This window comes from Cololabis saira, chromosome 15, assembly GCF_033807715.1.
Source record: "Cololabis saira isolate AMF1-May2022 chromosome 15, fColSai1.1, whole genome shotgun sequence".
NCBI lineage: Eukaryota > Metazoa > Chordata > Actinopteri > Beloniformes > Belonidae > Cololabis > Cololabis saira.
In genome coordinates, this window is record NC_084601.1 from 25694979 (window position 1) to 25983336 (window position 288358).

General features: G+C 42.2%; 5 protein-coding genes across 5 annotated transcripts; 2 read left to right on the forward strand and 3 right to left on the reverse strand.

Annotated features, from left to right (window-relative positions):
• Positions 1 to 975: 975 nt before the first annotated feature.
• lrrc3b (leucine rich repeat containing 3B) lies at positions 976 to 2815 on the reverse strand. Its single transcript, XM_061742086.1, has 2 exons — positions 2749 to 2815; positions 976 to 2393 (listed from the first exon to the last, which is right to left on the reverse strand). Exon 2 carries the CDS (start codon positions 2253 to 2255, stop codon positions 1473 to 1475), a length of 783 nt encoding a protein of 260 aa, XP_061598070.1. The 5' UTR covers positions 2256 to 2393; positions 2749 to 2815; the 3' UTR covers positions 976 to 1472.
• Positions 2816 to 45476: 42661 nt separating this feature from the next.
• Positions 45477 to 63171, reverse strand: oxsm (3-oxoacyl-ACP synthase, mitochondrial). Its single transcript, XM_061741173.1, has 2 exons — positions 62001 to 63171; positions 45477 to 46182 (listed from the first exon to the last, which is right to left on the reverse strand). The coding sequence occupies exons 1-2, from the start codon at positions 62996 to 62998 to the stop codon at positions 45777 to 45779; spliced, it is 1404 nt and encodes a 467-aa protein (XP_061597157.1). The 5' UTR covers positions 62999 to 63171; the 3' UTR covers positions 45477 to 45776.
• An 809-nt stretch (positions 63172 to 63980) lies between these two features.
• Positions 63981 to 78821, forward strand: ngly1 (N-glycanase 1). The gene is made up of 12 exons (XM_061742087.1): positions 63981 to 64158; positions 66035 to 66149; positions 66984 to 67208; positions 68513 to 68675; positions 68784 to 69003; positions 70710 to 70831; positions 71818 to 71963; positions 74447 to 74557; positions 74650 to 74835; positions 76567 to 76752; positions 77886 to 78063; positions 78146 to 78821. The coding sequence occupies exons 1-12, from the start codon at positions 64058 to 64060 to the stop codon at positions 78319 to 78321; spliced, it is 1929 nt and encodes a 642-aa protein (XP_061598071.1). The 5' UTR covers positions 63981 to 64057; the 3' UTR covers positions 78322 to 78821.
• A 916-nt stretch (positions 78822 to 79737) lies between these two features.
• Positions 79738 to 122861, forward strand: top2b (DNA topoisomerase II beta). The gene is made up of 36 exons (XM_061741175.1): positions 79738 to 80254; positions 86689 to 86853; positions 87806 to 87896; positions 90981 to 91044; positions 92313 to 92458; positions 92901 to 92998; positions 95941 to 96153; positions 98451 to 98624; positions 98702 to 98803; positions 98907 to 99044; positions 99143 to 99281; positions 100272 to 100429; positions 101313 to 101438; positions 101519 to 101629; positions 102721 to 102826; positions 102938 to 103047; positions 104845 to 104937; positions 105131 to 105245; positions 105448 to 105569; positions 106231 to 106379; positions 107759 to 107990; positions 108241 to 108375; positions 109714 to 109914; positions 110022 to 110217; positions 110573 to 110664; positions 110870 to 111025; positions 112240 to 112323; positions 113166 to 113360; positions 113569 to 113695; positions 114065 to 114223; positions 115588 to 115813; positions 115905 to 115987; positions 118696 to 118788; positions 119755 to 119886; positions 119977 to 120068; positions 122350 to 122861. Exons 1-36 carry the CDS (start codon positions 80213 to 80215, stop codon positions 122527 to 122529), a joined length of 4845 nt encoding a protein of 1614 aa, XP_061597159.1. The 5' UTR covers positions 79738 to 80212; the 3' UTR covers positions 122530 to 122861.
• An 11550-nt stretch (positions 122862 to 134411) lies between these two features.
• LOC133461250 (retinoic acid receptor beta-like) lies at positions 134412 to 238840 on the reverse strand. The gene is made up of 8 exons (XM_061742097.1): positions 238684 to 238840; positions 214107 to 214255; positions 192020 to 192161; positions 173057 to 173217; positions 158063 to 158239; positions 142946 to 143150; positions 138784 to 138942; positions 134412 to 134988 (listed from the first exon to the last, which is right to left on the reverse strand). Exons 1-8 carry the CDS (start codon positions 238838 to 238840, stop codon positions 134774 to 134776), a joined length of 1365 nt encoding a protein of 454 aa, XP_061598081.1. The 3' UTR covers positions 134412 to 134773.
• Positions 238841 to 288358: the final 49518 nt, after the last annotated feature.

Sequence of the window (288358 nt, forward strand, 5' to 3'; positions counted from 1 at the left end):
CACCTCGAGAAAAAAGTCATTTCAACTTGATTCACGAAATTTTGACTTTTTTCTCGCCATTTCGACTTTTTTAAAGTTTTTAAAGCATGTTTCTGTGTTTTACTCCTGAAAAGAGGTCACATTTTTCAGAGACTTTAATAATAATGGTACAAGGTAAACACTGTCATCTGGGACATGAAGCCATTTATAGGATTTGCAGACAAGGCTACTGAAGCAGAGTAGAACTTGTTGACTGTACAGTTCTGTTGTAAAGGATGGATAGACTTTAGATTAATTGAAGACTACATAGCTTTTGGTATAACTACAATAAAGGAATGACAAAATGATACAATCCTCTACCGTAACAAACTAAAAGGTGCTACATATATCACTTCAAGAAATAACAAAACCAAACAAATGTATTTTTTCTAAATTGGTCTCATTCATTGATTTCTGGTTTCTGGTTAAGACAAAACAGGTTTATGGCCGTGTTAACACTTCAAAGTACCAAACAAAAGCACATAGTTAAAACACACAATTCTAAGTGCAGGCTTGTGGTTGACTTAGGTATGTCTGTTATTTTTAGTTTTTTTTACAGACTGTCATATTCTGTATTTTGTTTAATGTAAAATTGAATTACATTAAATTCATGTAAACAAAGCTTTTCACACCAGAGAGACAATGATTCATTCATTCATTTTCCAGTTTCCATTTTCAAAGCCCACTTTATCTTGTTGGGAGTTTTGCTGGGCGATGAAAGTGGTGATGCTACATTAGAGCTCAGTAATCTTAAAAAAAAAATATAAAGAAATAAATAAACAACTTATGTCTTGTCATAATAAATGAAAATTGTTACTGCCAGACAAAAATGGCATGATACTCAAGTTATTTTCTCTTTTATCAGAAATCAGCTTCCATAGTTTTATAATAATATAACATACCCAAATGTAATGTAAGTCACTTGGCTTAATTTCATGATTTAATATTGATTAGTCAGCATTGTTGAGGAAATTTGTCATTAAATATATATTTTTTATGCTAAAGTCTGACCACGAAAGCATATCCAAAGCAATATCATACAGTACATATATCAAATAGGATGCCATGGATTTAAAGATCCTGAATTTCTTTTCAGTGTGATATTCAAAAGGGGGGATTTGAGAAATCGTGTGTCACAAACCTTTTTTTTTTTTCAAATATTCCAAATTTTAACTAAAAAAACCCATTACCATGTTGATATTTAAACCTGAGATTCAAATTTTCTAAACTCCATTTTTGTTTTCATTGTAGAAAAGTAACCTCAATTCTCACCTCAATTCACATAGACATGAACTAAACCTGCTAAGGAAATACAATAAAGGTTTCCACAATACAAACATTTGGATGCTCACATACTCTAAAATTTCAAAACTGTAAACACTATAAATTTATGTCCTATTACATACACATTTTGGTGTGCACTAGGTTTGCAATGGAGAACGTCATAATGTTACTCAGACCACAGTGCTGATATCATCAGCATCGTCAGGTTTCTTGGGCTTGCTGGGAAGAGACTTGAGGTACTCAAGGTGACGTCGGGCATCCTCCTGGTTCTGTCGAACATAGTACACCACATATGAGATGACCATTGCAAACCAACCAAACATGGTCACTAGCATTGCGTAGTCTGTGGTCCTTTTTGCCAGGTTACATAGGTCAGTGTCCACTGCCAAAAATGGTCGTCCTTCCTGATCAAGAAGCTCCGAGCTCCTGCAGAGAACCCTGGCTGCGGCCTCATGGTTGTGGGCCATTCCACCAATGGCCTGCTGAAGGGCGCAGTCGCAATGCCAGGGGTTATCGTTCACAATGACGCTAGACTTAAGTCTAGCGAAAGCGTCCTTGTGAACGCTCGTGATGCGATTGTGGGAAAGGTCCAGCACCTGTAAAGTTGCCTCAATGCCACTGAAGGCACCTTCACCCAAAGTTTCCACTGCGTTGTAAGACAGGTTTAGCTCTCTTAAAAGCTTGAGTCCACGGAAGGCTTGATCTGGAACAGCTCCTATCTGGTTGTGATCCAACCTCAGAAGGACAGTGTCAACTGGGAGGCTGGGGGGAATCTCTTTGAGGCGGGACTGACTGCATGTGACGTTGAGACCGTGAAGATGAAGGTCGCGTTGGCAGTTGCAGCCCTTTGGACACATGCTGGCCGAGGGGAAGCACAGGGCCATGAGGACAAGGCTCTGAAGGAGTAGGCACATGGGGATGGAGCGTGACAACCACAAGTCCAGCAGAGTCATTCTGGCCAGCTATTAGCAGCATGCCTCACAAAACCACAGCTGGTGCCTTAGACACATCGCATAGTGACAGTTGCTCCTCAAAATTTACCCGTTGCAAATATCAGTGTGTTAACACACATTATCATGCCGTGTAGTGGTCTGAAACGATAAAACAAAAAATTACTGTTTGCCTTTATTGTACAGCTATTTTTCTGACATAAATATTTGCAACTGTGGACAGCTGTATCTGAACAATTAGACAAATACAATGTTATTAAGCAGTTGACCAAAATGATTACACCTTTTTACTTTGTCATCGAATAAACCCGAAAAACATTTACAGTGTTTGAGGAAAATCTGAGTTAACCCATAGACTAATTACTTTAATGACAGCTAATTGGAGTCTGTAGTTAGCACAAACATAGTAATTTTAATTAAATTAATTTACAGTCATGGTTTAAAGCTTTTTTGATTGATAGACATTCACGTGGAGTTTGCAGTTCATAAGAAGTACCTGCTTATGTGGGCCATGCCTTGCAAAAAAGTGATCTCTGATCATATGTTCGAGAGTAGTTGTTCTGCACAGGGATGGAAAAGGATACAAAGTCATCTCAAAAGTGTTAAAACATCCATCAGTCCACAGTTTGACTGTTTATACCTAGAGACAGTTAAGTTGTTAGGTTGAAAACCTTCTTGTTTACTGCTGCATTTCAGTAATCCATCATAATGCACTGTAACCCTTAGTTCTTGCATACCATTTGCTTAATTTTTTTTTAAGGGATGTCTGTCTGTCCGTCTGGTTTTAAACTGTTTTCTACACTGGTACTTTTTAAGTTTGAGTTTCAAAACTTAATCATATTCTGACTCACCTTGTTGTTGAATTGTGCTATAGTAATAAACTTGCCTTGCCTTACATGGCACTAAAGGTGAGCCCAAAGAAGCGTGCCGGGCAGAACCCGAGCCCCATGTGCCAGATCCCTGCCAGCCAGACACCACCCCGGTGGAGGAGAACACGGATCCGAACTGAGGGGTTGATTACGGTCACCTGCAGTGACGAGTCAGACAAAAATATACACAATGACATTTGGGTTGGGTTTCCGTCGGGTAGGGTAGAATAATTATTCTGCTTTGAAAATTCATATTTAAACACAATTTCATAGCATATAAAAATGCAAGAGATATATTACTCAAAAGAAATAATTGAGTGATTAACATGAAGATGCAGAACAAGCTTTCTGCAGAGGTGCAGGCATGTGTGACACAATGCAGGTGAAGGAGACAGTCAGGGAAATGTTGAAATCTGGGGACTTGAAAAAAAAAGATACACAGATAGAAAAAGTACAGTCTGGGAAAAATTTGAGAAAATAGTAAGTAAAGATGATACATGTACTATATTTCATGCCCACAAAGTCCACAAAGCACATATAGACTGGTTGGGCAAACTCCCATGCCCCCTCCAGGACCCTGTCAAGGGTGTAGAGGTGGTCCACCTTTCAACAGCCAGGACAAAAAAAACACATTACTCCTCTTGAATCTGAGATTCATCTATCCGCTGGACCCTCCTCTCCAGGACCCCTAACTAGACCTTACCAGGGTGGCTGAGGAGTCCTTCTTAAAGATGCAAACTTTCCTAACCACCTCAGTGACCTCATCCCCAGAGCTAGGAGAGCCCACATCCAAGTCCAGAGGCCCTTCCTCCTCGTAGCAAGGTGTGTTGGTGGGATTGAGCAGGTCTTCAGCATATTCCCTCCACTGACTCACAATGTCCCTAGTCGAGGTCATCAGCGCACCATCCCAACAATACCGGGGTTGGTGGTGCACCACTTCCACCTCCTGAGCTGCCGGACAGTGGACCAGAATTTTTTTAAAGCCATACAGAAGTCGTTCTCCATGGCCTCTCCAAACTCTTCCCATGCCCAGGTTTTTGCCTCTTCAACCCCTGCAGTTACTTTCCTCTTGGCCTGGTGGTACCTATCCACTGCCTCTGGAGTCCCACAGGCCTAAAAGGCCTCATAGGATTCCTTCTTTAGCTTAACAGCATCCCTAACCACTGGTGTCCACTAGCGTGTTTGTCGAGAGGCACCAACAACCTTAAGGCCACAGCTCCAGTCAGCTGCCTCGACAATAGAGGCATGGAACATGGTCTACTCAGACTCTATGGTTCCCGTCTCCCCCGGAAGATGGTTGAAGCTCTGCCGGAGATGGCAGTTTGGGCCCACCAGGTCTGACTGGCATCCTCCCCCACCTTCGGTGGTGATCAGTTCACAGCTCTGCTCCTCCCTCCCACAGGTTGTGAGCCCATAGGAAGTGGGACCCATGTGGGCCTGGCCATGGGCCCAGCTTTTGGGCAAGGGAAAATGGTGATCACTGTTTTTACTCATCACATAGGGTCTTTTGAGCCATGCTTTGTCTAGATCCTCACCTTGGACACTGGACTATTTCAACCACATAAACCTGACAGACACTCTGCCCAAGTTCCGATTCCGGGGCTGGTTCTGGGCCAGTGCTGGTGCTAGTTCACAACTCGTTCAACTTGTTCAACAACCAGCTGAGAACCGGTTTGGTTTTTCATAGCTCTGGTGCTAAAGGGAGCCACGTCATTACATCGCTGCGTTTGCATTGGTGCGAAAGTTGAAGCGACAACAACGTATTTGCTCTAAAACGGACTTGGTCCGCGTAGCACCTCCATGGACCATAGCGCTATAAGACAGGCTGTCTCCTCCACAAACCACTGCTGCTTTGCTGCATCCAGATTAATCCATCGCTTATTTGTTAATGGCGCTGTCTCGCAGTCTTGCTATTGCCAATGATCTTAACAACTCCGTTTACGTAAGCAGTTCTTTCCTCTAGCCCATCAAAGAGTTGGTGCTACCTTGCAGCCGCTTTTTCTGGCCCAAAGCCAGTTCTTTGTCAGTAGGAACAGAAAGCCCGGTTCCAAACTCAGCACTGGCCCAGAACCAGCCCTGGAACCGGTTTGGTGGAAAAGGGGTAGTACAGAGCCGTCCCCCACCCCCACCTTGACTTCTCCAACCACGTCTCCATCATGCTGGTCCCTGTCGACCATCCTCTGTGCAAACGCAGCATGCCAACACAGAAGACCATCAGCAGTGATACTGCTTCTGCATTACAGGACTGCTATGAGTGCAGTTCTTCAAGGAGGCAGCTGTCCATGAAGAAGAGGTGTATCTGGAGGATTATACATATGCTGTCCTCAACTATATCCACAAATGTTATGGACGATGTCATCAGCACCACAAGAGAGAGCAACTATCCAAACCAAAAACCCTGGCTGAATGCAAAGATCCGGTCTTTGCTTAAAGCTGGGGATGTTGTGTTCAGGTTTGGTGACAGACTGGCAGGGAGAGAGCTGACTGTCAGGAGTGAAGAGGGCTAAAACCACACGCACCTAGAGGATCCAGGGAAACTTCACATCCAACGACCCATGGAGTATGTGGAGGGGCATAAAATGCATCACATAATAACAAGAATGCACAATCCCCCAGGGACCCCTCTCTGCCCGATGCTCCCATTAATGCCCCTCTAGCCTTGATTTCAGCATGGTGCTGTATGGAGAATAATACAAACTGTTGATCAACTTGACAGTTTCAATTCATTTGCATTCATATCACTGAAATCTGCTAAGCATTATGGTCTGTACAAACAAATCTGACACAAACACAAAGCTATTTTTAAATGTCAATTTATTTAAGTTAGCCATAAACTGAACAAACGCGGGATTTTCTAAAACATCAAAGCCTAACAAAAGCATTTTTTTCCTTTCTAAATGACATCTGAAATAAATAACACAAAACTTTTAACAAGCTGAATATAGGCTATTATTCAGAATAAGAGTGCAAAAGGGCTGGACTACATGCCAGTGGTCGACAAGTAGTCCAGCCCTTCGAATGTTTAGCTTTAGCTAAAGCTTTAGCCTTTAGCTCATTTTCCATTTTTGTATATTCCTTATCCAAGTAGTTCGAAAAAGTTTTCCGTCCCATTTGCCGTGTGCCGCCTCGGCATGGTATCATGCTAATTGGCTGCCTGAAAGCGGGTGACTCCACTGTAGAACTAGGTAGCATGTTTTCTACCACATACCGTGCATTTGTTTTGTCAAGTTGGACCTGGCTTACAGAAGTCCCTCGGTTAAACTCCACTGATATGTTTTTGTCATTGTGCTGCTCGACAAAACCGAAATAATGACAATATCTCCACGTTGCGAAACTCGCCTTGCTTTCTTGGCTCGCCATAACCGGTCATGTTTTTGAATGCACACACACACGTCTCCTCCGGTCTCCGCTGTGGGGAAAAGAAGCTTCACTGTAGCTGGCCAAAAATAAAGGAGTAACGCACCCTTTGGTAATGGTAATTGAGTTACTGAATTTAAAAAGTAATTCATTAGAGTATTAGTTACCGCCAAAACTAACGGCGTTACTGTAACGCGTTACTAAATAACGCGTTAGTCCCAACACTGGTGTTTAATAACTGAGATGGGGTCCTTGTCGAGCGTCAGTAGAAAACATCATGACCAAAGCCAGACGATTCAGTGTAAAATGTCAGCCCCTAGTAGTAAGTCTCAGTAACAAAAATAAACAATCCGATGTTCACAAAGAATGACACAATAAGCCTATATTGGAGGAAAGTGAGGAAGAAAATATAATTCCTCTTATGAGGGGGGGTATCACCTAATCACTAAGCATAATGTTTTTTACTTCATGACTTGCATATGAAAAGCTGTCATGCACTGTATACACAACACAGGCACAGGATGAAAATATATTTATACAGGAGCAGTCTGTTTGCTCATATACAGGAAAATGTCTTTAGTTTATTGGAGGATATTTTGTGATTTAATTAGATATACTAATGCTTAAGTTATCCCAATTCACTTGCACACAATAAAAACACAAAATATTTCCAAAATATTAATACATTTAAATATGAATACACTATAATGTATAGTGTAGGTTGTTGTTTTATATAATTTTACCTGATTTGGTACAAAAATTTGTCCCCATATAATAGAGGGAATGCGCATGACGTCACAGATGCGACTTTACAGCGGGTTACGCCCACTGAGTGGCAGAAAGACTGAGTGGCGGCGTAAACTTTCAGTTTGAGCAACTGGAAAACATCAAAAATGGGGAAGAACTGTTGTGCGATCGACTGTACTCATAGATTTAACAAGAAATCAGAGTTATCGTTTTACAGACTGCCGAAAAATAAGCTTAAAGGGGACCTATTATGGATCTAATACCTATTTTAAACAGGCCTTGAATGTCTTAAAAACAAGTTTTAGATTTTTTTTGCTAAATAAATGAGAAATTCAGCCTCTGAGCCATGTCTTTATCATCCCATTCTCTAACCTCATTATCTATGCGGGATTCTGAGTGGGCGGGGAGGCTATGATAATGAGGCAGTGTACTGATTGGCTGCCTGAATGACGTGATACACCGCTACGATGAAATGGCGGAAGCTCCGGCCGGCGGAATTAGGTGTTGTTGTTCCGGCCAGAGTTAGTTGTGGGCGTGGTTTCACGCATCACTTTTGTATGCCTTCAAGCTTTGCTTCCTGTATTTCCCCAGCGTAGAAATTAAGTACATATAAATATCAGGAAACTGGATTCGTGGCCAAATATTAATGTCCATGGACCACTGGTTCTTGGGGTAACTGTACGGGTCACTGTCAAGTCCAACTGCCTTTAATTTAAGCCCATAATCGGCTGTTATCCCGTCTTCTCCACTAGTTGCAGCTGTTTTTGCCACTCAGAGCGAGTAAGGGGGCGTGGTCCAGTGACGTCAATGCATAACCTCTATTGTTTTAGATATGAAATTTAGCTATGGTGACCTAAACCATCCTCTGAATTAGATGGTAAATATGTTTATTTCTAGCGTGAAGTTCATCTCTTTAACATGGGCTCAATGAAGAGTGATTCACTTTTGGGGGCAGCCCCCAGTGACCAGTCAAGGAATTGTCCTTTTTCTTACTTCTGCATTGAACTCAATACTGAAACGTGTGAGGGAGGAACTCTGCTAAGGGTGGCCAAAAGAAAGACTCTGCAGCCCCATGTTCCTCCCCACCTAAAATCCCTTCATGTGTATAAAACATAAATTCTAAGTGAGATCTGAGATCACGTTGGTATGGTGGCATGTGCGATTAAATCACAAGACAGCACTAGTTTCTAGCAACTTTGCAGAGTAGGCTTGAACAACCATTTCAAAATGATCCAAGACACCTCCTTTCCTCTGTGTGAGTCATATTCTTGCAGCAAATCTCAACACAATAACAAGGTAACAGAACTATAATCTGCAGTGTTCATTCAACAAAACACTGCAGTGGCCTTCATATCATCAACAGATGGTATGAAGGATATGATATGAACGAAAGGGAGCAGAATCTGAATGGCTTGTAAAAGCCACATCACACTGGATGGCTCATCCGGGCGGCTGTACAGGCACTGCAGAATTTGGTTGCTTTCCTCCTTCTCTGAGTTGGCAGGCTGAGGGGAGACCACTTTATATATGTTAAAGGAGTTGTATGTAAGAGCAATAATAAAACCAATCATAAAATGACCCCGATATGTCAACAGACATTTAAAAATCATGTTCATTTCAAATACTTATGTCACTGACAACAGCACTCAAGCCAGGATATTCCAGTTTAAAAAGAGCAGTTGCAGCCCTCAGCTGATGTTTATGTTGTCATTTTTTGTTTTGGCCTGAAGCTCCACCCTCCACCTATCTCCCAATCACCAAGTCAGTATTGTTTCTGAAGCTCCACCCTCCACCTATCTCCCAATCACCAAGTCAGTATTGTTTCTGAAGCTCCACCCTCCACCTATCTCCCAATCACCAAGTCAGTATTGTTTCTGAAGCTCCACCCTCCACCTATCTCCCAATCACCAAGTCAGTATTGTTTCTGAAGCTCCACCCTCCACCTATCTCCCAATCACCAAGTCAGTATTGTTTCTGAAGCTCCACCCTCCACCTATCTCCCAATCACCAAGTCAGTATTGTTTCTGAAGCTCCACCCTCCACCTATCTCCCAATCACCAAGTCAGTATTGTTTCGGCATCCGGGTTGCCAGCTCGGCTCAAATTATTATTTGGCATAATTTGGTGTTACAAAAAACAAACAAACTGGATTAAATGAAATTCTTAAAAAAAAAAACACACACAAAAACACGTATATTTTAGACTATAATCATTCAACTCAACTGTGTATAAATCAAATCATTTCCTTTTGGCGACAATTAAATTGTCTTTTTTTAATATAAGTAAATATAATTTTACACATTGGTGAATATGTTTTTGGTAACTTTAGACTGAGAACCAATCTGAGTTCAAATGTCCTGTAAATGCACAGGCTTTCTTTAACCTTACAGTTGAAACAGTTCTTGCTTGTATACTCATTTGTATTAAACCTGGTCTTTTAGAACAAATAAGACAAACTTTAAACATGAACTAGCAAGACCAGTGCCTAATTTAGAGCCTCAAACTGAAAGTGGTGAAAACGTATACTACCTTCACATTTTATACCTTTTCTTTACTTTTACCTTTTCTTTTAATTTCATCTTCATTCAGCTTTTCCACTTAGGGGTTGCCACAGCAGATAATCTATTTGTATTTTACCATATCCTCTGCACCTGTCCCTGTCACACAAACCAATTACATATCTTCCTTTATTGCCTCCTTAAATTTCCTCTTTGATCTTAACCTCTCCTGCCTGGTAGCAAGATATTCAGTGGTGTTTTGATGAGAAATGCATCCCTGCAGGCACTGGAGGTTCAGAAACAGGAGTGAAGTCCCATGTGAGACGTTAACTCAACCGTTACATCAAGAACGGTTGGAGGACTTTCGATTTCAAACTTTTGGGATTTTTTTCAAAGAGGCCGGTGCCCTGAACTGTGGCTGTGTCGGCCATTGATTTTTTATTTTTATATATTTTTTTATTTTTGCTTTTATTTGTTATAGAGGGACAATGTACATTAATGCACATTTTAAAAATGTAAATGCACCCAATTGTAACCAAAAGGCTAATTTCCATTGGCAGTCCCACTGCCAGAAGGAACACAAGGCATAGTAATAAAAGCAACAAATTACAGTAAAAGCAAATACATGTCATAGGTACAATATTTAGAAAGCAACAGCACACATAACTCCTCCCCTCCACACACACACACACACACACACACACACACACACACACACACACACACACACACACACACACACACACACACACACACACACACACTCCACTAGCAGTGACATGCTCTCATTCCCCCTCAGCAACACAAGAATGTATATACATCCCCCAACCAAACAATGCCAGGATTCATATCAACAAATAATACATTTCACACCAACAACAAGCATATAGACCATGCACTACAGGTAAATCAGGGACTAGTGTCGACAAATTTGGCTGTCGATTAGCCATTTCTTTAGATTTTTCTTAAATGAGCTGTATGAGATGGACTCTCTTATGTTTTGAGGGATTGTATTCCACTCATTAGCTGCCCTGTAGGTAAAAACTGATTGACCAAATACAGTTTTCCTGAATGGGATCTCACAATCACCTCTAGCAGCCCCTCTGGTGACACTTGTTGCGGGTGATCTAAATTTTATAAGGCTACAGAGTGGCTGCGGAGCTAAGCTGTGACGCATTGAGCCCCTGCAGTTTGTCTTTTATTAGTTGGGATAGCCTTCAGCAGACCTCTGTGACCCTGTACAGGATTAGGCACGTATAGAAAATGGATAAATGGGGGGAGCGTTAACATGTGAGACGCGTCTACAAGAGCTCCTCCAGAATGCGATAATTTATGCTTTTATGCACCTTTTACTTCACTTTTTCTCTGTCACTGGCATTCCACGTTGTTTTTTGGACGATCCCCTTGCCTGATTTTTTGGGGTAATATCCCATGGCTATGGCGCATCGCAGCAAGCCCGAGGCTGCTAAAGTAGGCCGCAGTAAGTCCCGTCCCTCCCCCCGAGCCCGGCGCTAACGCAAGGCAAGGCAAGTTTATTTGTATAGCACAATTCATCACAAGGTAATTAAATTTTCTTTACATCAACATTAAAAGCAGCAAGACACAATTAAACAGTAAATAAGAAATAAAATGAAATAAAATGATAAGAAAAGAGGTAAAATAATAAAAAGCACAAGTTGTTAAAAAGTAAGGGCAGTAGAGTACAGCAGGTAAGAGTATGCTTCAGTAAACAGTAATGTTTTTAGCCCTGATTTAAAGGAGCTGACAGTTTGAGGAGACTTAAGGTCTACAGGAAGTTTGTTCCACAGGTAAGGACTGGCTATTGGTGCGCATGGCGCAAATGATGAAAAGTATGCGCTCGGACATCGTTGAGAGGTTTGAGAAGATTGTGTCTGACACAGGGAAAAGGGAAGTCACAGCTGCTCTTGGCCCGCTGGGAGGGAAAGTTATTTCTCACAAAACAATGAGAACGGTAATGGGCCAAAAATGGACCCTTGGGTTACCCCACAAGAAAGATGAGCCAGAGAGGAAGAAAACTCATAAAGCTGTTCAGGAAAGGTTTATAAGATTTAAATAAAATATGCCAAATATGACTTGAAACAAGCAAGGGCTTTACCTTTAACAACCACATACTGTTCAAGATGGGATAGAAGAATAGAAACATTGTCTTTTAAAACCAGCAGTGCGTATCTAAAAACACTTAAAGGAGCATGAGGCTCCTTTTAAGAAATGAGACTCTATAGCGCCACAATTCGCCACGACGGCCGTCGGGGGTACTGCAGCCAACAGCGAAGCTGGCACGGGAGAACGGGGAGAACGCACATGCAGCGTCATTTGACGTAGGACAGCGTGGGAAATTCAGCACCCGAATTGCAGCACACAGCCTATTCAAGGCAACGGAGAGATACGCTAGAGGGCTCATTCGTTTTGGTTTGGAACGCTTCATCTGACATTATTACTAGAAAACTTAAAACGTATACAAATTTTTTTCATAAATCCTGCCTCAAGCTCCTTTAAACAGTAGTTTCCCAGAATAAACAGTTAAAAGAATACCTGACTGTGTCAGTATCTGACAATTATCTCTAACTCTTTCCATGAAATGTCAAATCTAAATGGTCATCTCAGGAGCCAAGATCCTTTAAGTTTAGGACCCATACACACAGAGGTCACATAATGTCTGCACAGAAATGCCATCCTGGATGAGCTTTGTTCCCCTATGAACATGTGTCAGGTGCAATGAACACAGACCATGTTCAGATACAAAACAAGGTGGAATACTCACACAACAGTCTTCCACGTACAGTCCTGTATAAAAAATAATGAGTTCAGCTACTTTCTAGAAAACTGCATAAATTATTAGAAAAACAATCTTTTGATCACTGTTGCCTCACCTACATATTAAATGTACCATGTGGATATGTGGCTGTGCTCGGGTGAATGTTGGCTGGAACGTCACAGAACTAAGTTCCAGTGAAAGAATCTCTGACGGGACGTACGTCTATTAAGAGAAGTGAAAAGCCGGCTTTCCAAAACCCACACTCAAATCAATTCAGATTTGCATTTACAACAACAAAACCCATCTGCTAACATTAAGCCCCCTAAAATAGTATATTGTCTCTCAGGTAACTGCTCTGAAATTGTCCTAAATTGTATCTGAATTATATGAGTCTGTGTCATGATCTTCCAGTACGGGTTAGTTCTGTTTACATTAGATCTGACCAGCGGTTAAGACCACCCTCGGAGGCAAGTTTTTCGCAGGTATACAGTATATGTATATGTCTGAGTGGCTGTGTGTGTGTGTGTGTGTGTGTGTGTGTGTGTGTGTGTGTGTGTGTGTGTGTGTGTGTGTGTGTGTGTGTGTGTGTGTGTGTGTGTGTGTGTGTGTGTGTGTGTGTGTGTGTGTGTATCTGTATGGCTATGTGTATGTATATGTGTGGCCATGTGTATGTATGTATGCATGTATGTATGCATGTACAGTGCCTTGCGAAAGTATGTGGCCCCCTTGAACTTTGTGACCTTTTGCCACATTTCAGGCTTCAAACATAAAGATATAAAACTGTAATTTTTTGTGAAGAATCAACAACAAGTGGGACACAATCATGAAGTGGAACGAAATGTATTGGATATTTCAAACTTTTTTAACAAATAAAAAACTGAAAAAGTGGGCGTGCAAAATTATTCAGCCCCTTTACTTTCACTGCAGCAAACTCTGTCCAGAAGTTCAGTGAGGATCTCTGAATGATCCAGTGTTGACCTAAATGACTAATGATGATAAATGGAATCCACCTGTGTGTAATCACGTCTCCATATAAATGCACCTGCACCGTGATCGTCTCAGGTCCGTTTAAAGCGCAGAGAGCATCATGAAGAAGAAGGAACACACCAGGCAAGTCCGAGATACTGTTGTGGAGAAGTTTAAAGCTGGATTTGGATACAAAAAGGTTTTCCAAGCTTTAAACATCCCAAGGAGCACTGTGCAAGCGATAATATTGAAATGGAAGGAGTATCAGACCACTGCAAATCTACCAAGACCTGGCCGTCCCTCTACACTTTCAGCTCATACAAGGAGAAGACTGATCAGAGATGCAGCCAAGAGGCCCATGATCACTCTGGATGAACTGCAGAGGTCAGAGGTCAGAGGTCAGGGGTCACCTACAGCTGAGGTGGGAGACTGTCCATACCACAACAACCAGTCGTATACTGCACAATTCTGGCCTTTATGGAAGAGTGGCAAGAAGAAAGCCATTTCTTAAAGATATCCATATAAAGTGTTGTTTAAAGTTTGCCACAAGCCACCTGGGAGACACAAACATGTGGAAGAAGGTGCTCTGGTCAGATCAGACCAAAATCAAACTTTTTGGCAACAATGCAAGACGTTATGTTTGGCGTAAAAGCAACACAGCTCATCAGCCTCAACACACCATCCCCACTGTCAAACATGGTGGTGGCAGCATCATGGTTTGGGCCTGCTTTTCTTCAGCAGGGACAGGGAAGATGGTTAACCTGATGGAGTCTGCAAAAGACCTGAGACTGGGACGGAGATTTGTCTTCCAACAAGACAATGGTCCAAAACATAAAGCAAAATCTACAATGGAATGGTTCACAAAAAACATATCCAGGTGTTAGAATGGCCAAGTCAAAGTCCAGACCTGAATCCAATCGAGAATTAGTGGAAAGAACTGAAAACTGCTGTTCACAAACGCTCTCCATCCAACCTTACTGAGCTCGAGCTGTTTTGCAAGGAGGAATGGGCAAAAATTTCAGTCTCTCAATGTGCAAAATTGATAGAGACAAACCCCAAGCGACTTACAGCTGTAATCGCAGCAAAAGGTGGCGCTACAAAGTATTAACTTAGGGGGGCTGAATAATTTTGCACGCCCAATTTTTCAGTTTTTTATTTGTTAAAAAGTTTGAAATATCCAATAAATTTCGTTCCACTTCATGATTGTGTCCCACTTGTTGTTGATTCTTCACAAAAAATTACAGTTTTATATCTTTATGTTTGAAGCCTGAAATGTGGCAAAAGTTCACAAAGTTCAAGGGGGCCAAATACTTTCGCAAGGCACTGTATATGTGTGTGTGTGTATATATCTATGTGGCTGTGTGTATGTATGTGTGTGGCTATGTGTTTGTATGTGTGTGTGTGTGTGTGTGTGTGTGTGTGTGTGTGTGTGTGTGTGTGTGTGTGTGTGTGTGTGTGCGCGTGCGTGTGTGCAACCCCGCCACCCACGAGACCAGAGGCCGACAAGGAAGAACCCGGAACCCAGGCCACCAGCAACCCCACAGAGGGCGAGAAGAGGGCGGGAGGAACCCCACCGCCAGCGATTGACAATAAAGACGACTGACGATTTTTGACCTGGATGTACACCATACCGAGGCAAACATGGGACCTAAACCCTGTGCGAAATCCAACAAGGAGGGAGACATTACACCAGTGGAGGACGCAGAGGAGGGAACTTCAGGAGGCAAGCTGAAGTGTCTCCAAGTGGAGGTGAATCATCTGAGAGATGATCTGGAGACGCAACCGAGGAATGGTTTACAGTGGGAACAGAAAGTCTAGTTCCAAACTCAGCACCTGCCCAGAACCAGAACCAGAACTAGCCCTGGAACTGGTTTGGTAGAAAGGGGGTACAGGATGTGTACAGGAGGAAGCTGTTTCTTCATATCTACTGCAGCACAGACCACTGCAGTAGATCATTCCTTCCGACAGCAATAAACCTCTACAATGACTCTTTGAAGAGACTTAAAGGGGACCTATTATGAAAACACGTTTTTTCTTGTTTTAACATATATAAAGTGGTCTCCCCTCACCCTGCCAGCACAGGGGAGACAAAATATCATGAATTTCTGCAAGCTCTCTGACCCCCGCCTTACAGAGTCCCCCAGTGTCACGTGGTTTTTTTTGAGCCGATTAAAATCTGCTCCTGTCGTTACGTAACGACAGGAGCAGATTTCCAGAGGTTCAGCCTCCGCTGCTGAAACCACGCCCACAACCAGCTCTCTCCGCTGCTGGAGCGGTCCTTCCTTCAGCCAGTCGGACGCTGCGCCGCGGCGGAGCGGATCCGGGTTGAATCATCCAGGTTCCCGGGTGGTTTGGGAGCTGGGTCGTTGGGGGTCCGTCCCAGGTCGGACCAGCTTCACCCTCCGAGATTTTCAGGCAAATCTGTCGGTTTGATCACCGATAACGGGCGATGCGCCGCGGATGCGCTCCGGAGCCGATCTGTGCGCCCGCCATGCGGTTGCGGCGCCCGTCGCGCAGAATCCGCCGGGCAGATCCGGCTGAAATTCCGCTGGTCGGTCCCTGGGAGTCCCTGCTACCAGTCCAGGCCGGTTCCTGCGGTCCCGGCCGGTCGGAACCGGTCAGATTCCCCCGTTAAAGCCGCGGTGATGCGCGCTGCACCAGCAGCGCTGCTCCCGGCGCCCGGCGTGGCTCCGGGGCCAGCGTTCAGCATCCGCCGGGTAGATCCGGCTTAAATAGTGCATAAATGATATTTATATACAACTCATATTTTATTTTTTTAACAATAAAGTTTCCATTTGTGAAAATTCAGGCTCGGGCTGCTCTGGCGGAGCAGGTTTATTCTCCTCCCCTGCTACACGTCATTCAGGGAGCCAATCAGCACAGAGCCTCATTATCATACCCCCCCCTTCCCTAAAAATGAGGTGCAGAAAAAGAGGTTAGAAGCAGTAAAACTAGTGACAGGGCCCACAGGCTGGATTTATGATTTATGTAGAAAAAACAAGCTTTAGATTGTTTTTAAGACATTCAAGGCCTGTTTAAAATATACATTAAATGTCATAATAGGTCTCCTTTAAATAAAATTACTACTGCAGAAGTATTTTTGAATTTAACTGAATTGAATACAGCAGGGTTCTGTTCATTTCAGACCCCCAACTATGGGGCTAGAACAGTCTCATAATTCACAAATGCACAGACCGATTCACAAATGCACTGACCGATCCGCAAATGCACAGGACAAGATTCACAAATGCACAGGACAAGATTCACAAATGCACAGGACAAAATTCACAAATGCACAGACCGATTCACAAATGCACGGAACAATTCACACGTGCGTAGGACAAGATACACAAATGTATTTTTGATGCAAATAACCTGATTTACAAACGTTTTTTTGTCTGTGAGCTGCGCTGGATTTGCGTGTGACTTTTGAGACTCCCCTGACGTGCCTCAATCCACAAATACGTTTTTTTTTTAACATGGAAGGATCTGCAACCAATTAGATGTCTTCCTTTGTTTCAGCCAATCATAAGAGCGAACCCCACGTAGGGGACGATTTACTCTAAACCAATCAGATTAAAGGGGCGGATACACCTGCTGTTTGAGCTGCGTTCGCGTTGTTCGCTTAGTAAAGTGATTCAATATTTCGAGTTGGTGGAGTAAAGATAAATAAACAAGACAGTAACACGGGATGGAGAGGAGATCACTGCTCTGCTTTCCTTGAGATCTTGGTAAAGAAAGTGCGATCAGAGATGGTGTGTCGGGCCGTTCAACCAGAGCCGTCGGGAGACAGGAGAGCTCTTAGTCCTGCCGATGCAGCAACTGATGATGAGAAACAGCAGAGATATTTCTGTATTTGAACTACAGGTGTCTTTCAGAAGAACGAGCCTGTCGACGCGTCAAATGATGGGGGCGAATATACTTGCTGTTCAGAACGCAACCTGCAGTTCTCGCTCTGGCCGCAAGTGGCGCTGGTCCAGTTCAGACACCAGCTGACTACAAGTGACCAGACGGGGAGGTCGGAAACAAGCAGCTGTTATCCTCACATTTATGATCCACATCGCTGCTGCACAGAGACAAACATGTGTCAAAACAGCAGCGGCAGATCAGGACAGTCCCGGTGCAGATAGAGTCATGCTCGTGGGAAGATGCAGCGGTGATGGTGCTGATAGGGGGTTTTACTCACCGATCACCAATCGTCTTAGCTGGATACAGAGGTTCTTCAGTTATCAGTCGACCGACACCGACTTTGCTCCAGATATTTTGGTAAATTAATCTCCTGACAACATGCGCATGCTGCTCCACCTGGCTGCTGCAGCTCGTCCCCGTCAGGTATCGCAGCAGCTCTCTGCTGTCTGTCTGGTTCTGAGCTGAATCAGCGGGACAATCCCATGTAACATGTCGTCAAACCAAACGGAGCAAATACATAAACATCTCCGCTGTTCCTCATCATCAATTACCTGCATCGGCAGGACTTGGAGCTCTCCAGTCTCCCGATGGCTCTGGTTGAACGGCCCGACAAACCATCTCCAATCGCGCTGTTTTCTTTACCGAGATCACAAGAAAAGCAGACCAGTGATTTCCTCTCCATCCTGTGTTGCTGTCTTGTTTATTGGACGGTCTATCAAAAGATCTTCCCCATAAGCCAACTGGTTAACAGCATTAGCATTCAGGCCACAAGTTCCCCATCTGAGAGGGTTTTCAGTACAGGTGGCAACATTGTCACATGCAAAAGGGCCTCTTTTGGCACTTGGCACACTAGTACCTACTCAGCCCGACTCGACTCGCCAAGCCTCGTCTCGCCTCCACTCGCCTTGCCCTCGTTTCTTTTCAATACCCAGATCAGAAGTAGGAGGTTGGAGTGAAGCTGCTGTGACGTATTTGAATGTGTGATCTAAACGGAGAAGACAACAACACTAAAGATGTAGAACCTCGAGGAGATGATATATGTGCAGCTGGGTCTGTGACTTGTGTTCGATATCAAGTTAAAAAATGAGAATGAGAGAAGCTTCAAGCGGCTACGCTTTTTTTTTTGTTTGTTTGTGTCGGCGCTGCTGAAAAGTCAGCTGGAGCCGCGAGCAGCTATGAAGTGACAGAACTCCTGGTAGATCTGGTCGTTCCTTATCGCCCGTCTAGATCCCTTTTTAATTCTCTCCTCAGCCACCAGGTTTATGAACATCTGCACCTCAGAGTTGGATCATCAAACAGACTTTTGAGCTGCCATTGCTGATCGAATAAAATGAACAAGAAGCCGCCGTCAGAGTCGCTCTTTCTCTGATTTCCGCCTCCTGACTCAGACGTCTGACTCCAACCCCCCAACCAATCGGTGGCCTGTAGTGTGATGATGTCAGATGCAGCTGACTCAGCCGCTTAGAACCTCGGCAGATTAGCTACAGAAAAGTATCTACTCAGCACGTTAGACCCCTAGTGGAAAGCGCAAAACCGAGGCGAGTCGGGCTGAGTACGTACTAGTGGAAACCAGACAATGTAGACCAGCTTGTATTTGTTGCCAGAAACCTTTAGAGCCTGTCATGGGGTGTGATCAACCCTCAATAACGTCCCTGCCCCATGCAACCTTTGTGTTTTCTTGTTGCTCACCTCTTTTTTCTGTTTATTGCAGCAATTCTGAACACATTTTTTTAGCATGCCTGAAGCCCTTTTTTTTTTACATCTTTAAAAATAACATAATACGCCTGTTGTAGTTTAAAGTTAAAGCTATTAATATTGACAAAGTTGAGAGTTTTATGTTAATTTGACGGATGTCATATTTCTTTGTTTGAAGGCTAAATACAAATAAAAGGTGAACATTCATTTATTTGTACAGTTTTTATTTCTAAAATGTTATTCTGGACGAGTTTCATAGACTTGGCAAAATAATTGTTAGTTTTACAGGCATCTGTTGTGGGCATCCTTGGCAGTTTTTCTGAGGCTTTTATATTGTTTATATCAATATCGGAATTATATCGTATCGACAGAAATTAAGAAATATATTGTGATACTAGTTTATGTGGTCTGGCACATCCTCATCTTTCTGAGCTCCTACATAGTTGTCGTCCTTGTAGAGCTCTGAGATCTGAAGATCAGATGCTCTCGGTGGTTCCCAGGATTGACTTGTGACTAGGGGGGACGGAGCCTTTTCAGTAGCAACTCCTAAACCCTGGAACGGTCTCCCTCTTCCTGTGAGGTCTGCCAGAACTCTCAATGATTTAAAATCTCTTTTAAAAACTCATCTATTTTCACTGGCTTTCAACTCCAAAGAGCATTAGCCCACTCCTTCCATTGTCTTTTGTTTTTATTGTTATTGCTTACTGCTTTTATTTTTATTCTATTTTATATTGTATTTTTTATTCACCTGTGGAGCACTTTGGTTGCCTTGTGGTATGTTAAGGTGCTTCAGAAATAAAGTTTTGATTGATTTTGATTGAGCTGTTACTACTGGATGTATCAGTGGCTTCCCTAACACAATAGTTGGCCTACTGAATTACATAATGTAATAGGCTACAATCAGTGCGTTTACATGGGAAGTTTAATTCCTCTTTAAATCAGAATTAAAATTAAATCCGATTTAAAATGATTAAAAACTACCACGTAAACACCTAATTCCGAATGAAAATGGCCATTCTGAATTAAACTTAATTCCGAAGTAAGTGGCTGGTTTATTCCGATTTTAAATCCGAATAGAATAATTCCGTGATCATGTATACACTCATTCCGCTTTAAATTAATTCCGGTCTTTCTGTGCTGCTCATTCCTTTGCCCGTTTGTCGCGATGATGCTTATATTCCGCGCTGGGCTTGTTTTCCAAACAAAGTTTCAAGATGGCAGCACGCAGTAAACGGTGGTCGTGCCAAAGCACGGTCTTCTGCCTCCCTTCTCTTTAGCACACAAAAGACAATCATCGACATGATGTTGTCGTGCTGCTGCTTCAAACATCCAATCAAAACAAATCCAAAAAGGATGCTAATAATGTGGTCCTCCATGTTGTTGCTAATCGAGTAAGTTTGTTTTTCTTCCGGTAGACGTAACTTCCGGTCCGCCCCCCTATCCAATCAGAACCTTCCCAACCCCCAGACCTTAAGCGGAATTGGATAAAGCCGATCAATTCGGAATTACTATTTCCATGTAAACTCGAAGGAGAATAGTTTAATTCAGAATTATTTAATTTGGAATAATTAATTCCAAATTAAAAAACATCATGTAACCGTGGCCAATGATCTGAAAAGAATGCAATGAATCTAAATGAAATAGCCAGCTGAAAATGAAAACAGCAACCTGTCAACATGCACCTTCAGTGTGCATCTTGACAGGTTGCTGTTGAATCCCTGGTCCACCTATGAAAAGTAGGAAACAAGGGCTTTCGCATGTGGAACTACTGCGTGTATTTGACAGATCCTGACAGACGCCGTTGCCGTGAAGCCGTTGTGAATCCTTCGGACTTCTCCGTCACTCCATTTCACCGCGGTGCAATACCGCCCCAGAGCGCTAGTTGATACTTTTGTTTAGCTTCCGGTGTTTCCGGTCACAGTGAATCAAAGAGATAAGGACAACTATTGTGCAAAAAACCAAATCAACCCAAAAAAAATAAAAATCACACACACACGAAGAAAAGAGCGTTGAAAGTTCATTACGGCTTCATGAACCTGAACCGGAAATGCGTTGCTACCAAGCAAACCAATCACAGCCCTCTCGTACTACGTTGGGTCTGCGTTGGGTCTGCGTCGCCTCGACGCGTAGTTACATTTTTTGGGAGGTGCACGTCAGGCTATGGCGTAGGCTACGGAGAGACTCCCGCGTAGCCGTGTACCCTATGGCGTAGGCTCTGCGTTGATTTAACACAAAACCATAATTCAGCCTTTAGCTTATTACACCTACCCTTTTATAATTCATTTCTGTCAGCTCCTACATACCTACAGAGCAGTAAATTAATTAAAAGAAAAACATTTCATATACTTTTTGTATATTGAAAACATTCAATATACTGTATAAATCTATTATCTATTTAAGTTTTGACACTTACATAAACACTCATACAATACATCATACTTAATATTTGACTGCAGGTGAGGCTTTGCCAAAGCCTTTCTGTTGGTGAGCTGGATAAACAATAGCAGGAGGACAAAGCATTTCGCTGTCAATTCTGTTGGTCCAGCAAACAGCCTAATGTTGTGGGAAGTGTGGCTATTATTTGAAAAGAAAAACAGAAAATAAATAATTAAAAAAAGCGTACCTCGCCCTGTGTCAATTACCTTTAGGGAATAAATCAATTCAGCCTATAAATGTATAGAAAATATACATATATCACATCTATTATGGGGCATTTGAATAAGATTCTTACTTTAATGGATGGCTACCGCCCTTAAAGATGCGTTTTTTCTGGGAAAAAAAGGAAAAAATAAGGTGCGGGTTAAGCCTGATTTATGGTTCCGCGTTACACCAACGCGGCGACACGCACCGTACGTTGTGCGTCGCCGCGTACCCTACGGCGTAAGCTCTGCGTCGATTTAACGCGGAACCATAATTCAGGCTTTATACTGGATAAAACTGGAATTACTGGGAAAGTCCATGGTTTCATGCGCATGTTAAAACGCACAATTCAAGCTTTTCTCGTTTGCTCCTAGATTATGTGTTGATGGTGATCGAAAGTGTTGCGGTATTTTAAGGAATAATCAAGGAAAGTCTATTTTTTGAGAATGGAGTCTGAGCATCGCGCACCAGCCACCAAACCAACGCGTTGAGGAGTTCAGCTGCAAGACGAGCCGAATTATTACAAAAACAATAAAGCAGGCTTCTTTGAAATACGTGTATGATTAAATACCCACGTTAAAAACCAATGCTGGCGATGAGAAAGAAAAATCTTTCATTCTTTCATTCATGAAGATGCAACGGCGACAGACGGCGAACAGAACCGACAGGCGCAACAGGCGAACCGGGACCTGCTCACCTGCTGCCTGCTTCTCTCCTGGAGGAGAAACCTGCTCCAGTCCTCTCTCCCGGAGGAGAAAACGCCTTCAGGATGCTGATCAGAGAGCCAACAGCTGCCTGCATCCCTCCACTGATGCACAGCTCGCACTGTGAATTCACATCTTTTCCCTCTCAGAATAAAATCCTGCACAGAAGAGGATGGATTGAAAGGGAGGGGTTCATTTATGAAGTCACCATGTGTACCAAAGAGAATCACACTTCCAGTGTAGGTTTCAGTATAAAAAAAAAGGCAGTCACATTGAATGCAGCACGTTTTTAAACTGTAAATAGGCAGTTCATATTTTTATATTTATTATTGGTCACATTTTAAGAGTTTAAATTCTTTTTTTTAAATATATAAATATATATATATGTATATATATATATATATATATATATATATATATATATATATATATATATATATATATATATATATATATATATATATATATATATATAGCAGTGACAACGTGTTTAAGGAGCTCCTTCAGGAGGAAGCACTGATCAAAGTTGGACACGTGGAATTAAAAGCTCACAGGATCATCCTCTGCGGCTGCAGCTCCTACTTCAGGTGAACTGATTCATGCTATCTTCATGGAGTACTTAATTATCCTTTTGCCTGATTTTCATGTAACATGGAGCAACTTCAAATACTTTTAATAAACTTTCCAAATATATTTTGAGTTAAACTGAGATGTGGAAGACTAACATTCTTTCCCTGCTCAGTCATCAGCTTGACTGATGTAATCAAGGTATATCTGAACTCTTTCTCCAAATATAAATGATCAGGCTTTGTTGATAGTTAGCAATGAGCTCATGGAAATGTGCCCAAGTCAAACATTTATCCACTGAGAGATCATAAGTGTTACATTGCAATACTTAACATAACGTGGATTTAAATGATGCATCTTGTGCTGCAAACCCACTGAATGATCTGCAACCAATCACATATATTCCTTGTTTCCGCCAAGCATAAGAAAGTACCCAAAGTGCGGGACGATTTACTCATAAGCCAATCACATTAAGCCATTCAAACCACTATATGACGTGAATTTCAGTCAGTTCAACATGGCTCCCTGCAAGGACCGCAGCCATTCATCAAACATCTAATTCAATATGTTTCGCTACTTAATCCCCTTGTTTGCTATGAGAAGTGTTTACTTATTCATCTCAATCGCTCTAACTGAGCAACTCCCAGTACAGTCCTAATTAATCTGCTTCCAGTGGAATGCTAACCTCAAAATGTGGAACTTAAACAAAGATCACTCATTAGAGCTAAACAGAAGCTCATTAGAGCTTCTGTTTTTAGTGGGGGGGGGGGGGGGGGGGGGGGGTTTCTCCCACTAGGGGAGTTTTTACCTGGCAGTGTTTATGTTATGTTTATGTTATAATTTCTCGGTGGTCATGTTCTAGTCCGTGGAAAGATCCTAGAAACTTCTGTTGTAATAGACGCTATATAAATAAAATTGAATTCGAATTGAATTGAAAATTGAATTGTTTCACAAAAAATATGTCCAAAAAATATGCCATCAGAGTAAAAAAAAAAAAAGTAAAAGTACAGCAACATATAGCAAATGTAATGTTGCAGATTGAACATTTCATGTTGGCATCATGGCTTTAATGTCCCATGCTGTCGCACATTTGCATTTCCCAGATATACAACTGTGGGGGATTCAGCGGCGGGGAGCCTCTGTTTTCTGCCGAGTGCTACAACCCTGTCACCGACCAGTGGACGCTGACCATGGAAACGGCTCGGCGTGGAGCCGGCGTCGTCAGCTACAACGGAGACATTTACGTGGTAACCATTTTCAGCCTATGGGATCTTTGCATCATTTAGGGTTTAAACAAGTTTTTTAAATCAATTTTGCAAATCATTGCATTAGTTTCTGTTTGCATGTGAAGCTGTTTGATGTGTCTGAAACATACATTTGGAATATTGTAAATCAGGGGTCACCGACCCTGGTCCTTGAGAGCAGCTATCCAGGATGTTGCTACGCTGCTTCCAGTACACCGTGATACAAGGAGCTGTGTCATCAACAGCGTTGGGAATAACAGCGTTAAAAATAGCGCGGTTACCAACGTCGTTATTGTTTCCATGTACAGTAACGGCTAATCTAAATAATTACTATTTCAGGGTAACCAGTGACGACTGCGAAAGGGCAGTTGACGTCCAGGAAAGACTGGAGGACTTCCAGGAAAGTCTGGATGACCGCAGGAAAGTCTGTACCAGGAGTGAGCGGCTAGTTACCCAACCCACTAGGCCCCTAACCAGGAGGCACCCAATCATAACTACGAAGATGAATAAGAAGAAAAAACCCAAAGGTCCTCCGAGAGGCGGGATGAAAGATGGGCCAAACAGGCCTGACTACACGGTAACGAACGGAACGAACATTGACAACGAGACTATGACCTTCAGATTGTGCAGGTGTGGTTGGGGGAAAGTGACCACATACAGGGGACTACGAATTCATCAGGGGAGAAAGAAGAAGGAGACCGAGAGGAAAGGCATACAACATCCTTGCACTGCTCCGGCAGATCAGACAAGCAGGACCCCCAGCCAGGGAGAGAACCACAGAGCCGAGGGTCCTAACGTTGTTGTTGGCGCGCGAATAGAGGAGGAAGATCCCCCTGCGAGAAGCAGTACTCCCCGGGTATGTGAGCTGGTAGAAACGAGACCTCTCAGTCCCCTAGCCACCCAGCAGACAGAAAAGAGGGAACCAGGAAGAAAGAGCTTCATCAAGTGGCCCAAAGCAAGTGAGGTAAAGACGTGGCAGAAGCTGGACTCAGACCTCAGTCTAGTGCTCGAGCACTCACTACGTGGCAGAGTGGACCAGAAACTCAACCGCCTGGGAGACATCCTGTACGAGGAGTGCAAAGCCAGGTTCGGAAGCCTCACCAAGAAGCAGCACAACCCCGCTCCAAGAAAGGGGAGGAGGGAGGCCGAGATCGATGCTCTGGTGCAAGAACGGCGCCAGCTCCGCAGGAGATTGAGGAAAGCTCAGGAGGAGGAGAGGCAAGGCCTGAAGGTGCTTTGGGACGAGGTGAAACGCAAATTGGCCAGCCTGCGAAGAGCAGAGCGCATTCGCAGACGTATGAGAAGAAAGGAGAAAGAAAGAGCTAGTTTCATGAGGAATCCCTTCAAGCACGCCCGGCAGCTTTTGGAGGAGAAGAAAAGCGGAAGGTTGGAAGCCACCAAGGAGGAAATTGAGCGGCACATCAGGGGCCAATACAGTGATCCAGAGAGGAACTTTCCCTTGGGCTCGCCTGGATACGTCCCCCCTCCACCTCCACCAACCACACAGTTTGACAGCTCCCCTCCCCGGCTGAGCGAGGTTACAGCAATTGTCAAAGCGAGAGCAGCATCAGCCCCTGGGCCGAACGGTATCCCCTACAAGTTCTACAAGAACTGCCCCCAAGTCCTGAAATGCCTGTGGAAGCTCATGAGCACAGCATGGAAGAACCAACTAATACCATCTGAATGGCGGAGATCGGTGGCAGTGTTTATTCTGAAAGAACAGGAGTACTGCAACATCAGTCAGTTCAGGAGCATTGCACTGCTAAACGTCGAGGGAAAGGTCTTCTTTGGAGTCATGGCCAAGAGGCTAACATCTTATCTCACAGAGAATCGACACCAGCTGCCAGAAAGCAGGAGTGCCAGGCTTCCCAGGATGCGTGGAACATTCTTCAATGATTTGGGAACAGATCCAGAGAGCCAAGCAGGAGAAGAGCGACCTCCATGTGGTGTGGCTTGACCTCGCCAACGCTTATGGATCTGTCCTCCACAAGCTCATCCAGTTCGCATTGGAGTTCTTCCACGTACCTGATTCGATCAACAACCTGGTAACCAGCTATTTCAGGGACTTCCAGATGTGTTTCAGCCTCCAAGACTTCACAACAGGATGGCAGCGCCTGGAAGTTGGCATCGCAATGGGGTGCATCATCTGCCCAGTCTTGTTTGTCACAGCCTTTGAAATCATCCTCCACGGAGCCCGTCAGACCATAGGAGGGATAAGGCTCCAGACAGGGCAGAGGCTACCACCACTTCGTAGCTACATGGACGACGTGACTCTGGTGTTGCAGACAGCTCCATGCACAAGAAGGTTAGAGGCTAGATGAGCTGGTGACATGGGGAAGGATGAGGATAAAACCCTCCAAATCACGGAGTCTCTCCTTGCGCAAAGGCACCAGGAATGACGGTACCATCTTTGTCGCAGGAGGCGAGCAAATCCCTCTACTGGCCAACCCGTCCATCCGAAGCCTGGGAAGGCAGTACAGCGCCGATCTGTCGGACAAGCATGCTGGCAAGGCTGTACGGAAGCAACTCTCAGAAGGCCTGGCAAGCATCAACAACACCCAGCTCCCCGGAAAGTACAAATTGTGGTGCTACAACTTCACTTTGTACCCAAGGGTCCTGTGGCCACTGAAGATGTGTGACATTCCATCCTCCACAGTCAACGGGTTGGATAGGCTCGCCAACTCCTACATCCGGAAGTGGCTGGGTCTTCCGCGCGGCTTCTCCGACAAAGGGTTGTTTGGGGCGACTTCGCTGCAGCTGCCAATCCAGTCAATCACCCTGGGCTACAAGCAGGAAAAGGCCAGGTTGGTCCTCGAACTAAAAGAATCCTCGGATCCCACTGTGAGGAGTGCACTTGTCCCCACCCGAACAGGTCGGAAGTGGCAAGCAGGCCCAGAGGTCGACAGGGCCATTGGCAGACTCCAACACCAGGAGATAGTCGGCAGGACGCAAGCAGGGAGAGCGGGGCTTGGATGGGGAGAGTCCCCACGCTTGTGGTCCAAAGCCACGAAGAGGGAACGGAGAGCCATGGTTGTGGAGGAAGTGTCGAGGGTAAATCAGGAGCAGTACACCATCAAGGCTGTGTCGCAAGGTCGCCAAGGAAGATGGACCACGCGGGAAGGCACCATCAAGAGACCCCTTAGCTGGGCTGACCTGTGGAGGATGCCACAAGCCAGACTCAGCTTTCTGCTCAGGGCAACCTACGACACCTTGCCATGCCCCAGAAACCTCCACCAGTGGTTTGGCAAGGAAGAGAGCTGTCCCCTCTGCAGTGCACCCCACGCCAGCCTACAGCATCTACCGTCGGGCTGCAAGGCTGCTCTGGGGCAGGGGCGCTATAGGTGGCGGCACGACCAAGTCCTGTCAAAGCTGGCTGAAGTCCTTGAGAACCGCAGACGAGAGGCCAACAACCATCCCACAGGCAAACAGCTGCCCGTCAGGTTTGTAAGGCCAGGAGAAGGAAGCAGAGTCACCTGCCGAAGAGGCCCCCGGAGCGTTCTTTCTCAGGCAAGGGACTGGAGCATGAGGGCTGATATCGGCAAACAACTACAGTTGCCCCGCGAGATCTTCATATCACCATATCGCTCCAGCCAGACATCATCCTATGGTCTGCTGCAACCAAGTCTGTTGTGCTCGTAGAGCTTACCATCCCCTGGGAGGAGGGAATCCTAGCTGCCTACGAGCGGAAAGCAGCCAAATATGCTGACTTGGCTGCCGAGTGCAGGGAGGCAGGCTGGTCCACTGCTATCTACCCGGTGGAGGTAGGCTGTCGGGGCTTCGTCGGTACGTCAACGACGAGGCTGCTACGTGAGTTGGGAACAACGGGAGCTGAGCTCCGAAGGGAAACCAAGGCCCTTGCTGAGGAAGCGGAGAAAGGAAGTTTCTGGCTGTGGCTGAGGAGAAGGGACAAGATCTGGGGTTCTAAGCAATAGTATGGGTCAGCTGCAGGGGGTGGCAGGGAGACGTCCCTGCTACCGCTCCGCCACCAGGAGGTGTTCCGGGGTTAAAGCGAGCGAAACTCCGATGAGCGGTGGTCACCGGCTGATGACCCTGTAGCTGACCTAGGGCGCTGTAAGAGGCGCGTCAGGCACGTTTGCCCAGCAGGATTAACACCTACCTGTACAATCAATCAGACATTACAACGCCATTACCGTTACTGACAGTGAAATGTGGCACGTTACTACACACTGACATGATAACCAATTGCTGTTATCCGACCTGACTCATTCTGAGTGAGGCAGGTCAGGTGAGTCAGGTGAGTCACGTTTGAAATAGTAATTAGTTAAATTACCTGTTACTTTTCAAGTACCCGTTACTTAACATTTCAAACCTGACTCACCTGACCTGGCTCATTCTCAATGAGTCTCATTCTCAATGAGTCGGATAACATCAATTACATATCATGTCAGTGTTGAAAGATCCTTGTGTTCGTTTGTCTGGTGCACCATAAGAAAACCAGTGAACAGAATCAAATGTTAATACAAGCTTTTATTATATCATGCACAATGTTTTCCAGCCGGAGGTACACTTCTCTCAAACCACATAGGCAGGAGAGAAATGCACACAGTGGTCATCGATCCAGTCGTATTTATACTAAAAAGGGATGTGTTCTTTGTACGTGAACCCCATCTGCCAAACATATCAGACCTTCAGTGTCCCTGTTTATTGCTTCCTACTTAGGATGTCAGCCCAGATGATGGATGAGACCCATCAGTGTGAAAACATATGTTTCTCTTAATTGTTTTCACCTAAAGAAACACTATTTAACAGCCTAGTCATAAAACAGGAGGTGACCCTGCAAATAGAGAACAAACACCAGTGCAGAATCTTATAGAAAAACCCTTCAAACTTTTAAACAATTTCATAAAATCCTAACAGTGTGTAGTAATGCGCCACATTTCACTGTCAGTGACGGTAACGGCGTTGTAACCTTTGAAATAGTAATTAGCTAGATTACCCGTTACTGGGAGACAATAACGGCTTTGGTAACGCCGTTATTCCCAACACTGGTCATCAACATCGATGTACAGCCCTTGATGACAAGCTGACGACCATTAATTAGAATCAGGTGTGTTGATGCAGGGAAACATCTAAAACCTGCTGGACAGGTGCTCTCGAGGACCAGGGATGTAAATTAGGTCTTTCTTCTCGCTCCCAGGCTGGAGGCTGGGACGGCACCAATCAGGTGTCTGCCGTCTCCGCTTATGACCCCGTATCCAAGCACTGGTGCACGGCGGCCCCCATGCTTCACGCCCGCAGAAACTTTGGCATCGCCGTGCTGGAGGAGCAGCTGTACGTGGTGGGAGGCTGCTGGAACGAGAACTCACAGCTGGGCGGCAGTGCGGAGCGCTACGATGGCGCCCGCGACAGCTGGCAGGCCGTGCGTGACCTCGACCTGACCTTCTTAGCCGTCAGCTGCTGCGTGGTGGAGCGTGTGCCGCACACAGCGGCCTACCTGTCGTAAACGCCTCCTCTAAACCAGCTCTCAATCTAGTGTCACATAACGACATACATACATTTCACATAAAGGAGAGAATTCATCTGTTATGTTTCCATTTTGTGGCGGGACATTCAGCCAGAACATATTGCTTACGGTTGGTAAGTGTATTTTTTTCATATTTGCTGAAATTACCATTATTTTCAGATATAACATGAAAAAGCTAATTTGAGAAACAAATCTGCTTCTTTGGCACCACTTGCAGTGGGCATCCACCACTCCCCTCCTCCAATCAGAGCCAGGGGGTGTGTTTACACAACGTTAATCAGTCATACCCTCCAGACAACAGCCCTTAAGAATGGGGGGCAGCCCCATCTTCAGTGGGTGGGGGGCCTCTTCCTCAGGTAGAAGCCAAGCTTACCAGGAATATTTGTCTTATTTCTAGTTAAAATGTCTTATTTTTAGTCAAGAAATCTCATTACACTTAAAACAAGAGTCATTACCAGAAAAATAACTTATTTGACAATTTTCACCTGTTTCAAGTAAATTTTCACTTGAAATAAGTAGAAAAATCTGCCAGTGGGACAAGATTTATCTTCTCATTACAAACAAAAAAATCTTGTTCCACTGGCAGATTTTTCTACTTACAGTATTTTAATTGAAAATCTACTTGGAACAGGTGAAAATTGTTGTTTTTTCCAGTGATGAGTCTTGATTTAAGTGTAATGAGATTTTTTTTGACTAAAAATGAGACATTTTAACTAGAAATAAGACAAATATCCTTGTTAAGATTTTGAGATTTTGCAGTAAGTCTTTTTGAAACTACTACTTTTTGCACTTTTTTTTTATGTTTGTGCAATGAAGTGACTGAGAGATCTGTACAATCTGAGGTTTAAACTGCACCATCTTTTCATGAATGTGAGAAACTAAAGGGTTCCCTTGATTTGGGTCGCAGCTCATCATCAAGGGGGGAACGGTGGGTCCCGAAGCCGCACCAGTGGGGAAGCACTGATTTAAGATGTTCAACAGTCTTATTGGCAGGACCATGAATCCGTCTTAGGTGTCTTATCAAAAGCCTTACAGGAAATGAACCGGACCTCCCCGGAAAAGGTAGTCCAGCAGCTTTCCAGTCAAGCATTCCTGGATTAAAATGATTAAACTGTTTTGTCCTACAGTGTCATCATTTTCTTATGAAATATGACACTAGAAAATATAAGCATAAATCTAAAGCTGAAACACAGAAATTATGTCGGAAAGACAATAAATATGACTCCACTTCAATCTAGTTTTCAGAATTCTTAATCTCACTTTATTGCATTAGAACATACATTTCTCATACAGTATATATATATATATATATATATATATATATATATATATATATATATATATATATATATATATATATATATATATTTTATAAATGTGAATTTGTACGGACTGAGACACGCATCGCTGGAGCCATCGTACGAGCAGTAGTATAGGAGTAGCAGCTACTTAGCTATTTTGTGACCAAAATGATCAGCATGAAGACAGGACCACGGCAGCAGGGGGAGAGAGACAAGGGCGTGACGGGACGGATACAGGGATAACGGCGGGCATGAAGGAAAAGGCCATGTGAGAAGCCCGGCTCACGTGTAACCATCAACACTACAAACAGAGAACCTGAACGCAGCAGTTTTCAAGCCAGCCGGTCAGAATTCCATTTACTCTCCCGTCAATATTGATAATACGTATCACTAGTTTGAAAATCTGGCTGATGCTTTTTTGGGAAAGGTCGTCTCTAAAAATAAAACATGGTTTAAAACTTCACCTGAAAAACCCACAAAACGCCTTGTCAAGTGTGACGTTCCTGCTTCGGGTGTTTTTTCCAGTTTTGAGACTCTGTGCAAGTTTTTGTTGAAAATATTTTTTTCTTTTTGAAGCAACTTCTTTTTTGATTAAATGAGAAAGACACAAATGTCCTACCCATAATATGGCCCAAACACGACAAACAAGAAAACATTTCCAATCAAAGAAAAACAGTGTTCAAATGCATTTTTTTGATATTTTTTTGCATTCAAACACTTTTTTCTTTGATTGAAATCATTTATTTTGATTGAAGCAATCTTCTTTTTGATTGAATAATTAAGAAACAAATCTACCTCCATATTGATTGTGCTTGTTTGTTAGTTTTATTCGATCCCCATTAGTTGCTGACATTCCACAGCAGCTCGCCACCGTGCTCTGAGGTTTGGGAGCGTTAATCTCTCCTGTACAACAGGAGATTGCTGCCTACTGATGGTAGGCTTTTATTTTGAAGGCAGAGGCATCTGGTTTCAACTTAGATTTCTGCAGCTTGATGCAGCTGTACTGTTTACCAGGAAAGACATGAATGGAAATTCCTCATTTATGAGCTATTAGGGACTGCATAGGAATGCATTCTAAAAGTCATCTATTTATTTTATTACATTGTTTGTTTTTTTTTAATTATATTTTCCTGCAGATGAATATGATTATTCATAATGAACATATTAATGGCCAGTTTGCTCCTGAAAAAAATCAGCAGGTTTTAGTGGAGCAAGAGCGACCAAGTGACACACACCTCTCTAATGATGTACATTTATTTGTTGACCCTACTGTTATTATACTAATACTTGCGGAAAAGTATTAGGGCCAGGCAGGAGAAAAATAAAAATAATATTTTAGAGGAGGAAGATTTTTCTTTCATTATGCACTTCGAGAAAAAAGTCTAAATGTCAAAAAAAAATGTTGAAATGTCGAGAAAAATGTTGAAATGTCGAGATTAATGTTGAAGTACAATTTTGAGAAAAAATTTGAAATGTATTTCAACTTTATTCTCGAAAATTCGACTTTATTCACGAAATTTCGAATTTATTCTTGAAATTGTATTTCAACATTAATCTCGACATTTCTACGTTTTTCTCGAAATTGTATTTCATCATTTTTTTCGACATTTCTACTTTTTTCTCGAAATTGTATTTCAACATTGATTTCGACATTTCGACTTTTTTCTTGAAATTGTATTTCAACATTAATCTCGACATTTCTACGTTTTTCTCGAAATTGTATTTCATCATTTTTTTCGACATTTCGACTTTTTTCTCGAAATTGTATTTCATCATTATTCTCTCTAAAATCTACCCCTCTAAAATATTTTTTTTCCTGGATGGCCCTAATACTCTTCCATAAATACTTTTAAATGTTTTTCTTAAAAAATAAAAATATTTGCTTTATTTTTTTTGTGATCAAATGTTTTTATTTATATTTCTTTCTTTTCATTATAAACGGTGGCATCCACAATGATGTCAAACAAACATTATACACATATTTCCCCCCCTTCCAAACCCATCCCTAGGACCTATGAAAAGAATTATAATTAATAATAAGGATACAGAAAAAAAAGATAATACAACAATAAAAAACAAACAAAAAAAGGACAAAATAAAACAAAGGCAAAACATAATAATATAAAAAACTGGACAAGGATAGCTGCAACAAGGTAGTCTATATCAATTTAATATACATCTTTCAAGTTTGGCTTTAATTTGATATGCTACCATATGCCAAAATAAAATATTTTGTTGTTTTGCATTATGGATTCACCAGACCAGCAAGCAAAATTAGTTTTTGACTTAGTGAAGCATTAATTGTGGATAAATTATTTAAAATAAGTCTTTGAGGGTTTACTGGAATAGAGGGTCTGCATTGACGTCACTTTCCCACTGGACCAGCCCCCTTACTCACACTGAGTGGAAAAAACAGCTGCAACTAGTGGAGAAGACGGGATAACAGCCAATTATCGGCTTAAATGAAAGGCAGTTGGACTTGACAGTGACCCGTACATTTACCCCAAGAACCAGTGGTCGATGGACATTAATATTTGGCCACGAATCGAGTTTCTGATATTTATATGTACTTAATTTCTACGCCGGGGAAATACACGAAGCAAAGCTTGAAGGCATACAAAAGTCTTGACGCTTGGTCCTATTTCAAGGCAGGATTTGTTGGCGAAATTAAAGTGATGAGGACACCGAACTTTATTATTTGACCGTTTAACGTTAGCTACCCAAAAATCCAACATTACCTGATACAAAATGGGAACCGCAAAGCCACGTTTCGGTGCATGGAATCCAGTCTTGCTAAATCTATGAGTCGATTGCACCACAGCTCTTTCCCATTTTAGATGTTTTCCAGTTGCTCAAACTGAAAGTCTACGTTGCCACTCAGTCTTTCTGCCACTCAGTCTTTCTGCCACTCAGTGGGCGTAACCCACTGTGAAGTCGCATCTGTGACGTCATGCGCATTCCCTCTATACATTTCTTTGAGCCCCCAGTCTTCCCCGGATGCAGGCGCCTCTGTTTATAGAACTGATATGATTAAATGGCATACATTGAATGTACCTGAAGTGTGGTCGCAGCAGAGGAATGAAGGCTGCCCAGTGTGCCACAGAGTGATAAAGGAAATCTAATTTTAGAAAATGGTGATGAGCTGTGCACCCCGTCGGACAGGGTGATATCAAAAGGAATGCATGCTGACTGTTACCATGGTGATGATAATTCAGCTTGGATATCTCCTAATTACTGTAGAAGGCAGGAATGTAATATAAAAGGCTTAATTACCATTGATAGGGAGAGGAAAACATTATTTTAAAAAGCTGGGTAGGGGGGAAGACTGCAATCACAACAGAAAAAGGAAAAATGTTGCAAAATATTCATTCTTTTTATGATTCAATATTACTGTAACCCTCTAAGGTAATGATGAATTCCTGTTTTCAGGCCACTGTGGGGAACATGATGCATGTTAGGTCTTGCCGTAATGTTCCCATCCATAAGAAACTGAGACACCAAGAGACATTTTGTGCATCAGGATTTGAATACCAAGTCAGAGACACTGTGAATAAAGTCCTGTGGTCAAAAGATTCCCTATATGCTGGGCTTTCCTCTATATCCTGCCTCAATTCCTTTATCTCCGTCTGGTTGTTTCAAATTTAAAAAAGAAATGGATGAATAATTAATTTATTCATTAGCTGGATATGACATCTCAATTAATAAACTGTAATTTCTAAAAATGGATCTGAAAAGACATTCCCCGGTACAATGATCCATCATCTGAGTTTGTCTTTACATCATGCTGTTAAATTCAGTCAGGACTATAGTGCCATTCATCAGTTAGAATAAAGTACAAGAAGGCAGATAAGGGTCTCAGCATTTGCTCAAGTTTTGCACCAATCTCTACTGATAACTCAAATACAAATTCACAATTTAAGTAAACAGCAACAGTGACAGAGACCATTTGCAATGTAATACATACTATATAAATGAAACTGAATTGAATTATGATGTATGTGTTGGCAGAGCGGCCACAGGTGTGAAACCCGCTTTAAGGTGGCACCGAACACGGAGGAGAAGCAAGGAAAGATGAAAGTAGACGTAGCTTGTCTCACATGGCACTCAGCTCTGCAACCGTGCTCAGCTGCGTGCAGGAGGGCTTTTATTGACCACGCCCCTCAGACAGGTGGCGTCAATGTCCTGATTACATAAAATACTTATAATAATCAATAAATAAACAATAACTGAGAGCACCACTCAACACCCCCACTTGCTCTCATATTACAAAAGAAAGCATTTTATTTACATCCAGTCACAAACATCAATACATTCAATTTTCTTTCAGTTATACCCAAACATAAATTCAGCTAATCTTGCTAACTTAAATTTCGTTGCAGGTTTGGTCATAAGATCAATATCAATCTGCTCACTTGGACAGTACTCTAATGACAGATTACCATCAGTTATAATGGACCGAATGAAGTGGTATTTAAAGGTATTGTGACATAATTTTTAACATGCTTTTAACACTATTAAAAGTCTTGGCCAATATCCCTCAAATGTGTCTAAAAAGGTGTAACAAGAAAAACTTCACTCCAGTACTCCATGCCTGGCTTTTTTATGACGGTGTTTTTTGCGCAGTGAAAAACGCGTCCTTTTCCCCCTTTCCTGTCAATCATTGCCCCGCTCCTCCTCCCAACCATCCTCCACTCCTCCTCTCCCCCAAACTCCCCGCCCCCCTCAGATGAACGAAAACTTAGTTTTTTTTCCTCACAGCATCTCACGCTGCCATAGCAACACCAAATGATGTTCTCTCAGCAGCCCCAACCGCCAGCGGCGGAAGGGGCTCTTGGAACCGGATCGCCGGGATCCTCGGCTTCCCGGCTCCGTCGGTCCCAGCGGGTGCCTCGGTTGGAGCCGTCGGCATCGGGGTGCCTCCCGCCCACCGCATTTCGGCCCGGTTTCCTTCCTCGACCCGTTCCGGCCCCGCAGGCAGCTGCTTGTTTCGCCCCGTCCGTGGGTGGAGGGGGCGGTGATTTAGCAGACCTATACGTATAGGTCCACCACCCAACCAGATGCGCCGTTTTTGCATAATTATGCGGAAACTCCCAGAAAGCACACAATACACTGAATGTTAAAAGTTCGTTTTTTTTGGGTGTAATTGATGTCAAGACACCCAACAAAACACAAAAAATCAAGAAAAATGTGTTTTTCATGTCACAATCCCTTTAATATCCACATGTTTACATCGCTGTCTTTTAACAGGGTTCTTAGCTAAAGCAATTGTGCCTTGGTTATCCTTAATAACTATAGGTAGCATATACACGTTTATCAATGCCATCTAACTACTAAGTTACAGGGGGTACAGACACTCTTGAATGGTAGTAGCAAGAGCAATATACTCCGCTTCACAAGTGGACAGCGCTACAGTGGGCTGCTTTTTGGTTTTCCATGACACTAAAGTGCCTCCCTGAGATCGAGTCATACAATACCCAGTTGTACTACGTCGATATTCTACATCACTAGCCCAGTTTGCATCACTGTAGGCTTGTATTCTCAGGTTTTGGTTACTCTTTCTATAACACAAGGATGACCCTGCGTCATACAGAGGCTGGGAGTCGTTCTCCAGGGAGGGTGATAGTTTGGTTACCGTCCTCCTTTCTCCCACCTGTTGTACTGAGTCCAGGGGCATCCCTAGAACCTGACTTTCCTCATCAACGTATCCAGTCTTTTCCGGTCTGCAGGCGAGATGCTGCTGCAACAATGGCACTTTTCCACCAGCACCTACTCGACTCGACTCAACTCTGCCTGGTTTCTTTTCCATAGCAATTCAGCTGTGACGTATTTGATTGTGTGATCTAAACGAAGAAGACAACAACACTAAAGATGTAGAACCTGGAGGAGATGATAGATGTGCTGCTGGGTCTGTGACTTGTGTTCAATATCAAGTTAAAAAATGAGAGTGATAGAAGCTTCAAGCGGCGACGCTTTTTATTGTTTGTTTTTGTCTCAGTGCTGTTGAAAAGTCAGCTGGAGCCGCGAGCAGCTATGAAGTGACAGAGCTCCTGGTAGATCTGGTCGTTCCTTATCCCCCGTCTAGATCCCTTTTTAATTCTCTCCTCAACACCAGGTTTATGAACATCTGGACCTCAGAGTTGGATCACCAAAGAGACTTTTGCTGCCATTGCCTGTTGAATAAAATGAACAAGAAGCCGCCGTCAGAGTCACTCTTTCGCTGATGTTACATCCTGACTCAGACGTCTGACTCCAACCCCCCGACCATTCGGTGGCCTGTAGTGTGATGATGTCAGATACAGCCGACTCAGTCGCTTAGAACCTCGGCAGAGAAGTTACAGAAAAAGTATCTACTCGGCACGTTAGACCCATAGTGGAAAAGAACCAAACCGAGGCGAGTCAGGCTGAGTAGGTACTAGTGGAAAAGGGTCATAACAATCCACTTCAGAATAGATGGTTGGGCCACCACAGAATCATGAAAGGTTTTTAGTAGTATTCTCTGCACTCCTTAGCAGAAAGAGTCTGCTCTGTCCTTTCTTGTAGAGTCTATCTGTTATCTGAGCAGTTCATTTTATCGTTTATGAACACCCACATATTTGTGAGTCCACTCTTTCAATGTCCTTTCACCGGTTGCAAAGAATGAGCATCTGCAGAAATCTCTCAGCTGCCTAATTCAGGGTTGTGGGTATCTACTGGAGCCAATCCCGGCTATATCTTCAGACAGAAGGCAGATGTACACCCTGTAGAAGTCACCAGTCCCTGCAGCGCCACATATAGAAAAACAACCACACATGTTCACAATCATCTCTTCAGGCAATATAAAAACACCCATCAACCTAGTATACATGTGCAAGCTAGAGAAAACCCACAAAGCCGCAGAGGAACATGCCATCTCCCCGGCCGGAGGAAGGTGAACTGGGAACGTGTTGATAACTGATTGGTCTGATTCACCGCATGAATCGGCACAGATTACTTTTGTAAACTGTATTTGACCTGGTCTTTGTACGTTTTGACCATATAGAAATGTAATTCTCGTCAGTTGTGTGAAATAAGACCTGGAAACAGGCATTGTGGCATAGAATTGTCAAATTGGTTTAATTCACCATACGAATTGTTACAGATTACTTTTGTAATACTGTATTTGACCCGGTCTTTGTACGTTTTGACCGTATAGAAACTTAATTCTTGCCATTGTAAGAATGAGATGTACCTGCTGTACTCTACTGCCCTTACGTTTTAAATTCAAGATCTTTTTATTGGAATTTTCACAAAGTAAAAAAAGGTGAAATGCTGTATGTCAATTACAAATATTTTGAGTAGGCATGGGCATGTTAATCATAGCATACACCAGTGTACAAAATATAAAAAACAGTTAAACAGTATGAAAAAATATAAAATAGTAACAAAAACAAACTACAGACCAAACTAATCCCTCCCCTGTCACTGCCAGATTGCTAATCACAATATGAGGTCACTCTATCATCAAAAGCCTGCACTAGGAATACAAAAGAAATATGAAGTATAGTTCACAGGGTCTGGAATGCTTCTAGAAAAGGTCCCCACACTTTCTGGAACTTATTTGATTTCTGAAGTGAGTATCTAATTTTCTCCAGTTTTAAGCAGGACATGATGTCTTCCAGCCATTGTGCACGAGTAGGAGGGAAGGGATCCTTCCACCTGAACAGAATTGCCCGACGAGCCAAAAGGGAGGCAAAAGACAAAGTGTGCCCCTGTGCAGTGGTTAACTTCCTTCCTCCCTCCATGACCCCAAACAGGGCAGTCAGTGGGTTTGGTTCTAATCTGATTTTAAGCACCAGAGAGCGAGTATGAAATACTTCCATCCAGTACTTATTTAGACATGGGCAGGACCAGTACATGTGGATGAGAGAGGCTTCTGCTACTTTACATCTTACACAGTATGGACTAATATCTGGGTACATGGAGGATAACTTTGCCTTGGAAATATGAGCCCTGTGTACCACTTTAAACTGAATTAAGCAGTGACGTGCGCACAGGGAGGTTGTATTAACCAGTTTGAGTATAGACTCCCAGGTATCCTCTGATAAGGGAAGCCCTAAGTCCTGCTTCCATGCTGCTTTGAGTTTATCTGTAGGGGCACTCTTAAGATCCAGCAACATGCCATAGAAAGACGAAATGAGCCCCTTTTTGAATGGGTCTATGGCAAGAACTTTGTCAACTGTGGTCAAGCCTATCGATGCACCAGGGCTGGGTGTCTGGGAAAGAACAAAATGTCTAGCCTGAAGATACCTAAAGAAATGTGATTTTGGAAGGCTGAATTTACTACTTAACTGCTCAAAAGATGCCACGGTGCCGTCTATGAACATATCTCTAAAACGAATCATACCCCTCCTGTGCCATTCCTGGAAGGTGGGGTCCTCAAGGGATGGTTTGAAAGAGTGATTTGATGCAATGGGGCTAAGAAGAGAGAAGCTGTGAAAACCAAAAAACTTCCTAAATTGGGCCCAAATTCTAAGAGAATGTTTAACCACTGGGTTTTTGATTGATTTAAGTGAAGGAAGTGGAAGTGAGGAGCCGAGTAGGGCAGGAATTGACAGGTCATCAGTTGGATGTAACTCCATCGCCACCCAGTCAGGGCGGTCAGCGCCGTCGCAGTAGAAGGACCAGAATGCAAGGCAGCGCAGGTTAGCAGCCCAATAATAATAACGAAAGTTTGGGAGGGCCAGACCACCTGCAGACTTAATTTTTTGAAGGTGAGTTTTGTTCAAACGTGGCCGTTTACCTCGCCATAGGTATGAAGATATAACTGAGTCAAGGGACTGAAAAAAAGAACCAGGAATAAAGAGTGGTAAGGTCTGGAAAAGGTACAAAAATTTAGGTAAAAGGGTCATTTTGACTGAATTGATGCGACCCACAAGAGACATTGACAGGGGTGACCATTGTGTAAGGGTTTGTTTGGTCTCATTTAACAATGAGATAAGATTCTCTTGGAGCAGGTCTTTGTGTTTCCTTGTCACAGATATGCCTAAATAGGAGAATTTGTCATTTGCGATTTTAAAGGGAAAATTGGAAAGGTCTAAAGCATGCGATTCGAGATTGGTAGGGAAAAGCTCACTTTTGCTGAGATTCAGTTTATAGCCTGAGAGTTTCCCAAACTGACTGAGAAGTGACAGCGCAGGGGGTAATGAGGCCAGAGGGTGAGAGATGAAAAGCAAGAGGTCATCGGCATAAAGCGAGACCTTATGTTCCCTGCCACCTCTCCAGATACCGGACACATCCTCACAAGATCGGAGCGCTGTGGCAAGCGGTTCGATAGCCATGTCAAAAAGCATGGGACTAAGGGGGCACCCCTGACGGGTTCCACGATGCAGATTAAATGGTTTTGACCGTTGAGAGTTAGTACGAATTGAGGCTGTTGGGTGTAAATAGAGAAGTTTAATCCACAGAGCAAAGTTCGGACCAAAACCAAACCTGTCCAGCACAGCAAAGAGATAATCCCATTGGACGCGATCAAATGCTTTCTCCGCATCCAGAGAGACAACGCATTCAGGGATAGCCTCAGAGGCAGAGTAGATAATATTGAACAGTCGCCTTGTGTTGAAGTAAGACTGCCTACCTTTAATGAAGCCAGTTTGGTCTTCAGATATAATTGTGGGGAGGGCATTCTCCAGCCTATGGGCTAGGACTTTAGCTAGGATTTTAGCATCTGTGTTTAAGAGGGAGATGGGCCTGTAGGAGGCGCATTCAATAGGATCCTTCCCTTTTTTAGCTATGAGGGTGATGCAGGCCTCCGAAAAAGAAGGAGGGAGGGAACCGTGGCTGAAGGATTCTGAAAGAACTGAAGATAGCAATGGGGAAAGCAAAGTAGAAAATTTCTTTAGAAATTCCGCCGGGAAGCCATCAGGGCCAGGACATTTACCTGACTGCAGTGAAGAAATGGCTCGAGTAATTTCCATCAGGGATATCGGTTCTTCTAATGTCTTCCTTAGATCTGGTGAAAGACTGGGAATACTAAGACTATTTAAAAAGTCCGCAATCTCATCTCGATCAGTCTGAGATTCCGAGGTGTATAGCTGGGTATAAAAGTCCCTGAATGCTTCATTTATGAGTAAGTGGTCTGTAGTTACATGGCCATTTGGTAATCGAATCTTAGAAATATTTTGTTTAGCCTTAGAGCCTTTAAGTTGGTTGGCTAATAATTTGTCAGATTTGTCTCCATAAACATAAAACCTGGTTTTACTTTTCAGAAGTGACTGTTCAATTGGGTGAGTGGTAAGCAGGTCAAATTTAGTTTTAAGTTCTAGCCGCTTTTTGTAAAGATCTGGGGATTTAGTCCGAGAATATTCTTCATCGACCTCTTTAATTTGGCGGGCAAGGTCTGATCGCTCCCTATAAGATTTTTGCCTCACCCTAGCAGTGTAGGATATAATCTGTCCCCGGAGATAAGCCTTGAGGGAATCCCAGACAGTTAGACTAGACATTCCTGGAGTCATATTCGTGGATAGGAAAAAGGCTATTTCCGTTTCCATTGATTTAACAAAATTTGTGTCCGACAGCAGAGTTGAATTGAATCGCCACTGTCTGTCTCTCTGAGGTAGGTCAGGAAGGGACATGGTTAGAACCACAGGAGCGTGGTCGGAAATGACAATGCTCTGATAAGCACAGGAATGAACCAGGGGAATCAGTTGATTATCAATAAAAAAATAATCAATCCTCGAGTATGTGTGGTGCACTTGTGAGAAAAAGGAGTATTCTCTGTCACATGGATGTAAAGAACGCCACACATCACAAACACCGTAGTCAGAAAGGAACGCCTGAATAAGACGGGCTGACTTACTTGCTGTGCCGGGGTTGGTAGAGGATCGGTCTAGGACTGGGTCGAGCCAGCAATTAAAATCACCACCCAGTATGAGAGAATATGTATTAAGGTCAGGGAGCAGTGAAAACAGTCGTTCAAAAAAGACTGCATCATCTGAATTAGGGGCATAAACGTTCACAAGTACGACCAATGTATTGAATAATTTCCCAGAAACGATCACGTAGCGACCAAACTTGTCAGAAATCACATTGTGCTGCTCAAATGAAACATCCTGACTGATCAGAACTGAAACTCCTCGGGCCTTAGCTTGAAAGGAGGAGTGAAATCTCTGCCCTGACCACCTCGGGAACAGGCGGCTATTATCAGAACTGCGAATATGAGTTTCTTGTAGAAAGGCTATTTCCGTTTTAAGGTGTTTTAGATGTGAGAAGATCCTCTTCCTTTTAACAGGGTGATTCAGACCCTTAACATTCCAGCTCACCAACTTTAAGTATCTACTCATAATATCTAAGAAGAAAAATTAGGTGTGCACAATGACCTAGGCAAAAAAAAGAGAACGGAAAGGAGGTTGAATGTGACCCACATTAAGTAATGAGTTGAAAAGAGTTAATGCAAAGTTTCTGGCAGTGACATATCCCACCGATCCACCCTCCCCAACTAAGACAGCTGCTATAGAAAAATAAAAAAAAAGCAGCAAGCTCTTCAAAACAAACATAGAGCAATAACACATCTTCCTATCCTACACACTTAGCTTAGCAATAGCTTTTGCTCCCGTATCATGGGTGTATACATATTAGCACCTTAAAACGTGTAGATGTAAATAAAAAAAAGGAATACCCTCTCAAATCTTGACCTGGAAGTCCCGATATGAGCCCAGAAATATTTGTACAAAAATATAAAATATAAAACGTCCGACTTAAGCAGCGTAAAAGTAAGGTTAACAGCTTACAATTATTACAAAACTTATAGGTAAATCGGAAAAGCTTTTTTTTTTTTGTTTGTTTTTTTTTGTTTTTTTTTCCCCCTCTCCCTCTCTCCCCCTTCACCACCTAGTTTTCCCCTTCCCTCAAATAACCAAAAAGAACTGCAAATTAATAATATTTGCAAAGGGGCAGTCAAACTAACAGAGAAAATACTGGTTGTCGCGGGGTACTCACCCTCCCCTCAGGAATGATGCGAGCTCACCCTCCCCTCAGGAATAATGCGAGCTCACCCTCCCCTCAGGAATAATGCGAGCTCACCCTCCCCTCAGGAATAATGTGACCCACGTAAAAAAAAAAGAGAGAAAAAAAAAAAAAAAAAAAAAAAAAAAAGGTCAGTCCGTGAGCGTCAGTGAGCCGCACCGGGCTGCAGGCGGAGCCGTGACAGCCGCCAACAGTCCCGTTACGGCGGGTTTGAAGTTTTGCTGCGACTCGTGATGAATTTGCGCGCCTCATCCACGGAGCCGATCCACTTCCTGGCACCCCCGGACAGCGTGAGCCGGAGCCGGGCGGGGAAGAGCAGAGCCGGCTTCAGACCCAGCTGTCATAGCTCCGACATGACTCCGCTGTATTCCGCTCGTTGGCTGGCAACTTCGGGGCTGTAATCCTCCAGGACCCGGACGGTGTGGCCGCGATATTCCAACTTTCCCCTCCGGCGCGCCTCCCTGATGAGGAGATCTTTCGTCTGGTACCGGTGAAGGCGGAGGATGACCGGGCGCGGTCTCTGTCCCGGGGCCGGCTTGGCGGCGAGGGAGCGGTGCGCTCTGTCTATTTCTGGCGGTGACGGCAGCGTATCATTCCCGAACACCTCACACAGCAGCTTGGAGAAGAAAGCTGCTGGAGACCCGCTCTCGGTAGACTCCGGTAAGCCCAGGATACGGATGTTCTGCCTTCTGCTTCGGCTTTCCAAATCCACCACCTTAGCCTTCAGCCGAGCATTATCATCCCGTAGAGTCGAGCAGATGCCTTCAAGGTCCGTAACTCGCTGGCTGAGGTCTTCTGTGGCGAGTTCAAGGGACGAAACCCGTTGGCCATGGTCCTCGACCGCGAGCCGCGTTTGGTCGAGTTTGGAGTCGAGCTGACTGAAAGTATTTTTGAACTCGGCGGCCAGGGCAGCACGGTGTTCCTCCAGCAACGTGGTAATGGCCGCCAGGGTTAAGACAGCGCCAGCATCGTCCTTCTTGCCCGACTTGCCGCTCTTTGAAGCCATCTCGGAGGTAAGTGGGCTCGTTCGAGACAAAAAAAAAAGAAAAACAGCAACAGGGAATCCTTTTTAAAGGAAAAAGTTTTAAAGTTTGAGGGCTTGGTGGTTTAAAAAGTTTGGCATTCACGGGAGCACTCACGAAACACGTCTACTCCATCTGCTCACCAACCGGAAGCCCTGCCCTTACTTTTTAACAACTTGTGCTTTTTATTTTTACCTCCTTTCTTATCATTTTATTTACTGTTTCATTGTGTCTTGCTGCTTTTAATGTTGATGTAAAGCACTTTTAATTACCTTGTGTTGAATTGTGCTATACAAATAAACTTGCATTGCCTTGTTCTTGCTATTCAGGTTCAGATTCAGATTCATAAAAACTTTATTTATCCCGAGGGGCAATTGCAAAAACAACTAAGCAGCATGACGTTGAAAGTACCGAATAAAATAATAAAATAAAATTAATGCAGATAAATAAGGCATGTATCGTATGTACAAACAAAAAATATATAAAATATAAATATTATATTATAATTATATATTATATATAATTATAATTATAAAAATATAAAAAAATGTAAAATAGAGTGACTGTAGTGGTATAAATATAAAGTGTCGACAGTGAATGTAAACAATGTAAACTATGTAACAGGAGTATAGAGTAGTCCGGGGAGGGTCTGTGGATGTGAGAGATGGTGTTTAGCAGCTGGAGTTGTAAAGCAGAGTAGCTTTAGGGACAAAAGTGGCTCTCCTCCTCTCAGTCCTGCAGGCGATGCAGCGGAGGCGCCTCCTGGAGGGGAGCCACCGAAATGCGGGGTGAAGTATGTGGGAGGGGTCATTAATGATTTTAGCTGCTTGGCTGAGGGCCTGTTGGTTAAAAACCTGTGACAGGGTTCTGACCGGCAGGCCGCTGATTTTTGAGCATAATGATGCAGTGCTCTGCAGTCTGTTCCTGTTCTGGGTGCTGAGGGAGCGGAACCAGCAGGTCATGGAGAAGGTCATTATGCTTTCCAGGAAGGCATAGTAGAAAGTAATCATGATGTGCTATGAAGCACCAGCGCTAACCACAATGCTAACGTGCCAGCTAGCCGTTAACTCATACATGCCAAATGAAGCCACTACTTGACTGGCATCTTCGGCTCAGGTTAAGTTGCTTTTACTGCAAACTCCTTTTCTTTGCTTCTTACATTTTTACTTTCTTGGTTCTCTTAGTTAACTCTCAGAGCTAGCTTCACTTTTAACCATTGTTGACTATAATTATTGATGTTTGACATAGAGCTGAGAAGTGACAGGTAGTTGTCACAAGAGACAACAGAGATAGGGGTTCAAAGTTACTTTGAGTGTTTTTTGTTGATAGCAGGGACAGGAGACGTTGAGAACTGGATGACACTTATAATAGAATTTCTTTCTCTACATAATTTAAGACCTTTGAAAATATGAGAAACAAGGTCCAGATTTGAGCCCTATTTTTAAGGAACTGTGGCTTGTGAATTGTGTTCTGACTTGGACATATACGTATATGTAAACTACCAGTCAAACCTTCGGACACTTTCCCATTCATGTGAACGGGAAAGTGTGGCCAAACTGGACCTGACTTGGACTCAACTTGGACTCGAAAACTGTGGATTTGAAGCTGGACTTGAATTCAGGGCTCAGTGACTCAACTATAACACTGGTATCAGTTGTGCTGATGAACACATCTATACAAAAGACATAATGAACACAGCTTTAATCAAATTTGACTTTCAAGAAAAAAAAAACAAAGTCAGAAAAAAATCTCTCTTGTCTAGTGCATCATGAGAAACTGCTGAGACACAATGAAGCGTTGGTACCCCCAAACCCAAAAGAGTTTGTGAGGGCAACGCGTCGGCCCTGACTACGCCAGGCTTGTGCTTTGCAGGGAACATAATTTAGGTCAAACCCTGGCTCTGTGCGGTCCAGGTTGAGAGTTGGGGGCAGAACCCCATGGTAGCAGGCCAGAGCGGTGAAAGCTGCCTCCAGAGCCCCAGCGGCCCCAAGCAAATGTCCCGTAGCTCCTTTTGTGGACGATACTGCCATGTTCTCAGCACTTTGCTGAAAGAGTCTCTTGATGGCTGCATTTTCTGCTGCATCACCTAAAGGTGTGGATGTGGCGTGAGCGTTGATGTATGTGACATCTCCTGGAGAGATGTCTGCATCTCTGAGGGCTGCAGACATGCACCTGTAGAAAGAGCGGACACAGTTAAAAGATAGCTGAGGTTTGTTACAAGTTTGATCTTACTTCAGTGCAGTGTTGTGCATGAACACGTTCATTTCTGTGAGAACGTTGAACTGAACGCAACATATTTGCAAATAAAGAACTTGAACGTGAACTTGTTCATTCTGCAGATCACAAACTGGAATTTGAACTGTTCAGATTATGTAAGTTTCAGCTTCACTGTGTAGATCCAATAATTACGGAATACATTTCACCAGCGGGCGGCGCACATTCAAAATACTCGACGAGACGACTTCACACTACATTACCCACAATGCAGTGCACACACTAGCATAGCAACGGGCACCAGCTCCATGGCAACGGCGGCCCGAGCCCGGTGCAGTCTTTACATGACCAGTGAAGAGAGAGACGTTGTGGACGCAGCGTCAGCGAGCCGTCAGATGATGATCCGCTTATCATTATCTGCGGGAATTTTACACATCGTCTCCCAAAGAGTCCAACGGTAAAAATCTAACCTTTTTTGTGCAAATTATGTCCACCTGCGCTGAGAAAACAAGTCAGAGCGTCTGCCTCGTCAACTTCACATTTGAAACGTCATGTGGAGTTAAAGCATCCGTCCAGTGGGAGGAAATATCTGCAAGTCCTTGACAATCAAAAAAAGTCATAAGGAAAGACCAAGAAGACCCAACAGCCCCAAACGACCCCAGTCCCACTGCTGCAACTTCAGGGGGTTGATTTCCCAGCAACAGGGAGACACATTGATAATGGACTACATTGTTGGAGATTTACAGCCTCTGAGTAAAGTTGAAAAGCCACCAGGACTATACATGATTGTATACAGTGAACAGTTTTATGATAGGATGGCGTTTCATTTGTACTTCTCACCTAAAAATATGAAATGAACTGAATTTGAACTAGTTCAAAATGAAAATGGTGAACTATGAACGTGAACTATTCATTTTTAAACTATTTGAACTGAACTTTGAACTAGCATGAGAACTATGAACTTGCACAACACTGCTTCAGTGTTTTTTGGCTCCACTCGACTCTACTCTGTTTTCAGGGTTTTCCACTTGGTGATAATACTGGTTAGTACCTCCCTTTATTGCACCTACCTGGTTGGGGTTCCAACCGAGTTGAGTCGGGCTGAAAATGCAACATCACCAGGTTGCAGGCCACTGATTGGCCAGAGAGTAACGTCTTGCAACTCCTTCACAATCGCAATATTTAAAACCTGGCAACAGCAACCGGGATATTTACTTTACAACTAAACTTTGGTACAGTAAAAACCGGTAAGCCAGCATAGTCCGGGGTGCAACAAGGAGGTTGGAGTTATCAGAATTCAATCTGGATACAACTAAGAATAAACTTCTCTTACTAGCCATAACTACCGCCAAGAAAACCATCTTCATGAGCTGGAAATTAAAGAATACCATACAGTTATTTTTCTGGACGAACGTGTTATTTGAATACATTTCTTTAGCTAATCTATTACCTCCTTCCACTAACACTACTGAGCCATGATCAGTTTAGTCAGCATTCACTAAATCTTTTTCAAATCAAATCAAATCAAACTTTATTTTTAAAGCACCTTTCATACAAAAAAAATGTAACACAAAGTGCTTTTCATAAAACATAAACATAAAATGTATTAGTGCCCCCCCCTCCCCCTCCCCGCACACACACAGATAGACACACGCAGACACATGGTGCAGACATGGCTAGGCACAGAGGATCCAGGTGAGGAAACGGTAACAGGGAGCCGTCCACGCCAGGAGGTCTCATAGCCCGCAGCTAGAAGGGGGGGGGGGGCCCACAGAGACCATCCCGGCCCGGACGGATAGAGGAGTCCACACCACAGCGGTGAAGCCGTGGTGCAGAGCTCCACCACCATCCAGGCCAGAACCATCCCCAGGACGACCCCCTGCAGGCCAGAGTCACTCCCAGCATGGAGGCTCCCCATGAGGAAACACTGGAGATAAAAGCTACAAGAAAACAGGATAAAATACACCAATAGAGTTTAAAAAGTATAACATAACGTAAAATCCTAAAAGTATGTCTAAAAAGCAAGACATTAAAAACTAAAGGACTAAGACAGTAAAATGTATAAAATAGACCATAAATAACAACTAAAATATTTAGATAAAACATTAAGATAAAACAATGAGAATAAATTATGATAATAAAAAGGATAAACTAACTATAAAACAGAGTAGTAAGATCCAATAAAAATAAGGGTGAGCATAAAAAATGTAAAAGAGTTAAATGAGTCAGTTAAAAGCCTGATTAAAGAGATGAGTCTTGAGCCTCTTTTTAAAAACATCAACAGTCTCTGCGGCCCTGAGGTTCTCCGGGAGGCTGTTCCACAATCGGGGACCATAAAAACTGAATGCCGCCTCCCCGTGTGTCCTAGTTCTAACTTTTGGTATGGTTAAAAGGCCAGCACCGGAGGACCTCAGGGTCCGTGAGGGTTGATAGGGTAAAAGTAGTGCAGACAAATAAGAAGGCCCAAGACCATTAAGACACTTAAAAACTAGTAAAAGAACCTTAAAATCAACCCTGAAGCGCACAGGGAGCCAATGCAGCGATTTTAAAACAGGTGTAATGTGCTCCCGCCCTCTGGTCCTCGTCAGCACGCGTGCGGCTGAGTTCTGTAGTAATTGTAGATTGTACATGTTCTTTTTGGGAAGACCAGAGAGCAGGGCGTTACAATAATCTAAACGACATGAGATAAAAGCATGCATCAGCACCTCCGTGCTGGCCTGAGAGAGAAACGGGCGGACTCTGGCTATGTTCTTAAGATGGTAAAAACCGATCTTTGTTATGTTTTTAATATGTGGAATAAAAGTGAGCTCAGAGTCAAAAATCACGCCCAGATTTTTAACTGATTTTGAGGGTTTAAAATCCTGTAACTTTGGTAAAAGTTTCTCTCTCTGGCCTTCAGGACCGATGAGTAAAATCTCTGTTTTGCCCTGGTTGAGCTGTAGGAAGTTTGCTGCCATCCATGACTTGATGTCTAAAATACAGTTAAAAAGGGCATCAATTGGCCCAGTGTCATCAGGAGACACGGCGATGTACAGTTGCGTATCGTCAGCATAGCTGTGGAAGCTGATGCCGTGTCTCCTGATGACGTCCCCAAGGGGCAGCATGTACAGATTAAAAAGAGTTGGACCTAAAATTGACCCTTGGGGAACCCCACACCTTATCTTATAGATTCCTGAGGAACATGTATCCATACTTACGAAGAAACTACGATCAGTGAGGTAGGACGTGAACCATTTAAGAACAGTACCAGAGAGGCCGACCAGGTGCTTCAGTCTGTTTAATAAAATGTGATGGTCTACTGTATCGAAGGCGGCGGTTAGATCCAGCAGAACCAAGACTGTGAGTTTTTGGTTATCTAAATTGCACCTGATGTCATTTAAAATCTTTAAAAGTGCTGTCTCTGTACTGTGGTTCATCCTAAAACCGGACTGATGAGCCTCTAAAATGTGTGTTGAGTTTAAAAATTCATTCACTTGATTAAAAACAAGTTTTTCTAAAATTTTACTTAAAAACGGTAAGTTGGATACAGGCCGGTAGTTATTTAAAACATTGGGGTCCAACCCACTCTTCTTCAGAAGGGGCTTCACCACCGCCGTTTTAAAGGCGGTGGGGAAGACACCCGTCTGAAGAGAACAGTTGACCAAATACAAAAGCTGTTCCTCAAAGAATCCATAGAGTGTTTTAAAAAACGGTGTGGGAATGGGGTCTAAAAGGCAGGTTGTGGGCTTTACCTTGGAGAAAACTCTACAAAGTGTCCCCGCATCAACCAAGGCAAAACTCTCCAGTGTTTCCTCAGGTAAAAGCACTGATCCAGGTGTGTTAAGAGTTAAAATCTGTTGAGATAAAAGACTGGATCTAATGTCATCAATTTTACCCCTGAAGTGGTCTGCAAAATCCTCACAGTAATGGTCTGTTGCTGTTTTATGGGATCTGTCAGGGTTTCCATTTGTTAAAAAATCTATTGTGGAGAATAAGAATTTGGAATTGTTTTTGTTATTTAAAATTAAGTTTTTGAAATGTGAAGTTCTTGCTTTTTTAATAGTATTATTGTAGTTTTTAAGGAGTTGGCATAAAATTTCATAGTGTATGGTTAATTTTGATTTCCTCCATCTCCTTTCAGCACTCCTGCAGTTTCTTTTTAGTTTCTTTATTTCCTCAGTTCTCCATGGGGGTGTAGGTTTTCTGCTAATTCTTTTGGTTAAAATCGGAGCCACTGAGTCCAGCGTTGTTTTGAGTATTTTGTTAAAATTGTCAACGATAAAATCACAGGGTGCTGGTAAAATCTCTGCAGGAGTGTTCTGTAAAATCTGGATAAAATTTGCAGCCACTTCAGGAGTTAGGTTACGTTTCCTCACCGTTCTCACCGGGGCCTCCCGCTGGTTAAAACTGGTGATGTTAAAAAACACGCAGAAATGGTCAGACACAGCCAGGTCCACAACAGAGCACGCACCCAGGGACAGGCCGTAGGTTATGACCAGGTCCAGGGTGCGCCCTCTGCTGTGGGTCGGCTGTGTGACATGTTGCTTAAAATCTAGACAGTTTAAAAGGTTTAAAAATTCTCTAGATACTGGGTCTGAGATGTTGTCTAAGTGCAGATTAAAATCACCAGTTATTAAGATCCTGTTGTAGGAGGTGTGAATAATTGATAAAAGTTCAGAGAATTGGCTGATAAAACAGGTGGAATACTGGGGGGGTCTGTAGACTGTTATGCAAAGAATTGGGAGGTTGCTAAAAACAAAAGCATGATATTCAAATGATGAGTAGCTGTTAAAAGGAACTGCATTGGATGACATAGTGATTTTTGTTATTGATGCAGTTCCGCCCCCTCTCCTGCCCCCCCTGGTAGAAAATAGAAAGTTAAAATCTGGTGGGGAGGCCTCAGTGAGAACAACAGGTGCATCTGTGCCAAGCCATGTCTCTGTAAGGAGAATACAGTCCAATTTCCTGTCTAAAATCAAGTCATTTATAATAAAAGATTTGTTTAAAAGAGAGCGCACGTTCAGCACAGCCATCTTGATGTCTGTGCCGAACGCGCGCTCATCATGACGTTTTAATGGAACATTAAAAACATAGCTGGATCTAAAAACATTGCTGTGCTTTGTTTTTCTGTGTGAAATTATGGTTTTGATAATGTGGGTGTCCAGAGATTCTGGTGACAGGGGTGGTGGTGGTGCTGTACAGGTGTGTGTGGTGTTGGTGTATGTGGTGGGTGGGGGTGAGTGAGATGTGCTCCTATGTGTCTGTGTGTTAGCAGTGAGTCATGAGGTGGTGGTGCAGGACTGTACTGTCAAGTCAATGTTTACTGATAAAAGCCGTGACCCCACCTGGTTTGGGTGGAGGCCGTCATGTTTAAAAAGGTGGGGTCTGTTTAAAAAAGCCATAAAATTGTCCACATATGGGATACCTTGGTCCAGGCAGTATCCCTTCAGCCACCGGTGCAGCTGGCGGAGGCGACTGGTGGTGACGTCCCCGTAGCGCGGCGGGGGAAGCGGCCCGGAAATGACCAGCCGCTTCCCCGTGTCCAGCAGGCGATCCACCATGGCCCTGAATTCCTGCTTCAGGACCTCCGACTGCCGATTTCTCAGGTCGTTGATTCCGGCCTCCAGGACCAGCGTGGAGGCCGAGCTGTGCTGATCACACAGGCGCAGGGCGGCGGACTCCACATCCTTGACTCGGGCTCCGGGGTGGCAGAAGGTCCGGCCGCCCTGCACCCTCACATGGCGGACCATCGAGGTCCCGACGACCAGGACAGCTGGGGTGCGTTGCTCCGCGGTCCCGGGGACCGGCACGGGTGGGGTGTGCTGCTCCGTGGTCCCGGGGACCAGCACAGGTGGGGTGCGCTGCTCCGCAGTCCGCCTGGAGCTGCGCCTCTGGCGGGAGGGGACCCGGGGTTGGTGATGCCGGCCTGCAGTTGCTCCTGGCCGAGACGGAGAGGCCGAGCCAGGCTGGGCCCGCAGATCCCGGTTCCTGGGCTGGCGAGAGCCACGATCAGCTGGATGGACCGGTCCCGGCGGAGAGCCGGGGCGCGCTCCCATCGGCGGGAAATCCTGCATGCTGAGGACATCGAACCTGGTCCCCAGTGGGAGATCAGGTGGCGGGGCAGGGGGAGATGGACGTCTGGTGCCTCTGGTCACTACGGCCCAGGATTTCTCCGCCCTGAGCGGCGTCGAGCTCACCGGCGCCGGAGCCGCCGCTCCATCCTCCCTGACGGAGTACTGCCACTCCGCGGGACGGAGACAGGAGGTGGAGGGTGCCGAGGATTTCGGCTTGGCTCCCTGCTGGAGCCAGCGGAGCCCAGCGGGTGCTGCTGCTGGAGATCCGGGGGTGGGAGATCCGGTCCATGGCAGGGTGGTGTTGTCCATGGCGATGGCCGTCATGCTCCGATCACCGGTACCGGATGCTCTCAGGTGAGCAATAAATTTTGACTGCGTCGTGGCAACTGTGGAGAAATCCATAAGGATTTTGTCCTTCTCTCTTAGGTCAGCTTTCAGGCTCACAATGCTGTCCCTCAGTTTTGACAGGGCGGGTAATGTTGAGTCCTAACCCAGGAGAGCAAAGATCTCCATATTGAACAGGACAATCACCCAGAAGACTACAACTCCCACAATGCACCAGCAGCAAGGTGGCTGCTGGGAGCTCGTTGGCCAACCCAGAACACCTGAGAAAGCTGCTGCCATGAGCATGCAGACACACACCAAACAACAAGCAAGCAAGTTTACTCCTGGAATTCTTCTCCAAGGCTCTAATGGTCGGTGAATGCTGCTTTGTTTAGTCTGTTCAAATCTTCCTCTGTGGCTGAATGTATTGTTAGTATAACATTCATTATAATTATACTTGACTTATCTAGATAAAAGTTAATATGGTATATTTAAAAGCTTGCAGTATACTTTAATTTGAATTATTATTAGAGGTGAATTTAGTCAGTTACATTTCAGCATGTTGGCTTTAATGCTGCTTGACATTATTACTTTATAATTTATAAAATAATGTGGTTAAAATGCTGACTTTAATTTATATATTGGTTAAATATTTGAAGTTAATACTTTAATTAACTTTAATTTCAACTGAATTTAATTAATGATGATTTTGGATAGAATTGCTTTAATTTAAAATATGGTTAATAATTTAAAACTGACTTTGGTAAATGATTAGTATGACTTTAATTTAAAAGTGTCTACCTTTCATAGTAAAAGTAATTTAAAGAAATGCTTTTGTTTAAAAAACTTTAGTGTTAAAACTTATTTAAAATTATTGTTTAAAGGACACTGTTTAATGTGTTTTGAAGGCACTTTAATTAAAAGATGGTTTATTGTAATTTAATTTGACCATTTAAAATGTAATTGTTTAAAATAGGTAGTTTGTTCAAAATGACATTTGTTTAAATACTTAAATACTCTAAAATAATTGTTAAAGGGTTTGTTTAAAAATACTTTGTTTAAAACCAAATTGTTTATTTAAGAGACATTATTTGTTTAGAAATGTTTAAAAATATAACTACTGAAACAGGACTTTTTTGTTTAAAAAATTATTGTTTATTTTGACAATGTTGTTAATCATATGTTTTCTTGTTTTAAGGTTAACAACCTAACTACGCTACTATTCGAAGACCCCCAACAAAGACCAACAAATTGATTTGAAAAGTTGGAAAAATAAAGTTGGAAGAGGTTGGAAAGAAGCTGAGTTGTTGTCCTTGTTGTCCAGTTGGAGAAAATTGGAGTTGACTTTACAGTTGTTAACCAACTGCGGACACCCCCTTGCTGAGGATAAAGGGCTTCGGCTAGGAGGAAAGCCGTGGACAAGAAGGAAAAATGGCGGAGAAAACGGCCAAAGACTGTAAGCAAGAAAGGACCACGGCAAAGAGCCGTTTTACAAGGCAAGCCAACTTCATTGTGAGAGAAGCAGATGGCATGCTCAAATCCGAGCTTCTTGAGCAGTACAAGGAGCTCACAGACTGTTTCCGAGCTGTGCAAAACTCCAATGATGACTACAGGTCCAGCCTGGAGGCTGAAGTCAAAAAGGAGGAGGAGGATGAAGAGGCAGAGCTCAGTGAACAGCAAGAAGCCGACATTGAGAACACTCTGAAAGAGGCGAAAGTAAAGATGACCGCAATCGAGGACACAGTCCGACAAATCCTGTGGACAAGATATGGAGGCTATGAACTCGAAACTGCCATTCGTGGGGCTGAGCGAGCAAATGGGGCTGCGGATAATCTGCCAGTGACGAGTGAGAATTTGGAGCGATTCGAAAGGCACCTAACCCTCTCTGAGAAGATGAGGAACGAGGCCACCACTGCAATGTTGACGTGGGAGAAATGGATACCGGAGGATCACAGGGATGGAGTGAAGGCAAGGCTCAGGGACATAGACGGAACTCTTCTCATACTGAGAATGAGAGAGCCTGAGTTTGCAGGTGCACGGACCCTGCTGGTCGCTGGTAGAGGAGTCACACCACCACCAACACCCCAACCAACAACACCAGTCGTGAGGATAAAGCCGACCACCCTACCTACCTTTACTGGTTCCAAGAGAGACTTTCACAGATGGAAAAAGGACTGGGAGAGCCTTCAACGGCAGGGAGAACCATCTGGATCGCCTGTAGTAAAGAAGATACAGCTCCTAGACAGCATCGATGAGAAAATCTCAAAAGACCTCAGACTTTCCACATACACCACGGCAACAGACATGTTCAGAGTCCTTGAGAACAGGTACGGCAACAAATCAAGCATCACTGTGGAAATCCTGGAAGAACTTGACAAAATACCACATGTGAAGGGGCACCAGCCCAGAAAGGTCATTGACCTAGTACAGTCCGTGGAAAAGGCTCTAGCAGACCTTACTGAGCTGGGGAACTCCGGGGCCATAAACAACCCTCTTGTCATCAAATCCATCGAAACCAAGCTGCCCGATTTCATCAAGACCAACTGGCTGATTTTCATGGTGGATCCCACAAACAACGTCACACCTCAGAACCATTTCGACCAGCTCTTGACATTCCTTAAAAATCAGGAAGACGTACTAGAGAGACTTGAGCAACTCCGAGTTGTGGAGAAGGGTGACAAACCAGAGCGAGCAGACAAGAGAGATGGAAGGAAGTCTGCCTCCACCAGAGCCACCAAGAGACAAGAGCTTGATGGATGTGTCATCTGTGGTGACAGCGGTCACAATAATAAAATATTCTTCTGCAAGATGTTCAAGGGACTAAAGCTCCCAGAGAAGACGGCTGCCTTAAAGAAGCTTGGAGCATGCAGGAAATGCCTTGGATGCCATGAGGAGGGCGGTTATTGCAGAGACAATTTCCTGTGCCGAAATTCGGACTGCAGGAGGGGAGGAAGTACTGCGGACCACCACTATTTTCTCTGTCCGAAGGGAGAGTCCAGGCCACGGAGTGGAGATGGGACAAGTGGAAAAGGCGGCAGCAACAAAGGCACTCTTACGGAGGAACAAGAGGCGTGCTTGGCTGATCTTCCCCCAGAGATGGCTGAACGTTGCAGGAAGGCATTCACCAACAAAACCACGATGACACTAAAAGCATCTGGCCAGTCTGAACTACTGCGGCATAGTGGTCTCACCGAGCTACCTGTCATCATGATGCTCATGAACGTCACTGCGAACGCTGGTCAGAAGATCGGGACCCTGATTGACCTAGCATCCGACACTAACTACATCACCCATAAGGCTGCTGACAGACTGCGGCTGAGGAGGGAGAAGATAACCCTGGTGGTACATGGAGTCGGTGGTATGGTCATGAAGGTGGACACCCGAAGATACCTCCTGAAAGTCCGAGTCAAGACACCAAAAGGAACTGTACGAGCTCATGAACTGGTCTGCTATGGATTGGATGAAATAGCCAAGGTGCATCAAGCTGTTCAGCCAGAAACTCTGCACAGATTCTTCCCGGAAGTCAAGCTCGAGGAACTGGAGAGGCCAGAAGAGGTTGAGCTCCTCATCAGTCACCGTGAAGGAAGGCTCGCTCCCCAAAGTGTGAGAATCATTAATGACCTCGTCCTGTGGGTAGGTCCACTGGGGACGACGGTGGCCGGAGCGCATCCTGACCTGCACGAAGAAGTGGAGATAGAGGCATATGCATCTCGAACTCACTTTGCCCGCTCCATGAGAACCGCAGCAGTCAAATATAGAGAAATCCCAGGTCCAGTGGATGACATCAAGGCCACACTCACAGCTGCCAGCAACCGGGAGTTCCTCGAGTGGTGGCACTGGGACAGCATTGGAGCTGCATGTGAGCCAAGATGTGGAGGATGTCGATGCAGGAACTGTCCACCTGGAGGAAAGGAAATGACCCTGGCAGAGGAGAGGGAGTATGAGATCATTAAAGGAGGCCTCACCTACAAGGAGGAGGACGATCACACAAAATCCCCACACTGGGATGCAAAGTATCCTTGGACAGTGGACCCTGCCTCTCTCCCCAACAACAAAAGTGCAGTCCAGGCCTGTTTCCTGAGGATGGAGAAGCAACTGTGCAAAGAGCCAGAATGGAAAGCTGCATATGCCACCCAAATCCGTGAGATGGTTGAACGAGGAGCAGCCATCGAACTCACTGAAGAAATCATTGAGAAGTGGAATGGCCCAGTGTGGTATGTGAGCCACCTGGTGGCGCCCAACCCTCATTCTGTGACAACACCAGTCCGAATTGTGTGGAACAGCAGCCAGAAGTACAAAGGTGTGAGCATGAATGACATCCTTCTGAAGGGACCAGATGTACTCAACCCTATTCGAGCTGTTCTGCTGAGGTTCCGCGAAGGTGTGCATGCAGCTCTAGGAGACATAAAGAAGATGTACAACTCTGTGTGGCTGGAGCTGTGTGAGATGCACCTGCACAGATTCCTCTGGAGAGACAGCCCAGAAGAGGAGATCAGCGAATATGCAATCACCAGAGTCAACATCGGAGACAAACCTGCAGGCTGCATTGCACAGTTGGCCATGAGGGAAACGGCAAACCTGCCCAACTTTGTTCACCTAGAAGATGAACGCAAAGTAATTGAAGGAGACAGCTATGTGGATGACCTTCTGACCTCCCACAACGACCTGGACAGACTTGACCAAATCACGGCGCAGGTTGAAGAAATGTTGAAAGCCGGCGGTTTCTTCCTCAAGCCATGGGTCCGGTCGGCGCAAAGTGGGAGGAAAGGAACAGACACAGAGGCCACCAAGTCTGGACGAAGTCAAACCTTCATTCTCCCAAACCAAATGAGGGAAGAAGACAACAAAGCCCTGGGCATCGGCTATCAAGTTGACGAAGACAAGCTCTACATATTGGCTTCAGTGAACTTCTCCAAGAGGAAGAAGAAGATGAGAGTTGGCAAAGATCTTCTCACAGAGGAGGTGAGAACCGAAACCCCTAACCCACTGACCAGAAGAGCTCTCTTAAGCCAAGTAGCTGGACTGTACGACCCGATTGGCCTAGCAGCACCGGTCAAACAGAAGGGAGCAATTCTTGTGCGAAAGGCGTTCCAAGAGGGAGGTGGCGGCAAGCTGACCCAAGAAACCTGGGACCTTCCACTCTCACAAAGCCTCAGAGAAGAAGCCATACAGCTCTTTGAAGAGTATGTGCAGCTTGGCCAGGTGAAGTTCCACAGAAGCCTCACACCTGCTGACTGGAAAGGAAACCCTTGGGGCATCACATTCTCTGATGGAAGCGACAAAACCTTTGGAGCAGTGATGTACTTAAGGTGGGAGACAAGTCATGGCATTGAGGTCCGGTTCGTGGAAGCCAAAGCCAAGCTGACACCCCTGGATCAAAAGGGAGATGCTGTTAAAGCGGAGATCTGCGGCGCAGTCTTCGAGAGATGGTTCCATCTGCTGGACAGCCAAACGGTCCTCGGGGCGATCCAGAGAGACAGTTATGGGTACCAGACCTTCTTTGCCAACAGAGTGGGTGAACTCCAGAAAAGCGGACCGGTGCAGGACTGGTGGTGGATCTGTGGCGACCTAAATATAGCTGACATCATCACAAGAGGAGGCACTCCAGAAGATCTAAAAGAGAATTCCACCTGGCAAAATGGACCAGAATTCCTGAAGTGGCCGGTGGAGGAGTGGCCCATTAAGTCAGCTGGAGAAGTAGCTGCCCACGCCAGAGAGAGCGTGAACAACCTCCAAAGGAAAGCATTTTCAGCTGCCATAACAAGGGCTCAAGCCAAGCTTGATCGGCAAAACCCGCCAGTCACCCCGGATAACCAATCCATCTCGGATGTCCAACAGGTGAAACCAACTCTTCCCCAGAAGAAACCCACTGGCTGGGTCAAAGTACTTGTGGACATACAAAGATTCAGCAACCTGTCCAAACTGGTGAGAGTCATTGCCTGGGTTTGCAGAGCTGTCAAGCTGTGGCTAAAACGGATGAGACAGGCACCAGGACAGTCAAAGTGGGAGGCCAATCAAGCTGGACTGACTGGAGAAGAGCTGAACGAAGCCCGTGAAGACCTCTTCCTCGCTGCCCAAGAAGCTATAGCCTTCCCAGAGACGACTCTAAGCAGATTGGCAGTATACAGAGATGCGAACTCTGGACTCCTAGTTTGTGGTGGCAGAATCCAGATGTTCAGTGAAGATAAGACAGCAGTGCCAGTTCTACCATTCGAATCCTGGGTGTCTACATTGCTGGCTGAAGAATCCCACAAAGCAAACCATGAAGGTGTAGCAGGAACCCTTCTTTGGATGAGGAAGAGAGCGTGGGTGATAAAAGGCCGGAGACTTGCCAAGAGAGTGGTTGACAGCTGTACTGTCTGTAGGAAGAACAACATAAAGAAGTGCCAACAAATCATGGCTGACCTACCTCCAGAGCGGATGGGCCCAGCCGCACCCTTTGAATTCACCACCATGGACCTGTCCGGCCCCTATGAAGTGAAGGATGAGGTCAAGAAGAGGACCAGACTAAAAGTATGGGGCATTGTCTTCTGCTGCATGGCTTCCCGAGCCATACATACCGAAGTGGTGAGTGACCAGTCGTCGGAAGGATTCCTGCTGGCCTATCAAAGATTCACTGCACTGAGAGGACAGTACAAGCTGGCAAGAGTGGTCAGTGTCAATACTGACGGCAAAGGCGTCGTAAGGGATGTGCTCGTGAGGACCTTTCCCAGCTATCCTGTTCCCCTCACAAAAGCAAACGGCAAAGACAAGCCTAAGAAAACAAGTGACAAAACAAAAATCCCGGCCACAATTCTGCATAGAGATGTCAGGCGACTGGTCATCCTACTTCCTATTGAAGAACAGAAACGTGAAGGACTTGAGTGACCTCTCTGTGTGGAACCCAAGAGCTCAAGTGGGAGGTGTTGAGTCCTAACCCAGGAGAGCAAAGATCTCCATATTGAACAGGACAATCACCCAGAAGACTACAACTCCCACAATGCACCAGCAGCAAGGTGGCTGCTGGGAGCTCGTTGGCCAACCCAGAACACCTGAGAAAGCTGCTGCCATGAGCATGCAGACACACACCAAACAACAAGCAAGCAAGTTTACTCCTGGAATTCTTCTCCAAGGCTCTAATGGTCGGTGAATGCTGCTTTGTTTAGTCTGTTCAAATCTTCCTCTGTGGCTGAATGTATTGTTAGTATAACATTCATTATAATTATACTTGACTTATCTAGATAAAAGTTAATATGGTATATTTAAAAGCTTGCAGTATACTTTAATTTGAATTATTATTAGAGGTGAATTTAGTCAGTTACATTTCAGCATGTTGGCTTTAATGCTGCTTGACATTATTACTTTATAATTTATAAAATAATGTGGTTAAAATGCTGACTTTAATTTATATATTGGTTAAATATTTGAAGTTAATACTTTAATTAACTTTAATTTCAACTGAATTTAATTAATGATGATTTTGGATAGAATTGCTTTAATTTAAAATATGGTTAATAATTTAAAACTGACTTTGGTAAATGATTAGTATGACTTTAATTTAAAAGTGTCTACCTTTCATAGTAAAAGTAATTTAAAGAAATGCTTTTGTTTAAAAAACTTTAGTGTTAAAACTTATTTAAAATTATTGTTTAAAGGACACTGTTTAATGTGTTTTGAAGGCACTTTAATTAAAAGATGGTTTATTGTAATTTAATTTGACCATTTAAAATGTAATTGTTTAAAATAGGTAGTTTGTTCAAAATGACATTTGTTTAAATACTTAAATACTCTAAAATAATTGTTAAAGGGTTTGTTTAAAAATACTTTGTTTAAAACCAAATTGTTTATTTAAGAGACATTATTTGTTTAGAAATGTTTAAAAATATAACTACTGAAACAGGACTTTTTTGTTTAAAAAATTATTGTTTATTTTGACAATGTTGTTAATCATATGTTTTCTTGTTTTAAGGTTAACAACCTAACTACGCTACTATTCGAAGACCCCCAACAAAGACCAACAAATTGATTTGAAAAGTTGGAAAAATAAAGTTGGAAGAGGTTGGAAAGAAGCTGAGTTGTTGTCCTTGTTGTCCAGTTGGAGAAAATTGGAGTTGACTTAACAGGTAAACAGGTCTCACACACCATCTGCATGGTGTTCCGCGTTCCCGCGTTCCCGCGGGATGTCGAGCCGCCCCGCGGCTGCCCGGGTGAGTGTGCAGCCTGGCGGCGGAGCAGCCGCCGAGCCGCCGCTGCTCAGCCAGCTGTTCCCTTAGCCGCTAGTCGGCTAAGCTTAGCGTGGTGATGAGAAGAGAGTGATACCCGTGAGTGAGACTGGCAGCGACGTTTCAGGCAAGATAGCGACAATTAATGCAGTGGGATGTCAGCAGTGTGGACATATTTCAAAATAAGGAACGACGACAGAAACAAGGCAGACTGCAAGCTACGTGCTGCTAAGGTGTCAAGAGGAGGAAAGGAGAATACGTCGTTTAATACCAGCAACTTGATAAAACATCTCAAGACGCATCATAAAGCTGAGTATACGGAGTTTGCTAATGCTACTGCAAGACCACAATTAGCTCAGGTTCTGCAAAAGCGACAGACAATGACAAGAGACGACCCACGGGCCGTGTTGGGACTCAGCGGGCTGTCGGCACTGCGCATGGCGGGGCCGTGGAGGAAAGCCCAGCCGGCTGAGTTTTGTTTAAAATAGTTATTTTACTCATTTTATTTATTTTTATTGAATTTATCTGTTGCAAATAAAACCTGTCTTCCAATTCATCGCATTTTTTATTTCATTTTTAGCCTAGTTATTTTTGTGGTAGAAGTATCGTATCGGTACTCGGTATCGGCGAGTACACAAATTAAAATACTCGTACTCGGTGTGAAAAAAATGGTTTCGGGGCATCCCTAGTAAAAACCATCTGATACCAATATTTGTGCTTTTGTAGACATGCCCACATGCACACAATACATATCTGTGGTGTAATCAATAGGATTTTTTATTTTCTATCATTTTATGATTCAAAAATACTTACAGACCTGCAGGCATCACGCACGCACGCACGCACGCACGCACGCACGCACACACAGGCAATGCTGCTGGAGTTGGCTGTGGGTTTTAATGGTGCTGGTGTCCTGTGCAGCCCACTCCAGTGCCACACACTTCTCCTACACATTTAAGATGCTGGAATAAATGAAGCTGGCCTGGACTGTAGACAGACTTTACAGCAGGAATCACAAAGACGAAGCAATTCCAGGCAAACTCCTTTGAGAAAATGACTCAGTGAACAAAACCCCCTGTTGAGGTTTATCTGCATCTGAATAGGAGAGGAGCTACAGCACTTCAGAAGCTGGAAGAACCTGGAACCTTTCCATTACTATGAAAATGGTCATTTACATATACATACTGAACTAAATTACCTGAAGGCCCCGTCTCCATCTGCAGCAGGTGCAGTAATGTGGCCAGCGTCCCCAGAGAGGCCGTAGCCCAGGACCTCTGCGTAGATCCGGGCTCCTCTGTGCAGCGCGTGCTCCAGCTCTTCCAGCAGGAGCACGGCAGCGCCCTCGCCCATCACAAAGCCCTCTCTCTCGGGGTGGAAGGGTCTCGATGCCAGCGTAGGGGCGTCATTCCACTTAGTGGCCAGTGCACGGGCCCTTGCAAAGCCCGCTATCGAAAGAGGTCCCACGCAGGACTCTGTTCCCCCTGAAACCATCGCAATGGCATCTCCATGTGCAATGAACCTCGCCGCATCACCGATGGCGTGAGCACCCGTCGTGCACGCCGTGGACACAGCATGGTTGGGGCCTTTCAGTCCGTGTTTAATGCTTATGTGCCCAGCAGCCATGTTCACAAGGATGCGGGGAACAAAGAAGGGGCTCACTTTATTGTAGCCCTTTTCTCGGAAAGCAGCGGCGGTGCGAGCAATCTCATCCAAAGACACCATGCCCATCCCGACAGCCACTCCCGTAAGGAGCTGGTCCTCTGGACTTCTGGCATGCCACCCTGAGTCTTCCAGAGCCAGCTGAGCAGCTCCGAGGGCCATCACCGTGGCTGGTGACATGCTGTTCATTTCCCCACGGGAAACAAACTTTTCTTCTTTAAACTGACCCTCATCCGTCCCTCTAGGTACCAGAGCAGCCACTTTACAGGGCACGGTCCTGTACTCCTCTGAGAGCAGAGCAACGACCCCACTTTGACCTTTGACCAGGTTCTGCCAGGGCAGAGCAGTGCCGGTGCCCAGGGGACACACCAGCCCAATGCCGGTAACAGCCACCCTCCTCCTCATCCGGGGCTGCTGTCCCGAGCTGGAATGTCTCAAGTCCTGATTTGGACGAATGTGGGGGTTTTGAACTAAAGTCCTTAAGAAGTGCGGTCTCATTTGTGGTTTGGAGCACCAGGACAGTGAGAATGCAGACATTGCTGCTCACTCTTGCAGCTCAGACCTGTAATAAAGCTTCGATCTTCAGCGACTACGAAAGCAAAACCAGCAAACGGAGGCAAAGGCGGTTTGGTGGTTTACTCAGCAAAAATATACATGGAGATGAAGAGTCACTGAGCGAGAGAGGGAGAGTGGACGTCCCTCACGTCCATCTGCGCATTTGTTTTGGTTTAAGGCTGATTTATGGTTCCGCGTTGCACATACGCAGAACGACGCACCCTACGCCGTACCCTACGGCGTAGGCTCTGCGTCGATTTAACGCGGAACCATAAATCAGATTTTACGTCCAACCTTAGGTAGCATTAGTTAATGCCTGATCCAAATAACGTCTAAAATGCAGTTTATGAGTTTATATAAGGCATTTAAAGTTGATGGAACTCCTTGGACGCTCCTTCACGGAGCTTTTTGTGGATAAATAAGGAATGTCTTCGTCTATTTCCAATTTTTCCATTTCTGAGTCCATTTAAATATTCACTGTGAGGACAAATAAAAAAAAAATTAGAAAAGTAAAAAAGAATTGCCATTGTGCATCATTGGATATCTTAATGTTGAACGTTTGCAGAGATACTGGAATTCCTGGGTAATAAGGGTAAGGGTTGGGGTAGTCATGATTTGTTTATCTTCTGTTTTGTTTTGTCTTTGCTGTTTGTTTAGATTTATTTTTTAGTTTTTGTCTTGTTTCATTTTTTTAATTTTCTTTTCTTTTTTAGCATAAGAAAAAGAGAGAATCTGACCGTACTGCTTCCATTATCTATGCCATTTATGACAGTACTAGGATCATTTTGTTACCATGATATTTTTAATAAAAAATTGATCACAAAAAAATGAAAGTAAAAAATAAAAAAAGATATTGTTAAATAACACACAGCTATATTAAAAATGTAATTATATGTGCAAAGTTTAGCGCTCCGACCTTGTAGGCAGGCGCACACAGGACACCTCCCGTCAGGACCCAAACACTCCAGCCGGCGCTGTTAGCATTAGCATTAGCACCGTTCTGGAACTCACTCGTCGTAGTTTCACCAGGAAAACCCTGAAATGGCTCCATCGTCAGCGGTGGCGACGCTGTGTGAAAACCCCAACCAAGTCTTCTCAGACGTCGCTAAGCTTTTACTCACATATGCGGACAACATTCTGAGGTAAAGCTGTGAACTGAGAAGCGTCAAGTAGTGCCTGAAGATTTCTGTAGAATAAAACAAATCCTAATGATTAATAATAATAATAATAATACTTGCACTTGCAAAGGTAATGGACACATATATAGAAGCACAATAATCAAACAAAGAAGAATGTACACATGCATGAGATAAATTGACAACCTAAATTGGTTTTGTCGGATTCTTTAGCATCTTTTCACTTTCTGTTTTCAGAGCTATCATTATTATTATTATTATTATTATTATTATTATTATTATTGCTATTACTATTATTACAGATATTATTAGTATTATTATTATCATTATTATTATTATTATTATAATTATAATTATCATTATTATTATTATTATTGCTATTACTATTATTACAGTTATTACAGATATTATTATTATTATTAATATTATTATTATTATTATTATTATCATCATTATTATTACAATTATTACAGCTATTACTATTATTACTATTACTATTTTTACTATTATTATTATTTTGTGTAACCTCATGATACTTCATTTGTTGTTTTTATATATTCTATTATGATAAAAGGTGGGCAAGATAAGCTTTTTGCTTCAAGCCCCACCTTTTCGGTCAAAATAATCACAATGTTGACCAGGGAAAAATCTGTGGATGTTTGTTATCTTGTTTGTTGATTTTTATGCTTGTGATTGAACGAAATAAATACTAACTAACTAACTAACTAACTAACTTAATGATCAACGACGACACGCCAGAAAAGCTTAACAGGCTGCTGATAAATGCTGTTCATGGGAAAATGCTTTTACCCAGTGTTTGAAATTAATTAGTCATGAAAAAGTTTTTCTTTTTTATCCCACTTGGCCTTATATGTGAGAAGAGGTTTTTGTAAAGTCATATCTCAATTTTAAGATGGTTTACTACAGAAATCCTGTGAGTTCAACCCCAATTGAAAAGTAAATGTTACTATACCTGTATAATGTACATCAAAACAGAATTCAATGTTTTCCTAAATCAACCTTTTAAGAAAGAAAATTTATTCAGGGTTCCTACACATTTTTCAAGGTCAAATTCAAGCACTTTTCAAGCACTTTCAGGGGTCATTTTCCAAATCTTGAAGCACCTTATCGCTGCTGTAAAATATCTACAGGAATATATATACTCATAATTATTTTTTCCGCTTTTTATCACAATTATGTACATTGTATCGTGCTTTATTATTATTATTGTTATTATTATTATTATTATTATTATTATTATTATTAAGTGCCTTATTTTCGAAGTGAACATGCAGACATTCTGCTAACTCTCTGGATTGCAGGCACACCCTTATAGTTTAATGTCCCAACTTTATTCAGACGTTTTGCTGACGTCACATTTCAAGAAATTGGACTACTGTTTGTCATGAAATGGTAACATTTCTTACTTCAAAATTATATGTTCTTAGTGTTCGGTTGTCAATAAAATCAGAGGTGTATAATCCAGGTGCCATAAAGTAAAAATCGTGTCCAGCAGTTGTTCCAACCCTCTGAAGAAGCATGTGAAGACAATGCTACAGTAATTTCTGCTGTTTGCAACATGGGAATTGGTTGTTTTTTGCAGAGGTGTTTAATCCAGATGCTATAAAGTAAAAACCCTGCTGTGTTTCTGGATCAGCCTGTACATTTAGAACAGGTGTTTTCACTAAGGACCTACCATTTACCTGCTGAGGAGTTGGTTTTGTATTTGGTTGGAACAACTGCTGGACAGGATTTTTACTTTATGGCACCTGGATTATACACCTCTGAATAAAATACAGAGCTTTAAGAGGAGCAAATAATTGCATTTTATGCAGCATCCCATTTTTTTCCTCAAATGATGATTGTATATCATCCCCAATAGGTACCCAGGTGAGGACAAATACAGATCTATCCGCATTGGGAATCCCACGTTCTCTACCAAGCTGCTGCCCATCAAAGGTGCTGTGGAGTGTCTCTTTGAGATGGGGTTTGTAGAGGTAAGTGCTAGTTGATTAAAACTACTACTCCAATTATTTGTCACTCATTCAGATGAAGTCTTTTTATGGCGCTTTTCCACTAGTACCTACTCAGCGCGACTCGACTCACCTTGCCCTCGTTTCTTTTCAATACCCAGAGCAGAAGTAGGAGGTTGGAGCGAAGCTGCTGTGACGTATTTGATTGTGTTATCTAAACGAAAAGACAACACTAAAGATGTAAAATCTGGAGGAGATGATATATGTGCTGCTGGGTCTGTGGCTTGTGTTCGATATCAAGTAAAAAAATGAGAATGAGAGAAGCTTCAAGCGGCAACGCTTTTTTTTTTCTTTAGTTTGTGTCGGCGCTGCTGAAAAGTCAGCTGGGAGCCGCGAGCAGCTATGAAATGACAGAGCTCCTGGTGGATCTGGTCGTTCCTTATCGCCCGTCTAGATCCCTTTTTAATTCTCTCCTCAGCCACCAGGTTTATGAACATCTGACCCTCAGAGTTGGATCATGAAACAGACTTTTGCGCTGCCATTGCTGGTCGAATAAAATGAACAAGAAGCCGTCAGGGTCGCTCTTTCGCTGATTTCCACATCCTGACTCAGACGTCTGACTCCAACCCCCCGACCAATCGGTGGCCTGTAGTGTGATGACGTAGATGCAGCCGACTCAGCCGCTTAGAACCTCGGCAGAGTAGATACAGAAAAGTATCTACTCAGCACGTTAGACCTCTAGTGGAAAAGAACCAAACTGAGGCGAGTCGAGTCGGGCTGAGTAGGTACTAGTGGAAAAGCGCCATTAGTCATCTGTCATTTACGAAACTGTGAGTAAACCACTTTACTTATTTTCAGGCAGAGACCCACCTAGTCTTCCCAAAATCTGCATCAGTGGAACAACTGAAGCTCATCAGGGAATCTATTGCAGCAGAGCGAGACCAGAGGCTGCATGGAGGACTTCCTGTCCAACCCGCTGTCCAGCCTGCTGCTGCTGCTGCTGCTGCAGCGTCGGTGCCAGAGAGCTCTCCTGTTGCCTCTGCCCAGCCAGCGGTCTCGTCTGCACAACAGCCATCTTCCCTGGTAAACATGTTCTCTGTGATCCGTTGAATAGTAAAGACTTTATAACTTGTTTCTCAAGACAGTTTTTTTTTCTCGTTCTCCATTTCAGTCTTGTCATTCAGTTGCTTTTAGTGTCAGTAAGTCAGCAAATCAAGAAAGTGATATTGGACCGTGTGGACCTTTCCAGAATGGAAGCTATTTTCTTTTAGCTGCTATCGTCCGCAGCTAAAAGTTCTTCTCTTCATATATATCTGGCTGATTGCCAGCTTAATGTCTAGTGCCATGAATATGCTGTAGCTTTATGAGGAAAAGTGTTGCAAGTTCAACTGAATGCTGTATGTGTTTCCTAAGTTGTTACACGGCCCTCAAACCAAGGAGAGGGACTTGTGATTAGATTCCTTTTTTCTTTACTACAAGTTGAGTTGAACCAAACTTGGAGGAAAAAAAAATTGGAAAAACACTGAACGGTGTTTTTTTTTCTGTGCAAGTTTGTTGAAACTGTGTTTTTTTTCCATCTGGATTATATTGAAGTTTGTCTTTTTTGATTTTGAGTATAAATTTCTGTTCAGTGCTCGGGGTGGAAACCTGGTTATGCCTTTGTTGCTTTTTTTTTGATAGAGGATGAACAAAAGTCTGTTAAAATATGTCAGGAGAGAGATCTGGTTGGCATCTGAATACTAAGCCAAACATTCACAAACTGGAAACTTCTTATTCTCCCAGTTTATATTTCAGTAGTAATGGTGTATTTTGTTTTTCATAGTTTTTTTTTTTAAATATATTCAGTGTTTTTAGTGTTTTTGATCTTCTCGGGTTGTATTTCTAGCTTCTAATCTGACTTTTCATGAAGATCAGATCAGATCATTTTTGTAGTGGTCCAAGCAGCTGTCTATGTGTTTATTTATTGATTTTGAATTTTTAAACCAAAAATTAGACACCAAACCTGGTATGTAAATCCAGGGCACTCCTAGAATTACCTTTGCAGGCCTTTAGGTGGTGCTCTAATACATAATACATTTTTGGTTTGTGCTATATCTTAAGAACTCAGTGGGCTAGAATCTTCTTTTTATGTAATCTGTGGCTTGATCAAGATCTTATATTTCCTCTGTTTTTCCGATTCCGTTGAGGCTCACAAATCCAACCAACCAGTTCCTGCAAATTTACACTATTAAAATTTGTGAAAGGATATTGCTTTTATGTTTTATACAACTGTAGCTGTAAGGCCTAAACCATAGCATTGAATTGCAGTGTAATTTCTAATGAACAACTGTTTTCCTTATGAAGTGACATCTCTTAAATTGTCAATATTTCTTTTGTCTGTCTGCAAGGAGAGCAGTATGAGCTTCTTCGTGACTCTTCAGTCAAACTTTCAACATGTCATGCAGTATGAAAGCCCTGAGCTGCAGGAGAAAGCTAGAAGCATTATCCCTCATCAGGAGCTGTCCTCTGCTGCTCAACACAAGCTGAAGAAGGTCAAGGAGGCCGACCCAGGTGGAGTTCAGTCACTTTCAGAGGAGTAATTGCACATGTCTAACCAGATGTATCCTGCATTCTCATTCAGACATTCAGCGGGTTAACTTTGTTATGATGTGTGTGTAGAATGTAAACTGGGAATAGAAGAGTTCCTGGTGCTGGAACTACTGCGGTGGTTCAAAAAGAACTTCTTCTCCTGGGTGGATTGTTCACCGTGCAGCCAGTGTGGAGGTGGGACCAAGAACACTGGCTCCCTCGGTCCCAGTGCTGATGACCTGCGCTGGGGAGCTCAGCGAGTGGAGAACCACTTCTGTGAAAGCTGCCGGCTCTCCACCAGATTCCCCAGGTAGGTGTGTGGAAGACGATAGAGGGAATGCACATGATGTCACTGATGCCACTTCACAGCAGGTTACGCCCACTGAGTGGCAGAAAGACTGAGTGGCAGAAAGACTGAGTGGCAGCGTAGACTTTCAGTTTGAGCAACTGGAAAACATCTAAAATGGGAAAGAGCTGTTGTGCGATCGACTGTAGTTATAATTGCATAAATTGTTTATATTTATTTGCTTTACATACTATGCCATTTGCATAAAATGCTAAAACCAAGTTCTCATAAATGGGAAAAAATAAAACCGGTTTCATACGTCTCTGTTTGCTGCCCTGGATCTGTTTGGTAATTCTGCCACACAATGTTTCTGAAAGCAGTTCTATCAGCACTCTGGGAGGTGATTGGTCCTTACAGCATCATTGGCTGCCAATACTTGCTGTTGAATCTCAATTTAATACCAGTATTAATATGTTGCATAACTACAGTCATATAATTCAGGCAACAGCTCAAAAAACATTTTTGATAACACTAACCGGATCGGATCGAATCAAATCTTGATAATCGATTCTGAATCTTAAGAATCGGAATCGATTCTTGACATTTGAATCGATCCCCAACCCTAACTGAAACACAGCTGAATGGTTTGTGATTCCGTTCATGAGTTTGTTTCTGGCTTTCACCAGTGCTGTCGCTTTGACAAACACCAGAATCCTCTTAAAAATCTTGACATTATAGAAGATTGCTTGCTGAATGTTCATGATGAATGCAGATTTATCTGGATACAGCCTTGCTGCAGTAGCGAAAAACTACTGTTGCTTACAACCACTATGAGTGGCTTGTATGTAATACTGGTGTATGTAGCCCACACCAGGGGTTACCAGTGACTTAATCGCCTTTAAACAGTTAATTTGTGATCATCTATAGAACAACACTGCCATCTACTGGCTACCAAACATTCAGGCGACCAGTGGTGGGATTACTCAGGGTTCTGAGTGTCTCCCTTGTTGTGAGAGAAGTACATCATAAAACCACAAGTAGTTTGCCATTGTTCATCAAATAAACCTCATTTGAAACTGCATACTTAGTGTTTGGCAGCTACAAACTAATAATAAACAGTCGTGAAATTGACTGTTCGTACATCCAATTTGAGGGGTGGAATAACAAAAATTAGAAACTGCTACAGATACTCCTTGCAGAGGGCAAAAAAGCTGTTACAAGGAGGTGGTTAAAACCTGAAACCCCACTATAGATGAATGGATAGGAATAATATATGAAATATATGGAATGGAAAAGTTGTCATTCTCTCTAACAATGGAGAAGGAAAAATGTTACCAGATGTGGTCTAAGTGGACTGAGCACATAAAACCTATTAGGTCTGACTTTTGCTAACTTGACAAAAATAAGGAGCGGGATCAAAATGTGTTTTGTAATATGATATATTGATATAATCTAAGGCACGATCTTTACTCATTCTGCTTTGTGTGTAGTTTTCTGTATGTAATATTTAAGATGAGAAGCTTTCCATGTTCCATGTAAATATTTTACAAAGAAAATAAGTAGTTAAACTTTGTCGTGTTTTCTCTACAGTATAGAAAGATTTTTTTAAATAGATGTGTGTATGTCATGAGAATGTTTTCTGTTTTGTTCTATTCATTGTTCACAAATGTTAAAACTGTACTTATACTTTCTACATGCTTGAGCTGATTTCTCTTTACCGTCAACATTAGGTACAACAATCCTGAGAAGCTGCTGGAAACCAGAAGGGGGCGCTGTGGAGAGTGGGCCAACTGCTTTACTCTGTGCTGCAGAGCTCTGGGTCTGGAGGCCAGATACATCTGGGACAGCACAGGTGTGTCCACCAACAGCCAAACTCCTCCTTCATATGTTTCTTTGTTTGTTCACCGTGTTTGGTTTCTTATGGCGCTTTTCCACTAGTACCTACTCAGCCCGACTCGACTCGACTCGCCCTCGTTTCTTTTCAATACCCAGATCAGAAGTAGGAGGTTGGAGTGAAGCTGCTGTGACGTATTTGATTGTGTGATCTAAACGAGAAGACAACAACACTAAAGATGTAGAACCTGGAGGAGATTATATACAGGACTGTCTCAGAAAATTAGAATATTGTGATAAAGTCCTTTATTTTCTGTAATGCAATTTAAAAAAAAACAAAAATGTCATACATTCTGGATTCATTACAAATCAACTGAAATATTGCAAGCCTTTTATTATTTTAATATTGCTGATTATGGCTTACAGTTTAAGATTAAGATTCCCAGAATATTCAAATTTTTTGAGATAGGATATTTGAGTTTTCTTAAGCTGTAAGCCATGATCAGCAATATTAAAATAATAAAAGACTTGCAATATTTCAGTTGATTTGTAATGAATCCAGAATGTATGACATTTTTGCATTACAGAAAATAAAGGACTTTATCACAATATTCAAATTATCTGAGACAGTCCTGTATGTGCTGCTGGGTCTGTGGCTTGTGTTCGATATCAAGTTAAAAAATGAGAGTGAGAGAAGCTTCAAGCAGCAATGCTTTTTTTTTTTTTTTTTAGTTTGTGTTGGCGCTGCTGAAAAGTCAGCTGGGAGCCGTGAGCAGCTATGAAGAGACAGAGCTCCTGGTAAACAGACTTTTGAGCTGCCATTGCTGATCGAATAAAAAGAACAAGAAGCCGCCATCAGAGTCGCTCTTTCACTGATTTCCACCTCCTGATTGAGACGAATCGAGTCGGGCTGAGTAGGTGCTAGTGGTAAGCACCATTTGTCTGTGATCAGAACAATTTATTGTATGACAGAGTGAAAATCTGTCCTGTTATGTGTTGTTTCAGACCATGTGTGGACAGAGATTTACTCTGTATCTCAGCGCCGCTGGCTGCACTGTGACGCATGCGAGAATATCTGCGATAAACCACTGTTGTATGAGGTTGGCTGGGGAAAGAAACTAGCCTACATTCTGGCTTTCTCTAAGGACCAGGTCAGAGAAATGGGCTGACACCAGTGTTGTTAATGTTTCCGTTGCTGCTGTGACTTGTGATTGTTAGCATGACTGTCACTACACTTTTACTCTCATTTTGCAGGGTCACACTCAAGCTGCTATCAAATGAACAAATATGTTTCCATATATTAGTGGACATTTGATTTGATTTTTATTTTGTACATGTAAAAGACAACAATTAAAAGAGAATATAAGAAAACAAAACAAAACAAAGCAAAAAAACAAAGAATTTCATACTTAAACACTTAATATATAACATATAATATATAATATATAACATGTGTAAAAGGGAGTAGGAAGAAGTGTAAACCTATTTAATCCTACCGCCATTCACTAATCATTTATTAACATGTATTTATAATAACTAACTATACTATAATTATACTCACACACTGTACTCACACACTTACCTATTCATACATACACATAGTTGAGTATTTCTATATATTTGTACACACATGCCCATATAAATAATTATATAAATATACTTATTTACACCATACTATCTCTATATTAACTCCATCTGATCTATATCTACTTACACATATACACATACATATTCACACACATATATACAGATATATACATTTTCCTTGTTCATGAATAGAAAATCTTAATTTAAAATTATTTCTTTTAAAGATAGATTCAGTTCAATTCAAAATAAACTTCATGTGACAGAAAACAAGTTTAGTATCATCCAATAAAAGACAATATTGTTTAATGATATTTCAATTTCAATTCAACATAAACATAATGTGACAGAAAACAAGATTAGTACCATCCAATCAAAGACAATCTTGTTTAATATTTCATTTTCTAAAGAATTCCTGTTCCTGATAAAAGTATCTTCCCTGCAGTGCAGTGCCGTGTCCGAGCCATCACAAGGTTATTTTGGAGAGGGAAAAAAGTGTTCAAACCGTTTGAGTCATTCCTCACGGTGAACTTTATCAGAAAGGAAGGTTTTTAGTCCAATCTTAAAGGTAGAAAGGAGAGAGCAGCAGCATGAAAATGTTGGAGGACAGTGTCAGTGTGTGTGTGTGTGTGTTTGAGTGCAGTGATGACATCAGTATTTCGTGCAAGTGTTTTTTAATACAGCAGTCTACACCTGAAGTGGATCAAAACATTTCATCAAACGTGTCCTGAGACAAGGACAGGTTCTTGCACAATATGTTAGTGTATTTTTGATTCACTTCAAAGGTTGAATACTGTAGTATTGTTATATTTGTCTGTATATGACTAATAATGATAATACTATGTGTCAGTGGGCATCTTTTTTAAGTGTGTGGTCTGAACAAAGTTCAATGCATAGACAGACATGACATGTCCATGTTGTTTATACAACCAAGTTTAATGATATGTTTTCCAGTTTGGGCAAAATCTGTGCCAGTTTAATAAGATCACAATGCAGCTCTTAAAGTACAGCAGCTGCACATCTTCATGAACACACCTGAATCATTTGGGTGTGGGCTAATATTGACTACGTTTACATGAAGTCAAAATTCGGGTAAAGGTCAATATTTCGGTTACTGAAACATTCAAAATAATCTGTTTCCGTGCGTGAGCAAACAGGGTTATCCCTGTATACATGGTAATTGTAATCATTTGGGATATCTGGATCAAACCAGCGACGCACGGAGAACGTCATGACGCAATTCCCGTCATTTCCGCTTCTTCTTATTGTATCCAAATCCAAAACAACAACAATAACAGCAGCACGGCAGATAATCGGACCCGCTGGTACCGTTTTGTTTCTTGGCCCTGTAGTTCGCCTTTTTCAGCGTCTTCCAGCGGTGCTTGATCTGGTCTGGCGTTCGTACAAATATTTTCGCTCACCTATTTGTAAATCAGGCTATCCCGGTACTTTCTACCGTCTACAAATGCCAAAATGTTCATATCTTTCATTACATTTATGAAGTTATTAGTCTCCTCCTGGTGTTGAGTTTCGCCATGTTTATAAGAACTTCCTGGACTCAAAAGACCAAGATTCCTTGCGAAAAGAACATGTGCAGAAAACAAATTCCTGTTCCTTTTGATGGGGAAATCCCGTTAGACCAAATATTCCGGTTATAAAAGGAGTAACCCAGGGGTCATTTTCGGGTTTTTAAAAACCGGAATATGAGCAAATTCGGGTTATTCAAAGGGGTTATTGGTGTTTACATGGCCGTGTGCAACCGGGTTATTGCTAATATTCCGGTTAGAAAAGCGTTATTGACCTCATGGAAACGTAGTCACTGTTTTGGTTTTGTGTTATTGTAATTGGACATTTCAAGCACACACATCCTGTTCACCTCTACCTCAAGGGGAGGTTTCTAGTTGTTAAGAATACATTGTCAGGTTACGGTTAAAACAAGTAAATTATACCTCCAGTTCTGACGGTCACAGTGAGGGCATGGAACTGCATTTAGCCAGGAAGAGTTCTCTCAAATACAGAAAGATGTTCAGTTTGTGTGTTTGTGCTGCAGGTGGTTGATGTGACGTGGCGATATTCCTGTAAACACCCAGAGGTTTTGTCCAGAAGAACAAGAGTTCAGGAGAGCTGGCTGCTGCACACCATTAATGGGCTCAACACCTCCGTACGTTTGAACTCGTGCCATCCAGCATGTTTGTTTCATTGCTGCTGCAGCTGTGTTGTAAAACCCTTTTTTCTTCTGCATCTGCACTTAAGAGGCAGCAGTCTCTGAGTCCAGACAGGAAGAAGGACCTGACGGAAAGGCTGCTTGTTGAGCTGGTGGAGTTTATTTCTCCGAAGCAACCAAAACCAGGAGAGCTGGGGGGGCGCAACTCCGGCTCTCTGGCCTGGCGGATGGCAAGAGGGGAAACCGGAGCAACTGATGCAGAGAGCGACACACAGGTACAATCCCTTACATATGGGCTGACAGGTATCTGATTAACTAGAGATATCAATAAACTAGGGCTGTCAGTTTAGCATGTTAATTAGATTAATTCATTACACTGCTAATTAACGCATTATGAAAATTAACAGAATTAATTATGAGTGGCAAAACGTGTGAGCATTTGAAATTTGGCCCATTGAGGGACCCGTAGGCCACTTGGCAGTGGCAGGTCACTTCCCACCTGCTGCTAGTCAAACAAACAAAGCAGGGTGACAACAGACATGGACGCGACTCAGGGGAGCGAGGCCAGCAAATCTTTGCTAGGGCCTTTGAACGGCAAGTTTATGTATAAAAAGAAAGAAGAGAGGACTATAAAATGGGAACACGGTTATTTGTACATTTTGTAAAAAACAATTTTCCTATCACCGGAGCTACTGAATTATCATTTAAACGCTAAACATGTCTGGACAAGTTCCACTGTAAACGTTACAGGTACTAGTGCTAGCGTGAGCTCACTTTGCCAACCCACGCTTGCAGAATCTGGGAAACGAATGAGCAAAGCCACGACAGAAAAACTGACAAACTCAATCGCAAAGTGGGTTGCTGCTGATTGCAGGTCAATTTCAGTCGTGGAAGATGATCAAGGAGGAATGGTGTCATCATGACCAAACCGTATTAAAACCACTCCCCCAGGCCAACGTGCACAGATGCACGACCAACTGAACAGGAAGATATTTTTTCTTTTGAATTTCATTTATGAAACACACTTCACCAATAAAAATGTGGATTTCAAATCTTCTCTTCTTAGTGTATTCAATTGATTAGTCATTCACTGCAATTTTGTAATGTCCTAGAATTCTAATTCTTTATTTGGGGACCTTTAGCAGATATGAGATTAAAATGTGATTAATTAGATTAATTCATTACAAATCCTATAATTAATTAGATCAATTTTTTAATCACCTGACAGCACTACATTAAACCTTTTACCATTATCAACATTGCTGTGCTATAAAAATAGAGAAACTGCTGTATTTGAGTAGGGGAAACGCCATGGAAGCACTCTCAGCTTGTCGATGAGACTCAGAGTTGTCGATGGAAATGCCCTTTGGTTGGTAAGAGATGTAACAGAATTTTACCAATTAAAGAAACAAAAAAGAGACCTTTCTTTTTTCATAACAATTGACTGCTTTGATGAGTTTAGACTTAAGTGTTTGGGTGGCTATTTGGGGCTGGAAGTTAATGGCATTCTAGGTTATGTACCCACAAATAATAATAAAAATGAGTTAAACAAACCAAAGAAAGGACAAGACCAGATGGAGAAAAACATAGTGGACCGCTGCTCGTGTTTTAGGTGAAGAAATAAGGAAATTACTGTTGAATACACCAGTCCTATTTACTGCTTTTTATGCATGTTTTAGATAATCAAAATGTTCAACTGTTGAATAAATGTCATGTCTGGGATTTAACAAAAATCTGTACTTTGAATTTCTGAGCTTTAGATAAAATTACTGTGATCACTGTCTGTTAAAATGTTCAGTCTGATTGCGTGTCTGTGGCTGCTCTGACGTTGTCCATGTTTGTACCAGCAAATACTGGACGTTAAAGTTGAGAAATGTTCTTAACTGTGTGATAGCTTTTATGGCGCACAATCCCAGTTAAGTCAAAGCCATAATAGGATTAAAATAGTTTCTCGATGCATGCATTTAACATGTTTGTTTTTTTTTTTTTTTACATCTTTTCTTCAGGCCACAGCCTTTGTGTTTACTCCCACTGAGAAAGAAAAGAATGACGGGTCACTCCATGTGCGCTACATTTCCACCAAGGACCAGTACTGTCGAGTGTCCAGCGACTCTGAGGTGATGAAGGACTGGGATCGGTGTGTCTGGGAGAAACAGTCCGTCTTCAGAAAGGTGGAGACTGACTGGCAGATGGTGGGTTTTCAATTTCACATGAGTCTACCTGTAGTTTTCTGAGTTTTTTCCTTCTTTTTAGGTCTGTGTATAACTCTTTTAGCATTGTATACGAAATGCATATTTGACTAGAGTTCATTTATTAGCAAATATAGAGAAATTGAAAGTCCTCTGTCATTGTATTTGGGATCTTAAAGGTCAAAGAGCCTGTATTCATTTTCACTGCCATTAAAGCAGCAAAAGTGACTTCCAAGTTTTAGCTCCCTCTGTCCCCCATAAGCATGTACATGAAGTCATTTTCACAACATTAACTCCAGATTGGAGACTACGAGAACTGGATCATGCTTTGTAAAAGTAATCAAATATTCCTTTAAATGACACTGCAAATCAGTGACCAATGTAGTTACTACAGACACATATTATCAATATTATACATTACCATATTTTCATGGTAACAACAACTTGGTCCATATCAACTTGGTTAAAATATCTTTGATAATTTCAGATCCTCAAATCGGGATGGTGTAGCTTTCCTACTTAATTTAATAAACTCAAACATAATAAACTTGGGGCACCACCTTCGATTACAAAGGAAAAATAAATTGTATTTATCAATCTCTCATCTGAAAGTAGGTTCTAATCTGGATTGGTCTGGGTACATTGAATAAACAACACAACGGAGCAATTGAAGGAAAAATGTATTACAAGTTTAAATAAACAAACAGATAAATGTTTGGTTATCTATATGCATACATATGGAGAACACAACTTAATAAGGTGGTTATAGGATCTTTAGACAAACATTACAGTAGAAAAGAAAGGAAATCAAAGATATGAGAGAGAGAAGTTTTCTTGACCAAAGATCTAAATCTCGAAATTGTATTTCAACATTATTCTTGACTTCTTGATTATTCTTTCGACTTTTTTCTCGACATTTTCCCTTTTTACTGGAAGTGCACAATAAAAAAAAAATCTTCCCCTCTCAAATATTTTTTCTCCTGCATGGCCCTAATACTCTTCCTTATGTTTGATAGGAGTACAAGAACTTAGAGGAAAATGATTCCTGGTCATTGGCCTACGCTGCCTCCATCTCAGGAAACTAGTACTAAGGCTATTTTTTCATACATTCCTAATCTGCTTTTCTGTCTCATTAGGTGTATATAGCACGGACAGAAGGCTCCTCTGTTGGGAGACTCAGCTGGAAGTTTGACTTGGCCCCTGCAGGAATGAAGATCAAGTCCGTCTCAATCATGACCAGTAGCCAGACGTTCCACTCTGGGAAAGTCTGTTGGCATGTGCAAGCAGGCGGGATTAGAGAAGAATTCTCTGGCGGTATAGTTTCTACAAACATCCTGCATGTTTTTATGTACCTTGGTTTCACCTGACGATGTCCTCTGTGCTTGTGACCCCTCAGATGGGAAGATGCAGGTGTTCTCCGGTCTGTCCGGCTCATCGGAGTTGATCGTTACAGCAGAACTCAGCGGGGGAGAAGGAGATAACTCATGGCAGCACACTCAGCTTTTTAGGCAAAGTTTGAAGGAACCAGAGGACTCTTCATTGGAAATCATCATCTCCCTACAAGATGCATAACAGTTATTTTTATGTTAAAAATTAGACCTAATTTTTCTTCACTGTTGATTCATCTGAGTTCAGAGACTACTATTTAGGTGACTATTTGGGGACTGAAATTGACACAGAGTATACTGACAAATCAGTGCAATATTTAAACGTATTTTAAGACATTTAAGACCCTTGTTTAAACGTTTAATTCATCTGGGGCAAATTAACACATTAGAAATAAGTATTTCCAGGATAATACATTTGGGCTCTTTAAATATTTCCTTCCACTCTGTGTATATATGTATTTTGTGATTCAATGAGACTACATTGCAATCTAAGGTTGATACTGTTGTCAGACTGCTCTAGATTTATAAACGTTAATGAATTATCATGCTTGTTAAGAACTATGGAGTTATTACGTGCTTATTGGCATGCTAAGTCACACGTTTGTAATTGTAAAACACATTTTTAGAAAACATGGAAAGTGGTGCAATAAAAATGTTTTCCAGTCTGGTTGTTTTATTTTAAAACTGTGTTTCATTGTGTTTTATTCCGGAAGAGTATTAGGGCCATGCAGGAGAAAAAATATTTGAGAGGGGAAGATTTTTTTTTTATTGTGCACTTCCAGAAAAAAGTCGAAATGTCCTGATTAATGTTGAAATACAGTTTCGAGAAAAAAGCCAAATGTCGAGAAAAAAGTCGAAATGTCCAGATTAATATTAAAATACAGTTTCGAGAAAAAAGTCAAATGTCGAGAAAAAAGTCGAAATGTCGAGATTAATGTTGAAATACAGTTTCGAGAAAAAAAGTCGAAATGTCCAGATTAATGTTGAAATACAGTTTCGAGAAAAAAGTCAAATGTCGAGAAAAAAGTCGAAATGTCGAGATTAATGTTGAAATACAGTTTCGAGAAAAAAGTCGAAATGTCGAGAATAATGTTGAAATACAATTTCGAGAAAAAAGCCGAAATGTCGAGAAAAAAGTCGAAATGTCGAGATTAATGTTGAAATGCAGTTTCGAGAAAAAAGTCGAAATGTCGCCTTTTTTCTCAAAATTTCAACTTTATTCACGAAATTTTGACTCTTCCCAACATTTCAACTTTTTTCTCGACAATTCGACATTTTTCTCGAAGTGCATAATAAAAAAAAAAGCTTCCTCCTCTCCAATATTATTTAAATTTTTCTCCTGTCTGGCCCTAATACTCTTCCATAATTTTATAGAGCTTGAACTACAGCTGGTTCGGAAGTCCCAGAAGTGTTGAGTGTATTTAAAAAAAGCTTGACAGGATTTTTGCCTCCATCTTGCGTTGAAGAAACGATCATCCCTCATGAAAAGTCGATTACTCCTATTGGCTGAAACGCTTTTGAAAAGCGGCTCTCTGATTGGTCGCTTCATCCACGGCAGCTCTCTGATTGGTCGCTTCCTCTACGAGACGATTCGCCGTCTATCTTGCAGATGGCGGAGCCGGACATGGAGCGCTGCGGTTAGCACATATTCCTCTTGATTTCCAAATGAAAAAAAACATTTAAGTAACTAATATCCAAAGCGTGGCCACTAAAAACTGATGTTTTATTATGTATCGTCCTCACACAAAACTATAAAGCGATTCAATGCGTTAGTTTTGTACAGTATTTATTTTCTCGGCCGGCAGCCCGGTTAGCATCTTTGTTGGAAGTTGAGGCCTCAGCTGCCGCTGCTAGATCTGAACAATAGCTGCAACACTCCGCTCTTATCTCCCCTTTTAACTCATTCCAAGGAGGCATTTTAGGAGCCAACGAAAGAAACGAGTATGGGAGATAAACCGTTTTCAGTTCTGTTCCGCTAGTGGGTCATTTGTGATGTGGATGGACTTTTAATTTCACTAAAACTCATACGGGATTTGCGAGCTGCATCATAAACACATTAAGGACCACAAAGGAAGATGTCCAACGGAGCTGCGGGGAGCGGAGCAGTGGGCTGGATGGTGAGTGGCTTTAGTAAACAACTCACTTGGGTTTTAAAAGGTGTTGTGATGCTGGCATGTCCTGCCTGGAGCCAGACACCCTCTTACTGTGTTCCTACGGGGGCTGGGAATCCTGGAGAGTGCTTGAATGTTGGGTTTTCAAGGCCTGGAAAGTGCTTGGATTTTAAGTTTTAAAGTGCCAAGTTTGTTAAACACACAAGGAATTTGTTGTGGTGACTGGTGCAATAAAATACAAGAGCAAATATATATGTATTATTTATTTATATGTGTGTGTGTATGTATGTATGTATATATATATATATGTGTGTGTGTGTATATATATATATATATATATATATATATATATATATATATATATATGAGATGATACAATGTACATAATTCAGGGTTCTTACGGGTGCTTGAAGATCTTTAAAGTGCTTGAAATTATAACTGTCTTTCACAAAATTGGGATCAGACTGTATAGTTTAGTTATTACAAGGAGAAATAAAATCAGTCAGATGAAACAACTAGATGTTTAGAGAAATCAGAAAAAGGTTTATTGCCAATTTTGTTAAACACACAAGGAATGTGTTGTGGTGACTGGTGCAATACAAGAGCAAATGTATTTGTGTGTGTGTGTGTGTGTGTGTGTGTGTGTATATAATATGAATGATACAATGTACATAATTCAGGGTTCCTAAGGGTGCTTGAAATCCTTGAAAGTGCTTGAATTTCAATGTTGCGTTTCCAAGGCCTGAAAAGTGCTTGAATTTTAGTTTTAAGTGCTTGAAAGTGCTTGAAATAATAACTGTCTTTCACAAAATTGGGATCAGACTGTACAGTTTAGTTATTACAAGGAGAATTAAAATCAGTAAGATGAAACATAACTAGATGTTTACAGCATGATACAATGTACATCATTCAGGGTTCCTACGGGTGCTTGAAATCCTTGAAAGTGCTTGAATTTTAGTTTTAAGTGCTTGAAAGTGCTTGAAATTATAACTGTCTTTCACAAAATTGGGATCAGATTATATAGTTTAGTTATTACAAGGCAAGGCAAGGCAAGTTTATTTATATAGCACAATTCAACACAAGGTAATTCAAAGTGCTTTACATCAACATTAAAAGCGGCGAGACACAAACAGTAAATAACACAGTGGGCTGGATGGTGAGTGGCGTTAGGAAACAACTCACTTGGGTTTTAAAAGGTGTTGTGATGCTGGCATGTCCTGCCTGGAGCCAGACACCCTCTTACTGTGTTCCTACGGGGGCTGGAGATCCTGGAAAGTGCTTGAATATTGGGTTTTCAAGGCCTGAAAAGTGCTTGAATTTTAGTTTTTAAATCCTTGAAGTGCTTGAAATGATAACTGTCTTTCACAAAATTGAGATCAGACTGTATATTTTAGTTATTACAAGGAGAAATAAAATCAGTAAGATGAAACAACTAGATGTTTACAGCATGATACAATGTACATCATTCATGTACATCATTCAGGGTTCCTACGGGTGCTTGAAATCCTTGAAAGTGCTTGAATTTGAGTTTTAAGTGTTTGAAAGTGCTTGAAATTATAACTGTCTTTCACAAAATTGGGATCAGATTGTATAGTTTAGTTATTACAAGGCAAGACAAGTTTATTTATATAGCACCATTCAACACAAGGTAATTCAAAGTGCTTTACATCAACACTCAACATTAAAAGCGGGCGAGACACAAACAGTAATCCATCCATCCATCATCTATACCCGCTTTATCCTTTGCAGGGTCACAGGGGTCTGCTGGAGCCTATCCCAGCTATTTTCAGGCGAGAGGCAGGGGTTACACCAATTAACCACCAATTAACCTAGCATGCATGTTTTTGGACTGTGGGAGCAAACCGGAGTACCCGGAGGAAATCCACGCAAGCACGGGGAGAACATGCAAACTCCACACAGAAAGAGCCTGCTGGGCCTGGGAGTCGAACCGGGAACCTTCTTGCTGTGAAGCAACAGCGCTAACCACTAAGCCACCGTGCTGCCTAATTACAAACAGTGATTAACACATAAAATTAATAAAATTATGAGAAAAGGAGCTAAAATAATAAAAAGTACAAGTTGCTGAAAACTAAGGGCAGTAGAGTACCGCAGGTACACATCTCATTCGTGGTTTTCAGAAAGTATTTAATTTAAGAGTACGCTTAAATACCAAATGAATGAAATAAAATGATAAGAGAAGAGGTAAAATAATAAAAAGCACAAGTTGTTAAAAATAAGGGCAGTAGAGTACAGCAGGTAATTATTTAATTTAGGAATAAGTGGTTCCAGGATGTTGAATTATTCTCATGATGCAGAACTCATGGTTGTGTTCAACGTCTTCGGGTGAGACTTTATCCATCAATAACAGGGGCATTTATGTACCGGCTGAAGGGAAGGGCAGACAAAAACATTGAGTAGTCAAGGGTTTTGAAATATATAAAAAGTAATTTATAAACAAAAAAGAAACTCTGTACTGTCTGTACACAAATCTTAAACTTTCTGTGTGTATGAAAACGTAAAATTACAAGTTTACAGTTACTAGGAAAAAAAACAGTAAAGATGGCAAAAGTTGTAAAACATTTTTCAAGATTTCCAAAATAAATGAAAGGCAGCATCATCTTTTGCACAAGTGTTGTGTGCTAGACAAGAACCAACTCTTTGCTGGTCTAGAGGAAAGAACCACGTTACGTCGGGGGCTACGTGCTTACTTTTGCATATTTCATTCAGACCAGAAAAGAAAAGCACATGTAAATAACAATATTAGGTGATTTCTTTCTTTTTTTATATATATATCTTTTTATGGCTTTTTTTCCGGTCTAACTGAAGATCCAGTGTGTCATTTAATTAATACAAATTGTAGCTTAACTCAAATTTAATTTCTAATACTGATTGTGTGAAGGAATTAATTGATTTCCAGAAACGTATTAAAAGATCACATTCCCAAAACATATGTACAAATGTTCCATCGATTCTTTTACATCTTGGACATTTTGAAGACATATCTTATAAATAAAACATAAAACTCACTGATTTTTCCTTTAATTGTGTATGAGGTTATAAATATGTCCTCTATTTCAGATACCGGTAATCCAAGTCGGATTTTATTTGTTTTGATAGGTGATTGAACAATGCTCCATATTTGTAAATATTTAAAAAAGTGTTTGTCAGGGATGTTGTATTATGATTTTAAGTCAATGAAGGATTTTAATTGCATGTTTGAATTAAATAAATCCTTGAACTGTTTTAAACCAGAGTTTGCCCATTCGACTATGTTGATATGCTTAATATTCAGATCTGGATTTTTATAAATAGTGGAATGCATTGAAGTACAAGTGGTAATACTGGAAATGGTGACGTACACAGACGTATACAGTAACGTGATGACGTGGCTCTCTGGCCAGCTGCTGACCAGCACCAGCTTGTGTAAAAGCAAACGGTTCTCAACCGGTTCTTACTTAGAACCAACCGCGAACCGGCTCTAGCACCAGCACTAGCACCAGCCCTGGAACCAGCTTGGTGTAAAAGGGGTAACAGCGAGAAGGTTCCCGGTTCGACTCCCTGGTCTTTCTGTGTGGAGTTTGCAAACTTTGCATGTTCTCCCTGTGCTTGCGTGGGTTCCCTCCGGGTACTCCGGTTACTCCCACAGTCCAAAAACATGCATACTAGGTTAATTGATTATTCTAAATTGCCCGTAGGTGTGAGTCAGTCTCTATATGTGTCCCTGCGAATGGACCGGTGACCTGTCCAGGGTGTAACCCCTGCCTATCACCTGAAATTAGCTGGGATAGGCTGCAGACCCCCGTGACCCTGAAAAGGATAAAGTGGGTGTAGAAAATGGATGGATGGGTGAATCCAGGAAGGATTGGGTGCATGTAATTCTTTGGAGGCAACCATGTCTAACATGTTTGCTTCATGAATACCTTCCTTTTATTTTAACTGTCAATCTACTGTTATTTTTTTTTAAATTCTTTATTTGGGTATGGCAGTACATATAAAGTAAAAGCAGTAATATTCTTATCCGCCATCCAGTTTTTTTAATTTTAACTAAACATATTAAGAAATAAGAAAAGGCAAAAAAAAGAAAGAAAAAAAACTACAAAGAACTCTATACAATCTGGGCGAGACAGACTATACACATAAAACCTCCATACAGAAGAAAAATAACATGATTCTCAGTTGGGTGGAGAATGAGATAAAAATAAGGATAATGATATGATAGTAGGGCTGGGCAATATATCGAGATTTTAATATATATCGATATATTTTCAAACGCGATATGGTACAAGACAATATCGTTTATATTGATTATTAAAAAAAAAAATATGATTTTGATATAGCTTATTTTGTGACAAATTGACTTGAATGTTTTATTTGAGATTTGCACAAATGTTTTGTTATTTGCACAACTGTCAACCTCAGTGGAAAAGTCTGCCTTACTGTCTACATTGTATTAATTGCACAGTGTATTTTAATTTAATTGTTATGCAGGAAAGGGATATTTGTTTTATTTTATTCAAGAAGCATTTTTATTCTATATATGCAGGCAGTTTATTTTTATTTCATTTGTTTTATGCATTTTGATATTGTGCAGACCTCTGTTAATAAAGGAACCTGTGGGACATTTGGCACGAGGGATTGTATTAAAACTGACTGTTTTTTTAAGGGTTTGCCTCAGAAAAAATGAAGCTAACAGAGAAGCTATGCTATAATGCTTTGGGGGAAACCCCAATTATGGCACAGAAAAAATATCGATATATATCGAGTATCGTCATTTAGCTAGAAAATATCGAGATATGACTTTTGGTCCATATCGCCCAGCCCTATATGATAGTATTGGTGTCTGGCTTCAGATCATTCAAGAATGTGAGGGGGAAGGAGGAGAAAAACAAAACAAGTTTTATCTATTCAATACCTCCAAAAATTCTGGGTGCAAATCCTTCTCATATACAACCCATTTCGTCCACAATTTTACAAACAAATCTTTCTGGAGACGGATGCAAAATGTAATTTTTTCCATCATATATATATATATATATATATATATATATATATATATATATATATATATATATATATATATATATATATATATCATTAACTTAAGTTTATCCACTCCTGTATTGTGGGGGCCTCAGGGAGCAACCGATGTCTTGTGAGCGCTTTTTTACCGGCAGTTATCAAAGTCCCAAATAGATATTCATCTGACCGTCCTATCAGGAAATCAGTCCTTCCCAAATAAAGTATAATGAACTTGTAAGTCAGATCAGCATAAAATATACGTTTCAGTGTCCCGTGAAGCTCTTTCCAAAAGGGTTGTACCACTGGGCTCCCAGAAAACATGCCAGTGGTTAGCTCCCTGAAGCCCGCACTGTCTCCAACATCTAGTATTACTCTCATCCATATATGCTTTTTGTTTTGGTGTGATAAAGAATCATATCAGACATTTCCATCCAAACAAATCTACTGTCATTTTTAATCCAGAAGTTTCAGCTGACTTGCACTTGTTAAATTACACCTGTTGTTAGTGGACTGCTGAAATGTTATTTAGTCGACCTGTGCAAGGACCAAAACACAGCACCCGTGTTTGTTTTTTTTGTTGTTTTTTTACCAATTAATCCTGCAATATATTGAATTGCTTTTCTTTAATTTGCACAACAGTCTAGCAAATATATGAATGACTGCAAACGAAATTGTTGGGGAGATCCCCCTGTGTTTCTGTTCGTGGTTTTCTTTGACCATGTATCTCGCCCTGCAAGACTTTTCTTCAGGACAACAAAAAAGATCTAGACTTTGTAGATGATGGATGGAAACATCTTTAGTCTTTGACGTATTATTGTGATTGCCACTACTGCTGTTGTGAAAATATTCAACAAAAGATGAAGGCAACGGATGATCATTCAGAGGCAAAGCCCTTGTGTAATGTATTATGATGAAATAGTGGTATAGTATAACCACATTGTATTAAAGAGGCTGGAAACTAGATTTTGATGACTTTTGATGACATCCAGAACTGCGGTAGACGTCTAAATGCACAATGTGTTTCCATCACACTTTTGCACTAAACTAGATTGTATACAATTCTGGAAAAACCCTGTGAAAGCATGGGAAAGGGGGGTTTGCAATATTTGACCGTTTGTTTTTTTTCAAAATTCGAGGCATTTTAATAACTTTTTTTTTTGTGTGCAATATTTAGGTTTTGGGCAGATCTTGGGTTAGTGGACACGCAACATTTCTTTTTATTCTGAGGGGTTTCACACACTCTATTTACGGATTTCCTGCTTCCATGATGTGCTAAATGATGCAGGGCTCTCAGGGTAGTGGAAGAGCAAGCCAGATCTTTGTAGAACCTTTTGGGAACTGGCTCTAGCACTGATAGAGAGCTGCTGGAAAAACCCTACAATATTTAATGCACTAACTGCAATGTTTATCCTTCCAAATAGGAGGCTACCAATGGCAGAAGTGATGTGGGAAAGATGGAAGGGGGCAAAAAAGAGAAAGCAGGCTCCAAGTTGTCCGTGGAGCGGGTGTACCAGAAGAAGACCCCACTTGAACATATCCTTCTCCGTCCAGACACCTACATTGGTTCAGTGGAGCCCGTCACTCAGGTGAGTTGCTCATAAACATGCTCCCTTTTTTGAATCAAATTTGAAAACATGATGTACAGAAGAAGTCACGTTTTGAAGACTTTCTTTGGCATTAGCTTAGAATGGGTACAGTCACTTTAGGGCTGGGCGATATGGACCAAAAGTCATATCTCGATATTTTCTAGCTAAATGGCGATACTCGATATATATCTCGATATTTTTTCTGTGCCATAATTGGGGTTTCCCCCAAAGCATTATAGCATAGCATCTCTGTTAGCTTCATTTTTTTCTGAGGCAAACCCTTAAAAAAACTGTCAGTTTTAATACAAAGCCTCGTGCCAAATGTCACACAGGTACCTTTTGTTTACAGAGGTCTGCACAATATCAAAATGTATAAAACAAATGAAATAAAAATAAACTGCCTGCATATATAGAATAAAAATGCTTCTTGAATAAAATAAAAAAAATATCCCTTTCCTGCATAACAATTAAATTAAAATACACTGTGCAATTAATACAATGTAGACAGTAACAGGCAGACTTTACCACTGAGGTTGACAGTTTGTCAATTTGTCACAAAATAAGCTATATCAAAATCATTAAAAAAAAAAATATATATATATATATTTTTTTTAAATCGATATAAACGATATTGTCTTGTACCATATCGCGTTTGAAAATATATCGATATATATTAAAATCTCGATATATCGCCCAGCCCTAAGTCACTTCATAAAACACAATGGTCTATTGTGTTGATAATTCTTTAGATATTTTGAACCATCTGGAAATAAAACTATATTATCCAGGATTATATTTTTTGTCTTTTTGGGAGTCATCTTTTTAAATAAGGGAAAAACTGCTGCTGTTGGATCTAAGGCCACATGTAACTTGCCTTTCAGTTAAGCCCTGAGACACTGGTAAAATGACATGCTTAATGTTTCACTTAAGATGTTTTCATTGCATTTTACAGCCAATGTGGGTCTTTGACGAAGACATAGGAATGAACCAGAGGGAAATTACCTATGTTCCCGGATTGTATAAGATCTTTGATGAAATTCTGGGTGAGTGAATCTGAACTTGTCTTCTCATACAGCAGAGTTTGTAGAAAAATCCACTTGGTATTTTAGACTTTACTCTCATAATTGTAAAACTGCAAGTTTACTGCTAGTTGTCAGCTCTGTTAATGTGTTAACACCAATGATCTAGGGCCTGATGTAAATGTTTGTTTCCTTCTCTAAGCTTATCTTTGTGTTCCTTAATGTAGACGTGATAAATGAAACATTGACTGACTTATTTTAATTTGACAGATTACAGTGGGACATGGAGTTTTATTTATGTCTCTAGGTTTTTCCCGGATGAGTAAAGGTTAATACATCACTCTGAGCTGTTGGATGTTGATGTTGACGACTCACTTGCATGTAATGCAGTGCTCCAAGATGCCTGCATGACTTTTGGTCAAGTTAATTAATGTAATCAATTCATGCATTATCCTACTCAACACTTTTCTGGCAGTGGTCATTTGCTTCTCCACACACGTTTTAGCCTGTAACACACAGTGTTACACACAGTTGTTAAACACTAATGACATAATTTCTTCATTGCAGTATTACTTCTATGCTTGTATAATTATTCAAAAGCCACCTGGAGACATTTTTAATTAACTTGTGGGTTTCATCACCCTCTTTAAATATAAGTCTTTTATGGGCATTGAGCTGAAATCAAGTTGAATACTTTTCATTTGGCTACTGGTAAATAAAGATTCAATTTGATTATAGCTATACACTGCAAGATTATAAAACAAATACCGGGTACTGCTTTGTAGTGGCCCATGTGACACTTGTGATGCCACCGAGGGTTGGCTGTACCTGCCTATGTACGACATCTTCTGCCTCTATCTTCATGTTCTCATAAAACTCATAGATCTGACTATATTTCATGACATTTTAATAGGGGTGATGTTGTCAAGGGACTTTCTTAAAATCTTTTTTTTTTTTTTTAATCAAAGAATGTCCATTAGGGCTGAAAGATTTGGCTTTTTTTTTTTTTATAAATATTTTTATCCCAGTTTTTTCCCCCATTTTATCACCCAGTGCTCCGACCTAAGTCAGTCCTGGGCATTGCCATCCTCTACCAACCCCGGGAGGGCCCTGCACTGAGCTCAGGTCTCCTCCTTAACTTGAGGAGTGAGCAGCTTCTTTTCACCAGACAGGGTGGGGCTTCTCCGGCCAGACGTAGCGCGTGGAAGGATCACGTTATTCCTGCCGGATCCTCCCCACCCCATCTGGCGCCCCGGTGTAGATTTGGCTTTTTAAAAAAAAATGTGTAATGACTTTAACACGAGAGGGAGAACTGTCCGATAGATCAAGCTATGTGAGCCTACAAATGGGGATGCGTTTCCTGGCAGGCTCTTCTCTGCGTTACACCTCCACTGACTGCTGATCAGCATCGTGCTCTGGGATATTGATTGCTCATCAGTGCTCTGATTAAAACAGAGTTCTTGGTATCCAATATCCCACTGCAGGAAACGAACCATGAAGGAGTTTCGTCGGCTTATGGCGCTTTTCCACTAGTACCTACTCAGCCCGACTCGACTCGCCCTCGTTTCTTTTCAATACCCAGATCAGAAGTAGGAGGATTGGAGCGAAGCTGCTGTGATGTATTTGATTGTGTGATCTAAACGAAGAAGACAACAACACTAAAGATGTAGAACCCGGAGGAGATGATAGATGTGCTGCTGGGTCTGTGGCTTGTGTTCGGTATCAAGTTAAAAAATGAGAGTGAGAGAAGCTTCAAGCGGCGACACTTTTTAATTTATTTTAGTTTGTCTCGGCGCTGCTGAAAAGTCAGCTGGGAGCCGCGAGCAGCTATGAAGTGACAGAGCTCCTGGTAGATCTGGTCGTTCCTTATCGCCCGTCTAGATCCCTTTTTTAATTCTCTCCTCAGCCACCAGGTTTATGAACATCTGCACCTCAGAGTTGGATCACCAAACAGACTTTTGCTGCCATTGCTGGTGGAATAAAATGTCGAAGCCGCTGTCAGAGTCTCTTTCTCTGATTTCCACCTCCTGACTCAGACGTCTGACTCCAACCCCCCGACCAATCGGTGGCCTGTAGTGTGATGATGTCAGATGCAGCCGACTCAGCCGCTTAGAACCTCTGCAGAGTGGTTACAGAAAAGTATCTACTCGGCACATTAGACCCCTAGTGGGAAAGAACCAAACTGAGGCGAGTCGAGTCAGGCTGAGTAGGTACTAGTGGAAAAGCGCCATTACTTGTTGACAAATTTAACTCCTGTACCATGTAATAATGTAATGAACCCGGGCCTGGTCCCTGCGCCGGATCTTTAGCTAAGAACTCGCTTGTGCCTAAGTAACCCAGTAATTTTTTTCTTCTTTTACTGTGCCACTTCAAATTCCTTTTGTATGGCGTGACACATTCAAACATTTCGAGCAATGGTCCCTGTCTTTGGCTAGTTCGGTGCTCGACATTTTAGCCATACTCCTGTCATTCATGACTCTGGTATTTTATTTATTTAAGAATTGTGCTACAAACTGGAAGTTTGTGGTTTTTAAACTTTAAAGAAGCAATGTTGGCACGGCATGCGCTGCACAACTGATGTTTCGCAGCATCTTTAAAAAAACAACAAATAATCCCACTGTGGGGATGAGGTGTTACTTTTCTAAGACTATTTGGGGATCCAGCTTCTAGCCGTTCTCAGAGGTCGTTGTGTAGCAGCATAAAAAGCTGATTCTCTAAAGGGCTCTGCTCATGCTTGTGTCACGCGACAACCTTTTATTTGCTCATGTTACAGTTTACAAAATCCTGTTTTATGTCGTGATATTATTGCATATGCAATTGATAATTCGGCCCTAGCATCCATTATAATGTTTTGTACAGTTCTATGAATTGAATCTGCTGACTGTAAACATTTACTGAGTCATGAAAGGACTGTGTGTGTGTGTGTGTACATTGCCATAAAGTCTTAATTCACATTGATAAAATCAAGTTAAATCACCAAACCCTATAAGAAATACCACAGCATTGGAGAAGATTGAATAAAAAAATGATTAGTGATTGATCACAAACATTGTCATGTATTTTATGAAAGTGTGTGATGGATACCCATTTTGTTGTTTTCATTGACAGTCAATGCGGCTGACAACAAACAAAGGGACAAGAACATGAGTGCCATCAAGGTCACCATCGACCCGTGAGTACAGTGATTTCTACGCACCAAAAGCACGCGCACCTGAAGGTCCCGGGCTCTTTTTCAAAGAGCTCAAAGATTGTTTCAGCCACTGCTTTTCCACTAAGGTCAGAGGTACCATGAGGGGTAAAAATACCAAAAATGCATATGTTTTTTTTGAGGAGGGAGTTCACGATGGTATACGATGTAGTAATAATAATAATAATCAATTTTATTTATAGAGCGCTTTTAAAAGATCTCAAAGACGCTTCACAGACACAAAGATAAAACATTGAGATCAATAAAGTTAAAATTAAAAACAGGATAAAAAAGATAAGATAAAGGATAAAAGCTGTTTTGAGTTTTGAGATGATGGTGTTGAATGCTGAGCTGAAGTCAATGAACAGCAAGTAGAGTTAGACTATGGACTATGAATTATATTTTGATACCATGATCATACCACACATGTCCTACTGCATCACCTGAAAGTATTGGATAAAAAACCCAAAACATACCATCACTGTCAGATATTAAAAAAGCATGAGCGCTTAAACTGGGACAACATTGTAAAATATAATGACACTATTTTGATCTATAAAAGCTTTCATGGCCAGGCACCACCCCCACTACAGGAATCTGTGAAAAGAAACTCAAACAGATTAACCAGAGCTGGTGTTAGAGGCGACTGTATAGTTCCTTTTAGAAATAGTGCGTTTTGTCGAGCCCCTTTTTCGGTTCGTGCCTCTCACACCTGGAAATCAACGCCAAGCACGATACGTGAACTTCCCACTCTGACCTCTTTCACCAAACATTTTAAATCATGGCTATTGGAGGAACAACACTTTTATCACAACCAGGATTAAACTTGTGTATTTTGTCTTAATGTTAATTATCTGTTTTAATTCGTACGTACTAGGGAAATCTGCAATGCAACACACACTTTGTATGTCACACAACTTGGATACTCTCAGTGCCATTATATTGCCGTCGCTGGTATTTCATTATTGTAATATGCATTTTTTGCTCAAGTCACTTTAAGATACAATCTATACTGCTTTTAAATGCTGCTAAATCTATCTTGCTACTTTTTATGTTTTATGTTTATTCCCTTGTTTGATTGTATTTTTTGACTGAATTGTTTTTATGTTTTCTGTGGGGACTGCGGGTGGAAACTAGCATTTCTGCTAAAATCCGGTGTATTTACTGCTTAATGTAGGGTTCATTAATATTCATTGTCCCGTCTAAAATAAACTTTGAAACTCATATCTGCCTTTTTATTCTACCTCCACTAGTGAATCTAATACCATTTCAATCTGGAACAATGGGAAAGGAATTCCTGTGGTTGAGCATAAGGATGAGAAGATGTACGTTCCAGCTCTCATCTTCGGCCATCTGCTCACCTCCAGCAACTACGACGATGACGAGAAGAAGGTCACGGGTAAGAAACACTTTCTCATAAAGCAGATTATTCTATTATTATTTTGTTATTATTTAATTTTTTCTTATTATTACGTTATGATGATGATGATTACCATTTTCACCTGTACAAAATGTGAGTTACCCCCCCCCCCACTTATTGCTTATTCAACAATCAATTATTGAATAAGCCTTTGAAAAAATGGGGTTCTTCTGAGAGAGAAGAGCTGCAGCTTTAACAATTTTTTTCTCTTTAAATTTGAGCTGTATATTCCATTGATACAAAAGAATATTAATCCTAATCAATCCTAGAAAACAGAAGATTTGGTTTTTTTGTATGTGAACTGTGATCTCATTAATTAATTCTTCAGATAAATGAAACCGTTACAATTTAGTGGCAGAAATGTGAAAGTAGGTGTTGCTGTCTGCTTATCTTCTCCTTCTTTTTTCTTCTTCTGGTCCAGGTGGGAGAAATGGGTATGGTGCTAAACTTTGCAACATATTCAGTACCAAGTTCACGGTGGAAACTGCCTGCAAAGAGTATAGACACAGTTTCAAACAGGTATGGTGCCTCTCCTCTTTATTGGACTACGGCATAAGTGCAGTGATTTTGATACTGATTAAATTACTTTGCATGTTTTTAAAATACTTATAGTACATGGTGCTGTACTGGATGTAAAAGATGATTTGATTGATTGATTAATTTTGTACATGTGAAAGACAACAATTTAAAGAGAAGATGATAAGAAAACAAAACAAACAAAAAAAAAATGTCATACTTTAACACTTAATATCTTAATTTACATGTGCAAAAAGGAGTAGGAAGAAGTGTAAACTTATTTAATCCTACCCCCATTCACTAATAAATATTAACAAGTATTTATAATAACTAACTATACTATAATTATACTCACACATTGTACTCACACACTTACACATAGTTGAGTATTTCTATATATTTGTACACACATGCCCATATACATATTTATATATATATATATATATATATATATATATATATATATATATATATATATATATATATATACATACACACATGTATACATACACATATAATTAGCTGCCCATTTCTGTACATAAATATAAACAAATCTACCCAATAGTGTGATATCAGGCCCCTAAAAGCCGCTAAACCTATGATCAACTTAGATTTAAGTTTATTCGTAGTAATTCCAGGTCCTGGTCTTGATTGTTCAATGAATATCCTTCTTGAGTTTATCACCAGTGCCCTTTGACCTGTGAATGAAGTAATTGTTGTTTTCATAGGGCTGTGACATGCTGTCATACGTCAGGTAAGGTATCACCAGTCAAGCACGGTTGTTAAGCCACTGGGTGTTTTCATATCCACAGGGATTAAAGTTCTCCGTCTCTGGACGGATTTCCGTCAATTGGAAAATGAGGGGAAAAAAAAAAAAAAAAAAAATTTTGCATGTGAGTTTTGTTGTGGTATAGTTTTAGACTATCCAATGAAATCATGTTAGGCATTAAACTGACGCTGTTGTAAACCAATAAAACTGCCGGAGCCTTGGATTAGCCAATCAGAGCAGAGGAGGCGGTAACTTCGGGATAAGGATTGGCTCTAAGGGCTGGGTCGGTCGGGCTGGGGTGCGAAGCGGGGCTGGGCTCGAGCCGCGGCTGGGGGAGCAGTTGCCCCGTCGCCCTCCTCTCCCCGCCGCCGGAGGCTCGGCAGCCCGGCCCGCCTCGCGGGGCCTTCGTCCAGGCGGCGTTCGCGCGTCGTCGGGCGGGGGTCTTTCTGCGGGGCGGTGTCCGGCGCTGCGCGGAAGGCGGACCGGTGGGGGGGATCGGGTACGGCGGATGGCGGCGGCGACTCTGGACGCGCGCCGGGCCCTTCTCGCGGATCTCCCCAGCTGCGGTGCCCGTCGGGGACCCGTTAACGCGGGCCCCCGGCAGGTCGCCTCTAGGTTTACCACCTTTCAGAAATAGAAATAAGGAACGCCTGATTTCAGCAGCGCAGGCGCCAAAAAAGGGACATCCCCAAAACTTCTAAACTGCATAGAAATGTATTTATTTTATATGAAAAAACTAAATGCTTTGATTTAAAGTTTAAAGTGCTTTAATAGCATTGAACTTGCACACTGTACAGACAGACAACCATAGCCTCTGCTCCTATGCTACTGTAAGTCCACATCAGCCCAGATGTAGAATGTAGCTACAGGTGAAGGTTGGAAAATTAGAATATGGTGTAAATTTATTTAAATTTAAAAGGTGAAACTAATATATTACATAGTCTCAATACATGTTAAACCTTTATTTGTTATAATTTTGATGGTTGAATTCTTTATTGATTTCATAAAATATTCCAATTTTTTGAGATTTTTTATTTGGGGTTTTCATAAACTGAGCCATAATCACCAAAATTATAACAAATAAAGGCTTGAAGTATCTTACTTTAAATGTAGTGGGAAATAAGATATTTGTTTCACCTTTAGTTGAATTTACTACGAATGAAGTTTTGTGATATATTCAACTTTTCCGACCTTCACCTGTAGATTATGACATCAATAAATAGGAGTATATGTCCGTATTGTTTCAATAGGGAACGCAACTTTTAATTCGCAATTACGTAACATTTCCGCATATCAAGGGACGGGTGGCGAGCCTTGTCACCTCGGCTGGCGCCTAGCAGCTGACTTAGAACTGGTGCGGACCAGGGGAATCCCACTGTTTAATTAAAACAAAGCATTACGAAGGCCCAACGGGGGGTGTTGACGCCATGTGATTTAGAAAAACCTTCCTCTCAACAATAACATCATCTCTGTCTGCACTAACACCATCATTGATTGTCCATGAAACAGTCCAGGATGCTTTCATCACCTTGGCCAAAGCCTTGCCAAGTGCAGTGACATCAGAGCAGCCGGTCAACTGGATGAAGAAGTGCAGTTTACCAGGTCGACTCAGATCTAGGAGAACAGGCCTAAGGCTTTAATGACCAATTGATGTGGACCATAAATTAAAAGCAAACTAACAATAAAAAAACTGCTCAAAAACACCTTCCTCCTATAAAATGCTATTGGTCTCGAGTATTTAAATAATGTTGGTTAAAAGTCTTATTACACCTTAAATGCTGTATTAGAAAACAGAAGGGCTAATACAGCATTTAACTTTTTTACTTGAAACCTTTGGGAAGCGACCGCATATGAACTGGCGTGAAAAAAAAAAGTTCAGTCAAAAATATTTTTTTTGCTTTAATCCCTGTATCCAAATTTTGTGGGGACACGGACAACACAGACTTGAACTCGTTGCGGCCAGGGTGGTCTGAGTTTAAGACTCACACATTTCTGTCTGTAGGCTGGTTTATCACTCTGTAAAGGCCTCTAAACAGCTGGTTCACAACATCCTTTTAGGGTGTATTTCAATTAGTTTTCTCCTAATAGTTGTCGCTGCCACCTCTTTGGTGTGTAATGGGCTTCAGGACTCTTCAGAATCATAACCTGTATGTAATTGTGTTTTTACTATTTTCAGACATGGCAGAACAACATGAGCAAGACATCTGACCCCAAGATCAAATTCTTTGATGGGGATGACTTCACCTGCGTGACGTTCCAGCCAGACCTAACCAAGTTCAAGATGGAGAAGTTGGACAAGGACATCGTTGCCCTCCTGACCCGCAGAGCATATGATATAGCTGGCTCCTGCAGGGGGGTCAAAGTGTCATTGAATGGCAAAAAACTACCTGTGAGTCCCTTTCTTTACTTCCACATCATATTTATTATTTTATTTTGTCCATGCTGCTTTAGAGTTTAAGGCGTATATTCTTTTATGCTTGATTCTAGTGTAGTTTTGGTCCAAATAACCTGATGAATTTTTAAACTTATCTAGTGGAATTTGTGGTTTTCCTGTGATTTAGTTTCACAAAGAGAGAAATTCTGTTGCAGCACTTCAAAATCACGTGGGGACATTCCAGTTGCCTAAAGGTCAAAACTGTTTGCTGCTGGGGAAACAATGTTTTGCTCTGTTCTGCGTTATGCCAGTGTTCTGCTTGTTTTGACTTGACAACAGCAGTCCTTGTTGTGTCAAGACCCTTGAAAAGGCCTTGATTCATCCCTTCCAAAACAAATATGTAGCAAGGCTGCGGTTGGACGCTTTAATGCACTGGACTGCTGCATTAGTCAGGTTGATCTGTGAACTACCGAAGTCTGCACTAATTTTAGAGCCCTAAACCATTAGAGATGCACCGATCAGGATTTCGAGGGCCAATCACCGAAAGCAGTATCTGCCGATCCCAATATTGCCGATCACAGCGTGAAATCCATAAATTCGTCAATAGTGTTGTCCCATGTACAACACTAACATTATATTATTAGGTATAAAAATTAGCATACGTCATTCTTTAAAAGTTGATACAAGTTGTAAACTATAAACCTTAGTTTTCCTGTGGAAAGAGGAATTCAATCTTAAAATAAAAATTAATTATGAATTATTAAGCTTTGTGAAAGCTTTAACGGTAGCATCTACCACGTGTAAGGAAACTCTTGTGAGTGAAGCAAAACTCTTCACACTAGAACTCCAAATGTCACTCGGGAAGCGACTGACACGACTCGTCCTGCATAAGGCTTTGGACTATATATAATTTTATATAACTCCGGCGGACATTCATCAGTGAAATATTTACAACTCTGCAGCGCGTAACGGGATCCAAGCAGCTAACGACGCGGCTAAACGATATAGTTCTTTATTTTTCTTGCTGTCGTTTATAGGTCTCTGTTACGTTCAACTGAGTTAGCGACGTTTCTCCTTTTTCTTTCTCTGCGTTAGCGGCAGCCAATTTTGACAGCTCAATATACTCCTTCATGTGAAAAACTTTCAAATGTCCTATCAGCTTCGTTGTGTTGAAATTCTTTTGTAACATTCCTCCTCGGGGTATCTCCTTTGGACACACTTTGCAAACTGCAAATTTGTTGGCCTATTCGGACATTGCAAAACTCCCATAACAGCGATGCCGGTCACGCACCCTTAGGACACCTGGGTCTGAGGTGTGGGAACGCACGGCGGTTTGTTGTTGTAAACGTCATCTGATTGGCTGCTTTGAACTATTATTTTCCGATCTCCGAACAAAACCGATAGGGCCATTATCGGGCCGATACCGATCGGTTTCCTATTGATCGGTGCATCTCTATAAACCATGCACATGTAGGCTTTTGGTGCTGTTCCTTTCTTGGCAGCATTTTGACATATTAACACTAGAGGTGGGTGCAATTCATCGATGTGTCGATGCATCGCGATGCGTCACGTGACGATTTGGAATCGATTAATTAAAATTTTTATTTTTTTTTTAAGTTATCCTATCCAGATTCCAGACTGAATAAGCTGCTGAATCATTTTATTTTCAAGAATGCACATTTCTTATTGTTCACTTGAAATATGGCAGATATGTTTACACGAAATAAATTTGATGGAAGTACATATCTTGTTTACTTGAATTAATGAACTCATTAAATCCAGGGCTTGACCGTTTTCAGTGTTTTCCGCCAATAGAGGGCGCTCTCATGCAAGTGCAGCTTTCCCTGCTCAAAGTTAAGTAAGTCAAAGAGCAAATGTTTACATGGTCATAAAATACATTATTTTGTGTCTTTGAAAAATACATGTCAAAGGTTCAAAAAAACCTTGTTATTTACTTAATGAGTGTTAGAGGAACTGAGTTAATTGATTGGCTATTTATTTACAAATGTAGCCACAAATGAAGACAAAATCAATCTTGTATGGAAAAAAGCATTAAAAATCACAATAATCGAAGAATCGAAGCTCCAATAATCTAAATCGAATCGTGAGCTACCCTTGCTTGCACACCCCTAATTAACACTTTGTCTTCAGGTTATATCAACAGCAGTGATTAATCAATTCATTTTTTTATTTTGTTTCTGTTTTTTGAAAATAAAAGTGTGGGTCATGTGGTCAGGTTGGCTGAAAATGTGAAATGTGTAAATATGGAGTGCAGGCGATTTGTCCCTAACTGAATATCCCTTCTCTCTAAGGTTACTGGGTTCCGGAGCTATGTGGATTTGTATGTGAAGGACAAACTGGACGAGACGGGTGTGGCTCTGAAGGTGGTGAATGAAATAGTGAACGACCGGTGGGAAGTTTGTCTCACCATGAGTGAGAAAGGCTTCCAGCAGATCAGCTTTGCCAACAGCATCGCTACCACAAAGGTAGGTGGTCATCACCTGTGGGGAAAAGCTTGGGGAAAAAAACAAAAACTGCAACACTGAGATGATGTCTCTTTCAGGGCGGCAGACACATCGACTATGTGGTGGACCAAATTGTGGCCAAACTTATTGAAGTTGTAAAAAAAAAGAACAAAGCAGGGGTTACTGTGAAACCCTTCCAGGTAACAAAGGATTTAAAATAATGTAGAATTCAATGGGACTATGGTCTCTTGACTTTAGAGAGGAATTTGAAATTATTTGACCTTTCTCCCGTTTGTTTTTCAGGTGAAGAACCATATTTGGGTTTTTGTAAATGCACTGATTGAAAATCCAACATTTGACTCCCAGACCAAGGAGAACATGACACTCCAGACCAAGAACTTCGGGTCCAAGTGCCCCCTGTCAGACAAGTTTGTCAGGGCTGTAAGGACCCCTTTTGTTTCTTTGAATTCTTCATTGTTCTCTGTTGGTGTGTTTATCTGTAAAACCCATGTGAAACGGTTTTGCTTTGTCCCCCACAGGCAACAAACTGTGGGATTGTGGAGAGTATACTCAACTGGGTGAAGTTCAAAGCTCAGACACAGCTGAACAAGAAGTGCTCTTCTGTTAAACACAGCAAGATCAAAGGCATCCCAAAGCTGGATGATGCCAACGACGCTGGTGGGTTTATAGTTCATAGTTTTATTTGGATCCCCATTAGCTACAGCAAAACTGCAGCTATTCTTCCTGGGGTCCGACACATAATACACAGTACATTACAACAGAAAATTAAAAGCAAACCTAAAGAGGTAGCATAAAAAAAGAAAGGAAAAACAGAAAATAAAGAAAAAATAAATTCATTGCGTTTAATGTTTAGATATAAATAAAAACAGTACATATTCATACATTTTATAACCAACAAATTCAAACAATGTAGTTATCATAGTTTGCACCAATAACCATTTTATATATGTGTATGTATGTGTGTGTGTGTGTGTATATATATATATATATATATATATATATATATATATATATATATATATAATGTATATGTATGTATGTATCCATATACTATCTACATTGTCCTAAAATCTCTAGGACTGTAATGAGGGGTGTGTGTGTAGATGAGATTATTTATTTTATTATTCTTTTTTATGGTGCTGCTATAAGGAATAGTATTAAGGCCAGGCAGGAGAAAAATAAAAATAGGAATATTTTTTTTCATTATGCACTTCGAGAAAAAAGTCGAAATGTCGAGAAAAAAGTCGAAATGTCGAGATGAATGTTGAAGTACACTTTCGAGAAAAAAGTCTAAATTTTGAGGAAAAAGGCGAAATTGCTTTACGCTATTGATTTGAAACACATATCACACATATGCAGTTGCATAAACGTATTCTTAACGTTACACTCCAAGGATGCAAGTTCGTTAGCTGCAGCATTTCTCTCCCCCTGTCACTTTGCTCCATTTCTAAATCCACAACATCTCCTCTTCAACTTGTCAGGAATTAATGGTGTTAACTCGACTGGTTGTGATACATTTGACTATAAGGTTAACTTAAACACAGTCATTATTATTCCAATACTCCCAGGAATATTTTGTTTTGTCAAAATGACTTTACAATGATATTCACTAATAATTTATCAGTCATTTTCCTAACCCTGTCTTAGGTGGCAAACACTCCTCAGAATGCACACTTATCCTCACTGAGGGAGACTCAGCCAAGTCTCTAGCCGTCTCTGGACTTGGAGTCATTGGCCGTGATCGTTTTGGAGTGTTCCCACTGAGAGGCAAGATCCTGAATGTACGGGAAGCAACGCACAAGCAGGTAAGAGACGCACCGGTGATGTGTACTGTAAAGCTCGAGCCTCACGGGAAACAGAACTGCAATGAAACTGTAGCGCCACACCAGCTGCTGGGACTTGTGGCCAGTATAGTCAGTAAGAGTGAGTCTTAAAATGTGTTTTGGAGCATCCCAGAAGTACGGAAGAGTATTAGGGCCAGGGAGGAGAAAAATAGAAATAATATTTTAGAGGAAGATTTTTTTTTCCCATTATGCACTTCTAGAAAAAAGTCAAAATGTCGAGAAAAAAGTTGAAATGTTGAGAAAAAAGTCGAAATGTTGAGAAAAAAGTTGTAATGTCGATGATAATGTTGAAGTACAAATTCGAGAAAAAAGTTGAAATGTTGAGAAAAAAGTTGTAATGTCGATGATAATGTTGAAGTACAAATTCGAGAAAAAAGTTGAAATGTTGAGAAAAGTCAAAATTTCGTGAATAAAGTTGAAATGTTGAGGAAAAAAGGCGAAATTTCGACTTTATTCACAAAATTTCGACTTTATTCACGAAATTTTGACTTTATTCACGAAATTTCGACTTCATTCACGAAATTTCGATTTCTTTTCTCGAAATTGTATTTCAACATTATCCTCGACATTTCAACTTTTTTCTCGACATTTCGACTTTTTTCTCGAAGTGCACAATAAAAAAAAAATCTTCTCATCTCAAATATTTTTTCTCCTGCATGGCCCTAATACTCTTCCGTACAGAAGTGACGGTCGGCTTGGCTAAAATTGCATGTAGACTATTGTCACCCTGAATCCCAGTAGAGGACAGACATGGGAATGTTACAGAGAAATCTGGTGAATTTTAAAATAAAACCCTGAGTGGGCTCTTGTCTCTCATCTTAAATGTTTTCTTATCTTTCAATAGATCATGGAAAATGCAGAAATTAACAACATTATCAAAATCGTCGGCCTCCAGTACAAGAAGAGCTATGACGACGCAGAGTCTCTGAGGAGCCTGCGTTACGGCAGGATCATGATCATGACGGATCAGGTGACCTGCTTCACACGTGCTGGTATCTCAACGGTTGGAACTTTGCTCTGAAAGGAGTTGTAATATTTGTTTTGTCCCAGGATCAAGATGGCTCCCACATCAAAGGTCTGCTCATCAACTTCTTCCACCACAACTGGCCCTCGCTGCTGAAACACACATTCCTGGAGCAGTTCATCACTCCTATTGTGAAAGTAAGTGTTCCACCACCAAATACAAGGACTTTACATTTCCTGTCTGTCAGCATGTGAGTATTAGGGCCAAACTAAGACAAAAAAAAAATTGGAAATTACGAGAATAAAGTCATGATAATATGAGAATAAAGTCATGATAATATGAGAATAAAGTCGTAATATTACGAGAATAAAGTCGTAATATTACGAGAATAAAGTCGTAATATTACGAGAATAAAGTCTGCTGCCATTCAAAGAGGTTTTGTTGTTTCTCAGGAAACAATGAGGGTGATCATAAAGATTTTCCTCTTCCACAAAAGACCCAATTTCTTCCAAGTCTGTGTGGTTCCTTCTTCGAAATAGACGCAGTCATTTGCACAATCGTTTTAAAGTCCTTGATAATAATTCAGTGATGATAAAGTATTTCCTTATTTGTGAAACCGATACCAAAATATAACTTCACAAGATGCTCAATATTCCTCATTTTAACACAGGGAGAATACTGCCCTTCCTGTTAGAGTTCTCATAAATCACGACTTTATTCTCGTAATATCACGACTTTATTCTCGTAATATCACGACTTTATTCTCGTAATATCACGACTTTATTCTCGTAATATCACGACTTTATTCTCTTAATATTACGACCTTATTCTCATAATATTACGTCTTTATTTTCGTAATATTACGACTTTATTTTCGTAATATTACGACTTTATTTTCGTAATATTACGACTTTATTTTCGTAATATTACGACTTTATTCTCGTACTATTACGACTTTATTTTTGTAATATTATGACTTTATTTTCGTAATATTACGACTTTATTCTCGTAATATTACGACTTTATTCTTGTAATTTCCCATTTTTTTTGTCTTAGTTTGGCCTTAATACTCCGTAATATTCAGTTGATGGGTGGGGTTCATAAACTTATTTGACACAGTTTTCAGTACACGCTTGATCCCACAGATTCCCAGAGTAATCAGATATTCATTCCAATGATCTCACTGCTGTAGTAGATGATGAAAAGGCTGTTTGGTGGGCAGGATGAAAATGTGCACACAAATAATCAGTAATTGACGACCTGGGCATTGTTGATTACTTGTCTGCAGGCAACCAAGAACAAACAGGAACTCGCCTTCTACAGCCTTCCGGAGTTCGAGGAGTGGAAAAAACACACGGAAAATTTTAAGACCTGGCATATAAAGTATTACAAAGGTTTGCTGTTCAAATGGTTTTCATCTTAAACTTAACAAAAGTGAAATGTTTTGACGGAGCATATTTGTAGCAATTATGACTTACAATTGTTGGATTTGAAAAATGTTCCAGGTTTGGGTACAAGTACAAGCAAAGAGGCAAAGGATTACTTCTCTGACATGGAGAGGCATCGAATCACATTCAAATACAGTGGTGCTGAGGATGATGCTGCCATCACTCTGGTGAGTTTGTTACACTTCCATTTTCTTATCAGGAGCAATCACACTGAATTACATATTTATCATAAATATTCAATACAGTGAAGCAAGGCTACTGATTATAGGTGTGATAGAGCCGGGGTGGCAAACCCGCGGCTCGCGAGCTGCATGCGGCTCTTTGCCCGGTGTCATGCAGCTCTTGCGACTTTATTTAACAGGTGCAGTGAAAGACAGACACGCAGGAAGTGGGGGCAAAATATGCCGCAACTGGAATTAAATCTGCGTCGCTGTACAGGGGAAGGTTTACATAAATCGCCTGCTCAACCCGTTGAACTATACGGGCGCTAGCGCTCATGTTTGTGATGGAAATAACTTGGAGGGAAAAAAAATCCACTCTCAAAATGGCAGGGAAAAAATGCACGGCCAAATGAAAATATGACGATAAACACAGGACGTTTTTAACAGAGTGGGAGAGTTTAATATATATAATATAAATTAAATATAAATATTTAAGCAATACATAATGACAGGCCGTGGTATACAATCACACAGCTGAGGGGCGTTCTTTGGCCCGACGCAAAGTGATGTATTGCTTTTATAAAACAGTTACCAATAATGTAAATATGAAAGAGGAATACACAATATAATTTATGTAGTTTTTAATTAATCAGAAATACATATTATCCAGTAAAAATAGCCCCACTGTGGAAAAAAAATAGTCCCATCTCTCCAGACGTCAGCTCTGCATGTCTTTTGCTTGTCTTTTTTTTCCGGAGACGGACACTCGTCAATCCATTCATCCATCGTTAGCCCTCCCCGGAGATCAAAGTTTACCGTGAACATGCCAAATGAATTGTTAACTAAAATAAAAAATAAAACTTTAACACCAGCTACTTTTTGCTACCTGCTGTAACCGTCAAAAAATATGTAACAGTTGGTCGTTGCCATGGATACATTGTTGCTTCCCTGACGCGGAATGATATGCTGTGATAAGGATTTAGAATAGAAGGCGTGGTATATGCTCATTATACCACAGTTAACACCCAATAAGATTGCAGGATTTCACCTTCCCGTTTTATAATGGTAGTTTTATGTCTCAGAGAGAGCAGGGAGTGAGGGATTATGGGGCAGTTGATGTGTGCATGTGTATGATGTGGCTCTTTGCAGTAACACTGTAACCAATTGTGGCTCTTACGGCTGAATTATGGTTCTGCGTTAAACCTACGCCGTAGGGTCCGCGGCTACGCAGGAGTCTCTCCGTGGTCTACGCCGTAGCCTGACGTGCACCTCCCAAAAAATGTAACTACGCGTCGAGGCGACGCAGACCGAGAGGGCTGTGATTGGTTTGCTTGGTAGCAACGCATTTCCAGTTCCGTTTCGTGAAGCAGTAGTGAACTTTCAGCGCTCTTTTTTTTTTTTTTGTTTGTTTTTTCTTTTTGCACAATAGTTGTCCTTATCTCTTTGATTCACTGTGACCGGAAATGCCGGAAGCTAAACAAAGTATCAACTAGCGCTCTGGGGGGGTATTGCACCGCGGCGAAATGGAGTGACGGAGAAGTCCGAAGGTTTCACGACGGCGTCACGGCAACGGCGTAGGCTCTGCATTGGTTTAATGCAGAACCTTAATTCAGGCTTTAGCCTCTGACTGGTTGGCCACCCCTGTGATAGAGAACCCTGAGGAATCTGGATACTACAGTTACCCTGAGAAGAACTTGGCTATTAGACAACCAGGATGCCCATGGAAAAGAGAGCAAACTTGGAGTTTGAGGGCATAAACGAGTCGGTGGAGGCTAATATACAATGTGATTTGTTTTGCTGTAGGCCTTCAGTAAGAAGAAGACGGATGACCGGAAGGAGTGGCTGACTAACTTCATGGAGGACAGACGTCAGAGGAGGATGCACGGCCTGCCAGAGGTTTGTATGAGGGACGATGTTCAATGTGTCGTCAAATGGTTTTGAAGAAAGAAGAAATTCTATGGATGGAGGTTGAGTCTCCAAAATAAATTAATAAAAATCTGTAACTTAAGTGCTATGTGATGATTTTTGGTAGATTTCTGAGATGTGATTTGATATGTGTATTAGAGACATCTAAACATTTATTTTTCAGCAATATCTATACGGAACTCAAGCTAAGGATCTGTCCTACAATGACTTCATCAACAAAGAGCTCATCCTGTTCTCCAACTCTGACAACGAGAGATCCATCCCATCCTTGGTTGATGGTTTGTAAATTCTTCATATTTGAACTGTAAAAGAATTGATGCCATTCCAGTACATGCATTTTAATGTGTCGTGTGTGTGTTTTGTTGTTGGTGTTTGTTTTTTTGACTTTGATAGTTACACTGTCGGATTTTGCTGTTGGAAAAATACGCAATGCGAAGTGAAGATGATTTCTGGATATCTGCGTGTATATTTTTCTTACAGGTTTGAAGCCAGGTCAGAGGAAAGTGTTTTTTACCTGCGTGAAGAGGAACGACAAGAGGGAAGTGAAAGTAGCACAGCTGGCTGGTTCTGTGGCAGAAATGTCCGCCTACCATCACGGAGAGGTGCAGTCAACTTTTAATTGTATTAAGAGTCAATATAGCACCATTTTAAGTTTTCAATCAGCTGTAAAATCAAAGACTTTCCTTAAGAACAATTACTTTTTTGGTTTGCTTTTCTCTTTCTTTAATGTTTTCTTTTTTTTCACAGAAATTTGTGACAGCAAATCAAATGTTGCTGCCTTATTTGCTTATATGTGGTCTTGGCTTAGTCTGCATTAAAATAGTCATGTACAGTTGTATAAAAAGTCTTAAACAAATAAAGTTTGATTTGATATGCAGGGGCAGAAAAATATCCCTTTCCTGAAAGATGTACATAAGAAGTCTTCAACCCACATTCTATTTTTAAACTAATACCAGTGAGATTTTGTTCAGTAACTAATAAGTAAAGTCAGACTGCAAGATTTCTTGATGAAATCTTTCCATTGATGAGTTTTTTAGTGTTTCTAATGAGTGTTTCTGAGCTGCTGTGGCACCAGCTCAGGACTGTTCATGCCTCCTCACTTCTGTTTAATGGGTTGTTTGGGGATAAACTTGCATTTAGATCTTTTAAGTATAAATGCATAGAATAACTTGTTTAAAAGCCATTATTGCCAGAGTATTCTATTTACCTCTTCCTTTTCTGTCCGTGTCCACCCTCTTCTCTTTTGCCTCTTTTGCCTTGCAGCAAGCACTCATGATGACTATCGTGAATTTGGCCCAGAACTTTGTGGGCAGCAACAACATTAACATCCTGCAGCCTCTGGGTCAGTTTGGTACTCGCATCAACGGAGGCAAGGATGCTGCCAGCCCTCGTTACATCTTCACCATGCTCAGGTAATTCAACTCTTCTTCTTTGTGCCTACACACCAGGAACTACAGATGGCATAGCACTTGTGAAAATGTGGGGTATTATTTTACCTCCTACTTTTAGAATGTCAACCTAGAGTCAACAACATAAATGCAGTGACTGAACACACAATTGCAACACATGCATCCATTATTAAAAAAATACATGATGAAACGTCAGCAGGTTTAGTTTAGTTTAGTTTTATAAAGTCTTTAGTCACTGTAAAAAGTAAGGGACATAAAGACCAATTAAGTGGCCCTGAGACCCATGATTTGTTGAACTGATATGCAAAGGAGGAATTACAACGCAGTTTTCATTTTTCTGCCACAAACCAACTCCCGGTTACGCCACAGGCTTTCCCATCGGCAGCGGGAATGCAACCTGGGGGGGCCATGAATCTATATCCAATCCTTTCCATGTACACTACTAGAGCTGGGTATCGATTCAAATGTCAAATTCGATTCCGATTCTAAAAATTCAGAATCGATGATTATCACCATTTGATTCGATTCGATCTGATATTGATTTGGGTTAGTGTTATTAAAATGTTTTTTGAGCTGTTGCCTGAATTATATGACCATAAAATAACTAGTGAAATAATAATTTCACAATAATTATTGTGAAATAACTAAGAAATAAATATCCATTTAAAGTGCAGCAAGAAGAAGAAATAAATTGCAACAGCTCAAGCAGTAAACAAATCATTTTAGCTTGTCTAATTTATTCTGTCACCAGACACACAGCTTGCCATGATGCACCTTCAGGTATATCATGACAAACTGTATCCGATAACAGAGAAACCAAACAAGCTATAGTAAATATAGATAATATGAACTTCATTGAACTTGTATAACATTTAGAAATTTAAGCTGAAATATCCAGCATTTTCTCTAAAGAAAAGTTAATTTAGTTCAGGAGTTTTCAAAACCAGCGCTTTAACGCTACCGCTACTCTTCGGCGCCGTGTTCATTGGTTGATGGTTTAAATGACCTGACTACTGGGATTAAAGTTCACCGGGCGAAAATGTAATGATGAAAAAAAAAAAATCGATCTTTAGACATACAAATCGATTTTTAGGAATTAATATAAGAATCGATTTAGAAAGGAAAATAGATTTTTTTCAACACAGGCCTAGATATCAGTAACATAGATTACCGTAACGATTCTATGTAAAGCACACTGCATTATAAGGCACACTGCTGGTTTTTGAGAAAATGTATGGCTTTTAGGTTCACCTTATAGTGCAGAAAATACGATATACAAAAATTTACATTTTTTTAAATCACATTTAACATTCACATTCAGTGTTCATTTTTTAAATGTATTTCTGAAACTAGTGTCCTAATGCTGGTCCCGTTTCCTGCAGTCCCCTTGCCAAGCTGCTGTTCCCAGCAGTGGACTCCAACCTGCTCAAGTTCCTGTACGACGACAACCAGAAGGTGGAGCCAGAGTGGTACATCCCCATCATCCCCATGGTGCTGGTGAACGGAGCGGAGGGAATCGGGACGGGTTGGGCCTGCAAGATCCCCAACTACGACACCAGAGAGATCGTTAACAACATCAACAGACTGCTCAACCACCAGGACCCCTTGCCCATGGTGAGAAGAATAACCACTTGAGAAACATCAGCTACAATTATTTATGTCACGTTGAAGTGTACAGTCGCAGCAGTTTGAGTTTTAATTTTGTTATTTGGCCTTGATATATGATGAAAAAACAACAACAAAACATTGGCAGCATGTGAAGTACTGCTAAGTAGTTAGTGTTTTACCTGCAGTCAACAGTAATCTGGATGTCTGTCTGTCTGTGTCTGTCTCTGTCTCTCTCTGTGTTTGTGCCTACAAACAGCTGCCCAGATACAAGAACTTCAAAGGGGTGATCAATGAAGTGGGTCAGAACCAGTTCCTGGTCAGTGGTGAAGTGTTGGTCATAGACAAAAACACCATCGAGATCACAGAGCTTCCTGTGCGGACATGGACACAGGTATGATGTACTTTCTTTTTTTCTGGAATGTCTTGTTAGGGGTGAATATACTTCCTGTTCAGAACGCGTAGGCATCATGGCCGCCACGCGTATCCTGCGTTCGTTTGACGCGTCGACAGACACTGAACGCGTTCGCGACCTGCAGTTCTCGCTCAGACCGCGAGTGCCGCTGGTCCCGGTCCGAGCACCAGCTGACCAGTGACTTGACGCGGAGGTCTGAAACTTGGGACTGTTCTGAAGAGTCTGAGCAGCTGTTATCCTCACATTTATGATGTGACATCGTCGCTGCACAGAGACAAACATGCGGGTCAGAAGAGCAGCGGCAGATCAACACAGTCCTGGTGCAGATAGTCGTGCTCGTTGTGTCCGTGCTCGTTGTGTCCGTGCTCGTGGGAAGATGCAGCGGTGATGGAGCTTTGCTCCAGATATTTCAGTATTTAATCTCCTGACATGCAGGTCCACCTGACCGCTGCAGCTCGACAGCTCATCCCCGTCAGGTAGCAGGATGACAGCCAGCTCTCTGCTGCGGTCTGTCTGGTTTAGAGCTGATTCAGCGGGACAATCCCATGTAACAAGTCGTCAAACCAAACGGAGGAAATGTTTCTCATCATCAGTTGCTGCATCGGCAGAATGAACGAGCTCTCCAGTCTCCCGACGGTTGAACGGCCTGACAAACGGTTTTCTTTACCGAGATCACAAGAAAAGCAGAGCAGTAATCTCCTCTCCATCTGTGTTGCTGTCTGGTTTATTTATCTTTATTCCACCAGCTGGTTTATTATACTACTACCAAATATTTGATTACTTTTCTAACTCTGGCTCTGCTTACTGCCCCCAATCGGTTACCTCCGGTACGACGTTCTCCTAACGTACTACGCGAGCAACGTTGCAGTTGGTTGTGAAAGTGAACGCAGGCTCAAACAGCAAGTATATCCGACCCAAATGAGTTATTGGTCAGAGGGAGGTCCTACGTGTCACTTCCATCTCCACGGTGACACGTGCGTGTCATCCGCCTTAATGTTTTAGGTACAGCTGGATGCACAGGAAGCTAAGTAGTACAGTTGTTAGTACTGCCACTATAATATAGCAGGGTCTCTTGTAATTGTATGGATTTTCTCCTAGTACTCTGTTTTTTCCCACAGTTCAGATACATCAATGGTTGATTGTATCCTTTGATTCTAGATTTGCTGTAGGGATGAGTATGAATATGCATGCCTCTGGACATGCTGCCCATAGTATAATTTGTCATACTATCTGAAAAGGATAAAGTGAGCATGGACACATCAAGGTTGGGTATATATTTTTGTGATAACAATAGTGCATTTTTCTTCTTTTCTTCAGGCCTATAAGGAGTCTGTCCTAGAGCCTATGCTGCAAGGCAGTGATAAGACACCAGCTCTCATCAATGACTATAAGGAATACCACACAGATACTACAGTAAAATTTGTGGTTCGCATGTCTGAGGAGAAGCTGGCGCAGGCAGAGGCAGTCGGCCTCCACAAAGTCTTCAAACTGCAGTCCAGCCTGACCTGCAACTCCATGGTAAAGATCTTCCACTTGTTCTGGAAATGCAAATGGCATGTGACAAAGTTCTTCTTCTTTTATTTTTTATTTTTTAATGACTATGATTTTAACTACTTCATCCTTAGGTGCTGTTTGACCACATGGGTTGTCTAAAGCGGTATGATTCAGTTCAAGACATCCTCAAGGAGTTCTTTGAGCTCCGCCTGCACTACTACAAACTAAGGAAAGATTGGTTAGTGGGAAGTCTTGGAGCTGATGCCGCCAAACTCTCCAACCAGGCTCGCTTTGTCCTGGAGAAGATCGAAGGAAAAGTTACAATCGGTAAAATTCTGAATGTAACATGACATTACTTTTCAGACCTAAGTGTATTTTTGAACAGCAATGCAAAAGCAAAGCACCGCTCAAAAATCTTCCAAAACATTAGGGTTTTCTAAAAAAAAAAAAAAAAAGAGTTCTGTCAGTTAAACTTTTAAATCACAAAATGAAATTATACCATTTTGAGAGATTAAACAGTCGGCTTTCACTGTAATCTATTAACTTTGCTTTGTTTTTAAATACTTTGATGCAAACTTAACTTTGGACCATTTGCATAGATCTCCCTTTCAGATCCAGTCTTCAGTGTTCATCTCCTTGTGCAACAGAAGTGTTTTTTTTCTAACCCTCTTTTTATTTTCAGAGAACAAATCCAAGCGTGAACTCATCCGCATGTTAGTGCAGAAAGGCTATGAATCAGACCCAGTTGCTGCTTGGGTCAAGGCCCAGGAGAAGGTACTACCTATTATTATCGAACTAATCTGCAAACACTAATGCTGCCACACACAAAGATTGAAAACATCTAACTATGGTGATTCTCAAGAAGAAGTCCTCCTACACCTGGCAACATGGCAATATTTACATTTGGCAAAAAAGTAGTGAGGCCAATATTAAAGTGATATTTTTGCTCCATGATAGAAATCTTCCTTTTCTTTGACAGGCTCAAGAAGAAGATTACCCTGACGGCAATGACAGCGATGGCTCGGTGGATTCTGGCTCCACATCAGGGCCAAACTTCAACTACATTCTCAACATGCCTCTGTGGTGCTTGACTAAAGAAAAGGTTGAAGAGCTACTAAAACAAAGGGACCTAAAGGTATTTTTCATATATTTTTTGCTAATCAACTGATATCTGTACTAGCTTTATCTTCTCATTCACCATCCCATCAGTCATAGTTGTGGTTTTCGTAACCAAGTTAGCCGTATTTGTTTAGCATTGTTTTTTTTTTTTTTTTTTTATAACTTTATTTATAAGATTTTTCAATATTTTTTAAGACAAACAACCCCACATATATCCCACCCTCCCCGGTTCCCACATACAAATAAGATAATAGAAATAAAACTGAATATATAAACAAGGAAATAAAGATAAAATAAAATAAATACATAAATATTATAATAATAATGATAATAATTATAATAAAATAAATAAATAGATGAATAACACATGGACGGTTAAGGGTTACACATTAGTCCAAACATCTGTTAGTTAGTAGTACAGTTGAGGGTTTCCACACATCCAAGTAACACTATAAACATGACAAAAATAAATGCTAAGCTACATCATCGAAAGACAGCGTAAGGACGAATTCTAAGAAAGGGGACCAAGCCTTTATACATTTTTGGCGAGATTTGAATTGGTTGTATCTGAGCTTTTCTAAATGTATAAAATATATCTCATCTTTGACCCATTCCGTGAATGTTGGGGTTTGTCAGATTTCCAATTGCGGAGGATAAGTCTCTGGGCTATGAGAGAAGAAAATGCAATAAAATTGACTTGAGGAGATGTAACTGGTGCATCATCCATGAAAACTCCAAATATAGCAGTCATAGGATTGAGTTCAATAATTATAATCGAGAAGGCATCGAAAATATTCTTCAAAAATGTTGTCAAAGACTGGCATCCCCAAAACATATGTCCAATAGAGGCAGGCTCCAGGTGAGCTTATACAAGTAGAGTCAACATCAGGATACATTTTTTTCTCTCGAGAAATGCAAACGATGTATTATTTTGAATTGAATCAAACAATGTCTAACATAAAGAGGTGGTATGAATGCGCCCCAGAGAGCGTTCCCACATCCCCTCTTCCAACTCCAAATTTAGATCATGTTCTCAGGCTGATTTGGTTTTGTCCAAGAGAGGAGGATATATATCGTCTTCATCATCATATATATATTTGATATACTACCCTAGCCTTGTTATTTAAATAGGAATAGGAACCCCATCACTAACTGACTACACTTGGCATGCTGTTAATGCAAATACATTGTAGGTGTCCGATGGCTGAATGTGTCTGTTTACTTCTCCAGAGAAGTGAGCTTAATGATCTGCAGAAGAAATCATCAGAGGATCTGTGGAAGGATGACTTGGCAGTTTTTGTGGAAGAGCTGGATGTAAGTTTTTGTGCTTGTTTCCCTTTTTTGGTTTTGTCTCAGTATCCAACGTTGCTGAAAAACTTTCTACAATTCCAAAATTATTATTTTTCCTTTTTTTTCATCATTACATTACAACTTTTGGTATTTTTTTGTTTATGCCCAAAAAATGAATGTTTTGTTTGACACAAGAATAACTGGTGCCATGTTTTTGCCTTTAAATATATTTAAAGGTATGGAAACATTTAAGTTTTCAGTTATAGTTGCATAAATTGTCTATATTTCATTTCTTTATATACTGTCTTGGGGTTACATTTGCATAAAATGCTGAAAAAAACAAATTCTCAAAAATTAAAAAAAACGAAAATGGAAAAAATAAAAATGGAATGTGGTAAAAAATAAAACCGATTTCATCTGTCTCTGTTTGCTGCCCTGGATCTGTTTGGTAATTCTGCTACACGATGTTTCTGAAAGCAGTTCTATCAGCATTCTGGGAGGTGATTGGTCCTTACAGCATCATTAGCTGCCAATACTTGCTGTTGAATATCAATATAATACTAGTATTAATATGTTGCATAATAAAGTCATATAATTCATGCAACAGCTCAAAAAACGGTTTTAATAACACTAACCCAAATCAATATCTGAATCGGATCGAATCAAATCTTGATAATCGATTCTGAATCTTTAGAATCGGAATCGAATTGATTCTTGACATTTGAATCGATCCCCAGCCCTACTAACTGGTGCTCTCTTGGTCGTGTTAATATATCCTGTTAACAGAAAATTTAACATTGTGGCATTAGTGTGACATAAGAGACGTGTGTGTGTTTTTAAATCTACCTTTTTGTTTTCTTTGTCAGAATGTGGAAACTCAAGAGAGGGAGGAGCAGAGTTTAGGGAGGGCCATCAAGCTGGTGAAGGGTAAAGTGGGTAAACCAAAAGTGAAGAAGTTGAACCTGGAGGAGACCATGCCTTCACCTTGGGGACGCAGGATCGAGCCTCCATCTCAGCCAATAAAATCAGACGCAGCCAAGAAACTGACCAAAAAGAAAAAGGTAATGTAGTATGTTTTTCCAAAAACGATGCCCCCTGAACCACCATTCAAAATGATTTCCCCAAATGCATATAGATATTTTTTACAATGACACCAATGCACCCGAGTGGAAGAAAGAAGAGACTGAAATGATTTGGAATAAGAAACTGTATATAATAAGAAACAGTTGAAAACATCCAGCATTGTCAAAGGTTGTTTTGTGTTCTCAGACTGACTCGGACACGGCGGTGAAGCTGGAGTTTGATGACGATGGTTTAGGTGGTGAGACAGAAGCTGGAGAAAACTCTGTAGCCAAGCCAAAAGCTCCACGCGTCAAGAAGGAAAAGAGAGAGCCTGGTGAGTGCTTTTCATTTGACATATGTAGTTTATTTCAGTTTTTCTTTAAAAAATGTTTATTGGTTTTACATGAAGCAATATACATATGTTTACAGCGTTACAGGTTATAGAGAATACAAGCATAGTATGGCTGTAATATTCAAATACTACCCACCCCAACCCTCCCAACAATCCCCATTGTCCATTTGAGTCCAGATGTAGATATAAATGATTGTCCATTGAGGTTTTTGTATAACCCAGGATTATGTTTTTTATTTTATTATATTACTATTTTATATATTGCTGTTTTTGTAAAAAAAAAAAAAATGCTTTTCACAATCTTTGAATCAAATGGCAAACAGTCAAGTAGTCTTGTTTCCCATGTTACAGGAGCTCCTAGAGTGAGAAAACCACCCGCACCCAAGGGTGCTTCTGCTAAGAAGGTGAAGAAGAGAAACCCCTGGTCTGATGACGAGTCCAAGTCGGAAAGTGACTTGGAGAACAGTGAAACCGTTATTCCCAGAGAGACCAAGTCCCAGAGGGCATCAGGTACAGGACTGTGTTGCATGAAGAGTAACAACCCTGCAGTATTTGTATTGTTCATGAAGGTAAAAAGCAGAAAATGGACCCAGGGTTCCATTTGCCCAATTTGGCTTGGGTAAGGGCTAACTTGGAAGTTGTGTGTTCTAGTTTTTGCAGTCTCTCATCCTCACAATTGACAAATGCATGTCCTGTAATGACCTTCAATAGAGGGTCTGCATTGACGTTACTTCCCCACTGGACCAGCCCCCTTACTCGCACTGAGTGGCAAAACATCAGCAAAAACAGCTGCAACTAGTGGAGAAGACGGAATAACAGCCGATTATGGGCTTAAATTAAAGGCAGTTGGACTTGACAGTGACCCGTACAGTTACCCTAAGAACCAGTGGTCCATGGACATTAATATTTGGCCACGAATCGATTTCCTGATATTTATATGTACTTAATTTCTACGCGGGGGAAATACACGAAGCAAAGCTTGAAGGCATACAAAAGTCTTGACGCTTGGTCCTACTTCAAGGCAGGATTTGTTGGCGAAATTAAAGTAATGAGGACACCGAACTTTATGATTTGACCGTTTATCGTTAGCTACCCGAAAATCCAACATTACCTGATACAAAATGGGAACCGCAAATCCACGTTTTGGTGCCTGAAATCCAGTTGTTTCTGTGAATTACAGCGATCCATTTGTCTCTCTTAAGCTTATTTTTCGGCAGTCTGTAAAACGATAACTCTGATTTCTTGTTAAATCTATGAGTACAGTCGATCACACAACAGCTCTTTCCCATTTTAGATGTTTTCCAGTTGCTCAAACTGAAAGTTTACGCTGCCACTCAGTCTTTCTGCCACTCAGTGGGCGTAACCCGCTGTGAAGTCGCTTAGAACCTCGGCAGAATAGTTACAGGAAAAGTATCTACTCGGCACGTTACCAAGGCGATGCGAGTCGGGTTCTAGTGGAAAAGCGCCATTATATAACACTGTTATACAGTATAAAGGTTTTCTTATAAAAATAATCGGGGGGGGTATAATTTAAATATTTGAATTTTTGTTTTTTAAATCTGTTTGACTTGCTCAAAACAGCAGACATGATCATTTTTACCCCCCCGCCCTCCCTTTGATGCACCAGAATAGTTTAATTTCACCTGCTGTTGGCATCAAAGGCCTGAACAGCACGACTCGTAGTATTTCACTTGACGATGTGCTCTGTCTTCTGTCTGCTTGCGGGCAAAAACGACTTATTAGCTTTCGTGAGCTCCAAGTGTCTGATGACACGGTCTGATGCAACCCAGCTGCAACACAAATCATCAGTACAGGCAGCTGCATACCTGGGAAGAAAACTCTGCTCTGACACAGACTCTGCTCTCACCTTTCAGCTTCCAAGCCAAAATACACGTTTGACTTCTCGGAGGAGGAAGAGGGGGAAGAGGAGGCAGACGACGAGGAGAATGGAGATGATGACGACGTGATTTCAGTGAGGTCACTGAAAGATGACTTCAGCTTCTCTCACGCCAAGGACCGTAGCTACGATGAGCAGAACGACAACGAGGACGAGGACGAGGACAACGAAGACTCCGTCCCTCCACCCAAACAGAAGCCTGTGTAGGATTTCATCTTGTCATGTGATCAGTAGCTGCAGCCCAAGTGCAGCTATTTATGTTAAAAGAAATGCTTTGCTTCTGCTTCTTTAAAGGTCTGCACCCGTATCGAAAAAGAGAGAGATAACCAGCACGTTCTCATCCAAGTCAGTCTTCTCTGAAAAGAGCAATGACAGTGGTGAGTGTCAGTCCTGCAACAGTACGTGCAACAGTACGTGCACTCACTCTGAAGAGCCTGCAGGATTCATTATCCTCATTCATGTTGACACTTTTCACTGCATATGTGCTGGATGTTACAAGCTGCAACTGAACGATCCCCGAAGAGTCTTCCCATTCAAATTCTGAACACATTCAGTGCGTTTACATGGGAAGTTTATTTCCTCTTTAATTCAGAATTAAAATTAAATCCGATTTAAAATGAGTAAAAATTATCACGTTAACTCCTAATTTCGAATGAAAATGGCCATTCCGAATTAAACTTAATTCCGAAGTAAGTGGGTGGTTTATTCCGATTCTATATCCGAATAGAATAATTCCAGATCATGTATACACTCATTCCGCTTTAAATTAATTCCGGTCTTTCTGCGCTGCTTGTTCCCTTGCCCGTCTGTCGCCATGACTCTTATATTCCGCGCTGGGCTTGTTTTCCAAACAAAGTTTCAAATGGCAGCACGCAGTAAACGGTGGTCAAGAGCAGAGACGATTTATTTAATAAATAGATCAAAACAAATCCGAAAAGGATGCTAATAATGTGGTCCTCCATGTTGTTGCTAATCGAGTAAGTTTGTTTTTCTTCCGGTAGACGTAACTTCCGGTCCGCCCCCCCTATCCAATCAGGCCTTCCCAACCCCCAGACCTTAAGCGGAATTGGATAAAGCCGATCAAACGTGTTTTCCATGTAAACCTCAATTCAGAATTACTATTTCCATGTAAACTCTAAGGAAAATAGTTTAATTCTGAATTATTCGGAAAAATTAATTCCGAATTAAAAAACATCATGTAACCGGGGCCATTTATGGCATACAAAATGTCTTGCATTGCAAGGAAAACATTTTTTTTTTTTTTTTTAAATAGTTCATGCATCTCCATCCTCCACATAAGCTCTTAGGGGAAAAAAACAACACTTTTTTTGTGCTTGTCATAAGTCCCCCTTTTAATGTCTAGCGACTAGACTAGACTTGATCACAGTAAAGTTCGGAAGCAACTCAAAGGTTCACATGAGGCATTTCAGTCCAAAAGAAACGAGAGAAATGATTGTTCTGCTGCATATTACATAAAATAGAAAAAGCCAAGCACGAACTATGTATCTAAATGTTGAAACATAGATATTAGAATCCAAAGAGTTTAAATTAAAAAAAACTTAAATAAAAAGAATTAAATTGCACAAGGCCTGTAAGTCACCTTTAAGAAATGAAGTGATTTAAAAGCAGATTAACAATTGACTGATTTATTATTGATGTCATTAGTGGAGTGGATACTAAACATCTGCTCACGTGTGAAAACAACTGAAAAGGCTGCAGATTACTCCTATAAATACTTTTCTTCTTCACATTGGCAGCATTATTAAAGTATTAAAAGCAGAATTTAGATGCATAACAGCTGATGCACAGTTCATCAAAGTCAGTGTTCTCGTGCTTCCTCCACGTTGTTGTTGTTTACGCTGCTCAAGTGCATTTTTGTGTAGTCTTCCAGTAATGGCCATGTGACGTTGGCTTTGGAAACGAGCAACTGGGTCATGTTCCAAAAGACTTTCAGTTGGATCCATCCACATCAGACTGCAGCAGTAGCATTTAAACACTTACACCCTGGATTATGTGACAGGGAACGATTTGAATCTTTGCGTTACATGCAAATCAACTAAATATAACCCGTTTTTGATTTAAATGTAGTGCTGTCAGGCGATTAAAAAAATAATTTAATTAATTACAGGATTTATAATTAATTAATCTAATTAATTACATTTTAATCTCATATCTGATAAAGGTCCCCAAATAAAGAATTTGAATTCTAGGACATTGCATTAATCAATTGAATACACTAAGAAGAGAAGATTTGAAATCCACATTTTTCTTAGTGAAGTGTGTTTCGTAAATGAAATTCAAAAGAAAAAGCTCAAGCACATCAGCAAACCTATTAGGCCAGGTGCATTATTCAAAAATGCAATACAAATACAGTTAAATAAATAAACATCAGAAATAAAATAAGGCTGAGTCTCAAATAGGCACTTAAGCAGACTCGATTCAAAATTAAAACTAAATCTGACTCAAAACAGCAATTCAAGCACTAGTACCTGTAACGTTTACAGTGGAACTTGTCCGGACATGTTTAGCGTTTAAATGATAATTCAGGCTGGAGCAGCTCCGGTGATAGGAAGATTCTTTTTTACAAAATGTACAAATCACCGCGTTCTTGTTGATAGTCCCGTCTTCTTTCTTTTTATACATAAACTTGCCGTTCAAAAGCCCTAGCAAAGATTTGCTGGCCTCGCTCCCCTGAGTCGTCCACGTCTGTCACCCTGCTTTGTTTGTTTGACTAGCAGCAGGAGGGAAGTGACCTGCCACTGCCAAGTGGCCTACGGGTCCCTCAATGGGCCAAATTTCAAATGCTTGCGCATTTTGCCACTCATAATTAATTGCGTTAATTTTCATAACGCGTTAATTAGCAGTGTAATTAATTACTCTAATTAACGTGCTAAACTGACAGCCCTAATTAATTGTTAACCTGAGTGAGCTACATCAAACAGCATTTCCATCCACCTACTCTTCATTGCATCATTAAGAAGACATTTAGATCTGACACATTTAGATGATCTGCTTGTCTCTTTGATTGTTTGGGACCGGTCCAGACAAGACGGCAGGTTCACGCATATTTGTGTTTGTCTTGCAGACGGGTCCAAGTCTGGCAGCGATGATAACGGCCCCATGTTCTCCACTAATACCAGCAGCTCGGCTTTTGACAAACCACCAACGGCAAAGAAAGGTGATGACCAGTGGATGAGGATGAAATGCAGCACGGCAGCCTGCACACGGTCTTATATGGGACCTTTTATTGCTGCTTTGTTGAATCAACAGTGTATAATGTGTCATACGCAGCGAGGTGTGCACCCCTCACAAATGTAACATTGTGCAGGGTTAACGTGGACAGTAAATGTTACTGGTGCACACTGTAGCCATTTATTACTACCATTATTTATCATTTCAAACCAAATATCCTGCCTATAAATGTCAACTACCGTATTGGCCCGAATATAAGACGGTGTTATTTGCATTGAAATAAGACTGAAAAAGTGGGGGTCGTCTTCCATTCGGGGTCTAGACATTACACCCATTCACAACGCTAGATGGCGCCAGATATCTTTAAAGCGAATGCTGAACTTAACTCCCCAGGCCAAAGCAAACCCCTGTCCCGAAGAATAAAAATAAAAATAGCGGTAAGAAAGAAAAGAGAAGAAAATAAGAGAAGAGATAACAGAAGATGGAGAAACGTAGCGACAATCTGGAGAAAAGTGGGTGGAAGATCGGCAGGTTAACCGGCAGCAGAGGAGAAGTTATGATGCAAACTTCAAGATGATGGTTTGAATGAGGCAAAACAACATGCTTTTTCTCTCCAATATATTGTTATAATCATTTGTTTCAGATGTAGTGTAATTATTTTCTGTATAAAAATTGAATTTGGTGTTAAAAAGTATTTTTTCAAACTTGAGTCTTGAAAACGAGGGGGTCGTCTTAGAATCAGGGTCGTCTTATATTCGGGCCACAGTTAGCATGTAAACAAATGTACGGTAGGCAAAAATGCCAATCACACAACGGTGGACATTAGAGGCATTTATATATTTTGTTGTCAACAAAATAGAGCTGCCATAATGAAATATCGCTATTGGTAATACAATTTGTTCCTGTGAGATGTGATTTAAGTACTGACCAGGGTTTTCATTTTAATCCATAGCGGCTAAGAAGCCCTCAGATGCAGCTCCCAAACCTAAGAAACCACCAGCACCAAAAGCAAAGAAACCAGATAAATCCATCTGGGACTCTGACTCTGACACCGGGTCCAAGAAGCCTACACCAGCTCTCAAAGGTACAGCCCCCCTCTCCTCAGAGTTAGAAATAAACACATACATTCCACTATTATTCCTGAGTTTATTCCCCACATTTTATCATGTCGCAGGCAAAGGCCGGGGGAGGAAGAGGAAGAGCTCTTCTGCATCTGAAGACGAGTACAGTCCAATGAAAAAAGCACCCAAACCTCCTTCTGCTAAAGTGAGTATCTGTGTTTAGACATCTTTAATATTTTTGGACAGTTACTTGCAAAGGTAAACCGTCTGGAGTTGACAGACACGGCAGTGGGCCCACATCCAAATCAATCGCCTTATGCTGGATTCACACTGAAGGCGTCATAGGCGTCATTTGACTGCCGTTTTACCTGAACTGCTCATGTAAACACGTAACTGATGGTTGAGGAGCTGGATGGGCCAACCGATTTTATTTGCTACATCGATCCAACACAAAACAATAAAAACCGTGCTTATTAATCACAAAACACAGTTTAAACATCATGACCAAGTCCACTCCGACCCGGTGTGTCAGTGTTCACTGCAGACAGACTGCAGCTTCACCGGGACCAACAGCTCTGATGGTTGATGTTGATCCAGGACCAAAGTTGTTAAGGAGCATCAAACTTGTTTGTACTGTACTGTTTATTCCGAATATGCTAGGAAGCAAAATAATAAAGCATAGAAAAACCGAAAATAAATGACATATTCGAAAAGGAGTGAGAAGAAGCATAGCTTATTAGCTCTCACCCCTTTGTCTAAAATTTTATATATATATATATATATACACACTGTATATATATACACATACACACATACATACATACACAAACTCACTCAAAATCACTCTTATCTAGGCGGAAATAACGCTAAAATATAAAGTAGGCTTTCCAAATTGTGATCCATGGTGCAATAGGAAACTGAAGATGTGCAGCTATATATATGTAGACTATATGCACTTTGTTCACTCCAGTAAAGTGCAGCTTGAAGCCCCGCCCACTGCAGGCGTCGACAGACTTTGACCAGCAGCGATGCAGGCGCCCCGAGCCTCCACAGGCCATTTTTGACACTTTCAGTGTGAATCCAGCATTACGATGACGTAGCAGCGAGAGACGGCATCGCCGAGTGTTTCAACTTGTCTTGAAAGTGCAGATGTTAAACTAAATATTGCTGTGATATGTTGAGATGTGGAGTTTTTTTGTTTGTTTTTGGTTATTGGGCATATTGTTATCACGTTTGGTGCAGGAAGAAAATGCTAAAATGGGTAATTTTCAAGCAAAAGGGGGTAGGGGGGACCATGACACCCCCTGTCCTGATTGCAATTTGTAATTTATTTATTTCAAAACAGGGACAGTGCACAATGAGACATTAATCTTGTACAAGAGAATATGCATTGTGCAGGTTGGAGCAGCTTGCTATTTTCCACCTGTAGTCTCTGGGCAGGTTGATGGAATACTACATAAAAATTAGTATAGAAAAAAGAAAAAATAAGTAAAAGAGCAGAACAAAGCAAAGAGACAATCAGTGCGTTAACATGGGAAGTTTAATTCCTCTTTAATTCCAAATTAAAATTAAATCTGATTTAAAATGAGTAAAAATTACCATGTAAACACCTAATTCCGAATTAAAATGTCCATTCTGAATTAAACTTAATTCCGAAGTAAGTGGCTGGTTTATCCCGATTTTAAATCCGAATAGAATAATTCCGGGACCATGTATACACTCATTCCACTTTAAATTAATTCCGGTCTTTCTGCGCTGCTCGTTCCCTCGTCCGTCTGTCACGATGACGCTTATATTCCGCGCTGGGGTTGTTTTACAAACAAAGTTTCAAGATGGCAGCACGCAGTAAACGGTGGTCAAGAGCAGAGACGATTTATTTAATAAATAGCTTGGAGGACCTGGAAATAATTAAAAGAACAGATGGCAGGAAACATTAAAATTGTGAGCTTTTCAAAGTTGTAGCAGCTAAGCGGCTAAGTTTGTTTTTCTTCCGGTAGACGTAAATACGTCAAGACGTCCGCCCCCCTATCCAATCAGAACCTTCCAAAACCCCAGACCTTAAGAGGAATTGGATAAAGCCGATCAAACGTGTTTTCCATGTAAACCTCAATTCGGAATTACTATTTCCATGTAAACTCGAGGGAAAAAAGTTTAATTTTGAATTATTTAATTCAGAATAATTAATTCCGAATTAAAAAACATCATGTAACCGTGGCCAATATAATACTAGTATTAATATACTAGTCATATAATTCATGCAACAGCTCAAAAAACAGTTTTAATAACACTAACCCAAATCGATATCGGAATTGAATTGTATCGAATCAAATCTTGATTCTGAATTGGAATCGAATCGAATCGATTCTTGACATTTGAATCGACCCCCAGCCCTAATTTTGTGATTGTGGCCCTCTCTGATGTTGGAAAGAACTGGTCTGGTGCAGAGATGGTGATCAATAATGAGGCGTACATGTGTTTCTGTGCAGAAGCCTCAGAAACCCCCGTCCGATGATGAGGAGGAGGAGGAGGAGGACGACGGCAACAGCCTCAGCGCTAAGGGCGCTGCCTCCCGCGACCGGCCCGGCCGCGCCCGGAAGGAGGTCAAGTACTTCAACGAAACGGATAACGAGGAGGAGGAGGAAGACGACGACGACATGTTTGATTGAAGCAAGCCTTGGTCACATTTAAATACACTTCACTTGTATGGAAGTTTCCCTTCTCCTGTGTCCCCCGACTTTTGTACATTTATTGTTCATTTTTCTTTTCATTAATGGTGATGTTTAATGATTTTTAATGTGTAGGTGTTTTACACTTTTTCTTATACATATACAAGTTTGTTTTTTTAATGCTCATTGAAATGTTACGTATTTGTCCAAAGCAGCTTTTAGAGAGTTAGAGCGTTGTTCTTTAGCACATTTTAATTGTTAAGATACTATGTAACTTTTTGAACATGAAGTTGAAAGTAAACTATGAAATGTCCAACGGTGTTCTGGTCTGACTCTTGTGTGACACAGACTACGTTTCCATCCAGTCAATAACCCTTTTCTAACCAGAAATATCCCGGTTTTGCACGACCATATAAACACCAATAACCCCTTTGAATAACTGGAATTTGCTCATATTCCGGTTTTTAAAAACCTGAAAATGACTCCTGGGTTACTCCTTTTCTAACCTGAATATTTGGTCACGTATACGCCTAACGGGATATCCCCATCAAAAAGAACAGGAATTTGTTTTCTACACATGTTCTTTTCACAAGGAATCTTGCTCTTTTGAGTCCAGGAAGTTCTTATAAACATGGAGAAACACAAGACCAGGAGGAGACTAATCACTTCATAAATGTAATGAAATGAACATTTTTGCATTTGTAGACGGTAGAAAGTACCGGGATAGCCAGATTTATAAAAAGTGAACGAAAGGTTGCCTGAAGCAGGATTTGTACGAACGCCAGACCAGATCAAGCACCGCTGGAAGATGCTGAAAAAGACGTACTACAGGGCCAAGAAACAAAACGACTTCTACTGGGCGGTTCATTATCCGCCGTGCTGCTGTTATTGTTGTTTTGGATTTGGATAGAGGAAGAAGAAGTGGAAATGACGGGACTTGCGTCATGACGTTCTCCGTGCGTCGCTGGTTTGATCCAGATATCCCAAATGATTAATTACCATGTATACAGGGATAACCCTGTTTGCTCACGCATGGAAACAGATTATTCCGAATATTTCAGTAACCGGAATATTTACCGTAACCCCAATTTTGACTGCATGGAAATGTAATCACAGACGGAGGACAAGGTCATTAAGAGGTCAAACTCCAGAAGAAAGCGGTGATGGAAGCAGCTGTTCTGAGCAGCAGCAACAAGGAGCACAGGCTTTGAAACAAATATCAGGAGTGTAACAGGAACTGAAGCCTTGTTGACGGAGGCCGACAGCGCTCTCGGGGGAGACTGGAGCTCTCAGAGCTTCATTAACGTCTGTGCTGGTGTCATTGGTCGTCCGCTTGTACGAGCTTCCCAAAGCAAACTACACAAGCTCAATAGCTATTAAATGTATTTACACCGTGTTCATTTCTGCACAATGTAAAGCAGTTGTCCCTGGCTACGGAAGAGTATAAGGGCCATGCAGGAGAAAAGAATATTTGAGGGGAAGATTTTTTTTATTGTGCACTTCGAGAAAAAAGTCGTAATGTCGAGAATAAAGTTGAAATACAATTTGGTGAATAAAGTGGAAATGTCTCCTCTGGCCCATCAAATCCAGTTAGGAGAGCGACTGACAGCTCTGCAGCAGCAGCCGTAACTAACTAACTAACTTACATCCTTGGAGTGGAACGTTAAGGCTACGTTTCTGAAGTTATGCAACTGCATATGTGTGATACGTGTTTCAAATCAATATCCTAATTTTGACATTTTTCTCAACATTTTGACCTTTTTCTCGAAATTTCGACTTTTTTCTCGACATTTTGACTTTTTTCTGAATGCATAATGTACATAATGAAAAAAAAAATCTTCCTCGTCTAAAATATTTTTATTTTTCTCCTGCCTGGCCCTAATACTCTTCCGTACAACGCACACGGCTCAAGCTGACTATATGTTCCTGGCTTCTTCTTTGTTTTACCTCCCTATGACACAAGCCCACACTCCTGAATTTATAACAGTAAAGTTGCAAGATAGAAAAAAAAAAATCCAAATTGATAATAAACAAAAGTTATTAGATTCTTTCTGTTTTGGACATTCAGTATGACAACAACCTGTACGCTTAGCTCAACTAGAATTTAAGCTCCACCTGTACATGTCAGGAACAATGCCTCAGTAATACGATTAGACAGAAGCATTTTAAAATAAATATATTTTATTACTTTGCCAGGGCAGTTCAGGGTAAAGTTAAACAGTATATGAACATAAAAAGCATATGTAAATATACAAAGACAATATTTAAAATGGAGAACCAAGGCTCATGCCTCAAAGAAGGTCCCAAGCTAGTACTTACCCTGCGGGACGCCAGCAGGGGTTGATGGGATAGATCTACAGGTCCCTGCTCCCTTCATCCCTTTAATCCAGTGAGATGGAAACATGTCTTTTGTGTAAAAGCAGTGAGACAACACTGCATGTTAGCTGATGAGTGGTCTCGTACTGGTGGATAAGGTTTGGTTCATCCAGAACACCTTCAGGCCTGGCCGATACAGAGCGCCAGTGGCTGCTGTGTTTATACAGGGTTAGACCGATATGTGGCTCTCAAGTGTTTCAGAGAAGTTTTCTGGGTTGTGCTCATGTCATGTTCTACGGAAGAGTATTAGGGCCATGCAGGAGACAATATTTGAGAGGGGAAGATTTTTTTTATTGTGCACTTCGAGAAAAAAGTTGAAATGTTGAGAATAATGTTGAAATACAATTTTGAGAAAAAAGTCGAAATTTCGTGAATAAAATCGAAATTTTGAGAATAATGTTGAAATACAATTTCGAGAAAAAAGTCGAAATGTCGATAAAGTTGAAATACAATTTGGTGAATAAAGTGGAAATGTCTCCTCTGGCCCATCAAATCCAGTTAGCAGAGCGACTGACAGCTATGCAGCAGCAGCCGTAACTAACTAACTAACTTACATCCTTGGAGTGGAACGTTAAGGGTACGTTTCTGAAGTTATGCAACTGCATATGTGTGATGTGTGTTTCAAATCAATATCATAAAAAGCCAATTCTTGTATTTTGAACCTTGTTGTTCAACTTTATTCACAAAGTTTTGACTTTTTTCTCAACATTTTGACTTTTTTCTCGAAATTGTACTTCAACATTATTCTCGACATTTCGACTTTTTTCTCGAAATTCCTGCCTGGCCCTAATACTCTTCCGTACATGTTCAGTGTTGTCACAGTTGCTAAAAGCAGGGAATCCATTTTCCATGACTCCACATGGTTGTTGAGAGGGACTGCTAGGGCTTCTTTGGTGTTTAACAAAAGCACAATATTGATTTTCCTTTTTGCCCTGATTGTTAGCTGCTAGCTTTTACCTGTGTGGGCTACTTGGAGCTGAGTATTTGACGGAGCAGGTCTACGTTCTCACAGCTCTAAAACCTTAGCCAGCCCTAACATTTCCATGATTAGCAGTCATCTGAGCAAACACTGTGGACCAATGAGCATCAAGAGATGCAGGAAATGTGGGAAGATAGGGATGACATGCAGCTGCAGTAGTGTTGGCTTTGTTAAGACTGTTTTCAATGAGTTTGGACCATCGTGACAAGACCAGAGTAGTTTTTGTGCAATTTTATCAAAGAGGTGCATGGAACTGCACCGACTAGTGACCTGAAAACAAAAGAGACAGGTGGGAGTTGTTTTGTATCATAAAGAAAGAGTAAAGGCTGAATTATGGTTCTGCGTTAAATCAACGCAGAGCCTACGCCGTAGGGTAGACGGCTACGTGGGAGTCTCTCCGTAGCCTACGCCGTAGCCTGACGTGCACCTCCCAAAAAATGTAACTACGCGTCGAGGCGACGCAGACCCAACGCAGACCGAGAGGGCTGTGATTGGTTTGCTTGGTAGCAACGCATTTCCGGTTCCAGACTGCGCCATCCCCGCCATTTTTAATCATCTTGTTATTGTACACGGACAGAAAATTATCAATGGCCTCCCATACTATTTATTTATTTAGTAGTTTAGTGACTGCAATGTGCTTGCATTGATCATTTACAAGAAACGAGAAGATGGGCACACCAGATTTAGTAGAAAGCTAATTTCCATCTCATTGTCGCCATTGTTCACTGTGACCGGAAAAGCCGGAAGCTAAACAGCTAAACAAGCTAAACAAAGAATCAACTAGAGACAACGATAAACCATTCAGGAAAAGAACGCAACCCCCTAGCGCTCTGTGGGGGTACTGCACCGCGGAGAAATGGAGTGACGGAGAAGTCCGAAGGGTTCACGACGGCGTCATGGCAACGCCGTAGGCTCTGCGTTGGTTTGCAGCCTTAATGCTGCAAACATGCAAACAAGGAAGGAAAAGAATGATGGAGCATAGTCCAAACTTGATTAGGATCATTCTGAACTGTTAATTAACGTCTTGTATAGTTTGATATCAAAAATCGAAACTGCATTTTGTTTATTGTGCCACCAGTAACTTAGGAATGATTCAAATGTACGCAGCACCAGAGAACTAAACTGGACATGGACGTTACGTGGCTTTTATAACAAAGTGAGATTTGCTTGGTCTCTTGCTTGCTCTCGCTCTTGGTCTGTGCTGGAACAAGGCTTTCTGGAGTCTCTGCCACGAACGCTAGCGCTCTGAGCTGCTTTCATGATTGTTCATGTGTGAAACAGTGCCATAAAGAGACACAGCTGTTGTAAGAGATGACCTTCATGGCAGTCCAAAGTCACTTTGGCTGGTTTTTACCAGAGTAAGGATGGATGACCGCCAGAGATGTGACGCTTCCAAAAAGTAATCAAATACTCATTCAAATCAAATCAAACTGAAAGTGATATTTTAACATTCTTCTATGCTGCTTTAGAGACGCTTATTGCAACCTTGTGGTGATGGTTTCACCCATCCAATAATGTTTATGAACAAGAAACGTGTGGTTTGATGGTTTGTAAAGGATGGTGTCATGGACAGACAATAAGTCCTTTCCTCCACTTTAGTGTGAGGGAGCTCAAGAAATTCCCTCTCAATTATAGTTTATGATGTTGAACTACGGAAGAGTATTAGGGCCAGGCAGGAGAAAAATACAAATAATATTTTAGAGGAAGATTTCTTTTTCATTATGCACTTCGAGAAAAAAGTCGAAATGTCATGATTAATGTTGAAGTACAATTTCGAGAAAAAAGTCGAAATGGCGAGAAAAAAGTTGAAATGTCATGATTAATGTTGAAGTACAATTTCGAGAAAAAAGTCTCCTCTGGCCCATCATATCCAGTTAGGAGAGCGACTGACAGCTATGCAGCAGAAGCCGTAACTAACTAACTAACTTACATCCTTGGAGTGGAACGTTAAGGGTAAGAGAAAAAAGTAGAAATGTCGAGATTAATGTTGAAATACAATTTCAACTTTAATCTCGACATTTCGGCTTTTTTCTCGAAGTGCACAATAAAAAAAATCTTCCCCTCTCAAATATTTTTTCTCCTGCATGGCCCTATACATATTGAACTGGTTGTTTGTATTACTATTTTTTTTCTATAAAAAGATTGTCATCACAATTGTTGATGTTTTTATCCAAACACAAAATTGTTAGTTAGCACACACACGTAATAGTGTAGCCATCAGTTTAAGAGCACAGCGTGTCTTAAAGGCTAAAACGCGGTGCACAGCGAGCTTTAGCTGCAGTTGACTCATGTTGGTGAAAATGGAGGACGATGTCTCTAAGATATCATTTATCAATGATTCACATTTCCACTATATTTTGAATTCATTTTTCTTCAGAATGTTAGTCTTTATATACAACAAGAAAATGAACAAAACCAGTCATGTTGCATACAGTAAAGCCTAAACACAACCACTTTACAAACTACAGACTCAAACCAAGAATGGTTTTTCCCTCCCTATATTCACACTGAATGAATTCATGAAAAATGTTGGTCATTATACTGATTACTGTCATATTATTCTGATCATAATGGATCTATTATTTTCAAAACCCTATATCGGTCACACCCTTGTATATTAGTTAACCTGTTCACTTAACAGCTGTCAGTTAGGGGACGCAGCTCTGCTATGTGTCTGTATTATCTGGTCCTGAGGCGACTTGGTTGTCCATTTCTTCCATTTGTACGATCTGGACGTTCTACAGAAGAGTATCAGGGCCATGCAGGAGAAAAAATATTTGAGAGGGGGAGATTTTTTTTTTATTGTGCACTTACAAGAATAAAGTCGAAATTTGGCTCTCAACATTTCAACTTTATTCACAAAATTTTGACTTTTTTCTCGAAATTGTACTTCAACATTAATCTTGACATTTAATCTTTTTTCTCAACATTTCAACTTTTTTCTCAACATTTCGACTTTTTTCTCAACATTTCGACTTTTTTCTTGAAATTGTACTTCAACATTAATCTCGACATTTCGACTTTTTTCACAACTTTTCGACTTTTTTCTCGAAGTGCGTAATGAAAAAAAAATCTTCCTCCTCTAAAATATTATTTGTATTTTTCTCCTGCCTGGCCCTAATACTCTTCTGTAACGTTCAGTTCAGCTTACCATGTTCCAGTTTTTTAGATGGATTGACTGTTCCAAGGACAAATAACAAAATATCTTTTTCCACAGAGCTGCCAAGTGGATTGCAAAGCACACACCATTTATATAACATCTCTGCAATGAGCTAGATAGTAGAGCATTACAGTAACATCGGTACAACATTCAACAGAAAGGAACGAGAGCAATTCAGCATTGTGAAGTTTCAAAAAGGAAAAAGTAACAGTTCCTGCTGCATGTACATGCCAGAGAGCCGGCCTGATGCTTCAGGGGTGGCTGTGGACATTCTTCGGCTGTGAAGGTTTTCCATCTTCAAAAAGAAGAAGAAGAAAGAAAGAAAGAAAAAAACACCAATATGGCTCCCTTCATCTCTCACCAGGAGAGCGGCACAGAGGGGGCCGAGGGAGAACGCTTCTTATGTTACATTGAAATTGAAATAGATGTAAATACATAACAATGCATGTCATTCTTTTTGTTATTCACATTCAAATGTGCTAAAAAAAAAAGAAAAAAAAAAGGCATTAAACTACGGAAGCGTATTGCATTCAGTTGAGAAAAAAAAATCTGCTGTTTTTCTGAATTAACGAGATAATTATCTCAGAATGCGGAGAAAAGTTTTAATAAATAAAAAAATTGCTTCCCGTCTGAACAACCGCAAAGTCCAGAGGTGCCTGCGCAAAGTCAACAAACTAATAACAATCCCATCTATATAACTTAAAGACAAGAGTATCTCCCAATGTTTCAAAACAAAAGCAAAATAAAACGGGATTAAACTGGACAGGCGGAACATGCTTGCTTCTATGAAATCCAGCTCTCAAGTGAACGACAGCTTCTTGCAAGTTAATTCAGAAAAACCTTTTAAAACTTTTCTCGGAATTCTGAGATAATTATCTCGTTAATTCAGAAAAACAGTTCAGATCTTTTTTTTCTCAAGTGAATGCAATATTCTTCCGTATTAAACAGCTCTGACTTCCCTCATGATATGTACTGTATTTCTGAGTCGGGATGGGTTGCAGAGGGGTTTGTTGAACGCGTTTGAGGACCAGAACCTGCACTACCACGGAGGAGCTCTTCTTTGTTTGTCTTCGTTTTGCAGCGTCACTAACACCAGAGGGTATTAGTGCTCTGAGCATTAGTGTGAAGACATGGGAAAGATACGTTAATATGAATACTTTCCAAAAGTAAAAACTATAGAGTTTAGCTACTGTCACATATAAATGGACTTTGAGTTTGTAAATGATTTCACTTTAAGTAAATTATCTTGGGAAAATTTCTGAACTTGACAAATTGTTTTCAAACTGTTTATTTTTTATTTTTTTAGCAAATTCAAAACTTTGTTAACAATTTACCAAGTGACAAAATGCTTAGTCATCTAATCCTGCCGAATGATTTCTGATCTGTAGGGATATTCTTATGGCGCTTTTCCACTAGTACGTACTCAGCCCGACTCGACTCGGTTTGCCCCTTCTCCACCAGGGGTCTAACGTGCCGAGTAGATACTTTTTCTGTAACTATTCTGCCGAGGTTCTAAGCGGCTGAGTCGGCTGTATCTGACATCATCACACTACAGGCCACCGATTGGTCGGGGGGTTGGAGTCAGACGGCTCCAGCAGCACCCCGAACCAGACTGAAGCAGTTCTGGATGACGGATGGCTGGAGGTACAATCAGTGCGTTTACATGGGAAGTTTAATTCCTCTTTAATTCAGAATTAAAATTAAATCAGATTTAAAATGAGTAAAAATGACCATGTAAACACCTAATTCCTAATGAAAATGTCCATTCCGAATTAAACTTAATTCCGAAGTAAGTGGCTGGTTTATTCCGATTCTAAATCCAAATAGAATAATTCTGCGATCATGTATACTCTCATTCTGCTTTAAATTAATTCCAGTCTTTCTGCGCTGCTCGTTCTCTTGCCCGTCTGTCACCATGAGACTTATATTCCGCGCTGGGCTTGTTTTCCAAACAAAGTTTCAAGATGGCAGCACGCAGTAAACGGTGGTCAAGAGCAGAGACCATTTATTTAATAAATAGCTTGGAGGACCTGGAAATAATTAAAAGAACAGATGGCAGGAAACATTAAAATTGTGATCTTTTCAAAGTTTCTAAGTTAAATGAAGGAGGTTTCGCAGATAGAGACTCCTCCTCAGCACACGAAAGAAAATCATCGACATGATGTTGTCGTGCTGCTGCTTCAAAAATAAAATCAAAAGAAATCCAAAAATGTTGCTAATAATGTGGTCCTCCATGTTGTTGCTAATCGAGTAAGTTTGTTTTCTTCTGGTAGACGTAAAAACTTAAAGATGTCCGGCCCCCTATCCAATCAGAACCCTTCCCAACCCCCAGACCTTAAGCAGAATTTGATAAAGCCGATCAAATGTGTTTTCCATGTAAACCTCAATTCGGAATTACTATTTCCATGTAAACTTGAAGGAAAATAGTTTAATTCGGAATTATTTAATTCGGAATAATTAATTCCGATTAAAAAACATCATGTAACCGGCCACTGAACATCCCTGCCAAGCTGCTTGGTACCAATTTGCTCTGTTCTCTGTAACTTGATGTGTCTTCGGATGGACTGTGGCCCGTCCTGCTGTTAGCCCTTAGTTTTGCTAGTACAACTCCATTTTAAAAGATTCAACAAGTTTAAGTGCTACAATTTGTTTGTTTGTCCCTGTGATGAGTGAACTTCATCATCAGCCATTCAGCTTGCTCATGTAGGCTAGTGAAGGATCTGGGCCCTAAAGAGGATGGAACAAAGTTGGTTTTTCATACTGCTCAGTATCATATGTAAACCTCAGCTGTGAGTAGAAGCAACTCTCTTGGATCACGTTATTCTCTCGTGGGACCCCTGAACTGATGCGTCACGCACTCGTCACCTCGCTGTCAGTGACATTTAGAGCTCAGTTGGATCAGCCATCCAAAAAGAGTATTTTTTCGATTAAACGTCTCGATTACATGTAATCTGGAATCTCCTTTAGCATCATTATGTACAGTTTATACTGTCGAGTCTTAAAAGCAAGGCGAGCGGTCAGAGTGGGCCTGCAGGTCCCACTCAACAGTGTGCTTTCTGCGTTAGTGTACAATCGTCCCACCCAGGCGGTTAGGTTTTCAGTTTTAGGTCTTCTGTTTCAAACAAGACACTTCTGAAATAAGAGAAAAGTGGGATGTGGAGCTCAGTTCCTAAGGCCATAACAGAGCTCGTGTGCTCGGTAGTACTATGCTGTTAGCGGCAGATACACACTCATTAGACTGGAAGTTTACAAATGCTTGGTTCATGGACAGCATTTTAATGTTTAACAAGACTAGTAAGCCAGTTTATGTCCCCCACAGGAAACGTTTGTAGTAGCTACGCACACAGATGTGGCGAGTTCTGTCCGTGCTGACACAGGCTCTCTGCACAGAGAGAGAACGTCACAGCTGGGAGTCAAAACAAGGAGCTTCTGACAGGGAGGAGTTTCTTGCTGCATCCGAAATCCCATACTTCCACCCTAATGAGCAACAAAAACAGTATGTGAGATTTTTTTAGTGCGTCCGAAACATTAGTACGTACACAATAGTATGTGCTATCCATACTCATTCCAGAGAAATGTATTAGTATGGATTGATGGACAGAAACTAAGCAGAAACTTCCCACAATGCAATGCAGCGGTGTTTGGTTGCTAAGTGATACGTATATGTCATAAATATAATATTAAGTATAATAATATTATAATATAATATTAATATTATAGTATTGGTATATAATAATATTATATAATGTCATCTTGTTTGGGCCAGGATAAACGGGAAAGAGCGGAGCGGTGCTGCTACTGCTGCTGTTGCAGTAGTTGTTACCATGGCAACAACTCCCCCTCCCAACGGCAGGAAGTGCCGTGTGGCTCTGAGTAGTACGTCCGAATTAATGCATACTACTGACGTTTACTCTAAAGTGTGCCGAACTTAAGTATACTTTTTGAGTATATACTGTTTAGTATGGCATTTCGGATGCACCAAAGGAGGAGCTTCTCGGTGCATATATAACAGATATTCATCCACATAGAATCATCCAATTCCTCATGTGAATGGGACACATGTAAACATTTTGGGAATTTTTGTATAAGAGTACTATTTCTGGGCAACATAATGTCCTTTTTTTAAATGTAATTTTTTTTTAATCATTAAGTTAGTAAGTGCATTAGCTGCCGCTGTAGTGCAGAGACAGTCCCGGTATGTGTTGATTAAGTGTATTTTAAATCCGATCAGTTAGATCATGTTTGTCCACGTTGAGGCTGGAAAGTGAAGCAGATGCAGTCTGATGAGTGTGTATCAAAGGCTTCTTGCTGCTGAGCTTCTCTCCTGAGGGAACAGCTGAACAGACTGTAGAGATGGAGAGAAGCTCTGCATTTTGGTGGTGTGGATGTACACCAGTCGTGTACAGGCATGGACCAGTAAGTGTTGTAAAAGACCAAAAAAAACAAACAAAGAAAACGTTTTAAATATAAGAACAAATATAAAATATTTGACTTCCATGTCTATGTGCAATAACATTCTAGACAACATTTTGAAGGACTTAGAATTAGTCCTATTTTAAACCTTGATGCATTATCGCAAAGATAATATTAGAGACAATGAAAAAAGCACCACAAAATTCATCATAAAAACAGAGAACAAACCATACAGTGATATATATATATATATATATATATATATATATATATATATATATATATATATATATACGTAAGGGATAATGCCCAACGAGGTGTCCATTAACATAAATATATGGACGACTGCAAAGTTGCCTCCGTTTTTTATGATAATGTACACCTCGAAGGGCATTATCCCGCTTATACCACGGTCACTTACCAAAAAACATAAATATTAAATCAGTTATTCATGCTTTAATGTGTTTTCAGTTGAAATCATTAGTTTTATAACAAGCCACTCCTGAGCGGCTGAGCGGACTATTTAATCTCCCGTCTGCAGCCATTCTAACCTGGTAAGTTACAAAGTTTTTTTTGAGCCATAACTCAGTTTCCTTGGTAACGGGGGATATTCTAGTCCACTCAGCTTCGCTCGGCTATTTTCTTTTCTCTCCTCTTCTGCATCCCAGTCATCAAAATTGTTAAATTCCCCAAATAAATTAAAAGAAATGACAAAATCACTCATGTCACCGTCCTGCGGTGGCCGGCTCTTCTTCTCTGAATCTCCGTTGCCGTGGTTACCACCTGGCAGTTGATCCAGCGCAATGGTATTAAAGTTATCAGGCAATTTGACCGAACTTGCCAGCCAATCAGAATCCAGTATTGACACAGACCGTGGTATAAATATATATATACATAAATATATATATATATAATGTATGAATGCCAACATAACGATAGATGAAGAGATGATTGAGAAACTGAGAGAGAGAAAGCGAAACCACTTAGCAAACTCCCGTCATGCAGATTAAATTTTACACAGGAGACCTGAGAGGTATCATCTCTGGCGGTTGTCTTTTCATAGTCCTGGTCCCAGAGACAGCACACCAAATAGGAACTCAAGTTAACGTATACACAAAGCACTGATCCTTTGAGGCCTCCACGTTGTCAAAAAACTTTGAGTGAACTGAACAGGAAAATAGAATGAAGATTTAAAGTTAACATCATACCAAGCAAAAGGAGGGAGTAAGGGAGTTATAGGGAGCGAGCGCTTTGTCAGCTGTTCTTTTTTGTGCAAATAAAGGTCAGAGAGTTTCCGAGGCACCTTTGGGCACCTCTTAGGGCTCGTCGCTGGACAGCGGAGCTGTTTCTCCTTCATTGTCCAGGGACTCTGCGGTTTCCTCGGCGGGGCTGCCGGGGCTTCCTGCAGCCTCTGCGGAAGTGCTGCTGCTGCTCTGGCCGTCCTGGCCCTCTGAGTTCTCCAGCATCTCCTGAATGAGAGGCGGCATCGAGCCAGGAATCTCCATCTTCAGAGAAATGACCCGCTCGGCTCCTGCAGGACGACAAACACATCAAGAAGAGTTCGGAAGCTGAGCTTACCTTGTTAACTTGCTTAAAAATAATGCTCTTGTGTCTTAAAATAATAGAGGGTCTGCATTGACATCACTTCCCCACTGGACCAGCCCCCTTACTCACACTGAGTGGCAAAAATGGCTGCAACTAGTGGAGAAGACGGGATAACAGCCAATTATCAGCTTAAATTAAAGGCAGTTGGACTTGACAGTGACCCGTACAGTTACCCCAAGAACCAGTGGTCCATGGACATTGATATTTGGCCACAAATCCAGTTTCCTGATATTTATATGTACTTAATTTCTATGCCGGAGTAATACACAAAGCAAAGCTTGAAGGAATACAAAAGTCTTAACGCTTGGTCCTACTTCAAGGCAGGATTTGTTGGGGAAATTAAAGTGATGAGGACACCGAACTTTGTGATTTGACCGTTTAACGTTAGCTACCCAAAAATCCTACATTACCTGATACAAAATGGGAACCACAAATCCACATTTCGGTGTCTGGAATCCAGTTGTTTCTGTGAATTGCAGTGATCCATTTGTCTCTCTTAGGCTTATTTTTCAGCAGTCTGTAAAACGATAACTCCGATTTCTTGCTAAATTTATGAGTACAGTCGATCGCACAACAGCTCTTTCCCATTTTAGATGTTGTCCAGTTGCTCAAACTGAAAGTTTATGCTGCCACTCAGTCTTTCTGCCACTCAGTCTTTCTGCCACTCAGTGGGCGTAACACGCTGTGAAGTCGCATCTGTGATGTCATGCGTATTCCCTCTATTACATAATGCTGAATTACGTAAAGACCAAACTTTTCCCCTCATACATCAACTACCACATTTACACGTTGAGCACATATTCCCATCAAATCTGTTTAAGTCAAATGTCCACAAATAAGTGGTGCATACACAAGTAAAACCTTAGCAAAACTCCTGTGATCGTGATGAAATGTCTGCGAAAAATTAATAAACTAATTCTAATGTGAAGAAACCTGAAGGAAAAGAGCGCAACATTTTAAACATTGGCCACGTGTGGAGGGACGGCATCAACATCTAGTGACGAGTGGGGGGGGGGGGGGATCGGAGCCAGGAGTGGAGGACCACGACATGACCGGGTTTATAGGAAGCAGATTTCATCCCAAATAATCCCATCAGGGCAGAATTGTGACATGAATCACATCACAGTGACGTCAAAGACAGATGAGATGCAATCTGACGGTTCAGACCGAAGCTCCACTTATGAAAGTGACCCAGGTCTGATTTGGGGGGAAAAAAAGATAATAAAACAAAACTTGGGTAACTTTTTTCGAATTGGTTTGATTCACCGTACGAATCGGCACAGATTACTTTTGTAATACTGTATTTGACCAGGTCTTTGTACGTTTTGACCGTATAGAAACGTAATTCTTGCAATTTTAAGAATGAGATGTACCTGCTGTACTCTACCGCCCTTACGTTTTAACAACTTGTGCTTTTTATTATTTTACCTCTTTTCTTATCATTTTATTTCATTTTATTTGTTGTTTACTGTTTAATTGTGTCTTGCCGCTTTTAATGTTGATGTAAGCACTTTGATTTACCTTGTGTTGAATTGTTCTATAATAAACTTGCTTTGCCTAACTTTTGCCCCCAGAGCGAACGTAGCCTTAGTCCTGGACTTTTCAGTTGGTTCTTAAACCATAAAAAGTCGTTGACACTGCACATTGTTGTTCTAAAACTAAAAGCAAACTAACTTTAGTTTCAGGCTCTCTAACCTTCAAGATGTGTACTCTACAAACATTTTTTTTTCTGTAAAGATTTTATGGGTTGAGTTGCCTTCACTTTACAGTGACAGAGGCAGACCAAGCCTCCATGGGGCCCTAAGCTAAATTAGATTTTGGGGCCCTCCATTACTGCCAATAATACTGATTATTGATCATTCACACACCCACTATAAACTTATTTTATGTTCTTCCCTGTCATTACAAATACACTTGTAAAACTAGATGTAAGAACGTTTTGTTGTAGTTAGATTGTAATCCACAGTGATTGAGACCATGAAAGCAGACAACAGATTAACAAACTTGCAGAAAAATCTTTCAATTAATATTTTGCAAAGTCAGCAACTGCCCCTACTGGCCACACAGAAAAGAAATAAATAAAAGGTCAAAGAGCTGCACAGTTGCAGCAGTGTTGTTTCCATCATCTTATTGTCAGCCTGGCATGTTTTTACCCATCTATGGTTTTTAATCTGAAATGGAAGCAAATTCAGCTACAAGAGTGGCCTGGGGTTGATTTACATGTAATATTTAAAGTGATATAGTACTAAGTGTGATACTGAGTGTCATCTACAGTGTAGGCCTACTAAAAGAAACAAAATAATCAAATAGATCATTTATAAACCATTTACTGTAAACATGTTATCTACTTTATTTTTGTTTTTAAATAAACTGCAACAGAAATGCGCAACAATTTGAAATGGAACAACAAAGTACTACAAAAACTAGAACTATAATTAAAATCCCTCAACTTAGATAAACAGTACCTCGTCAATATGTGTATTGAGGTAAAAATAATTTTATTTTTAATTTTTATTTTTTTTAACTCTAATCTAAGTGGTCACGGGGCCCTAGGCAGCCGCTTACTTTGCTTATGCCTTGGGCCGGCTCTGGTGACAGACTATTAGGAAAGGCAAAGAGAAGAAGTGAATAGCATGTTGGAAGAAGCTGCACAAAGAGAAATTCAACACCCACGGAGGGCCGGCTACTCCTCCAGCGGAACTATCCAACCTCCCTCTCCACAGGAGTGATAGTCCTCTTCTGTTATTTACGACTGGAAAAATGCCATCTTTTAGTCTTTAAGTGGGTAGAGTTTCTACTTCTAATGGTAACCCCTGAACCTGGGGATATTTTTTGAAAGAGAGGGAGGCTACAACCTCAGTGGTCAGTTTAATTCTAAAGTTCTCAACAGACGCACAACACTGAAGAGCTTCTGTATGTCGACCTGCGGAGTGAAACTGTGGAACAGCCTGAGCATGGAGCTAAAACAAAGTCAAAACATGTCACAATTTAAAAAAAGATACAAATGGATATAATTGGAGGTAAATATATGAACCAGTGTATATATAGCATATCTACTCTGATATAGTTAATCAAGTATATTGTTACACCATTGCTGTCTATTGTTCTCTATTATATTGTAGTATTATTGTAAAGTAATGATAATGTAATACTATGCATTATAGTTACTTCTATTAGTACAAACATACATAGTAGCACAACTTAATGCTGGGCGTTTGTTTTGTTTTCTTTTGTTTGCCTTGATTTGTTTTGTTTTTGACTATATTTATATATAATTGAGTATTATATCACTGTATAGAACAGTTATTAAAGTAGGTATGTGTGTTTTGTAAGTAAGCTTATTGAAAGTCTTGTTATATGTAAGAATGTATGTAAGATTCAGGGGTAGGACTGGACAAGTATTTACTTCAATCCTACTCCGTTTCGAGCATGTTGGTGGATCCTTGAGGTCTGCCCAAGTGCTGTACATATACATATATACATGTATATACATATTTGTATTCTGTTTTTTTTTTTTAACTTTTTTGTACTCTTTTTTTTATCATGCATGTTTGAAATAAAATCTTCAAATCAAATCAAAATCAAATGAAACCTGGAGCAGATCTGAGTTTTTTCATAACAGAATTTGGACCTGGAATCAGCGTCAGAATACTTATTTTATCTGCAAGGGAAAATTCTATTTGTAACATTTTTTTTTTAACGACTGGACTTGTGTTCGCACCTTTAGCACTGATGCTGCGCAGATCTGTGATCTTCATCAGGGTTTTCGGGAACATGTGAGGTTTGCTGGGCCGACGCTTCCTCACATAGATCTTCAGAGCTTCCAGCAGCGGCTCCTGCAGCTTGTCCACCTTGGAGGGTTCCTCCAGATCCTGACGGTCTGTGCACATGCACGCAAATCAAGTCAGACTTCAAGGTCAGTAATGGCTAATTGATGTCTTGACTTTATCTGATGTAGATGCTGGAGGCTAATACACATATTGCAGTGTGAAGCTGATAAATGTAAAGAAAAAAAAACTTCATCATGCTTTTCTTTCATCCTGACGCCCCTCATCACTCTGGACCGAGGCAAATCCTGACTCACAGACCAAAGCACCCATTTCCATTGCTGGGAGTCAGCAATCTCCTCAGTTTAATGCAGAATTAATTTGAATCTTGTGAAACACAGGATGTGTCCTCAGAATGACCGTTTAAAGAATTAGAGTGGGAAAAAAGCCTGCAGCTGTGTGTCCGCCTTTCATGAGGGAGGTAGCCGTGCCTCAGATATCTTGGAAAGCAAGCATTTTCACTGGGATGGTCGTTGAAGTGTTCAAGTAAGCTAAGTGATGCTGCTGTTATGTACTTGCGTTTTGTTTAATTGTTTAATTAGAATCCCCATTAGCTACAACATGACTGCAACTATTCTTCCTGGGGTCTGCCAACATTTTAAAATAATACAGTACTAAACATAACATAATAAAAGCAAACCAAATAAATTTCCACTCGATAAAGAGAATATCAAATTAAAAATACTCTGCAAAACAAGCAGAGACATTCCACAAAATGAAGACAGCAAAATGAGAACATAACACAAAACAAAACAAAAACACTGCACAGTTAAGAGTTCATCTGAGGTCGTCAAAAAGTCTGAAAAGCAGTCCACAATTTCATTTCATCTGTAGTCTAGAACTTCACAACTGATCTAATACAGAAAAAAAGAAAGAAAAAAATACATTCAACAACAGTCATAACCAACTATGTTTCAATTTCCAGCATGTCAGACAATCAGTCTCAGCAAGCTGCTTGTTTAAGTGATCTCTATTTCAATCTTTATAATTGTTAGCTTATAGATTTCAGCTTGTGCTGAATAGACAGCAGGGAAGCATAGTGTCTCCCGGTTCATTCATTCCACTTGATTTGATGCCACCATACATTTATATCTATTTATGCCTTTAAATCAAGAACCTTGGTAAATGTGTGATGCAGCCAGGCAACAAACTTTAATTAAATTTTTCAGTCTTTCATTCTCCAAGATTTATCTGAAAGATACCTGAGAGTGATATCTATATGGGAGCACACATCGCTCTAAAACCTGTACATATCTTTCCGTATTGATGCTACCTTTCAACATTTGTCAGCTGCCCCTTCCATAAACTCTAATGCAGCCCTACCATTGGAGGTCCAAGCCTTTGAACTGAGGTTTGGTAACAAGCAGGATGGCCCTCTTAGTCCCAGTCCGGAGGATGTGGTCTCCATCGTTTCCACAAAGAAATAAAATAAAATAAATAAATACATTTAATTTTGATTCTTGTGACCCTGGTGTAGACTACGCCAGAGTACTGGAGAGGAGAATACGGCTGATAGTCAAACCTCAGATTCAGGAAGAACAATGCGGTTTTCGTCCCGGCCGTGGAACACTGGACCAGCTCTATACCCTCCACAGGGTGTCCCCCTTGCCCTCGCCGGGAAAAGGTGATGTACCTTCTCCAGGTGGTTGGAGTGGTCCTACCTCAAGTTCAAGTATCTCGGGGTCTTGTTCATGAGTGAGGGAAAGATGGAGCGTGAGATTGAAATACGGATCGGTTACGCGGGCGGTGTACCGGACCGTCATGGTGAAGAAAGAGCTGAGTCAAAAGGCAAAGCTCTCGATTTACCGGGCACCTGTATCAGATCCTCCTGGACACCTCCCTAGGGAGGTGTTCCAGGCATGTCCCACCGGGAGGAGACCCCGGGGAAGACCCAGGACACGCTGGAGAGACTATGTCTCTCGGCTGGCCTGGGAACGTCTCGGACTCCCCTCAGAAGAGCTGGAGGAAGTGTCTGGGGTGAGGGAAGTCTGGGCATCTCTGCTAAGGCTGCTGTCCCTGTGACCCGGTAACAGATGAGCTGAAGAAGATGGATGGATGGATGGATTCTTGTGACCGCAGGGCAGTTTTCCACTTTACTTCAGTGCAAGTGAGCTTTGGTCTATATGACAATGTTTCTGGATCATACTCGTATATAGCTTCTCCTTTGCACGTTAGAACCTGAACCTGCCTTTGTGGGAGACGTGGCCAAATGTATTCACTTTCTTGACGTGTTGTTGAGTCCATGTAGTGATTTCCATGATGAAATCATGTTGGTTTCTTTGATGCGGTGCTACATGAGGGGCTCAACATCAAGGGCATCCAGCCCTGACTATAAGCCTTATTGCATGAACACACAGATGTCATCAGATTATTGTGTACTCCTTGATGATCAAATATTTAAAGTCCTCACAATTTTACGCTGAGAATAATTATTTGGGAATTGTTTCACAGACATAGTTCTTTGCAAATTGATGAAACAGTCCATTTTTACTTCTCAGAGACTGCCTCGCCAAGATGCTCTTTTAAAACCCTATCAAGTTACTTAGCTGTTAATAATGAACCTAATTAGTCACAACATATATTATAAAAGGCATTTCTTTTAGCACCATTTACTTTTTCAGCCTTTTGTTGCCAATGGCCACTTTTTTTTTCGAGATGTTTTGCTGCGACAAAATCTCAAAGCAAAGGTAGTCAGCAATAATATTTATTATTCAGTTCAGCCCAAGGCAGTTGTGCCGGAAGTGGGGGGGCCAGGGGGCCATTGCCCCCCCCACTTTTCCCTCCTCTCACATTCTTTTTAAAGCCTGAATTATGGTTCTGCGTTAAATCGACGGCGTAGCCTACGGCATAGACGTGCGGGTGGCCGCGTACCCTACGCTGTAGGCTATGTGTTGGTGTAAAGCCTGAATTATGGTTCCGCGTTAAATCGACGCAGAGCCCACGCCGTAGGCTCTGCGTTGGTCTGACGCGGAACCATAAATCAGCCTTAAGTCGTGAATCACTCCTCAAATGCCCCTATATTGCAACACGGTAAAAAGACATTTAAATCATTCCCGCCTTTTAGGTAAAACAAATGAACTGAACTGAGCCCTGAACTGAACAGAAACAGCCTAGTGCTGGCTCCGACTGCGTGGAAGATTGTTGTCGTGACTTAGAGACGGGTAAAGCTACACCGCCACACACACGCGCGTGCACACACGCGCACACACGCATGCTCGCACATTCACACACTTACACACTTTTTGGTCCCCGCACTTCTGAAATGAATCCGGCGCTCCTGGCCTAAGGTTGTTAGATTACATGTAAAAATACTCTTGCTACTTCTACTATGATAACAGTACCGTGTTTCTGTGCTTCTGCTAACAGCTCGTGTTCCACGTGTAATGAAGGATGCATGCAGGTGTGTTGTGTCCGCTCGCTTGCTGAGTTAGAGCCCAGATATACTTGCAGTTCAGACCGCGTACGCATCATGGCCGCCACGCATATCCTGCGTTCATTTGACGCGTCGACGTGCACGTTCTCAAAAAGACACTTAACACGTACGCGTCCTGCAGTTCTCGCTGTGGCCGCCAGTGGCGCTGGTCCCGGTCTGATACCAGCTGGTCCCGCTCAGATACCAGCTGGTCCCGGTCAGATACCAGCTGGTCCCGGTCTGATACCAGCTGGCCACAAGTGACGACGCGGAGGTTGCTGGCGCCGTTTCCTTTGCCGAGATCGCAACCAAAGCAATGTTATAATCTCCTACATCATCCAATGTTGTCATGTTAACTTGTTTGTTGTTCTAATCTGCTGCTACTACCTCTACTACTAAATATTTAATCACTTTTCCAACTGTTGCTCTGTTTACTGTCACCGCCGGTACGATGCGCTCTCCTCACGTACTACGCCAGCGACGTTGCAGTTGGTGGTGCACTCGAACGGACATGAACGGACGTGAACGCAAGCACACACTGCAAGTATATCTGGGCTCTTATCCTCTCGTATTCTCCTGTCCCCCTGCAGTAGCCCCCCAACCAGTCCCTCGACTAACAGGCCGGCACTACTCCAGTTTCCCACCTCCAGAGATGAGGCAGATGGCGCTGAGGAGGCCCGTCTCCGTGTCGTCCATTTCGATGGGGAGAAGCTGCTTGGCAAACGTGAACACCAAATCAGTGAGCGGGCCGAAGCCAGCATTGTGCATCTGTGTCCGGTTGAGGGTTAGTCCATCTGAAAAGGTCATTGTGTCCTTGTCCGGCGTGTACCTCGTACAGATGCGCAGGATCTGACAGAGTGGCAGAGAAGGCAGAAAGGCAGTCAGCTTTTTGTCCTAAACTCTGTGTCATTTCAAAAGGATTATAACAAAAATCCCAGCTCCACATCTTAGTTTACACATATAGTCTATGTCGTGTATATATCAATACATTTTTTTAAATTTGTATTCAAAATAAAAAGCAATGCATGTTTGTGTGCATGGATAAACAACAAACAACTTTGAAGGGACCTGGAAAAGGCAAAAAATAAAAAATAAAAAAAGGCGAAACACTCGCCAGCTGCTTAATTAGGTACACCTGATGAAGTAGTATGACATGTATGACAATAAAACTGCCTCTCCTCTCTCTGTTCTTCATCTTCTCTTTGCTATCTCCCTCCTCTTTTCCTGCTCTGCCCCAGGCTTCGGCAGGAAGAGTTTTTCCTGCAACTGTTTGGCTTAAAAGCTTTTTTCTCCAACCAGGGGAGTTTCTTTTTAACTTGTTTTAACTTGCTATTGTTTCTTTGAACATTTTGTTGGGGGGTCATATTCTGAAAAGGACCTTAAGGGAAATTGTACGTGTGTGTGTGTGTGTGTGTGTGTGTGTGCGTGTATTAGACTTAGAGTTTCTTATGCAACAAAATGTCATCGCTCAGCTTCCATAAACAGCAAGAATATAAAACAGATCGTAGCAGCAGGAGTTGGGATTATTGCAGTTATCTGGAGGGAGATGGTTGGTAGAATAGATAGAATGAATATAGTCTTATTTACAATGGTCAGAAAATATTGCACCTAAATGTATCTTATGTACAGAATATATGGAATAAGCAGAAACATAGTGGCAGCAGGGAGGGGAGGCTATTTGGCATTTAGCAGTCTGATGGCCAGGGGGATGGAACTGTTGGTGACTCTGGATGTTCTGCAGCGGATGCTACAGAACTGTAACCCTGGTGCAATGAGTGAGTGAATCTTGTTACCTGTGGACACGCCCACTTCCTCACTGTCTAGACACTCCCACTGGAAACGCCCTTTGAACCCTGGGTCAAAGCATGCAGGCTCCACACTGCACCCATCCTCATTTGCTCAGACACTGTTGCTGCCACCATCACCAAACATTTTCTATCAAGCCCTTGAAGGAAATCTGGAAACCACCTGGACCAGTTCCCACAGCCGAGGTGCTGAATCATTGAAGATTATTGCTGTGGTGTATGGTGCTTCATTCTGCATTGGTCAGGCTTTATTGGAAGTTTGAATTTCTTTAAACTGATCTAACTGGATGGCGAGCCAACCCTGAACCTTGAATACCTGCAGGAAGGATTTGAGCCCTTGTTCCAGAACTCAGTTAGCAGGCCTCAAGCCTGCCTTGGACTTTCCTGACTTGGCTTGACTGACTTTTGACTGGTTGAGAACTGAAGTAAAAGGAGCACTACTCATTTGAACAACTTTAAATAGTAGTATTTGAAATTACTAATCTAGTTACTGTTTGAAAGACCTTTGTCTTTAGCTGCAGTTAAATTCAAACCTTGGTCTCAGTGTTTCATTTTCCTTCAATCAGCTCCTTGAGTCGAGCCTTGCACTAGCCCACACTTGATTGTAGCCTGATTATAAATGCTACAGAACCTTTTTCCAGACGGCAGGCGGGAGAACAGTCCGCGGGTGGGGTCAGAAAGGATCCGTTGGGCTCTGGATAAGCAGCGGCTGTCTGCAATTTCTTTGATAGGACGAAGCAGGTCCTGTTTATCTTCTCCCCTGTCCTCACTGCTCTCTCCAGAGCCTTCACGGCTGCAGCCCTGCAGCTCCCATACGGACATGCAGCTGCTCAGCAGGCTTTCAGTGGTCCCTCTGTAGAATGTGTGACGGGAGGGGGGCAGGAGGCCCTGCTCATCTTCCGCAGGAAGTGCTGTGCCTTATAGAACAAGACTATATAATAGTTAGTCTCAAACATAGCTTTGTGGTAGATATGCTGCTATAGGCCTATGCTGCAGGGGGACACTGACATGATCCACTGGGTGGTGCCTCTCAACCTTCTTCTCTTCTCCTCTCTTCTTCTTCTCTTCTCCTCTTCCATTTTTTATTTATTATAAGTATCTCATAGCCATCATTTTTGTCCATCGTTCCTGTAGTTTCTTGTGCTGGCCCCCTTTTTTCTCTTTTGTGTCTGTTTGCAGGCCAGAGCTTCGGGAGCTGCATGCTGACCTGCAGTCCCCCCCTCTGATCATCCCACTGCTGCTTCCACCTGCCTGTGTGGATGTCTGCTGTCTGCTGCTGACGTCCTGGCCACAGAAAAGGCAGTGACCTTGTGCGCTCTCATAGGCAAGGCAAGTTTATTTATATAGCACAATTCAACACAAGGTAAATCAAAGTGCTTTACATCAACATTAAAAGCGGCAAGACACAGTTAAACAGTTAATAATATATAAAATGAAATAAAATGATAAAAAAAGAGGTAAAATAATAAAAAGCACAAGTTGTTGAAAAGTAAGGGCAGTAGAGTACAGCAGGTACACATCTCTTTCTTACAATGGCAAGAATTACGTTTCTATACGGTCAAAACGTACAAAGACCGGGTCAAATACAGTATTACAAAAGTAATCTGTGCCGATTCTGTGCGGTGAATTAAACCAATTTGACAATTCTACGTCACAATGCCTGCATTCAGGGCATATCCATAACTTTGCGCGGTTTTCAAAAATCACAAGTATTTAATTTAAGAGTATGCTTAAATAACAAATAAAATGAAATAAAATTATAAGAAAAGAGATAAAATTATAAAAAGCACAAGTCGTTAAAAAATAAGGGCAGTAGAGTACAGCAGGTAAGTATTTTAATTTAGGAGTATGCTTCAGTAAACATAGAGGAAAACCTTTGTGTCCACCTAGTGCACTACGGATGTGTATTTACGTGTGTGTGTGTGTGTGTTTGTGTGTGTGTGTGTGTGTGTGTGTGTGTGTGTGTGTGTGTGTGTGTGTGTGTGTGTGTGTGTGTGTGTGTGTGTGTGTGTGTGTGTGTGTGTGTGTGTGTGTGTGTGTGGTATGTATCCACCAGATGAAACAACTGACTGTGAACGAGACTCCCGTTGCCTTTGAAGCTATTTGAGTGGGCTGGTTCTGACAGTGATTGGCAGGAATGTTTGCAACATGAAACAGAATAAAACATGGTTACTGGTGGTGGCTGGCGGCGGCTGGCCAGGTTCTGCGCCTCGGCACTCACACAGACACAGACACATCCATACACACGGTGTTTGATCTCTCCTCTGATACTCCCTCACCATGTCCTTGTGCACAATATATGTGCCCTTCACCATAAAAATGAGATGGTGAGCAGATGATGATGGCTGAGCAACAGCCAGAAAGTCATCACAGGTGGCCTTAAACTTCACACCTCTGTGTCCCTGGGAGTTCACTCCACTGCTTTGTCACATCTGACAAGTATGATTTGATCCATAAAAATTCACAAACCCATCATGCAGCCATGTCACAGAACCTGAGCTAACAAAACATTATGCTAACTTGAAACACTGGATTCTATTTGTATGGCCAGTACATTTTCTGTTTTATCAGCCTTCAGATATCTGGCTGTGTGTAACTGCTTACATTTATGCTCATTTCAAACTCATTTATACTTCATGCATTAATCATAGCCTTTACAAGTCTCTCAGCATAAAAAAAAGATCATGTATACTCCATAGATCAGGGGGAATATGAGCTGCCACTTTAATCACCTTTGATAACATATTGGTGACTTATAGTGTATGGGTTTGTGAATTAATAATGAATGTCTAGTTAATGCATAATTGAGTAAGTGACTGTTAGATTGAAAATTATTGAGCAAGTAGTTAGACAGGAAGGAGGTAGAGAGGGGGGATAGTATGCAGTATAGAGGGAATGCGCATGACGTCATAGATGCGACTTCACAGCGGGTTTCGCCCACTGAGTGGCAGAAAGACTGAGTGGCAGCGTAAACTTTCAGTTTGAGCAACTGGAAAACATCTAAAATGGGAAAGAGTTGTTGTGCAATCGACTGTACTCATAGATTTAGCAAGAAATCAGAGTTATCATTTTACAGACTGCCGAAAAATAAGCTTATTAGAGACAAATGTATCGCTGCAATTCAGAGGATTAACTGGATTCCAGGCACCGAAACGTGGATTTGCGGTTCCCATTTTGTTATTTAAATCTAAAAGATCTCAAAAGCCACTACTGCCATTCAGTCCAACAAAGTCCAATAAAGAGCTGTAACGTTGGCTCATCGCGGTCAACAAGTCATGCCAGGATAGATTATAGGCCTGGCTCTACCAGCGTTCCATCCAACCTTGCATACTGGTATCGGGGCCGATACTGCTCTCATATACTCGTACTCGCAAAAATTCTCCGATACCACGCACCGATACTTCATTGTTGTTGTAGTTACTGGTTAGCGCAGCTAGGGGGTGATGTTGAGCCGCCCCACGGCTCCCTGGGTCAGTCTGCAGACTGGCTGAGCAGCAGCAGCAGAGCTGCTGCTCTGTGGCTGTAGCCAGCTGTTCCATGTTTCAGTAAATTCTATCTTCCTTAATTATACAAACTGGACGGTTGAGTATTACCGTTACTCACAGGGAACTTTATTAAACACTCCACGTAACTCACAGTACAACATAAACAATCCCATTGTTAAATTCCGGTTAGCCGCATTAGCCGCGCCGACAGCCCGCAGTCTGTCTTGCTTCTGTCGTTGTCCCTTATTTTGAAATATGTCCACACTGCTGACGTCCCGCTTGCATTAATTGTCACTATCTTGCCTGAAACGGCGCTGCCAGTCTCACTCATGTATCACTCTATATAACCGGACTGTAACAATGGGATTGTTTATGTTCTTCTTCTTTTTCTTCTCTATCTTATTGGCGGATCGCAACCAACTTTAAGTTGCATACCGCCACCTACTGTGAAAGAGTGTGTAACATCATTTCATTTAGCCTGTTTTTTAAATTCTATTTGATTGTTTATGTTGTTTCACACGGACAGCTTCAGGTGAAGCACTGCACATGCGCAGTTGATGTACCTGCGATAAGACTAAAGCGTGGAGGAAAGACCGGCCGGCTGAGTTTTGTTAAAAATTGAATTTCTGTTGCAAATAAAACCTGTCTTCCAATTCATTGCATTTTTCATTGCATTTTTAGCCTAGTTATTTTTGTGGTAGAAGTATCGGATCGGTACTTTTTATTGGCGAGTACACAAATTAAAATACGTAGGGACGTCCCTAATATTAAGTGTAAATAAATCTTGTAGCTGAATTTGCTCCCATTTCAGATTAAAAACCATAGATGGGTAAAAACATGCCAGGCTGACAATAGAATGATGGAAACAACACTGCTGCAACTGTGCAGCTCTTTGACCTTTTATCTATTGCTTCTCTGTGTGGCCAGTAGGGGCAGTTGCTGACTTTGCAAAATATTAATTGAAAGATGTTTCTGCAAGTTTGTTAATCTGTTGTCTGCTTCCATGGTCTTAATCCCTGTGGATTACAATCTAACTACAACAAAGCAGCCAGCATTAAGGACAGAGAGGAAATGTTGGTCAGAGAAAGCAGTGGAAGTGGCAGAGTTTCACCGAAAGCAGAAGGACATGATGGGAACTTCTGCGAAAATGAGATACCAGCTAATTCAGAAAGAGGGGGAGTCGGATGTGGAGGGAGGGTGAGTGAGCAGGAGAGCAGGGCTCAGATGGCAGACAAAGTGGGAGAGCATCTTACAACACAAGGTCACCTGAACAAACATCATGCAGGGAGACTTTCATCGCATTTGGTTCCTCATCCAGGCTGTATATGATGCCCTACCAAGCCCAGCAAACCTTTATGTGTGGGGTAAGGGTGAGATACCTGTGCGCTGCTGTGTTCCTTGCAATACCTGAAATGAAGTGGTAGGGCCATGGCCATCTTCACTCCATTATGCTAGATTCATGATGTGCAGGTTGGCTCTGCAAGATCTGTTTTCCAAATGTTCAAGGCAATCCAGCAGGTTCACGTTCTGAGCCTAAAGGGATTTGACGGTGGCTTCATCTCGTCAGTCCGTTTTCAGTGTTGTGCATGAACGAGTTCAAATGAACGCGTTCATTGAATACGTTCATTTCCAAATGAAGAACTTGAATGTGAACTTGTTCATTCTGCAGATCACGAAATGGAATTTGAACTGTTCAGATTATGTGAGTTTCAGCTTCACTGTTTAGGTCCAATTATTACGGAATATATTTCACCAGCAGGCGGCGCACATTTAAAATACTCGACAAGACGACGACTTCACACTACATTACCCACAATTCAGTGCACACTAGCACAACAACGGGCACCAGCTCCATGGCAACAGTGGTCCGAACCCGGTGCAGTCTTTACATGACCAGTGAAGAGAGAGATGATGCAGACGCAGCATCAGCGAGCCGTCAGATGATGATCCGCTTATCATTATCTGCTGGAATTTTACACATTGTCTCCCAAAGAGTCCGACGGTAAAAATCTAACCTTTCTGTGCAAATGATGTCCACCTGCGCTGAGAAAACAAGTCCGAGCGTCTGCCTCGTCAACTTCACGTTTGAAACGTCATGTGGAGTTAAAGCATCCGTCCAGTGTGAGAAAATATCAGCAAGTCCTTGACAAAAAGTCAAAAAAAGTCATCAGGAAAGACCAAGAAGACCCAACAGCCCCAAACGACCCCAGTCCCACTGCTGCACCTTCAGGGGTTTGATTTCCCAGCAACAGGTAGACAAACTGATAATAGACTACATTGTTGGAGATTTACAGCCTCTGAGTGAAGTTGAAAAGCCACTAGGACGATACATGATTGTATACAGTGAACGGTTTTAGGACAGGGGGGCGTTTCATTCGTACTTCTCACCTAAAAATATTGAAATGAACTGAATTTGAACTAGTTCAAAGTGAAAATGGTGAACTATGAACGTGAACTATTCATTTTTAAACAATGTGAACTGAATTTTGAACTAGTTCATGAGTAGTAGGAACTTGCACAACACAGTCCGTTTTACGTAGGTTACCCCTGTCAAGGTTTCCACTGCAATGAGTCAGCCTTGAAAAGAGCTTACTTCATTACGTAGCCCATCCACTGATGTCTGCAGAGGCTGAATTATCTCTTGGCTTAACGTGGTCATATCCTCTCTGAAGGTGGCACATTGTTTACAAAGTTCTGCAACCAATTGAGATGGAGTCTGCAGGTGCACTGTCGCTGCTTGCTTCTGCGTCAGGGGATGTAACTGCCAGGGTTGTTAGCTTGCTAGCAATGCTACTTTGTTGGTTGGCTGAGGCAGGACTTCTCTGCAATTTAGAATTAACGTTGGCCATCTTGCTGTTGTTAAATATTCAATATATATATTCAAATCAAATTAAAAAATACTTTATTTATCTCCGAACGGAAATTACGGAAGAGTATTAGGACCAGGCAGGAGAAAAATAAAAATAATATTTTAGAGGAGGAAGAATTTTTTTTCCTTATGCATTTCGAGAAATAAGTCGAAACATTAATCTCGACATTTATACCCTTTTCTCGACATTTTGACTTTTTTCTCAAGGTGCACAATAAAAAAAAATCTTCCCCTCTCAAATATTTTTTCTCCTGCATGGCCCTAATACTCTTCCGTAGGAATTTGATTGTTGGAATAGTCTGTCCAAAGAGTGACTGAACAGGTTTATTGCTGTGGGCAGGGAGGATCTCCTGTAGCAGTGTGTGTTGCAATGGATCCGAAGAACCTCAGACAAAAGACACTGTTGCTTAAACACTGTGTTGTGAAGAGGATACTCAGGGTTTTCGATGATCTTCTTCATTTTATGAAATGTCCTCCTTTGCACAATCATCTCCAGAGGCCCAGAACAGTCCCCAGAACAGAGCCAGCCTTCTTTATCAGTTTATTCAAGTTATTGAAGTCACAGGCTCTGGTGCTGCTCCCTCTAGAAAAATACTGCAGATGTGACTGAACTTTCCACAACAGACTTATAGAAGATCTTCAACATCTTTCTACAAAAGCTGAAAGACCTAAGATCCCTTAAGAAGTAAATTCTGCTATGTCTTTATTAACAGCATTGATGTTGTATCTCCAGTCCAGTCTGCTGTCCAGGTAAACATCAAGGTATTTATAAAGGTGAAAATAAAATATAAAATTCTCTCCCACTAGTGCAAAGTTTCAGACACTTTTTTTCACAGTTCACAATTAATTCACAGTTAATTCCGAATTGAGGTTTACATGGAAAACACATTTGATCGGCTTTATCCAATTCCACTTAAGGTCTGGGGGTTGGGAAGGGTTCTGATTGGATAGGGGGGTGGATGTCTTTACATATTTACGTCTACCGGAAGAAAACAAACTTACTCGATTAGCAATTTTTATTTTTCCTGCCATCTGTTCTTTTAATTATTTCCAGGTCCTCCAAGCTATTTATTAAATAAATTGTCTCTGCTCTTGACCACCGTTTACTGCGTGCTGCCATCTTGAAACTTTGTTATGAAAACAAGCCCAGTGTGGAATATAAGCATCATCGCGACAGACGGGCGAGGGAACGAGCAGCGCAGAAAGACCGGAATTAATTTAAAGCGGAATGAGTGTATACATGGTCGCGGAATTATTCTATTCGGATTTAGAATCGGAATAAACCAGCCACTTACTTCGGAATTAAGTTTAATTCGGAATGGCCATTTTCATTCGGAATTAGGTGTTTATATGGTAATTTTTAATAATTTTAAATTTGATTTAATTTTAATTCTGAATTAAAGAGGAATTCAATTTCCCATGTAAATGCCAAAATCTAAATATTGTAGCACACGGCCACTATAAAGATGAAATTGTCAATAAAGAAGATATGGTATGTCTTTTTTCACAATTTGATGAAGTCATTAGAAGCAATGGTTAGATTTGTTTATATTTATGTACAGAAATGGGCAGCTAATTATATGTGTATGTATATATATATATATATATATATATATATATATATATATATACAGAGCCGCCTGGGAGATTTGCGAGGCCCTGTGCGAAACGGTTGGGAGTGGCCCTCGCACGTGAGCGTAGCGAGCGCGCGCGAAATTTTTTGGGTTTTTCGCGTCGGATCGGGTGACTATGCGCAATTTTAACTCTCCAATTAGCAAAATACTGGATACCTTCCCCTGCCTCATCATCATTTGGCTTGCCTCGACACTGGGCCCCACGGTTGTAACAAATTTATCAAACAAGCCTTTCAGAGAGGCATTAAACTCTTCCATTTTCTTTATTTTTTTTTCTTTTTTCATCCCCTGATGGAAATTTCCTGATTCTGTCTCGTTCTCTCGACATTGTGTGACAGTTTGTTCCACACTCCACCCGTCTGGATCAGAGCACCTTGTGTCAATGCGCTTGGTCTGACGCAGCTGTATTGAACAACAGACACGCGCATCATTGCACATATATTTATTGATATGCACAGACTAGTACACATTAAGGTGTAATGGAACGTGACTGTTGATATTTATAAGGGAAAAAACGAAAAAAAAACGAAAAAAAAAAATAATTTTTGAAAAAAAAAATTTGAAAAAAAAAAAAAAAAAAAAACGGCCCATAGCGCGAGGCCCCTTGGGGCGCGAGGCCCCGTGCGGTCGCACGGTTCGCACACCCCTTGCGGCGGCCCTGTATATATATATATATATATATATATATATATATATATATATATATATATATATATATATATATATATATATATATGGGTGTATGTGTATGTATATGTGTGTGTATGTATGTGTGTGAATATGTATGTGTATATGTGTGTATATAGATATATATAGAGCAGATGGAGTTAATATAGAGATAGTATGGTGTTAATAAGTATATATAAATATTTATATGGGCTTTGCTTGTACAAATATATAGAATATTCAACTATGTGTATGTATGTATAGGTGAGTGTGTGAGTATAATTATAGTATAGTTAGTATAAATACGTGTTAATAAATGATTAGTGAATGGGAGTTTTGTTTTTTTTGTTTGCTTTGTTTTGTTTTCTTATCTTCTCTTTAATTGTTGTCTTTTACATGTACAAAATAAAAATCAAATCAATCAATCAATCAAATCAATGTCTATCACATGCTGTGGTCAAAATCCCACAAAGTTACACAGTAGCTTCCCTTTGTCTCCACAGAGGGAAGCTTTGTGGTTATAGCAGCCAGTTTTAGTGTGTGGAACAAAGCCATGCTATTTTATTCCGGCCACCTCTTCAGTTGGATGTCTCTTTTGAGATAATTTGGACAGCTTTGCATACCATACAAATATGAATTTGAATGCAAATTAGACTCACAGGTGAAACTGTTGACTGACTTTGGAGGAGAAGGGCATACAAACGCCACCTTTGGTTTCATGGAGAAATTTGTTTCAATGAAAGGATACTCTGAAAGGAATGTCTGATTCTGTTCTCCAGGCTAACGAGGGGGGTGACCATCTGGCTTATGGTACTTACACAGTTTAAACGCCAGCAATCACGGTATTGGGGGTATAGTGCACTTGCAATGAGTAACTTGCACATCTGTGAAAGTGCCATTAATGGTGAGTGATATAGATATTGTTTTTAGAAACATATGTTGCCATCCAGTTAAGCCTTTTTTTTTTATAGAAGGCTTTACTTATTTCAGCAATATCAAGCACTGCTCTGCATGCTCATACATGTGCAATAAATATAGTGTATAAAAATATAAAGATATATCTCCCCAATGTGTTTTTTTCCTGTGCAAATGTGACTTTGTAGCTATAGTGCATAACTTTTAGGAGGATCTATTATCAGAAAGCCAATACAATATTAGTAACTCTAGTTTCATACCAATAGAGGTTGTATTAAAATAAATTTGTATAAAATAACAGATTAATTAAGTTTAGTATGGTATAGAATCTAAAAATGTTTTGGTTTATTTCTGTTTTGAACCTGATAGTAGATTTATATCTGTGATTGTCCTTTTGGATCTACTGTACGTAAGTGCTACTTTTGATGCCGATTGATCACAACATTTTACTACAGACTTGAACACGTTATTGGGATTAGAGATATTGCATTAGACTGATTTAAGTCACATTTATAGATGATAAATCCAAAGTTTTTAATGTGAATGAAGAGTCTTTCGGATGTACCAGACGTTGTCCTTAAAATTCACTAAAAAAACCTCCAGCTCGTCCAAAATCCTGCAACCGGGGTTCTGACGGAATCAGCAGGAATCAGAATCAGAATCAGAATCAGAATCAGCTTTATTGGCCAGGTTCGAACAATGTCCAACAAGGAATTTGACTCCGGTAGTCACTAGTAACTCTAGTTAGTAGGAGAGATCATATTCCTCCCAGTTTTAGCTTCTCTTCATTGGCCACCTATAAAATCTAGAATAGAATTTAAAAATGTTCTCCTCACTTAAAAAACCCTTAATGACCAAGCTCCACCACATCTTAAAGAGCTCGTAGTTCCATGTTTTGCAAGCAGAGCACTTGGCTCTCAGACAGCAGGTTTACTTGTGGTTCCTAGAGCTGCTCCTTTGTGCTCAAGAAGCAGGCACTCATTTCTACCTTAAAGATTAAGCTTTAAACCTTCCTTTTTGATAAAGCTTATAGTTGGCTCAGGTTCCCTGAAACATCCCTTAGTGATGCCATTACACAACTGTCCAAATGAGGACATTCTGGAACAATATTGGTTATTCTAAGTGTGTGATGTGGAAACAGGACCCCAAAAACTGAAGGGCTCAAATTATCCCACTTGTTCTGAGTAAGGCATCATATTCAACACAGACTGAATGGCTACTATGGAACCAACTTCCAATCTGGGTTAAGGAGGCTGACAGCACCTCCACCTTTAAAACCAAACTTAAAACCTTTCTGTTTAGTAAACCTCTAGTTACCGTTCAGTAAACCTCTAAACCTCTAGCTAGTGTTAGTAAACCTCTAGTTAGTGTAAACTCTAGTGTGTTAGAGTCAGTAGTCATAGCTGCAGCTATAGAACAAGACTATAATAGTTAGTCTCAAACATAGCTTAGTGGTAGATAGACACCGACACGATCCACTAGGCGGTGCCCCTTACCCTTCTTCTCTTCTCCTCTTCCCTTCTTCTCTTCTCCTCTTCCATTTTTTATGTATTATAAGTAACTCATAGCCATCATTTTTGTCCATCGTACTTGTAGTTTCTTGTGTTGGCCCCCTTTTTTCTCTTTTGTGTATGTTTGCAGGCCAGAGCTTCAGGAGCTGCATGCTGACCTGCAGTCCCCCCCTCTGATCATCCCTCTGCTGCTTCCACATGTCTGTGGGGATGTCTGCTGTGTGCTTGATGACGTCCTGGCCTGCACAACCCCCTGCCTTATGCTGCTTTAACTAGCAGATACAGATAAAGTCTGAATTTAAATAAAAAGTCACAGAATTAAGCATAATAATAAATTTAACTTGTAACGCACTTTCCATTCAATGAATCTCAAAGTGCTACACTTAAACCATTATTCATTCATACACATCCTCACTGGTGGTGGTAGCTACGTTTTGTAGCCACTGCTGCCCTGGGGTAGACTGACAGAAGCGTGGCTGCCATTCCGCGCCAAACGGCCCCTCCGACCACCACCAAACATTCATATACATTCATACAAATTCACACGGGGCAAGCTGGGTAAGGTGTCTTGCCCAAGGACACTACGACAGCAACTGGGATGGAGCAAGATTCGAACCGCCGACCTTCCGATCTTTGGACGACCCGCTCTACCACCTGAGCTACTGCCGCCCAATCTGCCGCATAACAATATTGGCATCAATTTGTAAGTATTTCCGTGTCCTTCTTCCCTTTCTGAGCAATGTTTCTAATCAAATCCATGACGGGCCACCCTCACCCTCCTCCTGAAATGCTTCTACAGCTGTAGATGAGTGATCGAGACGGAAGAGGAAGACAGTCAGCCATTTGCCTTTTTTTACATCTCATTATCGCAGCTACATCATTGTAGTATATTGCATCATTTTAATAGCTAAAAAACGCTCAGCCACCAGCAGACTGCAGACATTTCTCCATCTGTGCTCCATTAAGAACAATCACGTGCAGACGGTGTGACCGCTCAAAATTAAACACACACATGTTGAAAAATGTTCCTCTTTCTCTGTACGTGTAATCTAATCACACAACTAATCTAATCACACAACATCTAATCTACAACACACACACGCACACAACATAAAAGAAAGTTACTCCACGTGATGGCTTGACCTGATAGGCCTGATCATTAACTAGACACTTCTGAGTAAAGTTGAGGACAGAATGAATGCTGCACTTCTGTTTTCAATATGGAAGGTTTTACAATCCAAAACTCCATTATATCAGTACAATCAGTTAAGACACAATCTAGAGTCATATCCATATGCCACTAGACAGGTAACAAAGGACCGGTTTCCACTTCCTAAGCCAAACACTAATTTTCTGAAGCATACAGTAGAATATAGAACAATGAAATCATGGAATTCTTTACCACTATATGACTAAATTAACACAGAAATCAATATTCAAAAATCAAGAAACACCTTGGAATATCATATGTATAGGATACCATACACTCATACACACTTATACAGATACATATACATACTGGACAGGGTAAGGTGTATTTTTGATCTGACTTTCATGGCCTAGATCAGGGGTCCTCAATCCTGGTCCTCGAGGGCCGGTGTCCCTGCAGGTTTTAGATGTTTCCCTGCTTCATTGCACCGTGATACAAGTGACTGTGTCATCAACAGAATTGTGCAGCCCTGGATGAAAAGCTGATGACGATGATTAATTAGAATCAGGTGTGTTAAAGCAGGGAAACATCTAAAACATGCAGGACACCGGCCCTCGAGGACCAGGGTTGAGGACCCCTGGCCTAGATGGTGTTTTACTGTATATTGGAATGTTTCATGTGTTTTTTTGCTTTAAGATAATGATTTACATGTACGGTAAAGTTTAATGTAGGTTTGTCATGTTATTAGGGCCCGAGCACTTACAGTGCAAAGGCCCTATTGTATCTGTAAGAATTTTTTTTTTCTTTTTTTTTTTCGTTTTTATTTTTCCGACGAAAGGAGGGCCTTTTTGCCCCTTAAAAGTGCCCCAAAAGTCCCCACATTTTGCCCGCAAGCCAGGCCTGTTGAAAAATGTGATATTTCATGGTTTGCATTAATGGGCGTGGCAAAATGGCTCAACAGCGCCCCCTAGAAAACTTAGTGCCTCAATCCCCACAAAACAGTTTGATGTACATCCAGCTTTTTTTTTTATGTTGCTGAAAAGTCAGCTGGGAGCCGCAAGCAGCTATGAAGTGACAGAGCTCCTGCTAGATCTGGTCGTTCCTTATCGCCCGTCTAGATCCCTTTTTTAATTCTCTCCTCAGCAACCAGGTTTATGAACATCTGCACCTCAGAGTTGGACCAGAACAGACTTTTGCTGCCATTCAGTGGCCTGTAGTGTGATGATGTCAGATGCAGCAGACTCAACCGCTTAGAACCTCGGCAGAGTAGTTACAGAAAAAGTATCTACCCCTAGTGGAAAAGAACCAAACCGAGGCGAGTCGAGTCGGGCTGAGTAGTTACTAGTGGAAAAGCGCCTTATGTCTCTCGGCTGGCCTGGGAACGTCTCGGACTCCCCTCGGAAGAGCTGGAGGAAGTGTCTGGGGTGAGGGAAGTCTGAGCATCTCTGCTTAGGCTGCTGCCCCCGCAACCCGGTTCCGAATAAGCGGTGGAGAATGGATGGATGGATGGACATTGTGGTTTATTTGAACCCTGCATATTCAAAATACTAATACATATGATTTTGGTTGGATTGTGCGTGTCAAACATGTCTGATAATGTTGCGTCAAACATTCATGTAAAGATGTGCAACCTTTTCTGCATTGGGGGCTTGTAACAATCTTTAACCAAAGTAACAATATCTAATCAATCAGTGTGGTCTTTCAAAATAAAAGCATCAGTACCCACCAGAATGTCCAGGCAGGCAGCTTTCAGGAGTGTGATCTGATCGGCTATGGTCAGCCCCGTGAAGCCAGGCACTCGTTTGGCAAACTCCACAATCTTGATAATGCACTTAGTGGCCAGCTCGCTAAACTTGTCCCACAGGCCCAGGTCCAGTCTTACACGATGGTCTGCACTTGAGTTCTGCAATACAAACACAACCATGCAAACCCACACACGTGTCAGGCAAAAAGACAACTACTTTCCTCCTCATACAGACTGCTGCAAATTATCTCCTCAGAGCACCATCTCCACTCTGCTGTTTATGTGTCAAAATAAAATATTGCAAATAGCTTTCACAAGTTAGGAAGTTGAAGAAAAGTTGAAGAAATACTGCTAATGTGTGAATATGTTGAGCTGAGCTAAGGCTGGGTCCTGCTATAATGAGCATAAAGGTGTCAGTGGGATGTGCTGGCTGTGACGGGATGCAGAAACACCGCTGTGAACGGTAGCACTGAGCAGTTTGAAGTTAGAGGTGTCATTAATGATAAATGGTCCAGAACCTATACAAAAACAAAATGAAAATGGATATGGGTGAAAGTGACACATAGAGACGGTGTTCAGAAAGATGAAAAAGTGTAAAGTAGAGAGATGGGGCATTAGCAAGAGGGGGAAAAAGTGGAACTCATAGATGAAAGGGAAGGAAAGTTACCGTAAGTAAGGAAGAGCAGTGGTGCAAAAAGAGGGTGGGTGCATGGTTGTTGGGGCTTAAGGCTGATTTATGGTTCTGCGTTAAACCAACGCAGAGCCTACGCCGTTGCCGTGACGCCGTCGTGAACCCTTCGGACTTCTCCGTCACTCCATTTCTCCACGGTGCAATACCCCCCCAGAGCGCTAGTTGATACTTTGTTTAGCCTTCAGTTTTTCCGGTCACAGTGAATCAAAGAGATAAGGACGACTATTGTGCAAAAAAACAACAACCCAAAAAAAAAAAAAAAAATCACACACACCCGAAGAAAAGACAGCTGAAAGTTCACGACTGCTTCACGAACCGGAACCGGAAATGCGTTGCTACCAAGCAAACCAATCACAGCCCTCTCGGTCTGTGTTGGGTCTGCGTGGCCTCGACGCGTAGTTAAATTTTTTGGGAGGTGCACGTCAGGCTACGGCGTAGGCTACGGAGAGCCTCCCGCGTAGCCGCGTACCCTACGGTGTAGGTTTAACACAGAACCATAATTCAGCCTTTAGAAAGAGATATTTTTGCAGAAGTGAAATAAGAACAAGGTCTCATTTCTTTGTATAACAGGGAAAGTAACATTTATATTAGGCCTGTTAACGTTAATATGTGTTTGTTTGTTTTTTCTTATTTGAGCCTGAAGGTGAAAGTCCCCTCTTGACAAACTTTATTAGGACCTGAGACAGATTCTGTCAAAAATGACTAAAATCACAGACAGTGAAGTACAGAAAGACGGACGCCCCATTCACACAGGATTAACATTACCTGGGGTGCAGCAGTGATTTGTAATAATCACAGAGGAGGTGTGTGATTTCAATCCCACCTGACTGCACCATGTCTGTGATTTGTAAAGTAAAAATTCAACCGGAAATTACCTACCCTATTTCAGCAAACACAGAGGTCACAAGATCATTTTAATCCCGTCTGAAAGCACATGTCAGTGATTTGGTGATGTGGGAGTTGGAATATAAAAAAAAAGTCTCTTCTTTTTTCCCGATGTAACTTTGGCAAACGTGGTACACAGTGTAAAATTAACAACTTCAGCCTATATCCATCCAATATAGGGTAATGATCGAATATTTTACAATGATAAGACTACAGAAATGAATCAACATTAAACTTCACATGGAGAGTTATGCGAATGGGAGTAACGCATTACATAGACATAATTTACGTGTTATTAACGCATCATTAGCAGGTCAATTATGTCTTTGTAATGTGTTACACCCTATTTGCATCACTATTTCTTCAATTTATGATTTGGTAACTATGACCCTCAGCTCCACCTGTAGTTTCCGAAAACAAGAAGGGATGGAGCTGTAATAGATGTAAGATGCACTATGCACTATGCACAATCCACTATGCCGTGGTTACATAACCGATTAGGTTTCCGAGGAGCAGTTTTGTCTGTAGAATTTAAAAAAAAGAAAGAAAAAGAAAATATATTTTTTACTCAGCTGCCATATTGTTTGCCAGAGCGACCACCTGCTTCAGCTGACCCTAGTTGGAAGGGCGGCAGACCTGCCCGACATTTACAGCAGAATATCCAGTTTTAGATGTTGTTTTGGTGGGGAAATCAGACGCTTAGTTAGTACCAACAGCCAATTACTCCTAGCCGTGAGGAGGGAGAGGATATGGACCGCTTTGGCCGAAAGCGCTGTCGCCTTGTATGCCTTTTCAGTCAAGGCTCAATGAAAATGGTTAGACTTGGACGGTAGGCTGGGGCTCCTGGAGGACATCGCTGACAGCCGGCTGCCTTGAAGGTGCGCTGCAACGAGTGGCTCCACTGGAGCGTAATTCCTTGTTGGTCGGCCTTCCTGTGTGCTCAGTTAAACCTCTGCAGATGATCTAGAATGCAGCAGCACGTCTGGTCTTTAACCAACCCAAGAGAACTCATGTCACTCCGCTGCTAATCTCTCTGCACTAGCTTTCAGTTGCAGCACCCATCAAGTTCAAAGCTCTGCTTTTGCCTTTACAAACAATTACCCAAATGGCTCCTGCGTACCTTTACTCCTTCATCCAGAGCAACACTCCCTCTCCACAGCTCTGCTCAGCCAGTGCTTCCACCACAACGTGGTGTGAAATCAGTAACTAGACTCTTCTCCTCCATTGTTCCTGTCAGGGTTTGACATTTCCCCCAGTTTGTGTTTTCAGTTCTGCCCCTCCTGTTTCCCATCTGCCCTGATTGTCCGCACCTGTGTCTCGTTATCCCCTGTGTATATCTGGTCTTTTCTTTCCCTGCTCCCTGTCGGTCCGTACTGTTTCCTTCCTCCAGGTGTCCTGTCAGGTTTTTGGTTTTTGCTCCCGTGTTTTTGTCAATCCTACTCTGCAGCATTTTTGGTTCTTATTTTTTGCTAAATAAATCCTGTTTTTGCAACTCCTGCCTCCTGCTCTCCTGCGTTTGGGTCCTCAACAAACACCAACCGTGACAGAACGGACCGACCAAGATGGACCCAGCAGGAGAGCTCATTACCCTCTGGGAGTTTCTCCGCCGGGGGGCGGAGAAAAACATGCGCTGGGTCGAGGAGGCGGAGTCCCCCTTCCGGGGAACATACCTGGCTCTGGGTGGACCCAGGAGCCTTCAGGCTCAGGGGAGACGACGGCGTCGACGCCAGCCCCAGCTTGCTCCTGTTCCGGCTGTGGTCCTGGATGCATCAGATTCTGTTCCGGCGGTGGTCCTGGGCGCATCGTCTCCTGTGTCGGCGGTGGTCCCGGGCGCATCAGTCCCTGCTCCGGTGATGGTCCCGGATCCCCCTCAGCCAACGCCAAGGACCCGGGTTCCCCCTCAGCCAGCTCCGAGGACCCGGGTTCCCCCTCAGCCAGCTCCGAGGACCCGGGGTCCCGCCGAGCCAGCTCTGAGGATCCTTTGTCCCCCGAAACCTGCTCCTCGTATCCTACCGGCTCCCCGCATCCTGTCTGCTCCTAAGCTGGCTCCTCGTATCCTGTCTGCCCCCAAGCCAAGTTCCACGCCACAGCCCAAGCCAAGGTCCACGCCACAGCCCAAGCCAAGGTCCACGGCAAAGCCCAAGCCAAGGTCCACGCCACAGCCCAAGCCAAGTTCCACGCCAAGGCCCAAGCCTAGGCCTCGAGGACGGCCTTCCGAACTGTCTCACCGGTCGGCCCGGCCCCGAGGGCGATTACCCCCCCAACTGTCTCGCCGGTCTGCCCGGGCTCGTGGGCAACCCCCCCGAACTGTCTCGCCGGTCGGCCCGGCCCCGAGGGCGATTACCCCCCCAACTGTCTCGCCGGTCTGCCCGGGCTCGTGGGCGACCCCCCGAACTGTCTCGCCGATTTGCCAGCTCTTTGCATGACTCAGCACTGAGTAAGCTGCATGCACTTATGACAAGATGATTGTATGATGGTGTCTTTTAAGACGTAGCTTTCTTGTATAAAGGGACTGTTGTATTGGGCGGAAAGGGAAAAAAAGGACAATTCTGGCACTGGCATGGCAGCACCTGCGTCCAATTGGACTCAAAGCAGTCTGACCAGCACTTATCCATGCTTTACCCTCTGTTGGGCCACAGTCCTATGTGAGCATGGGAAGCCTTAATTTGAACTTTAAGGCCCAGCTCTGAGGCCTCACTCTGAGAGCAGCCTTGATTTCCTCACAGCTGACCGAATGGTTGAAACAAAGGAACCTCCATAATGACTCAAAGCCTGAGCAAGATTTGCATTTATGGCCCTTCGGTTATAAGGAATAGCCCCCTCATTGGGCAGACTTTCCCCTCTCTCTTTTTTTTTTTTTCTCTCTTTTCCTCCTCTCTTGCTCCCAGGGTCTCTTCTACCTTGGACCTGTCCACGGTCCCATGGAGTTCTCTGTGAGCTATGAAGAAAGCCACAGCTCATATTTTAGCATGAAGAGCTACTAGCTATGGGCTGGTCTTCTCCATTATTGTGACTGAAGAAGTGTCTGGTTGCCATGGAATGTTTGAATAGTTTGGAGCGCTGCAACGAGTGACCGGGTCACTGTAACCCGCGAACGTTCCGAGCCCCAGATGAGCCGAACAAGGGACCCTTGCATGCCTGGAGGTGAACGTCTTTGGACCGACCTGGAGCTGAAGGAGGCCCAGCTGCTGTACCCATGATGCACCCCTCATCCACACTGAGATGAGGAGAGCAGGAGAGAGAGACAGCCACAGCCACTCTTTATCAGGCTCACCTGCAGAGTGTAACCACCCAGCTGTTCACCAAGGAACGCTGACTGGCCAGACAAAACCACCCTTTTCTTCAACTACAAAGATCCATGTAAAAGGCTGTTTTGTGTCTGGGCAGAGAAACATAGTTAACACATTTAACTAGTTTAGTTTTACATTGTGAGCTGGACCGCTGATCCCGTCACAACTTAATGACGACCTCACAACCTAACAACTTAACTAATAAACACTGTTTATTAGTTAAGTGTTAAGTTAAGTGTGCTTGTTTATTTTATCGTTTGTCTACTGTTGCATTCACATTGCTGGATCTTGATGACTTATTCTTCCACAAGAGGAAAAAAAAGCCCATCCTCATTTCCCAGTTGAATGACCATATTGGTGCGTCTCTGTGGGAAACATCAGAAGAACTTGGTTTTCCGGTAGTGAGAAATTATTCTAGTGTCTTGGGTTTTACTTTTCTCCTCTCATCCTCTCCTACTAACCCCCCCCCACACACGCACACTCTTATCTTTGCCTCCGAGTTTGTTTTCACTGGATGAGACGAAATCTTGTCCGCCATTTTGAATCACACGAGACTCAGTCACCATGTGACTTTGTCAGCCATCCTTTCTTTTGTCTCACCATTTGTATGAACAGCCATCGTGACACACACACTCATTCACACACATATATAATCTGAAGTTTGTGTTAATGTTTAGTTAATTGTTGTTTATTTGTAGTTTACGTATCGGAATGTATGTGTTGTTTTATCATTTTTGAAGACTTGTGTAAATAAAGTCTAATTAATTTGAATGAGAGAAGTTGTTTGTGTTTATTTTATACATATTTGTCACAGCTGCTGGTTGCAAACGTCTGTGCTCGGACTCCTTCCTTCACTGTTATTCTGTTACGCCAACCCTGGCAACAGGCTGGCACGTATGGAATAACAGTTACCTTCAGGCTGATTTTGCTGTTTAGTTCTTATTTTCCTGTTAAGTCAGGTGGTGCCCTGTTTTGATTAATTCAATTTGATAATTCAATTTGATAAGTAATCTACTTTATTAATTATTAATCATTATCGAAGGACAATTATTAATAACTTGTTAACAACTGAACCAGCACCCCCTTTGTGGCACAACACCTCCTATGTGATTTCTTGCTTGTGTTGTTCTCTCAGATGTAAGTTGCTTTGGACAAAAGCGTCTGTTAAAATGACAGTAGTAATAGATTACAGAGTGCTCTGTTTGAAATGGGATCCTTATATCACTGAGCCTGAGCTGGTCGGAACAATTCTTAACAACTGCAATCCCATAAATGCCGGTTGTCTGAGGTGCACTGTCACCACAGTAGACCAGTAGGTGAAAATAGCTACACTGATGGGGAAAGACTACACTTCAGCCAGAAAATACTGAGAGAATATAGACTAGAAAAAAAGCTAAAGAAAAGTGACCCAAGAAACATAATGACAGACTATCTACTCATAAATCTATGGACATGGTTAATATACAGAGGGGATAGAAGATCACCCCAGCTGCTCTTCTGCACATTCCTACTGAAGTAAGATGGAAATTATGTCAGACTTTGGTTGATACAGGATGTACATTCCCTTGGTGTGTCAGAGTCGGTGGGGTGAGGTGACTGATGAAGGTAAGCAACTGAAGCCTTGTGACAACCAGGCTTTTGCCTTTGCAGACAGGAACTCATGGGGCTTTGGGAAAAGTGCAACTCCTATACAACTCGCAAGGGAATGTTATGGTCCTTGGAAACCTTTATCATGGCTGATGAACACCTTGTGTTTACCATCATCTTAGGTTTAGATTTTTTGACAAAAATGTCCACCATTATTAACCAGAAGAATCAAACCTATGGTCTGCTCTTTATCATCCCAGCCCCTTAAAGGTTAGTGGGTACTAGTTTCAGCACTAATCTTGGTTTAAGGTGTGTTCAGCCAAACTAGCAAAAACCATAGTGGAAAGACATCATATTTATACAACTGATAAGGTGCCTGTTCATTGTAAATTGTACTGTGTTTCACTATACAAAAGACAGGTGATAGCAGAGCACGTTGAGCAGATACTTCATGATGGGATAATAGAGCCATCAAAGTCTGCCTTGGGGGCATCCGTGGTATTAGTCTCCAAGCCAGATGGGTCCATGAGGTTTTGTGTAGATTTTCAGCTATTAAATGCTAAGACTAGATCTGATGCTTATGCCATGCCCCTCATTCATGATCTGCTTGAGTCCATGCACTCAAGTAGATCATGGTTCTTGGCAAGTGGCAATGGTTGAAGATAGCAAAGACAAGACTGCTGTTATTACCCCACAGGGCCTATATCAATTGAAGTGTAAGCCATTTGGTTAAAAAAATGCTGGAGCTACATTCCAACGCTTGATGGAGAAGCTCCTGGAATAGAAGGGGTACAATTTGTTGTGTCTACATAAACAATGTCATAGTTTTCTCTCCCACAACAGAACAGGACTTCAGGGACTTGCATGTCGTCCTGGGAAAACTACATGCTACCAACCATGTCCTGAATTAATTGCACAACAGTTTTGACAGACTAAAGCAAGCCCTAGTAAATGCTCCTATACCAGTGCAGCTAACCCCTTTACTTCCTTTTGAAGTGGATAGTTTGGGTTTGGGTGCAGTGCTAGCTCAAGTGAGGCGGTAGCTTATGCATCTAGGGGTCTACGAAGGGCAAAGTGCAACTATACAACATAGCTTTTAGTTGCCCCAAAACGTCCTTCGGTCTGACCCGATGGATTCAGCGATTCCAGCTGTTTCAGTTACAAGTACAATATCATAAAGGGCTACAAAGTGTTGTGCCTGATTCTTTGTCCAGGGCTGTTGTTGCACCCACCTTGACTGCATCATGTGCTGCATGTAATGCGTCTTTTTCCTCCTGGGACCTCCCAACAGCCTTGTCTGAAATACGGGAGGTACAGGAGAAAGATGTTGACCTTAGCAACATGTTCCAAGATGCTGACAGTAACAGTAGACCAGACAGAATGGGGTTTACCATACTACAGGGTCTCCTGTACCGTAGATCACCTGTGAAACAAGAAGGCAACAAACATCAGCTTGTTGTTCCAAGGAGCCTGATCCCATGTTTCCTGCAATACTTCCGTGATCATCCTCTGAATGGACACATCGGCAGATTAAGAACTCTTTTAAGGGTTTTACAAGTAGCATGGCGGCCCTCAGTGAGAAAGGATGTGTGGAATCACTGTAAAGTCTGTCACATCTGCCAGACTTATAAGGCAGCTAACCAGAAGCCAGTAGGATTCATGCAGCCCACCACGGTTGAAACATCTTGGGAAAAGTCGGGAATGGAACTAATGGGACCATTTCCTCGAAGTAAAAATGACAATATTATCTTAATAGTTATCATAGATGATTTCACCAAGTTGGTGGAAAGGTTTCCACTCAAAGATAGCAAGGCACATTGAATTGTGACCGTACTAAAGGAGTACATCTTTACCCATTTTGGAGTTTCAGAAGAGCTCGTTTCAGATCGAGGCCCATGTTCACTAGCCAAGAGATACCCAGCTTTAATAAAACCTGGGCAGTAATACAATGGTGTCTCATGTGGGGTCCCAACAAAGGAACTAGGACCAGTGGATAAGTGCCATCAATGCCGCAAGACAAGAAACTGTTGGGCCAGAGTCCTATGTGAACGTGCCTGACTCCACCTGCAGGTAGATCACAGAGTTCCTGTCTGACAGGAGGCAAAATGTGAAGCTGGGAAAACATGTCTCTGACCCTCAGACCATGAGCACCGGATCCCCTCAAGGCTGCGTTCTTTCTCCTCTGCTCTTCTCCCTGTACACCAACAGCTGCACTTCCATTCATCAGTCTGTCAAGCTCCTGAAGTTTGCGGACAAAACCACCCTCATTGGACTCATCTCTGATGGTGATGAGTCCGCCTACAGGTGGGAGGTGAACCAGCTGGTGACCTGGTGCGGTCGGAACAATCTAGAGCTCAACGCTCTAAAGACAGTGGAAATGATTGTGGACTACAGGAGGAACGCAGCCCAGCAGACACTGTGGACTCCTTCCGCTTCCTGGGGACCATCATATCCCAGGACTTCAAGTGGGAGCTGAACATCACCTCCCTCATCAAAAAAGCACAGCAGAGGATGTTCTGATTCTGATTTCTGATTCTGAACATGGGAGCCTTAATTTCAACTTTAAGGCCCAGCTCTGAGGCCTCACTCAGACCAGCCTCGATTTCATTACAGCTGAATGAAAATCAATTTCTGTTCTTTATTGAATGGTCAGGTAAAAAAAGTTTCCATTTTCTTCAGAGTGATAGTGGTACATGTACATGAGCTTTCTTCAGAACAGTCGAGGGTCTGTTATGGTGTTCCGCAGGGTTCAGTGCTAGGGCCAATCTTGTTCAGTTTATACATGCAGCCATTGAGAAGTATAATCCAGGATCACGGCATATATTTTCATTGCTATGCTGATGATACACAGCTCTATTTGTCTATGAAGCCAGATGAAACAGAACCGTTAAACTTCAGACATGTCTTACGGGCATCTAGGACTGGATGTCCGGAAATGTTTTGGTTCTAAATTCAGATAAAACAGAGGTTATCATTCTTGGTCCAAAGCATCTTAGAAAGGGATTAGATGGTGTTGCGATGGCTTCCAGTGCAACTGTTAGAAACCTTGGTATTGTTTTCGACCAGGATTTGTCATTTAAACCATATATTAATCAGGTTTGTTAGCATTTTTCCATCTCCGTAATATTGCAAAGATTAGGAAAATCTTTTCGCAGAGTGATGCAGAAAAACTAGTTCATGCGTTTGTATCTTCTAGACTAGATTACTGTAATTTATTATTAGCAGGATTTCCAAGTAATTTGCTGAATAGGCTCCAGCTGATCCAAAATGCAACAGCGCGAGTGCTGACAGGAATCAGCAGGAGATACCACGTCTCTCCAGTGTTAGCTTCGCTCCATTGGCTACCTGTAAAACTTGCATATACAGCCCAAAACGGCTTAGCTCCGCAATATTTGCATGACCTTATAGTACTTTATGTTCCTAACAGAGCTCTCCGTTCTCAGAGTGCAGGTTTATTTGTAGTTCCTAGAGTATCCAAATGTAGATTTGGAGGGTGGGCGTTCTGCTATCAGGAACCGTTACTATGGAACCAACTTCCAATCTGGGTTAAGGAGGCTGACACCACCTCCACATTTAAAACCAAACTTAAAACCTTTCTGTTTAGTAAAACCTATAGTTAGTGTTTAGTAAACCTCTAGTTATTGTAAACTTTTGTGTGTTAGAGTCAGTAGTCATAGCTACAGCTATAGAACAAGACAACGTACTTAGCCTACTAAAGGGGAGTTTTTCCTTGCCATTGTTTGGCTTAAGGTTTTTCTCCCACTAGGGGAGTTTTTACCTGCCATTGTTTATGTTATGTTTATAGCTGGGTCTCTGGAAAGCGCCTATGGGCAACTTCTGTTGGAATAGACGCTATATAAATAAAATTGAATTGAATTGAATTGGTGTTCTCTCTGGGATGAGTGGGTTATTTTACATATCTAAGGGATCCGTTGTGTCCCAACGAGTTCACACAGATTTTACATTAGAAAGAAGTGGAAGAGGGTTTAAAAAAATCAAAACTAAAGGATATAGCTGCATATGTCTCCCACATGCAGATGCATTATTTTCAGAGCACCCAGTAGGGCAATATGATCAGTATGATGACATGCTGCTTTTAAGCTCATGCTGATTGTAAACAGGAAGAAAGGTGGACTTTACTCCCCTGAAATAACTGAAGAAAAATAACCAGCTGCAAAAACACCTAATAAGCAATCTGTTACATTAAATCCAATATGCACTCGGTATGTAGGTAGTGGGGGGTGCTCAGTGAGTATGGGGTCAGGGGCCCTCTATTAAGGGCTGTCCGGTCTCTGTATGATTGGAGCAGGAGTTTGGTTCGCATTGCCGGCAGTAAGTCAGACTTGTTCCCGGTGCATGTTGCACTTCGGCAGGGCTGCCCTTTGTCACCGGTCCTGTTCATAATTTTTATGGACAACATTTCTAGGCGTAGCCAGGGGCCGGAGGGGATCCGGTTTGGGAACCACAGGATTTCATCTCTGCATTTTGCAGATGATGTTGTCCTGTTGGCTTCATTGGACCAGGACCTTCAGCATGTGCTGGGGCGGTTTGAGGCCGAGTGCGACGCGGCAGGGATGAGAATCAGCACCTCCAAAACCCAGGCCATGGTTCTCCACCGGGAAAGGGTGGCGTGCCTTCTCCGGGTGGAAGGAGAAGTCCTGCCTCAGGTGGAGGAGTTCAAGTATCTCGGGGTCTTGTTCACTAGTGAGGGAAAGATGGAGTGTGAGATTGACAGACGGATCGGTGCAGCGTCTGCAGTTATGCGGTCGGTGTACCGGACCGTCGTGGTGAAGAAGGAGCTGAGTCAAAAGGCGAAGCTCTCGATTTACCGGTCAATCTACACACCTACCATCACCCATGGTCATGAACTTTGGGTAGTGACCGAAAGGATAAGATCGCGGATAAAAGCGGCCGAGATAAATTTCCTCCACAGGGTGGCTGGACGCTCCCTTAGAGAAAGGGTGAGGCGTTCGGTCACCCGGGAGGAGCTCGGAGTCGAGCCGCTGCTCCTTCACATTGAGAGGAGGCCGCTGAGGTGGCTTAGGCATCTGTATCGGATGCCTCCTGGACGCCTCCCTAGGGAGGTGTTCCAGGCATGTCCCACCGGGAGGAGATCCCGGGGAAGACCCAGGACACGCTGGAGAGACTATGTCTCTCGGCTGGCCTGGGAACGTCTCAGACTCCCCTTGGAAGAGCTGGAGGAAGTGTCTGGGTTAAAAGGAAGTCTGGGCATCTCTGTTGAGACTGCTGCCCCCGCGACCCGGTTCCGCATAAGCGGTGGAAAATGGATGGATGGATGGATGTTGGTAGACTGAAGCATCACTCTAAGCCAGTCACCAGTGCCTCTTCCTGTTAAGGAGGGCTCAATGGCAGAGGTGCTCCACCAGGACACTGAAGTAACTGCAGACACAGAGCAGCTCCTCTGCTGGACATCACATCCATCCTCCCTCAGAGGTGTTACTGAGGGGTGGATGGACTATGTTGTTGGGCACTGTCACAAGCAAAGACTGTGTTGTATGGCCACCCAAGAGAGGAAGAGGGAGAAAAAGGAAGACACAGAACAGTTAAGAGGGAGGGAGATCATTAAATATGATGGGGTTAAGTGAGAGGCGCATTAGGGTCGAGCTTAAATCCCAGGCAACGAGCTGCTCTCGACACAATAGCACTATAGATGCACATTCAGCTGATTGACGTCCGACTGACGGAAAAGGAGGTTTGTGTGGTGTGTGTGTGTGGTGTGTGTGTGTGTGTGTGTGTGTGTGTGTGTGCTTCTGCACAGTGCACACACTGTGAGGAGGATGGCAGTAGCTGATATTAAAGCAACTTATCTTGTTCTTCCCTCTAGTTGGAGAGGGAAAGAAAAGGGAGACTGTAGAGTATCAAGGGTGAGATAATTCACAGTTGTATTTTTTTTTTTGCTCAACCCCCTCCACTTCCCTTGCTTCCACTCAGCAATCTCAGTCAATTACACCCGTCTCATAATTCAATAGAGGGAAACAAGGAAGTTGCCGGGGAATTCTAATTTCATTTAAGAACATTTATCCAACAAATTAGACAAGTTGCTACATTAAAAAAGGTTGGCAGTGTAGAAACGTGTGCTCTGCAGTACATCAGCAGGCTCCAGTGTGTACATGTTAAAGGGGAAAAGGCAGTAAAAGCAGCCAGCATCGATGATGGATGGCTGGAGCAGACAAACCGTAATGTGGCTAATATCAGCAGAATGAGCGGTGTTCCGCACAGCAGCCGCCACCGCTGCCTGAAGCCTGCCTGGCCTCATCACTGAGCGCTAATGTTTTATTTTGTCTCTGAAACTGCCAGGCTCATTTTTCATCACCATCACTGCCAATGAAGCGTTATTCATTGTGGAGCTAAGCCCTCTCACTCGTGCAGCTATCTCTCGCTAACCCAGCAATGAACTCCTAAATCACCACATACTAGGATTTGAATATTTCACCACATAATTGGAGATTTAACTTAATCTTGGGGCGCGGGAGCTCCTCTTGTGCTTTGGCTGAGGGGAACTCAAAAGGCACATCAGGATCCAATCGCTTGTAATAATGAGGAACTTCTCGCAGTCTGTGAGAAAGTATAATTACTGCTGATCCAGATTATGGCTTTATCTGAGGCCCAACTACCATGCCAACAAACAACAAACACTGACTTTTATCATAACTGGAAAGCAGATTTTGGCTATTTTGTTTTCATGTTATTAGCTGTGGATTTTGCCTCAAAGCAGGTTGTTCATTAGGTGAAATCCGGCAATCTCATGGGAGAGGGAATGGGTTGAGGGTGGAGCAGAGGAGGAATACCATGATGAGAAGCTTTGTAAGAGGACTGAAAGAGGAACAACTGGCCAGTTCTGAAGATGAAAGTTTACTTAACACTGAGACAGCAGCTGCCATAATATACAGCTCTGCACCATAAAGCACTTATGGCTGTGTTTTATGCAAGAAGAGACATTACAGCAATTATGGCTGTGACCGCATTTTTATATGAAATCATTTACATGATTGCCTGGCATCATGGGATTTCTTAAACTAGCACTAAAACTGTAACACCCTAAACTCCTCTGTCTTCCAAAAGCTGCAAAAATGTCGGTGGAGTACCAGTGTCAATTAAACTCATGCTCGCTGAATCTAATCTATATGTATGCCATCTAAAAACAAACACATTACACAGTGACTACGTTTACATGCAGTCAACAATCGGGTTACGGTCAATATTCCGGTTACTGAAACATTGGGAATAATCTGTTTCCATGTGTGAGCAAACAGGGTTATCCCTGTATACATGGTAATTGTAATCATTTGGGATATCTGGATCAAACCAGCGATGCACAAAGAACATCATGACGCAATACCCGTCATTTCCGCTTCTTCTTCCTGTATCCAAATCCAAAACAACAATAAGAGCAGCACGGCGGACAATGAACAGCCCAGTAGAAGTCGCTTTTTTTTGCGCTTTGGTGCTGGAACTGACCCACCACAAGGACTTAACACTATTCCTAGTCGCCTTCTTCATTAATGGAAGGCAAGATCGTGAAGAAATGCCAAATGGATACCACAAACCTTTTTTCAAACTACTACGGTACTTTCTACCGTCTACAAATGCCAAAATGTTCATATCTTTCATTACATTTATGAAGTGATTAGTCTCCTCCTGGTCTTGCATTTCTCCATGTTTATAAGAACTTCCTGGACTCAAAAGACCAAGATTCCTTGCGAAAAGAACATGCACAGAAAACAAATTCCTGTTCCTTTTGATGGGGATATCCCGTTAGGCTATACAGGACCAAATATTCGGATTAGAAAAGGAGTAACCCAGGGGTAATTTTCGGGTTTTTAAAAACCGGAATATGAGCAAATTCCGGTTATTCAAAGGGGTTATTGGTGTTTACATGGCCGTGCGCAACCGGGTTATTTCTAATATTCCGGTTAGAAAAGGTTTATTGACTGCATGTAAATGTAGTCACTGTCAAGTCCATGGGCTTGGCTGCCGTACCTACGTTCAATTAAAACCACACTCTACTTGCTGTCAAACTGTCAAAGGTGTTCTGGAGATCCAAACACAAAGTATGCCTTCCACATTGTAACCCCTCCCCCCTCAACAAATTCTAATTTATTTTAAATAAAGCTTGTGTAAATGAAGGAATTAATTTTTTCCATCGCAATTATCTTTCTGGATCTGATAAAGTGTTTGCTGCTGAGAGTTCTTTTTACGGCTTTATTCTCATCAGATGTGATGTCCACTCAATAACTAATGAGGGAGGAATAACAACTGTTGGTGAGGATTTGTTTGGAAAATCAGTGATGTACATCTCGGAGCTAAAGATTCATTAGAAGGGCGATTTAGAGTTTCATGATACTGATGGCAAGATTGTAACACTGGATCATAGAAGCACAGTACTGCGAATAACGTGTGGACCTGAAGTGAACGTGAACATGAAATGGTTATGGAGTCACGTATATATTCAAGAGAAAGGCAAAACTGTATTTTTCAAATTTGTCAGAAGAGCACACTCACCGTGGTGTATTTACCAAGTTGGCAGAGGGAGGGGAACGTTTCTTGATGGGCCTTACGGATCTTTTCAATAATAGTCTCCAGCTCAGCTGTCAGCTCGTAACTCTCCGGCAATTCTGGCTTTGGGCTCTCCCTCTTCTTCTTATTTCGGTCATTGCGAACAGCTGAAAGAGAACAAAGGATTTCTTTCTATTTTCAGTGTCGCTACAAAAAATGTCATAAGAAAGAGAAAAGATAAATGGCTTTAAGAATACTAGAGCATGCCAATGGATTGGATAAATGTTGGGGTCCTTGTTCATTTACGACTCAGTATCAGTAAGTCAGTGATTTTTTATGTAATTTTTTAGATCCCAGGAAATTATTCCTGCAAACAAACAAAATAAAACACGCAAGAATAAGACATCTAATGATAACTTTAATGTAGGAGCTTTAAGAAAGAAAACTCTGCTTCTTTGTCTCCTTGTGCAATTCCTGTGTAAACCAAGTTTCATTAAGAGGTAGGAGGGCACATAACCGTGCACTGTATAATACCCTACATTTAGATATACTTCCAAACATCACATAAAGATAAATGCAGAAAACCTTACACGTTGGTCTGAAAAGCAGGCAGGAAGTATAGGCGGCGGGCCAACGGGAGTTTTCGTGTATTTAGACGACCCCCATTTTTTGTCAGCAACGTCTACAGTTTTCAACAAATGAAATAAAAATTGTTGTCACTCGTACTTCTTGCACATTTTTTGTATATCAGTGACTTTGTCCAAGTTAGTTTTTCTGGCAAAGATAGCGGGCGGCTATGTTTGGGGTCCGACATGCATGATGTATTTGTAGTTATCATCCAATAGCGTGCTTGGAAAATTGCTGGTTCCGGTACCAGATCCCGCCCAATAATGCTACACTACAATCATTACAAACTGCTAACACACGTATTTTTAAATCGACTTAAAGACGGGCTTTCTCAAATAATAAATTATTTTAAAAACATTTTAGAAGTAGTCCTGACCTTACTTTTCTGTGAGAACTTACGTCTTCTGTCATAACCATACTGATATCCTCAAATGTTTTTGTGAGCTTTACACATAATAAATATATCTGATTTCAAAATTTGAAGTCTATTGTATTGCTTGGGAACTTCACCTGTCAATCTTTATGGTGAGCAAACGTCATAAAAACGAGCCACCCACTAGACTACTTGTATATCCATCCATGTTAACTAGCAAACATCACATCAGGATCAAGAAATTGAGGGCTGTATGCATGTAGTGGAGAAAGATGGACCCATCATTCCTTTTACAGACACAGGATGGGGAACATTTTATTAAGTCAGTGTTTTTATTTAGTTTAGTTTAGTACAACAAAAGCCTCTATTTTTGCGTGAAGTACACTCCGAGAAACGATAGTCTACGGAGTCCTTTGCTTCATCAAATGCAGATCTTTGAAGTCTGTCACAGCAGGAGATTACCAGGTTTATGACTCAACACACAGCATGGCCGTCCTAACGTCGCAGGTCTCTGATCACTGCACACTCCCCATTTAAAATAATAAGTGTAGAGCTGTAGAGAAAGAAAGAGCTGCGGCCGCAGAAACAGCCCTCAGAGGCTTCTTTCCTGATAGCACAAGCAGCATTTCTCTTCTGGTTTACAATATAAAAAATATTTTACACTGCTTTACTCTGCTTTCATATAGTTGCAAGGAGAGGTACAAACATGGACAAATTTGTTGGTGCCCTTCAATAAAAGAACAAAAACCCTGCCATGGTCACTGAAATGACTTGAAGCTGGCAAAGGTAATAATAAATAATTAAAGCTGCAAGCAGCGATGAACGGGCCCTCGCACCCTTGTGCATGTTCAGGCGTGCTGCAGTGGAAGCGCTTGTATGACTTGCATGCAGATGTCTTCAGGCCTGGACATTTAGCAGATGACACCACCCACGAGTCTTTATGTCAAACAAGTCCCGCAACTCGCCCTGTTCCTGTTCTGGCGGTGGTCCTGGACACATCAGCCCCTCTTCCTGTTCCAGTGGTGGTCCCAGACACACTTCAGCCGACACCCAAGCCCCTGCCGCGGACCTGGTGTCCCCCTCAGCCAGTGCCGAGTACCCGGTGCTTCCCTCAGCCGACCCCTAGGATTCTCTGTCCCCCGAAGCCGGCCCCTAGGATTCTGCCTACGCCCCTGCTGGTACCCAGACCCCTGCCCAGGACTCTGCCTACACCACAGCCCAAGCAAAGGTCCCTTCCCCCGAGAACACCCCCCTGCTCAGTCCCGAGAACGCCCCCCTGCTCAGTCCCGAGAGCGACCCTATGGCCGGTCTGCCAGGCCTCGAGGGCGGCCCCCGGAACTTTGACCATGTGTTGGCCTTGGCCCTCCTCTGGATCCCCTCCGCCCACCCTGGGTTAGTTTTTTGGGTTGTCTTTTTTTTGCGACATCTAGGACATTTGTTATTTTCTCCTTTTTTTTTCTTTTCCTGCTCAGCAGCGCCGTTTGTTTGAGTGAATAAATCACCGTTTTTGAGAACGCCTGCCTCCGGCTCTCCTGCATCTGGGTCCTACTCCAACCTTCCTGACAGAAGTAATGTACCACATATTAATTAGATAGAACCAGTGGAAATAGAAATATTTTGATCATATTCCCAATTGTTTCTTATATTGATGATACAAAAAGGGAATAGAGAAATCTGGTTGTAAATGTTAATTCTTTGAATGAATCTGATGTTGCCAATCAAAGCCTTTAAAACATCTAAAATTCCTCCGGTGGAAACATTAACAATATAATCTAGGCTAACAAGACCCAAAATCGATATGGGTGCTTAAACCTTTGGCTCTGACTGTATGCTGTTGAAGACATAATAATGGATCAAATAATATACATAGAATATGAGTAATACACAATAAAGGCACATAGAATGTTGGTACAATACATAGACATTGTAGATACTGTATATAGTGATGTATCATTAATGTTTCATTGCACAGAACATAATAACTTTTGTCAATTTCTGCATCTGTCAAGGTCCTTAAATACAACACAAAATAAATACACTAAAACATCCTTGTCCATGAGCAGATGGATGTAGTAAATAATCTTTTTATATGTGTTATATGTAGGGTTGCAAAATTCCGGGAATTTTCAAAGTTGGAAACTTTCCATGGGAATTAACGGGAATATATGGGAATTAACGGGAATATATGGGAATTAACGGGAATTAACGGGAATAAATAAGAAATTTACAGAATTGAAGGTTGGCCCTTAACAGGGAACTTAAATATAGTTGGGGGAAATATATTGTAGCATAGTCTTGGCTAAAACAACCAGATTTAATGCAAGTACACTCCTCAATCACTTGCACACAGCACATTGCTTACTGCAGGGCTATTGAGGCCACACCCCCTACATGCACTGTGCATTCCACCATCACATGCACAGGTGATTTCTTGAAGCCTGGAGGCCACACATTTGAGCTCAAAGCACAAGACTATTGAAGCCACACATTTGAGCCCACGGACTATATAAAGTCAAGTAAGTTTTGATAATATTATGGGGTAAATATATTTGATCTATAATGGTATTAATGTTTAACTTGCAAATATTAAATAAAAAAAACATGTTGAATGGGACTTTTTTGGAGGGAGTGGGGCTCCTTTTATTTAACATTTTGAATGGGACTTTTTTTTTTTTGGGGGGGGGGGTGGGGTCATTTTACTTTTTGATTGGGTGGGGGAGTGGGTGAGTTAGTATTTACTCAACATTCATGTTTTTGTTGTTCATTAAAATAATTGTTCATACAAGAATAAAAACTAAAGTTCTACTCAAATAAATCTGTTGAAATGTAATGTTTTAGTATTATCTTGCATGGATATCTGCTTATGACAAAATAAATATTTACATTTATGTTTGGATATGATACAGTTTGTTTAAATTACCCCCAATTTCCAGTTAATTCCCATAAATTCCCATAAATTCCCATAAATTCCCAATAATTCCCATAATTCCCATAATTCCCATGGAAAGTTTCCAATTTGGAATATTTCCAAAATTCCCAAGCTTAACTTCCCATGGAAAGTTTCCGGAAAGTTTCCGGAAATTTACCGGAAATTTTCCACCCCTTTGCAACCCTAGTTATATGTCATTTATCACAGCCTTGACAAACTGACTAGTGATATGGTTGCGATCTTAACAGAAGCAGAGAAGCCTTAAGATATGATTGAGGAAGACATCAACTTCCCAAGTGTGTTGCACACCCAGCCAGAGCAATCAATTACCACTCCACTCCAAACAAATAACCGTGTGCATAAGCAGATACATCCCAATGATGCATTGATCAAGGAGCCATGAAAATATATAGCTTCTTAATACCATGAAAAGGGGCAGGGAAAACCCATCAGGTGCAGTTCCTCTCATCATAATGTGGTGCCTGTGATCACTACTCATGACTTTAACTTCAAAATATTGCTTTACACCACCATATTTGACTTCTTAAACAGCAAAAAAAAAGCTGTATTAATCTTTATGAAGCAAATTGTCACTCTAAAGTGTTCTCAGTGCTTCTATAATGCTCCATATGGTTGGGGAAGACAGAGGGTCACTGAATAATTGATTGAGTATAAAAATTATGAAGTTCACTGTGGTGGAGCCAGGTGTTACCTGATAAATAACAGGTCATGAAAAATGTATAAATGAATAGTAAAAGATCTACCCTTTATAATAGTGCTTTCAAATCTTTTGGGGAAGATGGAAGATGTTTTGGGGTCTGATTAGAAGAGACGGCATTCATCCCACCCGGCATGATGCAGCTCTTACTGATATCATTAGACACTCCCCCTGACAATCCAGGGTCCATGCCAGAATGCAGAGCTGCAGTCTTACATGCTTCTCTGCTGCTTCTCGAAGAATAACGCCTGCCAATAAAAATATAGGAATGCATTGTGTAATTGGCGATTCTAACAAGGTGCCTGGCAAAATAGAATTGGTGTCAATTCCCCACAATGCAAAAGTTCACCAAGCACAACGTGATCAAGGCATCAATCAAAATAACATCGTGAAAATAAAAACCAATATGCATTTAGTGCCAATTAAAGACCAAAAAATTAGAAGCGGACTACTAAATACACAATTGGTAAGTTCCAAGTCTCTATTAGGAAACTATTTAATTACAGAAAGCAGGAGTGATATTTTCTGTTTAACAGAAAAGTGGAAACAGGAGGAAAAGTATGTTAGTTTAAATGAGTCGACGCTGCCCGGATACTCATCATCATATTCCTTGAAGCACGAGCTGAGGCAGAGGAGTAGCGGCAATCTATAACTCCAGTCTTCAAACAAAATCTAAACCTAAATGCGATTATAATACATTTGAAAGCCTCACGCTTAGTCTGAAACTCCCGAGCTGGAAATCAGAGAAGCCAGTTTTGTTAGTGGTAGTGTACCGGCCCCCTGCTGGTGCTTATCTAGAGTTTCTGTCTGAATTTCCCAATTTCCTATCTGGTTTATTGATCAGTACAGATAAATTCCTCATAGTAGATGACTTTAACATTCTTATCAGCGATAATCTTAATTTAGTATGATTGAGTATTTAGTAGGATAGTATGAGTTTAGTATGATTTTTTGTGCTGGTCTGCCCCCTCTTTCTTGTCTTCTGTGTATGTTTGCAGGACAGAGCTTCAGGAGCTGCATGCTGACCTGCAGTCCCACCCTCTGATCATCCCACTGCTTGCTTGCTCCTGTCTGTATGGATGTCTGGTAGATGTCTGCTGACAGTCTGAGCTGCAGTCCCCCCTCACTCCCCCTCCCCCTTCTGACCACCTCAGTGTCTGTTGTATAAATCAGTTTATATAGTCATCCCTGTAGCGCACCAACTAACTATGCATCAGAAATGTGTTCTCAGTTCTCCTGCTCACGGATAGTTAATACTAATATATACAATACTAGTATACTAGCATATTATACTCATATATAATACTAATACTTGGAGTAAGAATTGGAGTGGATAGGTACCCAACTAGCAAAGAAAGATATTTTTTTCTTTAGTTTGAAATGTTTGTATTCCACGGTGTTACTGCAGTTGCTGTTAGAACATGTTCTGTAAAAGCATGCAAGCATGCACATTCGTGGCCAGCTTCTGGTTTTGGAAAGTGGACTGCTTCGGCCCACTGGTGGTCCATTGCATTGTGGGATAGAACAAGGGAGGTGGGCTTTTGGAAATAGCTCCATCCAGGTTGTTTTTATTAAGCATACTGAATAGTACACAGCATCAGCTATGTATCCTGTTAATGATTTGTTACACAGAAGGTTTAAATTGGAAGTTGATCCTTGCATATTTTGTTCTTCTGAGGCCGAGACCATTGAACATATTTTTTTCAATTGCTCTTTTACAAAGTCCTTTTGTGTCTGACATCTTATTATCTTATCTTTCTTATCTTTAAAAATGGATGAAATTCCTGTTTTTACTTGCAATGATGTTATTTATTATATTGACAACTTTGATCCTAAATATTCAAACATCATCAACCTGGTGATTATTTTTTGGTAAATATCATATTCACACTTGTAAGAGGAGTGCAAATACTCCCTCTTTTACTATATTTTTTTTACATTTTTTTAGCAACCACTTTAAATCTATGAAAAATATTGATAATATGAACAGGGTTGCCAAGAAACTGTACTCATCCATAACTCAGTCCTTGCTCTTTTGATTTTATTGTACCTAGCTGTTCTTGTGCTTTTTGTTTGTTTTTGTTTCTTGTGTGAATCTGTTATTTTCACCATTGTTGCTGAAATTATTTCCTAATTTTATACCTTTTTACCCTGCCTTGATCTGTAGATTCTTTATGCTAAATAAAGTTTAAAAAAAACTCCCAAACAAACAAAAAAATGAAATAGTACACAATACATTTTGGTAGAATGAGTTGCTATTTGTAAGATGCGGTTTTGAAAAAGATGAAACACCTGTACCACAACTGCCTAATATGGCTAATGCACCACACATAGGAGTTAAGCATTGAGTAAATGCACCTTTGCTAAAGGACTTTTTTTCTCTTGGAATACTCTGCTTTTATTCTTCTACTTCTTGTATATTAGATAGTCCAGGGGTAGGCGACCCTGGTCCTCGAGTGCCACTGTTTTGCATGTTTTAGATGTCTCCCTGCATCAACACACTTGATTCTAATTAATTGTCATCAAGGTCTCCATAACTCTGTTGATGACACAGCTACTTGTATCATGGTGTGCTGAAGCAAGGAAACATCTAAAAGGGTCTCTCGTCCTGGTGATGGAGGCCTCTCCTCCTACGGTTGCAATACTCCGAGCAACTTTTTTCTTTATTTCTCACCTCTATAATCACTTTGGCACAACTTGTCTTTATTTCAGCAGCACATGAGACATGATTGTGATGCTTCAAGGATTAAATATAAATTAAATATAAATTCATGCTGTTAATATTATTGTACCTATGAGAGAGTTGATCACGGACGAGTCCTCTGTGAGTTGTAAGACTAAGAACACGTATATTAGACCATTTCTATAATTGTATAATACACGTGTAACGAGGAGAGACATTTTTCATCCCACCAACTTAAGAACTTAAAGAGAGTGTAATGATGCAGTAATGCTGAACATAAACATTCACGAAACCATACGAACATAATAAACCCACAACTATTCATGGGATGCAACACAAAACAATGAACAATGATAACCATAATTTGATGCGGCCAACACAACCATAGCACGCTACTGTTTTCTTTTACAGCTTAAATCGGAGGAAATGCCACCAAATTAATTATTTTTCCAGCCTCAACTTCTGAAAGGAGTGAATTGAGTTCACGGTATATGTTTTTTTTTCACTTGCTTTTTTAAGTTCCTTGTTAGGATGAGCGGTTTTTCATGGATATTTATCCTCATTATCATATTCAAATAGATCTACTTGAGGGAGGAGACAGGGAGGAGTCTCGCACTACTACGTTAAATTTCACATTGATTTGATTTTGATTTGATTAGATTTTTGATTTGAAGATTTTATTTCGAACATGCATGTTTCTTCGTATCTTTTTTTAAATTGTGATATGTTTTGACTTTGTTTTAACTCCATGCTCAGGCTGTTCCACAGTTTCACTCCGTAGGTCGACATTGGTTGTGATGTTCGAATGAAACATGTATGGATTTGGGCATAAGACACCCAGTTTTGAACATCTAAACCTTTTTTGCGTTGGCAAGATTTCTGGGCAAGAATTCACCATGAAATCCACACACTCCTTTTATATGAGGCCCCAGGTCTCCCAGTGAGGCTGTCAGTAACAGCTGTGAATGAGAGAATGTCAAGTGTTTCTGCACTGCTCCACAGTGTTACAACAGGGGGATGAGGGGTCATTGACACCATCTTGAATATGTTTTTCACAGCATAACCAACTGTCACACTCTCATCCCTCATCTTTCCAGGACACTGATCTCATATCTTTTATTCGGTGAGTGATGACAAAATTCTGTATTTCTAAAACCTCACTATTGGAGGTTTTTCACAGCTGCCTTTATGTGCTGGTGCAGCTTTCCAATTTTATTTGTTTTATTATTTTATTCTTTGCTGCTGAATGGTGGTCCTTCTGGCAGGCTGCCAGTCAACCATCTGCATGCTGCCAAACCCTGCACTGTGTTTCTGCAAGAAAACAGATGCAGAGGTAAATAAACACCATCTATCTTGGACATCACATGGTGCACCTGGGCCATTTGCCACAGCACTTAACATTGGCAGCTAACCAAGGTGTAAAGGAATAACAATAATTCCTTACTGCCAAGAGAATGTTAAGATTAAGCTTAATGGTACCTAAGGGAAAAGAGCTAAAGGGGAAAATGGACGTCAGTGAAACTGACCACAGTGCATATTTCCGATGTGTCCCTGCTCAAACACAACCCTGATAGACATGGCTGTGTCATTACCAGACTTGTGTAGCCCTTGATGACTATTGATAACAATCTTTAATGGAATCATGTGTGTTGAAGCAGGGAAACATCTAAAATGCGCAGGTTAGCAAGGTGTGTCGGGGGATATTTTGGCCATCTGCTTGCGGCATCTGGGGGGCGGGGTCTATGGGTGCCTGGAATGTCTGGTTTAAGTCCTTACTACTTAGGACTGGCACTGTGGCATGGGCTGTCTGGGGCCGGATGCGCCTTGGCTGTTGCGTGGGCCGGCCTCCGGGGGGGGCCTTCTGGCTGGGGTTGGTGGTATGGTGACAAGTTGCTGGCAAGGCGTGCTTATGGTGGCTGGCCCTGTGCTGCCTCCGGGTGTCAGCTGTCCCTTCCCGGTTGGGCTGCTTGCAGGTGGCGGACTGGGGGTGGTGAGTGGCCCTGTCCTTCTGGGGTTGGTCGCGTCACGTTTCTCCATCCTCCTCTCTTTTTTCACCTTATCCTCTCTCTGCCCGATTGACCACGGATCGGCAGCAGGAGTTCGGTGTCGCCGCTATGGCTGCTGGGCGGGGGTCTGCTGGGTTGGTAGCCCTCTGTGGCGCTGTTGCTTGGATGGGGGCATGGTGAGGTTGAACGGCCTGGGGGTGGGGTGGCCTATTGTCTCTTGGGTCCTGCAGGGTATCTGGTTGGCAGTGGTGTGGCGCTGCCCCCCCGGTTGGGGCCGGTCCTAAAAGGCGAAAATTCGGATGCTTATTGCTCAGCCAAACTTTATCGTATAGACATCGTTCAAATTTACAAACACTCGGCCCGATTGGCACTAAAGGACCATACAACCTCATCACGCTAATTAATTAGTTTTTTTGCGATATTTAACTTTCAATTAAAAAAAAATTCCATTTTATCTTGGACGCTTGTTGCTAGGCAACAGTGAATCGTACAGACATCATTACAACATTGAGAAACCCGGGACGCGTTGTACTACAACATATTTTAGTCTCATCATCCTAGCTATTACGCTTTTTGAGATATTTAACTGTTGCTCGGCAACACGATATCGCAGAGACATCAATCCAACGTTTCATTAGGCTGTTGTTTACAACTTTTGAGAAATTGAAGCCAAATTGTCCCATTCTATCCTATGGGGGCTTGTTACCTTAAGGTTAATATACCTTATGGGGCTTAAGGTTTTTCTCCCACTAGGGGAGTTTTTACCTGCCATTGTTTATGTAATAACTGCTCGGGGGTGATGTTCTGGGTATGGGTCTCTGGAAAGCGTCTAGAGACAACTCTGTTGTATTAGACGCTATATAAATAAAATTGAATTGAAAATTGAAAATTACCATGGCAACAAAACCTATGCATTTTTATGGGGGAGAATATGAATAAACCATCTGTTAATGCTGCCCGAACCGTAACGTGCATCCAGGCCTTGGTTTGGTTTATGGGCCATTATTAATAACCCCAAACATGGCCAGAAGGCCGTAGGCTCTGCGTTGGTGTAACGCAGAACCATAAATCAGCCTTTATTCTGGCGAGATTTGAAAAAGACTTCGCAACAACGACCAAGCGAGTGATTATATACATTCACTGAGTGAATATTATTAAAGTAAAATATATATTTCTCGCTAGAAATGTAATCAAAGCCAATTTTTATGCAGAAACTAACTCAAAATATTGATTTTATTCACTAAAAAACAAATGTCCACCATGTTTTTTTTTTTTATTCAGTCCGCAAATGACGACGAAAACTATTCTGGGAAATTCTGGGAACAGCCAATCACAGAGTGACCGACGTCCCGATGCCGATTCGACATGTCGAATCGGCTGAAAAGCTCCCGACGGGAGGCCGACCTGTGGCGACGTGCGGGACACACCGGGAAAACTAGCCCGACAGACGCGGACCGACGCTCATCGACGGCCCGACAATCGGCTTGGTGGGTCAGGGCCTTAAGAACAATCTGGCAGTGAGAGTGAGAGGAACAGGGGACTAAATAGTGTAGAGTAAGTAGAGTAATGAGCGGCAGGTGGGTGCGATCAGTCCTGATTGCAGAGGGTGGAGTGGAGTGTGGGCGTGGCAGAGTGAATGAATGAATGAGTGACTGGGGAAGCAGAGTGCAGGTTGTGACAAGTTGACTGCGGCCCCTTTTACATGTAGCAAAAATGGTGGTGTTTCCATGCGTTTTGGCCGTTCGTTTACACGAAAACGAAGCTCAAAGTCACCAAAAACAATCATTTCTGAAAACTCCAGCCAAAGTGGAGATTTGCAAAAAGTCCGTCTTCACGTTTGCTTGTAAATGGAGGGAAACGGACATTTAGGCTTCAGAACGTCACATTATGTGACAGAAACATCACCAGCGTCATGTGTGCAACCTGTGTTTACAATTTGTTTGGCCACTGTCAATATTTTCTTGTATTTTACTTGTTTTATATTCTAACGTCACACTTAAAAGTAACTCCACTTCGCTGTCACTCCAAGCAAACGAAAGATTCTTGTTCCATCTTGGAAGTAGCGGGAAGTTACTCGTGTCATTTGTTGATGTTTTTTTCCAGGATTCCGATTGGCTAGGATTACTCTATGCTTCTCATTACACTGCCGCCTGTAGGTTTGGCTGCTCATAGCCCCTTAACAGCGTATTTATGCGGGTTCGTGTAAATGATGGTATTTTTCAAAACATAGAGGGGGACATTTTTTGTAAATACCTGGCTATGTGTAAACGTGGCCTGCATGTGTATGACTTTATATTGGTATACTTAAATATGTACGAGCAGTTAAAGATATTTGTATGTATTATATTCATCAACAAATCAAAGACATGGTAGACTGTCAAAAGGGCTGATGAAAGAAACACACTCACACACACCCATGCACACACAGGAAAAAAAACCTCTGCAAGATTAAAATGCATATATAACACACAGAGAAAAAAAATCTTTTCCAGAGGCAGTGTGGATGTCTGTGGGCTCTGAGGCCTCTGGGATTGACCATCACAATGTGAAGCAACACAAACATTCCATATCTATTTTTGGATGAAATCAAATTCCTCAAATCACCATTATTATGGTAACCTACATTTCTGCACAAATTAGTCATAGCTGATATTTCAGTGTCAGAGAACCAACACCTGTGATGATCCTCTGTGGTTGCTTAAAACTTGTATGACTGCTCAGAAGGTATATTCTATCAAATAAATGCCTGGGGATCTAGCTGGTATGGATCTTCTGCAACATTGAAGGAAAAAAGTCACGTTTCCCATCAGCAGCGCTGTGGGAGGTTAAACCTGAGGATATCAAGACACCATCTCTTCCATTACTTTGCCATTGAGGTGTGGAACAGAAAACATGAAACAAACAACAGCCCCTGCCATGGGTAATGGACCAAGAAGTGGACCTGAGCTATAAATGCTGATGCAATCAAAGGATCCCAATAACCTGTGAAATGCAAACTGGTACTTGGCTTCCCAAAACTCAAGAACAGATTTAAAAAAAAAAAATCACTATAAAAAGGAAAGAAAGTTAAAAAATATATTTTTGCTTTACCTGGTATATGCAGTTTAAGGGCTGTCTGAACCTTTACGCATGGCGGCGGCGCGTGTACATGCAGCAACCCGGCACTCCTCTGTAGTTAGCAGCTACACACTGAGAAGGACTTATACCCAAACCAAGCTTATCAAACTGAAAGAACACTGGAGCGGCTGGACCCCGGAGGGGCTTGACTTGTTTCTGGAGAGGATACGCCGGCGAGAACGGAAAGGGAAAAGGCAATGGTAGACGCCAGAAGCGGGGAAAACGAGCCAGCATCAGAGCTAGGCTAACTGCTACACCGCACAAACCAGCAGTTCCAAGCTTTTTTCTTGCCCACGTTCGCTCCCTAGTCAACAAAATGGACGAGATGAAACTACGGGACGTTAACAACCGGATAGACAGCTGCATCACGGTAATAACGGAGACCTGGCTGCATGAAAACATCCCAGACCTAGCTGTGGAGCTAGCTGGCCGCACAATCATTGGTAAGGGAAGGGGTGTGTGTGTCTACGTTAACAACAGCTGGTGCGCGGCGCACCAAAAAACGTGCGTACACTACTTTCTACGCTCACGGTCGGATATACAAAAATGGATTTGAACGTAGAAAGTTGCGGTCTTTCACGCACACACCAAGGCTGGCGTACGCACTTTTCTGATAATACAATCATAATAAAAAAATCATAATAAAACCACACTCTTCACGGAACGCAACACATTGCAAAGAACAACAATCCCCATAATGCAGTGCAGCTTAAATCGGAAGAAATGCCCCCAAATAAATTGTTTGTCTCCAGCTCACAGCCGATGTTTTTCTTTATTTGTTTTACTTGTTTTTGCAAGTTCCTTGTTAAGATGAGCGGTTTTTAATGTATAATTATCCTTATTATCATATTCAAGTATATCTTAATGAGGGAGGAGACGGGGAGGAGTGTTGTGCTCCTGCATGTGCACTCAAATCCACGTTGATTGAGATGTTCAAAGAAAGTTGCGTAGATTTGGGCGTAATCATAGTTTTGAGAATCAGAATTTTTTTTTGCGTACACAAGAATTCCACTCACGGATTCGCATTGAAATCCACGCACTCTTTGTACATGAGGCCCCAGGTCTACACCAGTATTCCTGGAGCCTACAAAGCATGCCCTTCCCCTCCCCTCAGACACTCAGACCACCTTTCTCTGTTCCTTTTACCTGCCTACAAGCCCCTCATCTGCAGGTCTAAGCCACAGTACAAGACCATGCAGTGCTGGACTGTGGAGGCCACACTGTCCCTGCAGGACTGCTGTGAGGACACCGCATGGGAGCTCTTTGAGGAACCAGACATTGAGCTCCACACCTCCTCCGTACTGTCGTACATCAGTTTCTGCATGGACAATGTAATTAAAAGGAAAAAGGTGAAAACATTACCCAATCAAAAACCCTGGTTCAACACCCACATCAGAGCACTACTCCAGGCCAGGCCAGACTCAGCACTGAGGTCAAGAGACAGGGAGGCCTACAGGAGGGCTAGAGCAGACCTGAACAGAGGCATCAAGGCTGCTAAAACAAAATACAGAGAGGAGATAGAGGCCAAATTCAGGGAAAACAACCCCCCCTCCATGTAGAAAGGCACCCAGAACATCACAGACTACAGACAATGCCACTCCACCCCCTCCCCCACCGACACCTCTCTCCCTGACCAGCTTAACACCTTCTTCTCCCGCTTTGAAAAGGACAGCAGACAGGCAGAGGACACACAGCTGACACCTTCAGAGCACGACCAGCCCCCCACCATCCAACAACACCAGGTACTGCGGGTCCTGCAAAGCATCGGCACCAGCAAAGCAGCAGGACCAGATGGAGTACCAGGGAGGGTGCTGAAGTCATGTGCCCATCAGCTTGCTGCTGTATTCACCACCATCTTCAACCGCTCACTACAGCAAGCCACAGTCCCCACCTGCCTGAAAACCACCACCATAATTCCTGTGCCCAAATCCTCTGCCATCACAGGGTTGAATGATTACCGGCCCGTGGCCCTGACACCGGTAATCACGAAATGTATGGAGAGACTGGTGTTGCAGCATGTCAAGGCCCACATCCCACCTGGCTTTGACCAACATCAGTTCGTCTACAGGTCCAAGAGCTCCACAGATGACGCCATCTCCATCGCCCTCCACTCTGCTCTCAGCCACATTGAGAGCCCCAGGACAAACGTCAGGATGCTGTTTTTTGACTTCAGCTCGGCATTCAATTCCATCAGCCCCAGCCGACAGATCAACAAACTGCAGACACTGCAGCTTGGAACCTCCCTCTGTCTGTGGATCAAGGACTTCCTGACTAACAGACCCCAGCATGTCAGGATGAGCTCTTCCACATCCTCCACCATCACCCTCAACACTGGTGTTCCCCAGGGCTGTGTCCTCAGTCCAGTCCTGTACACACTATTCTCCCACGACTGCGTCGCCACCCACGGATCCAGCACCCTCAACAAATTTGCTGACGACACAACCATTGTTGGACTGATCAGTAATGATGATGAGGCACCATACAGGGAGGAGGTCCAAGCACTGGCTGCCTGCTGCAGCGAGAACCACCTCAACCTCAATACCAAGAAGACGAAGGAAATCATTGTCGACTTCAGGAGGACCACACCGCACTCAGGCCTGAGTATCAATGGGGAAGAAGTGGAGCAGGTCAGAGACTTCAAGTTTCTCATCTCAGAGGACCCGGGTTGGACTATGAACACCACCCACATTATCAAAAAGGTCCAGCAGCGTCTCTTCTTCCTGAGAACGCTGAGGAGGAACAAACTCCCTCCACCTCTGCTCAAGAACTTCTACCGCTGCACAATAGAGTGCACGGATGCACGGTGTGGTATGCCAGCTGCTCCAATGAATCAAGCAAACATAGTTGCAAAAATCTACAATCACTGATCTTAATACTACATCTTCCTGCTTTGGCGCCGGAATCTTAAATATCTTTTACATCTCTGCTCATGAATGCACTGACCAGCTTAAGATTTACTGCAACATATTTTCTTCACACTCCTGTAATCCGAGCTGTTAATTGCAGTTAAAGTCGACAAACATGGAGTGTGAGAACACTTAAAATGACCAAGAGCTAACCAGGGCACTGCAAACTGTAAGATATTAGAATGATTTGAGGATTTGACACAAGAGAAATCTACCCTCCAGGAATGGGGGAGGCAGAATGTCTTGGTTGGCGGGGTCCAGAGGTAATGTAGCAGGTTATGTTTCATGCATGGATCCGGTCTCTTGCACAAAGTGGGATCCTTCTTGTGGGAATGACTCTTTATTTTGTGTGTTTTTAGGGTGGTGGGGGGTGGGGAGTTTGCTTTGTTTTTTCTCTCTAGATCTGCTTTGTTCTCCACCTTCAAGTCATGTATTGCACTTTTAATACTGGACATTAATTAAATGTGATAAACTACTAACAACACTAAAGGAATTGATTTAAAGTAAGTTTATGTTTTATCAATTGCCACTGGCTTAATTTATTTAAGTTTTTGTTTTTCAGTCAGCCATAAATAGACATTTAAGAAAACTGTGAATGATGCAGCTTCAACCGCTGACTCAAATATCTTATCTGTCAGTAAATGAAAAAACAGACTGAAGAAGTCGTTGGTCGTTGGTACCTCTTCTTTCTCATCTTGACACTGAGGGATTGATCATTTATCAGTGTCAGGATATCATCATTTTAAGTTCTTAATGATGATTTATATTTCAATGAGTAATTTAAATCTTTTAAACAAAAATGTCTTGTTTTGTTGTTGATAATGTGCAGCCAAGTCCTCAGCCTGAAAACCCCAAGGTTTTCAACACACTTGCAGATTTTAAACAACCTTCTGGCCTTGGTTTTTTGCACCTGAATGTTTGCAGCCTTGTTTAAAAATTGATATGTTGCGCATCTGGGTGCATTCCACTGGTTCTGATACAATTGTTTTGTCAGAGACCTGGCTGAGTAAATCCATCATTGATAATGATATCAGTATAAATGGTTATAATGTTTTTTGGACTGACCTGTACCTAGTTAATTATTCTGCTTTCAAAATCTGTTTCAATACAGTTTGAGTTTTTAGCCTTGAAGCTTGAGGTTTCCAAATCCCTCTTCATAACTATTATTGGCTGCTACAGAACCCCATCTTCTATTGTGCTGCTCCTCTCTGAGTATAATGGCTCTTGATGACTTCAACTGGAATTGGTTATAACCAGTTTTTGTTGGTTTCAGAGCAGACTGTGACTCACTGAATCTTTTTACAGTTGGTAAAAGGGTCGTACAATCCTCACTGCATCGATATACACAAATGATGTCATTGATCATTGTTATTGGAATAGTAAGGGACACAAAAATATCTAAATCCAAGCCACGCATTATAGTATAATCAAAGGTGATTTTAAGTGGGCAAAAGGTAGATATTCTAATCAGGATATCAGACTGGTTGGTTTTTAAGCAGCTTTGTAATTTGTGTACAATACAAATTATGAATGCAAAAGCCAATCCCTTTCTCTCAAAAACCACACAAAGTCTTAATAATCCATCTAAATTATGGAAAACCATAAAATCCTTATCTGAAAACAGTAAAGGCTTTGAGCCTCCTCCATGCATTGTGAAAGGCTTTCAAAACATTTCTGATAAACCTGAGACACTAGCCTGTTCTAATGAACATTTTGTAGCCTCTGCGTTTGTATTTGAGTCTCTTTACCCTTCCTTTAGCCCTTCTAATTTTAATTCGGTTACAGAAAATCAGGGTCAGTCCTACCACTCTTTTAGCCCGTTTAACTCTAAGCCTGATTTTAGTCTTAGAGGTACATAGAGCCCTTGGACACCATAGTGTGCTGCCCCAGACACACTGGAGCCTTTGTTTTTAAAATTAGCTGCAGATTTTATTGTTAGTTCTATAACCCGCATTTTTCATCTGTCCCTGGCTACCAACAATATCCCCAAAGTCTGGAAGACCTATCTCCAAACTTTCTACTCTGGCCAAAGTTATGGAGACTGTGGTCAGCAACCAAGTGAAGGAGTTTTTAAATGCTATATTGTCCCACTTTCAATTTGGTTTTTAGAAAGAAACAGCACAAAAACAGCTGCTCTTAAAGTTCTTTATGATTTTATTGGTTTTATTGACAAAAAGCATCATTTTGTGGCGTTTTTTATCAACCTTTCTAATGCATTTGATACAGTGTACCATTCCATACTTCAATTCAGATTTTTAAAGTCAGGTATGTGACCAAACTATAAACTGTTTTAGCAACTACTATGTGTCCAAGGCCAGAATGTTGCAAATGCCGATTTTCATTTATATGCTGACGACACTGTCATGTGTTGCTCAAGGCCAACCCCAAACCAAGCTCTTACACAGTCATAACTTGCTTTTGACTCTGTTCAGAATATTATTTATTATAATATTATATATTATATTATAATATATTTAACATATATCTGTTTATATATGTTAAAGCGAGAAAAAACATGTTTTTCATAATAGGTCCCCTTTAAATAAAATGAACACATAATACATAAAATAGTTTGTTTTATTTTTAATAATAAAGCTGACTTGCATCTCTATGTTCTACTAAATTGATGCATTCATGTTTTAGGGTTGTGATGCCATCCTAGGTCGTGCACAAGACTGGCTTTCCTTCACCGAGCAGCTGATCAGTGCTGCACTGCTACAAGCAGACAGATTCCAGCAGGACAACAACCCTGAAGCAGCCCTGAACACCACCATGGAGGTTTATCCTCTGCTGAGCAAGAACAAGTCGAAAACTGAACTGGCCCTCATCTACAGCAATGATGAGTTCAAGAGCTGCAGTGGTGCTGTAGTTGTTTATCAGTTCATGGGGAATAATCTTCAGGTCACCTTCTCAGAGACTGTGGCTCTCCTTAAGGTTGTCTGCCAAGCTCTCTAAGGAGATACAAAACATCCCTGACTTTAACCAGAGAGTCATTGAGAAATGTGCTTCTTCCAAGGTCAGAAGGGCAAAATGTATGTACAAAAAATAAAACACTGCATGTCATAATGTTGCTATTGTTATTGTCATTTATTCAAATACACTGATGTGATACTTTAGTACATTATTAGCTTTTTTGGTATATGTCCAGTTTGGATTTTATTTTTCTCCCCTTTTTTCATATTTTTATTATGTAAAGCACCTTGAATTCCCTTATGTACTATACAAATAAATTTGCCTTTCCTCTGGATGCAATCTGTTCACCGTTACCACAGGAACTGGAATGCAGATCATGTTTGAGTAACTTTTATGTTTTTAAAAAATCATTTTCATCAGTCAAAATGTGACCTGTTGAAGTATAGAAGTGTATGATGAGACGCAACTCTTGAGTTCAACATATCAGGGAGCTGAGGACAGTTAATTCCAATAAATCCCACTTTGTTCAACCTGTGCAAATACTCTGCATGAGTCACATGGATAGGGGTGTGATTTTTTTTAATTACCAAATGTTCCCAAGTAGCAATGGTTCCATGTGAAAATAAACCTTTGTCTTCCAAATGTGTCACAGCTTCTACTACATCAGATCACGCCGTGTACTTAATCTGAAACTCACACTCTTTGGACATTCCCACCGTGAAGCACCTCTGCAAACGGCAGTACTGACAGCGGTTCCTTGTCACCTTGTTGATAATGCAGTTCTTGTCCCGGTGGCACGTGTACACCATGTTCTTCTGGATGCTTCGGCGGAAAAAGCCCTGAGGAGACAGACAGTAGACGGGTGCGGTCCGTGAGGTTTCATGAAATGTAGCCTTTCAAGATGTTGAACTTGTCTTCGTCTGCAGCCGTGTATTTTCTGAAGCATCCACACAGCTTTATTGAAATTCTCTTGCCACTGGATATATCACAATGTCACAACAGTGTGTGTAACAATAGCCTGGGTTTTTGTAGTTTCTCTACAGTGGAGTCAGTCAGTGTGTACCTGCTGGGAGTTTTGTGCATTGAGCTTCAAATGTTGGATTTAAGCTCAGAAACTGTACTGGTGGGAACAGAGTGAGAACCTGGGGCTATCAAACAAAGGCTGCTCATGCAGTATGGAGGACTTTGGCTCAGCTGCGCAGGGAAAGCCATACCTTTATTTTAACTTTACATGGTGATATTTAGTCATGGAAAAGACAAATGAATGTTTCCGTTGGATTTCTGTGGTACAACAATAGAATGACTCTTAATTAATTCTATCAAATTCAATTACATTTTATTTATATAGAGTCTATTACAACAGAAATTGTCTCTAGGATCTTTCCAGAGACACAGAACATGACCCCCGAGCAATTATTACATAAACAATGGCAGGTAAAAACTCCATGATAAGAGGCTAACGGAGACTAAAAGACAGAAATGTATCAGTGATTGGTGACAATGAAAGTTACGGAAGACAAAAATGTGCGAGTGTTGAAATAAAGACAGAAGTTTACCAGATATAGTATTATTTTACCAGAAAACAATCTAAGTTTAGACAAAAAAGTCTGGAGAGATCAGAGCCTGCAATGCCGTGCAACGGCAACAGACTGCAAACACCAGGAAGTGACGCAATGCGTGACGCAATACGTTACCCAATCAGGAGACAAGAACAGAATGTTTTCAGTCACATCATTAGGAAAACTGAAATTAGTCATTGTTGTTTTTTAATTAAAATATAAAAACAGATGAAAACTCAAAAATGAGAATAGAAGAGCATTTCTGTATAGAGAAGATTACAGGTTGAGGTTGATATCAAGCATAGAACTGTATTTCTGCTAGCTCCTCTTCTAAACGGCAATATCAGTTTCCTACCAAAGAGTTTCATTTGAAGGGTTGTCCATTTTAATGAAAAACAAAAGCGACCACCTCTCTAAATCAAGGTCCAGCATGGATGATAGCGTGATATTTTTCTCTAGATTGAAACTAATACCAGATGTTTGCAGGTGGTTCTGCTTTCACAATTAATATGTTTACCAGTCTGAGTGAATGTCAGAGGGAAAAAAATCAAGATGGCACGAATACTCGAAAAACTACTGACTCAGAAAGCTGAGTTGCTGAGCCGCTTATCCGGAACTGGGTCGCGGGGGCAGCAGTCTCAACAGAGATGCCCAGACTTCCTTCACCCCAGACACTTCCTCCAGCTCTTCCGAGGGGAGTCCGAGACGTTCCCTGGCCAGCCGAGAGACATAGTCTCTCCAGCGTGTCCTGGGTCTTCCCCGGGGTCTCCTCCCGGTGGGACATGCCTGGAACACCTCCCTAGGGAGGTGGGACATGCCCGGAACACCTCCCTAGGGAGGCGTCCAGGAGGCATCCGGTACAGATGCCCAAGCCACCTCAGCTGACTCCTCTCAATGTGGAGGAGCAGCGGCTCGACTCCGAGCTCCTCCCGGGTGACCGAACTCCTCACCCTATCTCTAAGGGAGCGTCCAGCCACCCTGTGGAGGAAACTCATCTCGGCCGCTTGTATCCGCAATCTTATCCTTTTGGTCATTACCCAAAGTTCATGACCATAGGTGAGGGTGGGAGTTGATTGACCGGTAAATCCAGAGCTTCGCCTTTCAGCTCAGCTCGTCCTTCACCACGACGGTCTGGTACACCAACCGCAAAACTGCAGACACTGCACCGATCCGTCTGTCAATCTCACACTCCATCTTTCCCTCACTCGTGAACAAGATCCCGAGATACTTGAACTCCTCCACCTGAGGCAGGGCTTCTCCACCCACCTGGAGAAGGCACGCCACCCTTCCCCAGTGGAGAACCATGGCCTCGGTTTTGGAGGTGCTGATTTTCATCCCTGCCGCGTTGCACTCGGCCTCAAACCGCCCCAGCACATGCTGAAGGTGCCAGTCCGATGAAGCCAACAGGACAACATCATCCGCAAAAAGCAAAGATGAAATCCTGTGGTTCCCAAACCGTATCCCCTCCGGCCCCTGGCTATGCCTAGAAATCCTGTCCATAGAAATTATGAACAGGACCGGCTATAGTGGCCAGAAATAGTATGTGAAGCCAAGGAATTACATGTTTTTTTTTCTGATTTGATTTACCATAGCCCTGCAATACACCTTTCCAGGTGAACCCCTGCCTCTGAACTGTGATGAACCGGGATAGGCTCCAGCAGATCCCTGTGACCCTGTACAGGATAAAATGGGTATAGAAAATGGATGGATGGATGATTTACCATAAAATGTCATCTAATCTTGGATTTTATACTGATATCACTTTGTCATTTATCTGATGAATTTAAGTACTGGCCATCTGTCATGACCCCATCTCGCTAAATGCAGAACACGCGCTGTGGGTAGGGCCTCATCTTCCAACGGGAGCCGCGTTTTGCGTGAGGGGACACATTTACATGGTACCGCATAAGCACAATAGTGCGCATATATGCTACCGTGAGGGGGGGGGGGGTGGGGGGGGGGGGGGGCAGGTACAGAAGGTGAGATTTGAAGATGCCATCCAAAAGACATCACGAATCAGGAGCGAGCAAGAGGGAAAAAAAAGCAAAACACTTAGAAGATAGGTGTTGTTGAAATAAAACTTTAGCACAAACACCTGAGCTGCCACTCATTAGATAGGAATTTCTGTTTCCAGTCTCTGTCTGGACTGGAGGATTGTGTTTTTCCAGCGGCCCTGATGAACATTTATTGAACGCCTTGTTAATGCCCTCTGCAAGAGTGGTTTACTGTATAATCGGTTGGTCGTATATAAGCTATATACTTCAGCCAATATATAATATATTGGCTATAGTTTTATATCCAGAGGTGGCAAATCCGGCTTCAGAAAGTAAAAGTCCTGCCATATATTTGTTCTGTCCATTCACTAAAACCAGGTGAGTTCACTAATTAGCTCATCTACCTGGCTGAAGAGCTGTGCTGATTAGAATCAGCTGGTTGAGTGAATGTGCAGAACAAATACATGGTAGGACTTTTACTTTCTGAAGCCGGATTTGCCACCTCTGTTTATATCAATGTATGTGTTACGGCTCTTGCTTCCCTGCCTGCACCATCTCCCGGTCACCCCTCCCCCACTGCTGAGAGATCTGCCTCCAGCAGGAACACCTCTGCACAAGCTGGGCCCAATCTACGTTCCTGTCGTTAACGAGCTCACAGGACAGCACGGCACAGCTGCAGCCAATCCTCCCATCAGCACCACTGGCTATAAAAGCCGGTTCAGTAGGCTACTCTTCGCCAGATCTTCCCATAACTTCTTGTGACCTGGACCTGCCGTGCTGTTTCCTGTTGGAGTTTTTGTTGTTTTTTTATCCAGTTCGGATACCAGCCCTCCTTGTGGCTGCCCTTCAGTTTTCTCACTCTTTGGCGAATAAAGCAGCCTTAAAGACATTAACCCCTTCTCTGTGTGGTTGCGTTTGGTTCTCAACATTACCGGGTCATAACAGTATGTTAAGGAGTGTTCGACCTCATTGATGACTTTGCATCCAGAAAGTAGAGACATGTGCATCTGTAAAAGGCATGTTTAGTCCTGATTTCAGACCTGCTAGACCTGCTTTGAGGTGGTGGAAGTAACTTTCTTTTGATGAGTAATTTCGTTTAGGGCCACAATTCGGTCAGGGACGGCCCTGCATGACCCTTTCGCACATGTTTGTAGGTGTATGTGCCTAGGGGGTGAGAGGGTTAAAATTCTATTTAGCTTAGCTGTCTGTGACAGATGAGACATTGCCTTTAAATTAGTGAGGCGGGATGCATGATGGATTAGAGATTAGATCTCAGGACTGAAATGGCTGTTGGGAACAGAATGACTGCTTAGACCAGCTCACCTCGACTTCAAGCATCCTTCAACTGCAGCACCATTCCCTCTGTGTCATAGATGCTACCTTAATGCAGCCAGTTGTGTCTGAACCTTGATACTATGTTATGGCATGTTTGAGGTCACCTTCCCTCTGTGGGTATTACTCTTTTTCTTAATAGAAGCCATTATCCTGGTTGATGCAGGCTGAGTGAGTTGGTTGAAACTGATATGTAGGGTTTGATGGATGATAGCAGAAAAAGCTTGCATCCCGTTAGCTGCTATATGACTGTGTTCAGGGTGGGTGCAGAATCCAAGGCTACTCAATTACGCAATTCAATTACGCCATGTCAATTAAGCCCCTTTCACATAGTACGCCGCCGGCTTTCCCATTCATTGTGTATGTGATACCGCGGCCGAGCTCAGCGGCGTGCAAGAGGGCGCATGCCGCAGCGTTGTGCCGTGCCTGCCTGCGCCCGAATTGAAAATTTTTTAATTTCACCGTGCCGCACTGTGACGACATCTTGACGCGTCCAATAGGAGAGAAGGTGGTGGAGGGTGAAAAAAAACTTGCAGGTTGTAGATCAGAGATGTTCAAGATGGAGGAAAAATACCTAAATAAAAAGGGACAAAAGTGGAGCGAAATCTCCCAGAATTTGGATATACCAGGTGTGTTTAAAAGTGGTACGAGCCTGTATTCCCCCAAAACTGTCTTGCCATGAGGATTTCATGGACCCATACCCTCCTTGCTGCTGCTGCTCGTGTCCTCCTCCTCCTCAGAAGAAGAACTAAAGCCAGGGCTTTTCTTTGAAGCAGGGACAAATACATTTTTCAAACCGAGCTGTAGGCTACTGTACGTCCAAACGAGTGGGAAAAGGGTGCCAGACCGGAAAAACTTTTTTTGGTTGCCTAGCAACTTGCAACAAATATGTACATGATGTAGGAGAAGACAGCTGCGCTACAAATACAGGACTGTCTCAGAAAATTAGAATATTGTGATTTTCTGTAATGCAATTAAAAGAAAACTCAAATATCCTATCTCAAAAAATTTGAATATTCTGGGAATCTTAATCTTAAACTGTAAGCCATAATCAGCAATATTAAAATAATAAAAGGCTTGCAATATTTCAGTTGAATTGTAATGAATCCAGAATGTATGACATTTTTGTTTTTTTTTAATTGCATTACAGAAAATAAAGAACTTTATCACAATATTCTAATTTTCTGAGACAGTCCTGTATGTTTACACATATTTGTCACAAGTGCTGGTTGCAAAGGTCCGTGTTTGAACTCCTCCCTTCACTATTATTCAGTAGAATAATTTACCTTGAGACTGATTTTTGCTGTTTAGTTATCATTTTCCTGATTACATCAGGTGGTGCCCCGTTTTGATTGAGTCATTTTGATAATTCAATTTGATAAATAATCTACTTTATTAATTATTAAGGATGGTCCTCCGACAATCATTAATAACTCTTTGATAACTGAACCAGCACCTCCCCTGTTGCACAACACCTGAAATGTTGCCACTATCCGTATCGGTGAGGATGTCATTAAGGACCTTTACTAGAACTGTCTCAGGGGTGTGATGTAGCCAGAAGCCTGACTAGAAGACATCAAAAATGTAATGTACTGTCAGGATGTTATACAGCAGTGGTCTTCAACCCTGGTTCTCGGGACCCCCCTGTCCTTCATGTTTTAAATGTTGCCTTGCATCATCACACCTGATTCTAATTAATGGTCATCATCAGCTTGTCATCAAGGTCTGGACTAGTCTGTTAATGACACAGTCATTTGTATCAGGGTGTGCTGACGCAGGGGAACATCTAAATGCAGGACAGGGGGTCCTGAGGACCAGGGTTGAAGACCACTGTTATACAGCTGTTGGAAAAACAGCTTTTTACATAATTTTACTAATAAAGGGGAAGTTTGAAACAGGCGTATAGCTGTTCATGAGTGACCTTTAAAAACTGTTCATTTTTAAAAGTGGGTTAATGAAGGTTGGTTTAAGGGACTGATGAAAGATACCTGAAAGCAAAGACATATTTACAATGTCTTGAAGATCTGAGGACATACAATGTATAACACTTTTAAAAAACCCTGTCAGCAGAGTATCAAAGCAGCAAGTTGTGGAAGTCAGTTGATGTATGGTGTCATACAGGTTCTTATGAGCGAGATATGATATGAGTGAGATATACATGCAGCACTTTATTAGGTACACCTGTCCAACTAGCAAATCACATTTCAGCAACTCAATGCATTTAGGCATGTAGACATGGTCAAGATGATCTGCTGCAGTTCAAACTGAGCATCAGAATGGGGAGGAAAGTGCTTTTGAACATGGCATGGTTGTTGGTGCCAGACAGGCTGGTCTGAGTATTTCAGAAACTACTGATCTACTGGGATTGTCACGCACAACTATCTCTAGGGTTTACAGAGAATTGTCCGAAAAAGAAAAGATATCCAGTGACCAGGGGCCTCATGTACAAAGAGTGCGTGGATTTCAACATGTATCCGTGCGTGGAATTCTTGCGTAGGCAAAAAAATATTCAGATTCTCAAAACTGTGCATACGCCAGATCCACTCACATTTCTTTGAACATCACAATCAACGTGGAATTGATTGGTTATGCGGGAGCACAACACTCCGCCCTTTCTCCTCCCTCAAGTAGATCAATTTGAATATGATAATGAGGATAAATATCCATGAAAAACCGCTCATCCTAACAAGGAACTTGCAAAAACAAGTAAAACCAATCATAAATAAAATTGGCCCTGAGCTGGAGACACTCCTGTCAGAAGTACTGTTGTTATGTTGACCGCATTGCATTATGGGTTACATTGTTCCTCTGCTTTGTGTTACGTTCCGTGAATAGTTTTTGGTTTTATTGTTTGTACAGGTTTGTGAATGTTAATATTTAGCGTTAGTGCATCATTACACTATATTTTCTTGTTTGTATTCTAACAACCGACACAAGAACTTAAGTTGGTGGGACGAAAAGGTGCTCCTCGTTCCGTTTTACTGTCATGTGTATTATATACTAAAGGATTAAGCCCAACGTACACGTGTATTGAGTCTTGTGTATTGAGTTGGCATTGTGGATCTCCACGATCACCTCTTTCATTAGTATAACAATATGAACAACATAAACTCCTATTTGAACCATGAAGCAACAAGTGGCGTCACTCCACTTGTTGGCCATACGGGAGAAGATTCTTTCCAAGTATCCAGTGGATGCTGGGATGCTCAGGATGTGTCTTATGATAGAGAGCATGTTGGGCACATCAGCTTCTTCAAACACAGTCATCCACCTCGCAGCAACACCCTTGGACTTCCAATCATCAGCATTCTGTTCCCTGAGCCTCTTCAGGATGATACTGGCTGTAGTGCACTCATCATAAAGCTCATCCATCTTCAATTTATTGATGAGGTTGAGTTTTTTAGCCACCTTCTCCATTTGATCAAAGGTCAGGCTGCCACGGTGGAGAGGTTGCAGTGCGAACAGACAGTTCTCTTCTGAGAAATCAAACCATTTCTAAACATTTGAAATGGCTTTATTGAGAAATGCAGTGAATTCGACCCTTGCCATGTTTGCTTCATCTGTCTGCTTCACTTGATCCCTACCTACAGGCAGAAATTAAAAACATCTAAGCCTGTTGTGAGGACTGTGAAGAAGTGGACAGAGGAGTCAAAGCTGAAGCTTCAGGCCTGCTTCGAGTGCATGGACTGGAGTGTCTTTGAAGCTGCGGCCTCAGATCTCCATGAACTGACTGACACTGTGACATCCTACGTCAGTTTTTGCGAGAACATGTGTGTGCAGAGCAAGACCTTCTGCACATACAACAACGGCAAGCCCTGGTTCTCTTCGAACCTCCGGAAGCTGCGCCGAGACAAGGAGGATGCCTACAGGAGCGGCGACCGAGCCCTGTTCAACCAGGCCAAAAACACACTGAAAAGGGAGATCAGGAAAGTGAAGCGATCCTACAGCGAACGGCTGCAGAATCGCCTCACTGCCAACCCTGACCCCTCTTCTGTGTGGAGAGGCCTGCAGAACATCACGGGGCTCAAAAGAACAGCTACACGCCCTGCAGGCAACCTCAAGCTGGCCAACCAGCTGAACAATTTTTACTGCTGGTTCGATGACCAGGCCAACAGCTCATCATCATCATCATCATCATCATCATCATCATCATCATCATCATCATCATCATCACCACCACCACCCCCCTCCCCCCTGCTGCTCCACCACCACCACCCCCCCCCACTGCCCGCCTTTTCACACCTCACCACAGCCAACCCCCCCCCCACCTCTGTCTACCCCCCTCCCCCCACCCGACACCCCGCCTGCACTCAAGATCTGTGAGGAGGAGGTGGTTCGGCTGTTCCAGCGGCAGAAGATCAGGAAGGCTCCAGGCCCGGACGGCGTGTCCCCCTCCTGCCTGAGAGCCTGCGCCGAGCAGCTGGCTCCCACCTTCATGTGGATCTTCAACTGGTCCCTGGAGCTGTGTGAGGTGCCTCAAACGCTCCACTATCATCCCAGTCCCCAAGAAACCCACCATCACAGGTCTAAATAACTACAGACCCATCGCCCTGACGTCTGTGGTCATGAAGACCTTTGAGCGGCTGGTGTTGAGCCACTTGAAGGACATCACAGGCTCCCTGCTCGACCCCCTGCAGTTTGCTTACCGGGCAAACAGGTCGGTGGATGATGCAGTTAACATTGGACTGCACCACATCCTGCGTCATCTCGACACTTCAGGGACTTATGCGAGGATCCTGTTTGTGGACTTCAGCTCGGCGTTCAACACGATCGCTCCCGCAATCCTCCACCAGAAGCTCACCCAGCTCACAGTGCCTGCCCCCACCTGTCAGTGGATCACCAGCTTCCTGAGTGACAGGAGGCAGCAGGTGAGGCTGGGGAGCATCACATCCAGCACCCGCACCATCAGCACTGGCGCTCCCCAGGGGTGCGTCCTCTCACCACTGCTCTTCTCCCTCTATACGAACGACTGCACTTCAGGGGACTCTTCTGTGAAGCTCCTGAAAGACGCGGACGACACCACCGTCATCGGCCTGATCCGGGAAGGTGACGAGTCCGCGTACAGACAGGATGTGGAACAGCTGGTCCACTGGTGCAGTCAGAACCACCTGGAGCTGAACCCGCTCAAGACTGTGGAGATGACAGTGGACTTCAGAAAAAACCCACCGCCACTCCCCCCCCTCACCATCCTCAACAGCACCGTCTCCACCACAGACTCCTTCAGGTTCCTGGTATCCACAATCTCCCGGGACCTCAAGTGGACCACCCACATCAACTCCGTCAGAAAGAAGGCGCAGCAGAGGTTGTACTTCCTGCGGCAGCTCAGGAAGTTTAACCTGCCACAGCAGCTGCTGATCACCTTTTACTCTGCCATCATACAGTCTGTTCTCTGCTCTTCCATCACTGTCTGGTTTGGATCAGCCACCAAACTGGACAGGCACAGACTGCAACGGACAATCAGGTCTGCAGAGAGGATAGTTGGGACTAACCTCCCATCTATCGACGACCTGTACCGGTCCAGGTCCATTTTTTGTATAATTTGTCTGTTAAAATTGTAAATAGGTTATACTTATTCTTATTTTTATTCAGAACTGTCCTTCTAACTACCTCAAACTGCTGCACCTTTAAAATGTTTATACTGTACATAGAAATACCACATTTGTTTATTGTTTATTTTTAATACCAAAGAGCGAAATTACCGGAGTCAAATTCCTTGTTGGACAATGTTCGAACCTGGCAATAAAGCTGATTCTGATTCTGATTCTGAGGAGGCCCTGCAGCTTTTGCCTTGCTAGATACCCATAGAACTGGTCGTCTCGTCTCTGTGTGAGTTTTTGCTTGAATTCAGCCATGATGGAATACAGCTCAACACAGGTGGTTGCATTGACCTCCAGGCTCTTTACTACTTCCTCAAAGAGGGAGAGTATGTTGTTGCAGAAGAGTAGGTAAACCTCCACAATGTCTCCGTCTTCCACCGTGGAGTCTTTGTTGAGCTTTAACATAGCTCGCACTTGCTTGGGACACTCCTCTCCTAGACTGATGAAGTACGACTTCAGTGCAGTCCAGGTCTGCATAAAACGATGGATTGCTGGATTAAGGGAGAGCCACCTGGTTGTCACATGTCGTAAGATCTCCTTGAATTGAACATCACAAAACTCACAAAACTCTTTGAGTGACTCTCTTCTTTTAGCTGATGTGGAGAAGTGGCCATAAGCACAACATTCTCCACATCTACAGTGAGCTTGTCAAGGGCGTGCTTCACTGTGTTGTACACTATTTGGGCATGGCAGTTTCCTTGCAGCAGATTGTTTTGTTTTTTCTTCAGGTTAGTGAAAACAGAGTTGTGAATACCATAATTAACATTTGTGTTGTCAGCACTGAATGCGGTCACTTGATCCATTGACAAACCAAATTTCTCAAGGGATTGTTCCAGGATAGCTACAATTCCAACAGCTGTCTAATCTGCATTCTCTATGAAGTCCAGCATTTTGTTGGTCACCCCAGGCTCTGGACTGAAGTACTGGACAGCAAGGGGAAACATCTTCCTGTTCCCTTTATTTGAGGCATCGGTCTGTATGGAGAATGGAATGAGTGATGACTTTAAGATCTTTCACCAGTGCCTCTTGCCTTGTTCTCCCCAAAGTAATTTTCTTCACCATTTTGGAATCGCATATAATTTTCTGATTGAGCTTGTGTCCACAGTCAGCACTGTTGTAGCTCTGGTCATGTTTTACTGTGTGGTAAACCTGTGTCACCTCAGCTGAAGTAAACGGGGGAGGAGTGGGATGATGTCAGATTATTACTTTCATTTTGGTGTCACTATTTATCTATCAATTATCCAATCAATCAATCAATTAATCGATCAATCATATATATTCACAGTAGGGCTATTTATTCACAGTGCGTATTTGCTGTCAATCTATTAGGAATAATTCCAAATGAGCCGCATAACAACACAAGATGTTCTTTATGGGTACATACATAAATTCTATATTGATTAATAATAAATGCACATTTTAAAAAAACTAAACATTCCTGAAAACAATCAACCATACTAGCAACTGAAATAGCCTATGCTCCTATGCTATGTATGTCCACATCAGCCAATATGTACTGTATGCAGGCACACACATATATATATATATATATATATATATATATATATATATATATATATATATATATATATATATATATATATATATATATATATATATATATATATAGCCTACATGCGAAGGTCCTAGCCTACATGCGAAGGTCGGAAAATTGGAATATGGTGTAATAGTTAATTTATTTCAATAATTCAACTTAAAAGGTGAAACTAATATATTACATAGTCTCATTACATGCAAAGCAAGATATTTTCAGCCTTTATTTGTTACAATTTTGATGATTGAATTGTTTATTGATTTCATAAAATATTCTTATTTCTTAGAGATTTTTTATTTGGGGTTTTCATAAACATTGAGCCATAATCATCAAAATTATAACAAATAAAGGCTTGAAATATCTCACTTTGCATGTAGTGGGAAATAATATATTTATTTCACCTTTAGTTGAATTTACTGAAACTAATGAAGTTTTGCAATATACAATAATCCCTCACTATAACGTGGTTCACCTTTCACGTCTCGCTGCTTCACGGAATGCATTGTGCATCGATGGTATCGGGGTATCCCTAATTATAATTATAGTGAACTAGATTTAGTCTTTCTGTGTGGAGTTTGCATGTTCTGTGCTTGTCCGGAAAAATCATGCATTATCAATTTTAAAGGAGCATGAGGCTCCTTTTAAGAAATGAGACTCTCTAGCGCCACCCTTCGCCACGACGGCCGTCGGGGGTACTGCAGCCAACAGTGAAGCCGGCACGGGAGAACGGGGAGAACGCGCATGCAGCGTCATGTGACGTCACATCCGCAGGACAGTGCGGGAAATTCGGCTTCCGAATTGCAGCACATTTTGCAGCACACAGCCTGTTCAAGGCAACGGAGAGATACACTAGAGGGCTCATTCGTTTTGATTTAGAACGCTTCATCTGACATTATTACTAGAAAACTTATACAATAGATAATAGATAATAATAATACAAACGTATACAATTTTTTTTCATAAATCCTGCCTCAATCCTGCCTCAAGCTCCTTTAAGTTGCTTTGGTTAAAGGCATATGCTAAATGTAATGAGACTGAGGCTTCATTCCTTTGAATTGCATCAAACATGGATTTTATTGATGTTAAGCTGAGGTTGTTTGTTTTCTTTATGAACTGCTTTGAGATGTTTTTTTGTTAATTTGGTGATATGTAAATAAACTGAGTTAAAATGGTTGGTTTGTCCGGTGTTGGACCACCGTCCATATGGTTATGAATTCATGACATTTATGATTGGGTGAACATTTATTTTGGACCAGTAAAGGGCCGAAGCCAAGCTAAAGTCTCACGATCCCTGCCTCATGGTGAGTTTACGACACCTCCAGCGTGGTCTGGAGAACGGAAAAACCCCATGGACACCAGGATTTGCATATGTGACCCTCTTGGTGATAAGGCACCACACTTTGATTGGACGAGGACCCCAAGCTGCAGGAAGGGGTATCAACTTCCTGTATGCAGCTATAAAAGAGAAGACCGCCCTCTCTCCGCTCTCTTCTCTCCTTTTTGCTTCTTCCTTCTCACCCACAGGTCTGCTGTAGCACCAGGGAGCCAGCCAAGGGCCGGCTTTCTCCTTCGTGAACGAAGGAGCGTCCGTTTTGCAGCGCTGCACGAGCGACCCACGCAGTTCCAAGCCCAGAAAGCCGAACTAGGGACCCTGCATTGCCTCGACGTGAACGCGACGCCGATCCGAAGTTGAAGGAAGCCAAGTGCTGGGCCCAGCTGCTTTCCCATCATCCAGCCGCTATCCCCTCATCCGCAGCAAGGACACAGGAGGGAGTGATAGCCGCTTTATCAGGATCCCCTGCTGAGCGTAAACACCCAGCTGTTCCCCGAGGAACGCTGACTGACCACCCTTTTTTTTCTTCAAATGCAAAGATTCACGTAAGAGGCTGTTTTTGGTGTCTGGGCAGAGAAAACCTAGTAATACACTTTAAAAGTTAGTTTACGCTGTGAGCTGGACTGCTGATCCCGTCATAGTTGTGTTTATTAACTTAAGTGTTTTGTTTATCTTCTTATTTGTCTACTGCTGCATCCACATTGCTGGATCGTTATGACATGCTTCTCGACAACCGAAAACAAGGCCCTTCTAAATTTCCCGGTTGAATGACCAGAGCGCACGTGTGAAGTTTAGTTTCACCGTGGGGCATTTCTGGGTGGGAAAGATCAGAAGGTCTTGGGTTTCTGGTAGTGAGAAGTTATTTAAGAGTGTCTATTATTTTACTTTTCGTCGGTATCTCTCTCTCTTCCTCTCGTACTAACCCCCCCCCCACACGCACACACACACACACACACACACACACACACACACAGACGCTCCCCTTGGTCATAAATTCCCGAGCCATTCTGAGATAACACACACACACACACCCACATGCAGACACACACACACACACACACACACACACACACACGCACACACACACACACACACACACACACACACACACACACACACACACACACACACACACACACACACACACACACACACACACACACACACACACACTAGTCACACCCCACACAGATGACTGGAACTTTTGCATTGTATAATTTCTGTCCCTGTTTACATAGTGTGCCATCAGAATTTTATTTGGGGTGTTGCGTTTATCATCTTTTGACACCTGTATGTAAATAAATTCTGATTGATTTTTAATGAGTGGTTTCTGTGTTTCATGCAGTTTGGTCACAATTGATTTGTTTGACAGAGCCTAGTGCTCGAATCTCACCCTTCAATTACTGTATTAGGCATAAACCTTAATTTCTGAGACTGATTTTCTGCTGTTGTAGTTATCGAATCCCACCGGAAGTAAGGCCCGGCGGTGGTGCCCCGAGAATTATCATTTTGATAATATGATTTGATAAATAGTCAACTTTATTAATTATTAATAATTCTTTAATAGAATTATCATTAGCCTTGATAACTGGACAGCCAAGCTACCTTGAGTTGCACAACACCGGGCAAACACATGTGATGTGTCTTTGTGACTTTCAAATGCCTCACATGAACAAAAATAAACTTTTTTAAACTTAACATTAAGTTTCAGTAATTAAAAAAAGCAGATCCCTGTGAAACACAAACACCATACATTTACTGTATCCATGTACCTCACTGGGTCTGTCACTTTGATGGTGATGTGACAATTTTACAGCAAGTTAAAATCCCTGCTCAGGATTCCAGTTCCTCAAAACAGTATTGTTATATGCAATAATTAGAATGCATTATAGTTCAAAACTGATGATTTTAAGTGTTTCATGAACTTAAAATGCAAAAGCAAAAAAATTAAATAAAATAAAAGAAGGAAGACCACTCAAATGACAAATGAAAACATTTGCATTTTTACACAATGGAACAACAGTAGAACATGCAGAGGTAGAGAAGTAAAAAATGTGACATCAGATGTGAGGAGGACAAAAGCACATTTGAAGTGGAAAGAACTGAAAATAAAAATGAATCTAAAGAGATACAAATAAACAATTATAGCCTATAAAAAACTTAGTGTCCAGAAAGAAACACTGACCTCAAATGTACCACAAAGAAATAGTAAAATATAAGAAATAAACAAAATAATAATGAATCACAAGAAAATATATAATTACAATAAAGGAAAACAGCGATTCACATTGGCAGAACCACAGAGAAAAAGACAATGAGTGTGTTCACATGACATAAAAACAGGACACCAAAGATATAAAGGAACAACAAAATATTCATGCAGTCACTAAAGCACGCGGATCTGTTTGAGAAGTGGAGTATCAAAAGGGACTCTGGTCCAGACACCTGGGAGATGAGGCCACATACCCTGAGACTGATAAGCTGCACCTTACCTGATATCATTATGCAACATCTTGTTATCTTAATGGGCCCAGGATAGGATGTCAGGCAACAACACCAGCATCTTAAGCCTTCTCATTTACAGATTAAAAAACGAAAGTGCGGCCCCATTAATTTTTTAGAGACAATCCAACCCCTTGTACACCTGGCCTCCTCCTCTTTCTCTTCCTCTGTCTTTGGTCCTGCCATCAGCTGGCTATTCAGCTCTCTTGTCCCAACTCTTTGGTTAGGGCTGCAGTGTTTTGTGTTGCTTGAGCATTCAGTACATCCAAGGGGGGAGGGAGGTGGATTAGCTTTCACTCTTAATTGTGTCTACATCTTATCACTGTTATGGGAAGTGGAGAGGACGCTGGAGACCCTGGGGGTTCCAGAAAAATGAGTAGAGGTAGAGAGGGTAGTAGAAGAAGAGACTTTGTTAAGAGTGTGTGTCTGTGTGTGTGTGTGTGTGTGTGTGTGTGTGTGTGTGTGTGTGTGTGTGTGTGTGTGTGTGAGTGCATGTACAGTATGTGCAGGTGTTGTCACGTTGCGTTATTGAAAGGACCCAAATGCAGGATAGCAGGAGGCAGGACTTCCAAAAAGGGTTATTTATTAATCAAACAAAACAAAAAGTGCTGCTGAGCAGGGTTAAACAAAAGACAAGAGCAAAATCCCAAAAACCTTAACAGGGCACACGGAGGGTGTACTTGCTGGTCCAGTACGGACCAGCAAGGAGCAAGGGAAAGACAAGACCAGATATACACGGAAGGGTTGACGAGACATAGGTGCGGACAATCAGACAAGCAGATGGGAACCAGGGAAGTCAAGAGAGAACTGAAACACAAAGACACGGGTTTCAAAATAAAACCGGAACCGAAAACAAACTGTGACCACGCCCGTTAATGCAAAGCATTAAATATCACATTTTTCGCTAGGCCTGGCTTGCATGCAAAATTTGGTGACTTTTGGGGCACGTTTAGGGGGGCAAAAAGGCCCTCATTTCGTCGGAAGAAAAACGAGAAAAAAAAAAAAAAATCCTACAGATACAATAGGCCAGGGCCTTCGCACTATAAGTGCTCGGGCCCTAATAAATAGGGATATCACTTGATTATAAACTTCAACTTAACATCTAAAATGGATATTGGTAAATGTAAATGTGTTTTTTTCCGACACTCCTATATCCCTGCATGTGGATTTGAGATGGAAAGAAAAAAAAGATCAGCCAGTGGTGGGGGGGGGGAGGGGGGTGTTGGAGAAAGAATACTTTCTTTACCCAAGCACACATTCAGAATTGTGTTTTCATTCAAGAGGTTCAACTTTCTCGCTTGTCAAACTAGTTCCATCAAACTAATCCCACTGTGTCAACGCCTAAGGACCCAACAAGAGAAGCAGAGAAAAGGGAGGAATGTCACGGCTCAAAGTTTTGTCTCGTCTCTTAAGACCTGTCAGCACTGCCAATGTCTATCCATTTCAAGGCATCTTTTTCTGGACATTTCAAGGATTATGCAAACTAATTTTAGGATGTCATTTTCCTGGCTCTTCTGCATCCATTTTGAAAAAAGAAACTAAATCACTGACGAAACATAGCTTTCCCTTCCCCCTATGTCGCCAATTGGTTTAGGTGCTATTTGTCAGTGTTTAAATAATGGCATTTGAGAAAAATCCTTACTGACTACACATGCATTCAAGGAATACCCTTTTGTTGGACCTTCATACAGTTGTGTACCGATTTTCATGCATGTAGGTCAAACCGTATTGTGGGGCTTGAGGCACAAAGTTTTCTAGGGGGCGCTTTTGAGCCATTTTGCCACACTCAATGCAAACCATTAAATATCAAATTTTTCGCCAGGCCTGGCTTGCGTGCAAAATTTGATGACTTTTGGGGCACGTTTAGGGGGGCAAAAAGGCCCTCCTTTCGTCAGAAGAAAAATTCCTACAGATACAATAGGGCCTTCGCACTGTAAGTGCTCGGGCCCTAATAAATTCATACAAATACATTTGTTATGATATGTCAAATCATTCAAATAGCAATTTGGTTTAGTACAATGTTTCGGTGAGACTGAGGATGCTTTCCAAATACATCCAAACCCATCAAGACACTAAAGCAGGGGTCTTCAACTGGGGGTCAGCGACCCCTAGTGGGGGCCACTGAGGTACTGCAGGGGGTCCTCCAACTTTTTAACCAAAATAATTTGTGAGAGTTAAATATATATATGGAGTTTTCTATATATAGAAAACTCCATTAAAGGAGCATGAGGCAGGATTTATGAAAAAAAATTGTAAACGTTTTAAGTTTTCTAGTAATAATGTCAGATGAAGAGTTCCAAACCAAAAAGAATGAGCCCTCTAGTGTATCTCTCCGTTGCCTTGAACAGGCTGTGTGCTGCAAAATGTGCTGCAATTCCGGACCGGAATTTCCCGCGCTGTCCTGCGGATGTCCCGTGCCGGCTTCGCTGTTGGCTGCAGGAACCCCGACGGTCGTCGTGGCGCTAATGAGTCTCATTTATTATTCTTGCCTCATGCTCCTTTAACAAGCGATAATAATCGACTTTTGATGATAACTATTTAGTCTACAACTCTACATAAATGATTCCCATGGGAATGACTAACTAATGTCAACTTTAGAGCGGAAAAACGAGCTAGCTAGCTTGATTAAAAAAAAAAATAGGGAAAAAATAAGAATTACAAGCGGGGGTCCCTGCTCTGTTTTTCTCTCATCCAATACAAGGGGTCCCTGGGCTAAAAAAGGTTGAAGACCCCTGCACTAAACAAATAATAACAATAATAATAATATTATGCATAAAATAATAAATACTGCTTTTACCAGTCACATGCTTTCAGCAAGAAAGCACGACTGCATAGCTGGAATTACAACCGCTTCTTTCCTTGCGCATCCAGAGAGCCCACACAGTGTGCGTGCGCGCACACTGTGTGTGTGTACACACACACACACACACACTCTCCCTCTCTGACTTTGAGTCTATTTCTGGCTCTAATTGGCACATTCGCTGGGGAATGACAGGCTCTTCTTGTTGTCTGAGAGCCTACAGCTGTACAGCATGCTTGGTTGCATCTGTCCAGTAGGAACCGCTTGCCCTTTGCACTGCATACAACAATGCCTTCACAATGGAGACGGAGACGTAAGACGGAAAAAACCATTAAAAATGTAATCTTGTTTAGTCAGAGAGCCAAGATCTTCACGGCCATTTTGTTATGATTTGAACTATTTTTATTCCAGTTCAATTTAGCTGAAGAGGATGAACAGAATGAATTAAAATGTTATTTGCATTTTTTGAATTAATACATTTAGAAATACTTAACTTAGAAGTAATTTATTTTTTCATAAGCTGTTATTTGACTTCCAACCATGTGATCTGGTAAAGGGATGTTGATTTTTTTATTCATTGTATGTGTCTGAATGTGCAATAAGTGCTGTGTTTATTTACAATGTTTATTTTATTTGTGAAGGCTTTCCTAAACCAAGGGTACAACAGTGGGGTGAAAGGTCACGACAGGCATTTGGGGTTCATACTGTACAACCTGATACCAGAACACTGTAATCTGCAGAGACCTGGGTTTGACCTGAAGCCTGGTGAGTGAGCTGATCATCACCTTCTTCTGGGCTAAAAACTCCAGAGAATTCCAAGCATTCCTCCGCTTCACTCACAGAGAAAGGGAGGTGAGAGAGCATCACATCTCAGTCTGACGGCATAGGAGAGAACTGCATCGACCTGAATAGCATTATACAGCCTCTCTGCATCAAATACATGTGGTCTGGAAAACCTGCATGTAATCCATATACATATACATCTCTCCTCATATATATACATTCAGTGTATGTATTAAGTAAGGGATATTATGACACATATTTATGTTAATGTACACCTCGAAGGGCATTATCCCGCTTATACCAAAAACTGACTTACCAAAAAACATAAATATTAAATCAGTTATTCATGCTTTAATGTGTTTTCAGTTGAAATCATTAGTTTTATAACAAGCCACAGCTGATTAAAAGAAATTACAAAATCACTCATGTCGCCGTCCTGCGGTAGCCGGCTCTTCTTCTTTGAATCTCTGTTGCAGTGGTTATCACCTGGCAGTTGATCCAGCGCAATGATATTAAAGATATCAGGCAATTTGACCGAACTTGTTTTCTAGGTGTCGGTTATCACTTTTAAAGGTATAGTCTGTAATCGTATTCAAAAACATTTATTGTTATACTGGGTGAAATGGTCCTTCCATCCTGAGAGTAGCCAGTGAATAATGTGTTCAGAAAAAGGAAAGAAAAAAATCCGACCTCTCTGACAGCTTTAATCCTGTAAAAATCCTGTAAAAACTCCACCAATCTGTTTTTTGCGCACCGAATGGCACAGATTGGTCAGAGGACCAGAGGACGAGATGCCTTCATTTTAAGTCCCGCCCACGCCCCCTCTGTCTCATGCGCGCACTCGTCACGTCGAAAATCTTGCCGGAAAACTTCACACACTCGAGTCATGTTTGCTGAAGAATGGCGCAGAAAACGAGAAAACGCAGCCAAAAATACGACCTCCCCAGTATGGGGGTCCGTGGGGATGGAGGCGTCTTTATCCCGGCGAGGGCGGAGAGCGCCGGTGCGGGTGGCGGTGCGCTGCAGTGCTGTACAGGCTCTGTTGCCACGGCTACACCGTAGGGTACGGCGTAGGGTACGGCGTAGGGTACGCGGCGACACGCACCATTCTGCGTTGGTGTAATGCGGAACCATAAATCAGCCTTCAGTGTGTGCTCTGTGTGCTGTTCTGAACTTCTCTGTTGTGCTCATTTTGCTGGGACGCCGAGACACAACTTTTGCGTTATGCGTTCATTGTTGTGTCTAAAAATGATGCGCAGTGCCCACCCAATCAGAAACGGTACAGATATTCTGTGATATTTTTTTAGATTTATAAAAAAATTAAATTATAAAAAAATAAAGGATCCCTATAACTTTGATTGGGTGGGCACAGCCCACCCCTGCCCCCCCCTAAAACCGGCCTTGCTTACAGGTGAATGAGGCATGGGTTAGTTTTGTTGAAAATGTGCTGTCCAAAATGTCCTGGAAAACTCGACTCCTGCAAATGCGCGTTCCCCAAAGTTTGTGGGGGCGTGGCTTTGGACGGAGCGCTGATGGGAGGGGGAGAAGGGGGCGGGGCTTAGAGGAGGTGCCACTTTCAAATCTTGCTAGCTCTCCAACATCACAGACTATACCTTTAATGTACACCTGCGAGCCAATCAGAATCAAGTATTCACACAGACTGTGGTATAATGTACGATATACTGTATATGTATGCGTGCGTGTCTGTGTGTGTGCAACTGGGCGTAAGAAGTTGCCAAGCAACAGCGGTTGGGATTGAGAGAAGCTCGGCAGGTGCTGGTAAGGCAGGTGTTGAGAGGAATTTCTAAAAGTAGAACATGTGATGGTCTTGGTCAGAGACTGATAAGGGACACTGTCAATAAAAAAAAGCAGCTCAACCAAATTACAAAACAAGGGCGTATTTTGTGAAAAACCTCCAGTGGCTTTTACTACTGCACACAACAATACCCTGAAAACGGGTCAATTTTAGCTAAATCCCTACAAAGGAAGTCTCTATTAGAAAATTCAGAAAAAAAATCAGAAATTAGGCAAAAATCTTGTGAATCTAGTGGGTTTACCTGTAATTCTGATAAAGAGTAAGTGATAAGTGTTAATTTAGTTACTGTATTATTATTACAATATGTACATACAAATACAAATATATGTATATGCTTTTGAATCTCTGCAAAGAGTGAGCAAGACTCACTGATCCACCCTGCTAGGATATACAGCAGAGGCATCAGAATTCGGCCTAGATAACTGTGCTCAATCGGTATCCAAGAGAGTCAAGATGAATCAATACAGAGGTGGGCTTCCAGAGGACAACATCTATCCTTCTATGTGTCTCTCTCTCTATCTCTCAGTATATATTGCTGTCAAATGATTAATTTTCTTAATCGCGATTACTTTTTTACTGTTTTTTAAAGCAGCTCAATGTAAAACAATAAACCATATGCATCATAAACATTGTACAAGAAGTGCATTGGTCGGTTAAATTTTCCATGTAATTATGTCTTACCTCATATGGAGGAAAATAAAAAGCTCAAAAAGTATCCGCTTCTCCTAAGTGGGATCAAAACAGGGTGATACAAAAACTAAATTACAAACAAATATAGTGCACATGTAACAGCAGGGGGTGTAACTCAAGTTCTTAATGCACCCACAGACTGTAATGAACCTTCCTCTACCATCTGTGAAAACTTTGCTAAATTTTTTTATTGAAAAAGTTACATCCTCCAAAGTTTTAATCCGATCTGGTGCTAATGACTCTTCAGTCTGCGTCCCTGGTTCTGCTATTTTTAACCAATTTGTGCCCATGACTACAGTACAGTATATCCTTTTCACAAAAAGTTGTTGCACATCTTAAGTTTTCCTAATGATTTTTTACCCCCTTGATATTTAAACAGATGTTTTCCACTCTAGGACGATGGACTGATCAGTGATTGCATTTATAAACTGTAAGGACATCACCTGAAGACAGACTACTGACTTTAAACATGCAGTAGTTTTTTCTAAACTACCATTTTTATCCTTGAATCCTTGAAAAAAGCATTTCTGTAAGAGCATAGTGTTTTGAAAAACACTGCATAGTGTTGAATAAGCTCTTTTAAGAGATTTTAATGATATACTTTTAGCTACTGACTCTAGAAACTTTGTTATTTTTGTGCTTTTAGATATAAATGCTGCTTATAATATAGTAAATCAGCGGACTTCTGGTCTCTCTGTATCTCTGCACACTTGGCTCCTTCAATCCTCCTTCCTATTTTCCAAAAAGGGACTACAATTTTGTATCACAGAGGGAAAACTAAAACAAAACTAGGTTGTTTGTGTCACAAAGTATGCAAACCTACCTTGCAACCCTCACATGCACTGACGCCATAGTGGTATCCCGAGGATTTGTCCTGGCAGACGAAACAGGGCTTGTAGACTCTGGGAGGGGGTGGCGGAGACGGTGGGCTGGGGACAAGCTCCTCAGAACTGGTGCTCTGCGTTTCTATGGCTGTCAGGAAGGCAAACAAAAGCATGAAAAGAAAGAAAGAAAGAATATCTGGGATTTGAAAAGAAAAAAAATGTACGGAAGATTATTAGGGCCAGGCAGGAGAAAAATAAAAATAATATTTTAGAGGAGGAAGAATTTGAAATTTTGAGAAAAAAGTTGAAAAGTCGTGAATAATGTTGAAGTACAATTTCGAGAAAAAAGTCGAAATGTTGTGAAAAAAGTCACAATTTCGTGAATAAAGTTGAAATTTTGAGAAAAAAGGCGAAATTTCGACTTTCTTGAAATTGCATTTCAACATTAATCTCAACATTTTGACTTTTTTCTTGAAATTGTATTTCAACATTAATCTCGACATTCCGACTTTTTTTTTTGACATTTCGACTTTTTTCTCGACATTTCGACTTTTTTCTCGAAGTGCACAATAAAAAAAAATCTTCCCCTCTCAAATATTTTTCTCCTAATACTCTTCCATAAAAAAAGTGCATGTATTTTCTAAGGAGGAAATATTACAGAAAAAAAAAATCAAAACCACACATTCAGTCTTAATTCCAAACTAACAAGCTCGGAACGTGTTTGGGGATGATTCAGTCCAAAAATCTGTCATTCAGTGAGTGATCCAGCTCTGCAGGGTGTTGTGACATTGCAAACCAAGATCACAGCAAATGTATCCTGCTTCCTCATCTTTACCTCAAACCAGTTTCATAACCTGCTACATTTGCTGCATGTAGCTCAATATTTTGACATTGATTTCAAAACTGGCACAAAACAGGGACAACTTCCTGAAGAATGTGTCATAATCAATTTCCTAAAACCGTCTGCTGTGAACAGAGCTATGAAGACATAGTTGTAAAAGGGAGTTGTTACTGTACCTCTGTGTTATTTTGGTCAAGGTTATTAAGACCATAAGAAAAATGTGTCAACTTAAAAAAGAGTAGAATACTGTATGTCTTTTAAAACAGAAAAGAATACAGCATTTTCTTCAAAACTCCGAACGATTGTGTTCTCTTAACAACATTTTTTTCTTTTGTTTTCTTTAATTAAAAAACTTTATTCTCATATTTCACACAGATAATAGTTAATTTATCTGGTGTCCATGTCAAGATGATCTTCTGCTGTTCATGTCTTAAATTTGTAAAAATGAGTCAGAAAAAGTTAAAAAAAAAATTCTGCTTTCTTGCCTTTTAAAACAATGGCCTTCAGTGACAAACTGTGACCACAAACACCATAGTCTGGATTAGTGACCAAAAATGAATTCCCGTTTACCACTGGTGTGTTTTCTTCAGTCTGTCCTTTTACTTTTTTATTTATTTATTTTATTTTTTGCTGCATATATTTTGCAGCATGGCAATTTCCAACACTTGGTTGTTGTTTGCTTGTTATGTTTACTAATGATGTTTCCTAAAGGCAGCAAATATATTCACATGGACTAACTGACATCGACCTGATGAATATGACTTGAACCATTTCAATGCCATTCCTCTCATTCCAACATGTCAAATCACATCAAATCAAATCAATCTTTACTTGTATAGCGCTTTTCATGCAAGTAAAAAATGCAACACAAAGCGCTTTACATAAAACATCAAATGTAAGAATGCCCCCCCACATACATACACACAGACAAACGCAAGCACACTACAGTTCACACAAGTATATGGCTGTATGTGGTCAATAGTGTCAAAAAGGCAGATCCAAGAAAAGAAGAACAGAGACTGATCCACTGTCAGAAGACATGAGTAGTGATATAAATACAGATTTAAACTCATCATCTATATTGTTTTAATAAAGATAACCATTTAGCTAATTTGTAAAAACTTTCTCAAGAATTTTGAAATTGCAAAGACATTGCTCTCCATTATTTATTTGTTTTTTCTCTGACTAGGAATTATTTGTGTGGCATTAGGGATGCAGAACATTGTCTGTGCATATCCATACATAACGTTTGTTTTACAAAAGGGCCACACAAAGGAAATGTGACTGGGATTGACAGGAGACTATTAAGAACACCAGCAATCATACTCGGCTAAAATGCATACAGTAAGCCTCGTTCCCAATGTGCTGCATCCTGAGAGGCTGTTTGCTTGGACAACATACCCCCAGGACGTCCATCGACAATGGGCAACCCTCTTGCTGAGAGCCAGCTCCTCCATGGGAGTTAACGGGGGAGGTGCTGGTCCACACATGTCATAAAAGCCTCTGCTTATATCTGCTATGTTTAAATCTGTGATGTCGCAATGACTGATCTATGGAGCCCCCCTGGTGACATTTGAAAAAAATAAAATAATGCGTGGCCACGCATTAATAACTCGTGGCCACGAGATAATTAATGTGTGGCCACGAGTTATTAATGCGTGGCCACGCATCTTTTTTTTTTTTTTCAAATGTCACATGTTATTACTACACTCGCCATGACAATACTCTTGCTCTTTAATATAAATAGACTATAATTACCATTATTAATGATGAATAACCATCCCACCAAGGAAGTTGCATCCACGAAGTCCAGACAGTAGGTTATAATGCCATCCACGAGTAAAATAATGCGTGGCCACGCATTGATTATCTCGTGGCCACGAGATACTAACTCGTGGCCACGCATTATTTTATTTTTTTCAAATGTCACCAGAGGGGCTCCGTACTGATCTATTATTTGAATAAAAAGAGAAAAGAAAATTGAAAATATATTCTCAAAAAATGTTTAATTTTCATTTATTACTACATCCTCTGGGATTGCAATAAAAACAACAGACCTTCTGCTGTGAGTGCTTGTGCATAGAATAAATTAAGACTCCACAATGACTACGTTTCCATGCAGTCAATAACCCTTTTCTAACCAGAATATTAGCAATAACGCGGTTGTGCACGGCCATGTAAACACCAAAAACCCCTTTGAATAACCAGAATTTGCTCATATTCCGTTTTTTAAAAACCCGAATATGACCCCTGGGTTACTCCTTTTCTAACCCAAATATTTGGTCATGTATAGCCTAACGGGATATCCCCATCAAAACGAACAGGAATTTGTTTTCTGCGCATGTTCTTTTTCGCAAGGAATCTTGGTCTTTTTAGTCCAGGAAAGACTTATAAACATGGTGAAACACAAGACCAGGAGGAGACTAATCACTTCATAAATGTAATGAAAGATATGAACATTTTGGCATTTGTAGACGGTAGAAAGTACAGGGATAGCCAGATTTACAAAAAGGTTAGCGAAAAGTTGCGCGATGCAGGATTTGTACGCCAGACCAGATCAATCACCGCTGGAAGACGCTGAAAAAGACGTAGTACAGGGCCGAGAAACAAAACGACTTCGACTGGGCTGTTCATTATCCACCGTGCTACTGTTACTGTGGTTGTTTTAGATTTGGATACAGAAAGAAGAAGCGGAAATGAGGGGAATTGCGTCATGACGTTCTCCGTGCGTCGCTGGTTTGATCCAGATATCCCAAATGATTAATTACCATGTATACAGGGATAGCCCTGTTTGCTCACACATGGAAACAGATTATTCCCAATGTTTCAGTAACCGGAATATTGACCTTAACCCGAATTTTGACTGCATATAAACGTAGTCATCGTCTTCACATTGCACTGTATTGCACTGCGGTGAAATGGAGTGACGGAGAAGTCTGAAGGGTTCACGACGGCGTCACGGCAACGCCGTTGGTTTAAGGCAGAACCATAAATCAGGCTTTATTCATCCAATCCCACTGAATTTCAGTCTATATGTCCTGCTTTTTCCTTTTTACACTAACCCCCACACACACACACACCAATGAATGCAGTATGTTGTCCAAAGACACTTAAATCCATGGACAGTATGATCAAACTAACAGCTTTTCTTTTTTTTATATATATATTATTATCCCGATTTTCTTCCCCATTTTATCACCCAGAGCTCCTACCTAAGTGACTGTCATTGCTCCCTCTACCAACCCCGGGAGGGCCCTACACAAGGAGCAGTGAGCAGATCCTCCCCACCCCATCTGGCGCCCCGGCTGGCCAGAGGGGGCCTGTATAGCCCAGGACTGTTGCATGTTTTTGTGAGGGTAGCTCACATTAGCTACCCAAGGGAACACAGGGAGAACATTAGGGATCGGAATCGAGAACCGGTTCTTGTTGAAAACCGGTTCCCATTGTTTCAATTCCTTGGAATCGTTTGCCTTTTTTGCAAACGATTCCCTTATCGATTCCAGTAAGGAATTATGTCGTCACCACGCATTTGCACCCAGTAGGATAACATGGCGACAAAGCGTCATAAACGCTCAAAAGGTTGGTTACATTTTACCAAAAAGGATGACAACAGGGCAACAATACTTGCAATGTGGACAGTTCAACAAAGGGAGGAAACTGTTAGGGTTCTTTTCTAGGACATCTTTTCACCTGGTGGACAACTGCTCTGTTACCTGAAGCTACAGTTTTATTCCGTTCCAGACAGGATTCAGGAGATCTTTAATGCCAATGAAATCAGAGTATGACAGGTGAATGTTACTCACTCACTCATCTTCTCCCGCTTTATCCGTTCCCGGGTCGCGGGGGCAGCAGCCTCAGCAGGGATGCCCAGACTTCCCTCACCCCAGACACTTCCTCCAGCTCTTCCGGGGGGAGTCCGAGGCGTTCCCAGGCCAGCCGAGAGACATAGTTTCTCCAGCGTGTCCTGGGTCTTCCCCGGGGTCTCCTCCCGGTGGGACATGCCTGGAACACCTCCCTAGGGAGGCGTCCAGGAGGCATCCGGTACAGATGCCCAAGCCACCTCAGCTGACTCCTCTCAATGTGAAGGAGCAGCGGCTCAACTCCGAGCTCCTCCCGGGTGACCGAACTCCTCACCCTATCTCTAAGGGAGCGTCCAGCCACCCTGCGGAGGAAACTCATCTCGGCCGCTTGTATCCGCGATCTTGTCCTTTCGGTCACTACCCAAAGTTCATGACCATAGGTGAGGGTAGGGGCGTAGATTGACCGGTAAATCGAGAGCTTCGCCTTTCGACTCAGCTCCCTCTTCACCACGACGGTCCAGCACATCGACCGCATTACTGCGGACGCTGCACCGATCCGTCTGTCAATCTCACGCTCCATTGTTCCCTCACTCGTGAACAAGATCCCGAGATACTTGAAGTCCTCCACCTGAGGCAGGACTTCTCCACCCACCCGGAGAAGGCATGCCACCCTTTTCCGATGGAGAACCATGACCTCGGTCTTGGAGGTGCTGATTCTCATCCCTGCCGCATCGCACTCGGCCGCAAACCGCCCCAGCACATGCTGGAGGTCCCGGTCTGATCAAGCCAACAGGACAACATCATCTGCAAAAAGCAGAGATGAAATCCCGAGGTCCCCAAACCGGATCTCCTCCGGCCCCTGGCTGCGCCTAGAAATCCTGTCCATAAAAATTATGAACAGGACCGGTGACAAAGGGCAGCCCTGCCAACGAGTCCAACATGCACTGGGAACAAGTCTGACTTACTGCCGGCAATGCGAACCAGACTCCTGCTTCGATCATACAGAGACCGGACAGCCCTTAGTAGAGGGCCCCGGACTCCATACTCACTCAGCACCCCCCACAGAATGGCACGAGGGACACGGTCAAATGCCTTCTCCAGATCCACAAAGCACATGTAGACTGGTTGGGCAAATTCCCATGAACCCTCGAGCACCCTGCGGAGGGTATAGAGCTGGTCCAGTGTTCCACGACCGGGACGAAAACCGCATTGTTCCTCCTGAATCCGAGGTTCGACTATCTGCCGTAATCTCCTCTCCAGTACCCTGGCGTAGACTTTCCCGGGGAGGCTGAGAAGTGTGATCCCCCTATAGTTGGAACACACTCTCCGGTCCCCCTTTTTAAACAGTTTTATTCCGTTCCAAACAGGATTCAGGAGATCTTTAATGCCATTTGAAATCAGAGTATGACAGGTGAATGTAATTTTGTAAAATTAAGACAGATCGCATCTGTTCCCGATATTAGAACATGTAGATCGGATATGGTTCAATCATTAGTAAAGAAAAGTCTGATGTATACATTTAAAAAATACCGATACAGTGAAATGATAAACAACCATATGTATGCTTTCCAGCGGCAGGAAATAAAATTTTAAATTGTCTAGTAATGCTCAAAGGAAGAAGAAAAATAAGACTGCAGTATTGAGCATCAACCATCAACTGAGTTATTTGTAGGGGTGTAACGATACACTAATCTCACGATACGGTACGATACACGATATTGAGGTCACGATAACGATACGATACGATATTATAGCAGTATTTTTTAACAACCTTGAATGAGGAACAAATGACTGGAAAAAATTGTCTTTTATTTGAAAGACACATAATACAAAACAATGCTGTGTGTTTGCCCTATTGTTACAGTTTGTAATGCTTTATAACTGTTTAAGTTTTAAAGAGAAAGCCAGGCCAACCATTTTCCACAAACTGAACTAAAAATAAATGTCAGGTTTGCATTATGCATCTTCAGTTTCTTACAATAAAAATATTTTGCCACAAACTGAATAGTTTCTCTCATGTATGATTTGACTTTTTTCTTTTCCAGAAATTTAACAACTAAAATTGAATAAATAAATACAAGTAAATAAATACATACAATTTTACATCATAAAAAGATTTATTCCTGCTCACCTTATAAGTGTAAGAGGAGATTTATTTTTGTTAAGAAGGTTATTTTGGTAATTCAGGGTTCATTATTTTATAAATATATTCTTTATATTCTGTAAATCAGGGACTATAATGACACTAGTCAGTATATCAGTTGTTAGTATGTTTTAGATTGGGCGGAGTGATACAGCACTAGGTGTTAGTTGATGTTCTGAAATCCTACGCTGTTGAGCGGACATTGAAGTACACGCAAACTCACGCAGAAGTTGTCCCCGTGTTTATCCTACTCACGACCCCAAAAAGGTTTAATTTAATAAGGTAAGGCTTAACTCTACACCAGACTTAAATAAGTAAAGGTTCAGAGCTCAAAACAGGACCGCAAAACGGGACTACTTTCTCCTGAGCGGAGGAAGATTTTGGTCCGCGCGGTTGCGGCTGCGGCCGCGGCCGCGGTCGGATGCGCGTTTCTAGTCAACACAATAGATTAATATTAATAACATAATATCGCGATACAGGTTCTCACCTCCACGACACGTATCGTGACGTTTTTGTATCGCGAAATTTCGTGGCACGATATATTGTTACACCCCTAGTTATTTGTGCTCTGTGATCGGGTAAACTGTGATGCTCAGTGAGCGGTGGCCTCTGTCATCTTGGTCTGTATTTTTCAGATAGTATGTGTTAAACAAAGGCCTTGTTGCTTTCTCAGCACAAATGTAACAAAATGATGACGGTTGTTCAGCTCACATATTAGTGGATTCAGTTTTATGGCGGATCGTTGTATGTGTACTCTATAAAACAATGTTCTCTCTGCCTAAGGTACAAGTAGGCTACAACCTCCTAAGCAACTTGGTCCTAAAGTGTGATTCTTTTATTTCTTCACAAGGTCTGTGGTACTAACAGAATATCACATACACACTAAGTAAAAGAAGTTGTTTGTTTGATTGTGATAAAGACGACTAACACAGCACACAGCAGTGTGAATTAGCGGTCACCATGTGGTGCAGCACACTTTAACATACATCTGTAAGAAAAATAGTTTTTGCTGCCGATATGCGTTTGGAGCATTTGTAACGGCTGGGTGGCCCCACATGGAAGAGAGGGACGGCATTCCAGCACCGGTGCCTATTTGAAACTCATGGCTGCTTCTGAGAGGGAGTGCGGCCACCTGCAGACAGACAGAATGAGTAAATGTAAATGCATTACACGCTGAGTGTGTGCGTGTGAGGATGGCCATTAGGTATCTGTATAGCTATATCAGGTGCAGAGGAGCTTTTTTACTATTTTCTGCGTGATTAAACTTTGAGTCTACTTCTGTGCCTGTTAACATGCACAAAAATATCCATTAGAAACATAAAGGCCTGTGACAGACAAGCATGCGCAACAACTCTGGCTCTGGGACAGGCAGAGAAAAATGATTTGGCTGTGGTGGCTCTTGAACCTTTGGCCTTTGGCTGAACCTGACAGTGGGGTTGAACAGGAAAGCACACACTCCCTGCTGAAGGATGCAAGCTGAACGAGTGGATGACAAGAGAAAATGGCTACCATGAAAATTTCGTTCGTGAGACTGGGACAGCTGACACCAACTATGTCCAGTGATGCACTGCTGACACTAGCTTTTCTTATGGACTGCATATTGAGGATGCAAATTCAAGACTTTATAACACTGAAATAACATGCATTAAAAAAAACCCACTGGGGTTGGGGCTCGAAGGCAAGCGCCCAGTGGCCAGTTCTTTGCCCATGGGACCCGGTCAGGCTCGGCCCGAAACGGCGACGTGGGCCCGCATTCCTGTAGGCTCACCACCCACAGGAAGGACCATGACAGGCTAGTGCAATGTGGTCTGGGTAGAAGTCGTGGCAGGGTGCCTTGACGACCCAATCCCTGGACCAAAACCCTTGCAGTAGGGACATGGAATGTCACTTCGCTGGGGGGGGAAGGAGCCTGTGTTGAACATGGAAAGACTTGATTTAAATTTTGAGGCCTAACTCTGGGGCTAGCGTTGATTTCTTACAGGCTTGGCATTTTTACGGGTTTTGGTTATAAGGAATAGCACCGCATTGGGCATAGATCCCAAAACGCAGGAGGGACCGTTGTCGATTTAAGGCAGTCCGGGCTCAGCTATAAAGAGCAGACTCCCCACTCTTTTTCAGCGTTTTCTCTTTCCTCCTCTCTTGCTCCCAGGATCTCTTCTACCTTGGACGTGTCCACGGTCCCGCAGAGTTCTCTGTGAGCTATGAAGAAGCTCCACACCTCCTATTTTAGCAAGAAGAGCTACTAGCTATGGGCCGGCATTCTCCATTATCATGCCTGAAGAAGCATCTGGTTGCCTTGACACAGCAACCATAGTCTGCAGCGCTGCAACGAGTGACCGGGTCACTGTAACCTGCGAACGTTCCGAGTACCAGATGAGCCGAAAGAGGGACCCTTGCATGCCTCGACGTGAACGCCTTTGGACCGACCTGGAGCTGAAGGTGGCCCAGCTGCTGTGCCCATGCTGCATCCCCTCATCCACACAGAGACGAGGAGAGCAGGAGAGAGAGAGAGATTTTTGTGTCTGGGCAGAGAAACATAGTTAACACATTTAACTAGCTTAGTTTTGCGTTGTGGGCCGCACTGCTGATCCCATCCCAACTGGGTTTATTAGCTTAAGTGTGTTTGTGTATTTCATCGTTCGTCTATTGCTGCATCCATTTTGCTGGATCTTGATGAAATGTTCTTCCACAACAGTAAACAAAGACCTTCCTCATTTCCCAGTTGAATGACCAGAGCGCACATGTGAAGTTAGTTTCACATTGGTGCGTCCCTCTGTGGGAAACATCAGAAGATCTTGATCTTGGAAGAGACAGGATTCATCCAACCTGGGATGGTGCAGCTCTTATTTCTAGAAGTCTGGCCAATATTATTAGACACTAACCCTGAAAATCCAGGCCAGGATGTGGAGCTGCAGTCTTAGACACTTCTCTGCTGCTTCTCGAAGAATAACGCCTGCCAATAACACTGTAGGAATGCATTATGTAATTGGCGACTCTAACAAGGTGCCTGGCAAAATAGAATTGGTTGCAGTTCCACGCCTTCCAAAAATTTACCAGGTGCGGTGTGATAGAGGCGTTCTCAAAATAACCTTGTAAAAATTAAAACCAATACATATTTGGTACCAATTACAGACAGAAAAATTAGATGCGGACTACTAAATATACGTTTGTTAAGCTCCAAGTCTCTATTAGTAAACAATCTAATTACAGAGACCAGGAGTGATATTTTCTGTTTAACAGAAACCTGGCTACAGGAGGAAGAGTATGTTGGTTTGAATGAATCGACTAAGCCTCACACTTAGTCTGAAACTCCCAAGCTGGTAGCCAGTTTTGTTAGTGGTAATGTACTGGCCCCCTGCTGGTGCTTATCTAGAGTTTCTGCTCATCTTACGATAGTGGAAAATAGTGAAGTAGTCGAGGCCAGTGACCTGGGTTCTACCTCTGCAGATGTTGATTTCCTTGCTAGTAACACTGCTGATTTGCTGCACTCAGCTTTAGATGCAGTTGCTCCTTTGAGAAGGAGGGTTTCCAACCATATCAACGTATCCCTAAACTTAGGATGTGTACCACAGGTTTTCAAAGTTGCAGTAATTAAACCTTAACTTAAAAAACCTTTTCTTGACCCAGACATCTTAGCTAATTATAGACCAATTTCCAACCTTCCTTTTGTATCTAAAATTCTGGAAAAAGTAGTTGCAAGTCAGTTATGTGACCATTTGTATCGAAATTATCTGTTTAAAGTTTTTCAGTCAGGGTTCAGAATGCATCATAGCACAGAGACAGCACTGGTTCGAGTCATGAATGACCTTCTTATGGCCTCAGATAAGGGATTAGTGTCCATACTGGTTCTACTGGACCTCAGTGCTGCTTTTGACACTGTAGATAGGCAATCTACTGCACAGGTTAGATCATGTTGTTGGGATTAAAGGGACAGCTCTACGTTGGTTTAGATCATATCTGACAGATTTCAGTTTGTTCATGTACATGAGGTTTCTTCAGAACAGTCGAGGGTCTGCTATGGTGTTCCGCAGGTTTCAGTGCTAGGGCCAATCTTGTTCAGTTTATACATGCAGCCATTGGGAAGTATAATCCAGGATCACGGCATACATTTTCATTGCAATGCTGATGATACGCAGCTCTATTTGTCTATGAAGCCAGATGAAACAGAACCGTTAGCTAAACAGGATTGTCTTAGGGACATCAAAGGACTGGATTTCCGGACATTTTTTGCTTCTAAATTCAGGTTATTGTTTTTGATCCAAAGCCTTTTAGGAAGGGATTAGATGGTGTTGCGATGGCTTACAGTGCAACTGTGAGAAGCCTTGGTGTTGTTTTCGATCAGGATTTGCCGTTTAAACCAAATATTAATCAGGTTTGTAAAATAGCATTTTTCCAACTCCTTAATAACACAAAGATTAGGAAAATCCTCTCGCAGAGTGATGTGGAAAAACTAGTTCATGCGTTTGTAATTTCTAGACTAGATTACTGTAATGTGTTATTAGCGGGATGTCCAAGTAATTTGCTGAATAGGCTCCAGCTGATCCAAAATGCAGCAGTGCGAGTGCTGACAGGAAACACCAAGAGAGACCACGTTTCTCCAGTGTTAGCTTCGCTCCATTGGCTCCCCGTAAAATTCAGAATCCAATTCAAAATTTTATTACTAAGCCCAAAACGGCTTAGCTCCGCAATATTTGCAAGACCTGATAGTACCGTATGTTCCTAACAAAGCTCTCTGTTTTCAGAGTGCAGGTTTACTCGTAGTTCCTAGAGTATCCAAATGTAGATTTAGAGGGCGGGCGTTCCACTATCAGGCATCATTACTATGGAACCAACTTCCAATCTGGATTAAGGAGGCTGACACCACCTCCACCTTTAAAACCAAACTTAAAACCTTTCTGTTTCGCAAAGGCAATGGTTAGTGTTTAGTAAACCTCTAGTTAGTGTTCAGTAAACCTCTAGTTACTGTTTAGTAACCCTCTAGTTAGTGTTAGTAAACCTCTAGTTAGTGTTAGTAAACCTTTAGTTAGTGTAAACTCACAAACATAGCTTTGTTGTAGATATGCTGCTATAGGCCTATGTTGTCTAGAGACAACTTTTGTTGTATTAGACGCTATATAAATAAAATTGAATTGAATTGAAAAAAAAATGTTGCAGGGGGGCACCGACATGATCCACTGGGCGGTGCCCCTCACCCTTCTTCACTTCTCCTCTTCCATTTTTTATTAATTATAAGTATCTCATAGACTTGATAGGGCTCTAACTAGGGACTCCATTGTTCTACTGGGGGACTTCAACGCTCACGTGGCAATAACAGTGATACCTGGAGGGGCGTGATTGGGAGGAATGGCCTCCCCGAACCTAACCCAAGTGTTCCTCTGTTTTTAGACTTCTGTGCCAGTCATAGTTTGTCCATAACAAACACCATGTTCAAGCATAAGGGTGTCCAATCAGTGCACGTGGCACCAGGACACCCTAAGCTGAAGGTCAATGATCGACTTTGTTGTCGTTTCATCTGATCTTCGACCGTATGTCTTGAACACGGGTAAAGAGAGGGGCTGAGTTGTCAACTGATCACCACCTGGTGGTGAGTCAGATACGCTGGTGGAAGAGGAAGTTGGACAGACTGGTCAGACCCAAACTTATTGTGAGGGTCTGTTGGGAACATCTGGCTGAGCCCTCTGTCAGGAAAGTTTTCAACTCTCATCTCCGAGAGAACTTCTCACAAATTCCGAGGGAGGCTGAGGACATTGAATCAGAGTGGACCATATTCTCTGCCTCCATTGTCGACGTGGCAGCTCCAAGTTGTGGATGCAAAGTCTCTAGTGCCTGTCGTGGCAGCAACCCCAGAACCCAGTGGTGGACACCGGAAGTAAGGGATGTTGTTAGGCTGAAGAAGGAGTCCTACCAGGCCATGTTAGCCTGTGACACTCCTGACCCAGTAGATAGGTACTGGCAGGCCAAGCAAGCCACGGCTTGGGCAGTCCTGGAGGTAAAAACTCAGGTCTGGGAGGAGTTCGGTGAGGCCATGGAGGAAGACTTTCCTCCCTGGTCAGCTCCGAAGAAATTCTGGCAAACCGTTCAGCATGTCAGAAAGGGGAAGCAGTACTCTGCCAACACCGTTTATGGTGCAGGTGGGGAACTGTTGACCTCGACTGGGGATATCATTGGACGGTGGAAGGAATACTTCGAGGATCTCCTCAATCCGACTGAAATGCCTTCCATTGAGGAAGCAGAGACTGTGGACTCTCGGACGTACTCGTCCATCACCCAAGTCGAGGTTACTGAGGTAGTAAGTAAGCTCCTAAGTGGCAGGGCACCGGGGCTGGATGAGATCCGCCCCTAAGTACCTCAAGTCTCTGGATGTCATAGGGCTGTCTTGTTGACACGCCTCTGTGACATTGCATGGAAGAAGGGGACAGGGCCTGGAGTGGGAAACCGGGGTGGTGGTCCCTCTTTTTAAAAAGGGGGACCGGAGAGTGTGTTCCAACTACAGGGGGATCACACTTCTTAGCCCCCCTGGGAAAGTCTACGTCAGGGTACTGGAGAGGAGAACGCGGCTGTTTGAAGCAGTGGTTTGAAGCCGAGTGCAACGTGGCGGGGGAGGAGAATCGGCACCTCCAAAACCGAGGCCATGGTTCTCCACCGGGAAAGAGTGGCGTGCCTTTTCCAGGTGGTCGGAAAGGTCCTGCCTCAAGTGGAGGAGTTCAAATATCTCGGGGTCTTGTTCACGAGTGAGGGAAAGATGGAGCGTGAGATTAACAGACGTATTGATGCAGCGTTCACAGCTATGCGGTCGGTGTACCGGACCGTCGTGGTGAAGAAGCTGAGTCGAAAGGCGAAGCTCTCGATTACCTAGTCAATCTACGCTCCCACCCTCACCTATGGTCATGAACTTTGGGTGATTACCGATAGGAAAAGATCGCAGATACAAGCGGCCGAGATGAGTTTCCTCCGCAAGGTGGCTGGACGCTCACTTAGAGATAGGGTGAGAAGCTCAGTCACTTGGGAGGAGCTCGGAGTTGAGCCGCTGCTCCTTCACATTGAGAGGAGTCAGCTGAGGTGGCTTGGGCATCTGTATCGGATGCCTCCTTGGCGCCTCCGTAGGGAGGTGTTCCAGCCATGTCCCACCGGGAGGAGACCCCGGGGAAGACCCAGGACACGCTGGAGAGACTATGTCTCTCGGTTGGCCTGGGAACGACTTGGACTCCCTTTGGAAGAGCTGTAGGAAGTGTCTGGATTGAGGGAAGTCGGGCATCTCTGCTAAGACTGCTGCGCCCAAGACCCGGTAACGGATAAGCGGAAGAAATTGGATGGATGGATAAAAAAAAACGAATCAGTTTAACCAACATGGTTATAGAACCGGGCAGCTTAGAGGTTAGTGCTTATGCCTCACCCGAAGAAAGTTCCTGGTTTGACTCCTGGGCTCAGCATGAGACTCTGTGTCTGCATGTTCTCCTGTGGCTTATGTGGGTTTTCTCTGGGAACTCTCCCAGAACCACCCCCCCCATCTTGTTCTTAATTAGGAAAAGGATTGATTTTCCCTCCTGTTTTGTCAGAAATGCTCGTTAGTATCACATTGTACGCCATAGTGCATCCACTGACGTCATTTTTCAGTGTTCAGGGTTAGCTATGGAAAACGGTACTGTGAGCTGAACCTTAATAGAAAAGAAAAGGGGGCTATACCTAACCAGTGTATACAAGTTAATAATGGAGGTAAACCAAAACAAAAGAAAAAGAAAAAAAACAAACAAATCAAGCTCAAGAAGGAAAAACATAGGTAAAATGTTCCGTTTTCTTTCCCCTGCATGCTGCTGATCAGTTTGCAGCATCAAAGCAGACTCTGCCACCAACTCTTGTTTTAAAAAAAATCTTTTCACCAAAATGACATGCTGCCAATGGTAATGGGTAAAAAGCAGATAGCTGATTATCAGACCAAAACAGTTTTAAATACAATGTCAGTAAAGTTAATCAAATCAACTGACATTTTATCATTCGTTTTCAAATATATTTTTCATTTATTTACACTGTTAGTTTGCATGCACTTTTAATACATTTTCAATATTTTTTGTGGCTTTCACGCTCAATCACTTCAGAATGAGAACGGGTTGGAAAACACATTATTGGCTTAATTTATTAATCTAAGAAAAAATAATTATATCTGTAATTTCAATGTACAGCCTTTTTCTGATTTATAAATGTTGTAACTTATGTTACAGTGTCGTTTGATCATTTCCCGTTCTCCATTTTGATTCATGGTAAATATAACGTAGCACTCAGGAGAGTCTCCTAAAAACACTCGGACCACAATGTTCCTGTGAACCTGAACAAGCAGAGTGATATGGCACAATTACTTAAGGGCAATATAGAAATAAACTACAGCATATACTATTCACTATGTCCTCTAACACCTTTATACGTAGTTCTCTCAGTCAGAGAGCAGTGACATGTAAAAGTCTACCCACATGGCCTACACAACCAACAGATGGCAAAGAACCTGAAGCAAAGTCTGTTGCTGCACACAGGCAATTTAACACAATGATGCAGTTTTTGAAATGAGGACAGATATGCTTTTCTGCAGCTGATAATGACAGGAAGAGTGTGCATCGAAATCTGATTCTTAATTCTATCAAAATAGAAACCACACAGTAGAATTAAACCTAACAAATTACAAAAGCCTACCTGAGACAGAATGAAGGAGAGAGAGAAAAGAAGAGAGAGGCATTTGTAGAATTTCCAAATGCAGACAGTATTTGAGTGTTTGCTTTGTGTTTAAGAGGAAGACGTGGGGATCTGGGTGAGGAGAGGTGGACATAGTCCGCAAGGATTAGTGGGATATTACTCAGTCTGCGGATCAAGTCCGTCTTTCTCCTCCCACTCTCAGCTGATGCTCCTTCCAGTCTAAAAAGTATTTCTCGTCCGGATTTCTACGAAAGGAGTGCTGAGCCCATAGGTCACATACAGCAGATCCAGTCAGAGGAGACTCAAAGTTCACCCAGAGTACACTGAATGAGAAGCAGCTTTGCACTGTGCTCAATGTGGTTCACAGGGACGGATATTTAGAAGAGCTTTAAGCGCTTACAGAAAAGAAAAAAACAATGAGAAGCAGTCATCTGACTTCATGGTTGGAGGGGAAATGGACAGGAGAGTGGAGTGGGGAGAGGAAGATCTCATTGGGGATTTCACGTCTGGCTGGCGGTTGATAGGAAAAACAACACTGTAGTACTGAAAAGTGTCCAGAATTTAGTTCAAAAGGAAAAGAAAACAGGCACTCACGTGACCAAACACAACCATGTGTTGACTCCCTTTTTACCCTGCAGTTACACAGCAGCGACTGCAGCGACAAGGTCAAGCTACATGTCATGGGGAAGCTTGTGGACTCCATGGGGCGATTAACTGACCAGGAAGGCATAAAAGCTTCATAAAAGCAGATGACAGGGGACCTGAGAGCTCGCAGAAGAGTCAACAGGAAAGGCTGTTGAAACATGAGAGGATTCTTTTAAATTCAAAGGAATTCACAGCCGTAAAAGTGGAGCATAATGCAAACCGATGTCTGGTAGACAACAGTCTAACAAAGAAAAGTCGCAGGACTGCTATAAACATCCAATCTAAAGTTAGTTCCGTTTCGTTTGTAACAATACCAAAATAAGAAGTTTATTTAAACTTACTGGTTTTACAAATTTCTCTTTCATTTAAGATGGACAGACAAAGAAATAGAGTTAGACCCAAGCTCTACCATGACTCTTTGGAGGGACTTAAGTCATGACGACAATTCATTTCACTATGAGGATTAAAAAAAAAATAAAAAGTTTGAAATTCAATGTTTTGGACTTTTAATTTTAATTAAAAAAATAAATCAAAATTTCTGTGTGGACATTATTGAGAATAAGAAGTGGGAAAAAAACGGTTCATCTAATCTTAGAGAGACCAAAATCTAGGAGAAAATGTTGATTAAATGATTGTCTCTATTGTTGCAGGAAAATATTTTCAATAAAAATGTATATCAATTAGCATAAGGGTTCATATTTGAGGCAGTTTTAAAGATGTGAGAATTTTTTCAAAAATCTAAATTAAATAAATACAAATATTTCAATAAGATTGGAAACAATTTCTAAAGAAACGTGTATTCAATTAGTTTTGTCAGCAAGGTTATGTTTACTTTGCTGGCCCACTGTTGAAAACGTCTATAAAAAATAATGTTCCAAATCAGAGTATGAAGAAGAGTGTGGGGAGAGGACTACAATGCAGAATGTGGAATGTATTACAAATACATTAACAAGGCTGGTAAAACATGTATTTAATTATCATGCTGTGAGATTAATTCTAAAAAAAAAATTATCCAACAGTGCAACAATTTACAAAAATCCCAAATTTTTGAGTCATTTTTAAGTAGTCTATATGTGTGTGTGTGTGTGTGTGTGTGTGTGTGTGTGTGTGTGTGTGTGTGTGTGTGTGTGTGTGTGTGTGTGTGTACATGTATGTGGACTGCATATACAAAACAGTTAGCTTTTCATCTAGGATTAAAATAAAATAAAATAAATGAGTAAATAAATAGCTAAAAAACCGAATAATAAACAAATGAAAATTGCAAAGGTGTATGTAGCAGCCTGTTGGTATTTGCTGTTTAATTTATGCCTAACAATTCTGCAGGAGTGCAGCTTCCCTGTAACCCTGATTAGGATAGTTTTAAGGTCATTAAAACTTTGATTAAACATGCCCCACATCAGACAGCTCTCATTTCATTTCTCCATTGTACATGGCTTTTTATTTCCCCCCATCCACTTTTCATTTCACACGCCCACTAAATTAGCTCTGCGCAAACTGTGCTAATGACCTCTCATGTCCACACTAGAGGCGTTGAAGCTTTGAAGACAAAAAAGACCCAATTATCTCATAACACACATCATCTGTACAATGCATTCCCTGCTGTAACATCACAGCCTGTGTTTTAAAATGCCTTTCTGCTGTTTTTTTTTTCCTGATAGCTTTGCACTTATGCATTTTGATCCAATGAAATTTTGAAATTCTCTCTATACATGCCGTGGGTATCATATACAACCTGCAAAAACCCATTGGATATGCGATAAGGAGGTTCTTGATAATTCTTAATTAACATCTAAACTGGGAGAAGGAAGTGTTTTAATGATAGGCTTGATTCCAGTGCAGCTAATTAACACCCAAGAGGTTTCCATGATCTGAAATAAATAAAATGAATAAACCAACATTTCAGTGACACTAAGAGGGTTTTTTTTTTTTGTTTGTTTCAATCAAAGTTTTATTTGAACATAAATTCAATGCAAGAAGAAATGGCAAGAGCATTCTTTCTAATAGCTCAGCCGGCCAAGGACGATTATGAGCTTGTGACAATACACAAAGAAAAGAGTCTACATTTGTCTTCCACTTAGCGCTTTATGAGTCTAGTTTTTAAAGGACAGCGTTGAGTACATTGTTAAAGAGTAATGTCTCTTCACCAGGATGGAAAAGAATCTCTGCGAACAGCATCTACAGTATCATCTTACAAAAACAAAACATTTTTTTTTTCACATCTTATCTATGAATGGGAGTCGTCGCCGCTGTGTATTCCAGTTCTGAGCCAAATAGGCATAAGCTGCTGTTCCCGAAACCTCCTCCTATTTGGTATTGTCCTCTCTTCAAGTGAACACCCTTTGTCCATTTTAAGCCCATTCAAGGATTTACTGAGCCCCGAACTAATGTTGAGTCTGCAAATCAAGATGTTTTGAACAACTTCAGCAGTACGAAAGATGTTTGCAACTCATTTCAGTGTTCAGACTTTAGAAATGGGGTTGCTGAAAGATCAGACTTCGCAGAAATGATTGTATTTATGTCAAAGATAGTTAAAAAGGAATTGCCCTGAATGAAAAGTATTTAATTTCACAAAATTTCACTAACTGTCCTGCACTTTAAAATAAATGATGAACTACGAGCTTATTGTTGGGACTTCACAGGATTAGTGACCAGATTAGTAAAAGACACAAAATAACTTGTATATATTGAACATGTACACAACCTATACCTAATGAAGTGGTGAGAGTGTGCGTATGTACGTGCCTGTGTATTTGGCTAACCTGAACTAATGATTGTATAATTTATCTGTCTAGCTTACACAAATCCTACCTGCTTTTTTTGCACTGTTTTTCTTTCTTTCCCATACTGCACTACTTTTATTTTCATTCCAATGTATATACTGTTTATATTTCGTAATTATATATTTTTTACCCCTCCCCTGTACATGTGTGTTGTGTGTATTGCTGCTGCACAAAGTGAGTTTCCCCATTGAGGAAGGATAATCTAATCTAATCTAATTTATGGACTTTGCCTTGACACATTTGCATTTTCCCTATTTTTATTTCTTTTTTATAAATACACACACACACACACACACACACACACACACACACACACACACACACACACACACACACACACACACACACAAATGTACTTATTTGTCTGAATATATTCATAGGGACACATTCATTATCCCATTATTCTGACCTTTACCAACACATCTCAGCACCTAATCTGAACCCTTGCCATAACCCGAACTCGGACCTGAAGATGCTTTCCAGCTACATGACATACTGACTTTCAGCATCGGGAGATTGTGTGTATTTCCCGTATATAACAATTTGTAAGTGAAATACATTCAATCGATTACAGTTTTTTTCGATTGCTTACACACTAAAATTAAAAGTAGTACACTATTAGCAAAACCTTACACTCAAGAAGCAAAACATCAGCCCATATTTGCACAACTATAAGCACATTGTCAACCTCACACTTGTTGCAAAACTCTACACACAGTGATTTTCAAAACACTAAACACACTAAATGTACATTAGACACAAAAATCTATCATAAAGTCACTTCTTTGCAATACCAAAGCACTGACTGTCAAATTAGCACACCGTCCAACCAGTTGGTTCAACACAGTCATCAGGTGTGCAAACACTTGTTTGCTTAAATGTAGACACACCAATCAGGTGTATCTACACTATAGAAAGCAGCAGGTGAGCTCATTGGTCTCCAAGCACAAGAGTCAGAGAAAGACTACAGTTTTTCTCGATTGCTTTGACACATTTTGCACATCATGGGTCAACTTTATCTAATGCTCACACCTTCTTTGCACAGCAAGAGTCCTCTCTGGCGAATCGGTTAACTATTTCTCATTGCTTTCACACAATTTTCTTTGACTTACTGTAATACACTTTTCAAAACAGTTAACACACTTCTCACAAAGAGACACAAAACATAACTGATTTACCATGGCAACACATTGCAGACACTTTGTAGCAGCCAATTGGAACTGCTCTCTCAATTCTAAAAATTATCAGCACCTGTGTGAACTCTCTTTGCAAAACAAAGCAAGTAGTCCTCAACCTATCAAAGAGGTCAATAGCTTGAAGTTGACACCAAGCATGGATGGAGGAGGACGTGGACGAGGACATGTGGCCTGATCGTCAGGCCCGTGTCGACAATGCGTAATTTTCCTGTATTTTTATTTTTTTCATATTTACAGGGTTTCATTTGATTGTGTTTCATTTACAGTACTTTCTTTGAGAATTGACCTTTGTTGTACTGCATATTGAACCCTGTCATTTTGATTGCTTACAGTATGTGCATGTGACAAATACTGCAATAAATATTTTTCTGTCAGAATCTTGACATTTTGTACACAGTAGAACAAATGTAAATCAATGGTGTTGACAGGAACTTCAGCAATACAAAAACAGATCTACAATATTTTACTGTATACACATTTTCTGATTTTACTGTAAATACTCTGTGACAGTATATTTCTAAGTTATATAACTAAGTTAGAGTGCTCAATACAAAACCCAAATTGTAGTATGTTGTCAGTTGTAAAATAGTCAATACTATGAGTGTGTTGAACAAAAGTTGATATTGATAGCTGTAGTTTCAATTTTGTTATCCATCGTTACAGTAAATAAAGGAGAAAACACACATGTTCAATTGAGAAACAATTCTAGGTTTTGATGGAAAAGTTTGGTTTTGATGGATGTGTGACAAGTTTTGAGAAAGTGGTGTCATTCTGCAAACATCATAAAGTGTTTTGGTTATTTCAGCTTCTGTTAAGGGCTTTGTGTGAGCTGTTTTGAAAAAGTAAACTGTGAATGGAAAAATGGGCCAAAACGATCAAGAAAAACTGTATATTTGTACTTTGTTGATAGTAGCCTACTCTAATCATAGGGACGTAGAAGTGCTAAAAGTGTTTTAGGTTTATCACAGCAGAGTGTAACTCGTGCAAACAGAGTATAGTAATGTGAAACGTGTTTGTTTCATATGGTAACAAAGTGTGGTTTTTAAAAAGAAGTGTATAGTTTTTACAAGCGTGTTTAATTTTGCAAAGGATCTGTAGTGTTTTGATAATTTGGTGTGTTGTTGTGCTAATTGTGTGTAGTGTTTTGAAACCACGGGCCCTGTTTTGAAAATCATGCTTAGGCAATCAAGAAAAACTGTAATAATGAAGAGATGAAGAATTTACTTAAGAACAAGGGCAAAACCAAACATTTAGATAACACTTGTTAAGATGTAATCAAACAAGATAAAACATTCATGTAAAAATAGGAAACAGATATTAGATGGTGTTGCGATGGCTTCCAGTGCAACTGTGAGAAATCTTGGTGTTATTTTCGATCAGGATTTGTCGTTTAAACCATATGTCAATCAGGTTTGTAAAATAGCCTTTTTTCATCTCCGTAATATTGCAAAGATTAGGAAAATCCTCTCACAGAGTGATGCAGAAAAACTAGTTCATGCGTTTGTATCTTCTAGACTAGATTACTGTAATGTGTTGTTAGCAGGATGTCCAAGTAATTTGCTGAATAGGCTCCAGCTGATCCAAAATGCAGCAGCACGAGTACTGACAGGAATTAGCAGGAGAGACCACGTCTCTCCAGTATTAGCGTCGCTCCATTGGTTGCCCGTAAAATTCAGAATCCAATTTAAAATTGTATTACTTGCGTATAAAGCCCAAAACGGCTTAGCTCCGCATTATTTGCAAGACCTGATAGTGCCTTATGTTCCTGTCAGAGCTCTCCGTTCTCAGAGTGCAGGTTTACTTGTAGTTCCTAGAGTATCTAAATGTAGATTTGGAGGGCGGGCGTTCTGCTATCAGGCGCCACTACTATGGAACCAACTTCCAATCTGGGTTAAGGGGGCTGACACCACCTCCACCTTTAAAACTAAACTTAAAACATTTCTGTTTAGTAAAGCCTATAGTTAGTGTTTAGTAAACCTCTAGCTGGTGTTGGTAAATCTCTAGGTAGTGTAAACTTTAGTGTGTCAGAGTCGCTCCTGTGGTTTCTTGTGCTGGCCCCCCCCTTCTCCTCCCTTTTCTCTCTTTTGTCCATGTTGCAGCATCCTTTGCCGGACACCGGAACCTGCAGGTGGTCGTGGGTGGCTTGTAGCTTGCATTACGGAGCACAAGTCTTTCCCCGACCCTGCACCCCAACCTGGGACTTGCTGATTGGGCCGGAGCTTCGGGAGCTGCGTGCTGGCCTGCGGTCCCCACCCCTGGTCATCCCGTTGCTGCCCCCCCCTTCTCCTCCCTTTTCTCTCTTTTGTCCTGCAGGTGGCCATGGGTGGCTTGTAGCTTGCATTACGGAGCACAAGTCTTTTCCTGACCCTGCACCCCAACCTGGGACTTGCTGATTGGGCCGGAGCTTCGGGAGCTGTGTGCTGGCCTGCGGTCCCCACCCCCGGTCATCCCGTTGCTGCTTCCACCTGCCTGCTGTGCTGTTGCCGTCCCTGACCCACCAGTCTGGCCCTCGGCAGGAGGGTCCCCCCTGATGAGCCTGGTCCTGCTCAAGGTTTCTTCCCTCCTAAAGGGGAGTTTTTCCTTGCCACTGTTTGGCTTAAGGTTTTTCTCCCACTAGGGGAGTTTTTACCTGCCATTGTTTATGTAATAACTGCTCGGGGGTCATGTTCTGGGTATGGGTCTCTGTAAAGCGTCTAGAGACAACTCTGTTGTATTAGACGCTATATAAATAAAATTGAATTGAATTGAATTGAATATGAAGATAGACTTTTCACTCTAGTTAGTAATTATAATAACGTTCACTAATAATTACCTTTCTGCAGCAGTAGGGGTTAATCTAAAGTACCCATATTCTGCTTTTCTGTTTGTGATTTAGGTAGAATAACAAGAAAAGAAAGTGTATGTCTTGTAGAACAGGAGAAAACTGCATTTAATTGAATTATGCAGCCTGTCTATATCTGGTCTTAAAAACCTTAATGTGATGATGAATTATCATCAGCATAAATAGGCATGTATGTTGTAGTACAGTATATATACAAGATTCTTTGTTTTCAGAGTGCTGAGAATGTATCTCTTGATTGTCTGTTCTTTCTGGAATCTCGAGATATAGTTATATTGTTGAAAATGAACATAATATTGCCACTATAACCCAAACCAGAAAAACAGTGACGATGTAAAATGATTCTTAACAGTCTGACACATTAACTTAAGTAATTATTTGTAGAGTCCTAGAGTTGTAGTCCTCCCAGTTCCATCTATCTTTCTGCACAGTAATACTGATGCGTAAAAGTCCGCGGTGCACTTTGTCTGAATGAGTGTCAGAGAGCGCACGTCGCGGATCTTCGGGCTGCTCATTCTGTCATGTGCAGCCGGTGGAGGAAGTTGGGAAACAGACCTGCATAACTCCTGGGGGTTTCTCCATTCACAACGCTGCCACCTGAACTGAAGTGACGTTTAACTCGGAGCTACTGTCATACCGCTATGGACTTATGGAGGTGCGCGCCGTCTTTTCCTTCCAGCGTTTTTTTCAACGCTTTTTCAAACACCTTTTATTATTATTATTTTATTTTATTTTACTTATTTTTTTCTACATATTATCACGTCGGGGAGCTCACAGAAGAGTCAACAATAAAAAGCTGTTGAAACACAAGAGGATTCTTTTAAATTCAAAGGAATTCACATGCTGTAAAAGTGGAGCATACTGCAAAAACTGATGTTTGGTAGACAACAGTCTAACAAATAAAAGTCGCAGGACTGCTATAAAAATCCAATCTAAAGTTAGTTCTGTTTCGTTTGTAACAAGACCAAAATAATACGTTTATTTAAACTCACTGGTTTTACAATTTCCCTTTCGTTTGGGATGGACAGACAAAGAAATAGAGTTTAACCCAACCCCTACCATGACTTTTTGAAGGGACTTAAGTCATGACTACGATTAATTTCACTATGAGGATTAAAAAAAAAAGAAAAATCATAATCATAAGAAAACATTCCCATTAATTTTGCTTGTTCATCGCATTTATGGAAATTATATGAAGTGCATAGCTTTTTATGCGTATTCATATTCTTCTTATTCTTCCTTATGCATCAAATTAATGGACATCCTAGGTCACCGTTGCACAGACCCATTAATCCGGCACTTCACCATGTCAGTCAACATGTTGTTGTATATTTTCTCTTTTAATGTTATTTGTTCCTTTGTATTGCACCGATCACCATTAAAAAATCCTTGTGTGTGTTAAACGACTTGGGAATAAACGTATTTCTGATTCTGATTCTGTTTCTCCTTTTAAAAAGTCTTGAAGAAAGATATTTAGAATGAGCAAAAGTTGACTTTTCAGCATGTGTCCACACTTGACTAGCCTGTGACTCGCCCCTTTAGAGTAACTCGTTATGAGAATGTTGATGTCAGACTGCCCATATTCATCCCCACAGCTCAGAGTCAAACAAGCAAATCACAACAAAATAACTAGGGAAGAGAAGTTTGACCTACAGTGCGCGTTCCGCCGGTGCTGCCACTCTCTGTGCGTCAGTCCACTGATGCAGGCTTTCAGAGCTTTCTCCTGCAGCATGCACGAAGACGAGCTGGATGTGTAGAAGTCCAGCATCTGCCCGGGACTGACGGCCAGCACGTCCATGCAGTCAAACATGACGGCCGCGGCTGCGTTTTACTCCTGCGCCTTCTGGATGAAAATCGCCGCCACGGGCGCAAACAGCTCCATCAAACTCCTCTTCTTTCCCCCTCCTCCTCCTCTTCTTCCCCTTGGTACGGATACAGATTTCGCTCCTCTTCTTCTCGATCGTCCCGCTCCGGAATCATGAATTATTTCGGACCAAACAGACTTTAGTAAATTCTCATGTGCTCTTTCTCCTCAGCGCACTGCGTTTTAACCGGCCTCTTCCATGATATTCCGATGTGTCGCTATGTCCCGATTGTCGATAACAGTGAAATCCTGCTGGAACTGCGGTTTCTTTTTTATTTAATTATTTATTTATTTCTATAATATAGAAAATATATATAATGTGCGTGTGCTTGAAAGCACACGTCCCCCCTAAAGCGATGGCGGTTGTCTTATCCGTACTCTCGTGCAGCTCGTTTCCAACTATTTTTTTCCGCGGAGAATGAAAGATTGAATTGCCTAATATATGCGAGTGAACTTTGTATGAACCCATCAGCGGCTGGTGACCTTCAAACGACCCAGCAGGCTGACATCACCGCAGCTCCGCAGCGCAGAGCAAGGCGGAGGGAAGAAGCGCAGGTGGAATTAAACTTTAAAATGTGTGTGGCAGGTAAAAACCTTACAATATAATTATATATATATATATATATATATATATATATATATATATATATATATATATATATATATATATATATAAAACAAGGCTTCCATAGTAATAATAATAATAATAATAATAATAAAATAATATTATTAATAATCATAATAATAATAAATTACGCTGTCTATATGAACACTATAAACACTATTGGGTGAATGGGTAGATTTGTTTATATTTATGTACAGAAATGGGCAGCTATGTAAGTGTATGTATGCATGTGTATATATATACTGTATGTATGTAGGTATGTATGGGTGTATGTGTATGTATATGTGTATGTGTGTGAATACGTGTGTAAGTAGATATATAAAGATATAGAGCAGATGGAGTTAATAGAGAGATAGTATGGTGTAAATAAGTATATTTATATAAATATTTATATGGAAATATATAGAAATACTCAACTATGTGTATGTATGTATGTATGTATAGGTATGTGTGTGAGTACAGTGTGTGAGTATATTTATAGTATAGTTATTATAAATACGTATTAATAAATGATTAGTGAATGGGGGTAGGATTAAATAAGTTTACACTTCTTCCTACTCCGTTTGCACATGTAAATTGAGATATTAAGTGTTAAAGTATGAATTTCTTAGTTTTTTTGTTTTTTTTGTTTGCTTTGTTTTGTTTTCTTATCTTCTCTTTAATTGTTGTATTTTACATGTACAAAATTAAAAAAGAAAATAAAAATCTGTCTGTGTTGCTTTTACACGCAGGAAAATGCCCAATTCCTCGTAGGTGAGATTTATGGGTTCATGGACACTTTTTTTTGTCTTATTTGCCTCATCTCATTTGCAATAAAAAATTGCAGGAATGATTGTTAAGTAAGAAGTTATTGTATTAGTGGGTGTGATCAAAGAAAGAATCATATTTTTTGGTTTAAAAAAAAAAAGCTCTATCTTTTCCATTAATAATAGATTAAGAGACAAACTAACAAAAAACTTAATGCAATGATTTTCTATCCCTCATGAACTATTTTATTTATAATGAAACATAACATTAAATGGGAAAGTGAAAATGTATTTCTTTTTAAATGCGATGGCAGCGAAACAGGTCAAAAAAGGTTAGGAAGGGCTGGGGGAACATCTCGCGACTAATAAGAACTGACATAGAACTCTTAGTTTTCCAGTTTACGCATGATATATCTTATATTTCGCACCTTTGATAATATAGCTGTGTCCCTCCTATCTCTGTTCGTTCTTCATTCTTTTTCCTAACTCCCTTTTCCAGCTCTACCTATTGGCCTTCAGCAGGAGGGTCCCCCCTTATGATCCAGGTCCTGATCAAGGTTTTTGTAAGGTTTTTACCTGCCATTGTTTATGTAATAATTGTTCGGGGTTCATGTTCTGGTCCCTGGAAAGATGCTAGAGACAACTTGTATTGTTATAGACACTATATGAATAAAACCGAATTGAATTAATTTGGTTGACTGGCAACAGCTTAGTGATATGATTGGATATAAAAATAGCATATTAGACTGGTAAAGTCAATTAGTGGTAAAGATGGGTAGAGGTTCTTCGATTCCAAAATTTGTATTAGAATTGTGTAAGATTTTCACAATAAAATCCAGAGCCGAAAAGTCAATGCCCGATGATGACAATCTTTGTGCTTTAAATTTGCACTTCATCAAAAGTAGGCATCATTGCATAATTAACTGGTGCATGTTTTTTTCTTGTTTATTTGGGACCCTGTTAAGAAATTAAAATAAATACAACATGTGTGAGAACATGACCAGAGATGCTGCAATTTCTCCTTTCACCAGCTGAAAACATTTGGTGAATCATGAAATGAAAAAAGAAAGAAATAACAAGGAAGACCCAGGACTGTTAATCAGCTTAAATTTTCTATGGAATCCAAGAGATCCAAGAGACTGCCTTGATTCTCCACTTCAGAGCAATACCAGATCCGAGCGAGCACAGGGTGAAAGTGCAGAGGGAAAACCTCCAGCAGAATGAGGTTCAGGAAGGGTGGCCATCTACCTCGACTGGGACGGTGTCTGAGATGACAGGAGAGTAGTCCAGGGGCCTATTTCAGAAAACAGATTTTTGCACTAACTCAGAGTGTATTAAACCTGAAAAGAGGGAAAATCAAGGTTATAGTTTGGTAGCGTGGTAACTTAAAGCCATAAGTAAGGGTTAATTAGGGCCCGAGCACTGACAGTGCGAAGGCCCTATTGTATCTGTAGGAATTTTTCTCGTTCTCGTTATCCTCGTTTTCGTTTTTCTTCCGACGAAATTAGGGCCTTTTTGCCCCCCTAAATGTGCCCCAAAAGTCATCAAATTTTGCACGCAAGCCAGGCCTGGCAAAAAATTTGAAATTTAATGGTTTGCATTAATGGGCGTGGCCTAATGGCTCAACGGCGCCCCCTAGAAAACTTCGTGCCTCAAGCCCCACGATACGGTTTGACGTACATGCACAAAAATCGGTACACACCTGTATCATGTCGCAACTTAAAGAAAAGTCTCTTGGCGCCATGGCCGAAACCAAACAGGAAGTTGGCCATTTTGAATTAATCGTGTAATTTTGGTGCAATTTATGCCATTTCTTCGACCGTTAATGCAGCCTGAACCGTTACGTGCACCCAGGTGTGTTATACATCAAAATGTGCGTCTCAATCCTGCGATGATGGTCATTACTTTTCTCAGTCAAAAGCGTTACAGTGGCGACGATAGACGCTAAAAAAACGCGCCCCCCTTCATCTGATTGGTCCATATCTGATAGTTCCTACTTTCTGCCATAACTTTTGAATGGTTTGACATAAAGAGTCGTGGGTGGTGTCATCGGAATCGGTTTTGAGTCCTTGACTATAATTGGTGCAAATTAGCCCCGCCCCTTCTTGGGGTACCCCACCCTAGGTTTTCTAGGGGGCGCTGTTGAGCCATTAGGCCACGCGCATTAATTCAAACCATTAAATATCATTTTTTTTGCCAGGCCAAAATTTGGTGACTTTTGGGGCACGTTTAGGGGGGCAAAAAGATCCTCATTTCATCTGAAAAAAAAAAATAAAAAAAAAAATGAGGATGAAAAATTCCTACAGATACAATAGGGCCTTTGCACTGTCAGTGCTCGGGCCCTAATAATCGATTTTATTTATAGAGCGCTTTTAAAAGATCTCAAAGATGCTTTTAGACCGGAGTCCCACATCACTTTTAAAATCATTTTGTGGATTCTTTGAGGATCAGCTTTTAACGGTCATGAATTGCTCTCTTCAGACGGGTGTCTTTCCTGCTGCCTTCAAAACAGCAGTTGTGAGGCCCTGTCTGAAGAAGAATAATCTAGATTCCAATCTTCTTAATAACTACCGACCTGTATCCCATTTACCATTTTTAAGTAACATTTTAGAAAAATTGTTTTTTATCCAACTCACTGAATTTTTAGTAATAATGTTTTAGAGAAATATCAGTCTGGTTTTAGGAAGAACCACAGCACCAAGACGGCCTTGTTAAAGATTGTTAATGACATCATGTGTAACATGGACTCACAGTCCTGGTGCTACTGGACAGTAGATCACCTCACTTTGTTAAATAGACTCAGAAACCTGGCGGCTCTCTCTGGTACTGTTTTGAACTGGTTCAGCTCCTACCTCAAAGACCAACAATTTTTTGTAAGTATGGATGCATGCTCCTCTAGAACCTACAAAATCAAGTGTGGGGTACCCCCAAGGTTCGATTTTGGGCCCAATACTTTTTAATTTATATATGCTTCCACTTGGGGACGTCATCAGGAGGCACGGCATCAATTTTCATAGTTATGCTTACGATACACAGCTGTATATCGCCGCGTCTCCTGAAGACACAAAACCAATTGATACCCTTCTTAACTGTATTTTAGATATAAAGTCATGGATGGCAGAGAACTTTTTACAGCTCAACCAGGACAAAACAGACGTTTTGTAGTATTTCAAAAGCCTAAAGTAATACCCTGGCTTGCCAGCAGTATTGTAATCTCAGAAGGTGACTCATTTGGTCATTATTTAAAAACAATAACAAACAAACAAACAAACAAATAAACAAATAAAAAGCTTCATTTTATTATATGCAAGGCCTTCAATGTGCTGTCTTAAACTATGCCTGGCATAGCCTGTGTTCATGACATTTTTTCCCTATTATTTTCTATTATATAAATATAAAAATATACTATACTTTTTTCTTTTTTATAAATATACTACACCCATATCCACACCTACAGTTGCATTATCCAGCGTCAATGTAATGATGATGTAATGAATTTAGCAGCTTGTTACCTGACTCAAGGCAAAAAAGGACCCCTTTATTAAAATATTTGTACTTTTGCTGTTACTACAAACACACACACACACATATATATACATATATATATATATATATATATATATATATATATATATATATATATATATACTATTATTATTCATATTAATATCAGCCATGGATTCAAAACAGCCAAGACTTTAATAACCAAATTGACAAGGCACTAAATCACTTTAAAATTCAAAATTATGTAAATAAATCAAATTATGAGTTTCTGTCATTTAGTCTACTCCTAGGTTAACAGTTCAATTCCTTGCACAATACTAGTGGGAGGATTTCAGGTGACCCTTACATGGCTTCTGCCATCCACCACTGTAATGCCAGATCCCAGTCACAGCCAGGAGGAATGTTAGAAACCAAAGGCTATATCAATATATACCAATTTGTTCATTGTTGAAATATAAATTTAAAAATATACATTTTTATTTTATTTTATTTGAATTATAGCCTATACACATAATGACCATTGTTGAATGGACAGAAATTAAGCATGTTTTTTTTTTTTTTATAACAACTGTTTATTATTATTACCTAAACAATGATAACTGACATTATTCTATGTCATTATATGGTTAAAAAAGGTTAGATGAAGTGGCTGTTTCACCATTAAAAACATAAACTAGCAAGGAAGAGCTAAAAGTCTGATGGCTAAAAAACCTCTTCAACTTCCACAAAAAAGCTTCAACAAAGTTATATATTCATATAGATTAGATTCTTAATTGCTCATGTGCATTTATTCCTTACCTTCGCTGATGTTCAATTATACAAGACCTGCCTGGACCTGCAAAGTGAAACCAATCTATGTAGCGCCAAGCCTCGAAAAAAAAGTAAGAAAAAAAAAACCCAGAAGAACTACAACTCTGGTGATGATTTGTAGCTAGCTGGAGGGTGTGGGTGCAGGGATATGTAGTTTTTTTCAGTGTAACGTTTAAGCTTTAGAAACAGTTCAAGTTTTTAAATAGTGCACACCATTCCAGGATTACGGTAATGTAAAGCGCACCTGCACAAATTCGTTGTATACGGCGCATTAGGTCATAAAGGGAAAGCTAACATCTGCTGTATTTCATTGATAAAGTTTTTCCAAGTATATTCCAAGTACTAAGTATAAATTTATATGCAGACAGTTGATTTAACAAAAAGTAAATAGAGCATGCTGTACATGTACACTTCATTCTGGTCCCGGTGTGTCCAGATGCAGAAGTAGGCAGGGAAACGGAACGCTTTATTCTTTAATATTAAATACTTCTGGCACACTCTGTTCTGCGAGTTGCATATGATTGATCATACACCCATGTACACTTAAACTCTGTTTAAAATTCTGGGGGTTTGTAATTATATTAAAATATTTAAAGATTTGCATTTAACTGTTCCTTCTTTTGTAACTACAAGATTTTAAGTGAAGTAACCGCACACTTAGGAAATGTGCAAAACTGGATAACTGTTTCTTGCATAAGGAAGTGGACCATAATTATAACAAAAGAAATTATGTAAGTACATTAAATATATTTGTTAACAGAGCCCCTGAGCCTGCCTAAACTAAAACCAAAGGTTTAAGACCTATATAAAAGGGTGTTTGTGTCTCAAACAAACTGGAATTGGTTCCACAAGAGAGGAGCAACTGAAGGCTCTGCCTACCACTATCCTTTTTGAAGCCCTAAGAACAATAAGTCCGAGACTGAACTAATAATTTGGGATGATATGAAGTTATTTAAGATAAAAAAAGAAGCTATGGCCTTAAGGGATTTATATGTAACAAGAACAATATTGAATTCTATCCTAGGGTTTAATAGAAAGTCAATGAAGGAAAGCTAATATTTGAAAATTTTGATTTCTCCTGCTAATCCTAGTAAGAACTCTTACCGCACATTTTGGATCAACTGAAGGCACTTTAAAGTCATTTTAGGACATTGTATTAATAATTAATTTAGTAATCCAATCCCTCAGTAATCCAATCTTTAAGTAACAAATGCACAGGTTAACTTTTCTATATCATTCTGATATACAGTTTTCATTATTTTTGCAATGTTATGAACGAGCAAGTAGGCAGTTTTAGAAATGACCAAATCCTGCTCAAAAATAGCTCCAAGATACAGTATGATTACAACTTCCATCTGTTTCATATCAGACCCAAATGGCCTGTTTATTATAGTGCATAGTGATGATTGCATTACTTGAAACCCGGTGATTTTGGTCTGTGTATTTGCTCCCAGCTGGGACTGCCCTGATTTCATGACTTCCCAGATTTCCCAAATCTGTTTTTCACAGATTTCACGCTTCTTCTTCTTTTGGGGGTCAACCTCAACTCAGTTATTAATACCATTAACAAGTCAAATCCCTAAAATCTAAAGCCATCCAATATGTTCAAAACCTTTACTTCACTTACAGGTATGCATGAAATTAGTGGTGTAGACCCATGACGTTTTTCTTACCCAAAGATGAAAGAGTTTTCATTCCATTTCCAGGTCCACATCATATAGTGACCCTATATAGTCAACTATCTCTAAACTATTTAGAGAAACAACTTTTACTTGAAAAAAAACCCCACCTTTTTAACACTCTGCAATAGTAATTTCAGTTAATGCCCCATTTTATTGGATTTGGTTCTACTTTCAATGCGGAATAACAATTCAACTTTGACATTTAATACAGTATTGTTGTCCTCACATTATTTTTGTGAATTTATTTCAGAAAGGATCCTTGTTTATACAAAACAACAAATCTCATTCAATCCGTCCATTTCTTCTTTGGGAAGGCAAGGCAGTATACTTTATACTGGTAAGGCAGTATAAAGGGAGAGATTATCTCTTATTGTGCAAGGAAAGGAAAACGGAGAAAAGTCAGAAGCCCCATTGGAATTTGATTGAATGGATGAGTTTCTTAATGAATTAGTCTTCCCTACTATTGATGAAAAGACCAAAGATATATTAGAAGCTCCACTTTGGTTAGATGAAATCAAAGACAATCTCAAATGCAAAATGATGAGGTATCATGGTTTGTGGTTTATTTTTGCTTTCTGATAACAAAAATACATCCATCTATCGACTATACCCATTTAATCTTGTACAGGGTCACGGGGGAAGCCTATCCCAGCTCATTACAGGTGAGAGGCAGGGGTACACCCTGGACAGGTCTATCGCAGTGATAACGAAAATAATGTTGACATTTCTAAACTTAGAAAAGTATATGTGCTAAATGATCCATCCAATAAAAAATATGTTTACCCAAAATTTTGAAAGTGAGAATAAAACTCGAGATTTTACATCAACAGAATTTTTCTCACTCCAAAACAAGAGTAAAATGAGTAATTAAAGTGGTCAAAATACCAGGAATAATTGGCACCTGTCAATCAAGGACCAGGGAAAGCAAAGGAGAGAGATGACGGAAAGAAAATTCCCGTAATGTTTAAGCAGACTGAACCCACGGAAGACAGATGCACGTATATGGTAAGAGAATAGTTTATTCAGATGTGAGGATAATGAAAAGATGGTATTGCAGCTACAGGTGGGTAGCAGAGATGACGAGGCACGGTGGTTTGATGGTGAGTCGAATCTCTGATGGTCTGTAGACCCGTGATGTAGCTCCTATGTAGGAGGACCCATCCTGTTGACTGCTGACCTGCAGTTGACTCCTCTAAATCCAGGAAACCCAGTGGAGTAATCCATGTGGTTCATTCTGGTCACCACTTTAACAGAAAGATCTCCCCAAAAGACAGGTAATCCGTAATTCCATTATCAGTCCACAAACACCAGTCCAAACCCGAAACCAGAAGTTACACAGGAATCCCATCAGATAAATATCCAGGAGGAATAGGCAGAGGTGAAGTCTGGAAGAGAAACAGGTCTTATGCGAGGAACTAGGAAGACAGAATATCTAGAGGAAAATGACAGAGTTGAAGTCAGAACAGAAATGAGTCTTATACAAAGAGCCAGGAACCACAGGAATCACAAGGCGGGATACAAATAGGCAAGAATACTGAAGATTTAACACTGAGGAGACATGAGACAACAGCTCAAGTAGAGCGAGGCACAGATGAAGAGGATTAATGAGTAGTGTGAATTTTCAGGGATATGCATCCCTACAAATCAGGGTAGATTTGGAAAAACACAGCCCTGGAACATGAACAAGACCATCTCCAACCAGCTTGATGTTCTTGCTTTGGGGCCCTGTCCATGTGCATAGTTTGCATATAACATGATGCTCTGAGTTGTAGATGCAAAAGTAATACCATCCAGAGTAACCAAATGACTAGACAGTCTTTTTTGGGAGTGCTCAGGTACAAAGACATTTAAAGCTGCAAGCAGCGATGAACGGGCCCTCGCACCCTTGTGCACGTTCAGGCGTGCTGCAGTGGAAGCTTGTATGACTTGCATGTAGAAGTCTTCAGGCCTGGACATTTAGCGGATGACACCAACCACGACTCTCTATATCAAACCATTCAAAAGTTATGGCAGAAATTAGGAACTTTCAGATATCGACCAATCAGATGAAGGGGTGGGGCTAATCTTCACCAATTAAGGTGAAGGAGTCAAAACCGAATCTGATGACACCACCCACGACTCTGTATGTCATACCATTTAAAAGTTATGGCAGAAAGTAGGAACTATCAGATATCGACCCATCAGATGAAGGCGCGGCGCTAATTTGTACCAATTATGTTCAAGGACTCAAAACCGAGTCCGATGACACCACCCACAACTCTTTATGTCAAACCATTCAAAAGTTATGGCAGAAAATAGGAACAATCATATATCGACCAATCAGAAGAAGGGGCGGGGCTAATTCATGCCAAATAAGGTCAAGTACTCAATACCGAGTCCGATGACACCACCCACATGTTTTTATCACAACCCGTTCAAAAGTTATGGCAGAAAGAAGGAACTATATTACATATGGACTAATCAGATGAAGGGGGGGGGTGCGCTTTTTGGCGTCTATCGTCGCCACGGTAACGCTTTTGACTGAGAAAAGTTATGTGCATCGGCGCAGGATCGAGACGCACATTTTCATGTATAACACACCTGGGTGCACGTTACGGTTTGGGCCGCATTAACGGCCGAAGAAATGGCATAAATTGCGCCAAAATTACACGATTAATTCAAAATGGCCGACTTCCTGTTTGGTCTCGGCCATGGCGCCAGGAGACTTTTCTTTAAGTTGCAATATGATAGAGGTGTGTAGCGATTTTCGTGCATGTACGTCAAACTGTATTGTGGGGCTTGAGGCACAAAGTTTTCTATGGGGCGCTGTTGAGCCATTTTGCCACGCCCATTAATGCAAACCATTAAATATCAAACTTTTCGCCAGGCCTGGCTTGCGTGCAAAATTTGGTGACTTTAGGGGCATGTTTAGGGGGGCAAAAAGGCCCTCCTTTCAACAGAAGGAAAACAGGAAGAAAAAGAAAAATTCCTACAGATACAATAGGGCCTTCGCACTGTAAGTGCTCGGGCCCTAATAACCTCAGATTTATCTGAGTTTGGTAGTATGGAAGTGCTGACCAATAATATTGCCTAATGGGAGCATGCATTGAGTGAAAAGAATTGACCAAAGTACAGAAACCTGTGGAGCACCATGACCAACTCTGGTGTATAAAGAGCACTCCTCATTCACATGTGTAAAGTGAAATATATAATTTTTACCGAGACATACACACGCTACAACCAGCTACTTAATACACAGCACACATTTGATATTGGAAAGATGCAAATTCATTCACACTCAGAAGCCATTAAGTTTTACGTCCACATCAAACACGACCTGTATCCTGTATGTGAGATACATAAATGCTTTTCACTTTTCATTATCGTTTACTGTATATATAATAATAATACATAAACATAAATGATCATTATACAGCAACACAACAACCCACTACCAGTGGCTACAAACAGCACACCGGACATGTGCATGTATTCAGACAGCCCGGCCCGTCACACCCACTGGCCGTGGTGCTCATTTTCTCCACATAAACCACAACAGTAAACAACTACTTCAGTGGACTCACATGCTGCTTGATCAAAGCACGCAAAACACAGTAAGGAATATAATCACATCAAAAATAGCACATATTGCTAAATGGGCAGTTCAGTGACTATAATGCTGTGCACAGGAAAAGAAAAAAAGCATTTATTTCATCCTATTTGAAGAGGAAGGCCAATTTCCTGTCATTCATGGTGGGAAAGTGATGAATGAGAGTCGATGGATATCTTGGCCAATTTGACAAGCCTGTCCTGTCCACATGTGTTTCTCAGATTTTGGTTTTGATCCTTTTCAGAGAGGAAAATGACCGATCTGCTAATCAGCGATGTGCCGGTGCCCGGGATCATGGACTTAAGTTGCAGAAGTTTGAATACCTCGGACAGTATGCACCGGTGCTGGCGGACATTCCCGATAACCTGCGCCGACTGCCTATTGTCTTTCCCCGGAGAGATCGCAATCAAGAGTCCCGTTCCAACCAGTGGCGATTCCTCTAAAGCTGGGCATACACTGTGCGATATTTTAAATCGTTTGATTCAGCCCCATCTCACACTGCACGACTAGATGAAAGTTCGCAGCCCACGATTTATGGTCTCACACTGTACGACCCGATGCTCTGATGCGACCCGTCTGCTCACACTATATGTTCATAATCCTCACGTCGGACTTCTGTGTACTGGAACTGCAACGTCAAAAAGAAATGGAAGAGGAGGAAGCCCGAATTGGGAGACACCAAAGATGCTCAGCAAAAAGAAACGCGCTGCCTTAAGCCTGAATTATGGTTCCGCGTTAAATCGACGGCGTAACCGTATGGTACCCTACGCCGTAGGCTCTGCGTTGGTGTAACGCGGAACCATAAATCAGCCTTCAGCAATTTGTGCCATTCTGTGTGGCGATAAATGAAAAAAGATTAGACAACGTCGTGATTGGACAAGGAATTGGCTGGGCAGACGTGGGAAATCTTTTTTTTCTGCTATTAAAACATGATTTGTAATGTGAACAAATAATAGTTTTTGACGTGACATCAGAGATTGCGCATGCTCTCTGAGAAAGGATGAGTCCAATCGGGTCGTAGCACTGCTTCAACTGTGCGATACCTTCAGGAGGAGCGACCAGGATTTCAAACACGTGATTTTCTTGCGAGCACACAATTTGTGATCGGGAGCTCGTCATAAGGTGTTAATCTCTCGTCGTTATACTGCACGAGGCACGACCAACGATTGGGTCGAAATCCGGCCCGATCCAAAAAATAGTCGCACGACTGGAAAATCGGTTCAAAACGAGCCGACAATCGCAGTGTATGCCCGGCTTAAGACTGCAAGGGAAGCTCAGCTTCCTCTAAAACGTCAAAAAATAAGTGGTCAAATATGTACTATTGTGTTTACGTTTCATTGACCATATATGCGCTAGAACGCGATCACCTTTAGTTCAGAATCAGCCTCTTATCACAGGTCACAAACGCGACTTTCTTCTCATTCATTCCTGCAGCTTTACAGTAACAGTGCAGAAGCTCAGCGTCTATGGGAAGCATGGAGTGGGTTGTTCCACTGCAGCCAAACAGACCGTCATTGGGGGTCTATGGGGCAGTGGGCGTGCCTCGGCTAGCCTGGACGCTGCGCTTCTGCATGATGATTGGATGATCTGTCTGAGGCTGAATCCCTTTCTGATTGACAGTGAAATGAGCGAATCAGCAATCTTGAGATATAAACACTGCCGGAGAAGTTTTGTAGCTTCATTCCGTCATTCCGAGTTGATCTGGAGAGTTTGGAAATCCTCGTAGTGACTTTTGTCTAGGGATGGGAATTGATAAGATTTTTCCGATTCCGATTCCATTTTCGATTCTGCTTAACGATTCGATTCTTTAGCGATTCTCTTATCGATTCTCATTTGGAAAAAAGGAGAACAAACAGTTTTAGTATCAACTTTGTTTTATATCTTTGAACAAAAAAATATAAGTGAGGTCTTAAGACGCCGCCAGCCTTGGGCTCCTCGACGGTGCCAGGGGGTCCCCACAAATTATTTGTAATATAAAATATGTATTTAATATAAAATATGTATTTAATATAAAATAATAATAAAATAAATGTTCTTCTGTAGAAATTAACTAAATACAACAAATTATTTTGTAGCAATTACACAAGAATATCCAGTAACATGTTCAACGCCACAAACTTAGTCACTGCTGGTGACATTCATCTATTCTGGCCTGATACTCTTCCCTGCCTTGATGAAAGGAGAATCTAGTGGTAGAAGCTCTTTAACTTCTCCATAGATGAGCTGATGCTGCAGCTGTGTCAGGAGCTCCGCTGTCCGACGGAGCGCCCGGCACGTCCGCATGGCCGAGCACGCAGCTCTTCTAAAGCATGAATTATGGTTCCGCGTTAAATTGACGCAGAGCCTACGACGTAGGGTACGCCGTACGGTGCGTGTCGCCGCGTACCCTACGCCGTAGGTTCTGCGTCGGTGTAACGCGGAACCATAAATCAGCCTTACCACACGCCGGCTGACTCCGCGCTCCCAGCGCATCAGCCGGCCGAGTCCTAACAGTTTCCCCCCTTTGTTGAAATGTCCACATTGCAAGTATTGTCGCCCTGTTGTCATTCTTTTTGGTAAAATGTAACCAAACTTTGGAGCGTTTATGCTGCTTTGTCCCCGTGTTTTCCTGCTGGGTGCGAATGCGCACGTTGCGCAACGTGCTTGGTGACGTCATTCGCGCCCACTGGAATCGATAAGGGAATCGTTTGCGAAAAAGGCAAACGATTCCAAGGAATTGAAACACTGGGAACCGGTTCTCAACAAGACCCGGTTCTCGATTCCCATCCCTACTTTTGTCTTTGTTAAAATGATAAGCGACACACTTAGCAACTTGTTTCTGGTATTTGGAGACTGTACTGGTGTTATTGGAGACTCTGACTTCTGTTGCTCTACAGTTATTGTCCCCAACGAGCAGTGGGTGCTGCTGTGAGCCGCTCCACCGTTGCAAAGCATTCACAGCCGGTCACACTAGCCTCGCGCAGCAGCCCCAGCTAGCAAGCGAGCGAGCTAGCTAGCAAGCTGCACATAATGGCAGACAATTTCAACATTGTCGACCAGATTTTGGCGAACCCATTTGAAAGTCTTCCTTACGAGGAGAAACTGAAAGTTAAACAGCAGGGCAGATCATCACCTAAGGTTAATTTGGTGCAAAGAGTGGGGAAAAGTAACAGATCTTTTCAGCAGTCCTGTTATGACAAAGTAAGCTGGCTGACTGGAAGTGCTGTGACAAATAAAATGTGCTGTTGACCATGTGGGTTTTGGTGATCTGACCAACTTTGACAAGGCTAACAAAAGGCATGAAAAGAGTAATGAACATGTGCAAGGTTAAGTTGCCTGAGCAGACACAGGGTTGAGCATGCAATCAATGAAGGTGCTCGCACTCAAGTGGCAAAACATAATGAAACAGTCAAACAAAACAGGGCCTTCCTAAACCGCCTTATTGACGTGACTTCTCTTCTTGGTCGTCAGGAGCTGTCATTCAGGGGACATGATGAGAGTAGTGAATCATCCAACAAGGGGAATTACAGGGAGTTTACAGACACATTAGCTAAATATAACTCTATCCTCGCCACACAATTCCAGTCATCAGCTGTGTTTTCTGGTATGTCCCATGCAATTCAAAATTACTTGATCTCTGCTCTTGCAGCCACTGTTTCTGATGAGATCAAAGATGAAATTCAGGCTGCTCCCTTTTTTGCATGGCAGGTGGATTAAACAACCGACAAAGCTTGCCGTACCCAACTCTCATTGTTCGCTATGTGGATAGCGCAGGTAAAATTCAGGAGCGCTTTATTGGATTTTTTGATGTTTCTGGGGGTAGAGATGCTCAATCTGTTTTTGAAGTTTTGAATGAGAACATGCAGGGCTACAATTTCAGGGAGAAACTTGTGGCGCAAACCTATGATGGAGCTGCTGTCATGGCTTCAGCTCTCAATGGTTTGCAGGCCAAAGTTAAAGCAATAGTCCCCAGTGTAATGTTTGTGCATTGCTATGCACACAGACTGAATCTGGTTCTGTCTCAGGGGGCTAAATGCTTGTCTGAGTGCAGAATATTTTTTGCATCACTCTTTGAGTTTGCCACATTTTTCTCAAAATCCACAAAGAGGACGTCTTTTCTTGAGTCTGCAGGCTGTTCAAGGCTGCCCAGAAACACTCCTACTCAATGGAATTTCACATCACGGATAGTGAGCACTATGGCAAACAATTATGATGCCCTCCTGCAGACCTTTGAGAAGATCATCGCAGAAAAGACCATGGATGATGACACATTAGATTGTGGCAAAGGCTTTGTGATGAAACTGGAGGATTATGAGTTTGTGTTCATGTTGTACACATATGAATAAATCTTATCTGAGACTGATGTGGTGTTTGATTTTGTCCAGCAGAGGGCTATGGATGTTCTGTACTGCAAGAAAATAATTGAGTCTGTTCTTGCTTTTGTCAAAGAGAAGAGGTCAGAGGAGGCTTTCCAAGCTGTTTATGCCAAAGCAGCAGATCTCACATCTGAACCAACAAGCTGAGCCCATGGGAAAGTGCCGTCTGTCACAACTGCAGGATCCCAAGGAGCGCTACATAAATCTGTACATGACCATCCTGGACAATCTCACAGAGCAGATTCCTCAGCGTTTGCAAATTTGGAATGCATGCGCTTCTTGGAATTAGTCAATCCAGGGAAATTTGATGAAATGAAACAAGTGTTTCCAGAAGAGGCAGTGTTTCAGAGTGTCCTGAAAAGTTATGGCCAGTTCTTTGATTCAGGGGGACTGAGGTCTGAACTGCAAGTCTTATATTCAAACCAAGACTTGCAGGGCAACAGGGGAAAACTGTGGGATTTCTTGCTGTTTCTGAAAGACATGGAGTTGGATAGTGCAATGCCTCAGCTGTACAAACTGTTGTCATTAGTGGCAACGATTGGAGCTACATCTGCAGGTGTAGAGAGGAGCTTCTCCCGTTTAAAACGGCTCAAGTCTTACATGCGCAACACAATGGGCCAAGGCCGTTTAAGCAGCCTAGCTCTGCTGGCTATTGAGAGGACACTGGTCAAATCCCTGGAAAAGACGCCTAGTTGGTACAACAGGGTCACAGATCATTTTGTTGAAAAGGAATGGAGGGTAGAATTCACATTCAAAAAACTGACACAATTTATGTTGTAAGGCGAAAATGAGCTTCCCCTCCTTAAAAGACCAGCAGCCGCCACTGGTTCCAATGGACCGTCCGGCTCCAAACACCGACACCGGCTGTCATGCCCTCTCCCCCGGAGAAAGCGCTCTAGAAGACGGGGGAGACGTGCCGGTGTGATTGTCCACCTCAAAGCTCACCTGAGAGTGTCCTCCTCCTCGGCTGAGTTGCGCCGCAGATCTTCTCGTCCTGCCCGGTTTGTACGCAGCCGTTGAATCCGCCCTGTCTTTCCAGAGCAAGCGCCGCTGATTACTCCAGTAAACGGACCTGCTACCCTGGCGCAGCTTATGGGTGGAACATCTCGGAGAAAGTATGCTTGCATCCAGCCTCCCGGCGCTGGTTCCATCTCGCTCACCTGGTTCTCCGCTCCTCCTGTCACATCACTGACACGTCATCAGAGCGCTGACACTGCGTTAAGCAATATTGCCGGGAACATCGCAAGACTGTGCCATACTGTGTGTGGTGGGCGGAGAGGAGTGGATCCCAGCCTGCTCTGTCCCATCCAGAGATCTACTGATCAAATCCACGTTAAAACTGAACTTTTTAATGCCCAGTCCAAATAAATCAAGCCTGGTCCATGATCACATTCTTGAGAAAGTTATTGACCGGATGTGCCTCACTGAGACCTGGCATCAACCTGAGGTCTTTTCCTCATTAAATGAAGCCTGTCCCGCTGGATACAGTTACCTGCAGAGAGCTCGCTGCACTGGCCGAGGTGGTGGCCTGGCGGTAATCTACCGCGATACTCTCAAGCTGTCTCCTTTGTCTCTACCTGAAGTGTCCTCTTTTGAATATTTGGCCTTCAAATCAAAACCTCCATCCAAGATCAATGCTGTACTAATTTAACGGCTGCCCAAACCACACCCATCCTTCGTCACAGAGATTCATGACCTTCTCACCTCCCTCTGCTCTCTATCTTCCAATAATATTATACTGGGTGATATGAACATTCATATTGATAACCCCTCCTCCCCCCGGCAGCTGATTTCCTTCATGTGTTGGACTGTCTCCACCTCACACAGCATGTTGATGCACCCACACACACTAGGGGGCGCACTTTAGACCTGGTCATCTCAGACTCTCCCTCCATCAAAAATCTGGCAGTATATGACCTGGGTGTCTCTGATCACAGCATTATTTCCATGGACATTTCCTGCTCATCCTACCTCCCCCAGCCTAAATGCAATATTCATTTTCGCAATTTTCGCAGCTTTTTTCCACCATAAATTCAATTCAATTCAATTTTATTTGTATAGCGTCTAAAACAACAAATGTTGTCTCTAGGCGCTTTCCAGAAACCTAGAACATGACCCCCGAGCAATTATTACATAAACAATGAGAGGGTGGTCGGGGACGTCAGCAGCGCACAGCAGACATCCACATAGGCAGGTGGAAGCAGCAGCGGGACGACCGGAGGGGGGGTTGGGGGGGGGGGGCGCAGCGGGAGAACAGAGGAAGGGAAGAGGAGAGGAGAAGAAGGGTGAGGGGCACCGCCCAGTGGATCATGTCGGTGCCCCCCTGCAGCATAGGCCTATAACAGCATATCTACCACGAAGCTATGTTTGAGACTAACTATTGCAGTCTTGTTCTATAGCTGCAGCTATGACTACTGACTCTAACACACTAGAGTTTACACTAACTAGAGATTTACTAACACCAGCTAGAGGTTTACTAAACACTAACTATAGGCTTTACTAAACAGAAAGGTTTTAAGTTTAGTTTTAAAGGTGGAGGTGGTGTCAGCCTCCTTAACCCATTGGAAGTTGGTTCCATAGTAATGGTGCCTGATAGCAGAATGCCCACCCTCCAAATCTACATTTGGATACTCTAGGAACTACGAGTAAACCTGCACCTGAGAACGGAGAGCTCTGCCAGGAACATAAGGCACTACCAGGTCTTGCAAAAAATGCGGAGCTAAGCCATTTTGGGCTTTATACGCAAGTAATAAAATTTTAAATTGGATTCTAAATTTTACGGGTAGCCAATGGAGCGACGCTAACCCTGGAGGGACGTGGTCTCTCCTGCTGATTCCTGTCAGCACTCGCGCTGCTGCATTTTGGATCAGCTGGAGCCTATTCAGCAAATTACTTGGACATCCTGCTAATAACACATTACAGTAATCTCGTCTAGAAGATACAAACGCATGAACTAGTTTTTCTGCATCACTCTGCGAGAGGATTTTCCTAATCTCTGCAATATTACGGAGATGGAAAAATGCTATTTTACAAACCTGATTAACATATGGTTTAAACGACAAATCCTGATCGAAATCATCTCCTTAATCCCAAAAACCAAACCCATACAGATTCTACAGCAGAACACTGCAACAGGTTTCTTGTATTTTTCAAAGACAAGATCAATTCCATCCGGTCTCAGCTCTCCCCCAGCACCATTTCTGCCATCTCCCTGCCCTCAACCTGCACCTTTTAGCACCTTTGTAGCTCTCACACAGACCGAAGTTGAGCGTTTCATCAAAAAAATGAAACCCTCCAACTCCACTTTGGATCCCATTCCTACAACACTCAAATCCAACCTGTCTGTTATAAGCCCTCTTATCACACACATAATAAACCACTCATTAAACTCCGGCCATGTCCTGCCGTCACTCAAGACTGCCATTATCAAGCCTCTTCTGAAAAAATCCAGCCTCGACCCAGAATGTCTGTCCAACTACCGGCCCATTTCCCATCTTCCATTTCTGTCCATGGTGCTTGAAAAAGCTGTTGCCACACAGCTACAGGAACATCTTCAACAACATTCAATATTTGACATTTTTCAATTTGGTGTCCGCACTGCCCATAGTACAGAGACGGCATTATTGAGGGTAACCAATGACCTTCTCATCTCCGCCGACTCTGGATCCCCCTCCCTGCTCATCCTCCTCGACCATTCAGCGGCTTTTGATACTGTTGACCACCATATCCTCCTAAGCTGTCTACACACCGACATTAGTCTCCATCACTCCACACTGTACTGGTTCACCTCTTACCTTGCTAACAGGACAGAGTACCTCAGCCTGGGATCTTCCAAGTCCCAAACAGCCCCTGTTACGTGTCGTGTCCCCCAAGGATCTGTCCTAGGACCTCTCCTCTTTATTTTGTACATGCTGCCCCTGGGTCTTATCATCAGCCGACACGGCATCTTTTTTCACTGTTATGCCGATGACACTCAGCTGTACCTTCGAACTGACCCCAACCTACGTACCACCCCAGTCCTCTCAACATCACCCCTTCAAGCCCTTTCCAACTGCCTGGAGGAGATTAGGGTGTGGATGAGTCACAACTTCCTTAAATTGAACAGTTCCAAAACCGAAGCCATAAAAATTGGCACCCCTCACCAGGTCCAGTCATCACCCATAACCACCATCTCCTTCTCCGGTCAAGACATCCCCCTCTCTACCTCTGTTACCAACCTCGATGTGAAGCTGGACCCACAACTTACCTTTGTGGGTCCAGCTGTGGGTCCAGATGTGAGCTTTTTCCACATAAAGAACATATCTAAACTCCGCCCCTTCCTCACTTTCTCTGATGCAGAAAAACTCGTCCACGCCCTAATCTCGTCCAGGCCCGACTACTGTAACTGCCGGCTCATTGGTATCCCCCAACAAACACCTCCAAAAAACTTAAATTCACTCAGAACTGTGCTGCCCAAACTCTGATGAAAACTCGCAAATACGACCATATCACCCCTATTCTTCAGAACCTACACTGGCTTCCCATAACGTCAACAATCCAATACAAGATCGCCCCCATCACCCACCTCTGCATCTACAGCAATGCCCCTCAATACCTCAAAGACCTCCTTACCCCTCACTCATCCACCCGTAACCTCCGGTCACAAAACACCAACCTCCTCTGTCAGCCCCGCACACGACTCCGCTCCATGGGAGACCGAGCCTTATGCTCCGCTGCCCCTCACATCTGGAACTCCCTCCCTGAACCCCTACGTCGACCCAAGTCTGTGGACAATTTTAAAAAGGGGCTTAAAACTTTTTTGTTCAGGAAGGCTTTCCCTCGTCTTTTATAGATGTTTCTATTGTCTCTGTGCTTTTATGCTTTTACTTCTGTTTTTTTATGTCTTGATTGTATTCCTTTTTGTTTATTTTGTTTTCTGGTTTCTGTAGCACTTTGAGATTATTTTATGAAATATGCTTTACAAATAATAATGTGAGTGATGCTTACCTTCATTCCTGCCTCATTCACCTGCCAGCTCCGCCTCCTCATGTCACTGATGCTCCGCATCTGCAATCAGCCAAGGGCTTCTATTTAAGCACCTCATCCTCAGCCAGTCACTGCCAGATTGTTCTTGTGCCATGCCTAACTTTTCAGCGTTTTTCCCCAGACTTGTCTGTCTCTTTCCTGGTAGTCACCTCAGCCTTCCATCCCTGACCACTAGTTCTGCCTGAGCGTCTCTGGTTTCTGTTTGCCGGGTCCCTGGGCTGCTTGGCAATTCCTCTGACTGACCAAAGTTTCAGTTCCTGTGTTCAAGTTTCCAGATCTACTCAGTGCTCACACCAGCTGTTTTCTGGTATTCGCTCTTCTGCGACTCTGAGCATTACGACGATCCTGAGGACTGAGCAGATGCTATCCACTCTGGTCGCCCAGGTCCAGCAGCTCACCCTGGTGATCTCCCAGATGGCATTGCAGAGCTTTCCAGCTGCACCTCCCGCAGCTGTACCTCCGCCGGCTCCTCCAGGTCCTGTCTCCAAACCCCAGGTAGGAGCTCCAGAATGATCCAGAGAGCTGTTCCACCTTCCTGCTCCATCCTCTTCGCTCTGCGAAATGACCTTTGCCATCAATGGCCTTTGTGGCCTTTGCCATCAATCACTTCAATTGGAGGGCCCGTCTTTGGGGAACAGCAGAATGGGAACGGTAGACCCCCGCCTGCAGTTCCTTCCAGTCCTTCGCCGCCAATCTCCGGAAGGTCTTCGTGGTCTGAGCTCAGGGGCCGCGTCGAGCAAGGTCGAGCTGGTGTCTTTCGACCTCCCCACCTCTCTGGAGGAACTCGTAGAGCTGGCACGGCGAGTCGACCCACACATCCTGGCCCGGCGGGAAGGGAGGCAACAAGGAGGGGATGGACGCCTCCAACTCTGCCACGACACGACACGAGGCATCATCTCTCCGACCAGGACCCCTGGTGGGGGATCCGGAACCCATGCAACTCAGTCAGACCACCCTGTGGAGCGCCAACGCCATTGTTGGCTAAACCTGTGTTTGTATTGTGGGGGAGAGGGACATTTCATCTCCAAATGCCCATTAAAAGCCACACCAGTACCTTGGGATGCACTAGTGAGTCCCCCCTCTGAACTCTCCCCCATCAAGTGACCGGTCTGCCACGGCCGCCTGCTGCTGCCGGGGGGTTCCCACACCGTGGCGGTGTTCATTGGCTGATTAAAAGATGTCAAAAAGCAGTGCATTATGCCCCAATCCAAAAAAAATCAAGAATAGATAATAAAGCAAGTCATTGTTGTCTATCAGTCTAGTTAGACAGGCCTTGTAAAACATCCAGACTTAAATCCAATGGAGGTGCTGTGACCTTAAAACAGGCTGTTCATGCTCCCAAACCCTCAAAGTAGCTGAATTAAAAGAACTTGCAAAGAAGAGTGGGCCTGAAGCCCTTCACAGCTATGTGAAAGTCCCCTTGCCAGTTATCACAAATGCTTGATCGGAGTTGTTGCTGCCAAGGTTGGAACTACCAGTTATTACGTTAAGTGGGCAATTACTTTGTCACATAAGACCTGGTTGATTTGGATTGCTTTTTCTCCTTAATAAATGTCACAAATATATTTTAAAAAAAAATGCAGTCTCTTTTTACTCAGCTTTTGTTTGATACTAAAATGAGTTTGATTATCTGAAACAATTATGTTATATTATATTTTCAAAGATACAACAATTATTAATTCCTCCCGCCCTCTTCTGGTCCTCCGTGTAGCTGCGGGTGGCCTGGGTTCGGGTTTCTTCCTTGTCGACTTCTGGTCTCTCGGGTGGCGTGATTGTGCCCTCCCTCCTCCACTATAGTTGCAGTTCAGGTAAAACATTGTTTTGACTTTACACACACACAGTTACAAAGACAAACACACCTGCTCACTCACCTACATACTCACCCAGAGCCGTCTGGGAGATTTGCGAGGCCCTATGCGAAATGGCTGGGGGGGTCCCTCGCCGGAAATTGTTGGGTTTTTCGGGTCGCATCGGGTGTCTTTTTTTTTTTTTTTTTTTTTTTTCCTTGTCTGCACACATATTAATGATTGATACCATGACGGTAGAAACCAAAAGTATATATATGTGCATTATTACTATATTTAATATATATACTTATATATACGCATACATATGCGTACACATACATAAATATACACATACAAACCCAGAGATTTTTTTTTTTTTTTTTGGGGGGGGGGGGTGACGACATCCACTGCCAATCCAGGAAGCAGGAACACACGGAAACACACGTCAAGCACTGGAAATCTGCAACAAAAAACCACAAACAAAGCACGAAACCGGCACGGAGCCAACCAAAACAATAACAGCAATCGACCTAAATCTTGAGATCTGATTGTAGTCTGAGCTAAGCTATCGCTACCGCTACCTAAACCCAAAAACTAGAGAGCCAGCATGCAGGTGAACAAGCCAGTGTGTATGTCTATGTGTGTGTGTGTGTATGTATATGATCGTGTGTGTGTGTGTGTGTGTGTGTGTATATGCGTGTGACTAAGTGACTATGTGTGTGTGTGTGTGTGTGTGTGTGTGTGTGTGTGTGTGTGTGTGTGTGTGTGTGTGTAATAAACCAAACAAAGTTCCACCTGAAGTGTATCTATAGTGGGGGAGGGGGGGGGCAACCCCGCCACCCGCGAGACCAGAGGCCGACACGGAAGAGCCCGGAACCCAGGCCACCGGCAACCCCACAGAGGGGAGAAGTAGGAGGGTGGCAACCCACCGCCTGCGAGGACCCCCCCCCCCCGAGGGGGCCCGCGGGCGGGGCCCCCACGGCGCGGGAAGAAGCAGCCAGGGATCCCGCGGCGGCGGGCCGCGACCCAGGCAATCCCCGGCCACCCGGTCCGGGCCGGACACGCGGCCAGGAGGCCCCCACCCTTCAGGCCAACGACCCCCACCCGGCAGGGGGCCAGCCTGCCCGGAGAGACAGAGCCACCCCGGCCGCCGATGCGGGCAGGCGCACCCGCCCCCCACGAAGTGGCCCTCCAAGACCTCATTGGGTGTCTATATGCGCAATTTAACTCTCCAATTAGCAAAATACTGGATACCTTCCCCTGCCTCATCATCATCTCGGCTTGCCTCGACGCGGGGCCCCACGGCTGCTTAAGACCCGGTCAGATCGGTGATTTTTGTAACAAATTTATCAAACGAGCCTTTCAGAGAGGCATTAAACTCTTCTTTTTTCATTCCCTGCTGGAAATTTCCTGAATCTGTCTCATTCTCTCGACATTGTGTGACAGTTTGTTACACACTCCACCATCTCGATCAGAGCACCTTGTGTCAATGCCCTTGGTTTGACGCAGTTGTATTGAACAACAAACACGCGCAGCTGCGCAGAGACATCAAACAGCAAGCACATCATTGCACATATATTTATTGATATGCACAGACTAGTACACATTTAGATCTGTAATGGAACGTGACTGTTGATATTTAAAAGGGAAAGAAAGAAAAAAAAAAAAAAAAACAGCCCATAGGGCGAGGCCCCTTAGGGCGCGAGGCCCCGTGCGGTCGCACAGTTCGCACACCCCTTGCGGCGGCCCTGTAATCACCCCACAGTCAGGTAATCACAGTAGCCTAGTCTTCATTCAGATTTAGAGATCTGAAATGGTTGCTGTTTGTGTATGTTTGTTTGTTTGTTTTCTCTTTTGCAGATTCGAAAGGCCTGTGTTCCCATTGTGTGTTTTCCTGTGTCTCTCTCATTCCATACTTGCAGCAGATGACCCCCCCCTCCCCCTCTCCCCCTGATATAAATGTTTATTTTGTTTGAGTATTACCATATTTTCGCGACCATACGGCGCGCCGTGTGGAAAGGCGCAGCCTCAGTTATGTGTGTCATTTCTGTATTTAAAACACACATACAGCACACCGAACGAAAATGCGCCGTCTACACACACACATGGCGCGCCGCCTTACAAGAACACACACACAAGCATACAATTGTGTGTATTTAAAAATAGAGCAGGAGCAAAACTTAGTTTGATTGTGCTTTATTTAAGTTATTACAATCGTTATTGCATTACTTAAACCCATCGAAGTCCTCATCTTCCGTTTCTGCATTAAACAGCTGCGCTAAATCAACTGTGCCAGCCCCACTTTCCTCGCTGTCAGAGTCACTTTCCGTGCCATGCGGCACCTCAGAAATGATGCCGGCTTTTTTGCTCGCAGCCTTACTTTGAACGGCTGGTTCACACCAATGTCCAGTGGTTGGAGTTCCTTTGTAAGACCTCCTGTCAGGACTCAGCCCCCGTCGGGCTTCATCCGCAGCCCGATCGCGTGAGCTGCGCGCTCGGCCACGGGCACGACGCTCCGACAATCCGGCACTCTGAACACTCAGCTGCAGCGCATTAGTTAATTTGTTTATGGGAGTTAAATAGAGGGACTGCCAACAGCTCGTCGCGAGTTCGTCCTGGCTACGTTAGAGAGTATGGTTACTGTTATTATTTTTTTTTTTTAAATAACAGTAACCATACTCTCTAGCTGTTCTCCTGGTCTCAGCGCAATCGGGCTGCGGATGAAGCCTGACGGGCTGAGTCCTGACACCTCCCGGAATAACAGCAAGCACAGCGTTCATTTGTTTCACTTCTTTTTTAACATCAGCTGTGAGATGGGCACGCATAGAGTCACAGATCAACAGCGATGGTGATGTGTGACAAAAACCACCGGGTGGCCTTACATACAGCCACTCTTTCATCATCTCTTCATCCATCCAGCCCTTTTCATTTACCTCAATAACTACGTCCGCAAATCACGCGCAAATCACGTGCCCATACTTCTCCCTTTAACGTTCTCATGGTGGCCTCAATTACGTCCGCCTTACAATAACACACTGGGCGCACTGCGTCATTGGGCACGTGTCACATTTTGAAAAAAAAATAAGATGTTTATATGCGCATAATGGTTGCGAAAATACGGTAGATAAGATAAAATAAAAAATTGGCAGATGGTGGCTGAGCTCCTTCAAATTTAATTTGACAGGTAGAAATCCAAATATACATGCACAAGAAGACAATCGAGTGAGGTGCGCTCAACTCCCCAACGCTAGGTGTGGCTACACGCACTTTCGTGTTGACGTTCTTCCTGTACAATTGGTAAACAAGCACGAAGGAGGACAACAACATGCGAAAAAATGGGCACTAATGATGCAGTTGTTGTGATTCTGTAACTGTTACCATTCCCGCGGTGTCGTCACTTCCCTTCCGGAATCCCAGGGCGGTCAGTAGCTCGGCTAAGCGTGGGGTTGGTATACATGCATGAATAACTCGAATAAGGACGCATTATCTGGCACTAAAAGCTCGATATCAACAGCTTCAGTTCGGTTTGACTACAGCCCGGCTAAGGTGTAAACAAGGCTGTTAAAACTTCGATATCGGTCAGATTAAGGCAACAATTCGACTTTCTCTTAGTGCATGTAAACCTACGGAGTGACATTTCTAAAAAAATATGAATAACATACGTGCAAAACCAGTTACATGCTCTTAAAGCAGAAGGTGGCGCCTGCCCAAATAATTTCCACTTAACGTTTCTAACAGCTTGTTCATTTATTAAGTTATCTCCAGAATCACATCCAGGGTTAATTTTGTTAACAAAATCAAGATCACTTTCTGGAATAAACATTGAGAAAAGGTTCCAAAAACTGCAAATGATTCATGAGCCATTTCTTCAACAGCTGCTTGTACATTACTTATATAAATATATCATAATTTCTATTTTCATGTTAACAAAATAATACTAATTTGCAACGTGGTCATCTCATCTTAAATAAAGGATATCTTATCTTATCTCAGGATCAAACTACTTTGACACCACGTGACAGCTAAAGTTTTGATCAGATACCTATTTTTCCATAAATTAATTGAAGAGTCAGCGAAGAAAACTATAAAGCTAATCTGAATGATCTGCATGTCAGCGGGTCTCATATCTGCAATGATTTATCTTTCACCAAAACTTCATTTTTGACAAAAAAAATTTTAAATTAAAAAAAAAACTGGAGCAGCAGCCGTGGAAAGAGAATTAGATAATACGTTTTTCCGATTTTGCTGTCTTTCTGGGTTCCAGATTTACTTTGTTATATTTTTTTGTACGTATTTCTTTGGCAAGTTGCGTTTTGAGCCACAGAAATAGAGGGTGTTACTTACAGCAGGATTTTATTTACTGTGATTTGTCAGTTCCTCAAATCAGTTCTTAATAGACTTTTCTGTATCCACAGACTCACTCAGCCCCCCACAGACACACTGCTCAGTGGCCCAAAAAAGTGCAGTGAATAAAAAGGTAGAAATAATTATTCTTCTACATGATTCCTGTCATTGCTCATAAATGGTTGTTTGTCATATATATACTGTAGATGGATATAATTGATCCAGGTGTACCACTGCCGTATGAACTGGGATAGGCTCCAGGAGAGCCCTGTGACTCTGTATAAGGCGGGTCTAGAAAATGGAAGAATAGATATAAATTACAGAAAAAGTAACTATTCATAAAAATGCATCATTTTTTTCTTATATTATCAATCAATTACTTTATTTGTCCCCAAGAGGGCGATTAGTTTAACGACAGGAGAAGCACACAATGGTAAATATACATTAAATATACATAATAAATTACAATAAGTTACACATCATAGTACAGACCTACAGTAAGCTATAGTTAAGACTTTTTCACCCACTACCTTTTCCTTCTGGCATTTAAAAGAACAATAGCAGAGGGTACAAAGGCGTGTTTGTATCTGTTTGTCTTTGAAAAAGGGAGTAAGCAGTGTACCTGATGGTAGAAACTGAAACTGATTATGTAAGGGATGTGAGCAATCAGACAACATGGAGTTTGCCTTTTTGATCAGCTATTTGTTATAAAGTTCTTGTAAAGTTTGTTAAGCCGACCCAATGATTTTACTGCTTAGACTGACAACCTTATTGAGCAAGTTCTGTCTTTGACTTTCAAAGATTGAAACCAACAAATAAAAGAAAAAGTGATAACAGATTTGATAAAAGAACGATAAAACAAAAAAAAATAACATAATGTGTTATGCTTTATGCGCGTCACCATTAAATCTGCAAGCCTTCGGGAATTAGAGCAATGAGAAACTACTATAACATATTCTGTTTGTTTTCAGGTAGGTTAGTCTCAGTCTTTGTTGGTCTGACAAACAGACTTTTGGAGTTATCCTGGGTGAAAAGGAACGCTATAGGTATCAGAGATTACAATTAGATTGCTCAATAAAAACGGAATAGGGACCACTTATAAATCAGATGTGTTGTCTCTGTCAATTAAATCTTTTTTGCATGTGTTCACATAGTTCAAGTTTTAACTTTAATAAGTGTTGCTAATGTAAAACACTGTTATATATTGTAATATTGTAAAAAGCACAATATATGCTAATCAGTGGCATGTTTATAATTGCAGTCAAAGAACACCACAAGCTTTATACCCATTTCAGAAACCCAATGAAAAATTAATATGGAGAAAAACAGTAAACTCCAGAGTTGGTATGGTACTGTACGTACAACATCCATCAGTGTCCAGTGTGCTCAAAGCCACATGCACAACACTACTGGTGTAACAGCAACAAACTGAAAGAGGTGATTTGAGAAGCAGAACCAAGCTGAGCACAGCACAGCACGCCAATCCCCATGAATATTGCAAAGAGCCTACCGCAGAGTTGAAACAAGAACCTTTGGACACCCCCAACACACAGCAGCTGACCCCCTGCTGTTCAGGTAGAGTAACAGTAACCCCTTCAGAAACACATAAACCCAACCCTGATCAGTACAAGTAATGAATATACTTTAAAAAACACCTGTAATTAGAAGGTGATAATGAACCCATCTGTCAACATAAGCTGCTTTTTGGCATCAGTGCCCTGGAGCTTGTGGCTACTGAGGCCAAAACTCACTGGGCTGTGACAATACACAGCGTAGCTGATCATTTAATAAGGCCAGGTAAAGCCTGACAACTTTCGGCACAACCCACATACTGTACAGCGGCTTTTTTCCTCTGTACTGAACTTCATTGCATCTTTACCAGGTCAAGCTAAACTTTTAATTCCTGTCACTTGCCTGATTGCATAGCATTTATGAGCAAACCTGAACATGGTGTTCTGAATTCATCACTGAGTCAAACCCTGTTCAAAACTACCTTATTTAGTTACACTTGCACTCATGCCATTGATAATTTCATTGAAGCTGCATGGCAGGGTACCTAATTTTTCCACTCAGGTTGAGTGTCATGCCCAAGCGTACTTTGGAATTATGCCTTTGTGTTGCATAGTGATAGACGTTGAAACCGAAGACAGGATTAATTTAGGTTTGTATCACTAGTATGAAGTCCAAATTGAACCACAAGTATTGTTTATTTAACACTGTGTCATTTCATTTTTTTTAAATACTGCAAAGTGTAATGATTTATAATCATTGACGAGTCTTCAATCTTTGAAAAACTCTTGTTTATTTAGCCCAACTGCAGCAGACATCCAGTACACACGTGTATCCAGTTACTCCCACTCCTTGACGGATTATCCTGATGTAACACTTGCCGTAGTGCTGTAAAACTGTTGTAAACATAAACACTTATGACATCTCCCCCTTTTAGATGCTGCTCTAATCCATAGCCCCTGAACCCTCAGTTCCAAACAAATAACAGAATCTTACTTATTTTTTGAACAAGCCGACCAGTGGGTGCGAAACAGTCTATCAGTGTCCACTCTTGGACTGGGTGAGCTGTGTGGCGGGCTCACATGAATGTCTGGTACACCATTTTGAGGGTCTCTGTTTCCCTGCTCTGGGAACTCTGGAATGGGTACTCGTAGCAGGCTCTTGTTACTGGGGTCGCCAGACAGGAAAGAGGACACTGGGTTTCGTGGAGAAATTCTTAAACTTTATTTCACCCAGACCCAGACGTGTACCAGCACACTCGGCAGCTCTGTGTCATCCCTCGAGCCCTTTGCCGGTGTGCACCCACTCTTTAAATACCCAGGCAGGGTGGAGGGATTGATTGGGCACAGGTGTGCCCAATCAGCTGGACCAGGCCCGTGCCACCTGTGTGCTGCTCTCCCGCAGACCACGCCCAATCCTCCACCCTGGGGCATCAGGAGTCTCTGGCAGCGGATCGGTACATTACCGAGGTCCTTAAAGTTAATCAGTGGAATGAGGGGGTTGTGGTCAGTGATTAATGTGAACACAGATAGACCATATAGGTATTTTTCAAACCTCTCGCACGCCCCCACACACTCGCTAGACACTCTTTTTGTTGATCTGAGCGTACCTCTTTTCTGTATCGCTTGGTCATCTGCAGCAGTATGCTATGGGTCTCCAGTTCTCATCATGGAGCTGCAACAGGACACCACCTATCCCAAAGCTACTTGCGTCCACTGAGATTACCGTTTTTATGTGCACGTTAAAGTACACAGAGGTAGGTGATGTTTTGAGCAGCTCTTTGATTTGCATAAAGGCTGTCTGCTGGGCTGGGCCCCATGTCCACACTGACTTGGTTTCAGCAGTTCGTACAGTGGTTGTCCCACTGTGGCTAAGTTAGGGATATATTCACCCAGATAGTTTATCATGCCAAAAGTTCTCTTTAGCTCTTGCATGTTCTCTGGTGGGTCCAGCTTGTTTATTGCAGACATTTTTGCGGGGTCAGCACGCACACCATCCTTGTTGATCACCTGACTCGCAGCTCCTTCTTCCTCAGTACACACTTCTCTGTGTTCAGCTTCAGGCCTGCAGAATCCAGCCGCTCCATGAATTTCTGCAGCCGCTGCTCATGCTCTCTCATGTCCACTGTCCACATGTGCACATGTGCACGATGATGTTGTCCATATAGACTGCAACTCCTTGCAGCCCTTCCAGTGTCTCCACCATTTTCTTTTAGAAAATCTCGGGTGCGATGGTGATACCAAATGGAAGACGGTGTGATGAAGGTGGTGAGTCTCTGACTGTCTCTGTCCAGCGGCATCTGCCAGAACCCTGAGGCTGCGTCTAGGGTTGAGAAGACAGTGGAGCCGTTCAGCTATGCGATCACCTCCTCTGGTGTCGGCAGAATGAACCTCTCTCTTTTTACAGTTCTGTTTAGTTTCTGCAAGTCCACACAGATATGAGCTTTCCCAGACATTTTAGGAACTGGCACCATCGGGGCGCACCACTCTGTTTGTTCAGTTACAGCCTCGATGATGTCATTAGTTTCCATCCGTTCCAACTCCTCCTTGACCGCACTCAGGAGGGGTATAGGGACTGTGCGTGCAGTGTAAACTGCATAAGGCTGGGCTGTTCCTCGAGCACGATATTCACTGGCTGTGTTTTCAGTAAGCCAAACTCAGGTTGGTTGCTACTGATCTCGTCTACTCTCTGTACTAGTCCCATGGTTAGAGCTACTGGTCTACTGAGTAGATTATTCACTGTTGCTCCTCTGATGACATGGATTCTGAAGGTGTATAGTCTGCTTTTATAGCTGGTCTGTGTTATAGACTGCCCTATACAGTTCAACACACCCCCTGGACCACTCAGTACTTTCTTTTCTTTCTGTAAGTCTCTTTTGGGTCCGAGGGTTTTAAACACAGTTTCACTGATAACCTTGCAATCAGCCCCAGTGTCAATTTTAAAGTCAACTGGTCTGTTACCAATGTTTAATATCACTGTCCATCTTTTGTCATCATCATGTGTGTCATTAAAAGAGCCTAGATAGTATTGTCCACATTTCCCACATCTGTTGCATGTAGACTTCATTGCTGGGCATTTGTCCTTTTGTCTGTGTGGTGTTTTGCCGCACCGTCCGCACTTTCTGCGGTCATTTTCACTGTCACCGTGTCTGTGTTTACCTTTGTGCGATGTCCGCCATTTTGGCTTTGTTCCTCGGTGTACGACCTCCTGCACCGCGCAGGTCCGCTCCCCCTGCTCATTCACCTGAGCTTTCACCTCCTAGGATTGCTGGACCTCCTGGATTGTCGTGCCCAGGTGAGGCTCGGCATTAACTGCAGTCTCTGTGACAAATCCTTGTCCAGCATGCCCACCACGATCCGGTCTCTTATGTGTTCCTCACGTTTTGTCCCAAAATCGCAGTGCTCCGAGAGTTCATACAGTGCACGAATGAATGTCTCCGCAGGTTCCCCCGCGCGCTGCCCTCGCTGGCTGAAGCAGGCACGTTCATGAATTATGTTATGCCTCAAGATGAAGTATGAGTTGAATTTAGCTAAAACAACATCATACTGTGACTCGTCTTGCCCCTGTCCATAAGTGAAAGAGCTGAGGATATTCTCTGCATCCTTCCCGAGTGCATACACCAATATGCTTACTTGAACTGGTCCGTCCTCTTTGTCCAGTTTTGTGGGCGTATTGTAACAAGCGAACCTCTTCTTCCAGTCGGGCCATTCCGTGGATCTCCGGCCAATTCTGACACACTGAACACACACTGAACAACTTTGAATAACTCCCTTGACCTCGTAGCCTCCGACTTTGACATCCCCCCTGCTTTGGACACCCCTCCTTATTCGTCGCTTTTCAGAATTAATCAAGTATAGACTATAGCAGGACTTCCTGTCTGATTTGGGTCTGCCAGGTGACTTCTTAAGGTGCCCTCATGGATTACTTAACATGATGTAAACCCTACACCTTGAAGATTATTTAAGGATACTACACTGTCAACTATTTACAGTTATTGTGTGTGTGTGTGTGTGTGTGTGTGTGTGTGTGTGTGTGTGTGTGTGTGTGTGTGTGTGTGTGTGTGTGTGTGTGTGTGTGTGTGTGTGTGTGTTTGTTTTGGTCAGTATCTTCCAACAACATAGGATGTCTGTTCCAGTCCTACAGCTTGCTGCCTCCCTGTGATGGTGTAAACATGAGGTCAGGGGTGGGGGCATGTCTCTTTGTTCTCTTCCCTTTCTCTTAACAAGAGACACAATTTTATTTTAGCAAGATAAAAGGCCAGTACTGGCCAGTGATGCTCTGGAAAACAGTCTGCACGTCTCACCTATTGACAGCTGGAATAGACTCCAGGAGACCTCCAGACTTCAACATACTCATAGTTGTTGAAATAATAATCTGAGTACTGTCAAACACACAACTATGCCATTTTGAGAATTGAAGGGGGTGGCATAAATCGACTTGTGCAGAAAATATAAAGCAATTTCTTTTCTTTCTCAAAGCTGTGGAGAATATATCAGTTCAAACAACCACAATCATTAAACTAAAAACCAACAGAAACAACAGAACAAGTTTATCTTTACAATATTTTTATAATTCCTTTTCATTGGAGGAGGGATTTAGAAGCCCTTATAGTTGAGGATTACTTTTCAAAGTTCTACATCTTTGTTTTTGACAAACATATCCATCCACCCATCCATAACCACTTCAATCCTATTCAGTTTTAGAGGGGTCTGAAAGAGCCTATAAGCTGTTAAGGTTGAAAGCGAGGGGTACACCCTGGGCCCGAAGATTTAAAAGTTCATGTAATTCTAACTGGCAGGTGCCCAGGCTGTGCCCCTGTACGAGGAGCCATGTACACAATGTTAGTGGGGTAATAGGTAGTAGGTAAGGTAGATTCTTATCTGAAAGGCCAGCGGAGCTACATCACATGATAGTATAAACAAAATAGCCTAGAACTTTAAATGTACTGTGATCAAATTTGAAACTGCTTTGCAGATACGTCTAGTTACAACCTGATCTCATTAATTATGGTCAAAAGTCATGGGTAGCGAAACAAATCAGTCTATCCTTGTAGAGAGAGTCTAGAGTTTAACACAATGACGACAGAGGAGCGATGTAATCTGGAGGAAAACAATGAAGATGACTGCAGCTGAGGAACAGCGCTTATTTGAATTGGCTTTGGCATCAACAGTAAAGACTTGGATTTTGTGTTTTCTTTGAAAATTGAGCAAAGACGGCAGTTAGATGGCTCCTTTGCAAGGAAGACATATTTGCTGTTTTACCGACAGGCTCTGGCAAAATTTTAATTTACCAGTTAGCTCCACTGGTAGCTAAAGGCACGGGACTTGCTGAAAACCCACTGGTGGTTGTCTCCCTATTACTCACCCTGATGGAGGACCAATTAAAAGAAACAAACAAATCTGGACTTTTGGTCGTGCAATATTCAAAGTAAGCGAATCCCCAGCAGCAAGTAGCGTCTAATACAACAGAAGTTGTCTCTAGGATCTTTCCAGAGACCCAGAACATGACCCCCGAGCAATTATTACATAAACGTAATATAAACAATGGCAGGTAAAAACCTTAAGTCAAACAGTAGCAAGAACAACTCCCCTTTAGGAGGAAAGAAACCTGGCCCTGGACTTGGATCATAAGGGGGGACCCTCCTGCCGGAGGCCAGCTGGGCAGAGCAGGAAAAGAGAGAACAGACAGAGAATGAATAACAGATAAAGGAGAGGGGGCAGGCCAGGACATCAGCAAGCACACAGCAGACATCCACACAGACAGGTGGAACCAGCAGTGGGATGATCAGAGGTGGGGACTGCAGGTCAGCACGCAGCTCCTGAAGCTCCGGCCTGCAAACATACACAAAAGAGAAAAAGGGGGCCAGCACAAGAAACTACAAGAACGATGGACAAAAATGATGGCTATGAGATACTTATAATAAATGAAAAATGGAAGAGGAGAAAAGAAGAAGGGAAGAGGAGAAGAGAAGAAGGGTGATGGGCACCGCCCAGTGGATCATGTAGGTGCCCCCCTGCAGCATAGGCCTATAGCAGCATATCATACCACAAAGCTATGTTTGAGACTAACTATTATAGTCTTGTTCTATAGCTGCAGCTATGACTACTGTAAGAGTAGTCATGTCACAGTGTAGCACTGTAAACAAAATACTAAAGTAGAAACTCATACCACAAAAAATTACATTATTTTGTGTCAGGGTTTGACACTTCCCCCCAGTTTTTGACTTTCAGTTTCTGTCTTGCCCCGCCTGTGTCCCATCTGCCCTGATTGTGTCTGCACCTGTGTCTCGTCATGTCTCGTTATCCCTTCAGTATATCTTGTCTTGTCATTCCTTGGTTCCCTGTCGGTCCGTACTGTTCTCTCCTCCATGTCTCCTCGTGGTTTTTGTTCCTGTTCCTGGTTTTTGTATTTTATCCTGCTCTGCAGCGCTTTGCTTTTGCCCTTTTGGATTAAACCCCTTTGTTTTTGAGAACTCCTGCCTCCAGCCTCCCTCTGTCTCCTGCACTTGGGTCCTTAAAGAACCAAATCATGACAGAACGGACCGACCATATGGACCCAGCGAGAGACTACCTCACCCTCATGGAGTTTTTGCGCCAGGAGGAGTACTGGGACCCCTTTTGGGGAACACGCCTGGCTCTGGGTGGGCCCAGGAGCCTGCAGGCCCAGGGCAAGCGACGGCGTCAGCGCCAGCCCCAGCCCCAGCCCCAGCCTGTTCCGGTGGGGGCCCTGGACGCACCTCTTCCTGTTCCCGAGGTGGTCCTGGACGCATCCCAGCCTGTTTCCCCCTTCTGGGGAACACGCCTGGCTCGAGGCGGGCCCAGGGGTTCTCAGCCCCAGGGGAAGCGACGGCGTCAGCCCCAGCCCCAGCCTGTTCCGGTGGGGGCCCTGGACGCACCTCTTCCTGTTCCCGAGGTGGTCCTGGACGCATCCCAGCCTGTTTCCCCCTTCTGGGGAACACGCCTGGCTCGAGGCGGGCCCGGGGGTTCTCAGCCCCAGGGGAAGCGACGGCGTCAGCGCCAGCCCCAGCCTGTTCCTGCTCCAGTGGTGGTCCTGGACGCATCGCCCCCTGTTCCGGCTCCAGCAGTGGTCCTGGACGCATCGCCCCCTGTTCCGGCGCTGGTCCTCGACGCATCGCCCCCTGTTCTGGCTCCAGCGGTGGTCCTGGACGCCTCAGCTCCTGCTGGAGTTCCTCCTCCGGTGATGGTTCCGGACCCCCCTCAGCCAGCTCCGAGGACCCGTGTCCCCCCTCAGCCAGCTCCTAGGACCCGTGCCCCCCCTCAGCCAGCTCCGAGGACCCGTGCCCCCCCTCAGCCGGCTCCGAGGACCCGTGCCCCCCCTCAGCCGGCTCCGAGGACCCGTGCCCCCCCTCAGCCAGCTCCGAGGACCCGTGTTCCCCCCCAGCCCGCCCTGGATGTGGACTGTGGGGACATCTGGGATCTGTCCCTTGAGGGGGGGCCAGCACCTCGGACCCGGGTCCCCACTCGGGCAGCTCCGGGGATCCTCTGCCCCCCGACTCCGGCTCCACGCATCCTGTCTGCTCCTGTTCCGGCTCCCCGCATCCTGTCTGCTCCTGTTCCGGCTCCCCGCATCCTGTCTGCTCCTGTTCCGGTTCCCCGCATCCTGTCTGTTCCGGTTCCCCGCATCCTGTCTGCTCCTGTTCCGGTTCCCCGCATCCTGTCTGCTCCTGTTCCGGCTCCCCGCATCCTGTCTGCTCCTGTTCCGGCTCCCCGCATCCTGTCTGCTCCTGTTCCGGCTCCCCGCCTCCTGTCAGTCCCGACTCCGGCTCCCCGCCTCCTGTCAGCCCCGACTCCGGCTCCCCGCCTCCTGTCAGCCCCGACTCCGGATCCTGAGGCGGTCCCGCAGTCCTCTGTTCCTGAGGCGGTCCCGCAGCCCTCTGTTCCTGAGGCGGTCCCGCAGCCCTCTGTTCCTGAGGCGGTCCCGCAGCCCTCTGTTCCTGAGGCGGTCCCGCAGCCCTCTGTTCCTGAGGCGGTCCCGCAGCCCTCTGTTCCTGAGGCGGTCCCGCAGCCCTCTGTTCCTGAGGCGGTCCCGCAGCCCTCTGTTCCTGAGGCGGTCCCGCAGCCCTCTGTTCCTGAGGCGGTCCCGCAGCCCTCTGTTTCTGAGGCGGTCCCGCAGCCTTCTGTTCCTGAGGCGGTCCCGCAGCCCCGTCAGGTTCCCGAGTCCCGTCAGGTTCCCGAGTCCCGTCAGGTTCCCGAGTCCCGTCAGGTTTCCGAGTCCCGTCAGGTTTCCGAGTCCCGTCCAGTTCCCGAGTCCCGTCCAGTTCCCGAGTCCCGCCAGGAATCCCCGTCACGCCCCCCGCCAAGACCCAGGCCTAGGCCTCGGGGACGCCCCCCGAGCTCTCTCGCTGGTCTGCTCGGTCCCGAGGGCGGCCCCCGGAGGTTTGGCCGTGTGTGGCCTGGGCCCTCCTCCAGGCCCCCTCCGTCCACCCTGGGTTAGGACTCTGGGGACATCTGGGATCTGTCCCTTGAGGGGGGGGGGGGGGGTACTGTCAGGGTTTGACACTTCCCCCCAGTTTTTGACTTTCAGTTTCTGTCTTGCCCCGCCTGTGTCCCATCTGCCCTGATTGTGTCTGCACCTGTGTCTCGTTATCCCTTCAGTATATCTTGTCTTGTCATTCCTTGGTTCCCTGTCGGTCCGTACTGTTCTCTCCTCCATGTCTCCTCGTGGTTTTTGTTCCTGTTCCTGGTTTTCGTATTTTATCCTGCTCTGCAGCGCTTTGCTTTTGCCCTTTTGGATTAAACCCCTTTGTTTTTGAGAACTCCTGCCTCCAGCCTCCCTCTGTCTCCTGCACTTGGGTCCTTAAAGAACCAAATCATGACAATTTTGTAGAAACAAACTACAATAGACACAATAGCACAGTTTAATATACCAGTGCATTTTAGTGTAATGTATGGTTTTACATGCTTCCGAAGTTCAAAATGATTCTGTTAGCACATATATTAGGTCAAGTTAAGGAGATTTGGGCATGTAAATTACCACTTGTATGGCTTTTTTTTTTTAAAACAACAATTTTGAATAAATAAAGGGAGAAAGGGAGAGAGGCAAATATCTGGGAAAATAAATCTGTGCCAACTGGCTAAGGAATGGTTAACACATCTTTTCATTTCACAACAGAGGGGTGAGACTAAACCATCATCGATTTAGTGAGTCCAATAAACCAGCTCCAGTTATAGCCAGAAACCTCTCCTTGTGATGACAGAGACTTCAAGTCAAGGGCACATTATTGTCTGCTATGTAAAGATTGACTGTCCAGGTCGATTGTGATTAATTAAAGATGTCTACAGCGGTACAGAATAGAGATACATACAAAGATTCAATAAAGTAAGCTCATTTACTCCTAACTGCTTAAGTACCTTCAGCAATGGGTCCCTTGCTGGAAATGCGGGTCGGAAGCAGTAATTACACTTCTGCCTAAGTGTCTTAATGTGACTGCTTGCATAGTTTACTTTTTTGTTTTCGACAAAACACTAACTGATGGATCATTATCATTTCCAATGACTTCCCACATAAAAGTGCACGAGCATGTAATGGCAGGAGAAACCTTTGGTAAAACACAATAGTTTAATGGTACAACAAGCCTGACATCATTCTATTTTTTCAAGCTACAGAACTGTCCAAATATTAGGCACCCATACTGTTGACTGTTTTTTAGTTTTAATTCCATCCAAATTTACTTATTTATAGTCTGAGACTCCTTAAAAAGACTTAAATCTGTCCTTGGTTCTGAGGAAGGTTACATTAAACTATGACATAGTTAGAAAGTAATTTATTACTGAACACTGGACGTCAATCCTGAAAAAAACGTTATCATGTAGGAGTTTGGGAACAAAAGAGCAGAGAAACGCTTTTTGTGGACGAAGAAAAAACTTGTGTTGTTTATTCCAGTCTCTCGTTTTTTACCGCCCGTTACCAACGGTAACAGAACACTAACAGAAACCACATCATCATCATTAATAACGGCTATATTCTTGTGAATTCTAACCTACTGAAACTAAACAGTGTCCTGCTCGTGAGTGGCCACTACACACGTCCCCCCCAGAGTTCACAAGCACTGGCCCTAAATAACGACTTGGGGCCCTTATGACCCGTCCAAAACGATTCTGCAGCTCTCCAGCAGGCACCAGAGGGCAGGAAGTCAGCAGGAGTCTGGTTTGACGATGGCCTACGAGGAGGCTGGGCCACCACAACGGGGCGGTCCAAGTCAAGGTGAGCAGGCTTAAGGCGGTCCACTGAGATGCGTTCTGCTTCACCACCCAGGTCAATTAAAAAGTTCTTGTCGCCAGGCTCCAGAACCCAGTACGGCCCATCATAGGGAGGATGCAGAGAGCCCTGATGGGCATTGTGACGGACAAACACATACTCCGCCGCCCGCAGATCAGTAGAGACCTGCTCCTGAGGAGCACCATGGTATGAGGTTGGGACCGGCAGAAACGACCTGGTCCTGTCCAGCAGAGCACCCCGCTGCTCCGGTGCCGACCAGGGGACTGTGGTACAGGGAAGGAAATCCCCTGGGACTTGGAGGGGCTGGCCGTAAACCAGTTCAGCAGAAGATGAGAGCAGGTCCTCTTTAGGTACGGTACGGAGCCCCAGCATCACCCAAGGGAGCCTGTCGACCCAGCCATCATCCCGGAGACTAGCTCTTAGGGCAGCCCTCATGGATCGGTGAAAGCGTTTACAAAGGCCATTGGCTTGCGGGTGATAAGCCGTAGTGCGGTGGATGGAGACCCCTAACTGCTGGGTAATGGAAGTCCATAGCTCAGAAGTAAACTGGGCCCCCCGATCAGAGGAAAGGTCAGGGGGACTCCAAACCTGGCCACCCAGGTGCTGATGAAGGCCCGAGCTACATCAGCTGTAGTTGTCGCAGACAGCGGGACCGCCTCCGGCCACCGAGTTGTCCTGTCCACCATCGTCAGGAGATGAGTGTAGCCACTGGAGGGGGGAAGGGGCCCAACCAGGTCCAGGTTGACATGGTCGAAACGCCTTTCAGGGACAGTGAACCGCTCCAGTGGGGCTCTAACGTGATGGTGGACTTTGGCACGCTGGCATGCCACACAGGTCTTCACCCAACTCGTCACGTCCGTCTTCATACCGTGCCAGACGAACTTTGAGGCCAACAGGCACTGGGAGGGTTTCCTGCCCGGATGCGACAGGCTATGTACGGCATCAAAAACCTGCTTTCTTTATGCACGCAGAACCACGGGGCGTGGCTGTGCCATAGACACGTCACACAGCAGCGTTGTGCCATCATCATCAAAATGGACATCTTGAACTTGAGGCCGGAAACTGCCGTCCTGTATGCCTGAAGGTCAGGGTCGGAGGCTTGATCTGCAGCCATACGAGCATAATCGATGCCGAGATGGACTGCACCGACAGCTGCACGAGAGAGGCAGTCAGCCACAGGGTTATCTTTCCCTGCCACATGCCGGATGTCAGTTGTGAACTCTGAAATGAAAGCCAAATGGCGTTGCTGCCTGGCAGACCATGGTTCGGACACTTTTGCCATGGCAAAAATCAGCGAATTGTGGTCCACAAAAACAGTGAATGGGCGGGCCTCAAGCAGGAAACGGAAATGCCTGACTGCTAAGTAAAGGCCGAGCAGCTCACGGTCAAAAATGCTGTACTTTTGCTCACTAGGGCGGAGCTGTCGGCTGAAAAATGCAAGAGGCTGCCAGACCCCCACAACCAACTGTTCAAAAACAGCACCGACGGCATAGTCAGAGGCATCAGTCGTCAAGGCCACGGGAGCCCCAAGCACAGGGTTAGCCAGCATAGTTGCGCCCGCAAGGGCCGTCTTGGTGTCTGAAAAAGCCTGTAACATGACATCTGACCAGGCGATGATGTGCTTGGGGGTCTTTGCCTTGAGGGCCTCATACAGATGGCTAGACGGCTAGACGGCTAGATTCTTGTGAATTCTAACCTACTGAAACTAAACAGTGTCCTGCTCGTGAGTGGCCACTACAATCAATCTGTTAATAGTTTTACACATAAAAATGACCTTTTAGTACAAATCGACTTTGCATTCACAATATTACATAAAACTCAGATTTGATCCGAAGAACATTTGTGTGCTCGAGTGCCAATCGCAACTTGTAAATATTCTCCTGCTCATTAACATAAATCCTCAACCAGGGCTACTGTATAAGGAGGGATTTAAGGAGGACATGGTTACCATGTAAAGGTCATCATTTATGTCTACCTGGCAGTGATTTAAAAAAATAGATAAAAAAAGGAAGAAAAGGTTCACATATGAGACCTATCTATCAAAATGCATCCCAGATGAACAAGTGAATCAGGCATCAACAGCTCCCTCTGACGGTAAACTTTATACTATGTGTTACATTGTTGCACACTGTGACAGCCAAGGGGTGTAATACTTTTAACACACATTTTGAAGGAACATAATCTGATGTATCATCAACAGTACACTCACAGAGCAGCATCAAATTAAGGCTCGATGGATGGTGCCTCTGACTTGCGTTCATCATGCCATAACCAACCAATCAAATGTCTTGCTTTTCAGTCTGGAAACATGAGAACAGGATCGTCCATACTACTGGAGTTGCATTAAGTTACTTGACTAAAAGGAAACTTCAGCCTTGTCATACACATCTTTAGCAGCTGATCAAATCTCAGCATCCAATCTCAAGAAGTAATTGGAAAAATCCTAAAACTGGAAGAGCAGAATATTCTAAATTAAATTATCCTTGGACATATTTTGTGTTAATTTTACTTCTTCCACAGGAGGATTTCTTTACCAAAGGTTTCTCCTGCCAATCATAATGCAGATAAAACAATTGTGTAACTGTGGTTTAACTTACACAACTTTGTATTCAGCGTAAAACAAAAAGAGATCACTTTAAATACAACCAGAAAGGCAGCAACTTTTTTAGACAACAAAATCCACTCTTACCATAGCCTACCAAATCATCACATAATCTCACCTCTTTAACCTCTATTTTGTATTTTTGACAGTCCCAGCAATGAACAACTGGTTTGAAATTAGTAGTCTGGTGTTTACATCAGTCAAATCAGGCTTCATTGTGACTAAGGGAGGGATTTGAAGGCATTCACACAGACAGCCGCATTCCGTCTGATTAGAAAGGCACTTTCTGCCATCTCACTGCAGGGCCAGTGATTTTACAGGGATTAGCGCACAAAATTCACTAATCTCTCCCTGCCCGCTCTTTGCATTGATGAGCATCTCAAACATAAATGCACAGATCTACGGGCAGCAACATGTTTGCAATATGGTCAAACACACAAATAATTTAATAAAATGACTAGTGCAGGCTAACAATAACATGCAGAAATGCTCTGTAATTCTTTTGAAACTTTTCTCTCCCTAAGAATGTTTTCCCTTTAGTATGGGCATGCCAAGTAGTGGCATGACCATATTGCAATTGTCCAAAATGTCCCAAAGCTCAATGTTGCTAGCATTTTGCTAGAAAGCTAAAGTCGCAAAAATCCCACTGCGCAGCAGCGGGTGTACAGCACGACCCCACTCTAATATGGAAGAAAAAAATCCCCCAAAAATAAAACATGCCCGAAAAAACGAGGAAAAACATGAAAATGAAGGCGATGTATTAGTATACAGAAAAGGTTTCCCTTTTCTTCCGCTTCTTAATCCGCACGCTTTTTCTTCCGTTAATGCAGCCCGAACCAATGTGCACCCATGCATGGCATACACCGTGGCAACGCTAGATGCCAAAAAGCAAAAAAAATGTTGAAAATTGTGGCGCTTATTGCTCGGCCGAACTTTATAGTAGAGACATCGTTCAAATTTTCAAACACCTGGCCTGATTGGCACTAAAGGACTGTACAACCTTATTATGCCAATTATTACAGTTTTTGCGATTTTTTACTTTCAATTTGGACCATTGTTGCTACGCAACAGGTTATCGTAGGGACATCGTACAAATGTTCCCCAACTCGGCACGCTGTGGACTTCAACATATTCAAATTTCATGAAGCTGTAATTTAAGGAAATTTCATGTCAAAATCCATGCCAAATGGCCCCATTCATTCGGATGGGGCTTTTTACCATGGTGAAAAAAAAACATATCCGTTAATGTAGCCTGAACCGGAACATGCACCCACACATAGCATACATCAACACATGTGGATCCATCGTGCCTCGAAGGGCAATACTTTTCTCAGTCAAGCGTTACTGTGGCAACGCTAGATGCCAAGAAGCGGAAAAAAAAGGTGAAAATTCGCTTATTGGTCGGCCGAACTTTATCGTAGAGACATCATTCAAATGTTCCCAGACTCAGTTCGCTTTGGACCAAAAGATCTCTCAACCTCATAATGCCATTTATTACAGTTTTTGAGATATTAAACTTTCAATAAAAATAAATGTCCATTTGACTTTGGACGCTTGTTGCTAGGCAACAGGTTACCGTAGGGACATGATTCAAATGTTTCAAAACTCGCCTCGCTGTGGACTACAACATATTCAAATTTCATGAAGCTGTGATTTACATACATTTTTCGTAAAAATGCCTGCCAAATGGCCCCATCCCTAAAGGTTTATTAAAAACCTTTAACAGTTTATTAACAACCCTAAACTACTTCTTGGCCATTATTAATCACCCTAAACCACACAACCCCGAAGCAGGGGGTGTGGTTTATTAACAACCCTAAACCACACATGAATGCAATATTACCATAAACACCTCAAACTAACATAGGACATAGGACATAGTTCAGACTGCCAGCCAATATCCGATTTTTAGCCCATCCAGATTGAAACTGGATGACTCTTTTGAAGTCTGAGCAGTCCCAAACCGCGTGAGATCCGATTTTTGCAAACCAGATGAAAACCACCTCCGGGAGGTAGTTTCATATCGCATTCATATCGCATTTGGGCAGATGCGTCTCAGTCTGAACAGCTCCAAACACTCAGATCGGATATGACTGTCCCAGACCCATGCTCCAAACCACCCGCCCATTTCCAGTTGTGGAGCTACTCATCCTTACACAGAGAGCATGTACAATCTCTGATGTCACGTCAAAAACTATTATTTGTAGTTTAAGTGTTGCAAATTCACATTACAAATCATGTTTTAATAGCAGAAAAAAAGACTGCATTTCCATGTACGGTGCGGGTCGCCGCGTACCCTACGCCATAGGCTCTGCGTTGGTGTAACGCGGAACCATAAATCAGCCTTCAGTCGCGCTGTGAGCCTGAACCTGCAGCCCGTCAGCTCATCAGGAGGAGGTTAAAGAGCCAGGCTGCCAGTTGTTCATTGATGGTTCGTTTTGTTAACTCTGAGCTTTGTTGGTTGGTTTGTTAGTTTGCTGGTGGTTTTGTTCTCAACACTTTTCTCTGTTTCTCATTTTGCTGGGACGCCGGGTCCCTCCGCCGAGACACAACTTTTGCGTATGCGTTCATTGTTATGTCTAAAAATGATGCGCAGTGCCGACCCAATCAGAAACGGTACAGATATTTTGGGATTTTTTTATATATAAAAAAATAAAATTATAAAAAAATAAAGGATCCCCATAACCTTTGATCGGGTGGGCAGGACGCACGTTTTGGGTGGACACAGCTCACCCCTGCCCCAAAACCAGCCTCGAGTTCCAGTACACAGAGGTCCGACGGGAGGATTAGAGTGAGATGGGGCAGTCTCAAACGATTTAAAATATTGTAGTGTATGCCCAGCTTTACAGGTATGGAACAGCATGTGAGCTGGCTCCATATTGTTATTGTTTTTGATGTCGCAATTACATGACTTCACACAATACACGCGCTGGGTGACGCCTCCGCTCCGACGTCGTTGCTACGGCAACCCGTCAGATCAGTCAATGATGTGGCCCAGTCTGAACAGAGCCAGATCCGATTTGGACACTTGCTAAAAACAGTGTGGACAGTCAGCCCTGAATATCGGTATATGAGAAGGAATCAGATACGAAACCGATTTGCCTGCAGTCTGAACGCGGCCATAGAACCACCCCGAACACAACCACTACAGCCCCAAACCAAAGCAGCTGGAGGGGACAAATGGGCAGTAGGGCATGCCCATATCAAAATTTCCTGAAATTTTCTAGTTTTGGGTGCAATTGAGTGATTTTTGTTTTTTTTATTATGCAACCAAAGAAATAATAATAATAATGAATAATTACTTGGGTTTATATAGCACCCTTCAAGACACCCAGAGCGCTTTACAGAGATCATTGTTCATTCATTCACATCCTCACTGGTGGTGGTAAGCTACGTTTTGTAGCCACAGCTGCCCTGGGGCAGACTGACAGAAGCGTGGCTGCCATATCGCGCCAAACGGCCCCTCCGACCACCACCAACATTCATACACATCAAACACATTCACACGAATCAACGAAAAATGAACTTTCAATCAAAAATCAGTTTAGAGCTAAAACTCTATAAACTGTAATACATTTTTTTTTTAATTTGCAAGGACAAAAACATATTTGATTGAAATATAAATCTAAAATCTTTGTTTAAAAAAGTTTTGTTTTGTTTGCAAGTTTAAAAGTTTTGATTGCGAGTCTAAAAGTTTTGCAAACTTCTGTGCTGGATTTCCTGGGCGGGACCTAAACTGGAAACATGTAAGACGAGTGTTTATTGGCCAGTTCCAAATAAAACCAATATACCATCTTAAGAAGTAAAACAAAGGTTATCTACATTCGTCAGTAAAACCATGAATGTCCTGCTGGCAGTAAGACAGAAAGTTTGGAAAAATATACTTTTCGTATTCACTCTGTGTTCTCCACTCCCACTCCATGGGAGTCCATGAACTCTGACGTGATTATTGACATGACTATCGTCGGACCATCACTTTATTTGGAAATGGCCAATAAACACTCTTTCTTTGTCCCAGTTAGTTGCATTCTGAACAAGCTGCGGATGGTTGAGTTCAGACTAGCCAATGCTGATGTACAGGGAGTTACAGTAATCCAAGCTGATCATGATAATGAAAGCATAGCTAACTTTTTACAGATCAGCCCTTTTAAGATTGTGTTTTACTTTGGCTATAGGGCCAGATCTGAAAGAAGTTAGCTTTGAACACTGAGCTGATCTGTTTGTGTAATTTAAATGCCCCATCAATAATACCACCCATATTCCTTACCTGTGATCGTACTGTACAGTATACAGTATATAGTACTAGTGGGCCAAGGAAGCCGGTTAGAACCTGGACCATGTCAGTGCGAGCAAACATGACAATATTAGTTTTGTTTTCATTTAATCGTGAGAAATTTAAGTCCATTCATGTCTTAATATTACTCATGCAATTAAACACAGCATGAAGAGATTCCTTAGAAGGGGCCTTTAATGGCAAGTAAACCTGCAAATCCTCTGAGAAGCAGTGAAAAGTAATAGTATGCTTCCTAAATATCGAGCCCTGGGGTAGTATATGAAGGGAGAACAGTAGAGGACCCAGAACTGACCCCTGGGGACCCAGAAGAGCCACCAGAGAGGAAAACTGCCCCAACTGCTCACAGAAGGATATATGTACAAGGTAAAATTTAAACCAATCCAAAGCAATGCCTTTAATACCTACACAGTGCTCGAGGCGTGATAGGAGAATAGACGTGACAGGAGAATAGTAGCGATGTGTGGCAGATTTCAATCATTTGTACATTTAATCCATATGACAGTAAAAGATCCAAAACATGATATTTTTCTTGCGTTGGTTCCGAAACACACTGCATAAGATTATGAGAATCAATGATTCAAAAAGTCTGTGACCAGCGGTCTGGTCTCACAGCAGATATGCATGTAGAAAATCGCCAACAATTAAAACGTGATCATATTCGAGAACAACACGTTTGCAGAGTCCTGTATGAAGTCTATGTTAAATTACGGTGGGCGATAGAACACTGCAGAGAACAGTCAAAGGAGCTTTTACTTCACAAAGTTGGAACTCAAAACTGGAGCAGTTGACAGCTGGAGTCTGTTGGACGTGAAAGGATGATCTGAATATGGATGCCAGTCCTCCACCTTTGCCAGTAGTGTGAGGGGAACTGGAGAAACTACACTCAGGGGGAAGGAGCTCTGAAAAAGGAACAAGGTCACCTTCACAGAGCCAGGTTTCAGACAAGACTATAAAATACAGCTTGCGAGAGGGAAAAAAAAATTAAATAGAAATGTTTTACTTGTAACAGATCTCACATTCAGCAAATCCAGATGGAGATTAAAAATGTCATGCCGAAGCACGCTTCACTGTGTGGAGATTCCGACGGTCCAAGCACCAGCAACAGCTGATCATAGTCTTTTTTTCCTTTCCCTTGTATATATATATAAATATATATGTATCATATATATATACATATGTATATATATGAATGGTTAATACCAAGTTCGGGATAAAACCAAAATCCACATATGTATGCATTCTAATTTACGGGTTCTAAGGGTTTGTTTTTTTGTGTGTGTTGAAAAAGAGAAAAAAAATATGCCAAAGAGGACTAAGATCACTGGAAGTGGAACGTGAAACAGTAGGAAAGAAAAGACAAGACCATTGATGGGTACAGTTTGGCGAGTTTGTGATGTGTTGTAGTGTGTGTGAATATATGTATAACATGTTGTGTTTTGAGAAAAAGGAGATGTAAGACAATTATAAACAGAAGACGACAGAGAAGGGGAGTCAACTTCAACCAGTTTACTCCTTTTTGTTCTCCATGCAGAGGGTCTATGGCTTTCATGGGACACTTTTGTTAACTTGTTTCGTAATTTCTTTTTGTCTTTTGCCACTTGTAGATTTGTTCCGGCATGTTTAAGTGTTTCCTAAAATGTGCATTTGTTTCTAAAATGTAAATTTGTTTCAGAAGTGTTATATAAAGTATAAAATTTGTTTTCAAAACATAATTTAGTTTTTGAAATTTTTTGTGAAACCTGTATTTTGAAACGTGTTACGTCTGTGACCTGTGAGGAGCTGGATGATCTCCAAGAAAAAGGTAGGCAATGGCCCGACGCTCACCGACGGCCCGACGGCCGATTTTCGGCTTGGTGTGTCAGCGCCTTTATTCTGTAATGCCACCCCTGGCAACAGTCTGGCACTTATGGAATAACAGCTACTTTGACTGATTTTGCTGTTTTAGTTATTATTTTCCCGATAAGTCAGGTGGTGCCCCGTTTTGATTGATTCATTTTCATAATTCATTTTGACAAGTAATCTGTATTGATAACTATCATAAGACGCTTATTAATAACTCTTAAATAACGGAACCAGCACCCCCTTTGTGGCACAACAACATTGTTTTCTCTTCTGTTTGTATTACCATATGACATGGCCAGAAAAAGATTGTGTCCTACATGTTAAGCCTCAAGTCGAATCAAAACAAAGGACTTTTATTTATCTTTTTGTTTATTTTTTTGCATGTTAAAATATCATTTTTAGTTTTTGAAAGAATATTTTCTTGTCTTGCTGTCATAGTCTCCTGTCAAAAGCAATACACCAGTCAAAGTAGCTTTGGACTCCCACGGTGGGTGTCTCTTGCACCAACTGGGTATTGCTTATGGCACTGTCATAGATCAACATCAAGAAACTAGGCTTTTAAGAGACTCAAAGTAACGATGGAAGAGAAAATCAGCAAGTGACTGAGAAAAAAACTTTTGTACTCTTGGACAGTGCAACAAAGACCTCCTAAACTATATGGGGACGCATTGAGCTAAAATTGCTTGGAGTTATTTTGCGCTGCTTTAAAAGTTATAAAAATGAACATTTTTACATTCTTGCCATTTTGGAAATATTTAAAGATTCAGGATTAAAAGCGTTTATCGTCATATGTACAGTAAGGAAACAAGTTACCCTGTACAATTAAATTCTCACTGAATGCCCTGAGTATGAAATAAAAGTCAAGTAGTCTAAAAAAATAAATTACAAGTGGAGCAATAAACAATAAATTAAAATTTGTGACGCAGTGGGACCATCACTAACACACAGTGTCGCACGAATCCACTTTGCAGCAGATGAGAGGTGGCAGGTAGCGCATCTACACAAATACGCACAGACACTTACCTCCACCACACCCTGACATCCGTTTAAAGGAGCATGAGGCTCCTTTTAAGAAATGAGACTCTATAGCGCCACCCTTCACCACGACGGCCGTCGGGGGTACTGCAGCCAACAGCGAAGCCGGCACGGGAGAACGGGGAGAACGTGCATGCAGCGTCATGTGACATCACATCCGCAGGACAGCGCAGGAAATTCGGGCCCGGAATTGCAGCACATTTTGCAGCACACAGCCTGTTCAAGGCAACGGAGAGATACACTAGAGGGCTCATTCTTTTTGGTTTGGAACGCTTCATCTGACATTATTACTAGAAAACTTAAAACGTTTACGAATTTTTTTCATAAATCCTGCCTCAAGCTCCTTTAAAATTGTGGAAACTGAAACTCACCCATTCTCACACATTTCCGTTCGTTTTGTTGTGCTTCCAGGAGTGCACACTTGGTAGCGCTTCAGGATGATAAACATATTCGAGAGTGTCCGCGTGCGCAAATAGGCGGGGAAACGGAGCTCTGAGACTATTACACCTAAATACACGTCAACATCCTGTCATGTGAGCTGAATATGTTTTTGTATTCAATTTATTTATGTTTTAGCTTTTGACTATTTCATGATGTCCATAATGATGAGTGATAAAATAATGATTGCTATATTTTATAAAGTATATTGGAATGATGAGGTGTAAACTTTGATTGATGACATGTTAATGTTAATTGAAAACTCAGGCCCAATAGAAGGGTCTTAAGGGTATAAAATAAGGGTACCTGACGCCGTCTGTTGATTCAATTCAATTTTATTTATATAGCATCTATTACAACAGCAGTTGTCTCTAGGGACTTTCTAGAGACCCAGAACATGACCCCCGAGCAATTATTACATTAACATAACATAAACAATGGCAGGTAAAAAAACTCATCCTTGGAGAAAAACCTTAAGCCAAACAGTGGCAAGGAAAACCTCCCCTTTAGGAGGGAAAAAAACCTGGACCAGGACCTGGATCATAAGGGGGAACCTGGACAGAGCAGGAAAAGAGAAAACAGACAGAGAGAATGAAGCACAGAGAAAGGAGAGACACAGACACAGACACAATGACTAGCTAGTGCACTACAGGGATGACTATGGAGGGAATGCGCATGACGTCACAGATGCGACTTCACAGCGGGTTACGCCTACTGAGTGGCAGAAAGACTGAGTGGCAGCGTAAACTTTCAGTTTGAGAAGTGGAAAACATCTAAAATCGGAAAGAGCTGTTGCGGGATCGACTGTACTCATAGATTTAGCAAGAAATCGGAGACAGTTTTACAGACTGCCGAAAAATAAGCTTAAGAGAGACATTTCGCAGAAACAACTGGATTCCAGTCAGCGAAACGTGGATTTGCGGTTCCCAGTTTGTATCAGGTAATGTTGGATTTTTGAGTAGCTAACGTTAAACGGTCAAATCATAACGTTCGGTGTCCTCATCACTTTAATTTTGCCAACAAACCCTGCCTTGAAGG

What these genes read in the sequence shown, in the direction of transcription:
- top2b (XM_061741175.1), top strand. Translation starts at nt 80,213, where the DNA reads ATGTCCAACGGAGCTGCGGGGAGCGGAGCAGTGGGCTGGATG. An exon ending in GATCTTTGATGAAATTCTGG is followed by an intron (nt 87,897 to 90,980) that starts GTGAGTGAATCT and finishes TTTCATTGACAG; the next exon opens with TCAATGCGGCTGACAACAAA. An exon ending in CTGTGCGGACATGGACACAG is followed by an intron (nt 108,376 to 109,713) that starts GTATGATGTACT and finishes TCTTTTCTTCAG; the next exon opens with GCCTATAAGGAGTCTGTCCT.
- lrrc3b (XM_061742086.1), bottom strand. Translation starts at nt 2,255, where the DNA reads ATGACTCTGCTGGACTTGTGGTTGTCACGCTCCATCCCCATGTGCCTA.
- ngly1 (XM_061742087.1), top strand. Translation starts at nt 64,058, where the DNA reads ATGGCTCCATCGTCAGCGGTGGCGACGCTGTGTGAAAACCCCAACCAA. An exon ending in TTGAGATGGGGTTTGTAGAG is followed by an intron (nt 66,150 to 66,983) that starts GTAAGTGCTAGT and finishes ACTTATTTTCAG; the next exon opens with GCAGAGACCCACCTAGTCTT. An exon ending in ATGCAGAGAGCGACACACAG is followed by an intron (nt 74,836 to 76,566) that starts GTACAATCCCTT and finishes TCTTTTCTTCAG; the next exon opens with GCCACAGCCTTTGTGTTTAC.
- oxsm (XM_061741173.1), bottom strand. Translation starts at nt 62,998, where the DNA reads ATGTCTGCATTCTCACTGTCCTGGTGCTCCAAACCACAAATGAGACCG. An exon ending in GATGGAGACGGGGCCTTCAG is followed by an intron (nt 46,183 to 62,000) that starts GTAATTTAGTTC and finishes CTCTTTCTACAG; the next exon opens with GTGCATGTCTGCAGCCCTCA.
- LOC133461250 (XM_061742097.1), bottom strand. Translation starts at nt 238,840, where the DNA reads ATGTTTGACTGCATGGACGTGCTGGCCGTCAGTCCCGGGCAGATGCTG. An exon ending in GCACCGGCGGAACGCGCACT is followed by an intron (nt 214,256 to 238,683) that starts GTAGGTCAAACT and finishes CCTTCCTGACAG; the next exon opens with CCATAGAAACGCAGAGCACC. An exon ending in AACTTGGTAAATACACCACG is followed by an intron (nt 158,240 to 173,056) that starts GTGAGTGTGCTC and finishes TTTGTATTGCAG; the next exon opens with AACTCAAGTGCAGACCATCG.